The sequence below is a fragment of the Lissotriton vulgaris genome, unplaced genomic scaffold (genome assembly GCF_964263255.1).
Source record: "Lissotriton vulgaris unplaced genomic scaffold, aLisVul1.2 SCAFFOLD_1935, whole genome shotgun sequence".
Taxonomy (NCBI): Eukaryota; Metazoa; Chordata; class Amphibia; order Caudata; family Salamandridae; genus Lissotriton; species Lissotriton vulgaris.
In genome coordinates this window covers 115,343-403,700 of record NW_028250369.1, presented here as the reverse complement: position 1 = coordinate 403,700, position 288,358 = coordinate 115,343, and the positions used below count along the sequence as shown (strand labels likewise).

The 288,358-nt window shown below is 46.4% G+C and overlaps 1 protein-coding gene across 1 annotated transcript; it reads left to right on the top strand.

Annotated features, from left to right (window-relative positions):
* The first annotated feature begins 75,456 nt into the window (after positions 1-75,456).
* On the top strand, positions 75,457-285,637 carry LOC147663278 (5-azacytidine-induced protein 2-like). Its single transcript, XM_086950565.1, has 9 exons — positions 75,457-75,630; positions 105,775-105,886; positions 118,935-119,158; positions 162,622-162,747; positions 164,147-164,246; positions 206,692-206,840; positions 234,303-234,364; positions 255,062-255,180; positions 284,927-285,637. Exons 3-9 carry the CDS (start codon positions 118,940-118,942, stop codon positions 285,286-285,288), a joined length of 1,137 nt encoding a protein of 378 aa, XP_086806691.1. The 5' UTR covers positions 75,457-75,630; positions 105,775-105,886; positions 118,935-118,939; the 3' UTR covers positions 285,289-285,637.
* The last annotated feature ends 2,721 nt before the right edge of the window (positions 285,638-288,358 follow it).

The following is a 288,358-nucleotide window of genomic DNA, read 5'->3' as shown; positions in this document are numbered from 1 at the left end:
GGCAAAAACTTGCAAAGATACACCGAAACCCATTCCATGGTCTGAATATTGTCAGAGAAGTTTTCACGAATTGCGTGATGCATTGTGTTCAGCTCCTGTGTTGGGTACCCCCGACTACAGTAAGCCTTTTACATTATATGTCCACGAGAAGAAAGGTTGTGCATTATCAGTCCTGACAAAGTCTTTTGGGGGCAAACAGCGTCCATGCGCGTACTTTTCAGCGACTTTAGACCCCGTAGCTAAGGCATTGCCAAGTTGTGTGAGAGCCACTGCGGCAGCAGCTGTCTGTATTCGACAGTCTGCTGGGTTAGTAATGAATAATACACTGATAGTTATGGTCCCACATGCAGTAGACATTTTGTTAAACAGAACGAAGACACAGCACTTAACTAGTGCTCGACTGTCAAGTTATGAGCTGACACTATTAGCGAGTCATGTCCACATAAAGAGGTGTGACACACTCAACCCAGCCACGTTACTGCCCATTCCAGTAGAGACAGATGAGGTCGAACAACATGACTACTGCTTTAGGACAGAAGAAGAGACAAAAGGGAGAGTGGATCTACAGGACACTCCTCTTCCTGAATGTAATGATACTTTATGGGTTGATGGTTCGTGTTTCAAGCTGCCGAATGGTGATACGACTGCAGCATATGCTGTGACGACTTTGCATACGATTGTTGAAGCTGCACGTATCCCAAACAATTCTGCGCAAGTAGCAGAGTTGATTGCACTTACAAGAGCATGTGTGTTGGCAAAAGGAAAACGAGTGAATGTGGACACAGACAGCCAATACGCCTTTGACGTGGCACACAGTTTTGGACGATTGTGGCGTGAACGTGGGTTCCTGACATCGTATGGTGCAAAGATCCAACATGGTCAGTTAGTGAATGAGCTTCTCGAGTCACTGACCTTGCCACTACAAGTTGCGATTGTGAAATGCAGTGCACATAAAAAGATTCATGATGTTGGTCGTGGGAATGCATTTGCAGATGAAGTTGCAAAAGAAACTGCAAGGAATGTGATGAGTCGAATGTATGTTACAGGCCCTGCGAGATGGATTGGTGATGTGGGCATGTGTGAAGACACGATTGAGAGTGTAAAGTCTATCCAATCCGAAGCCACAGAGAAAAAGGTGAATTAATGGAGAGAAAGTAAGGGTAGATTGGATGCAAAGGGTTGTTGGGTCGAATTGTCAGAGCATCAGAGATGGTTGTTACCTGATGCGTATGTGTTTGCAGTGGTGACAATGGCTCGTGGAATGGCTCACATCAGTGTGAAAGGGATCTGTAAGTTGTTGGCTCCAGTATGGCAGAATAGTGGAATACCTAAATGTGCAGAGAATGTGGCCAAGAACTGTATGGTGTGTCTGAAGTACAATCCTGGTAGGGGAACCCCAACTCCAGCTGGCCATTTTGCGCCTCCAACGTATCCGTTCGAGGTTTTGCAGCTAGATTTCATCCACATGGAGAGGTGCAACAATCTGAAATACGTACTCGTTGTTGTTTGTGCCTTTTCCAGGTGGGTGGAGGCGTATCCCCTTAAGGACAATACTGCCTTGTCCACAGCCAAAGCCCTTGTCAAAGAATTCTTCCTTAGGTTTGGAATGCCTAGAATGGTCTGGAGTGATAATGGGAGTGAATTTGTGGGACGAGTGATGAAGAGAGTGTGTGAAGGGCTAGGCATACAACAGAAGTTCCACGCTGCAAATCACCCCCAATCAGCTTGATTAGTAGTGTGCTATAATGGCACTCTAAAATTGAAACTGGCCAAGATCCAACCAAGCACAGGTCTTAAATGGCCTGACGCCCTGCCTTTGGCACTCCTATCGACAAGAATGACTGTACATTCTAGACTGGGACTTAGTCCTCATGAAATCGTGTTCGGCCGCCCGGCCAACATATGGGGAGTGCCAAGGCCCACAAGGTTCAGTGAGATAGAGCATCCTGTACTGCTTGACTATTTGCACGAATTGACGACTAAATTGCGTGTTTTACACCAACAGGTCCACAACAGTCTGCCTCAGGCCTCTGAAGCTCCAGGACACCCTATCGATCCTGGAACTTATGTCCTTGTGAAGACCTTCCAGCGAACGAGGAATGATCACCCCCTGTGGACCGGCCCTCATTTAGTTCTTTTCTCGACCAGATCCGCCGTCCGAGTTGAAGGAAAAAAACATTGGGTGCATGGGAACCACTGTAAAAGGGTCCCACTGCCCCTTCCATATGACCGGTGGGTCCAGGAGGGAATTGCTGATTCTGAGACCGAGACTGTGCCTCGCTTCTTACCCTTCAGTGATGCACGTTTGAAAGGAACTACTTCAGAAAAGGAGAACGATAACATTCTGCAAGGATCTGTCCCACCGTCAATGCAGTTGGACACTACTGAGCCTGAACTCCTGTTTCTGGACCACACAGCTCCTGGTCAAAACCGCTATAACTTGAGGCCAAGACCTATGACTAAGGGCAAATAAAAAAAAATTATTTTTGATTGTGCAGCTCTCTCATCTAGGATACTTGCTCATTTTTGATTTTCGAACCGCCATCCGGTTCTGCTGCTAGGGTCGCGGTTGCCACAGTCTTTGGAGTGCAGCTGGAGACGATTAGGTCGACAGTTCTGGTTGGTCTAAGGGAGTTACCCTGGACTCAACAGAAGCACTCCTTAGCAGAATCAATCTCCCACCACGGGCAGCAACTTAGAGGATGGAGTTTCCCAAGATGGAGAGACCTGCCAAATCAGCTAACTTTGAAACAAGAATATGCACTGTGATGGTGAGAAAACAATTTTTAATAATATGCATCCTTATGTTGTGCAGTATAATGATGTTTTTGGTGGGCTATGCTTTATTCACCTTTCGAGTTTCATTTGTACACAACACTCAGCCCACACCTCCTCCTACTGTTTCCCCGCACTCTTTTTACCCTCTACCTGAACACGAGTCTGCCAGAAGGTTAGAATTTGTAAATAACTCATTCGTTCAGCTCCTACACCAGCACCAGTCTGTAATGAACACAACGTATTGTTGGGTATGTGGACTTATGCCACACATGACAGATAAGGGTATCCCATACTTCGTCCTGCCATTCAGCTATTATGGTTCTCTGTGGGCATTTCAAACTATGTTCCTATTTGCCATAGAACCATATCCCCCGCGTCCCACAGGAAGAAATTCAAGCAACAAGGCGCTAGTGGCAGGAATCAGAAATATGAGCAGGGATATTGATACATATAGAACGATTACCAAAGACGTGTTTAAGGTGTACAGTAGATGGAATATAACTTAGTATGGAATTTCCTTGAGTGAGAGCCTGCGAGCAAAGAAATCCTCCCCAATCTGGATAGTACCCCAACAAGGTCACCTATGTCTGCAGGGAAATGGCAAAAACCCCAGAGCTCAGTTAGGGAAGAGTGTCTGTACTGAAACTTATGTTTTCTCGTCTCAGACCTCCCCTTCACTCCTAGCAGCTAAGGGTACCTACTTCGTCTGCACGATAGAGTATATACATGGTTGCCCCCTGACTTTTCGGGCACATGTTTTATCTCGTTCCTGTTGCCACCCACCTACACGGCCGAGGCAGATTACCATCGGACAAGGACAGTTAGGGGTGTTGTGAGTAAAGACGACACTGCGGAACAGGAGTTTGGAGATTTCGCAAAAGGTTTTCTGCCGTTTTGGGGGCCTATGGTGAACAGCAGGATTGACGAGGGTAGTTGAATCCGCCGTGATTGAAACGGCTGGTGCCCTTAGTAACTTGACTGCGGAACTCCAGTCGGACCGCCTAATGACTCTTCAGAACAGGGTTGCCCTAGATGTCATACTTGCAGACCGTGGTGGGGTGTGTAGAGTGATCCAATCCAGTTGCTGCATTTTCATCCCCGATAATGCTCCGACAGTATACCAGGCCATCTCCAAACTGCACGAGATCTCTGAGTCCATTCATGTGGACAAAGGAGAATGGTCCTTGCTGGGGTGGTTCTGGGAACTGATATCTGCCTGGGGATGGAAAATTCTGATATTCATTGGGATGGTCTTAGCCGTTCTGTTCATGTTCTGCCTGTGTGTACAGTGCGCTCCTGCAATATGTGGCCTCTGTGCTACATCATGTGTAAGGAAGCCCGTGTCAAGGGACGAACTAAGTAACAGGATGATGCTACAGCAGCATCTCCATAACTTCATGAATACAGATTTGGACTCAGATTAGCATGAGTTATTGCCTATATAAGGGCAAAAGGAGGGGCTGTGGTACTGAAAATTATGGACCCTGCTATAATGTGGTACCGAAGCCCAACACTCGTGTCAGAAAATATCATCGTATCCTGACGAATTTGGTATCAACAGACCGGTAATGATCAGGACATTATACCTATGCATTTGCGTCACGATCGAGTGACGCAATCACCTTAAAATCGTACTTTCTGTCTTGAACCCTTGGGTTCCATTTAGTGAGCGGCATCCATCTTGTGTTTGCCCTTACATAGTCAATTGACTAAGGCCGAATTCGATCTGAAAGGACACGTCCACCTTTTCTGACTCCTTTGTGACCTGGGCGAGCTGACTCCACTGCCTCCAGCCTAACCTGTTCGGGAAGTCCCCATCCCAATGGCCGAGCGAGATTAGCATTAAGGCACAACATGTCATAAACCATTTACCGCATACAAACCACGCTTTATCATACACACACCTGTCCCTGTTTCTTCTTTATGGCTAGTTTTACAAGGAGGAGGTGTTCGATTTTATTGGGGTTTCATCGATATCTGATGGAAGTTTCTGGGCCTGGCTGGGTAATCTATCACGAACTGGACATACGAAAATGTGGGCTTGCCATCATGACTTTGCTTTTTCTTTGTTGTGAAAATATGTGTATGGTTGTACCGTAAAACAAAGAATTTTTGCCATACCAAGGTCCTCGCATATGCGGATGACCTAGCCATAACCACCACTGGTCCCGACAGTGCCATGAGGGGAATAGTCAGTATCACTACTGACTTTGGGAGGCTATCTGGATACCGCTTAAATGTGGCGAAGACGCAGGTACTATGTACTAGAAATATAGTTAAACAGGATGACAGATATGTGGATTCAGTAGTGTACTTAGGTATAACAATTAATGCTCAGCCAAGGGATATTATTAAAGACAACTTTGTACCGCTATTAAAAATGATGAAACAGGATCTAAAAAGAATAGACACACTCCACCTGTCAATCATAGGCAGGGCCAACGTTATTAAAATGACGATGTTTCCGAAGATTTTATATAAATTTAGGTCTATCCCCTTTAAAATAGACGATACACTGATTAAGGAAATGGAAGCTATTTTCATGAACTTCGTCTGGCAATATGGCAAGGTGAGGAGATCAAGCAAATTCATGTCTCTTCCCCAGGAAAGGGGTGGGCTGGGAATACCAAACCTTAGGTTCTATAATTGGTCTTGTCTTCTCACAGAAATGGCTATACTCTTTTTTCCTGAGGACCCCATGTACAGTCAGGGAGATATCCCTTCTATTTTCCAGCTGGCCCTTGGGAATGAAGTATATGGGCTACTGCTGAGGAAATTCGACAAACGATACTTTAAGGCATCAGGTTATAAAATATTGGAAGACATCTGGGGGCTATGGTCATCTGTACAGAAAAATCAGGGTATTCCAAGGTACAATCAACATACTTTACTCTGGAATTCAGGACTATTCCCGCATTTAAGTAGCGATGGCCCTTGGAGACACTGGGAAAGTCAGGGAATCACTACACTGAGTCAAGTAATGGTAAAGGATGTATGTAGGCCCCTCGAACTTTTGAGGTCACGGTATTTACTACAAGGGTGTCAAGAGTTCAAGTATATACAGCTGGTAAATACAATAAAATCAAAAAGACCCTGTATAGATGTGTCCAAAGGATGCGCATTACTGGATTACATGAAGGGGGGTGGCCGTAGAATCAGGGAAATATACAGGCTATTCTTGGAAGTGCTCCCTGACGACATGGTTAAGACAGAGACAGCTTGGGCCTCAAAATTGGGGGATCCAGATATTGATTTGGATAGAGCCATTTTAATGGATAAAAGGTTCCTGCGATCCTCAAACCTAAGAGCGCAGCACTTTAAGACCCTTTTTAACCTATACTACACACCGGCGAAATTATTCGATTGGGGTAAGAGGGCTGATAACAACTGCCCTAGGTGTGGGAATGGGCCAGCTGACGTCATGCACATATTTTGTAGCTGTGAAAAACTAGGGCCCATCAAAAAGGAGATTGAAGCGTTTTTAGAGGGGCTGCTAGATGTCAGAATAGACCTATCCCCGACACTTTTAATAATAGGTTATGACACTAAACTGGATCTAAGTACAGAGAGGGAGGCGCTCGTTTTTATATCAGCTGCTGTTTTTAGAATATTAATTGCTGCTGCCTGGAAGGATGTCGAGGCCCCAACCTTCCAAATGTGGATTTGTAGGATGCTAGGGATCCACAACATCGAGTCAGAACTGTATGCATTAAAGGGAGTTAAATCTAGAGAAATGGGACTACGGATTTGGGCACCAGTGGCTACATGGAGGATGTTGAGGTGTGGGGCCCCACAATGTTCTAGAGGCTCTAGGACTCCGGTATGATCACCACCCTCTTAATCTCTGTTCTGTTTTTACATAATGTCTTTTGCTACATCAATCGCTCTTGTCTATATATCATGTATATTTATTTCTATATTTATATATATTGTCATGTCTAGTTTATATTGTATTTCTATGAACTTTCAATAAAAAAATAAAAATAAAAAAATAAAAAGAATTTTTGCCTGAAGCTGATATTTTGTATAAAAGGAGAAGGCTGGTTCTGTAAAAACGAACAGTATCCTGAGAATATACACACCATGCTGTTGTACTTCTAGGATGCTTGTTACTTGGTTGCAGCCAATAAAACTCGATCCTTGACATCACCTAGAAGACTCTGTGTTTCTGTGGTCCAAAACAGGAAGATCTCAAGAGGTCTCTGGGTGTTCCCCCTGGCACCGCCGGGTCCCTAAAAACCCGGTACCTCAGCACAAAGGGAAGATCGGAGTGGAGTGCGCGCCCCCCCTGGGATGGTGCCGCGCCCCCCCCCAGGGGGGCGCGCTAACAGTTTGAAGAACCCTGCCCTAAGTGTTCTGCCCAGAATCACGGGATGTTGCCTCGACACCAAGACTGGTTCCCTAGTTCCAAAGTCTATATCCTCCCCAATTACATAGGATCATCAATTCCCAGTTCTTGTGCATCCCGAGCTATGTAACATGAACTTTCCAGATATCGAAGCAGGCACACAAATGGAGATACTGAAACTCTGTGTCTACATTTTTGCAATGGGGGATAGCATACATACCAACAGCAGTAAATCTAATGAGCATGTATGACACAGCTTTGGGTTAAGTATCTGTTGTTCAAAATTGTGCAAAGTCTACATCTATAGCTTTGACTACGTGCTGCGCCGGCTCAGGCTTTCGTCCTTATGAGATTTTTTAAATCAGTGCTATAATATAGGTTAGTAATGGCAGCTGCCATATTCAGTATGGAGAGCTGCAAGATCTGTGGGTGTCAGAAAGAACTACATAAGAACAAAATTAAATCATCGATTAACTGACACCTTTTATTTCATACTTTAAATTTACCTTTGTCTGTTTGACTCATTAAACCTCATGTGCACTGAAATCCCAAAACATGTTGGGACAGAAATACGGATATTCAGCCTAATGAAATCACTATTACAAATGTACAGCTTGGTGGCCATGTGTGTTTATCAGGTGAAGGGCATTTGTCTGGTTACACATGTGCCAGTGGCGTAGCGAAAGTTGCGGTGACCCCCTGCACGGTACATGGAGGTGCCCACTCCGGATTTAATCTGGAGCTCTCAGGCCCTACTATTGTGCTGAGGGGACCCCGCACCGCCGGAGATGCAGGGGCCTGTGTTACGCCCCTGACATGTGCACACATGTGAAGGCCGTGTGTGAACCTGCCAATTACTACACAATGGTAGCCTGGTACAGATGGGACTCTGCAGAATTAGCTATTGACCTAGGGTAGGCCATATTATTTTAATGGACACTCATAGGTAACAAAGTCAGTATGGTTTACTGTTTTTTCCACAGCAACACTTTATTAGGATTGGTGTTGCCCTGAGCTGGCCTTATAATGTGAACCTCCGTCTATTGTTTGAGTATGTTGTTCTGTAGTGTTTACTGTAAAAACAAACTGTGTTATTAGCTGAATGGGGTGAGAGACCCACTTAAGTAATAAGCACAATCCTTGTAAGGTGCACCACAAAAGTCACTCAATAAACCTGTGCTTAACCCTCGGATACCTTGACACAAAAACAGTCAGGCTTATCTATGAGGTAATGTGTATGTATTTATGTTGTACTCAAGCAGTAATAAAGTGAAAAACACAAAATAACAATAACTCCTACACCAATTGTTTAAAAACTTGGAAGATATTAGCTCCATTAGGTTGTATCAAAAAGGATAACCATTGCTGAGCTCCATAACCGTTAAGAGATGCGGCCACATAGTGAATACTAGGACCATGATGAAGTAACATAGTGAAAAACATAATTATGTCAAACTCACAGAGCGTATACTAATTATCTGCCATTGTAAGTGGGTAGGTTGAACCAAAATTAGTTCTTCACAAGAAAAGCCTGTGCGACAACAGCTATTTTTTATATCCGGAAGTAACTCCTCTGAGACTTTCATACTACCCTACCCATCCCGGAGGAAAGTAGAATGGAAAAACTAAAAGCGCAGTGTGTGTGATCAGTCATGTGAACATGTGCAATCCTCCTCCATAGGAAAGTGGAAAAATAAAACTTTAAACTTGACAAATGTAAACAGACCGACATGCATAGATGGGTAACGCTTCATATATATGAGTTTTAAATAAAAGGCAATAAATAGCCTAAAGGTTATAGAAGGGAAATACTCTGATCCTAAGCTGACCATGCTGATTGGTATAAAAGGGGGTGGTGATGGACGGAACATCTGAACCAATCAAACACTCACACCCAGTCAACAGATCTGGGTTTAATCCATCACCGTTCTTTAGCCCACTCTGCCACCCCAGTTCAGACATGGCCATATGCAAATCAGTCTTGACCCTGTGCCTCATGGGAACAGTCCAGCCCGAACTGCCAACCCATGCCTTCCCTGGACCGGAAACAAGCTTCTTAGGACCGGTTTCTGGCAGGCTTCCTTGAATCCAGTGGCAAAGTGAGCAAGGGACTCATGTCTGAGCATACCCTGCCAACTTATGGCGAACAAAGCGGTACATGCTGATTGGGGCTTAGCATAAACCAAGATCAAAGAGGGAAAAAGTTGCTTATCAAGTCAGAGACCCAATGTACGAGGGACTTAAGAGATTAAAATTCAACAGACCACCAGCAAGCTGATAGAGCATTAACGTTACATGTACAAGTTGATTGGAAATCAATGTTTTAGATGAAGGACATTGTTGTGAAACAAGCGTTCGGGACATTGTGACCGGTCTCAAAAAGTTAACTAATCAGCAGTAAGGTAATCGCCCACTGTGGGATTCTGAGAGTTTCGAAAAAAGCGTTGATCGCGCCCCATATTTGTAAAGCCAGCTACCAATCAGTGAAAAGGTCAGTAATTTAGTCCCCTATCCAGAGGTGTGGCCACATCTTTGAATTGGGATAGCCAGATGGTTTAGGCCCACTGCCTCTGTTTCTGAATATGCACTGTCCCTGTCAGACAGATATTAGTTCAACTTTTCACTTGAAAAAGCTCTGTGCACTAGCACAGAAAAAGTATTGGACCAGAATCAGGATCACCTGGATGCCTCCGCTGAAGTACGAAGGAATATTCCATGGTACTGAGGAAAAGACCTGTTGCTGTTACATGAAATGAGAAAGAGGTAGACTGACTGGCGTGCTGCCAACGTGCCTCCGTTCTAGACCTCGCTGACCCACATGCCGCAATGATGAACTTTGAGATGCAAAGTATTGCCAAAATCAGAGACCTGTGCCCAACCCGAGCATGACCTAAGTTTACTAAGGAGAGCGACTATCTCCCCTACTCCCACATTCACTTGTGGATGTGGGGAGTAGAGGAGAGACTGTGACCAGCACAGCAGGGGCGGCGCTAGGCTCATGGCGGCCCTGGGCAGGGAGCGTAGGTAGGGGTCCCCGGAAGAGGGGTCCAGGCGGGGCAGAGCGCAGAGACCAGGGAAGGGGGGGGGGGGTGGGGTCAGGGTGTTTGGAAGTGGAAGAGAGCCGGAGGCCGCCAAATCCCTGCTGGGGGCCGACACGCAAATATGTATCCATCCTCAGAGGATTATTATATTAAGGATATATATTGGCTTGGTGGTCCTGTGCAGGTGCAGAGCTTGCACATGCCTAAGGCCGCCCCTGAGCACAGCATGCCGACAAGGTGGGAGTGTGGAGAGTGCCAAGATTACAACGGTGCAGCCAACAGCAGAAGGTGTGTGCTATGTTCATCTCTAGTGTGCTGCACCAAGAAAGCAACCATCCGTGGTTTCACTTGTCTTTGATGGCAGCCTCCAAATCTTCACCCTGAGTACTGGGCTGGCAGAGTTGCACTAGCTTGATACTCCAGTTGCAAAAAGCCCGTTCACAGACCCCTTGACTAAACCCTTTCAGATTGGTGCTGCCTTCACTACAAATGGACCAAGATCTTCAGTGCTGCACTGTTGTAGCCATCCGTAGTACCTATAAGGTATCACTACATCCCGAACGGATCAAGGGTGCTGGAGCCAAATGGCCTCCTAACTGATGAACCAATTGAATGAACTATGGGCTGAGTAATACTATTCCTACGAATGGTCATTCCCTCCGGCTTAAAGACGTGAAGAAATATGGCTGCACCACCACACATACCCATCAGAGGTATTTTAGTAACAACAAAGTAAGCTAGCAAGTGCTGTGGAAAGGTCGTTCAGCTCTTGAATCCTAAATTCTGAAATGGTGTGCCCAACAACTTGTGTGGGTTCCAAAAGTTATGTATGTTTAAAAATACTCTCAAAACAGTTTTGTTTTTTAACTTGTTCTGCTATCTGTATTTTTGCTAATTGTTTAAACATTGAGAGTACTTTTTATAGCCATAATGCTCTACAAAGTAAATGACTTCTCTTATAAAATAACAATAATGATAACACGAGGCGGTTCTGAATGCTCCCTTGTTCAGTGAGCTGTAAATACTGGGTGCTACTCATACCATATTTATTAAGCATTTAATTGACATAGCGTAACCTGAACCATATCAGTTATTGCACATTTTAAATGAGCTGTCTGAATCTAATGATGTATCCCACAACAAAACTTTGGGAGAAAGTTAAAGCCTAAATTGAAGTACTTGACAATTCAGTATGTTTGAGCGGTATCCGAATCGAGGACTGCAGAGGCGGAGAGAGAGGCATCTGAGAGCCTCCGGAGGCACCCTCTGATGACAAGGACATGTCGGGCTGTGGTCCAGCGGCGCCTCGGATTGTGCTGGAGAATGGGCATGTGATTACTTGAGCTGGGAGCCGGTTGAAAGGGGGTGAACCCCCATTGCTAGGCACTTCAGAAGGGTGAACGGCCCCCTGCAGCAGGTGAAGGAGGCAGTGTACGTAGCTTACAAGAGCTCACCTCTATGTGGTGCCCTCCCCTGGGTGGACAGTGATTGTTCTGGAGCTGCCGAACGGAAGGGAGACCGACGCAGCTATAGCCCGGAGGGGTCAGGATTAAGTGCGAAGGAGCAGGAGGAGGGCTGCCATGAGGCCCGAATGGGGTTGGGAGGGCGGCACACTGGTGATTCCACATCCCTTGGAATTGTGGGCAACTGGCAGCGACGCATTTCTTTTGTGAGTACATAGCTTTGGGGGCCCAGACAGATCTGAGTCCCAGGCTCAGATTGGGACAAGTGGAGGCAGGGCGGCAGCACGGGGACGGAGCTGCGAGGCTGGCCCCCTTATTGGGAAATACCAGTTGATGTTTGGTGAGCTTTCAAACCTAAAAAATAACTGGTCTCCCCCACCTGGCGTAAGGAAATCATAAGGCCATGGGTAAGGATAACGTTGGCTGGAATGTGCAGGCAAATAAAATAGACAACTAGGCCAGGCCACTACAGATGGAGGGGGTGACTGGGGGTGCAGACACACAGGCCACAACAGGGAACAGGAGGTCCCTACCCTTGCCGAGCTACTGGCTGAGATCAAGGAATCCAGGGATCTCACTGCAGCTAAGATTGACACTGTTGCACTGGAGATCGGATTACTTCGCACAGATGTCCGGAAGATTTTGGACAGGGTCGCTGCCACAGAGGGAGAAATGCAAACCGTACAATCAGAACTAGCCTGAAAAAGACGAATATGGAGCTTAGATCCAAGGCCACACGGCTAGAGAAAAAGGTCAAAGATGCGGAGGGGCGTTCAAGAAGGAATAATCTTAGCATAATTGGCATCCCAGAAAAGGCGGAGGGACAATCGATGGAACTGTTTCTAGAGGATTGGATCCTGAATAAGTTGCGTCCCAAAATAATATACAATTCTTTCACAATAGAGCGGGCGCATAGTGCTCTGGTGCCTCCACCTAAACCAGGAGCACTATCACGCGCGATAATAGCCCAGCTGTTTAATTTCAGGGACTGAGATGTAATATTCCAACACGCCAGAGTGCACAGTGCCCCAAAGATCAATGGATAAGCGTCCTGATATTCCCCGATTACACACGTAAGGTACAGGAACAGCGGAAGGACTTTTGGGCCACTGAGAAAAGGTTACGAGACAACAACATGAGATACAACCTCTTGTTCCCTGTGAAACTCAGAATCTAGCATAGTGGGAAGGCATATTTTTTCACAACTGCTGCAGAAGCCAATGATTGGCTAGACACGCTAGGGATCACATCACAGAGGAGTGCCCTGGAGAGAGCAGAAACTAGATTGGGTGGGCTGAGTCAGGAGGCACTCAGCGGAATCATTGTTAAATCACAATGCTCACCATTCCGGCAGGATCCTGGTCTTCCCGGACGGCACCCTGGTGGACTCTGACTGTATACCAGACCCAGATGAGCCTCTACAGCCGCAGCGAGAGAACACGGGCAGAGGAGGGAGATCTACTGGCAGCGAGTGAGCAGATACCAGCACGCAGGTTTGGGGTCAGGCCGAATGACTGCGCATGTATGGCAACGCTACATCAGGATTGCTACCATACTGTTTTGAAACCATTATAAGTATGTATACTATGTTCACAAATTGGGGAGAGTAGGTAAGGCTGTGACAGCTGCTTTGAAGACATGCATTTTTTTCGCAATGTGGCTAAGATGATAGCACAATTGGTGGGATGCTCCACGTGGGCCATGGTCCGTCGGGTGGACTGAGTGCCTTGGCCTTGCCTGCTTGCTGGAACCCAGGCCCTCTGCTAATAATGAAATGACACACATGCTGTTGCCTCTTCAGCGGGTATGGAGCGGTGCTTCATGTACAAGGGCAAAGTTGGGGTGCACTCTCCAGTTTGGACACACTGCCCGAGGCAGGGGGGGATATATTGGGGTTTGTTACAGTTTGAAGGGGGAAATCGTGGCTCAGATTGACTATCGGATTGAGGACCCAGAATGTACGAGATCCAGGGAGAAGTCGATTAATGGCCTCTGACTGGAAATGCGTTACCTGGAATGTCCAGGGATTGGGCAAATATGTCAAGAGGCAGAGAATACACTCATGCCTATGTAGATACCATGTATCAATAGCCTTCCTGCTAGAAACACACACATGGGGTTGATGTTTGCCTGACATCCGTTGCAGATGGCAGGGGCAAATCTATGCATCCACTTTTTCTAGTTTGCCAGGGGGGTGTTGATCTGGGTGGCACCGAGGGTTCCATTTGTGGCGAGGGAGGTCAAGATGGATCCAGGAGGTCGGTATGTATTTGTGATGTGATGCCAGAGATATTTGCATGGTGAACGTGTATGCCCGACAAATGACGGTCCCTCCTTCTATAGTGGAATCCTGGGGGACAATCATGGAGCACAAATGGCCTGCGGTAATTCTAGTGGGAGACCTGATTTGTGTGCTTGATGGAGCCAGGGATTGCTACCCCCCTACAATAGCCACTAAGCCGGCAATGACAGCAGCATTGTTGGATTGGATTAAAGTTTTAGGACTACATGATGTCTGGAGGGTGCACTATCCACAGGATAGGGAGTACTCATGCTATGTACCGGCAGTTAATACATATAGTCGGATAGACTACTATCTGGTATCAGATGTGGCGCTACAGTGGGTGACGAAAACGAGTGATTTTAAAAGCTCAGAGAGCAGCTAACAAGTCAGCATGGAGCAAGGAGTGAAAGCGCTGTATGTAATGCGCTGGTGGTCAAGACGATCTGCCTAATTTGTCTGCTTTTAAGCCCTAGCTCCCAAGAGCAAGGAGCTGGCATAATCCAGGCGGGAGAGGATAGTTGATTGAACTATCAACTGGCGTGTCGGGGAGTCGAAGAATTTAAAAATGGGTCTGAGACCCCGTAAGAGACCGAAACATGTCCCGGCCACTTTTTTAGTGTGGGTACAAAAGCTAAGGGAGGAAGCTATCCACATCCCTAGATTTTTTACCTCCATCTTGAGATCTGGGATCTTGCCCAAAGTGTTCAGCCACTAATGTTCACCCCAGAGATTGGCATTCTTGCCGACTAGTAGAACTTCAGTCTTGCTCGCGATTAGCTGTAGGTAGTTCGCAGACAGCCTGTCTGCCACGGCCGTCAGACCCTTCCTAAACCTGATCGCGAATTCGCAAAATTCACCCATGCTTAATTCAGAGTAGTATCATCCGCCAGGGCAACCACCAGCTGCGTATCGTCCGCATATGAGACCATTGAGAGTTCCCATTGCCTGGCGACCGCAGCCAGTGGTTGAACATACAGATTGAACAGCGCAGGGCTGAGTGCCGAACCCTGAGGTACCCCCTGTTCAATCGGACGTTCCTGGGATAGAAAAGGAGAAGTGGAGACACAAAAGGATCTTCAGTTGAGAAAAGATCTGAACCACTCCAAGGCCAGGCCTGAAACACCCGCTTCTTCCAAGCGATGAAGCATAACACCATGCACAACCGTGTCAAAGGCGGCACTTAAATCCAACAGGATTAGTGCGGCCGTTTGACCAGAGTCAAGAATGGTCCGCAGGTGCTTGGTCATGGCTAGGAGCGCTGTCTCCGTGCTCTGGCCGGAGCGGAAGCCATGTTGCGTGGCATCCAGAAAGCTGTTGGAGCACGAGAATTTTGTAAGAGCAATATTAACGTGTGCCTCTGCTACCTTTGCCACCCAGGGAAGAAGGGAGATAGGCCTGAAATTCTCAGGTTTGGTGGGATCCAGAGTAGATTTTTAATAATGGGGGATACCCACGCCTGTTTCCACTGGGCCGGAACCACGGCCGACGAGAAAGAGGAATTTATGATCTGATGGAGGGGGGTCAGAAAAAAGGAGGACGCTCCCTAAATTGGACGGGCTTTAAAGGGTCGGCTGGGGAGCCAGACCTAATTTTTCCACACAGTCTGTTGAGTTCTTCATAGGAGATCTCAGGGATGCCCACGAGCTAGGCGATAGGCCCTGGACTAGGGGATTGGTATGGGTGGAAAAGACCTATAGATCACGCGTACCTTCTCCACAAAAAGGAAGCCAGTTCTTCACAGTGCAATTTAGAGCTGGATACAGGAACCGAGGATCTCCTAGCACTAAGATCTTTTAAAATCTTAAAAATTCATTTGGCAGGGTTCGAGCTAAGCCTAATCTCACTAGCATAATATGCCGCACGTGTCCTGCAAATGGCTCTGTGGTAGATTTTAAGTTCCGCCAAATACTGAGTTTTTATATCAGGATCGTAGTTCTTCCTCCAGGCACGTTCAATTTTTTTACATGATTTTCTCAGTGTGGTTAAAGCATCACTATACCATGGATTGGACTCTTGAGATCGCCCCTTGAACCAGCTAGCTGGAATAAGAGAGTCGAGATCCCGCGTAATCCAGGCACAAAACATCTCATAGCCTGACTCTGCATTATTAAAAGGTTCGAGAGGGTTTGCCCTGAGTAAATCATGGAACTCTTCTAATCGTAGTTTCCACCATGGTTGCTTATAGACCGATCGCTGAGTAACTCTGCCCAAAGGTTCTGATAGAGGGAGGGTCATTTCAACCAACATATGATCCGACCAAGCTACCTGGACCGGGGCTGCCACCTCAGCTGATTCGATGTTGGAGAAGATGGGATCTAATAAGTGTCCTCCGCTATGTGTGGGGTTTAGGCCTAGTTGGTACAGTTGAAAAGCTGCTAAGTCTGCAAGCAGGCTGCTAATAGCCTTGTCTTGAGTAAGATCAACGTGGAGGTTCAAATCTCCGAAGATGCTGAAATTAGCAGTCCCTATGGTGAGTGTCTCTACTGCCTGTAGAAAATCATTTTTAAAGCTGCTCTCTAAACCAGGTGGCCAATACACCAAAACCCCAGAGAGGGTCATGTGAGGGTTAACCGAGATGCTGAAGCGAGCGCCCTCGCAGCCCTCCATATCAACTTTTGAGAAGAGGCAGGAATAACGGGATTTAGAAATCACTGCAATCCCACCTCCCCTCGTCTCCCTATTTATCGTATACATGGAGTAGCCTGGAGGTAGGGCCAGATTAGACACAGCCGCTATGTCCTCCTTCAGCAACTTCTCTGTAAGGAAGAAAATATCCGGGCTTTTATCTGTAATAAGATCATACATTTCAGCGTAGTGCTTAGCTAAAGATCTTACATTCAGCTGTATGATTTTTAGCCGTTGTTGGGGGGAGGGGGCAGGAGAGGGTAAGAGTGCCACAGGTTTAGAGAGGGAAAACATACCACAAACACAGTTAGTGAGACCATGTGGAGGGATTATGTTACATCGATTTTCTAGTGGGTTCATATCTAGTAAAGTTTCCCTTGAGTAAGAGTTGCAACCCGGCTAAACTCGGCCAGGGTTTCTGGCAAGAGGCGACGTACTGGCACGGACGGGCGCAGACGGGCTTGCCTTTTTTTGCACCAAAAAGCGCCCACTGCGCGCGTCCGCTGCGCGCGTCCGCTGCGCGCTTGGGAGGTCATCCCTAATTATACTCAGGAACCAACTGACCTGCACCACGAGCTGAGGCGGAAGTCATACTCACTTCCGGTGTGTGCTGCAGGTCCGTCTTCCCTCCACAACAATATGACACAAGTCAGCGGTGGACCGGGGAAGCGGCGAAAAAGGTGAGGAAGTTAAATAGATTAAAAAATAAGCACCAATGTTGAGGAAACAGAAATTTTAGGTAGTCAGTGTGTCCCCCCCTCGCACCCTATTCATGCCCCATGTATGTCCCTGTTATCGTGTAATTCCTTTCCCGTGCCTGTCATAATAATACCCCTGCATTGCCGTCTAATGTTAACATGTCAGTTATTAGGCCTTCCATGTTTGTAATGTTAATTCCGCACTAAGGCCTACATTTCCAATGCATTTACATGGTGCACTTTTAAATATCGCGAAGCACGCGTTTTTGTGGCACAGCCGAGCCAGGCCCTGAATTCAGGCTCCGAGCCTCTTCTGTCTCTGAAAGCTGCAGTTTAGGTATGCATCCCTGACCTCTACCTTACTCCCTTCCCAGCAGAGAGGTGCCCGGCCTGGCCTGCCTGCCAAGACGGTATTTTGCCTACAGTTATCTGCTCAGCCTCCGCAAAAACACATTCCAGTCTAGTGAAATAGGTAAACGTCTTCCGCCTGCAGAGCATAGGGCCTAGCCTTCCTGTCTCCATCCAAGTGATTTACTGAACCCGTTGCCATAGTAGGCCCATGGCCCCCGCGCAATGCACAGGGAAATATATGCACACACTAGCATTTAGTGATGAACGGCCTCTGCTCAAGAGACCTTTACTTCAGACAATACATCCTCCAAACACGAGATATCAGATATGCCAAAGGTGCAGGTCGTTCTGACATCCCAGACTCCAGACTCCTCTACTAGTGCTAAAGTCAACCCCCCAGCTCTCCCCAGTCACACGTCAATCTCACGTCATGATCAGTTACGCGGACATGTAGGGTAAAGGTTTCTGCTGACCCTGCAGACTTTCTCTATGCATCCACCCACCTATGACACTTCTATGACTCATCAAGTGCACACCCCTGTGTATGCCTCCTTACACGCCTTCTTTTACGCCCATATGTTCTATCTCTCTCTCTTCTCACTTGTTACGCCTACTGTATTCATTGCAATTGTATGGTTTTACTATATATAATGTGTGATGTTAATAAAACGTTAGATATCCCTTCCTGAACCTTAGTGGTGATGGAACCCGATTCTCATTGACTCGAGTCATCTTAATTAAAGCCCTTATGACTCAGATACCACGGACTCTGCCTCTCATTTTAGGAGCTATTCTTATTGTTATTAATGTATTGAAAAATAGTCCCGGTAATTTTATTTACCACATAATCTGGCGCCCGAACAGGGAAGAGTCCCCTTCCCCACGCGCCGGCGATGTAACGCAGCCCCCTGACCCCTTCTACAGCCGTGACGGACCCCCTTCTGTGCACATTCGCGGGTTTTCCTGCTAACTCCCTCAGGCCCACGGAGGAGACGGAGACTGCGGCCAGGCATCCACACGAGGCGGTGAGGATTGCGGACTGTCCCGACCAGGGCCCAAGCCGAGATAGCAAGGTCCGAGGTATCCGGAGGCCCACCTGTTCCGAGGCGCATGCGTAGCAGCAAGAAGCCGTAGCAGTCCAGTCCAGTATCGAGTTTCCGAGGCCTTCAGTTCTGCTTCCCGGTGAGTACCGTTGTTGGGAAAGCATATAGACGGGTTCATTTATTTGAGCCCGGTCAAGACGGGTCTGGGTACACAGATCCGGCAAAGACGTGTCCATTAGGTGGATGCGGTATGACGTGTCTCTTCAGGAGACCGGTATGACTGTACTATTCTAGCAGTGCATCCAGTATTCTAGTGTTGCATTTCGAGATTTTCAGTATTGTATTATTCTATGTACCAGGTAGTATCTGTTCGCAATGTTTTAATGTCGTGGTATGAATGATTGTTTGCAGTCTATTATTGTGCTTAATGTGTTTTCGTTCAAGTCAGTTCAAACATGCCGCTGTTTTTGAAATTACGTCAGATAGGAATCAGGAAAGGGATACTCGCAGAGGCAGTTCCCGTCCCGCCTAGGGACACTCCCGGACATTTTATGTATCACAAACATGGCTTAGACGCCATACTGTACTTAGACTTATGGGTAGACTACACGAAAGATCTGGAAGAGAAATATAGATGGCCTGTCTCAGGGACATGGGATGCTGATTGCATCATGAGAGTAGAGGAAGCACTGTGGAAAAAGAAAGCCAGACAATCCCAGAAAGATGCCATTGAATTGTGGCGTAAAGAAGCGCATAGAATAACAGAGAAAGAAATTAAGAAAGCAGAGAGAAGTAGAGAAGCATCAGAAAAAGCCCAAGAAAAAATACTACTAGAAGAAGGTAAACGAGTTAGAACAGAACAATTAAACAGGCAAAGAAATGCCCTTATGAAAGGCATGTATCCCCTTCTACTACCATCAGTCACGACGAGGTTCCAGGGGCACCCCTCTCAGGCTCACGAAATATTTCCCTGGGATTTTCAGGAAAGCCTATTGTTAACGAAGTGTCTAAGACAGTTTCCCTAGAAGTTGGTCCATTGTCCCGCACTACAGATTTATTGCTTACGAAATCATGTCCAGAAAACTTGCTTGGTATAAAAACATTGAAAGAACTAGGAGCAGTGATTTGTTGTTCTCCGGAAGGAGTGAGATTGTTTTTACGTGATTTTAAAGGACATTATGTGCTGAGAGATTTTGATCCCAGACTTCAGAATGTACCACAGCATTTATGGGCGCAAGGTCCGACTGATGTAGGTTACATGCACATTACACCATACCGTGTCACACTCAAACAAGGTGTTGTACTGCCATGAATCCGAAACACAAGTTACCATCCGAGGCTGTAGTGGCCTTACTGAAAATTGTTGACGAACTCATTGCACAAGGAGTGGTTGTAGAAACTGACTCCAATGTATGTAATTCTCCTATCATTCCGATTCTTAAACGGACTGACCCAAATGCACCACCGGTCTACAGACTAGTGATTGACCTCCGAGAATTGAACAAATGCATAATACCCCAGTATCCAGTGGTCCCAGACATTTCTTCCCTATTGACTGCAATTGATTCAGAAGCAGCGTTCTTTACTGTCACAGATCTCAAGAACGCCTTCTTTAGTGTCCCAATCCATCCAGATAGCCAGTACCTTTTTGGATTCTGTTTAAATGGCCGAAGATTCAAATTTGCAAGGGCTCCTCAAGGGTTCACAGAAAGCCCTAGTATTTACATTCAAGCACTGAAACGACAACTAGACAGTATTCACATGCCTACTGACACTGCCCTGCTCCAATACGTTGATGATCTATTGATCACAGCACGGACAGAACGAGACTGCGAACGTGCATCACTGACTGTCTTATATTTTCTGGCAGACAAGGGGCATAAAGTGTCCCCTTCAAAGCTACAATTCTGTGCCCAGCAAGTGGTATACCTTGGTCACTTGCTGTCCAAGAGGGGTAGACAGTTGACACCTGACCGAATTCAGTTAATCGCACATCTTCCACAGCCCAAGACACAAAAGGAAGTACGGGCCTTCATTGGCCTCACTTCTTACTGCAGACAATGGATTCCTCAGTATGCATATCTAGCCAAACCACTTATACAATTGACAACACAGGAGGCAGCGACTTCGACTGTCCTCCCTTGGACTCAGGAACTTACACTTGCTTTTGATGAACTGAAGAAAGCTCTATGTCAAGCACCTGTTTTAGCGACACCATGTTACAGCAAACCTTTTACACTTTTTGTCACTGAACGCGATGGCACAGCATTATCTGTTCTCACACAAGATCAAGCAGGAAAACACAAGCCTTGTGCTTATTTTTCTAGTACATTGGATCCAGTGGCACAGGCTCTGCCTGCGTGCCTAAAATCAGTTGCAGTAACACCTCTAGCCATCAGACAAAGCGACTCCATAGTGTTAGGACATCCCTTGACAGTACAGGTTCCACACTCAGTGGAAGTCCTCTTAAACAGGAGACAGACACAACATTTGACCATAGCAAGACTGACAGGATATGAACTGACGCTGTTCCAGCCTCACATAGAGATCAGACGTTGCAACATTCTAAACCCAGCTACACTTTTACCCTCAATCACAGCAGACCCTACACCACATGACTGTGTGGAAGTCATTAACACAGTGACGAAGCCAAGACAAGACTTGACAGACATTGCATTGTCCGACCCAGACCTGACACTTTATGTGGATGGTTCATGTATGAGAACAAGCACAGGAGAGTTAGTGGCCGCGTATGCAGTGACCACTGATACTGAAGTCATAGCAACACAGCGAATTGACACCTTGTCTGCCCAAGCAGCAGAGCTCATTGCTCTGACCCAAGCCTGTATACGAGCCAAGAACCTGAAAGTAAACATATACACAGATTCACAGTACGCATTCCGAGTCGTTCACGACTTCGGTGTCCTCTGGCAAGAGAGAGGTTTTCTGACCTCCCATGGAGCCAAAATACAGCATGGTCCCCTCATTCAAGCTCTGTTAGATGCAATACACTTGCCTACAGCCATAGCCATCATGAAGTGCAAAGCACATACTAAAGTTACTGACACTATTTCTCAGGGTAACGACCTGGCAGATCGAACAGCCAAACTTACAGCACAGACTCATACAGACATTCCATCCGACACGACAAAGACTGAAGTACCATCACTGACGAACTGCATGACAGTCAGGGATCCCTCACAAGATGTACTCGACATACAGACACATGCCACTCCAGACGAAATCAAGAAATGGACTGAACAAGGAGGGGTCCAGACAGATCAGGGATGGATGACGAAAGGAAAAGCTACATGGTTTCTCCCCGACTCCATGGTTCAAGCTATCATAAATACAGCACATAGTCCAGCACACTTAGGAGAAAAAGCCATGTTAGACAGTATACAGAACATCTGGTTCAACAAGCATTTACGTGCAGCAGCGAAACAGAAAGTGCGTACCTGCATGATCTGTTGTCAGTTCAATCCAGGCAAAGGCATTCCCGTGGAACAAGGTGGATTTCATCCTCCTGACCACCCTTTTGAAGTCCTCCAGATGGATTATATCCAGATGGACAGATGTCGAGGATTCAAGTATGTCCTCGTAGTTGTATGTGCCCTATCCAGATGGACGGAGGGGACCCAGTCCCAGATTACACCGCTGTGACCACTGCCAAGCAGTTGGTCCGTGAATTCTTCCCGCGATACGGCTTGCCCCGTGTCGTGTACTCAGATAATGGACAGCCATTCTCTTCTGAATTGATGAAACAAGTATCTCTTCTGTTAGGGTACCAGTGGAAGTTCCATTGCGTACGACATCCAGAGGCAGCTGGTCTCGTAGAGAGACACAATCAGACTCTGAAAACACGGTTAGCGAAGATCTGTGCCGAAAAAGGCGTAGATTGGATGGTAGCCTTGCCAGTTGCCCTCTTTTACATGCATATGATAGCTCATTCCAGAACCGGACTATCTCCATACGAGGTAGTTTTCGGTAGACCGCCAAATATGTGGGGTACGCCTATGCCGCGAAAAATCACTGACATTGACAGTAATATGCTGACAGATTACCTGGCTTCCTTGATGTCTGCACTACTCTCTTGTCGTTCACAGGTTGCCGCCGCTTTCCCAGACAACACCCAGGCTAAAGACCACGTCATCGTCCCTGGAGACCTAGTCCTGGTGAGAAATTTTGACCGGTCAAGCCCCCTGGAGCCGCGTTGGAAGTCACCGAAGCTTGTGCTACTGACCACGAGGACAGCTATTAAAGTGGAAGGACGTAAGGGCTGGATCCACGCCCACCATGTTAAAAGATTCCATGGACTTGGCGCGGTAAAGGAATCTGAGGACTGTTCCGCGAGGGTTTCTGAGAACTGTTCCGACACTGACATTAAACCCCCTTTGCTAGAAAAAACTCTGCAACAGGAGTACAGGTCTAAATTACGGTCTAGTAAGTCAGACAGCGTTTAATTGTTTAAGTCCCCCTCGGGTGAAGCGGTTAGACAGGTTCCTGACATGTATAAGACTGTAGACCCAAATAGTGAGAGAGATAGACAGAGACAAATGAAAGAGAGATACTGCAAAAATCTACGCAGCAGATGCATAGTTACTTTGATCATTATGTTTTTCTTAAGTGTTTCGATTATATGTATAAGCTTGCTGCTACATGTTTTCTTTCCTCCACTTGGTTCACATGTACATTCTTCTTTCAATGACACTGTAGAGCACTCATTCAGTGACCTGCCACCTCACGAACTATCCTATCGACTAGCACTGCGCAACAACACTTTTATCCGTATGTTACACCATTCTCACCAGACCAGCAATGTCATGAATTGCTGGGTATGTGGCCGACTCCCACCTTACCAGAAAATGAAGGGAGCTCTGCCCCTCTTTCCTTATCCGTTTTCGCACAATGGTTCGTGCGGAGCATGGTTTGCTTTAATGTCATCACTAGACAGTAAGTCCACAGTTTCCCAGGGCGATTGGATATGGGGAGACCTGAATACAGTTATGAATAAAGCATGTTTCCCAGACAAAGACGGTCTTCCCCAAAGGAAAGGGACCGATCTAGAAAATGAAGTGTACGAATTAGGAAATTTTTCCCTTAACCTCATGATTCTGAATGTCCAGTCCGAGGCCAATACAGATTTACCGTTTATAACCGTCTTACCAGTGAAAGGTGAATTATGTGTTAGGAAAAATGGTTCAGTACATCTAGGACACAGTGATTGTAATACTGTGGTCGAATGCAGTGATAAAGGAAAGTCTACTTTCAAAGCTTCCCGCCATTCCTATTTCATTTGTGGTCAGACAGCTTATGTATGTCTGCCCTTAGATTGGGGTGGAACATGTTATATTGCATTCTTACTGCCACCAGTTTTTCTAGCCCCATCCGATTATCATCGAGATTCCCGACTCGTACATGTAAGACACAAGAGGGAGATCGAGTCCCCGATTGTCGATCAGACTGAGACAACATTGGAGCAATATACAGATTTCAATAAAGGATTCTTTTTCTTCATAGGTCCCATTCAAAATAGTAAATTAATACGTAGATTAACCAGAACTTTGGAAGCAGTAGTGAACGAAACTACTTCTGCCCTAGGTAACTTAACCGAGCAGCAGTCTGCTATGAGACTTGTTGTTCTTCAGAACCGCCTTGTTCTTGACGTCATCCTGGCCGATAGGGGCGGAGCTTGTAGAGTGATCGGCTCCAGTTGTTGTGTGTTTATTCCTAATAACGCACCGTCAGTGTATTCAGCAATAACAAGGCTCCATAAAATAGCTCACCAGATACACCAGAATCCTGGCACCTGGACTTGGTCCGGTTGGCTCTGGAGTGTGATATCAGCCTGGGGATGGAAAGTATTGTCATTTCTAGGAATAATACTGCTCATACTATTCAGTTGCTGTCTCTGTCTGCAATGTGGCCCAGCGATTTGCGGCTTGTGTGCTACTGCTTGCAATCCCCGTCCACGTTCACGTTCCTGTGCTCGAATGAAGAAAGACGAGCAAGTGATGTTATATGAACAAATAGATGGTCTCATGAAAATAGATATATCCTAAAGGGCGCAGTAGGGGCCAAGGAGGGAATGAGGAAACAGAAATGTTAGGTAGTCAGTGTGTCCCCCCCTCGCACCCTATTCATGTACCTATGCCCCATGTATGTCCCTGTTATCGTGTAATTCCTTTCCCGTGCCTGTCATAATAATACCCCTGCATTTCCGTCTAATGTTAACATGTCAGTTATTAGGCCTTCCATGTATGTAATGTTAATTCCGCACTAAGGCCTACGTTTCCAATGCATTTACATGGTGCACTTTTAAATATCGCGAAGCACACGTTTTTGTGGCACAGCCGAGCCAGGCCCTGAATTCAGGCTCCGAGCCTCTTCTGTCTCTGAAAGCTGCAGTTTAGGTATGCATCCCTGACCTCTACCTTACTCCCTTCCCAGCCGAGAGGTGCCCGGCCTGGCCTGCCTGCCAAGACGGTATTTTGCCTACAGTTATCTGCTCAGCCTCCGCAAAAACACATTCCAGTCTAGTGAAATAGGTAAACATCTTCCGCCTGCAGAGCATAGGGCCTAGCCTTCCTGTCTCCATCCAAGTGATTTACTGAACCCGTTGCCATAGTAGGCCCATGGCCCCCGCGCAATGCACGAGGAAATATATGCACACACTAGCATTTAGTGATGAACGGCCTCTGCTCGAGAGACCTTTACTTCAGACAATACATCCTCCAAACACGAGATATCAGATATGCCAAAGGTGCAGGTCGTTCTGACATCCCAGACTCCAGACTCCTCTACTAGTGCTAAAGTCAACCCCCCAGCTCTCCCCAGTCACACGTCAATCTCACGTCATGATCAGTAACGCGCACATGTAGGGTAAAGGTTTCTGCTGATGCTGCAGACTTTCTCTATGCATCCACCCACCTATGACACTTCTATGACTCATCAAGTGCACACCCCTGTGTACGCCTCCTTACACGCCTTCTTTTACGCCCATATGTTCTTATCTCTCTCTCTTCTCACTTGTTACGCCTACTGTATTCATTGCAATTGTATGGTTTTACTATATATAATGTGTGATGTTAATAAAACATTAGATATCCCTTCCTGAACCTTAGTGGTGATGGAACCCGATTCTCATTGACTCGAGTCATCTTAATTAAAGCCCTTATGACTCAGATACCACGGACTCTGCCTCTCATTTTATGAGCTATTCTTATTGTTATTAATGTATTGAAAAATAGTCCCGGTAATTTTATTTACCACAATGTTCCCAAGTCAGCTATTGAAGCCCCTCACGCATAGCGCAGCAACAAGCGTCTCCTTGCTTAGTGAGTCAAGCAGGGAGTCGGTAGTTTGGACCTTATATGCCAGATGGAAATAGGCTGGACTTCTAACCTGCACCACGATCTGAGGCGGAAGTCGTACTTTCTTCCCATGTGTGCTGCAGGTCCGTCTTCAACAACAGTCTGACACAAGTCAGCGGTGGAACGGGGAAGCGGCGTAAAAGGTGAGGAAGTTAAAATAGATTAAAAAATAAGCACCAATGTTCCCAAGTCCGCTATTGAAGCCCCTCGTGCAAAGTGCAGCAACATAGGGAGACTCCGCAGGGATGCCCATTGTCGCCGCTCCTGTTCGCGATAGCTATGGAACCGCTTGCTAGCCGCCTGAGGGATGTATTACATGAGTGGGGCATACAGGTCGGGGACACCAGACACATGGTATCATTATATGCGGATGATGCATTATTCTATCTTAGAATCCCCAGTCATTCAGGCCAAATCAAGCTGGAAGCTCTGATGGACTTTGGAAAGCATGCCGGATTACGCGTTAACCATTCCAAGTCTTAATTGTTCCCATTGGTGACTCTGGCGGGAAGACCAGATGCGGATATGCCAGATCTGGCCTTACTCTGGGAGATGAAGTGTATATGATACCTGGACATAAGGGTCAAACATGATCCTAAGGAGTATGAGAAGGCTAACATAGGGAGGGGTCATAGGCGGTCTGAAACATAACGTAAAATTCTGGAATACTCTTAAATTGTCATTTATTGTAAAAATTGCCCTGGTCAAAATGGTATTGCTCCCCAGGAGTTTATATATTTTCCAAGGTACTCCATATGATACACCTAGGCGAATCTTCTTAGAACTGGAGAAATTGCTGGTGGAAATACTCTGGCATACCGGGAAGAAGCGAGTGAGTTTGGGGACCTTGAAGCGTGAATGGCGGATGGGCGGACTAGAGGTACCCTGCATGGAATAATATTACCTGCCGGCAGAGTTCGAGCATGCGGTGCATTAGATGGATGGAAGGGATAGTTGGGAGTGCAGATTGCTGCGAAGCACATGTGGTGGACATCTGCTATAGTGATGATGAAGGGGGCGGGCCCCAGAATGGTTGACCTAAGTGGTCCGTATAGTTTGCAGGGCTTGAGATAGAACAGTGGGAACAGTGGTAAATGAGCCCCATTTGGGCACTACGTCCGTTCTGCAATATAGAGAGGTCTATGTCTCTGCAAAGGTGGCGGAGAGGCGGCTGTGCGATGCTAGGAGATTTCTACCCTAATAATAGATTTATAACACTAACTGGCGCATCGGAGACTTTCCAATTGGGCCCTGGACAGTTTTTGCAATATGCCAAGATTGCGACTGCCACTCGAGAGATCTAGCCGTCGTTCCCTGACGCGCCATCCCCGTCCCAAACGCTAGAAGTTATCCTAATGATGGCTGAGCCATAAGGCTGATTTCTCATATATATAGGACCCTAAGGGAGCACACCCCCCTCCAAAATAAAACTGGTGGTACAAGAGCAGTGGGAGGCACACACAGAAAACCCCATCACGGAAAAAGATTGGGAGAAGATACATGAGGGGGTCAAAGGCACATCCACAAATGCGAGGTTTAACCTCCTCCAATACAATGTGGTGCCTCGATTGTTGATAAATTATGTATACATTCACATGGATAAAATAATGGGATGTCTTGTGCGAAATGTATATAAATGTTACTACTTATTTGAAATGCCAATAAAAACATATACAAAAAAAAAATTACTAAATTGCAATTTGGGATTCATACATCTCAAAATGCATGTTTCCTGCCACAAACAGTCCCATTCTGCGAATAGAGCCGTTTGCAACAGGAAAATTGCTTCGTACATGTGGTTGTAACCAATAGTTAGAGTATGCTTTGGGTTAACCCACTACTTATCAGAGGTTGGATCTCTTGTCGAGTTCATGAGCTTGCTCCATATTCAATGGTTTTCTTTCCTTTCATTGTCTTTGTTTCTTCCCCGGACCATAGTTTTTTAACCATTTTTGTTAAACAACTTGTATACTTTCGAGGCTGACATCTAAGAACTACTTTATTCTTTTTTCCAGTACTTAGTATAAGGTGTACTGCTCTCTCTCCCGTGTGCTGCTTCTTCCCTCACATCCTGACCCTCCCACACTCTCCCTGTAGCTCCTCCCACTCCAGCTGGGTGTAGCTGTATTTCCTACCTCTGATGTCATTAACTGACTCTAAAAGAGCTCACTCTACTATCATTTGTCGACTTTCAAAATGTGGTTCTGCCTCAGTGAGATTGACTGCACTGTGCCCTGTCTCCCTTTCAGCACAGTCCTCAGCTTAAAGCTACTGAAGAAACTGAGCTAGCCAATCTAACATGGTGGTTAGGCAAAACAGTGCCTAGCTTTCACATTGCATTTTGTACAGGTCTTCACAGCAGGCTAAACAGGCTCCCAATCAGAAGTTCATGCTCACAAAATCTGCGAGGTTCGATAAAGAGGGGAAGAAGGCAGGGGAAGATAGATTGTCCACATAAATATTTCAGTTAGGGTTTTTATAGAGAGCATGGCTACTCAGAATTGGACTTCCCTGCGCTAGAAGCGCCCTTACCTGAAATATGGGGCTCTGAAAGGACTAAAACAACCATGTTTTCAACTTTTTCCTATATGAAACCTCATCAGGAGTGGAGCACATCTGAGTTTCAGTGTCTGGAGGCCAAATAAAAGAAGGAATGACCTCCTTGCATCGTTTTATGTATTCTGGAAATGGAGGCTAGCTTGCCATTTGAAGATACTAATTATCTCAAAGGAATATATGGCTTGACCAAATACCGAAGATATCATGGTCCAGTGTCTTGCTGCAAAACAGAGCTTTAAATGTAATTTACTTACCAATCGGAAGCCAATGAAGATGGGGCAGGTGGGCAGAAACCGATTGGCTCTTGGGAATGTAAAGTAGTAGCTGGTGCGGTGCCTGCCGATTTCTGCATACAAATGTAGGGGGGTACCATAGGTACCCCCCATGTGCACCCCCACCCCCCTTCACCCAGGGGGCCCGCAACGGGCCCCTGCAGTGAAGTTCCACATGCTTTTCCACGGTGGAAAACCCGCCGTGGAAAAGCATTGTTTTAAACCCATCCTAATATGGCTGGCGGTGTCTGAGAGACACCGCCACCATATTAGAGCTTTTCCACCACGGTTGTAAGCTAACCGCGGCAGAAAAGAAACGGACTGAAACCAGGACCCACCAGCCATCCTAATGTGGCAGTGGGTCTTGGGTGGGTCCGCAGCGGATTTTCCACATCCTCCGGGCCGGCGGTGGATTCCGCCGGCCCAGAGGATGCGGAAAATCCGCTATCCTAATGAGCCCCTTTATGTGGTGTGTGAAAAGGCTGAATGCATTCTATTACATGTGTTCCCTGATATTTCGACGTTCTCTTCACCCCCTTGCTAAATATTTGTGTCCCTGATTTTTTTCTCACAGATTGTATTTGTTTGGAATTCTTTCCTTTCATCTGTTGTTTTACTTTGCATCGTTTGCTAGTATTGTCATTTTTCCTCAATCAGTTCGAATCAACTGCAACTGTGGCTCTTTTGATTCTTGACCTGTATCTTTTTTTTTTCTCCTTACTGATGCCAGCGAGAGATTGGCTCCTTACTTCTTCGGCAGCGCAGTCTACATCTTTTTACCTTTGTGGGATTTTCTTCATAGCTGTGACACTCTAAAGAAGACATCTACCACATGTTTATATTCAATATTCTGAGCAGGGCTGCGCCCTGGGTACTGGTAGAAGTCAACCTTTCATTGGCAGTCTCAAAAGGCACTTGACAGACCTTCAAATCCAGCCGTTGTCAGCCAGCCACCGCAGCCTTAATGCGAGGTTGCACCCAACACTGAAGGCTTACCGGATGAAGATCTTACCAAAGCAATTCATGGCAGCAGTTGCCTTGCCATGATTTCCTGACAAAATGGAGTGTCTGTTGATACCCGTGGCATGTGTCCTAAGAAGGAATATGCTACTTACCAGTATGCATCTGTTCTTGGCATAGAGGGCTGCAGAGTGGTACATTATGAATAGATCGCCATCTGGTGTTGGGCTCGGATGATTGCACTTTGTTTTTCTCTTGGAGAGTCTTTTGTATCTTGGTGACTCCTCCCTTAGTTGGTAGTGCGCATGGGCATCGGCTCCATCCTTAGATTGTTTTGCCATAGTAGGGTTAGATGGAGTAGTATAGTAGAATACAGATAAGAGTGCCCATGTAAGTGTATCTAAATAAGATAATGTTGGAACAGACACAGGTTTCCGGGGAGGCTGGGAGGGCATGTACCACTCTGCAGCCCTCTATGCCAAGAACAGATGCATACTGGTAAGTAGCATATTCCGTTCGAGGCATATGGGCTGCAGATGGTACATTATGAATAGACTATACAGCAGTTCTCTCCCTAGCGGTGGTCGCCCGTGTCTGTTGCAACTGTCTGAAACAATGTTTTTAATACTGCTTGTCCCACTCTAGCTTGTTGTGTTGAGTGCACATCTACACAATAGTGCTTTGTGAAGGTGTGCGGTGTAACCCAGGTAGCTGCTTTGCATATGTCATCTAGTGGAATGTTTCCCAGAAATGCCATAGATGCTCCTAGTTTACGTGTAGAGTGAGCTCTAGGAGGAACAGTTAATGTTCTCTTTGCCTTTAAGTAGCATATTTGAATGCATTTTACAATCCATCTGGCAATGCCCGCTTTGGAGATGGGATTGCCTTTATGTGTGGGAGAAAACGCAACAAATAGCTGTTTTGTCTTTCTGAAAGTTTGTGTTCTTTCTATATAGTACAATATGGCCCTTCTAACATCCAGTGTATGTAGGGCTCTTTCCGCTACTGTTTGTGGTTTTGGAAAGAAAACCGGTAATTCCACTGACTGATTGATGTGGAATGCTGAAATAACCTTCGGTAAGAATTTTGGGTTTGTTCTAAGAACCACTTTATTTTGGTGTAGCTGCATAAATGGTTCTTGAATCGTAAAAGCCTGCAGTTCACTTACTCTTCTAAGTGACGTGATAGCTATGAGGAAGGCTACCTTCCATGTGAGGAATTGTATTTCACACCTATGCATAGGTTCAAAGGGTGGCCCCATTAGTCTGGTAAGTACTATGTTGAGATTCCAGACTGGGGAAGGTGGTCTTCTTGGTGGAATGACTCTCTTGAGTCCTTCCATGAAAGCTTTAATTGCTGGTACTTTAAACAGTGACAAGTGTTGCCTGTTTTGTAGGTACGCCGCTATGGCTGCTAGATGAACCCTGATAGAGGTATATGCTAGGTTACATTGCTGTAAGTGTAATAAATAGCAAATGATTTGTTTAGTGGATGCGTCCAGAGGGTTGATGTGCTTACTGTTACAGTGTATAGCAAACCTCTTCCATTTTGCTGCGTAGCATGCTCTGGTGGTAGGACGTCTTGCTTGTTTAATGATTTCCATGCATTCTGGTGGTAAATCTAAATACCCAAACTCTATGACCTCAGGAGCCAGATCGCTAGGTTCAGTTGTTTGGGATCTGGGTGCATTATTTCTCCATGGTTCTGTGTAAGATGCATGGGTAATAACCTTAGCTTTTGATGTGGTACTTGTGAGAGTTGTAGCAGCGTGGTGAACCACGGCTGTCTTGCCCACGTGGGTGCCACTAGTATCATTGTCATTGAGTGTTGCTGCAGTTTTCTTACCAGTAATGGAATTAGTGGTAGAGGAGGGAACGCGTAAGCAAATTTGTTGGACCAATTTATCCACAGTGCATTGCCCTGGGACCTTTGGTGTGGGTACCTGGATGCGAATTGCTTGCATTTTGCGTTCTGGTGATTTGCAAACAGATCTATTTCTGGTTGCCCCCATTTTTGGAAGAATGGCTGTAGTATTTGGTCGTGCAGCTCCCACTCGTGAACTTGTTCTGACTGTCTGCTTAGGATGTCTGCTATTTGATTTTGAATTCCTGGTAGGTGTTCCGCTAACAGGTAGATCTTTTGAGGAATGGCCCATCTCCATATGTCCTGTGCTAGTTTGGACAGTTGGAGAGAGTGTGTCCCCCCCTGTTTTTGAATATAATACATTGCAGTCATGTTGTCTGTTCTGATCAGGACTGCCTTGTTTGTTACTTGCATTTGGAAAGCTTTTAGAGCTAGAAATATTGCCAAGAGTTCTAGGTAGTTGATGTGCAGTTTCTTTTGCTGCGCACTCCACTTTCCCTGTACTGTGTATTTGTCCATATGCGCTCCCCATCCGGAGAGCGATGCGTCCGCTGTTATTATTACTTGTGGAATTGGCTCTAGGAACGACCGTCCCTTGGAAATGTTTTCTGTGTTCCACCACTTCAGAGAGCGATACGTCCGGTCGTCTACCAACACCAGATCTGTAATCTGACCTTGAGCCTGATTCCACTGTGTCGCTAGACACTCTTGTAGTGGACGCATTTGTAGTCTGGCATGTGGTATTAGCAGTATGCAAGAGGACATCATGCCTAATAGTTGCATAAACACTCGTGCTGGTAGTGAGTGTTGTGGTTGAAATCTTTGTATTAACCCGACCATTGTCTGTACTCTGATTGGGTTGGGGTATGCTATTGCCTTTTCTGTGTCTACTGTAGCCCCCAGGTATTGCTGGATCTGGTTTGGTTGCAGGTGTGATTTCTTGTAGTTCACCGTAAACCCTAGGTGGTGCAGCAATTGAATTGTCTTCTGTGTGTTGTGAAGACATTCTTCCTTTGATTTGGCCTTTATTAGCCAATCGTCCAAGTATGGGAAGACATGTATCTGTTGTCTTCTTAGGTGTGCTGCCACCACTGCTAGGCATTTTGTGAAAACTCTCGGTGCTGTTGTGACACCGAACGGAAGGACTTTGAACTGGTAGTGTTGTCCTTCTAGTACAAACCTTAGATATTTTCTGTGGGCTTTGTGAATTGGGATATGAAAGTAAGCGTCTTTTAGATCCAGTGTAGAAAGAAAGTCCCCTTTCTTCAGTAAAGGGAGTACTTGTTGGAGCGTGACCATGTGGAAATGTTCCGAATTTATGTAAGCATTGAGAGGTCTGAGGTCTAATATTGGTCGTAGGGACCCGTCCTTCTTGGGGATCAGGAAGTATAGAGAGTATACCCCTGTTCCTTGTTGATCCTTTGGGACCTTCTCTATTGCATGCTTTTGTAGAAGTGCTAACACTTCTTCCCTTAACAATGTTAAATGGTCCTGACTCATTGGACGCTGCTTGGGAGGGATGTTTGGTGGGGTGGCTGTGAGTTCTAGGCAATAACCATGTTGGATAATTTGTCTCACCCACTTGTCTGACGTGATGTTTTCCCAGACAGGTAGGAACTGTGATAGACGTCCCCCGACCGGTGTTGTGTGGTCTGGGGGGAGTTGTATGAAGTCACTGTTTTGGTGTTGAGGCGTTGCGGTTGTTATTATTTCCGCGGCCTCTACCCTTATTGTTGTTACCTCTGTAATTACCTCTTGAATTACCTCTGGGTGATGTTGGTGTGAAAGATGTGGATTGCTGATTTGTTCCTGTGTTTTTTGAGCCCCCTCTATAGGTGGATCTACGAAAGGAACCTCTGTGTGTTGGCTGTTGCAATGCTCCCATTGACTTAGCCGTTTCCGTATCTTTCTTCATCTTTTCTAATGTCTCGTCTGTACTTGAACCAAACAATGTCTTTTGATCAAATGGTTTGTTCAGTAGGGCTGTTTGAACTTCTTGTTTGAATCCTGAGATTCTAAGCCACGCGTGCCTTCTTAGCATGACACTAGTGTTAATAGACCTTGCTGCAGTGTCTGCTGCGTCTAATGCACACTTAATAGAAGTATTTGTTATTATCTTTCCTTCCTGTATTAATTGTTCTGCCTTCTTCTGATGTTCCTTAGGAAGATGTGTGAGAAGTTTCTCTAACTCATCGTAATGTGCCCTGTCATAACGTGCGAGTAGTGCCTGTGTATTGGCTATACGCCAACTATTCGCTGCCTGTGATGCTACCCTTTTGCCTGATGCATCTATTAACTTCGACTCTTTATCTGGTGGAGGAGCCTCTCCTGTAGATAATGAGTTTGCTCTTTTACGAGCGTTTGAGACCACCAGCGAATCTAGAGGTACATGCCCTCTAATAAATATTGGGTCCTTTGGAGCCGCTTTGTATTTCTTATCGATTCTTGGGTTTAACACCCTGGCTCTCACTGGGTTTTCGAATATTTCCTCTGTGTGAGTGAGAAGACCCTTTAGCATAGGAAGAGTACCTGATGATCTCTGTGCACTAGGTAGAGTCTCTAACAAGAAATCCTCTATCTGAGGTTCTGTGTGCATATCTAGTTTGTGATATTTTGCTGCCCTATTAATGAGCTGCACAAAACCTGTGTTATCATCAGGTGGTGAAGGCTTTGAGGGATATAGCTCTGGGTCGTTGTCCTCATCTGACCCTACATCGTAATTCTCCCATGGATCTTCCTCATCTGGGATAGATTCGTCATCCCCTTGAGGTTCTCCCTCCCCTGTATCACTGTCTACCTCTGACTGAGGTGTAGCTGGTCTTGGTGTGGAGGGTGTAGGAATATGTGGCCTATTGCGAGGAATAGGAGAAGAGGGTGTGTCTCTAGGACGAGGAGAAGCAGGAGGAGTTATGTTCGGCCCCATTGTTCTCTTTTTTGAAGGAAGAGGTTTATCTTCTGACTGTTCACTCTTTCTCTTCTTCGTGACCACTTTCCCTGTTTGCGGGTCAATAAACAAGATCTTTTGTTTGGGATCTGTTTGTTGCTCTTGAATCGGTACCGAAGGTCCTGGTTCCGAGAGCTGTTTTTGTTTGTGATCTTCAGATCTTGCTGTTTTCGAAACCGAATGTCTGCTCGATTCCGACTTTTTGGGTATCGAGTGTCTTTTGGGCGATAAATCATATTTCTTTTTCGACATGGAGTGTTTCGATACCGAGCTCTCCTTTGTATGTAGTCTCGGTGTCGAAGACGATGTCGCCCTTTTCTCGGATCCGACGTGGTGGGATTCCGAGTGTTTCGGTTTCAGTTTCGGTTTCGTTGCCGGGCCCGAGGGCGGGGCGTCGGAAACTTTTTTCAGCGGTTTGACCGGGCCCGAGGGCGGGGTCGTTACCGCACGGGGTCGGTTTTTCGGTAAGGGGACGTCGTCACTCACGGTTTGTTGCTCGAAGAGTTCTTCAACCTCCGACTGGTCCCCTTCCGACCCCGACTGGTCCTCTTCTTCCTCGATTTGTTCGTCTCCGAACAGCTCCGGGATTGCCTCCGCCTGCATTCTGGAAGCCTCGTGTCTTCGAGCTCGACGATTTCTGATCGTTAGCTTGGAGGAGAATGCTGCGCAGGCTTCGCAGTCCCTGGATTCGTGTTCAGGCGATAAACAGAGGTTGCACACCTCGTGTAGGTCCTTGTGTGGGAACTTAGCACCACACGATGGACATTTTTTGAATGGAGTCCTTTCCATGGACTCCGGGCTTGACTGCGTCGAGAAAGGTCTTCTGTTCGACGTAGATCCAAGTTTTTCTCTTCTATTTTAAATTTGTAACGCGTCGGAATGGAAAGGAACGCGTTCGATAACAATACCGTCGAATTGGAACGGGAATACGCGCCGAAAAATCACTTTTTCCTGAAGTTGATCTGGAGCGTCTCGATCTTCATCCGAACCCGATGGCGGAAAAAAACAATCTAAGGATGGAGCCGATGCCCATGCGCACTACCAACTAAGGGAGGAGTCACCAAGATACAAAAGACTCTCCAAGAGAAAAACAAAGTGCAATCATCCGAGCCCAACACCAGATGGCGATCTATTCATAATGTACCATCTGCAGCCCATATGCCTCGAACCTTATTTTTCTCTGGATTCTACGCTGGCTTTGTAGGAGAGTAGGGTCTGCAATCCTATGATCACCCAGATTTTTTGCTTTTGTTTCACTGGTTTATGACTTTCTCTGGCTGTGGGCCTGCCAATCAGACCCACAGCCTAGCTGTTCTCTCGCTAAATTGATATGTGTACCTTAGGTGCATTACCCAATTGGAACTGGGCCACCTTGTCAGACCCTGTAACTCAGGGCATCGGTGTACCCAGGGCCCACCAGGGACTGAAGCATGTACTATGCCACCCCTGGATGGCCATCTAAATCTGACACAACTGGCTGCACGACAGCTGGGGCAACGTGGCGTACTCGCCCTTTGCTTTAGATATAGTATACCTATATCTAACCCTCAAATGGACACCCGAATTCCTATCAGCCAGTCCTATGGCAGGCCTTGACAATCCTGAAGGCAGAGTGCGTGGAATCGTGTGAATTGGGCTCTGGCACGAGCCGAGCCCGGTTGCAGCTTGCGGAACCAAGTCCCAATGGCTGTTCCATGATAACGCGTACCATATTGCTAACTTTGGTATCGCGTTATCAAGACATGTCGAGTAAGGTGTCATACGAATCGGGATACTGACCCCTCACCAATGCTGGCGACGGGGTTAGCATTCCACCCTTCTAGAGGGACACGACATGTACGTAACTGTGAACCCCGGTTAAAGTTAACTGAAGCCTCAGGTCCACAAAATGGATGCTGCCACCACAGACACGAGTCTGACCTCCTGCTGCTGGGAGTCCTTCCAGCGAGGAGAGCTTGGACAAAGGGTTTCCTGTCCGGGGCGATGCTCGCACCATCCCAGACAGGGTTTTGTGTATCCTGGGTAGGCAGGGCTTTACAGGAAGGTGACTGCGGAGTGGCACCCCAGTCCTCACTACGCATCTGCCGGCTAGAACCAGTTCCAGGGGCACCCCAGCCCCTGACCTGGGGAAAGTCCGGCATGGGAGAGGGTGTAACCACCCCCCTTCCTGGTCCCACCCCTAGGGCAGGACCTAGTCGCGTACCCACCCCTTTCTTTAGGATAAAGGTAGGAGCGGGGACCCTTCCAAATTAGATCATCTTTGAATCCTGAAACTACTTTCTACGAAAGGAAATCAAGACTTCTTCTCAAGATTTCTCCCTTGTGACTAAGGAGTAGTCACCCTGCATCCGCAGGCACCATCTAAGAACTCTGCGGGTTGCTGCACGTCCTTCCTCAAGGATCCGACTGCCCAGCTCGACGAGAACCGGCTTCCCTGGCACCTCTGACCTCTACCCACATCGTCAGCTCAGCTGAGATCCGTGGGTGCGCCAAGACCTCAAGGGACCGGCCATCATCAGAACCTGCACGATTTCTAAACCAGCACGACCACCGAGGGATCCTCTGGTGAGTGCTCTGGGGTCCGAGAAGCCCCGACCCTGAGCAGCTCCAGCACCGAAGTGCAGTCTCCCAGCATCTCCACGATCTGCGTGGGGCCCTTCTGCTTTTTGCTGCTCATCACGTTGTCTGGCTACTAGCCCGCTGGCTTGTGGCCTTCTCGACGACGCCCGACAATAACGCTGCTGGTCTGGTTGCTCCAGACTTGCCTTTGCTCCCTTCTGAGAGAGGAGCACCCCGGACCCTCCTGGTCCCCTCAAGACGCCATTTTAGGTCCACCACGTGGCCCTGAATTTGCCAAGGCTTGTTGCCCCAATCCTGGGCCCAGCGACGCCGACAGCATCAACCTTCGTGGGACAGCTCGCACCTCCATCCTGGTCGCCGACAACGCCTCCTGGTCCGTGAGACTGCAGAGCCTAGCGTCGCCCACCCACCTAGTCGAGGTGACGATCATTCGGTACCCTCTGACTACTGGCTAGTAGTTACGAACTTGGTCCCCTCTGCTTTCAGGTGTCATCCATCTCTGATCCAGGCTTGGATCTCTACGAACTATCTCCACTGGTCGCCGGCCAGCAACTCCTTCCTTCCGGCTCCTGGTTCGTCAGCGAGGACTCCCGACGTCTGTACAAGACTTATGCAGCCGCAGCCCCTGGGCTAGGTAACTTTGGCATTTCGGTACCCGCATAGCCTCCTTGTCTAAGGGTCCAGAGTCACTGTCGCTTCTGACTTACCTTATCGGGTTCGCCCGAGAACACTAAACTTTCCGTGCCCTTCGGGCACTTGTCTAGATTGTGCACTTGAAGTATTTTCCTAAGAGTTTTGTTGTGTGCTTAGTACCCTGGCCTCATAAAGAGTACAGGGCTGTTGTGACTTTAAATAAATACACTGTTTATTTTCATAACACTTGTGTGGTGTCCTTTCACTTGGTGTTCAAGGGGTATGTGATGGTATAACAGCTGGCTTAACACGCCCTCTAGAGTTTAGCCCGAAGACTGCTCGTATCCACGCTACTAGGATAGCTGGTCTAAGGTTGACTTACAACCAATCACCATAAGGGTCGTTTGGACTGATGCATAGTGATCACTAGAATAGTGAGCACTGCATATCGGGCCAACTTCTCACAGGCTTCATCAGAAAACTTCAACTCCATGAGGGATAGGTCAGACTCATCAGACTTGGAGCAAGTGGAGCAGGAGTTACTCAAGCCCTCCCAGCTTGAAGTGTCTCAAGTGCAGGCTTTGACTTCCTATTGTCCTTGCTGCATAGTGCATACTTCCTCTTTGGAGCTCTTTTCGCAAAGCCGAAGGCAAAGCATGCCACGTGACCCCCTGCACCTCAGCTTCAGGTGCATATTCCTTCAATGCAGCTCCCTCCTTACCTGGCGTAGCTCCTGTTAACACAAATGCATTTCCAGGCAACTCTCCTATCTAGTCTTGCTAGTTCTGCTTATGTACCCTCATTGCATTTTAGGTTTGTACATTCATGAATCTGAGTGCACATTTTTGTATTCATATATGGTTGGCACATTGTAGTATTAAATATATCTAAAGTTGCTTAATTATCGTTTGATAGCGCATCAATTATTTATATATATGTATTAAAGTGATTTATTATATGTGATATTTATTGAAGTGCAAGGGAGTTTATATGCTAATTTTTGCAGTTTACATTTTACATCATAAGATCTGCTCTTTTCAAAATAATCAGAAAAAGGTATTTAAGCCTGATATTGACACACATTGGTCGGAGGGGAATATTCAGCTTCCTGGGAGATTGATTCGTGGGAGCTGAGCTGCAAACATCCCTAGCGAAGGCCACCGGAGGTGCGCCTTATCAGCCTGGAACACCATAACTGAGACAGAGAGCGACCTTTATTGAGTAAAGAATCTACCTAAACGGCAATCCAGTTATTCAGCTAAGCTGTGCTGGGAAAAAACCTCAGAAGGCCACTTTTGGCGATAAGAAAACTAGAGGCTGGAAGGCTGGGTTGATTACCAAAAACTGACTCAATCTTTCAATGCACTCAGTTATTGAAATGCCATCACAATGTTGCAATTCTTTGTAATATGTTGCTTATCAATTTATTTCACTGTCACTATTGTGTTTATTGTTATGGTTACATCTACATACATTATCTGCACTACATCAGGACAGTGTGGATTTCTTATGTCTCCATCCATGGTGGAAGGAGTTTCGGAACTCTAAAACAAATAATCCTGTAGTCTCACAGGACTGATCATTGCCTGGATTGCAAATGGTTTGTGGGTTACAGTTCACCAGATTCCCTGGCTCATGTGTGAAAGTAGGCTCCGCCAGTGCTTTGCCATAGTGTCTATGATTTCGTAAAACTGGGCCATCGTTTGCGAAAGCGCAAAAACATAGCATTTGGAAAAGTCTGAATTTCTACCTCCTCTGACCCTTCTGGAACCACCGCTAGTCTTAATCCAGCTGTTTGCCCCAGAAATGTTAGTGCGTGACTCCAAAAGGGCTCCGAAAGATTGGACACCAAGCTGAACACTGGTCATGGAGACTATGAAGATCGGTGTCTAATTAGGCACTACCATGCAGTCAAGGCCAGAGCTGTGAGGGCATTGTCCCGGCAGAGCACCGCAGTTCTTCCATTAGAGAACGTGAATATCAAAAGGAGGATTTATGGTGCCATTTATTTTATGGGTGCCAAGACAATTTGCAAACATACAGAAAGGAATGGCTCTTTTGGAGAATAATGTAAAACATTTACAACCACAGAGAACAGGACCTTAAACAATCTTGATAGGGACTGAATACCACAATTATTGGAAATCACTATAAGCTATTTAGCATGCACCTTTTACCCTGAAGATCTATGGACTGCATGCTCCATCAGCATTTGCTTTGACATTCACGCTACTTACTCATAGGACAGAAATATATGATGTGTGCCCATACTAATATAATAAAGAGAGAGCCAAAACCTTTGAGGCGGGTAATCTCAGGAACCACAGCACAAATCACAACACCCAATACAGCGTTGGAAAGGGCAGTTGCAGCAGAAGGACATAGGCTATGCAGATGCCCAACATATACATTTAAAAGGTAAAAGAACCATGCCAGCAAAGTAGTACCTTGTGGGCGTGTCTGCGTTGTGCTGTGAGCGTGTGCTGGGGGCGTGACAAACGCTGGGGGCGTGTGGTACGTTCCGCCCTCCATGCCATGTCTCATATCGTGTGCTAATCCCACCCTGCTCCCTTTAAATACCCTTGCACCCCATAATCATAACCCACCCTTACTCCTTAAAATACCCCAACACCCTTCAACATTAACCCATCTTAACCCTATAAATATACCCTGTACCCCAAAACCCAAACCTATCCCTAATCCCTAAAAATACCCCTGTACCCCAAAACCCAAACCTAGCCCTGAACCCTATAAACACCCCTGTACCTCAAAACCCAAACCTAGCCCTGAACCCTAATAATACCCCTGTACCCCAAAACCCAAACCTAGCCCTGAACCCTAAAAATACCACTGTACCCCAAAACCCAAACCTACCCCTGAACCCTAAAATACCCCAGTACCCCAAAACACAAACCTAGCCCTGAACCCTTAAAATACCCCTGTACCCCAAAACCCAAACCTAGCCCTGAACCCTAAAAATACCCCTGTACCCCAAACCTACCCCTGAACCCTAAAATACCCTGTACCCCAAAACCCAAACCTAGTCCTGAACCCTAAAAATACCCCTGTACCCCAAACCCCAAACCTAGCCCGGAACCCTTAAAATACCCCTGTACCCCAAAGCCCAAACCTACCCCTGAACCCTAAAAATCCCCCTATACCCCAAAACCCAAACCTAGCCCTGAACCCTAAAAATACCCCTGTACCCCCAAACCCATACCTATCCCTAAACCCTAAAACTACCCCTGTACCCCATAACCCAAAACTATATCTGAACTCTTAAAAAACCCAAATACCCCAAAACATATACTTCAGTACCCCAAAACATATACCTCTATACCCATACTTACCTTATCCAAACATTAAAAAAACATGCTTTTACCATTCATGCATTTACAACTAATTTTGTTGTAAATGTATGCGTGGTAAAAGCATATAAAATGTAATGCCATGCATTATAATGGCATTGCGGAGTCATGGTACTTTCGTAATGAAAGTATGCGGAGTGATGGTATGCGGAAAGAAAGTTGCGGAATAATGGGTGTTTACCCTCCCCCGGTAAGTACATTGGTGGCACAGCGGCCCACATCTCCAGCAACATAGTCATATTTTTTTACCACCCATTTGAAAAATGCACAGGTCTCTCTCTCTCATTGATGGCCAGCACCGACATACACTTTTAGACACACCTCCCGCCACAAGTTCTAGAATTGCGAACTTTAGAGCTGGGGAGCTACGTTCGAATCTCGGCATCAGCTCAACATCCTGTGATTCCAGGCAAATCGCTTCGTCTCCCCGTGCCTAGCACAAATGAATGTGTTCTTCTGTAATGTAAATTGTGCTCATGCCATGTTGTCGAGTTTGCGCTATATAATATTGCAAGGAAAAATAAAGTAGGGAAACTCGAGTTCACACACTACTGAACGCGCACTCTTAAGTGCATCAGCAGTGCACTGTGAATCGGAGCGTTTCACAGGCCTGTCACAGAAAAGAAATGCTATCAAAATGAAATCCTACGAAACAATATACTACTGGCCGGCAGCAATTCATACCCGGACAACGTCGGGACGGGCTGCTAGTCATCAATAAAGGAATAGAATGCCAACTCAATATTACACTCTTCTTTGTAATACTTTCATAAATACACTTTCATCATATTTGTACAACCAGAGAGGTCCATTATTCACGTGAAAATTGGGTTGTTGATTGAGTGGTGGTTAACCCTGCTCAAGTAGCAACCATGGTTTCTGTCGGGGTGAACCCCTAAAGTCCCTAAATTAACCTGTGCTTAACCCTCTGGTAGATTGGCACAAAAGCAGGCAGGCTTAATTTAGAGCCAATGTGTAAAGTACTTATGCTGCACAAAAACTGTAATACAGTGAAAATACAACAATTACCACACACATTTAGAAAAGTAGAGTACATTTTAATAAATAATTTGACACCAAAACAACAAAACTCTAATCAGTGGAACAAGAGCTCTGATTTTTTTAAGTTTAAGTTAAAAATGAGCACTTAAAAGATCAAAGCTCCAATCGTAGGCATCAAGTCGCACGCAACTGAGTCAAAGACAAAAAAAATGTGCGATTGCAAAGAAATGTAGTTCAGATACCAGAAGTGAATTGGTCCTGGTCAGCGCTTACCTTTGACTTAGTAGAAATTACAACAAAAATAGTCTGAGAACGTAAAGCTCCAGCGGGGCAAAGCTGCAGGTGGTGCTACTGTAACAAAATGTCTTCATGAAGTGGGTGGTTGGATGTATGTCATTTTTTATGTATTCCTTGGCGGTAATAATCTTTTGTATATGTCAAACAATAGAAATGACAAAAGTACACTGTAAAGGTTTGTGCGATGATCACTATTATTAAATAGAGTACTCATAATAACTGTGCGTAAATTATTGGTTGGTATCGGCATTTGGTTGTAAACTTTATAAAAGTGGTATTTTCAAAATTGTAACTTAAAATCTGACTTTACCATGAAAGAGGATTTTAAATTACAATTTCTCAGATACAAAACATTGATTTCTTGTTGTCTCCTAATCAAGTGTTTGTATTTATTAAATTTAATAGGGCAACTCAATGTTATCCTCTGTGAGAGGCAGGCCTCACAGTAGTAGGAAACTAATTTAGAAGTTTTTCACTACCAGGACATGTAAAACTAAGAAGTACATGTCCAACCTTTTAATTGCAATACACCCTGCCATATTGGCCGCCTAGAGCCTTCCTTAGGGGTGTTTTATACATAATACAAGGGGAGTTTAAGACCTGACAAGGTTATTTTGCAAAGTTGAATCAGCTGTTTAATACTGTATTAAGTCTGCTATGTCAGACCCGGGACATATGTTAAGGGGCTATTTAAATGTGTGGCACAATAAGTGCTGCAAGCCCACAAGTAGCATTTAATGTACAGGCCCTGGGTATATGGTATACCACTTTACTATGGACTGGTAAGTAAATTAAGTGTGCCAATTAGGTGTAAGCCAATTCTACCATGTTTTAGAGAGTGAGCACGAGTCCTAAAGCCAGCAAAACCGAATTCAGAAAAATTGGAGAGTGAAGGCAAAACATTTGGGGGACACCACCCTTAAGATAAGAGGTCTAATATGTGTCCCCCTGGGTGAAAGTGGGGCGAACTATCCAACCTCCTGGGAGTTATCATCACTATCACTAAGGCGGAAGAACCTGGACATAACATCAGCACCGGAGTGATCTGACCCAGGATGGTGTTCCACCATGAAGTTCATTCCTTGTAGGGAGATGGACCACCTCAACAGTTTTGGATTCCTACTGCTCATCTGCATGAGCCATCTGAAGGGGCCTGTGGTCTGTCTGAATATGGAAATGAGTACCAAGGTAAGGTTAAAAGCACTCAGGAACTTTGGTATCGTCTCAGCTTCTTCAGTGCTCAGACCACAGCAAAGGCTTCCTTTTCAATAGCACTCCACCTCTTTTCACTGGGAAGTAGCCTCGTATTGATGAAGGCTACAGGTTGGGTAGGCCCTCCTCATTCATTTGTGATAACACTGCCCTATGCCATGCTCTCAGGCATCCGTTTACACAATTAATTCATGGGAAATGTCTGGGGACTTGAGTACAGGGACTATACACAAGACCTGCTTGAGGGTGTCCAAGGCTTTCAGATAGTCCACTGTCCAGATCACTTTCTTTTTTGGGCTACTTCTTGGAAGTCAGCTGAGTTAAGGGGCCAACAATGATGCCATATAACAAACCTCCTGTAGTATCCAGTGTGGTCCACAAAGGCCCTCACTTCTGTTTGGGGTTTGGGGGGCTCCACGGCCAGAATAGTTTCTAATTTGGCCTGGAGGGGCTACACACTACTCCTGCCCATAAGTTGTCCCAAGGACATCACAAAACCCTGTCCAATCTGGCACTTACTGGCCTTGATAGTCGGCCCTGCCTGTTGCAGGGGCTGGAGCACCTCATGTAGTTGAAACAAGTGGTCATCACAGTTGCTGCTGTAGACAGCTATGCCACCTAAGTAAGCAGCACTGAGGCCTCCATTTCTGCTAAGAACTGGTTCACCAACCCCTGGAAGTTGGCAGGGGTATTCATCAATCCAAAGCGCATCACCCTAAACTGAAAGTGGCCCACTGGGGTAGAGGATGGTGCCCTTTCTTGAGTCCCCTCAATTAGGGCTATCTGCCAGTACCCTAAAGTAAGGTCAAAAGTACTCAGGAATTTAGCAGCCCCCAACATATCAATGAACTCATTTGCTCTGCGAATGGGGTGTTCATCAGCCTTGGAGACTGAGTTACGTCCCCTGTATTCCACACAAAATCAGATTTTGACTACCACAGTGCTCACTCAGTAACAACTTCAACATATTGGCAACTTCCTCCTTAATACTGGTCATCACTTTGTCTGGTGGTCTATTTTATTTATGACAGGCAGCTGTCCACAGTAACTATATCATGGGTACACAAAGTGTGTAAGCCCAGGAGTGATGGAAAAAGTGAGGACTTAAAAACTGCTCTGCAAGGCTACACATTCATGAGATACTTTCACCTAAACAGAAATACAGAACTGGTGGTAGATTCCATACCCAGTGGCATATGTGCAGTTTTGATGCAGGAACACACTGTGGACACCAATCAGCAATGTCAGCAGAGCTTTTTTCAAAACATAGATAAGATATTCAAAAATAGAGTGAGAAGTGCTTGCAATAAAGTGAAGATGCACTTGTCTCTCTTGTACGTATATGGACTCAGGTTTTGTTGTTGTCACTGACCACAAGCTGCTTATTCACACTTTTTAAGTGACATCACCACACTTCCTATGCTGCATGAAGAAGTGGGCACTCTAGCTACAGACACAACCAATTCACAGCCCGATACAGACCAGGAATAAATAACCAGGCTGATTATCTCCCAAACCTGAACCCAGTATTACCCTATGCCCGGAGATGGAGAGGAACATGTCAGGTGTGACACAAGCAGTGTGCTCTAAAGCTTTCTCTGAAAAACATTAATAATAGGACCAGCAAACACTAATGCATTCAGCAAGTCATTGCAGCGACTAGGAACAACTGCTGGGAATTAGCCCAAGTAGGGTTGGGAAACCGAGACGAGGTAAGCCACAATACTACGATGGCACTGTGGCAGATGAGAAATGATCCAAATTTCAACACAGATTAAATACTCTTATGATGATATAAAACAGTACTACTTCAGAGTCTCAAATGAGACATAATACAGCTAGTTCACCAGAGGCATGAAGAGATTGCCATGGCAAAGGTCAGGTTTTGAGAATAAGTGTGGTTCTCAAGCATGGATGACCGGGTGGAGGGTACCATAAACGAGTAGCAATTGCATCAGGGTAAAAGAAATGGGGACCCAGCACCCCATCACAACAGACATTTATGTTCTCTCTTTGTTACAATAAGACCTACATAAATATTGTGTGACCTTAAAATGTTTTTACTGGTGCCTTCATAACACAAGATTAGAAACAGAAGGGTTGAGCAATGGATGCTGCTTCTCTTGTCTGTCGTGTTTGAGGCTCGAATATTGCCCCCTCAGGACAGACGCTTTTCTCCTGCCATCTCATATCAAATAATGTGAAATAGTCCCTGATGCATACTGCAAATTATGCAAGTGTGTTCACTATACTCTTTGTTTTTTTCATAACATGGTCATCAGGAGTAGAAACAGATACGTCTTTGTAGAACAGGCTTACCTTTGGCAATACAATGTAAGATTCCCTCCTTCAGAAAACAGGTGCAGGTACAGCTAGAGCAGCAGCGGCACAAGCTCTCCCATCACAGGACATATACAAATCCTGCAACAACAGTACAAGCTTTGCTTCTTCACAGAGCAGGTAAAGCATGGCAGTAGAGAAGGAGGCGTTCTTCTCTCACAGAGTGCAATCTGCCATTCCCTGCAGAAGAGATTCCTCAGGGTAGACTTGTGCAGGTTTCACCTGTGAGAAGTTGGCCTGGTATATGGTGTTCACTATTCTAGTGAGCACCTTGCACCAGTCCACACGACCCTTTTGGTGATTGGTTGTAAGTCAACCTTATAGACAAGCTACCCTAATGGTAGCATGGACAAAGCAGTCTTAGGCCAAACTTAAGAGGGCATGTGAAGCCAGCTGTTTTACCATATGCAATCCCTTTTAATACCAAATGAAAGGACACCACACAAGTTATATATTACAAAATATATGTATTTATTTCTAGAATAATCCCCTGAACTCTTTATGAGCACAGGAGCACAAGCGTTAAACAAAGAACACAGTATAACATACAATAAGCTGCACAATTATGGATAGGCCGGGTGGCCACTGAAACCATATATTAAGAAAGTGGTATAAGTACCACGTCACGAACAATGAACAGGCCTAGGGCCTTGGGAATCGCTGGGCCTACACTGGACTAATGAAGGTTAGGTCGGGAGAGGCCCACAGGATACGGGTGCAGAGTCTATAGGCAACAGCGTTTACCATACAAGTCAATGGTGTGTAAAAATCAGAAAGTTATAGGTTTTGGAGACTTCCAACTGGACTAGAACTTAACCACTTAAAAGTAGGACACTAGAGGTGTAATCCACTATAGGAGCACCGGAGTTAGATCGTTACCTCACAGGAAGCGGGTGCATAGGTGCCAAAGTGTGTCGGGTTTCGTCGTGAAGTTCTATGGAGCCTGGAGATGAAGATGCTGCAGGCAGCCAGGAGAGAAGAGTCCGGTTGGATCCAAGGGTGGATCGAAGATGTAGAGTACCTGAAAGCAGAGGGGACAGAGTTCAGGTCACTAGCCAGTGACCAGCGAGGAACCAGGAAGGAACCAGGCGATGTCGGGTTGCAATCAGGTGATGTTGAGGTGTTTGTCTTCGCTGCCACGTGGACCAGGAAGGATCGAGGACGACCAGCTGGTGAACACGAGCTGTCCCACGAAGGCTCTTGCTGTCAGCTGTGTCGGTACTCGATTCAGAGTCACCAAGCCTTGGCAAAGGCAACCCACGCAGGATTCGAAGAAGCCTTCTTGATCGGACCGGGAAGGTCAGATCGATGGCTCCTTTTCAGGGGAGCTGGGGCCAGTCTGGAGCAACCAGACCAGCAGTGTAGTTTCGATGTTTCGTTGTCACAGAGGCCTCTAGCCAACGGGCAAGCAAACAGACAACGTGCCGAGCAGGAAAAGTGCAAAAGGGCCCCACGCAGCACTCAGAGAGTGTGGAGAGGTGATCTTTGGAGCACAGGCTGCTCGGGGCTGGGGCTTCTCAAACCCCAAAGCACAGCGTCGAGGGACCTCAGGAGCTGCACAGGAAGCACTTCGTCGACTTTTCAAGATGGCCGGTCCCACATCTCTTGTTGCCTCCACGGGTCTAAGCTTTGCTAGGACTGTGGATCGGGCTGTTGGAAGTCTGGGAGTCCAGGTCTTGTCAGTCTCTGTCATTCGAGCTCCGGCGGGAGCAAAGGCAAAGAAAGTTTCTTCGCGCTGATGGTGCCTGCTTGCACAGGGTGGCCACTCCTTGACCACAAGGCAGATTCTTCAGTCTTCTACGTCGAGTAGGATGTCGAAGGGTCCAGAGTTTCGTTTCACAGTTTCAGTCAGGATGATCTAAATTGCATTGGCACAGCTCCTACCTTTATTCCAAATCAAGGGGCTGGATCACCTGCTAGGTCCCTCCAATGGGTGGGACCCAGGAAGGGGGTAGTTACACCCCTTTCCCTTTGTCCAGTCTCGCGCCAGAGCTGGGGCTTGAGTGCCCCAGCACCGGTTTGAACTGGGCTATGCATGGGACGCCTGTGCGCCCCAGGCAGTGTCTAGTTTCATTCAACCCTCCCTGCTACAATCCACTATCTCCTGTCTGGGGTGGTGTAACACCTCCCTGTGACAGGATACCATTTGTCCAGGCCTCCCCTGCTGGAGTTTCGGTCAGCAGGAGGAGGCCAGACTTGTGTCTGTGGCAGCAGCATCCATTTTGTGATGCTGGGGCTCTGGTTATAATTAACCACGTTCAAGCAAAGTAACATGTCTTCTCTCTCTAGAAGGGTGGAATACTACCCCCGTCGCCAGAACTGGCGAGGGGGTAGTATTTCAAAGAGTATGACACCTTACACATGTTTTGATAAAGCCAAACCAAAGTTAGCAAGTAACCGCGAGGATTATAATGCACTTAAGAGTATATGGTATGGCAATATCCCAAAACAGCTAAGGGAGTTGGTCCCGAAAGCTGCAGACAGGCTCAGCTCATGCTAGAGCACCATCTCACATAAAACCAAGCACTCTGCCTCCAGGATTGATAAGGCCTGCCATAGGAGTGACTTATAGGTGTATATGTGTACAGATGTAGGTGTAGATATAGGTATACTATATCTAAGCAAGGGGTGATTACATGACCTTGCCCCAGCTGAGTGATCAGCCAGTTATGTAAGTTTGGATAGCCAGTCAGGGGTGGCAAAAGATATGCTGCAGCCCCTGGTAGGCCTTGGATGCACCTATGCCCTGGATACCTAAAGTACACTGTACAGGGGCTGATAAGGTGACCCAATGTCCAATTGGTTATGTACCTAAAGTACATGGATGTGAATTTAGAGAGAGAACAGCAGGCTGTGGGTCTGATTAGCAGGCCCACAGCCACATTAAGTCGAAAAACCAGTGAAGCAAAAAGCAAAAAATGGGGTGATCATAGGAAAGCAGACCCTACTCTCCTACATAACACCCCCCCCCCCCCCCCCCCCAACGCAGGGACATTAAACTTAACCTTGACCAGATAAGTCTTCATGTTCTAAGTGGAAATACCTGGAGAGACCATCTGCATTACCATGGTCAGTCCCTGGTCTGTGTTCCACTGTAAAGTCCATTCCCTGTAGGGAAATGGACCACCTGAGCAGTTTGGGATTTTCACCCTTCATCTGATTTAGCCACAAGAGGGGCTTATGGGCTGTCTGAATTCGGAAGTGAGTGCCAAACAAGTATGGTCTCAACTTCTTCAGGGCCCAAACCACAGCAAAGGCCTCCCTCTCAATTGCTGACCAACTTTTCTCTCTAGGGGTCAGCCTTCTGGTAATGAAAGCAATGGGCTGGTCTTGACCATCTACATCAAGTTGTGAAAGCACAGCTCCCACCCCCAACTCAGCAGCATCTGTTTAGACAATGAACTCTTTGCTGGAGTCAGGACTCTTTAGGATAGGTGCAGAGCACATGGCCTTCTTCAGGTCATCAAATGCCTTTTGACAGCTAACTGTCCACTGAACCTTCTTTGGCATCTTCTTGGATGTCAGATCATTTAATGGTGTCACAATGGACCCATAGTTCTTTACACATTTCCTGTAATACCCAGTCAGGCCCAAGAAAGCTCTGACCTGTGTCTGGGTGGTTGGAGGAGCCCAGTCCTGTATGGTCTGGATCTTACTCTCCAGTGGTTGAACCTGACCCCGCCCTACCAGGTGGCCCAGGTACACAACCTTGCTCTGCCCTATCTGGCACTTGGTAGCCTTGATAGTCAGGCCTGCCTTTTGCAGGGCCTCCAGAACTTTCTTCAGGTGGATCAGGTGATCCTCCCAGGTGGAGCTGAAGACAGCAATATCATCTAGATATGCTGCACAAAAGTCATCCAACCCAGCAAGGACTTGATTCACCAAACTTTGGAAAGTGGCAGGTGCATTCTTCAAACCAAAGGGCATTGCCACAAACTGATAATATCCACTGGGGGTTGAGAATGCTGTTTTGGCCTTTGACTCTTCAGCTAACCTGATTTGCCAATAGCCAGCTGTCAGATCAAATGTGCTCAGAAATTTGGCAGAAGACAACTTATCTATGAGCTCATCTGCCCTTGGAATAGGATGAGCATCTGTCCTAGTGACAGCATTGAGACCTCTATAGTCCACACAGAACCTAATTTCTCTCTTTCCATCTTTGGTATGAGGTTTTGGCACAAGGACTACTGGGCTGGTCCAGGGGCTCTCTGATGGCTCAATTACTCCAAGTTCAAGCATTTTCTGCACCTCAGCCTTTATACAATCCCTGACATGGTCAGGTTGCCTGTAGATTTTATTCTTCACAGGCAGACTGTCACCAGTGTCCACCTCATGTGTGCACCAGTTAGTTTGACTGGGTGTTAGAAATGGGATCCCTGGCTGGCCAGGGCTTTCGCCAAAATCAGTCAGAGACCACCACTCCTAAGTCAGGGCAAGGGAGTTACACGCCAAGATAACCCCTGCTCACCCTCTAGGTAACGTGGTGCGAGCAGCAAGGCTAAACTTGGAGGCGATGTGAGTTAAGTATTTGCGCACGGACCCCAGCAACAACACCCAAGGCCCACCACAAAGGAAACTCCACACAAGGTTATATATAAAAATAGCCTTTGTATTATACCAAAACACATTAGATAAAAAACACACACTTTACACTGTGCCAACAGGCACGGGCAGAATTTACAGGGGATATGTACAAGATAGGGCCACATGGACCACTGTCAGGAATCAGCACTTTAGAACTTAGCACTTGGTAGAATTAGCACTTAGAACATATAATAATAAAATCACTGTAGCACACAACCAGTAACCACTGGTAACCAGGACCTCACTAGTCACTAGTACCACCTGTACTAGGAGAAAAACCACCTAAGTATCACAATACCTGTAGGGGTATAAGCACATAACACATGAAGCATAACATACATTCATAGGTGTAAGAACAAGGCACATGTCGCATTAAAAACACATTCAGAGGTGCAGCAAAAGAACAATTGCACCAAACTCGCATAAGTCACCACCTGTGACTGTCCATAGGCCAGCAGGCCTCGCAAGGGCTGAAATGCCCTTAGTCCCAATGTCAGGCAGGCTGCGCAGGTAGCCAAGAGCACACGCCTAAATGTAGCAGTTGCCCACAAAGTGCTGGGCAACTGGTGCAAACAATGGGGCCACACGTTGGGAGCCTAGTGGGGCTCTAGAACACTGATTGCCACCTAGAGCCTCTCCCACCACGCTGGGCTCCTAAAGCAAATGAATGCCGCCACAAGCCTTCTCTCAGGCTCAAGAACAAGGGTGAGGAGAAGTACTGCATGGGAGCCTCGGGGCTCTGACCAACACTCGTGTCCCCTAAGAGCCTCTTCTGGGCTCTTCAGCAATGGTGGGCTGAGCCTCGTGGGCTCAAAGAACAATAACTGCCCCCTCGAGCCTCTCGGGACTCGTAATACACAAGATGCGGGCGGGGAGCCTCGTGGCTCTACAAAGAAATGCCCCCGAGCCTCTCGGGCCCCGTAACAACTGGGGCGTCGTGGGAGTCCCCTACGGAGACTCGGAAACAGAAATGCCCGGAACCTCTCGGGCTCGTGACTACAAAGAACTGCCCCCAAGAGCCTATCCATGCTCTCCACACAAAATGCGGCCGTGGTCCTGGAGGGGAGAGGGCGGGCACCGACAGCGTGTCCCGACGCCCTCCTCCCTTTACTCGCTCTCCCGGCCCCCACTCACCGGCTCTCCTTGGGTTTCCCGGCTCCTGCGCTGTGCTCCGGGGCTCTCCCTTGCTCTCGGGAGCCCCGGGGGAGGGACGCTGGCTTCGGGGTGAGACTTCCGGTCAGGCCGTGCTCGGATTGGCCGGCCGGCCAACCACTTCCGGGTCGTCGTGGGCAGCGCGGCGGCCCGTTTCAGGCACTCGTAGGCTGGGGATCAATTTACCGATGGGTTGGCTCCCTCGAGGTAAATCGAAAAATGGCGGAAAGGTCGCTGGCAGGGTGCGCACCTGCCAGGGGACAAAATACTCGAAAATAAGCGAGGTGGACACTCGCCAGGACAACCACGAGCAGGGTGGGCACCTGCACAGAAATTGACGCGCTCCCAAGCACTACAAGCCAAATAAAGCACTCTTAAGCGCTAGAAACGAAACAAAGCACTCCCAGGCGCCAGGGGCAAGGCAAATCGCTCCCAAGCGCTAGGGGGCAAGAACAGAGCTCCAGCAAAGTTCTGGGTAGGCAGGGGGGGGCAAGGCTGGGCCCAGAGCCAGCTCACTGGGCCTCCAAGCAGGGAGGCAGTCCAAGTGGCGGTCCGCCTGCCCAGCAACAGCAGCAGCCCCTTCAGGATCCTGGAAGAGAACATTTTGTTAGGGGACACAACCCCTTCTTATACTTCAAATTCCTTTGTCTGTAGGTGCAGGGTGGGGGAGAAACCAGTCGCAGCTGGTTTTAGAGCACCCTCGATGGGCTCAACCACCCCTTTCATTCACTGGCAGGGCTAGGGTCATTAGACGCACCACAGGGGGCGAAGCCAGCATTGTGTGGGGAAAACCCAGCCTCATTCAGGACACAGGTGCACTCCTCCCCAGCCATCAGCATGCTAATCTCCACACTCACCCCTGGGCAGACCCATCATGACTCATGGAGCCTGGCATCCCAGCCAGCTCCAGCCAATCACACGCCAGCACCTTCACAGCACACACACAGCCATGTCTAGAAGTGGCACTTGCCCACTAGACACATACACGCCGCACATACCATTGCGCAGCATTCACTCTCACGAGTTCGCACATACCAAACTCGAGCATGCTCGCCTCACGCATCAGGAACTACCAGGGACACAGACATTCCCCATGCATTCCTATGGGAGGGCAGGCCAACCTCACTCCACGCACTCAGAGTGCGCACGCACTTTCCACTGGGACACAGTGAAAGTGCGCAGAACCCACAAAATCACCATCACCACGTCACCATTAAAAGCCAAAAGTTTAGGGGTGAACCTGCCAGAAGGGCCAAGTCTAACACTGGGTGTTAGTGAAAACATGTGTCTGAAAGACTGTAGAACTTGTCTGCAGTCTTGTTGCTGCTGGCCAGTGAGGCTGCCATCCAAGGACACACCATCAACTGAACCATCATCAGGGTTATGGGATAACAAGTCTGGGAGAGGGTCACTCTCTTCCTCTTGCTCCCCATCTGTAGCCTTGAGCATGCCCATGTCTGCCCTGTCAACAAATGCTTTCAATCTGTTTACATGGAGCACCCTGTGGGGGTGCCAAGGTCCACCAAGTAGGTGACCTCTCCCTTTTTCTCAATGATGGTGTGGGGTCCAGACTTTTTGTCTTGGAGAGCTGCTGGGGCCACTGGCTCCAACACCCACACCTTCTGTCCTGGCTGGTACTCAGTCAGCACAGCCTTTTGGTCATGCCAAGCTTTTTGGAGTTCTTGGCATAGTCCACTATATCAAGTTTAGGCTTTTTGAGAGGTAACTCCCATCCTTCCTTCACAAGACACATGGGACCCCTTACAGGATGCCCAAACAAAAGCTCAAAAGGACTGCAGCCAACCATCTTTTGTGGGACCTCTCTGTAAGCAAAGAGAAGGCAGGGTAAAAGGATGTCCCATCTTCGCCTAAGCTTTTCAGGTAACCCTTTTAGGGTCTAGTTGAATCTTTCAACAAGCCCATTGCACTGTGGATGGTAGCGTGTAGTGAATTTGTAGTTAACACCACACTCCTTCCACATTGCCTTTAGATATTCAGACATGAAGTTGGTACCTCTGTCTGAAAGAACCTCCTTTGGAAAGCCCACTCTGGAGAAAACTCCAAGTAGGGCCCTTGCCACAACAGGACTGTTGTGGTCCTCAGGGGAATTGCCTCTGGATACCTGGTGGCATGATCCACTACCACCAGTATAAATCTGTGCCCAGATGCTGTTTGGGGGTCCATTGGTCCAACAATGTCTATCCCTACTCTTTCAAAGGGTACCCCCACCACAGGTAGTGGTATGAGGGGAGGCCTTTGTGGTGACACCTGATTTGCCACTGGCTTGGCAGGTGACACAGGAGCGACAAAACTCCTTGGTATCTTCTGACATGTGAGGCCAGTGAACATGAGGGACAAGCCTGTCCCAAGTTTTGTTATGGCTAAGTGTCCTGCTAAAGGAATATCATGTGCCAAGGTTAGAAGGAAGCCCCTAAATTGCAGAGGTATGACCAACCTCCTGGCAGCACCAGGCTTGGGGTCTCTAGCCTCTGAATAAAGGAGCCCATCATCCCAATACACTCTATGGGTACCTTGAGCATTCCCAGCAGCCTCAGCAGCAGCCTGCTGTCTGAGGGGTTCAAGAGAAGGGCAAGTTAATTGAGCCTGCCCCAGATCTGCCCTTGAGGGTACCCCTGTCCCCAGAAACTCAACCTTATTAGGTTCAAGCTCTTCAGGGACAGTCTCCTCTTGGATCACTGAATCAGCCTCCTGTGAGGTCTGATCCTCAACCTGGGGCAAGTGGGAAGGCACTGCCTTAACCCTCTTGCTCTTTCTCTTGGGTTGTTCTTGGCCTATTGTTCCAAGATCCAGCACAGGTTCAGGTAAGCACTTTTTGGCCTGTGACCTGGTCACAGCAAGGACATGTGCTGAAATACCTAGCATCTCTGCACGAGTCCTGTACTCCACTTCTGACCACAGTGAATACTCTAGATCATTGCACAAAAGACAGTCAACTGGGAGGTCTGCACTAACCACAACTCTCTTGAGGCCATGTACCCCTCCCCAGGAGAAGTTAACAACTGCCACACTATGGGGAGTAGTGACATTGCTAGCAATGGTCACCAGGTAATTATCACCCAGTATAAATTGTCCAGGGTCCACAAAATTAGGTGTCACCATTGTGACACTGGCACATGTGTCCCTGTAGGCCTGAGCCACTTTACCATTAATCAAAGACGTCTGCCTGTACTTGCCCAGAGTATTGGGACTCATAGCAAGGGACATGTCCATGTCCCCCTCACAGATCAAGACTGCCTGAGTAGGAACTCTGACTAGGCCAGGCTCCACCTTAGTACCCATGGTTAAACCCACTATAGCTTTAGTTTGGGGACCACGACTGCTGACTGTACTAGGGGGTGCAGTTGCCTTAGGGGCTGCAGTGGCAGGGGCTCCACCTTTATTAATGCACTCACTAAACCAGTGAGAAACTGACTTACAGTAATTACACCAAAGTTTCTTTGGACCATCATTCTTCTTCTTCTTTCCATTTTTGGAATATTACTATTTTGGGGGCCTGAAGAAGACTTCTTGTCTTTTTGTTTCTGATCTCCACCCTTCTGGTCTGCTTTCTTCTGATCACCACCTTGGTTCTGGTGTTTCTGCTTAACCCTGGTTCTGACCCATTTGTCTGCTGTCTTTCCCAATTCTTGAGGAGAGGTCAGATCTGAGTCAATCAGGTGCTGATGCAAAAACTGGTTCTGAGACTTATTAAGGATCTGTTCTCTCATTATTAGATTGTACAATCCTGTATAGTCTGTAACTTTACTTTCCAGCAACCAACCTTCCAGAGCCTTAGTAGCACAATCAACAAAGTCAGATCAGTCTTGAATCTGAGTCTTTTGGGTATCTCTGAGCAACAATCTGTATTGCTCAGTGGTTAGGCCAAACCCTTCAATCAGAGCACACTTCAGGACTTTTTAGTAGTAGTTTTTAGCATCCTCTGTGTTAACAGTGAGGAGCTTATTCCTCCCTTTTTCTGAAAAAAAGGAGAGCCACAAGATTGCTGCCCACTGATCCTGAGGAACCTGCTGTACCATGCAGGCTCTCTCAAGAGCAGTTATCCATTTGTGGATGTCATCCCCATCTCTTTAGGGGGGCACAATCTTACTCAGGTTTCTATGATCATAGGGCCTGTCTTTATCCTTGGGGATAATGCTGCCACCAGTGGAATCTAATCCACTTAATATTTGCTCCCTTGCTAAAGCAAGTTTAGCTTGGGCCAGGGCTACCTCTTCCTTTTCAATCTGGAGTTGGACAGCACTCATCCTAGCCTCATGTTCTTTTCTCTGGGGAGAAGTCATTCCCCTTTGAGATCCCCTAGAGGCATTAGACTGGTTAGATTCCCTGGAAGGAGAACTAGCCCTTCTATTGCCAGGGTTAAGTCTATTATTGGGCCTGGAAAGGTGGACACCTTCTCCATTCCCATGTAGGCTTAAGTTGGCTTGATTCAATATTCTAACTTGAACCTGGTCATCCTCCCCCTGATCCTCTGACTCATTTCCATCCTCATCCTCATCCTTGTCTACCTCTTCAGGGTCAACTTCTGGGGCATCAGTATTATCAGGTGGGTTTCCCTCTCCTATCTTTCTTGAAGGACCTGAAGCAGATTCCTTCTCAAGATCAGCTTTCTCTAGGATTGCTATGAGGATAGGGATGGTGGGGTTGTGACCCATTTTCAGCCCCCTTGAAGTGCATATGGCACTCAAGTCCTTGTGGCTGAGTTTTTTATAACTGGATGGTGCTTTGTGAGAGTCACCCACAGGTAGAGAAATGGAGGGTTCACCTGTGCCAGGCATGACTAGTGAGGTGCAAGTGGAGCACTTACCTACACTTTTTGTTTTCCTACTGGAACCTCTCTAGAGGTTGTAGTCAGGGTGTGCTAAGCCCTTTGGTCTACAATCACTAAGTTTAGTAGAACTTAAGTATGCTAAGCTTTGTTTATATGTACCTAGGTACTTGATGTGATCTTTCATATGATATTGTCAAAGATTTCAACTGGTAAAACAACAGCAAGCTCAAATCCCAACTGCTGCACACCAATGTGAGAAGTTGGCCTGGTATATGGTGTTCACTATTCCAGTGAGCACCTTGCACCAGTCCACAAGACCCTTATGGTGATTGGTTGTAAGTCAACCTTATAGACCAACTATCCTAATGGTAGCATGGACAAAGCAGTCTTAGGCTAAACTCAAGAGGGCATGTGAAGTCAGCTGTTTTACCATATGCAATCCCTTTTAATACCAAATGAAAGGACACCACACAAGTTATATATTACAAAATATATGTATTTATTTCTAGAATAATCCCCTTAACTCTTTATGAGCACAAGCGTTAAACAAAGAACACAGTATAACATACAATAAGCTGCACAATTATGGATAGGCCGGGTGGCCACTCAAACCATATATTAAGAAAGTGGTATAAGTACCACGTCACGAACAATGAACAGGCCTAGGGCCTTGGGAATCACTGGACTAATGAAGGTTAGGTCGGGAGAGGCCCACAGGATACGGGTGCAGAGTCTATAGGCAACCGCGTTTACCATACAAGTCAATGGTGCGTAAAAATCAGAAAGTTATAGGTTTTGGAGACTTCCGACTGGACTAGAACTTAGCCACTTAAAACTAGGACACTAGAGGTGTAATCCACTATAGGAGCACCGGAGTTAGATCGTTACCTCACAGGAAGCGGGTGCATAGGTGCCAAAGTGTGTCGGGTTTCGTCGTGAAGTTCTATGGAGCCTGGAGATGAAGATGCTGCAGGCAGCCAGGAGAGAAGAGTCCGGTTGGATCCAAGGGTGGATCGAAGATGTAGAGTACCTGAAAGCAGAGGGGACAGAGTTCAGGTCACTAGCCAGTGACCAGCGAGGAACCAAGAAGGAATCAGGCGATGTCGGGTTGCAATCAGGTGATGTCGAGGTGTTTGTCTCCGCTGCCATGTGGACCATGAAGGAACGAGGACGACCAGCTGGTGAACACGAGCTGTCCCACAAAGGCTCTTACTGTCGTCGGTGTTGGTACTCGATTCGAAGTCATCAAGCCTTGGCAAAGGCAACCCACGCAGGATTCGAAGATGTCTTCTTGATCGGACCGGGAAGGTCAGATCGATGGTTCCTTTCCAGGGGAGCTGGGGCCAGTCTGGAGAAACCAGACCAGCAGTGTAGTTTCGATGTTTTATCGTCACAGAGGCCACTAGCTAACGGGCAAGCAACCGGACAACGCGTCGAGCAGGAAAAGTGCAAAAGAGCCCCACGCAGCACTCGGAGAGTGTGGAGAGGTGATCTTTGGAGCACAGGCTGATCGGGGCTGGGGCTTCTCAAACCCCAAAGCACAGCGTCGAGGGAACCTCTGGAGGAAGCACTTCGTCGACTTTTCAAGATGGCCGGTCCCACGTCTCTCGTCGACTCCACGGGTCTAAGCTTTGCTAGGACTGTGGATCGGGCTGTTGGAAGTCTGGGAGTCCAGGTCTTGTCGGTCTCTGTCGTTTGAGCTCCGGCGGAAGCAACGGCAAAGAAAGTCTTGTCGCGCTGATGGTGCCTGCTTGCACAGGGTGGCCACTCCTTGACCACAAGGGAGATTCTTCAGTCTTCTATGTCGAGTAGGATGTCGAAGGGTCCAGAGTTTTGTTTCAAAGTTTCAGTCAGGATGATCTAAATTGCATTGGCACAGCTCCTACCTTTATTCCAAATCAAGGGGCTGGATCACCTGCTAGGTCCCACCTATGGGTGGGACCCAGGAAGGGGGTGGATACACCCCTTTCCCTTTGTCCAGTTTGGCGCCAGAGCTGGGGCTGGAGGGCCCCAGCACCGGTTTGAACTGAGCTATGCATGGGACGCCTTGTGCGCCCCAGGCAGTGTCTAGTTTCATTCAACCCTCCCTGCTACAATCCACTATCTCCTTTCTGGGGTGGTGTAACACCTCCCTGTGACAGGATACCATTTGTCCAGGCCTCCCCTGCCGGAGTTTCGGTCAGCAGCAGGAGGCCAAACTTGTGTCTGTGGCAGCAGCATCCATTTTGTGATGCTGGGGCTCTGGTTAGATTTAACTGCGTTCAAGCAAAGTAACATGTCTTCTCCCTCTAGAAGGGTGGAATGCTACCCCCGTCGCCAGAGGGGGTAGTATTCCAAAGCGTATGACACCTTACACAACATGTTTTGATAAAGCCAAACCAAAGATAGCAAGTAACTGCGAGGATTATAATGCACTTAAGAGTATATGGTATGGCAATATCCCAAAACAGCTAAGGGATTTGGTCCCGAAAGCTGCACACAGGCTCAGCTCATGCTAGAGCACCATCTCACATAAAACCAAGCACTCTGCCTCCAGGATTGATAAGGCCTGCCATAGGAGTGACTTATAGGTGTATATGTGTCCAGATATAGGTTTAGATATAGGTATACTATATCTAAGCAAGGGGTGATTACACGGCCTTGCCCCAGATGAGTGATCAGCCAGTTGTGTCAGTTTGGATAGCCAGCCAGGGGTGGCAAAAGATATGCTGCAGCCCCTGGTAGGCCTTGGATGTACCTTTGCCCTGGGTACCTATAGTACACTGTACAGGGGCTGATAGAGTGACCCAATGTCCAATTGGTTATGTACCTAAAGTACATGGATGTATATTTAGAGATAGAACAGCAGGCTGTGGGTCTGATTAGCAGGCTCACAGCCACATTAAGTCAAAAACCAGTAAAGCAAAAAGCAGAAAAATGGGGTGACCATAGGAAAACAGACCCTACTCTCCTACATCACCCATTACAGCTCATGCATAATTAATGCACAAAAGAATAGGATGTAGGTTTCAGACAGAACTTTGGAGCAGGTGCTTAGCTCACAGTGAGGAATGCATAGGTGGATACGTGAGTGAATATGCAAGCTCAGAAAACATTCTCGAGTAGGTGATATTCCACGTAAGCATCCTGAAAGTGCTGTTGCTGTCACTTGGAGACATGCTGTAAAACCTGTGTCATATTCTGCAGTCTTGCTGCTGTCACTTCCTTTAGATGCAACTGCTGCCATTCACAAGCACGTGTCAATTATTTTTAAACCTCAAAGGCTGAGTCCTTGCTACAGAAACCTTTGCTACTCGTGGTGTCAAAAAGGGGATGGAGGGGCAACACGTGCCCAGTATGGCCTTTTAAAGGCAAAATGGCAGAACCCAAAAACTATGCATCTATGTGGCTCAATTTCTCCTTCCACCATTGCCCCCGCTCTCACAAAGATATTCCTCTCTCACTCTCTTCCCAGACTCTACTGCAATCCATTCTCTCTTGTCCTACTTTTTCCCTCTTTTTTATTCTCTTCCCCTCCCTCTCTCTTATGTGCATTTCTTTGGCTTACATTTTTATCTCGGCTACTTTTCACTTGTTTTACCTTTGCTTGTCTCTTCACCGTTTTCTCTTACCCTCAATGCCCTCACACACTTACTTTACACTTGCCTCTGTCTCACATGCTTTTATCCCAATTCAATCTACTATACATCAGTCACACTCTTCTCATTCATCGCCCTCTCTCGACATGTGTATCTCTCATATATCTGCTCTCTTTCTTTCTTGTCTCTACTACTTCTATCTCTGTCTACACCACCTAGGGCCAGCACAAGTAATTTTTACATCTCTAATTCAAGGTAGTTTTTTCTGTGCATCCCATTCTAGTAATGATGCCACATTTCCTGCTTGGCTACAAATATGACACGCTCTGGTGGTAGCATCCTATGCATCCTCATAGTAGTCTCTTCCCCAAAAATTCCCCTTGCTGTCAAGTCTCATGCTGTGCAATCTTTTCACAGATATTGCCTTGAACTCTTTGTTTAAGAATTCATTCTACTTTTTCTTAAAATGCATGGGCCGCACACTTTTCTTCTCAACCCTCCACCTCCAATTCTCTATCTCTCATTTAGCCCCCTCTCACAATTTTCACTTTTATTTCACACAAATTCTGTCCATTTTCGATACAATGCTCTCTGTCATTCTCAAAAGGTCAACTATTCCTGACAGTCATCTGACTATTGTATCTCATACACTCCTTTCTCTCATAACTTCTAGTCTAATCTTCTTTTAGCACAGTTCTCTCGAAAGCCTTCTTTTCTATCCGACACACTCCTCCTACCATCTTATTTTCACTCACACATGCTCACACCATCCCTTCTTAATGAAATGCTCCTCTGACAAACACAGCACACATTCCATTCCCTGTTTCAAATCCTTTCCCCTGTAAACCAGACTGACTTGTCCTTCTCACACACACACAACCTCCCTTATACTGCCTTCTCTTGATCAGATAATTCTTTGTCTCAGCTCCCTTTTCACACATGCACTTTCACTTCTCTGGTCTCTCTCTTCTGCAGATGCAGACACTCAAGAATGGCTGTGTTTAAACGTTCCCTATCACCAGTTTGAGTTCAGAATTACAATTTTGCAAAATTACACTGGTGAAAACAAAGTTGTGTTCCACAAATTGGAAATATCGACTCAGAGGCAAGGCTGACGATGTCTGAAGTGAAACTCCTACGCAGGATTGTAGACTTAAATCAATGTAGTGATTATTTTGAGATGAAACCTGAATATTTACTTGGGAAATTGGAGAAAAAGTAAAGTTTGGGGCTAGTTAAAATATACTGGAGTTTGTGTTGATTCTTTGATTTTCCATATATTGAGAGGTAGCTGTTCCCTAGCAGGTCATTGTTATTTAGAGCAGCCAATCCTATGTTCTAGACTTATAAACAGGTGCCAACCTCTTCAAAAGTGGATTGAGTGCGTGCACACTATGACCCCTGCCTCGATATTGCACCTGTTCAATATGTTGATGGCCACCAGTCTACCCTACACTACGTGAATCTATTTGCAATGTGTATGCTAGTATGTGTCAATGGCGCCAGTTGTGTGGGTATGTTGGGCTTTGTTGCTTGGGTGAGGACGCAACTTTCATGCAGTATTTTGTACATTTTTCTTGTGCGGTTTTGTTTGTGGGCCTCCTGCTTGTTATCTGTGTAATTATTGTGAGCCGGTGTGAAACACTCTTGGGCTCATTGTTTTTGACTGAACCTCATGTGGCCCCATCGGGAACGGTATGCCTAATCGGTCAGTCTGCCACCAGAGGGATAAGGGCTGAACTGTTAGGATCCCATCTCCTCCACAGATCCACAAAGAACATATCTGTTAAGTGGAAGCTCTCGAGAGAAGCAATCTCCCACATATTTGCACTGCCCCTCGCATCTACTTTGAGCCTAAAATTGTGTCCAAGTTTCCATCCACTCCGACACTCAAAATACATTTCGAGATGACCACTAAACACCCTCCCCATCCCCCACCCTCTCAATACACCAAATACCAGCTGCTCTAGCTTAAAGGCACCATGGTTGAGCAGTGAGGAATCCTCCTAAGACATAATGTATAAGACCTACCCTGTACCCAAGTTACACTGTCTCAGACGGACGGGAGTCATCAACCAGCCTTTCTACATGCCAAGTATACACCATGTCAGTGATGGATCTTCTGAGATACCCCATAGCAGTCCCCTAAGAGGTGGATCGAAAGGAGGTCGTTCCCATCACTCCATACAGATGTTCAGAAGAGACCCCTCCAAGCCCAGTTAGATAAGCCTGACTGCTGACATCCCGTATTCAGCCCTATGTTGCTGCCTCTCCGATGACCTAGTCACAAAATGTTTCAGCTCACCCTGCAGCTGCGACAAGGATACAACAGAAATGCCATCACACACTATTTAATTAGGGCTGATGCGAAGCTAAAAGTGCCTTCAAGGGGGTTACATGAAGGCCCAGCCTCTGAAAGTTGATCATCACATAGCCAGAGAACTCAGCAGTCAATGGTAACATTTGCATTCTGTGCCAGCGCAGGCCTTATTCACTCACATATTGATTGCACTGGGACATCTGCCCAACTATGCACCGAAATCCAACCTAGCACACTGATGCAGGGTGACCACAGAGATAAGGACATATCTACACCCCCATCCTCGTAAACACCCACGCTTAACATCTGTTCCCCCCACACACCAAGAACCGTTCCATGCTCCTTAGCACCAGAACAGCATGCACACAACCCCCCCCCACGCCTGCTAGGGTCGTGGGGCTACATAAGACGCTGCATAGTATAGGTACCCTCCCCCTCCTCTTCACCAGCACCTCAGGAATACAGCGCTGGCTCCACTCACCCTATGGTGCTCAATCCTGGGATTGACTACCCGCTGACCACGCCCAGGTCATCCTCCTTAGGGACATACGCCTGACTTTCCCTCCCCTGCTTTGCATCTCCTCCTCAAACCTGCAGCTCCCCTTAAGGCCACACCTAGGAGTCAAATGGCACATCACTGATAACGCATGGCTCAACACACTTGAGGTTTACCACCCCCCCATCATGGTCCCTCCTGATGAGAACAAGACAATATTTTGCTCCTCGTCAATTTTCAGACCAACACCGCATGTGGTTGTTCCCCTTTAATTGTGATGTAGTTCCTATAAAACTATACAGGATCTGCGCATTTGGACAGCATACACTGTAGGCCTGGTGTCAGACTCATTCTAAACACCCCCACCGGGTATGTTGGCCTTTTGTCTCAGCTAGCTCACAGTGCACCATAATCCCCTCTTACAAAGGAGAGAATAGTTTTTTGCAACCATCGAACATGACAACCTTGATCCCTCAGGACTGTGCAAACAATATACTACCTGTCGGTCAGTCACTCATGCTTACTTAGTCTGTCTTAGAGATACCCAGAATAAACAGGCTGGGCGTTTTCAATAAGTATTTATTGAACAGTTGTTATTCTGGTGCAAAATAGATGAGCTGCATCAAACGTTAGACAGTAAAAGATATAAATGATTAGCAACACTATAAAGGTAAACGGATGGTAAAACTCTACCATCTTGCAGTAATCATGAATACTTACAAGTATATAAAATACATGATAATAAAAAGATGCAAATTCCTACGATGCCTCCCTAACTAGATGTACCTAAGTGTACCTAGCATGGGTGTAGGTGTTAAGCCAAGATAGATAGAGTAGACTGAAACTTCCCAGCCGACACACTGACCATTGACGCTGAGGTTCCTGTATGCAGACACTCCAGCTCGCAGAGTGTCCAACTCGAGACCAGGATGGGGTCCCACAGTCTCTCACTTAGGTAATGGGGTTGACTTTATCCTAGTGGATGTCTGATGTTTGTGGATGTCTGATGCTTGGGGAGGCCTGACGCTTGTGGATGCCTGACGCTTGTGGATGCCTGACGTCTGTGGATGCCTGACGCTTGTGCATGCCAGATCCTTTTTGGATGCCTGATGCTTGTGGATGTCTGATGGGTGATGCTTGTGGATGTCTGATGCTTAAGGATGTCTGATGCCTGTGGATGTCTGATGCCTGTGGATGCCTGATGCTTGTGGATGCCTGATGCTTGTGGATGTCTGAAGTTTGTGGATGTCTGATGTTTGTGGATGTCTGATGCTTGTGGATGCCTGACGCTTGTGTATGTCTGACACTTTTGGATTTTTGACGTTTGTGGATGCCTGAAGTTTGTGAATGCCTGACGCGTGTGAATGTCTGACGCTTGTGGATGCCTGACGCTTTTGGATGCCTGACGCTAATGGTGTGGGTGTGTGTGTGCCTATAAAGCGTGCACTGACGGCTGTTTGTGTCTGCCTGGTAGAAGCGCGCACTGACGGCTAGTAATGTGTGTGTATGGTGGAAGCGTGCACTGATGACCGGTGATGATTGCAGGTGGTGTGTGTGCCTAGTGGAAGCGTGCACTGACAACTGGTGGGGTGTATGCCTGGTGAAAGTGTGCAGTGACGGATGGTGGTGTGTGCCTGGTGGAAGTGTGCACTGACAACTGGTGGTGTGTGTGCCTGGTGGAAGCGTGCAATTATAGCTGGAGGTGTGTTTGCCTAGTGAAAGCGTGCACTGACGGCTGGAGTGTGCCTGTTAAAACGTGCACTGACAGTTGGTGGTGTGTGTGTGCCTAGTGAAAGTGTGCACTAACGGTTGGTGGTGTGTGCCTGGTGAAAGTGTGCACTGACGGCTGGTGGTGTGTATGCCTGGTGGAAGCGTGCACCTGACGGCTGGTTGTGTGTGTGCTTTGTGGAAGCATGCAATTATAGTTGGTGGTGTGTATGTTTGAGTCAGTGCAGTATTAAAGGAAATAGCTGCGTGAAACCGTGATTAAGGAGATGCTGCATTAGTAACAAGCTCTTGGCATTGCCGGAAGGGGGGGGGGGGGCGGGCGGGAGCGCATTGCTTTGAAGTCTGATGCGGGGGTGAGGGGAGCAGCTTGGGAGCACATTCCATTGAAGTCTGGTGCGAGGCTGATGGGTTTGACTTGCACGCGCGCGTCTCACACGACTGCATCACATGAACTGGACGTAATCCGCAGTTGGTAGAGATTTTGTTTTGCCTACTATATACTCGCCTATTTATCCCTGCAGGATGTAATAGGCGAGACCTAAAAAAGGAGATATTTATTTAACTGCAGTGCTAACAGAAACATGTTTTTGCCAATTCTGTACTCCTATAACCATGGATATGGTTCTGCGGCGCTCCAGTTAAGGTGGCTATATAATTACCAAACAAATTTGGGACAAGCTAGATCTACTGGATTTCCTAATGCTAGTTTTAAAGCACCTACTCATTAAATAAAAACATCTTCCATTTATATTTTTAAACTTTAGATGTTTGTAGAAGGTGAAAGCTGCAATAGAATAGAGAGAGAAATACATTGATAGAGTGGTTCTATACATTAATGGCCGCAGGTTTGTTCTTTTTTTAAATGGAAAAGTTAGAAGATAATGCCTAAGATAAGACCAGCCCTGAACCATCTGTGGCATCTAGAGCAAACTGGTAGTGTGGATTGTATTGTACTGCAACATTATTAAAGTGCTTGCTTCCCCATAGTCCGGAACTGAAGAACTTGCCTATTTGGCCAGCATGCAATGCCGTGCAGGGTATATGGTTTGAAGGGTGTTGTTGTATTTTTATCCTTTGTGGGAAGTGATCCATGTTGTGTGTGTTGACCACTGGGGTACATTATCAGGTTATAGGATGTAGTGCAGAGCTGTATTGTGGGTGAAGAAGTGTGAGAAATAGATTGCAATATATGATTTTCAGTATGCTGTCAGATTTGTGCAGCTCTGCAGGTCCCTGTATTTTATTTCTTATGATCAAACTTCGCTTAGCTGGTAACTGCACTGGATTGCCCAATATGAAATATTTTTTTGAAAAGTTTATAGTCCTGAGCAGGCATGGTTGGAGAAAGAAATTGTGGGGAAATCTGCTGGGCGGACTTTGTTACTGCCATCACTTATCTGATTGCCATTGTGAGATGTAAAGAGGCAGTCATAGTATGTAGCTACTTGGGACAGGCAGTAGTAGAGCAGATAAAAGTACTCCATTTGTCCAGCATTATGTGTAGGATATCTCCAGTTATCCCAGGACTGTTTACTTGGTGATGACATGTTTGTGGACTGGTTCAGTACAGGGTGAAAGACAAGACCAATCACAGACACGCCTTATGTGATTAGAATAAGATTAGGCAGTGTAATTAATGGACGTATTATGTAGCCTGTGTGAACTAAAAATTGGCTGCTAACCGTTGAGTGTTATCGTAGTAGTAGCAGTAGGGGACAGAAGGGGCATCCATGAATTGACATTATTTAACACCCAGGTCAGCCATAAATTAGCCCTTCCTACCTTATCTGCAGGGTGCAAGTCGAGGATACACGTGGGTAAACTGTGTCTTTCCACTCTTTTCAGAGTGGACGGCATCTCCCCTGCCAAGAAGTTGGGCCCCACAGAAATATTCTAAACTCGTCCCGATGTCATTTTTAGATACCGGGAAACATTCCGAAACGCCTGCAAGTTGTTTGATTTCATTCCAAGCAGCAAAGTGTAAGGGAGGGTGGTTTTGTTATTTTAAATTCCAACAGAGCCCAAAACTAAGTCTGAGGTCATGGGGCCATCAGGCCTCCTTTTGATTGTGCATACAGGTTGGGAGCTATCTGGAACCTCACACGTAGATGGAGGGGAAACAAAGTATCACAGCTAATTAACAGGTACTTAAAAGAGGCATGCTTTTGACTATGTTCAGTTCTTGTATATAGGACTATGCATGTACTGTAATAATGTCAGATCTATCCCAGTATTTACACAAATAATTTAAATACCACGATTTTTTTCCCCAAAGATATGTTTATTAACATTTTATCATGTAGTACAGAGTTAACTGGAATATTATACATCCAGATATATTTAGGCGGCTGAGCAGGCTACAGGACCAAAAAGAAGCAACATGTAATGATAGATGTATACCCCATCATATCCCAGGAATCCTAGAGGAATGAGTACAGTTTCTCCAATAGCAAGGACAGGGGGTAAGATAGTAGTGCCTAGAACATACTCTTGCTTTTGCGACAATAGTAACCTAATCCCTCTAAATGAGAAGGTGACCTTTAATGGGAACAAGTCGTAACCAGACTCTTAGAGAACATGGAAATAAATGTGTGTGGGTGTACTTGTACTTGAACTTGAAAACCATAAACTCTCCCCCCTAGCCCCCTTCCCCCCCAACCCCAACCCAACCCTGGTGGCGGCTACCCAAATGCAGCTCAGTTGCAATCCTAGGAGTTCCAAATAGGTTAAAATTGAAACAGGTGCATGGCTTTGACTGATGCAGGGCTGACGGCTGATGGTAGTCCCTTTGTAAGGAAAGCTACTAGAGGGCCCCATCTATATTTGAAATTCTTATAGTCGTCCCTGCATATATCCGCCATCTTTTCAAGGCTCAATAGTTTCCAGAGTCTGGAACGCCATAACGAGATGGCGAGAGCTTCCTTTTTCTTACATGCGGCTGCTCTGGCTATTTTCGCAGCACCAATGCAGGTCCACATATGGCCTTTTCAGCTTTAGTTTGGTGTTTGAGGGAGGGGTCGCGAAGGCCAAGGAGGGTATTTGCCATGGAGGTCGGAATAGGATACCCCAGCATATCTTTAATGTGTGCGAGGATTTACTCCCAAAAGGGTCGTATCACTGGACAGTCCCACCAAATATGTTGAAAATCGTCCAACAGGCTGCAACCTCTCCAACACAGGGCAGACAAGTCAGGAAATATCTTTTTGATCTTGGTAGGGTAGGGGTACCAGTCCATCATTATTTTCAGGTCAGCCTCCCTTAGTTCTATGGAATGGTTGAATTTTGGGATATCTGACCAGAGCCCCGCCCACTCACTATCTTGAATGTCCCGCTGTAATGTACCCTCCCACATGTACATGTAACGAGGCTTCGGGGTGTGCATAGAGGTGAGGAGATAGTTGTACAAAAAGGAGATCACACCTTTCATAGAGTCCACAGTTTGCACATATTTCTCAAATTTTGTGAGGGGGCGAGTGGCTGTTTCATGAATGTGGGGTGTAAACGCCCAGTGTTTCAATTGAAGATAGTGATAATGTTCGGTATGCTCCAGTCCATAATCCCTCTTGCAGCTATCAAAGGTGAGAATGTCACTGTCCTGTCCATATAGAACCAATGCTTCCCAGACTCCCTCTTGGACTACTCGTTCACCACTCTTAACTGCGCTGCGTTGCAGTAGAGACCAAAGTCTGGGAGACCCACCCCATCCTCCCCCGTGGTCTTCTTAAAATGGAGAAGGAAAACCCAGCACGACCACCCTGCCAAACGAACTGCAGCACCATAGATTTTACTTTAGGGAGAATTTTTTTTTCCAATTCCACTGGAAGAGCTTGGAAGAGATGTAATAGTTTAGAAAGTACTGTCAGTTTGACTGCATGGATGCGGCCTAGCCAGGAAATAAAAAGCGGTTTCCATCGTGTGAGATCTGCCTGGAGCTTCAAAAGGGAAGGAGGAAAGTTAGCTCTATAAAGCTCCTCTACTCGGGGTGTCAATTGAATTCCCAGTTATTGTAGAGGCCGGGAAGTCCATTGAAGCTGGGTGATCGACCGGAGGCTCTCAACCTCAGCAGTAGGGACTATGAGGTTAAGTATGTAGGATTTACCCAAATTCACCTTGAAACCTGCTACTGCTTTAAATCGTGTGAGTTCTGTTTGTAGTGCAGGTAGAGAGGAGGCTAGATCAGTGAGGGACAGGAGTACGTCGTCTGCGAAGTGATATTTTATGCACTTCTTCACTAAAAGGTACGCCCTTAATCTCAGGTGTGGCATGGATAGCCACAGTGAGCGGTTCTATACTGAGAGCAAACAGAAGGGGTGACAGAGGGCACCCCTTGAGAGTGCCCCTTGTCAGGGAGAAGGGAGCTGACAAAATCGCATTTTCCTGCACTCTTGAGTGTGGATGGACATAGTTAGCCCGTATCATTTTAATTAATTTGTTTGCAAACCCAAAAGACGCAAGTGTAGTAAAGAGAAACACCCAGTCCACCCTGTCGAATGCCTTCTCGGCATCTAGTCCCACCAATACCGCCGGGATGTGTTTCTTGTTAGATTTTTCAATTAGGTGGACAATACGTCTGGTGTTGCCATGAGTCTGGCGGCCTTTGATAAAGCCAGACTAGTCCGGGATTGTTTTATTTTTTATATCGTTACTATTCCCATTCTAGGTTATCAGAGTACTTTACATCACACATACACATTATACATTGACAATAAATAATATGTGTGTAAATCAATGTACAGGAGGGGTTGCATAAGACATTGAGGGTTACTTGGTGTAGGAGTCACACGTCCTTCATAGCTCAATGTGTTATATTAGAATTGCCATTTATGAACTGAGAGTAACAAAAGGATCTCTGATTTAAAAGCAGTAACCCACTTAGGGCATCTACATAAAATAACAATCTACCATCTGCGTGTCACATCATGTGCTTTGCAAGCAACATATTAACCCTCTGTGCTACTTTGATTCAAAACTCGGACTAGACAAAGCACAGATCTCTTCAGCAAGTGAATTAACCTCTTGAACTATCTTACCATTATTATTATTCCCTAAGATTTATTGGGCACACACAGATATATGCAGAAGAATTTGCAACCAATCAAACAGAACAGATTTAGTGCCACGTTTCTCCTTGTTGCCAATTTTTTTGGGGTAGAGTTTTAAAAAAAGTCAATATAAGCTGAGGCTCAGATTCTTTTTTGCTTTGTTGGCACACCTCTGATGCAAAATCTCATCTGTTAAATATTGTAATGCGCTGAAATGTACTAATGATAGATCTGCTAAACATGTGTGTGAAGTCTTACGATCTGATGTCACTTCTTGAGATGTCACTTCTGGTGAGGTCATGGTTTGTGATGCCAAGTGCGATGTCACGCGGTATGATGTAATGCACCATGATGTCACTTGCATACTGCCTAACGCGGTTAGTTCTCCAACTTCTTTTCTTAGGACTTGTTCCCTGCTTACCCGGATAAAGAAAGTAGTGTGCTATATGTGGTTGTAATCTACAGCGTGGTACTTGAAGGTGTGATTATTATTTTGCGCTCTATAACAAAGTTGTGTGATATTATGAATGAGAACATATGTAGGGGGGTCAATCAGAAACTTTGACAATTTGACTGATAAAAATACCACCTTACACAGATGAATACTACCAGTAGTAAATGTAAAACGTCATCTGGGATCTGGAGCATTGTGCTGCCCAGCTTAAAGTGGTATAACACCTCACCCAGCACTGTACCAGTCCACAGCAAAGAAACCACACATCACCAACCGGACAGGCATTGAATAACTGAAGAGATCTGCCACATGCCGCTGGCCTACTATTTTAATTTACTGCAATTAGCCACATACTATGACTGATTCTTGACATCTCACAATGACACGTAATAACAGAAGAAGAGAGTAAGGGATTATCCACGAAGGTGGAAGGAGATACTCCTGGGCCCCTGGACCTAAGACTATATAAACAACAAGAGGAGCATCACCGTTGGACCAAATCCATGGTCTCACATGGGAAGAAGGGAGATGGAGAAGTAACAAAAGAAAGGGTTTAACTTTTGTTAGAAGACCCCTCACTCACCAACCTGGTTGGTGACATGCTTCATCATAGGGGTCCCACCTGGATAGCCGAATGCCATCCGGGTGTGCTGCGACACCTGATTACAGTGGAGGGGTTTTTATTGTGAATGGAGTGCAAAAGAAGTGATGTTAAAAAATGTCCTAGTATAGCTTCCTGGAAAAATGTATTCTGAAGTTACTGGACAATGTTAAAAGCAGTAATGAGATACTAATGTTGGCTTAAATGACCAAATGTATCTATGTGATTGTGAAGTAAGGTCTACATGTTTCAACCTGTGTTGGGAGCTACCAGGTTTTCGTCAGGACCAAGTGCGTTGCAACCTGGGCGGTATACACACACTAACGTGTACCCAACCCTTGGTTCCAGAAACCAAACTGTATACTTGCAGTAGGTGTCCTCATAGCCTAATTAGGCGAGAAAGAAAGGAGAAACCTGTGGAAAAAAAGGAAACATCACAAACAAACAGATTACGTGCCTGTAAAGTAGTGTAGTTTCTCAGTAATCAACATGCTCTATGCGAATCCCTTTCATGCTCAAGACATTATCCCAAAAAGTGCATACTATATGGTGGCAAAAAATGCTGGCACGGGCCTGCATTGTGTTGCAAGTATGCAAGGATTGTCAACGGGATTTCCAGAAAAATGGCTCAATATGCCTGTGTTCAGATAGCTCACACTCTCACTAAACAATATAAGTGGATAAGTGGGTGTGAAATAATGGTTTAGTCACTCTGACATACTTTATGAAAAAGTGACTATCGACGTTCGCACACTATTGTGTAAGCGTTTCCTAATGCATGCATAATTAGATCAATAAAGCATTGTGAATCATGGCGGTGGGAGGAAGGTACTAGGACTAAGGTGAATTCTTACTCGGGATGAGAGTTTCAAGTGCTTCACGGGGGAAAGAGGATGGCCTGTTCTGCATAAAACGTATTCTGTAGCGGTGGAAGAAAAAGAAGGTTGATTAAAAAGAGCAGTAACGGGCCTGCGTTGTGGATCAGAATCGCTCGTACACGTGCCGCAGTTAAGTGCCGCTCCTGGGTGTATCTAGAACACCTGGAAAGGAAATCGGACTATTAAAAACGTACAGTTTAGCAGAAGTAAAAGGCCATTGCCCACCTTTAATACTGCATCTAACCTAATGACTAGGTCTATCAACAAACACTGGTCTATCCTGAACACAGGCAATCTCCACTGGGAAAAACCTTTATTCTCTTTCAAAAAATCCCACAGTCTTAAGGACTCCCTAGTGAACACACGTCCCAAGGACACTAATCAAAACAAGGTCCAGTCAATCACAAAAGCTTGGGGCCTCCCTGATGTGACTGGCCACTTCCGCTGCGGAGACTGCAGTGTATGCCATCTAACCAGAAACACAAAAATCCTGTAGTTGGAGCCTGGGAAAATTTGGAACCAATTGGCACATACAAACTGTAACAGCACCAATGTTGTCTATCTCATCAAATGTCCTTGAAACAAATCATATGTTGGTATGACAAGTAGGAAGATAAAACTGAGGATTTGCGAACATCGCAGTACCATCCGATGCAAAAAAAGTGCCACGAAACTGACAGATCATTTTCTTGAAATGAATCACACCACTAATGATATGGAGTGGATTGGTATTGAACAGGTTCAGAGAGGGAATACCATACAACAACAGATCTTTGAGAAAGAGCAACGCTGGATTTATAGACTTTCTACACACACAACTGGATTGAATGACAATATTCCCTGGGGCTCAGTCCTCCAGAGATGAAGCAAAGCACATATTCTCTTTTTTTGCGCTCCACAGTACCCTATGGGCATTAATACCACCCGGGATTGTGAACATCATGAAGCATAAACGCCCCGAGTATGCATCCCCATTTAATCGCCCAGCGCACACACTTCCATTTGAGAGGGATAAGTACCACTCATATCTACCTCTTCTAATGCGTTAGTGACTTTAGACATACGACCATTGTATGAATGGTTCTACTGCGGCACTGTTGTAGTAGCCATCTAAAGTCATTGCCCTTTTCACACTGTGAGCAATATTGCACTAATATCCCCACGTGGAGCAACATCATTGCCCCAATGCCACCCAGATGTATTTAAACATACCACACCCTGCAATAGTGGGGTAACGTGATTGCACTGACGTATATAGAGAGTCCACTGCACACTACCCCGTAGGAATTATTTAATGTTATTTCCTATGCATTACTAACCCCTTGTGCAGCAACTGCATAATACATGCCCCGTCGTGTTATGTGCTTTATATTTAAACTCGCCATAATGTAGGTCTTTTTTACGATCAGCATTGTCCGATCCCACCCCTCTTGGCTTTTTGGAACCGCGAGGCCACCTTACTCGTGGCCCCGCCGGCTGCCATAGTAACCAAACCTCACGCCAGTCACGTGAGGCGAAGCCCCGCCCACAACCCGGAACTTGCTGCCTCATAACACTACCGCTGGCAGTCTCCTGTGGCTGCGGGGAGTTCAGGACGGCGTATAGGCACAACGGCCTTTTACTTCTGCTAAACTGTACGTTTTTAATAGTCTGATTTCCTTTCCAGGTGCTCTAGATGCACTCACGAGCGGCACCTAACCACGGCGCGTGTACGAGCGATTCTGCTCCACGACGCGGGCCCGTACTGCTTTTTTTAATCAACCTTCTTTTTCTTCCACCGCTACAGAATAAGTTTTATGCAGAACAGGCCATCTTCTTTCCCCCGTGAAGCACTTGAAACTCTCATCCAGAGTAAGAATGCACCTTAGTCCTAGTACCTTCCTCCCGCCGCCATGATTCACGATGCTTTATTGATCTAATTATGCATGCATTAAGAAACGCTTACACAATAGTGTGCGAACGTCGATAGTCACTTTTTCATAAAGTATATCAGAGTGACTAAACCATTATTTCACACCCACTTATCCACGTATATTGATCAGTGTGATGCCGTGAGAGTGTGAGCTATCTGAACACAAGCATATTGAGCCTTTTTTTCTGGAAATACCGTTGATAATCCTTGCATACTTGCAACACAATGCAGGCCTGTGCCAGCATTTTTTGCCACCATATAGTATGCACTTTTTGGGATAATGTCTTGAGCATTAAAGGGATTCGCATGGAGCATATTGATTACTGAGAAACTACACTATGTTACAGGCACGTAATCTGTTTGTTTGTGATGTTTCCTTTTTTCCCCACAGGTTTCTCCTTTCTTCCTCGCCTAATTAGGCTGTGAGGACACCTACTGCAAGTATACAGTTTGGTTTCTGGAACCGAGGGTTGGGTACACGTTAGTGTGTGTATACCGCCCAGGTTCCAACGCACTTGGTCCTGACGAAAACCTGGTAGATCCCAACACAGGTTGAAACATGTAGACCTTACTTCACAATCACATAGATACAGTTGGTCATTTAAGCCAACATTAGTATCTCATTACTGGTTTTAACATTGTCCAGTAACTTCAGAATACATTTTTCCAGGAAGCTATACTAGGACATTTTTTAACATCACTTCTTTTGCACTCCATTCACAATAAAACCCGCTCCACTGTAATCAGGTGTCGCAGCACACCCGGATGGCATTCGGCTATCAGGGTGGGACCCCGATGATGAAGCATGTCACCAACCAGGATGGTGAGTGAGAAGTCTTCTAACAGAAGATAAACCCTTTCTTTTGTTACTTCTCCATCTCCCTTCTTCCTATTTGAGACCATGGATTTGGTTCAATGGTGATGCTCCTCTAGTTGTTTATATAATCTCACAGTGACATTCAGATATGGGATCATAATTATAAAGTCCATTCCAGTAGATCTCTCCACCATGTTTGCTCAGCACCATTAACTTCAAACAAAATATCCCAGAGCGGACAACGCAGTGCACTACCCAGCGAAGTGAACTATGAAAATACCAAACACCAGAAAGGGACTTGCAGAGCCACTCATAGCTGCCAGCTTACTGAAACCCATAACCTGCGTGACTATCTCTTAGATTTCTTCATCCATCACAATGCTAAACGCTATGTTCATTAACACGATAACCACAACTCGGTGATCATCAAGCCTAACATGGAAACACTTACCACATATGATCAGAACAAAGACTACATCCTTCAACCAACACACCCTACACGGTGTAGCCTGTTAAGCATGTAAGGAAGTGCTTCAGTGCCCCACACAGGGGTAGGAAGCGCTGTATATTACAATGCTTCATTTTACCCCACTTCTCCATGAAATGCAAAATACTACACCAAATTCTATGATAATTCCGCTTCTAAACTCTGTCTGTTAAACTCCCAAAATGACCATTCAGTGGAGAGGAATCGGTAAAGGTAATTCCTCCAAGACAATTTCCTCACGGTTTTATACGCAGTTGTAAATACCCTGCTTGCATCCTTGGCCATCTTTCTCCCCAGTTAGAATAACTACCTGCCCAGACATTCCCTCGACAGTTTGTCTTAACTACAACAGCACCTAAAAACAAACCCAGCCAACCAACAACCTGCCCCGCAGGCGGAAACTTTGTATTAGGGGTGAAAACAGCATGCAGCTATACGATTGGTCAATAGAAATATTTTCATAATAATTTTCACATGGTTGGCTTAAAGACGACACGACAGCTATTCATTTGCTAGGAATCCCCACACATTGCGACCTTGACTAGGATTGGTGTATAAAAACTATTGGAGATGATCATTGGCCCGAAGCACTGCACGTGCCCATGATAGTGTGTGTTTTGAGCCTGAATAACAACGCAAGCGGAAGTAGTTGGACTCTTTACTGAGAGCCTTGTTTATGAGGGAAGTCTGTTGCCAAAGCCGAATCGGTGCCCACCTGAAGGAGCCGGAAGGGTCCGGCGTGCATGGGCTCAGTGACAGTAAGTAGAAACGTCACCCAAGTGCGCTCAGTCTGCCTGGACTCTTGTCACGGCAGAGTTTGTGGCGCGATTCTCCGCCGAGATCCACCCGGGCTGTACGTCTGATGTAGCTGTCATCTCAAGCCACCTACTTTTCGGTGTTGGTGACTTCCGCGTTTCTGCGCCCGGTCTCGGAGTGTCTTCTGCCCCGTCTCCCGCTGCTGCTCTGAGGGCCTGGATCTCCCTCCACGGACCCCTGCCTGGTGGACCCCCTTCTCCGGGCTCACCGTCTTAGGAAGTGATCCAGGTTTGGAAGTAGGTCCCTAAGGGGGGCGGGACTATAAATGTAGAAACTTCAATGGGTTGAGCTACTGCTCCGACCCCCCCTCCCCACCTCTTACTCGACCACCTTCACAACATCCCGACCATTATCTCTCCCTTCAAGCAGACTCCCTCCCCACCACAGGCAGCATGTGGCCCTGCTACAATGCCACCAACGCAGTGGAACTTCATTGTTTGTTATGAACACCTATTCCTTCCTTCTTACAACCCCTACTCCCTTCGAATATACATTATTTATACCTGCTCTAGTTTTATCATCTGTGCTAGCCGGGTAGGACGAGCTAAATACCATTGGTACCTGCTCACATGGGGCTCATTCACACCCTACGTATATGAGCTCAACTATGACAGGAGCTTGCATGTATTTTTCAGCTAATTGTTTCCTTTTTGTTTAATTTCGTCTTTGCTTAACATTTATGACCCCCAAGAGCATTCCGAAAATTAAAATACGAATTTGTGTTTGTATTCAATAAGTAACACTTATTACCCCTGACAAGGCGCTGTTGAGGTTTGTGGACAGGTAGCACCGAACTGTATTGGAGCCAAGTGCTAGCATTTAGTCATATAGAAGAATTACAGTTTCTTATGCTGTTTTTATTCCTCGTGTCATATTGCAATATGCATCTCATGCAAATTTGTTGTGTAATTCTTTATAAATGGATGTTAAAGCTGTTGTTTGGTTTGAATTTTGTGGGATGCTTTACCCCATTACGCACTTGAACACTGTTTTGTATTGCAATTTGCTTGTGGGTTTTTAACGTGCTGAAGTACTTTACAGATGAGTAGCACCCTATCCATGGGTTGCTTTCCCCTAGATATTTTCATGCAAACTGAGTTACAGTTTCTCATACTGTTCATCTCCTAGTTTGTAAGTAGTTTGTCATGCAGTCTGTTATATAAAGCTGTCATGGTATGTGAAAAACGAGGACCCCCTGAATAGAAGATGGTACTATTCCTAGGACAGGGAAAACAAAATGTATGTAACAAATCCTAGGCAATCACAATATTGGCAAAAGGAACAAGTCAAAGTAGGAGGACATGAAGGAAAATACTATATAATAAAACCATATACTATTTAATGAACAATTATATTAAAATATACAGATAAAATTCATATTCAACATATTATATGCACAACAAAATACAAAAAAAGAAATAGAACCGTAATATGAAACAGAATTACAAAAAATACAATCCATTAAAAAGACACACAATTAATATTAAAAGTGGCAATTAATGTAGTCGACGCGCATTTCGGCGTTTAACAAAACGCCTTCTTCAGGAGCCACATAAATTTCTGAAACACATAATAAAAACAAAGGAAAAAATAAATTAATCTGGTGTGTATATACAATCTAAAACATAGCTTGAACCATTTATATAAATTACATTCATATCTCATTTTACATACTGAAAAAATGTCCTCTGTGATTGTGAACCTTGTCCCTAATAACACGATTGAATAATTCAAAAATTGAAAGTATAAATAACCATCAAGATAAAACAGAGCAAAGCATTCACATCCAAATAAAGTTTCTATGAAACTGACACAACGAAAATAACTATGCAGCAAAGCATGACAAATATCAATACAGAAGGTCATAACAGAAAGATGTATTCAAACATTGCAGAAAAATATATGTGGATATGACCTGATGTAATTCTAATTCGCTAAATATGATATGGGCATATACAGTTCATACTGCTCATATAGGCTGACTTACTTAAAAAGGAGAAAGGAACATATCCTGGGTCTCTTAGATGTATATAGAAGAACTAAGGACTGTGCGGCATAGTTCTGGGAAATTCAATGTACTCCTATATTCAATCGAACAGTCACCTAATTACAGGATGAAAATATCAATTAAAATTTATGAAGCTCGATAGTAGCTAAATCCAGGTTTTTACATAAGCCATGCTAGCTCACCTTAATAATGAGGACTTCAGTTATAAATAAAAGAGCGGAATTTCTCTAGGCAGTCGGTCAGAGAATAGGGAATGGTACGTATCCCAGAACGGTATGTATCAAAACGTTGCAGCTATTTTATCTACAAAGAGGGAAATTTAGTATCGGAAATTACCTCCAAGTATGCAATAGTAATGAATGGGAAACTCAATTGCCTGTTAGGAAAGTGATAGTAACTCACCAAAAGAATTGTAAAAATAACATCCAATTAGAATGGAGGAGTTATTTATTTGCTCCGAAATAGATGTTCAGAGATATATTAACTTGTTGATGCAAGGTGGGAAAGTGCTGTGTTGCTCATTCAAACTGCAGGTAAAGACAGCAAGGGCTTGAAAGCAGATGTGCTTCTGTTAGAATTAACACTTTCTTCGAAAAATGTGTTTAGTCCTTGAGACTGAAAAAGAACTCTGCTCGCTTAATTATTCTTGTCACTTTATCTGGCGTTTGTATATTGTATATAGCTACTAGTGTGTCATTGTGACACTTCCCATCTGAAGTTATGAAAGGTGAATTTATATATTGTATTGCATGGGTGTGTGGTGTGACATGTGGGAAGTGCTTGGTGAGGTGTGACATGTGGAAAGTGCTTGGTGAGGTGCATGCTGTCCCTGCACTTATATGCATTTTTGAGGCCTACATCATGGTGCAGATAAACGTCCTTATCTTTCTCTTGTTTTTAATATTATAATATTTTTTAACCCCTTCGCTGCTAGGCTTTTTCCCCTCCTGTGCTAAGCCTTTTTTTGGCGATTTGGGGTAGTGCGCGCTTAGGCCCCTGTAACGTTTTGACCACATAAGGTATCCACGCCAAATTTGCATCCTTTTCTTCCAACACCATGTTGATTCTAAAGGTGCCCAGGGTTTGTGGATTCCCTTGCAGGGGTCCCAGAAATTAGGCAAAATACAGTAAAAGTTTTGTTTTTTTCAGAAAATTGGGAAAAACGGGCTGCAAATGAAAGCCTCTGGGTTTTTCCCTGCAAATGTTATCAAAAAAGGGTTTGTGGGGCTGAAATCTCCATTTTCTCAGCTTTTAGGAATGACAGTCTTTTGTCAGAGAACCAACATTTTTCACACAGTTTTGGCATTTTTCTGGGACATAGCCTATTTTTGCTATTTTTAGAGCTTTCAACCTCCTTCCAGTTAATGGTAGAAATGAGTTTGAAAGCAATAATGGATCCAGGAAAGCTATACATTTTCGAAAGTAGACAAAATTCTGAATTCAGAAAGGGGTCATTTGTCTAAATCCATGAAGGTTTCTTTATAGAAACTAACAGTTAAATATTAGAATAATTGAAAATTAGTTGAAAAAAACAGCCTTTTGTCTCAACGTTTTCACCTATAACTTCTTGTAATTTTGACAGCTCTTTGAAAGCAATATACGGTTACATCCGTTTGACCTTCCTGGTTGTGGGGATATATAGGACTTGTAGTTTCACCGAGAACCCGACTAACCCAGAGCCAAAAACTGAGCAGCAACTTGCAATGGTATTTTATTATTTACTGGGTATAGAGCACTTATTCTTGGAAAATGTATACATGGAAAAATCGGTATGAAAGACACCTATGTATTTCTGAATTGGGTACAAATTATAGAGTTTAGAAACAGTATATATTTGCACATTTTCAAAATTGGGAAAACTCATACTTGCATGAGAATTGTTGGTCATTTTTCACAAAGATTTTTTTTTGACACAATGTCTTTCATTGGGAAGGGATACATGCATGAAAACTCAATAGGGAATAACAGTTGATTTACAAATCTGAATTACCCTAACTCTCCCAATAAAAACAGTATCTCACTTGTGTGGGTCGGCCTTGTACCTGCGACAGGAAACGGCGCAAAATGCAACGTGGTCACACCTCAATTTTGCAGTTAAAAATTCACCCTTTTATGGCAAAGTGCCTCGCTGTAGTTTTTGCACCCAAGCTCTGCGGGCACCTAGGGAAACCTAGCAAACCTATACATTTTTGAAAACTAGACACGCAGGTGAATTCAGGATGGGTGACTCGACTACCTCCCACCAGGCTCTGTTACCCAGAATCACTTGCAAACCTAAAACATTGGGGAAAAAACGAATTTTCCTCACATTTCTGTGGTGGAAAGTTCTGCAGTCTGCGTGGATCAACAGATTTCCACCCACCCAGCGTTCCCCAAAGTCTTATGAGAAAAATGGTACCTCAATTGCCTGGGTCTGCCTAGTGCCTGCAGCAGGAAACGGCGCAAAACGCAACGTGGTCGCACCTCAATTTCGTAGTCAATACTGGCCCTTTTTTGGCAAAGTGCCTACCTGTAGTTTTTGAACCCTAGCTCTGCCGGCACCTAGGGAAACCTAGAAAACCTATACATTTTTTAAAAGTAGACAGCCAGGGGAATTCAGGATGGGGTGACTCGACTGCCTCCCACCAGGTTTTGTTACCCAGAATCCCTTGCAAACCTAAAAAAATTGGGGAACAATACGCATTTTCCTCACATTTCTGTGGTGGAAAGTTCTGGAATTTGCGTGGATCAACAAATTTCAACCCACCCAGCATTCCCCCCCAGGTCTCCCGAGAAAAATGGTACCTCACTTGCCTGGGTCTGCCTAGTGCCTGCGACAGGAAACAGCGCAAAACGCAACGTGGTCGCACCTTTTTTGGCAAAGTGCCTACTTTCGTTTTTAAAACCTAGCTCTGCCGGCACCTAGGGAAACCTAGCAAACCTATACATTTTTGAAAACTAGACACCCAGGGGAATTCAGGATGGGGTGACTCAACTGCCTCCCACCAGGTTCTGTTACCCAGAAGCCCTTGCAAAGCTAAAACATTGACAAAAAAACGCATTTTCCTCACATTTCTGTGGTGGAAAGTTCTGGAATCTGCGTGGATCAACAAATTTCCAACCATCCCGCGTTCCCCCAGGTCTCCCGAAAGAAATGGTACCTCACTTGCGTGGGTAGGCATAGTGGCTGCAACAGGAAAAGGCCCAAATCGTACGATGGAGACTTAAAAATAACCTATAGCAAAACTACCTTATTTTTTTTGGGTGGGGGGGACCTGAGTTTTTGGCCCGGGGCTCGGCGGCCATCTTTGGAAACAACCAAACCCAAACAGTTCTGAAAACTAGACACCCGGGGGAGTCCAGGGAGGTATGGCATGGGTGGGTCCCCCAACGTTTCCCTACCCAGAATTCCCTGCAAACCCTAAAATTAGGTAAAAAAAACACTTTTCCATACATTTTTGAAGAGGGATCTCCATGCCAGCTCAAATGTCCTACCCCCCGCCAGCGTTCCCCCAGATCTCTCAATAAAAATGGTACCTCACTTGCGTGGGTGGCTCAAGGACCCGCAACAGGCAAGGGCCCAAAACATAATGAGCTGACATCAAAATAACCTATCACAAACCAACCTGGTTTTGCAAGGGGGTTCCCACGAGTTTTTGGCCCCAGGCTTGGCAGCCATCTTGGAAAACTCCAAAACCCAAACATTTCTGAAAACTAGAAACCCGGGGGAATTCACAAGATAGACATCACCATATACTCCCATGGCTTAACAATAATATCTACATTTAGTAGGTTATTCTTAACTGGAATGTACACCTTAACAGAGACACTCAAAAGTCAAACATTCCAGCACAGCTATCTATTCCTCAAACACACACATACTGGTTGGATTTGGCACGAGGGCGAGTGATGGTTCAGTGCATAAAATGTATTTACCAAGAGATTTCACACAAATGAAATGCTCTGTCAATAAATAAATGCATAAAAACCGAACCAGTGACTCGCAACTCGTGAGCTGTAAAGCCACGACAAGGCACCAACCGTTTTACAGACCATTCACGCACCTTTCATACCTGATACACAGAAGACCATTCACGCCATCCAGGAGCAAATACAACACATTGCAATATTCACAAAAAGGGACAAGATACACCCTGCTTCACAAAGAGAAAAAAGACAAATATTACAGCACAGCCATCTAATCCTCAAGCACACACACACACACACACACACACACACACACACACACACTCTCTCACACTCACACTCACACATACTGGTTGGATTTGGCACGAGGGTGAGTGATGATTCAGTATATACAATTGTATTATCAAGTCGTTTCACAAAAATTTAATGAACTGTTAATACTTGAAAGAATGAGAAACTGAACCATTGACTCGCAGCTTGTGAGCTGTAAAGCCATGTCAAGGCCCCAACCTCTTCACAGGCCATTCATACACCTTTCATACGTGTGACACATACAAAACATTCACACCGCCAGCCGCGGGCCCATCACATTACAACACTCGCACCAGCAGACAGCGCCATTCAAGGGCCCATCACTTTCACACACCCACATTCCAGACACAGCAACTACACAAAGTGATGGACTGCGTGGAGTTGCACTCAGCTAGCAGTGTGGGTAGTGACCAACAGAAAGAAACTACTCGCACACCGCCAGCCAAGCGCCAGTCCACCCACACCACCATCCAAACACCAGGCCATGCACATCGTCAGCCTAGCGCCAATCCACGCACACCGCCAGCCAAGCGCCAGTCAGCGCACACCGCCAGCCAAGCACCAGTCAGCGCACACCGCCAGCCAAGCACCAGTCAGCGCACACCGCCAGCCAAGCACCAGTCAACGCACACCGCCAGCCAAGCACCAGTCAACACACACCGCCAGCCAAGCACCAGTGAACTCACACCGCCAGCCAAGGGCCAGTCAATGCATACTTGTTACAATGTTAAATGAATGTTTTAAAATAAGTAAATCCAATAATAGTAGGTATTCTTAAGTTGGTTTATTAGACATAGTTGGTAGTAAGGAAGGCCCCACCGGGAGCAGCATTCAGCTGCTCATCCCCACTCACTCAAACTGACCACACATTCAAACGATGCATACACGAACATTCTAATGACATCACACACACAGGCTGAGCAGCAGAGAAGGAGAAGACCAGAATATAACACATCTCCCTCTTTTAAAACAAAGAAAAGAAAGCAAGAGGAAATAAATACAATATGCCCTGACGATGACAAGGTCAGGATTTCAAATAAGCAGTCAACACAAATAAATGAATGACTACAAATAAAAATTATGAAATAGCAATATAGCATAATATAGGAATTCTTGCACAAAACATGAAAAGAGGCATAATATCACCTCGCATAAAACCAATGCCAAATACCTCACATAACAATAAAATCTGACAAATTAGACCTCACATAACCACCATCCCCCATCACAAACCAAAACCCTAAATATCACAAATCATGCCAGTTGGCCAGACTGTCACAAAAAGCAATAGACAGGGAACCAAACTAGATAAAATGGCGTCCCGATAGAATAACTAAAATAGGACGCAGCAGTCCCAACACGCTACCCGAAACACACTTAAAATAAAACACACAGCACAAGGCGCATAACTCCTAGTGCATGGGGTACATGACACCCCAAGTTAATGTACTCAAATTACAACATTCCGCACGAGGTACATGACTCCCCAGCGGCTCTCTGTATAACTGAACACCTCTAACTGAATAGAGCACTTACGTGGTTCAACAATATAAATCATGTATGAAACTGAGCATGAACAAAACTGAGGACTATACAGCCCCATATAATTTAACCTGAAACGGATGGAGCACCTCAATCAATGAGCACCTATGTGGCTCCGCAAAAGATACACACTAAAAATCCAACTTGAAAAACTAATCTTCAGAAAATTCACACTAGGATTGAACACCTCAAAACATTTTGAGCACTAAAAGTGGTTCAATGCAATAGAAGAAAAATGTAGCCCCTGCACAACTCCTCACTGTAAAAATGTGAACTCCTCTATTAGAATAGAGCTCTAAGAAAAAGTGGTTCATCAAAAACATACAGCAAAATAAATCTCAACACCTACCAATAGTAGTTCCAAAACATATAGCAGAATAACACGCTCCTACTAAGAATCACTAGAAATAATTTAAATTGAGCATCCCAACTCAAATAACGCACTCCAATGGCTCAACCAAGTAAAGCCAATACTACAAAGAATGAACTCCTCAAATAAATTGAGCACAAATGTGGTTCATTACCATAAAATAAAAATCTAGCACTTCCACGACTTTGCATAGTAAAACATGACCACTAAAAATCATCACTTAAAGAAATCAAATGAGCACCTAAAAAAAGGTTTCAGTACATAAGTAGCAAAAATTCAGTAAACGTAAATTAATCATTTAAAATGACAGTAAAGGAGCACATTAACAAAGATCTCAGCATATAAACAGTTCATGTAGTAACAGTAAATCAAATCAGACTCTCTGAACATAACATGTAAACAAGCGTAAACATATCATCACAAGTACACATGTGATTAGCAAATAATTCAAAACAAGAAACTAAAACAATAAAAGTAGTCACCGTTGTCACGTTAAACAGCTCCACTTCTCCAGCAAGGCAGGTAAATGACCTTCACAGAATTCAATCCAGAGTGTCTAAATAGCATGGATAATATTTTCATGTAGTCTTGCTATGATGAAAAATAGACACTAGATGGCGGAAATGGAACAGAATTGAAAAATGCAGTACGTAATGTTGGAAGTTTCCGATGAAAACCGCTCCGGTGAGCGATCTGTGGTATCTCGGTCAAAATGTAAAAAAAAACAGTACCTTTCACATGATGAACGCTTGGAAAATCAGCTCGATGAAACTGAGGAGACAGGAGCACAATGAAGGAAAGACTGTCAGTCATGCGTAATCTCGACACTCCATGACGCTGACGTGGCAGTCAACAATGCTTAACCCTTCATGACGCTGACGTGACCTGAGGAGCGGCGCAGTGTGTTCATAGATGACGACGCACTCCTGAGAATCACCGATATCGTGGTGACATTCATTTGCGTCATCAGTCAACACACAGCTGGCAAAGAAGCAGGTCCTCAGCTGAACCAAACGACAGTTGGAGAAGACGGTGAGCAAAATCCATTATCTTACATACAGCAACAGAGTGCAAGGTCAAACTTTTCACTAAACCAGTGATCAGCACTCCGGGGCTCGATGTTGGCGCCCGATTACAGCAATACAATTTTCAATCTCTCCAACATGTTTAAAGTTGCCGCCTCACACAAACTGCTGAAAGGTTTCCAGGCATACCAGCCACACAATGTTTCACACTGAGGCTCAGTCTAACTCTGAAATACCGACGGCCTCGATAATAAATCAGCAAGTTTAAAACAAATAGGGCACACAAAGTCCAACGCTTGAAACCTACCTTTTAAAAAGGATGTCTTCAGTAGGCTGTCAGATGTAACATGACACCGGTGGGGCATCAAAAGCATTGTTAGTCTTCTTAAAGTTTTTGTTACAGTTAATTTGCAATCATCTTTGTAGTTCCATGTTTCAAGTTCCAAAAGTAGTTCCTGCACACGTAGTTCTTTCTCCATCGTCGCCATTGTTACAATGTTAAATGAATGTTTTAAAATAAGTAAATCCAATAATAGTAGGTATTCTTAAGTTGGTTTATTAGACATAGTTGGTAGTAAGGAAGGCCCCACAGGGAGCAGCATCCAGCTGCTCAGCCCCACTCACTCAAACTGACCACACATTCAAACCATGCATACACGAACATTCTAATGACATCACACACACAGGCTGAGCAGCAGAGAAGGAGAAGACCAGAATATAACATAACTGCCAGCCAGTCGCCAATCCACGCACACCGCCAGCCAAGCGCCAGTCCACGCACACCGCCAGCCAAGCGCCAGTCCACGCACACCGCCAGCCAAGCACTAGTCCACGCACACCGCCAGCCAAGCGCCAGTCCACGCACACCGCCAGCCAAGCGCCGGTCCACACACACCGCCAGCCAAGCGCCGGTCCACACACACCGCCAGCCAAGCGCCGGTCCAAACACACCGCCAGCCAAGCATCAGTCCAGACACACCACCAGCCAAGTGCCAGTCCATGCACGCCGCCAGCCAAACACCTGTCCACGCACGCCGCCAAATAAATTTTTTTTTTTTAAACAAAGAAAAAGATTACAAACCATTTGGAACTAGATACAAAAATACAACTACAAACAGCTGTAAGTAAAAAAAAAAAATACTAATGCCACAGGTGAAACTGAAAAACCAATAAAAAACATTACAGACCAGGCAGTAGATCATTAGACTCACGGTAGCTCCTAAAATTTCTTTTGAGTGTGATACATTCTGAAACATCTGGGCACACACAGCCCAGGATGAGAAGGGCAATCGGCACAGTGCGTACGAGTATCCTTCCGCACATCTCTTCGATAGCAGACTTTACATCTCTTACAGGGATTGTTTTTTTGGGGCGTGGGAGGAATAAAATCAGGAAAGTGGCGATCTCGCAATCTAGCCACTTCCTCCACCACTCCGACTCTAGGAACATGTGCCTGTTCCACAACAACAAGGCTGCCTATCACAGACTCCTGAAACTGAACAAAAGTCAACTTTGATGCAGGAGAACACTCCTTGAACACAACAAAAGCATTAAAAGTTGCTATATTAAACAGATGGATGGCCAACTTCTTATACCAAATGTAAGACTTACGAATAGCAGTGTAAGGTTCCAACCTCTGATCTACTCTGTCAACACCACCCATGTGCTTATTGTAGTCTACAATGTACACAGGTTTCCGCACTTCAGCAACCTCACCCCAAACAGGCACAGATGTAGTACTTTCATCATGGATGGTAGTCAGCATGTACACATCCCTCCTGTCGACAAATTTTACAGCTAGCAGTTCATCACTACACAAGGCACTGCACTGTCCCCTCTGAAGATTTTTGCAAACAAGCTCTTTCGGATAATCTTTATGGTTAGAGCGGATTGTGCCACAGGCAAAAGTGTCCACTTTGAACAACTCCTTAAACAATGGCAAAGCAGTGTAGAAGTTATCAAGGTACAAATGGTGGCCTCTGTTAAACAGTCCTCTAGCAAGATCCCAGACAATTTTCTCTGCAACTCCAAAAGTGGACGGACAACCAGGGGGGGTCAATAGTGGAATCCTTACCAGTGTACACACGTAAATTATAGGCATGTCCTGTACTACTCTCAGACAACATATATACAGCTTAATTCCATAACGTGCCCTCTTGCTAGGAATGTACTGCTTAAAAAGTAAACGGCCCCTGAACAAGACCAAAGACTCATTAATAGATATTTCTTTGCCTGGAGTATAGATCTCTGAAAATCGATCTACAAAATGATCAATAACAGGCCTAATCTTAAAAAGGTGGTCAGTCAGGGTGATTTTGTGGCAACGCCAAAGCATTATCAACGAAATGCAGCATCCGAAGCAAAAGTTAATACCGATCACGACTCATAACTGCAGTAAATATAGACGTTGCCTTCAAGGGACTGGAAGACCAATATGAAGCCAGGGAAGGCTTCCTTATCAAGCCCATCAAAAAAGTCAAACCTAAAAACCTCTTCCTCTCATCCAGATTTGTGGGAGTCCAACGGGTAGCTCTAGAGTGGGGCCCGAATTTGGCGCTGTTGTCCCTCAAAAACTGTTCCGCATACAAATTAGTCTGCTCAACAATATCAGCCAAAAAGACATCATCCATGAACAACTTAAAAAACTGTATAGGCAAGAAACTTTCACAATCCACTCTACACCCTGCATAACCAGTAAAGTCAGACAACACCGGCTGCACCATGTTTGGATCAACCCAGAATCCAGCACTTCCAATGGGAAGGCAGCCCCAGGCTGCAATCCAGATGTCTCTTGCACCATTGGCACATCAATCTCCTCCTCTAAAACAGGCACTTCGTCCGCACTGAGAGTGGATTAATCATCCAATGATTCCATTTGGAGAGAACTCACTGCCTGAATCTTCCCCTCCCTCCTCTCCAGCAGACGCACTGTCAGTGTCATGATCCAGCTCAGAGGAAGAATCAAGAAGCAAACCAATCACCTGCTGAGCAGTCATTCTACGGCTAGCCATAATGCTAACTAAGAAAGGTAACTTGTCAAACACTTGAACAACAAATCCTTTGGAAAAAAAAGAAATAAACACAATGTTGCTTTATCTCAAAGACCTATATACTCCAACACTACACCACTCACTTGACAGAAGCAGCTAGACTCAGCACCACCTACTCTGCACAGACACAGAAAGGATCAACAATATCCCACTAAAAAAGAAAGAGAAAAATTACACATAAGACAACGCAAAACACATCGCAAAGAATTTCATGCTCAGAACACAAACGGGAATACAGCCATTATGACAGCACTTACAAAAAAAGACATTTATGCATAACCATAATACTCATTTGGAGTAAACCATACAAAAATGTTTTTCTTACCAAATAAATGCAAATACGCAAAACTGCAGAACACGCACTGCCGAAACCGCAAACAGGAATCACAAGCTGTACACTACAATAAAAAGGAGAAGAAAAAACATTACAATCACATATTCATATAATGCACCAGTCAACACACAATACACCAGCTAAGCTAAGGGGTAGGTGGGCCTAAGAGTATAAATAAAATATTCATGCCTGTAAAAGGGGAGCAACCCTTGCGGCCACCCCCCCACACATGGCGTCATTGGTGGTCCAGTGGGCCAATACATTACCAAACATTCAGGGGGGGGGGGGCAGACAACGGCAAAATAAATTGCACCCATTGGGGAGCGACCCTTGCCCAAGGGGCCGCTCCCCACACACATCCCTTGTGGTCTAGTGGGCCAAATATGGTGCGAGAGGGCCACCAACGGAAAGTGACAATTGCCACAGGGGCCACTCCCCACACATGGCTACATTGGTGGTCCAGTGGGCCAGTAAATTACTAAGTATTTAACCTGCCCCCCCATCCCCCCTGGGGGGCGGACAACGTAAAATGAATTGCGCCCCATGAAGAGAGAGACTCTTGCCCAAGGGGCCGCTCCCCACACACATCCCTGGTGGTCTAGTCGGCCAAATATGGTGCGTAATAGCCCCCAATGGAGAGTGTACCTTGCCCAAGGCGTCACTCTCCTTACACACATCCCTGGTGGCCTAGTGGGCCCTACAAAAACATAAAAAACGGCTTGATCTGCCCGCCCATGGGGGCAGACAGCCAAAAACATGCCCCCGAAGGGGAGTGACCCTTGCCCAAGGGGCCGCTCCCCACACACATCCATGGTGGTCTAGTGGGCCAAATGGAGAGTGACCCTTGGCCAAGGTGTCACTCTCCTTATACACATCCCTGGTGGCCTAGTGGGCCCTACAAAAAAATTCATAAATGGCTTGATCTGCCCGCCCATGGGGGCAGACAGCCAAAAACATGCCCCCGAAGGGGAGTGACCCTTGCCCAAGGGGCCGCTCCCCACACACATCCATGGTGGTCTAGTGGGCCAAATGGAGAGTGACCCTTGGCCAAGGTGTCACTCTCCTTATACACATCCCTGGTGGCCTAGTGGGCCCTACAAAAAAATTCATAAATGGCTTGATCTGCCCGCCCATGAGGGCAGATCGCCAAAAACATGCCCCCGAAGGGGAGTGACCGTTGCCCAAGGGGCCACTCCCCATATTATAAAATATCACTGTCCAGGGAGCCAGAAAATAAATAATAATTAGCCTGCCCGGGGTGGGGAGGGGGGAGGGGGAGGGGTGGACACCATACAAATAATTTGCCACCTCGGGGAGTGACCCTTGCCCAAGGGGCCGCTCCCCCAAACAGAAAACACCCACCAAAAAAAATCCCTGGGACTATTGTGCATTCCTGCTGCACGAACGTGCAGCAGGAATGCAGTAAAGAGGCACCGGGGGAAAGGAATCCCTTTTCTGTCCCCCAATGCCTCTTTCACAGTAATCGCCCGTCCTGGTGATTGTACTAACCTGTTTTCCCTACGACGCGCTGCTTCCAAATGGCGGCCGCCGATGGGGAAAGAGAAAGTAAACAGAGATTGAAGTCAGCGCGGCTAGCGCGCTGACGTCATCAATGACGTGACAGGGGGGCGGTGGGGGAGGCAGGGGAAGGTCTTCCCCGGCCTCCCGTAGTTGAAATCCGGCAATCGGGCACCCGCGGGGGGAGCACCAGCCCTCCCCCCGTGGGTGGGTGCCATGACGGCCGGGAGCCGTCATCAGCACACGAGCACTGTGTGCCATGACGGCTCCTGGCCGTCATCAACATCGAAGGGGTTAAAGCAGCTGTATTTGGGTCTAGCGATAGACCGTGTTGGCTGTTTAACAGAGTTAATACAGTCCATACATCAAGGGTGGCAGAAGGTCACTGGTGTTTAATTATATCTTTTTGCACATAGGCTAGGTCACAGTTCTCAGCTATTGGTTGATTCTAACTATCATTCATGTTGTATGGCATATTGTCTTGGAAGCAAGGTGTTTCCAAGAGACCACCACCTGCTGCGACAAAAGTGCACCTACTGACCCCTCCATCAAATGACCTGCGACGTACTGTGACCTTTCCCTTCTTTGCTGTTACAGGGACTTGACATTTCAGTGTGTTATTTGTACATGGGCAATTTCTCAGTGTGATTGTCCTCCAAGGTGTGAAGGAAGAGGTGTGGCGCAGCGGCCAGGGCGACAGACTCCGGAACCCGGGGGCTCACTGTTCGATCCCCGGTCCCGGCGGCAGATTAACCCAGCACCATGTGACTCTGGGCAATACCTTGCTTAATCTTCCCGATAGCCCCCAGCGCCTTGACACCTTCGGGTAATTGTTTGGCTCCTTAAATGTAAATGTCCAGAATTTGTAAAGCACAAAGAGTAAAGCCCCTGACTGGGACTCAGGCTTGCTTTCTCGAACGACCCATCTTGCACCCTTCTGCAGTGGAGTAAGACCTACCCTTTGCTGTGTTTCTTGTGCCAATCTATCACCCCCATACCTGCCGGGCACCCTGGTCTAGCCTTTGTGAGAAAGTCTGATATTCTGGTGGCACCCAGTGGTCACTTTAGCCCTGCGACGTGGCTATAGCATTTACTCCAGAACTACAGGTGCTTGAGGAGAGCCAAGCTACAACCTTAGCGGGGGGGCACTGCTGCCCACCGCTAGACTGGCAGGCTATCTTTCTCCAAACCTCATCAGTGCGACTGAGGTGGACCAGGCCAGGACTGGCTGCCAGGGCATTCAGCATAGAGAAGACAGTAGCCATGTAGTAGTCAAATAACCAACGGAGACGGGCCACTAGAGAGTGACTAGTTAAACGGAGTAGTGATTAACACCACAGGAATTGTTAAAAATAACCCTCACACACCAACTTGGTTGGTGTCATGCTTCATCATTGGGTTTCCAGTTGGGTAGTTGAAAAGTGAGTGGTAAAAATTAAACCACGTGTGTAACGCTAGGGCGCTTGGGGGAGATCAGTATGGAAGTGATAACAACAAACGAGTGTTTTTATGTTACATGTCGTCTTGTCTTGGTATTTCTCTCCACAGGAATTTTACTATGACGGACCGGTACTCATGGTTAGTTCATCCCTGCATGATAAGCACGCCTTAGCGGGTGTGTAAAAATGTGTTACACACGTGGTTTAATTTTTACCACTCACTTTTTCACTTTCGCACATTAATTATTATATAAAGAGGTCCTGAAGAAAGCTCCACTAATTTTTGAAGAGCTGAAACATGTTGACCAAAGGATAATCCAGACACCTACTTGCAGTTCTGACATATTATCCATCTGACCTTGTTTTAAACATACACTACGCCACTGGGAATAAAGTATTGAATAGTGAGTTTTCCATAGGTATTATTAACGTCCCCACACTCCCAACATCATCACGCAAAAACAAAAAACCTGCTCCACTATAATCTGGTTTTGTTGCACAGTTGGGTAGCATTTGGCTACCCAACTAGGAACCCAATGATGAAGCATGGCACCAACCAGGTTGGTGTGTGAGGGTCCTTTTAAACAATTCCTGTGGTGTTAGACAATACTCAGGTTAGCTAGTCACTTTCTAGTGGCCCGTCTCTGTTGGTTATTTGAGTATTACATTGGGACAAGGACGGCCCACATACTGTCCTGACTCTCCTTTGTTTTTTGGAGCCATGTAGTAGTCACCATATTGCTGGCTGGACACCAAGAAGTATTTTGTAAGTAATCTTCTTGAAACTGAAAGGAGTAGTTGTTTTTTATTCTTGCCAGCATGTTTTCTGTATGTAATAGCACTCTTATTGGGCAGGAATGGAAAATCAACAGCTTTATATTTAGGCCTTTAGCCCTCTCCAGAGTCCTAAATGTTGTTCCAAATACCTACACTTTTTCATAAGAATTTCCCATTTTAGGTATAACTTTTTTAACACTAGTTTCGCAAAAGCTTTGGAGCGCTTCCCCTTTCAGTTTTTAAATAATGTCTACACTCAAATCTCTTGCTATACTAAATCCAATAAGAAGCGGTATTTCACACGTTTAACTGAAAGACAAGGCTATTTTTTGTGCTCTCTAATGGCATCGTTATGTCGAGCAGGATGAAAATCATTATGGTTATATTAAGAAACTTCTTCTGTTGTCCACATTCTGCCTATAGAGGTTTGTAAATATGTAATACATGGGTTTACAGTATTATCCTTCTTGGTACTGTCATATGGTTACTACGTTTCTATATATTGTGTTAAGTTAGCATGTGCTTATTAAATGTTTAAACGCCATATTTTCTTTCTGCTTCGGTTTGCACACGACACCTAATTGTTATTGTAGCTTTCAACCTAGACGAAAGATGTGATTTATTTGAGAATAATATGTTATTGCCCTGGTATCAGTTGTGCTTGGTACACTTGGTACAACTGTCTGCACACCGAGAACTGCACACTCTAAGAATAACCTAACACAAGGTTGCTGAAGGCCTGATCCTCGCACCACGTTAGTCATAACACAAATAATGTTGCTGCCAACATTGGGCTCTACATGGGTTTAAGATAGAGTTACAGGGAATGAAACAACACTCTTGATGCTTCGCATGCTGAGAGCTGGTAGCGGTTGATGTGATCTCCTCCTACTGAGAATTAGAGGTATGGGGCCGCCCTGCTAAGAACCCAGATGAGACCTTCTTAGATATAATATAATATGCTAATTAGGGTGCGCGAAATATAGGTGATACAGAATTCTATAGATCTTTGCATCATAACATGCTATCACCTTTTGCTTATTATGGATTAGTGACTATGCTGCTAACTCTGATTTTTATAATATGTATGTTGATATTATATAAGATACTGCGTTTGAGAATGTTGCATTGAAAAATAAACATTTCAAACTTGCACGTGTGTTCTCTGCCTCCCAGTTTCGGTTTGTAATGATTATATAACGAAAGAGTGTTCATGTGTTCCACGATACCTGAGGTATTCTAAGTTCATGTTCTGGATTGTCTAAGTCATTGGGAAGTATTTACTACCGATGAGACACTGTAGCTAGCTTGGTAAGGGGATTTCTGAAACAAAGGTGAGTTCTGGGTCACCCTGACTCACCCAGGTTCTAGATCTCTGTGCACAGTTCTGTGGGAGAACGGAAACCCTGCTACATGGCGCCCATACGTTGGTTGGCCTTATATCATGACACTCGAGTAGTATAACATTCAAACCCTAACGCCTTCATTCCTGTTTCCGGAAAACGGCAGTGTCGGAAAAACCTACCTATTTTTGAATTAGGTCTTTTTCAAGCTTGAATCTATCTGTAAAAGGTTTCTTTGAATTACTACCCAGTTGTGCTACAAAGTAATCTTTGTGTTTTCACTTTCCTGTGCTGACATGGCACAAGCCGTGGACATCCCGCAGCATAGTCTCATTTCGGTGCGTGACCATTTGCGGATGTATGATGTTCCTGTGGAAGGCTTGGCTGTCGTTCTAGTGGTGAGTGCGGAACATGCTTACCCGTACGAACTGTTTTATTCGTGGGTGACATTTTCGCCGGTGGACGCTAATTCTGGTGTGTTCCACTCCTACACTGCTTCGGCTGTACCGGTTGCGTATGCTCCGTACAGAGCACTGGAGGTTCCTATTGACGCTTGGCAGCATGGAGTTTGGTTTGGTGGCGCCCTACCACACGCTTTAACCGCTCCGAGGTTGGGTCCTTTGTTCATTCCGGGCACACCTTGGCCCGCTTTGGCTGGATTCACTCCTCACCCTCAACGCCCCACTTGTAATGTGGCTGATCTGCGGCGGCTTCATGAAGTCGCGGTGGAAGTGATTAGGGCGCTTGTTCATTACACTAGCCGTAATGTTCAGGACGCGGCCCCTAGAGGCGCACAGCTTCGTGCAGAACATGCTGGTCTGAAAATCAATCCGGTCATGGTAAACTCCGTGATGGGTAAAAAGCCCCAGGAAAAGGATGATTTTCCGTTCTGGCTTGCTGAGAAATTCGGCCAGCTGGAAGCTGTGTTTCCCAATACGAGTCCGGGTAATAAACACCGGATTCTTACACTAAGTTTGCCGAAAGATTTGGCTCCTGAACTTGTTGACTGTGAGACCTGGGGCAAGACATTTGCAGCGGTCTATTCGAGGTGCTATGGCTCCCCGTCTGTGACCAATCTGGGTGGGGTCCTTAAACGTGTTCAAGACGAACACAGACCAGAGTCGGCTGTTGAATTGGGTATGCGCCTGTGTGGCTCCTTTGATGCGGTTTGCGATCTGATCCTTGCGAATGTCAAGGGGGATGCAGTGAACTTTCAGGTTGCTAACGCATTGGCGTTGGTTCCCGAGGCCGAACGACCCCGACGGTTGGCAAGGATAATTGTAGCTGCTTACAAAATGGTTGGCCGCAATGCAATGGGGGTTAAAGCTTTTCCTGATAAGGAGAAGAAACAGCCCCAGGGTCAGACTTCGGAAACTAGTGGTCAACAAAAGTCCAAGAAACAGAATTGGCCTAAAAAGCAGAATCAGGGTAAGCAACAACAACAACAAACACAGGTTTCTGCTCCTGCGTCTCCGTTGCCTGCGCAGTCTGATCGTGTTTATGATTTGCGCGACCGCGCGATGATTAAATCGCCTGAAAGGTTTCAGGCTTCTGACCAACGCTCTCCTCGTTCCTTTCAGGACTCAGCGGCTCCGTCAACCGGTGGTGGAGGGGGCGGCAGGGGCCGGGGTGGCCAGCAAGGACGTGGTCAACCCCGCCCACGTACCGGTGGAGATCAGCAGGAAGGCTCTACGCCCACGAGACCACAGTTTGCTACGAAGAAAGTCGCCGCCCTGACAGCGCATCGTTATGCCCCAGATAGTGAGAACGCGGCTTCGGAATCTGACGTGGGCTCTGACCTTGCTGGACAGCGCAGCAGAGATTACCATAGTGAGAGAGGCCCTCCGTCCACTGTTGAAGGTGACAGCGACTGATACTCATGTTGTGATTGAGACTGCTGATACGCATGTTGCTCCCCCTGAACGTCTTTTTGAAATTGTCCTGTTAATTGAAGGTGACATGCAGCGAACTATAAAAGGGGTATTTTGGGAAAATCTCTCGTCTACTTATTACATTTTGCTTTCGGAGGCTGACTGGCCCCCACCTTTTGTTCTCGCAGCTCCGCGAGGGGAGGAGGTAATCCTGCCCAGTTTCGCGCACACTGTGCCGAGAGTGGAAGCGCTGCATTTTTGCAGAAGAGTGGACTCTGGCGCTTGCGCCGGCTGTGTACCGCAATCAGTGTGGCTGGGATAAATTGTCACCGAGCCACGAGATTACTTTACGGTCTCAGCCACAGCCTCAACCTCAATATCCCATACGGCGTGAAGCCAAAGCTTCAGTCGCGGCTATCCTTGAACAATTGGAATATCAAGGTGTAATTGAAACGTGTGTGTCACCGATGAATAACCCCCTTTTTACTGTAAACAAGCCGGACGGCTCATTTCGTTTGGTTTTGGATTATAGGCATTTGAATTCGCATTGCCGTAACTGCGCAGTACAGAATACTCATGGCTCTGCGTTAGTGAATAGTCTTGAGCGTAAACGGTTCAAAACCACGCTTGACATTTCCAATGGTTTTTATGCCCATAGATTAGACGGTCTAAGTTCCCAATGGACCAGTTTTACATGCGGCGGTGTGCAAAAAATGTTTCGGCGACTCCCAATGGGCTACAAGAACAGTCCTGGAGTATTCTCCGCCCGCATTGTCTCTCTTCTGGAGAGCTTTGACCCAGCTGCCTGTTCGTATGTGGATGACATTTATCTCACGGACGACGATCTTTGGGAGCATCTGTGTCGAGTAAATAGCATAATTTGTAACTTTGCTGACATAGATTACAGGTTTAACTTTGCAAAGTCGCACATTGCAGAGTACACAGTGTTGTTTCTAGGTTACGAGCTTAACAACGAAGGGAAGGGTTTAGCACCCCACTTCCTGGAGAAATGCGCACAGTTGCGCTCTCCGACAACACTGAAAAAATTACAATCTCTACTGGGCTTTCTGAATTTCGGAAGGACTTACATTCCGGAATATGCCCAGCGTATCAAGCCTTTGTATGCTTTGATACACCATCTTTTTCCAAATCATGCTGGCTGCCTGAGCATTCGGCCATTCTGCAGTCTTTGCAGGCTGATTTGCTCGCTTCTGAATACTTACAGACTCGTGATAACCAGACCAACCTGGTGATAAGGATTATCCCTGGGGCGGTGGGTTTCACGTACCTGACTTTTAATGAAGGAGATACAGTACCTATTGCTTACAAGTCACACTTGTACACTTCGGCTGAACTGCGATTTTCCACTGTAGAAAAAGTTTTAACGGCTGTGCAGATGGCAATTCTTAAGGAACGTGCCCTGTCACAAGGAAAACGCATGTTGGTTGTTACCACGTGTCCTGCCTTAGAGGCGGTTACGAAAGCCAGTGTACCTAATTCCAAAGCCTTGCACCCTCGGTGGATTCAATGGGCTGCATCCTTGACGTCCCAGGATGTCACGTTTATTTTTGACGCCACTTTACGGTCGCAGGAGTATTTACAGTATGAATTTGTTCATCCTGCTCCATTAGCAATGCGGCCCTTGGAGGATTTCCATTGCATCATTTACACTGATGGTTCGGCGCAGGTTGCGCATGGCTCTAAACATGCCTACGTTTCCGCTTGCGCCATTGTGGTCGGTGCCATGGTGAACGAAGAGTTCAAGTCCAGTGTCGTGCAGACGCTTGGGGACTGCACCGCACAATTAGCAGAGCTTCGTGCTCTGATGCTTGCATTCGAGTACGCGGATCCTAGTGTGACGACTTTGATCGTAAGTGACTCTTACTACTGTGTCCAGTCTTACAATGAAAACTTGTTCTTTTGGATTCAGAATGAATTTCGTGATTCCAAAGGTAGCACAATAAAACATAAAATGATCTGGGTCCGAGTGGCGGAACTTAAAGAGAAGTTGCCACTCGTGTTTGTGATTCATACTCTCGGTCATCAGCGCGTGGGGGTCCACGCTGTTGGCAATTCGCTTGCTGATGAAGCAGCGAAGTCAGCAGTATCAAAATACTTGGTTGCAGCAGTCACGAGGTCCAAAAGCAAAATAGATGATGACATCTTGGCAGCAGTTGCTGCAACGGAGAAGGGAAGTAAATATCCTGCGGGATTCCCTTCTAAATACACATACCACTTAAGTCCCGATAAGGCTCCTTATGTGAAAATCCCTGAAGTTGGCGAACGACTAGTTCCCAACTCGGATCGCAGGGCTGCTTTGATTGCAGCGGCTCATGAAGGTGTGGCGTCTGCGCATGCGGGCGTCTCGGCCACTGTAACTCAGCTACAACAGAGGTTCTGGTGGCGGGGACTGTACAAACAGACGCGCGAATATGTTCTTCAATTTGACATTTGCCAGCAGATTAAGCCTTCAACTGCTGCGCGTCCGCCTCAGACACAGTTGTACATCTCGAATAAACCACTTGGATGCGTTTATTTGGATCACTGCGGGACATTTTCTTCTGATACTGCGTATAAGTACATCTTAGTAGCAGTTAATTCATGCACACGCTTTGTGTGGGTATGGCCACATCGGAGCGCTGATTCACGTACTGTCATTAAGGATTTGCGAGTCTTTGTGGGAATTTTTGCCTGTGGTACTTTCCATTCGGATCAGGGTCCGGCTTTCGCCTCTAAGTCGTATAAGGATACTATGGTTTCGATGGGGGTCCAAGTCAAGTTTTCGAGCCCCTACAGACCTGAGGGTAATAGTGTAGTTGAACGAATGAACCGCGACTTAAAGCAATCTTTGACAGCTCGAGTTATAGGCACTGGCAGAAACTGGTTAGCCCACCTCATGGGCGTGCAGCGTGCGCTTAATAATCTCCCTAGAAGGTTTCTGGGTGGGCGGACCCCATACGAAATGCTCTTTGGTATCAAGATGTATGTACCTGACCTCGATGGGCTAGACACCAAGGCCTTTGACGTAGATTAACATTGCAATGTTTTACAGAATCTACAAAAGACCAGAGACAGTCTTGCAAAGGAACATTTGCCCTCCACATCGGATGATGCGCTGCAGATCCCGGTAGTTGGCTGGCTACCCCAAGTTGGAGAACTGGTTCGAGAGAAGATCGAGAACAAGAAAGAGTTTGGTCCCTCATATCGAGCACCTTTTCGAGTTCTTGGAGTGAAGGGCACAAGAACAGTCATTTTACCACCACTTCCAGGTCGTAAGGAAAACAGATTTATTTCTATTGACAATGTCAAGACACACAGGGTGGCCGATTCTTCATAGCATGACACCGGCTGTATCCTGTCCTTCCATGGTGAGGCACTCTGTACTAGCAATAACATCTGGCACAGAACAGGAGGTGTCCCTCGAGATGCCTGCCATATCCAGTCCTTTATTAAATACTATTCCTGTTACTGACATTGATGAGCTGAACTACACTTATCCTGCTGATTTATCGATGCCTGATTTACAGACCCGTTTGGCCGACCAGTCCAGATTCTCTTTTGACTCTGTTTCGGAACCTTCAAAGAAACCCTCAAACATGGAAAGATATGCCACGTTGTTTAAAAAACGTTTTTTAATTCCCCCTTGGACATACATTTGGTTGATCCTATTTTCATTTTATCTTTTTATGTCAATTGGTTTTGTGTTTTATTTTTTCCGCCTGATTGATGGTCACTACGTTAAAGAAAGAACAGGAATTCGGTACCTTAATGGAACATTGGCCCCTCTTTCCTCTTCACATTCAGCGCACAGACTGAAACGAAACTTAAATACAGTTAACATTACTGCTTGGCCTGTCCTTGATGGGATTGTGTGGGATGCGGTTAGGTTTCAGATACATGGGCCCACTGAAGTGATTAATGTTCCAAATGTGCTTAGAGTAAACATGGGAGATGTAATTAAACAGAATATGCGTTCTGATGATTGGGATATTCAGGCCGTAGAAGCATTATTCTCTGATTTGAAGTATTATGCTGCCTTCGATGCTGAGGATCTGTATACAGATTCTATCAATTATGGTGATTTGTTTTGTTTTCAACACTATGGTAATCATTTTTTACATAAGACAAATTCCAGGAGGGTTGCTGTAAATTATACACAATGGGAACATTGCCCTGCTCCATTCGGTGGCAGCTCCAATACGTTTCTGAAAAAATACACCTATTTTACAGACTTTAATCAATCTAATCCCGAGTCATTCTATTTTAAAATGACACAAAAGCCCATGTCCAAAGTTAAACTTACCGATACAAAATTACTGTATTCGAAGTCCTTTCTAGACAAGTTGGCTGTAGATGGCTACGAGTTTTGGAAAGGAACAATTGACCTTAAATCGGTTTGGGGTACCAAAGATTGGCAGGTACAAGGCACTGAGGCTTTGCACCGTGCATGTCTCATCCCGAATCACATGTTGTTTTTAAATTCAACCATTTTCCAAACAACATGCTTTGATTTGGCTACTTCTAAAAAATTAAATACACCGACCATCCCAGATTTAGAGGAATATTCAGGTTGGGGTAATTTTACTGATTTGTCCATTCATGAGTTGCAAACTCTTTTACACAATTCGTCCTTTAACATTTCCAGTTTGGATTCCAAGGGTTGGCTGATGTGGCATAGGAGTGCTGATTCTTGCCAACGCCGTTTTCTGGGTTTGGCTGAGGGGTTTACAGAAGTCAGACTCGATCCCCGTTTTGAAGAAGACTATACTGTCACAACTTATTCTGTGGGGAAGCTGTGTCAGAATTGGTTACAACATTCCACATTAGCTGCAGGTAAACTACATCTCTCTCTATTAGATGATAATGTGGATTTGAACGATTTTATAAAAGGCCCAGCTAAAGGTAGATCTAAACGATGGCTGTATGCGATTTACAATGAAATTTGGAAAGTTTCCCAAGTTGAGGCTGCTAAACGCCTGAGAGCTATTGATCAAGCAAATTTAGAAAAGGTGCTTGCAGTTGTTGATAACAGTATTAACACGCTTTCTTCCCGAATTTACACGTTGAACAATATTGTGTCTTCTGTTGTTGACATTGTACATGATGAAGTGTCCGTGTTGTATCATGGTCAAAATCAATTGCGTTCTGTGATGCAGTTTGCTTGGACACTACAGACTCTTAAGTCTGGTCGAGTGCCTTGGAATTTTATGAATGTCTCATCACTATTTGCCCCATTTAATTTGACTGAAAAACAGCGCATGCTATCAATGAGATGCGACATTTTCTATGTTACACATTGAAAAATTAGAATCCTTGCCCTTTTCTGTGGCTGAGGTGACCGCTGCTACATGGCTTATCCATGGTGTTATTACCTTACCTTTTGCTTTGTATAAATTTACAAATTGTATGAAATATATAGCCATTGGGCGATAGGAACCATTAGCCAGTGCTTTCCTCCATGAGACATGGTCTTTACCATACACTTACAGATGCCTAAAAGAGGGAAATGAAGTGAATCTGAATGGTGAAGAATGTACACAGTCGCCTGACCGCTCATTAATATGCAGACACATCCAGTTGCATGGTTCTTGTAATCAGGACAAACCTAATTTGGCCTGTGTTTTGAAAGGGACACCAGTTCCTGCAATAGTTCCCACGTCCACTTTGTTGTCCAACGGTAGTTATTTACTTTTGAATAACGAATTTTGTTGTGGGTTAGAGGCCGGTATCGCATATGTGGTTACCGTTTCAGAAAGGGTGGTTTGCTGCAAGAATGTGTTATATCCACCCACGCATGGGAATTCAGATGTTTTAATTTGGCCAAGAATACCAACCTTGAGAGCTGAGTTCAATGGTTTAGGCCGTATAAGAGCCCTATTGTCTCAAAAGCAGGTGGCCCTGAGCTCTGCCCGCAAAACTTATGTCCTTCACATAGCAAACACACGCACAGAAGTACAGGCACTTTTAAGTACTGATTTGCCGTTTCATTTCTGCGAGCTGGTTCATCAAATCTTCAATGCCTCCTCCACAACGAGCCTGGCTCATTTTTTTAAAAATGGTTAGCAGTGGTCTCGTGACTACATTTGAAAAAGTATTTGGTATTATCCCTGCGTTCTTTCATTCTATATTCGCTAGCCTGTTTGGCGGATTTCCTGTTTTGCTGGCTTTGGCTGCAGGCGTTCTGGTGATATTTTACTTTATAAAACATGGATGCCCATCCTGCGCAAGGAAACGCTCAGCCCCTACTGATGCAGTTTTGCAACCGGATGCTTGAATACTATGGCTCCTTGCCGCTTGCGACTTTAAGCACAGCTTTTGGATTATCCTTCAGATTTTCCTATTTCACATGTGTCCAGCCCGTGTTTCATTGCCTGAGCTGTGATTTCGACTGGGCCATTGATTTGTGTCTCTGTTTACCGACTTCTCCTGACGTCAACTTTGATCGGCTGGTGAACCCCGTAGTGGCTCACGAGCTGGTCTGTTTTGGCGAAAGGGTTATGGCTGTGGCAGCGATGCATGGACTAATGGGTCAGTGGGACATATTCGCAGCGGCGCATGACTTTCTGGCACAGAGCGTTCTCGAGAACCCACTGAGTTGTCCTCTGATGTTGCTAGAGGAATCGGTGTTGGAGGAGCACGTATGTTCTTTCCCATTGCTTAATTGGATGGCTGAACTGTTTTCGGATGATGACAGTGATTTCATGTTGGAGGCTGTAGCTACCTATTTTGCATATTCACTCAACCATGAGTGACTTTGAAGACTTCCATTATTATGGCACGTGACTTTTTAGTAATTCTGAATGGTGCCTTTTTCAATACGAACATTCGATTTTTTTCTTATGTTCTGGGCCTATTAACTGAGAGTAGCCTTAAGTTCGACTTTTTATATTTTGTGTGGCCACTATAGGCATTCATACATAAATTTTGTTTTTAAATTTTACATACATTTGCATACATTTAGCTTGGCTCAATATCATTGAACTCTGCTTTCATGTCTTGCCTCTCATAGAGTATTGGCTTATATTTTTTCTTTTTAACCGTCCTCGGATCATTGGGGGGGTGTCATATGGTTACTACGTTTCTATATATTGTGTTAAGTTAGCATGTGCTTATTAAATGTTTAAACGCCATATTTTCTTTCTGCTTCGGTTTGCACACGACACCTAATTGTTATTGTAGCTTTCAACCTAGACGAAAGATGTGATTTATTTGAGAATAATATGTCATTGCCCTGGTATCAGTTGTGCTTGGTACACTTGGTACAACTGTCTGCACACCGAGAACTGCACACTCTAAGAATAACCTAACACAAGGTTGCTGAAGGCCTGATCCTCGCACCACGTTAGTCATAACACAAATAATGTTGCTGCCAACATTGGGCTCTACGTGGGTTTAAGATAGTTACAGGGAATGAAACAACACACTTGATGCTTCGCATGCTGAGAGCTGGTAGCGGTTGATGTGATCTCCTCCTACTGAGAATTAGAGGTATGGGGCCGCCCTGCTAAGAACCCAGATGAGACCTTCTTAGATATAATATAATATGCTAATTAGGGTGCGCGAAATATAGGTGATACAGAATTCTATAGATCTTTGCATCATAACATGCTATCACCTTTTGCTTATTATGGATTAGTGACTATGCTGCTAACTCTGATTTTTATATTATGTATGTTGATATTATATAAGATACTGCGTTTGAGAATGTTGCATTGAAAAATAAACATTTCAAACTTGCACGTGTGTTCTCTGCCTCCCAGTTTCGGTTTGTAATGATTATATAACGAAAGAGTGTTCATGTGTTCCACGATACCTGAGGTATTCTAAGTTCATGTTCTGGATTGTCTAAGTCATTGGGAAGTATTTACTACCGATGAGACACTGTAGCTAGTTTGGTAAGGGGATTTCTGAAACAAAGGTGAGTTCTGGGTCACCCTGACTCACCCAGGTTCTAGATCTCTGTGCACAGTTCTGTGGGAGAACGGAAACCCTGCTACAGTACTTCCTACATATATTTACAATATAAAAATACTGCTGAGTTGTGGTGATGAAGTCATGAAGTCACGGACACTTTCATAATAAGCCATACAACAGTTTTATTAAAGAGAATCTCTAAAGTACAAGAGACTCCCTCCGCTGCTAACCTTCTCCACATCTGTACGGGCATTTCACGCTTCCTAAGACCCTGGAACACTAATGTCACCATAGAGCATCAATAACAGAAACATTACACCACATATCTACCCATTTTAATTTCCAACAAAACATAGTGAACTCTACACCTACATCACACCTCACCCCCAAAAAAGCACATAATGTACACAACTTAAAGGAATCCAGAATTTTTTCTGGCAATCACCTGACCATGAACACCTACAAAACTTAAAATAATCCAACAATTGCTCCTTCTTAGAGACTCACTACCTTCAAAAGAACTTTAACCCCATCCACAACTTTCTTAGTGCGACTACATTCGTTATACTTGCACACCCTTGCAACTCGCGACAAATTCCACCATTGTCCATTGGATACCTGCACTGAATTGCCACACACTTTTCTCACTTAAATAGGATCCCTAAACTTAGACAACCATTTCTTTAACAACAAAGGATCTCTAATGCAAACCCAATCTTCAGCTTACACTTTTACAGCATTTCTGTGTTTCCCTTTCCTAGATGCTACATCCTCCACTCTTGCCCTTGATGCTTCATCACTGTCTAGCTTAGCTTTTTCAGTCTCCTTACATACACTATCATCTGCCACCCGATCCTTCACTTTGAGGGAAAAAAGGTTTTTCCAAATTTCCGAGCACTCAATAGTCGTGGTATCAACTGTTCTTTTATTGCAGTATCCAAATCTAATCCTCACACTCGGACATTCAACTTGCCCCATTGCCAACATGCGGCCTGACCCGATTTCAGCATTTTTATTGCTCTCCAAAGACTTTGGGGGACGCCTTTCTGATCTCCATATTTAAAAGCCAATAAAGCAGCCACCATGTGCCACCCTCAAGTCCTGTAAAAGCTTACAAAAATGTCTGGTTCAGTGGAAAAAAATATTACTTTTTATGTTGAATGCATGTGTGAGATGTGACACAGTGTGATAATTTGATTGTGCTTTTTAGCTTTAAAATAGTCACTCATACATTGTAATGGAAACATTTCCTAGGACATATAATGATATACCAAACAGTCAATAGTATGAGGTGGCAGATGTTTACTCCTCTGATGCTCGCTGTGTGTATGTGCATAATTTGTTTAAAGAATAGTGACCGCAACTCCAGCAGACATCTGCACTATCAAGCCAGACCTAAAGCAACCCATAATCCTTGGGTAGGGCAGTTGATGGGCTCTCTCCAGGATAGTTTCTCTGTTGTGATATTGCCCAATAGCTATTTCCCATTAGAACATATGAATTGGCAGCAAATTGTTCCCTTCTGTAACCGAAATGAGCATTCCCTATAATATGATGAAGCGTATTGTATGTAATACAAGACACACCACGGGAGGCGCAGGAAGACTTTTCCCACTTAATGAAAACTAGTTTGTGCTTATTTAAAAAAATCTATTTCCAATTGGAGAGTGTGCCTAGCAAGTATCGGCCTCTTCCTTTAATGGGGAATTTATATTAATCTGGGCAATCTGGTCCAGGTACTACAGCTGTTTCCACCCTCGCCTCTTTTCAGCCTGTCTTTGAATTTCCCCTTACTGTCACTTACACATGGGAAGTAGGAAGGCTGTCTGCTTTGGAGAGTGACGGGCATGCCCTCAAACAACAACCCCTGCCCCTTTTCACCTTTGAACTTTGAAAATAAAAGGACTGATCAAACAACTGTAACTGTCGTGTCACTAAAGAAGGTAAACCGCTCTAATTTAACAGAAATAATTACCGTGCCCATTCACCACACCTCCCAAACCTGCTTCCATTTGAGTAAAAATGTCCATGTTGAACCATCATTTTTATGACACCTGGAGAACTTTGATCATGTAGCTGCTTTGCTCCTCATGAAGTTGACAAATGCATGTTTTTATAACGAGGTATTTTTACTGGTGTATAAACCCAAAATAAGGTAGTTAACCCAGAGAATCACATTTACAGCATGACGGAGGAGAGAACCCTGGATGATACAGAGACAAAGTGCCTTTCAAATTTACTGCTAATATTTTGGTCAAACCAATAAGGACTGTACATAATATTGGCAATTCAGAAGAAACTATTCTAATTAGTTTCAGAATGAGTAAAATCCCTTAAAATCCTAACCCTAAACGTATACAAAAGCATAATCCCAAAACAAGATCCCTAGCCCGTAATGCCCACTATATTTCTTGTCAGATTCTACTTACATCGCTTACAACGAAACCTGTATCTTTCCAGTGTGTAATGAGATTTTATTCATTTTACTTCAAAAATGTCATTTTTTTTTATTCTAGTTTTCTAAATGTTTCCTTAGTTGCTGGCTATGGGTAGTCACGACTTTTCTGAAGCCAAGGGTCGTCATAGTTAAAGTAGATTTGTTGCTGACATTGTCAGAATTGTCTACATACTTTAACATCTACATTATTTGTTTTTTTTGTCTGGCTTTGGCTTGCAGGTTCAGGCCAGTTGCTGAAATTTCCATCACTATGAAGGAGCTGTTAAAGACTGTGCAGTGAGTCACTGCAAATTGGAAATACCGGCAGATCATCTCTGGGAACCTTGTGCAGGTCAGCTCCCATACGTTTTACTTGAACTGCCAGACCTTTCCCTTGGCTTCCTAATTTTTGTTTTGTACTTTTGTAGTAAGGGAGGAGAGAAAGGGGACAATCATGTGTTCAACTTTAGAAGGCATATTAGTTGAGGCTACAGTCTTTGCTGATTTATATGGTGGTTTTGAGGTAGTTGCTGACAAAATATTCCGTAATTTCCCCCTTGAGGCAGTGAGAAACCCCCTTGAATGAATACATTGTTTGTTATGGTTCGCTCTTAAAAAAATTAAACTACATTTACTTTCCAATATGTGTATCCACCTAGTCAGACATTATCCTGTGTACTTTTATGTGGCTGTCTTGCAAAACATTTCTTGTGGAAATGCTACTGTGCTCAAATAAAGACAAATGTATGTGGATTATTGAATCATAGGGCCTGATTTGGAGTTTGCGGACAGGGTACTCCATTGCAGCAGTGAGGGAGTATCCTGTCCGACAAACTCTTTGTCTGCCCGCCAAATTTTTAGTTGGGTGGACTGGTTGGTTTATACCAGCGGATTAAAACTTACATCGCTTACATCTTCTTCTGAGGAAATATGGGCTGTCAGAGGTAAGCAATGTGGCCCGTCTGCCCAATGTATAGTGGGCCATCAGATTTTTTTAATTTTTTTCACTGTCCCCCTAAGATATATCTTGGTGGCGAGTGACAGTAAAAAGACAACTAGCATTGACAGAGTCCATAAATCTCACCTAAGTGAAAGCTATTGGCTTTGAGAATGTATATTAGCCATGTTGTTCAGCAGTGTTGCTGTTAAGCACCATTGCTGAAAGTTAGAAAAAAAAAACGCTATGGAGCAGCTAGCACCGGCTGTGTCATAGTGCTTTTATCCCCTTTATAGAGGGTGTGTGGGAATATGGACAGAGAGAGGGACGGTGGGGGGAAGAAAAAAATGGCAATGGGAGAGAGCAAGCAGATACGGACAACTGGAGGGTGGTCCAGTTATGAAACCGACTGAAAGGGAAGAAATATAGGAGGAAGTCAGGTGTAAAAGACATACTCTGTAGAGCGCTTCAACAAAAAGAGGGGGGAACACTGATGATGAAAGGAGAGAGAGACATGTGGGAACAGGCATAAAAAGCAATAGTTTTAAAAAGTCATAACACCAGGTAAGTGCTGAAGAATCTTTATTCTGTCTTCCACCACCAACAGGTTCCAGTCAGCTGAAGTCAGCTGTGGGATGTTGGTTCACAAACAGTAAGAACGTCCAAGGGCAGGACAAAGGCAGGGGTGAGGGAAAGGGCTAAACCAAGTGAGTTCCAACACACCTCCCAGGGCAGGAGAGAACGAAGAAGAAAAGAAGAATGAGAGAGAAGGACAGGTGAGGTAGAAGAAAAATTGAACAAGGAAAGAAGAACATTACAGAAAAGTGCTAGAACGACATCGAGCTATTTTATAGACTAACACATGGTCAGGAGAAATTAACCAACCACAAAGTCTTTGTGCCAAACTGGACAACTACTGTTCCTGGATGACCTGCGAGGAGAAATGGAGCATTTTGGCATAAGACCGTCTTCCTCCTGAACAGTTTGGGGAGTCTTGCATTTTACCACCATGTCCATTCCCCAAGTTTGTCCATTTTCCAACTGGACTACATTTCTTCCTAATCTTGTTATCTTGAGAGGTTCCGAAAAACGGGAATAGCTCTTTCTTCTTGCTTTGGGAAGGTTGATGCGTACCTATTCACCTGGATTGAGCAAATGTGTTTTGACATCTTTAGTGTTGTCATATCTTGTTTTGTTGTGTTTCAATTCTTCTGGCAATTTCTGATCTGTCTTCAGCACATGGCTGTCTTTACATAACCATTCAGCAGTGAGGTTGTTTTTTGGCTTCCTACCATTTAAAGAGATAAACTGAGACACCTCTGTGACACTATGTGGTGCGGTTCTGTACACCCATATCATTTCTTGCAAGGCTGATTTTGCTGATACATTAGTGAATTCTGCTCTTGCAAGACCTTCTTTTTTTCTTTTTGTTTAAGACATTTTTATTGATGTTTTTTACAGAGAAAACCATACATATGTCATAGCTAATGGTAGACATCATAAAAGAACATGGAGCCGAAAACATATGCAATAATAGAGAAAGAAGTATAGAAAAGGAGAAAGAGAGGAGGGAAGAAACACAGGAGGAAAAGAAAAAGAAGAGCAAAGGAAAGAAAGGGAAGAGTGAGAAGCAATACGGGTATACATGTGGGAATAAATTTAAAACCGTCAACTAGGGGAGTTGGAAGAAAGATACGTAGTAAAGGGGAGCCAAAGGAGATCAGATTTCATTTTTAGGGGAATAGAAGAGAAGGGAGCAATAGCTATCCTATGTTCATCACAAATGAAATTCCACCAAGTATGTACAGAAAGTTTAGAGTTATCCTTCCAACACGATAAAATAACTTTAAATGCAAGAGCAATAAACAGGTCCAACAATCTAGCAGAAGAAGATACAATATCAATATCCGTTGATAATGAACCTAGAAAAACATTCAATAGTGATAATGCGGTGGAACAGTGAAACATTGGCATGCAAATATTCCAAACATCATTCCAAAAAGACAAAACAGAAGAGCACTCATATAACTGATGTTTTAGAGTACCTAGTTCTTTGGAGCATGACCAATCATAGCGGGGAGGCAGTTGGGGAAAACTTGTGAATACTAAGGGAGAGATCTAGGGAAGTATAAACAGGAGCGTGGTCAGAAATGACTATGGAACCAATCACAGAATTCTGAATAGAGGGAAGTAGAGATTTACTGACCAAAATGTAATCAATTCTTGAGCAGGTATGGTGTACATTAGAAAAAAAAGTATATTCAAGCTAGTCATGATTGCCCATTTTCCATGAATCAAATGAAGGACGAGAGGCAATGGTATATCGAAAACTCTTATGAGATTTATCAGGCTGAAACGTACTGGAGGATAATCTATCTGAAAAAGGGGCTAACCATTGGTTAAAATCACCCGCAATAACAAAGTCTGGACAATCAATGGACGATATCATAACTTTAATATCTTTGCAAAATTTGAGATCTGGACGAACTGGGCCATAAATGTTTAGTAAAACCAATGTTTTATTTTTGATAACAACCTGAGCCAATGCACAACGTCCTTCATCATCATTCTGGGATGAAATAATTTGAACATTTAACGCTTTATGAAATAAAATAGCAACCCCCTCTTTTTTACTAACAGCAGGAGAAAATACTACTTGCCCCACCCATTGCTGCTTCAACTTAAGAGATTCAACATCAGAACAATGCGTTTCCTAGAGAAAAACAACCTGTGAATTAAGTTTAGACAAGTGAGACAATACCTTTTGACGCTTGACAGGGTGACCGAGACCTCGAACATTCCACGATACAAAGTTACACATGGCGATAGGAGGGAAGGATGGGCGACAAATGGAGTAGACACACTTCAAGGAGGTAACTAAAAAAAGGGAAACAACAAATAATCATTGACCAAGATGAGAACTCCCAACACAACCACACCACTGAAGTACAATGCATCTGAAGTCAAAAAGGATAACCACACACAGAACAGATAAAGAAGGAAAGACCGTTCAATAATACAGACACATGGGACACAGATGACCAGGCAGAAAAGCCAGATAAAGAGAGAACAGGAGATAGGAAAGAAGAAGGGGATATAGCTGAAGAGGAAAAAGAAAAGAGTAAGCAGATCAAGGCATAGAGGCCTGATCGGAGAAGAGAACAGCAACCAAGACAACAGGGGTGTAGGTACACCAAAGAGGGGACACATCCCCACGGGCTGCCAATGAAAGGACATATACGTAAAGAAAAACATAAAAAGATGAAAAAGCGAAATCACAGAAAAGGAGGCAGAAACTAGGAGAAAAATTCAATAGAGACCAAAGTGGAGACAAGAAATGCTACAATGAAGACCATAGGAAGGGATACACTAATTAGCAGTGTCCATGTTGGAGGAAGAGACACTCTGTAGAAACGCGTGCAGCTTTTGTGGATCATCAAAGGAGCTGGTACGGCCATTGTGCGTTATTTTGCAGAAGCACGGATGCAGAATTCCATATTGAATGTTCAACTGTCTCATCAGAGAACGAAGATTCAAAAATTCCTTACGTCGGGCATTCGTGGCAGACGAAAGATCCTGTGAGATAAAGATGTTGTGACCTAACCATTGGAGACGCCGTTTATGCCTAGCTGCCTTCAAGACAGACATTATCTCTGTAAACTCAAGGAAAAGCATAATAATACCCCGAGGTTTGGAAGAGTTGGAATTCAAACAACCTAAACGGTGAGCTCTCTGTATGTTTAGGGGATGAGAGGGAGGCTGGAGATCCAAAGTTCCTGTAGGAATTTACGGATGAAAGACACCATGTCTGGACCCTCAACGTTCTCCGGAATACCATGAACGCGTAGATTGTTCCTACGATTACGATTTTCAAGGTCCTCAGTGTGCAGTTTCAATTTGTGGATCTCTTGTTCCAACAAAGGAATTTTAACAGAGACATCCTGGATATTGCTCACTCACTGCATCAAATTCAACACATTGCCCTCCATAACAACCCAGCGCTCCTCAATCTGCTTAAGCTTCTCGTTTGTGGCATACATGAACTGTTGGAGACCACAAAGCTCTCTAATAAAAGAGAGAGGGACCCCCAGCACCAAAGGGATAGGGTACCAAAATGACTAAATGTCAGACACAAGATTCCCCTTGGGTTGTTCAAATGAGAAGGCAACAATTCTTACAGGCTACCATACAAACATCAAACATGCATCAAGATTCAAAAATTGGAGCAATGTGAGATAGAACAAAACAATTCTGTCAAGATTAATAAAATTAATGTGCACAATTTATTCAAATATATACAAAACACCAAATTAAAAACAAGCAGATGTTAAAAGAAACATTTTAAAATAAATTTTGGGAACACAGACACTAAATGGAACAGATCAAGTACAACATATAAACCTAAACAGTTCCTAATGTACAAAAAAGAGGGGGTCCAAAAATAAAGGTAAAGATTCCACCACAGTTGGAATAGTCCTTTGTAGATATATATATATATTGCACTCCTCCCTATTACTCTCAACGCGTTTCGACTGACAATAAAGATATAGCCGCCTTCATCAGGAATATTTTATATCTGTAATCCCAAAATAAGTATCAGGAAAATCGTCCTTGTGGGTAGAATGAAAATCGGCTACAGATATGTAGTCCGCACAAGTAGAAATACAATAAATTCTCAGACTTTCAATGAGACGTATATTTTAGTAAAAACAGCAGCCATATGAGGTCAGCCTTGAATCAAGCAATGAAAGGATGTCTTAGTCCCCTTTGCTCAAAGAACGATGTCACCAAAGTAGTCAGTATTTAATACTTGACAGTGTAAGAAGGCCTATAGATAAAGCCTTTAATGGAGATATTTCGGCACGCGGTAAATATCGAAGCCGCCTTTCATGTAGTTTAGAGAAACGTGCTTCTTTTGAAGGATATCTACTATCGGTTCCCAGTATTAATGTAGGTTCTTAGTTACAGTGCCACCGCCTCTTGTGGTTCGAGGCTTCAAACGTCCCGCGTGCCACTCCGAAAGTTGTTCAAAGTAAAAACTTTGAACAACTTTCGGAGTGGCATTAATACTGGGAACCGATAGTAGATATCCTTCATTGCTTGATTCAAGGCTGACCTCATATGGCTGCTGTTTTTACTAAAAGATATACGGTCTCATTGAAAGTCTGAGAATTTATTGTATTTCTACTTGTGCGGACTACATATTTGTAGCTGATTTTCATTCTACCCACAAGGACGATTTTCCTGATACTTATTTTGAGATTACAGATATAAAATATTCCTGATGAAGGCGGCTATATCTTTATTGTCCGTCGAAACGCGTTGAGAGTAATAGGGAGGAGTGCAATATATATATCTACAAAGGACTATTCCAACTGTGGTGGAATCTTTACCTTTATTTTTGCACCCCCTCTTTTTTGTACATTAGGAACTGTTTAGGTTTATATGTTGTACTTGATCTGTTCCATTTAGTGTCTGTGTTCCCAAAATTTATTTTAAAATGTTTCTTTTAACATCTGCTTGTTTTTAATTTGGTGTTTTTTATATATTTGAATAAATTGTGCACATTAATTTTATTAATCTTGACAGAATTGTTTTGTTGTTCTATCTCACATTGCTCCAATTTTTGAATCTTGATGCATGTTTGATGTTTGTATGGTAGCCTGTAAGAATTGTTGCCTTCTCATTTGAACAACCCAAGGGGAATCATGTGTCTGACATTTGACCACAAAGCTCTTCCAAAATGGAGTCTTAGAAGAAGACTGAATGGGGGAGGGTGGGTCATTCTTGGGTCTCTTCGGTTTGGTGCCAGTCTGAGACAGTTTTGGAGTAGGTGAGACATTCGCCATTTTGCTATCAAGGTAATGTGCCAAGAAAAAAGTACAGTAATGGTAGATACTCAGTGATGTATACTGCACGAACACCACCGGAACCTATACTGCTTGAGTAGTCTTCACATCCGCGGAGAGACTAATGCAGCAATAGGAGCACAAGACCCCAGCATAAGAAGAAGTGATAAATGATGTGACTGCACGCAAAAAAAAACACTTGAGTGAATGTGAGAGCACAAGTTCGAGGTATTTGGATTATTCGTCACAACATCTGTCGAAGAGGGATTAAAGAACCTTCAAGATAGTCTCCTTCATAGGTCAAAACAATTTAAATTCACAACTTTGTAGTAAAATCCACATTTATCTTCATTGTAAAAGCATTGACAGGCTTAGAGCAAACAGTCTCGTCCGGTAAAGCATATCTAAAATGGCGGCCGTGGTACTTCACATAGAATCAAAGAAAGCTGCTTAAAACTTAATATCATCTTGAAACTAGCAGACATCAGCATTGGTTATGGCTCAAGAGGAAATCTCATCATCGCTAGCTGTTTATGAAGCAGTAGAAGCGGTACAGCGCAAGGCAGGCTGAATGAGAGACGCGGGAAACGGCGGCTCAAAATGGCGGCCACCTGCGTCTCCAGAGATAAAGAAATTACCGCTATTTATATAAGGCGATGTACGGCATGGAATCTGCCACCGATAGTCTCAACATGATCCTCACACCTTCCGACAACGTTGTAAAGTAGACAGCCGCTCAGAAATGCTGCGAGAGAGGTTTTCAAGGCATCCGCGGGTCCGGTCCACCACGGAGCTCACGGGGATTCCGTCCTCGCTCTCCAGCGCTGAAGCCACGCCCCCCTTGAAGACATTCTTTATTAACTCTTTTCATGTGTTCTACTAACCCATTAACCCTGGGGCAATACAATGTGGTTTTCTGGTGAGAAATGGGTAAGTCTGAGAGGAAATCCTTCATGAGATCGGATGTAAATTGGACCTCATTGTCTGTTACTATGGTATCTGGTATGCCTTCTTAATAAAAAGTATCTTTTAGAAATTGAATGAGAGACTTGGTGTCAATTTGGATAACACATTTCGTAATCACCCACCGAGTGTGGTAGTCTATGAGAACCAAAGTGAATCGTTCATTCAGTTGTTTGAGGTTTAATGGGCCAGTAATGTCTAAAGCAAGTTTTAACCATGGTCGAGTAGCGACTTGAACAGGGGACAAAGGGGGTTTTCCTAACAGTCAAAAACTGTAATGAGTGTGCTAAAAGTGATAAAAACGATTACAAACTCTTCTAACATGGCATCCATCCCTCGTCACCAATACTCCTAACATACTTTGCCTTTTGTTAGACTACGATCCAAGTGTCCCATGTGTGCTAAATTCACAATTTTCCTTCTGACTCTCATGGGAGGTACTACCTTTTCTACGCGATAAATAGCATCATCAATTATACACAATTCAAGTCTCACTTCCCAATATTTCTTTATAGCTTCAGGTAAGACACTCTTGTTGTCAGACCATCCACCCTTAATGTATTCTTTTAAAGGAGCACCTGTTTTGTCAAGCACATTGCAGTCCTCCCAAATCCTCTCGTCAAAGGCTGCTACTACTAAAATCATGTCTCCTTCTTCCTACTCTTCTGTGTCTGCACTTGCATTAAGAGGAGCACCTGACAGGAAATCAGTTACCATGTTGTGTTTGCCAGGCACATATTCTACTTTGAAATTGTAGCCTTCTAACCCCAAAATCCCTTTGGCCATCCTCGGTGTGGTTTTGATAGAACCTTTGGTTGTGAAGACATAGGTGAGGGGTTTGTGGTCGGTCTTGATGATGAAAGGTATACCCTACAACATTTCTTTTAAATGTCTGATGGCCCAGAACCACACCAGAGCCTCTTTTTCTATTACGGAGTAGTGTTGTTCACCTCCTTTTAATGTCCTTAAAGCAACAACTTGCTCTTTGTCCCCTACCCACTGGGTGAGGCTGGCTCCCAACCCTTTATTGCTGGCATCCGTGGACAAATAAGTAGTTTTCGTAGGATCAAATCTGCCTAAAAAAGGCTTATTGGTGATGCATGACTTGGTTGCCATTAATGCAGTTTGGCAGTCTTCGTTCCATATAAAGTTTTTTTTTTATCACATTGAAGCAAAAAACACATGGAGGAATGGGATCAACATTATATCCTCCTGGTTTAATGTAAGCCGCTTGAAGTGCACTTAGTCTGTTGGGGAACATTACATCAAAGCTTTTCTCTCCTGTAGGGTGAACATGAGTCCGCATAGACTTTGACCTGTTTGTTGTCTAGAGTGATACAACACTCCGAAAATTTGACGCTATCATCTTTTGTTTTCTAGTTGGAACACGAGTTTGGTCTCTACAGGTGTAGTTTGTTCAATCATGGATACCGTTTTTTCACAAATATCACGGCACACTCTGCACAAATTTCCTTTCCATCCACGTTTGTGACATGTTGTATTCTTGGCAGGACAGGATGGGTTATTTGCCAGATGTGCTGGATTTCCACACCTGTAACATTTAGTTTTTAAAATTTACAACCCCTTGGTTCTTTTGTTTATGATCCTTATCAGGCTTGATATTCTCCTTACTTACTGTTTAGAGCTGGCATTGACTTAATTGCATGAATCTGTGTTTACTCACTCTCTTTTATGCATTCTGCAGTATGCTCAATTCCCAATGCAATTTCAATGGCTTGTTTAAGATCAGGGTTCCCTGCCAATAGTTTCTCTCCTATTTTATGGTTGTTAGTTCATCTTACTAATTGCTCCCCGATGAGGGAGTCTGTTGAACCCTCAAATCACAAGCGTTGGACAAACCCTTTAGCACGGTAATGTAGGATCTTACCTTTTCATTTTTGCTTTGCACTCTAGAGAACATGTTTTAATCATTCTAACACTACATTTATGGCCTTACCAAAAAGTTTTTCCCAGTTGCTAGATACACATTGAAATCTCCATTCCCTTCATCCACCTCTTGTTAGGAATCTTTTAAATTATTAACAGTTTTACGGTCTTCAATTCCATGACACAAATTGTGTAGCAGGATGTGTTGTTTTCTGAAAATGACCCCCTCCCCCCCCAAATGGCTTTAAAATGCTACTCGAACAGCTCCTTCCATTCTTTCCAAGGAATGTTTGGTTCCCTGACTTCATTTAAGAAAGGAGGTGGTAAGGACATATTTAGAGCAACCATGGTGCACAAAGGGAATCACAGGACAGGTATATCCAGGAACAGGTAAAGGAGCTTGTCAGCGAATGAATGAGGTCACTTACAAGCTTGCTGTGCATTTCAGTGAAAACATGAGGACCTATGGCAGACAATTTTACATGAGAGATGTGCAATATAGATGCCGTGTGTAGCTCTATGAGCGCTGTGTTCTGAGATGACAAAACAATAAGTGACAAGCAAATGCCCCCACAGCAGAATACTGTGAAGCTAGAGGGGTGCTCTGCCGTCAGCGAAGAAAAAACAGTGACTTGCGAGCCTGCTGTGCCTGCCAGCGAAAAGAATAAGGTGACAGAAGAGCAACTGAAGCAGTGAAGATTGTGAAAAGCTGTGCCAGGTCAACAAAGAAATGAGGAGATTGTCGAGCAGCAGTGCCTGCCAGCGAAGGAAGGCGGAGGATATCCAAGCTTAATGCGTCAGTATGAAGAAGGCAGAGCCATGGGCCATCTCTGTTGTGTACTCTCCCACCCCCCAGAAAGTGAGCGAAAGACGCCGAAGATCCAGCCAAGCCAATTCTGAGGAAACCGGGCGGAGCTCAGTTCATCACTGCCATGCACCCGCCCCACACTCTGTGAGGCAGTCCAATGCTGGCAGGGTGGCGTTGAGGTGAGCACCAATGGCTGGACTTGACGAGAAGATGAAGCTCATCACGTTTCCGACACGAGGAATACTTCTTGGAACTTCGCAAAAGGAACTACGCCCCACTATTCTCAGAACAGGAACACTTGTCACATTAGTCTCTGAGTAACAACCAAGGTTACGAACTGTGCAGCCCTGTGGAACAATCCAGGCTCTAGGACAAACACCGCAGAGGAATGGAGGAATTGAAGACCAACAGACTTGGCTGAGGCGCAAAGGATAGTGACCCTCTGAGGTTGTGGATGCGATAACTTGATGAAGCGAGAATTCCCTTATGTCAATTGACAGTACCTTAAAGCAGAAGAGATGATAAGAGGATCCTTTTGAAGTTACAGCTGTCCTGGAATACTGCTGTAGCTTTGTTGGGTACAGCTGGGGATGGTGGTGTGGCTGCCCCCTCGCAGCAAGTCGTCGCTAGTGTTAAAAAGACCTAACACTAGGCAAGTGCTGAAGAATCTTTATTCTGTCTTCCACCACCAACCTGGTCCAGTCAGCTGAAGGCAGCTTTGGAATGTTGGTTCACAAACAGTAAGAACGTTCCAAGTGCAGGACAAAGGCAGGGGTGAGGGAAAGGGCTAAACCAAGTGAGCTACAACAGATGCAATGCGTCCTGCAGTGTCCACTTCATAGCACTTTTGTTCTTAAGCGGGTGGGGTGTCAGCATGGACCAGGAAAGGGTAAGTGTTCTGGAACAAGCAAGCACAGACAATGGGAGGGAAGGTGGAAGGGAGCATACACGTGGGAAAGACATACTGGAGGGAGCCACTTGCAGAAAACTGTAGAGTGCTTCAACAAAAAGAAAAAAGTAGCTCCCAAAAGCGCGGGCAGTGGAAGGACACAGGTACTTGGGCCTTGCCTCAGGTGAGAGCCAAAGCGAGGAAGTGGCAGCTGTTCGCACGGACAAACGGAAAAACAAGCAAATCAGAGTGACCTGAAGGCAACCAATAGTAAGCAATGGCCGACTGGATGAGGAGCAACCGTCTGAAGCTGAACTCTGACAAGACGGAGGTACTCATCCTCTGACCCACCCCCTCAACCTGGGACGACTCCTGGTGGCCGACCACACTGGGAACAGCACCAACACCCACTGACCATGCACGCAACCTAGGATTCATCCTCTACTCCTCCCTCTCCATGGCTAAGCAGGTCAACGCCGTCTCCTCCTCCTGCTACAACACCCTCAGCATGCTCCGCAGGATCTACAAGTGGATCCCGACTGAAACAAGAAGGACGGTGACAGAGGCCCTCGTCAGCAGCAGACTGGACTACGGCAACGCACTCTACGCAGGAATTCCAGTCAAACAACTGCAACAACTACAACTCATCCAAAACGCCTCCACCGACTAATCGTCAACGTCCCCCGCCGCAGCCACATCACCCCCCACCTGAAAGACCTACACTGGCTCCCCGTCGACAAGAGGATCACCTTCAAGCTCCTCACCCACGCACACAAAGCACTCCACAACGCCGGACCAGCCTACCTTAACAGCAGACTCGGCTTCTACACTCCCACGCGCCAGCTCCGCTCCGCCAGCCTCGCCCTCGTCGCTGTCCCCCGCATTCAACAAACGACCTCCGGCGGCAGATCCTTCTCCTACCTCGCCCCTTCCTCGCCGCCAAGACCTGGAACACCCTCCCTACTCGCATACGGTAGACGCAAGACCTACTCGCCTTCAGAAGACTCCTCAAGACCTGGCTCTTCGAGCACAAGCACACCCCCTCCCCTCAGAACCTTGAGACCCTCACGGGTAAGTAGCGCGCTCTACAAGTAGTCTGATTGATTGATCGATTGATTGGCTTCCAAGCCTCCTGTATATAAACAAAATGCCTTGCAAGTGACAGCGCATGGGCTGTCTCAGGCCAAACCTTAAAAAAATTACCCTCACACCACGAGAGAGAACTCCTATGGTGTTGGGGACATTAGTTTTTACTTTTCCAAAAAATGAACTCCTTCCTTGAGAGTATGTTTTTTGTATTTTTCTTATTTTTTTTTTTTAAGTTTGTTGTAAGCTCCCCTCACTAACGAGGGATTCAAGCCAAACTTTTAAATGGCTTTGTGTAAACTGCTATGACAATGGTTCATACAAACCCATAGGGTTCACAGCAGGGTCGGCAGTGAACACTAAATTTGGTTGGCAGAGTAAAGGTAGTGTAGCGGACGTAAAGTTCACTATCAGCCTGACTACCTTTACTCTGTCCCAAACTCAAAATCTGGCCCATAGTCCACATATGACAAACTGTACTATGAACATTTTACTCACTGCTACTTCTAAAACCTTACAGTGGTACAAGCTTAATGAGGCAATACTGAACTAAGGGCTTCAGAATTGAGAGGGCATTGAAAAGCATGGAAGAATGGTATGTAAAACAATTTACTTTTTGTCTATTCTTGTGACCTGTTAGTTCCATACAAATATGTACTATAAAACATACATTCAAAGGTTTCTTATTCCATGACTTAAGGATCCAGCTACCGTACTATTACTCTGCGAATCCTATTTGAAATTTACCATATAATCTCAGTTGGTGGGAAACTATTCCATTTGAACTTTTATGTTGTCATTGTCACAAACGGTGATTATATGGAAAGCTATTCTGAAATTCAGATACAATGAAAGATGGGTGTATTTAAATGCTTTCCGATTTTTTTATATGACCTTAAAGCTACTTTTTCTATTTCCTGCATGAAAATTTGTCAAGTAAGAATATTCTCTTTACATAACCTCTCTTTCTTTCTAAAACAGCTGCCATGGACTTAGATGATGACTTCTTTATTTTGGACCGTGAGAAAGCGGAGAACACTAGGAAGCGGAATAAGGACGTCCCACTTTCTTCATTTTCAGGAGATGAGTCAGTTGCATCACACTTTGCACTTGTCACGGCATATGAAGATATCAAGAAACGGCTCAAGGAGTCTGAAAAGGAGAATTCTTTTCTTAAGAAAAGAGTAAGGCTGTTAGAAGACCAGGTAACCTACATTGTATGAGGCACCTACAATCTTCACTTGTTAAGAAGAGAATTCTACTGTCCGAGAATTTGTATGTGTGCAGAGCATTACTGAGTGTAGTTTGGGTGTAGCACCTGATGCCAGAGAGGTTGATTTGCATTCTGGGTGAGTGCTTTCAAGTAACCTCATTGCAAAATGTAAATTGACTAGAAAAATATTTAGAATCCAGTAGCTACTCGTTCTTTTAATTCTGTCATATTGGAATAAGTCAGTTTGCCATTTTGCGTGGTAAAAAACGAAATATTTTAGTAGGTTCCATGCTTGTGGCTCATAAACTTGCTTCATAACGGTTTTCTTAACATAAGAGGCACAGTGCCTTTGAATTTTATTTCTGCATCTGCTCGGCAAGCTGGTTGAAAAATGTCAGGTGTGTGCTGCGATTTGCATCTGCGGGCAAATGCAAAAAGTCCAGTCTTAATTCTGAGGTGTCCTGAGGAACTAGTTTAAATCTTTGACAATCCACAGTTCTATCCATATCTGCTCTCACTCTTACGACGAGTCGGGGAAGACTTCAAAGATTAAGTAGAGGAACGAGGAACCTTATTTTATATTTCTCTCACCCATTGAACTAATTCGTACTACTGACTGCCATGATTTTACACACCTGAGATCCTGGCCATGGATCATTTTGAGTTGTGTAGGATGCCTCATGAAGGACTGATTCTAGTTGTCATCTTCTCTGTGTCGGTTAAGGTCTTCAGGGCCTTACAATGTACGTGTGCTTTCTTGACCAAATCTTCTTTGTTCAGGGCCTTATATTTTTAAGGAATGTAATGTAGGGGTTGTAAATTCACAGTGAGACTCACCACAGGTTTATCTTGGACAATACCTTCACCACCACCACCACCACCACCAATACTGCCACCATCGCCAATACAACCACCACTGCCACCAATAAAACAAACACCAATACCACTGCCAATGCAAAACTACCACCACAACCCCCAGTACCACCACCACCAACACCACCACTAATACCAATACCACCACCACCACCACCAATACCACCACCTCGGTGCCTCTCATTCACTAGTAATAGCAAGGGCACTGTACGGGACAGGAGCTGCAGCTGATATCATCCCTCCCTCCATGCCTGCCATAAAGCATAGCCCGCCCTGCACCAGGAAGTGAAGCCTGGGCCCTACTACAGCTGGAGTGTTTTTTATGAGGCCACTGATAGCAATGACATTACACAATGCCACACTGCACACTCCAATCACTTAGAGGGCGGGAAATAGCCCCCCCGCTCTTCCTCCTGAGCCGCGACTGTGTAATCAGAGCGAAAGGTTTTGGAGCGCTTTGTTACTGTTTATAGCTCGAATAATATGCAACTCCCACTTCACACTTTGTGTCTGTGTAATTTACAACACTTACACACATCTTCTTCACTGCACTATTTATCACTACTTTGAAGACTTCACAGGATGGTCTCTTCCTCTGATATTTACAATCTAACAATCGGTCGAGAAGGCCCTTTATTGCAATGCATTAGGTTTTGCATTAGCAAGAGTTTAACCTATTAGTATTGTAAATGACAATGTCTTTTATTTATGTTTTAAAACCCAAAACATAAATAAAAGGCATTGTCATTTACAAAGCCAATAGCTCAAACTTGCGTGAATGCAAGACCGATTGCATTGCAAATGCTTGTTGTTCATGTGATGACCCGTTAATTAGGTAGAGCAACAAGATCAGTGGAACTATTTTTCTAGAGTAGGGCAGTTGGACACTTCTGATTCACTCTGTACCACCATCGCAACATGTTCTACATGTACTATGTACGCTTGTTCCTATCTTCACCCACAACATGAACACTTGAGCACTTTGAACTTTTTTATTTTTTTACTTAAAAAGAGTATTTATTGAATTGGTGGAAACTGTATATCTTCATGAAATAACACATTCATTGTTTTTGTTGCAATTGCCAAGAAAAATGAATTGCCTATTTATAACATATTGTTTGTAAATAGTACCACCGTGAACCCTTGCTTTTTTAGAGCATTTGGACGGAAGGCATGGAATTTCAACCCAGACTCCGTTCTGGATTGCAAGAGTTTATGGCCGCACCCAAAGGTAGCCCTCTGGGAAGGAGAGAAGAGGCAGGAAGGATAGTATTTGACGTTTCTTAGTTGTGGCAGCAGCAGGGTGGAGCACCCATCTACAGGTGGGGGCTAATGACACCCGGGCGCCTAGAATCCTATCCGGCCATTTTACCTTGCTAAGGAGAGAAGTTGTAGACGAAGAAGCAGCAAAGTGAGGCTTCCTTGATGGCTCTTTTGTGATTGAACGGGATGATCCTGGTTTTATTGCTGTAAAGTTTGAAAGCTGTTGTGATGCAGTCACAAATAAAGAAAATGCACATTTGCAAAGATTTTTTAACTATCGAAAATGAACCGTAGCAGTTTAAAATGTTTTTGCGGGATCCAGCTCATGCAGACATTCTATTGCTTATGAATTCAGAGACCATAGCAATAAAGGAGAATCTTGTGCAAACATGAATTGTACACCCTGCAGATGTCATGTAAAGGTACGTTTGCAACAAATGTGGCGGGTTTTATCTGTTCTGGAGTTCGTATTGAGTGTTTTATTTGGTGATGTCCTGTATGCGTATGCCCAGGTCTGATTTACTTTATAATCTTGCTTAAGACAAAGCTCTGAAGTCACTCCGCATAGTATAGTTTCAAATGTGTTCTGTTAAAAATCCTATAGCAGGCTCACAGCAACAATTCAAACCAATAGAATGCAAGATGCTGTTTCCAGCATTATTTTTCCTTGCGTGAAATGCGTACTTTTGTCCAAAGTATTTTTTGCCAAAATGGAGCGCTGAATGCCAGCGTTGCATTTTGCATAACTTCTCCTATTGGAGTAATTTGGCAAAGCCCTACTTTTAAATTCACTTTTTATAACAAAAACTTTTGTCCTGACTCTTTCTGTGGAAGTGCTGTTTAACAATGCTAGCTCGGACAGTTCTGTAAAAGGACCTAACGCCAAACTTCCATATTGTTGTGGCATACGATGTATCTTTATTATGGAATTCTCTTTCTAGAATAGCTGGATATATCTTCTACTTACAAAAAGCCATATGCTTTGGTTTAGCAGTGGTTGTGACCTTTTGCAAAAGGGATGATATTGCCTGTCTATCTACCATCTTTAATTGCTGATTTTATTTCGGATTGCTGCCTCTTAGGTAATTGTGTTGGTCTGGATCATGCTGTTATTTAATGTGGTTTTTATTTTATGATTACAGGTAGCACATGTGTACCAAGTAGTATTAGTGTGCTTTAATTCTTAGCCAACATAGAAACTAAGTGCAAAACATTCTAGAGAAATATATTGGTTGTATTGTGAGTGAACAGGAACTGTTGTTGAAAGCATGAGACTGAGTATTAGATGAGCGGAAATTTGTCACAAGCAGAAGAGAGGGGTGGGTTTATAGTTTAAATGCATGCTAACGTGTTTTAATCTACTTCTGAATTACAGGAGGGTGGGCTATGTTCTCGTATCAAATGACAGCTTCTGAATGGCGGAATATCTACACGGCAAGTGTACCCCGACAGGTCTTATAGTGACCAATGCGCCAAGGCTCTTTCTCACAGACAAGGCCTTTGTCAAGGATTGGTCTCTAATAGCCTGGCGCTGTACCAGAGACTGGCTCATTTTAATTATCACCACAGCCAAAAGAATTGCGGATGCCATTCTGGTCGAGATTCAGGTCCTTGAAGGACAAATTCAGACCACATTAACAGCGAAGAAATTTGAAAAACAACAAGAGGACTCTAACAAGGCCAATAAGGAGTATAAGGAACCAATTTTTTGGGCCAAAATGGAAAAGTTCAAGAAGGATTTGGCTAAATTTTCCCATGAAAAAATATATCCATACATCAGTGATAACTACACTCCCACTGATTCTCACAAACAGAAGAACACTCAGGGTTCCTCCTACGCCACTTCCTCGGATACCGACTCCTCTAGCTCTGACAATGAGGAAATAAACCTACCAAGGGGCAGAGGACGGAATAATCGGTCTAATAGGAGGTACAATGGACGGGGCAATATGTATCAGACAGGACCGTGGTGGCCACCCGCCCCATGGGGTTACCCTCAATTTCCCCCACCCATGTCTCATTATCCCATGCAGCCTCAGTACTTTGAGAACCAGGCTTTTTTAGGACAGGGCCGAGGTTGGAACCGAGGCAAGCGGAGAGGCCAGGGACAAGGCCACGTACAATGGGCAGTCGATCAAGATCCCCCGACGACCCACAACAAACGAGGCCAGTAGATACGACCACCAAGCCCAGTGAGGACCTGGTTGTAAATTTGAGTAGCCGGGTCATTACCCCCAGCGAACAGGAAGTGCTCAACAAGGGCCTTGGATTTGTTCCAACAAATTGTGTTGAACCTTTTTTGTTAAGGAGTGAAATTGAGCGCTTCTTCAGGACCATAAGGTTACACTACTTCTTCAAGGAGAAAGAACCTATCCTACCAATTGATGTTGTAAATACAGGGCTGAAAGTCAAATCTACCTTTTTGCCTCTACTTCAACAAGTACCACCTAAGGTTGGCACTTTTGAGGCAGCAGTGCTGCAAGATCTTAAATCCATCAATCTCTCCAAAGAAGGGAATTTTCAGAATCTCTCGAGACAAGACAGAACTGCCTTACAGACTCTCTCCAAGGATGCCACTATAGTGATCAAACCGGCGGACAAGGGGGGAGCCATTGTCGTGCAAGATACTACCACATACCGTACTGAGTGTTTGAGACAATTAGCCAACACACAGTTTTACACCCCACTTACCATCAATCCCACTGCCAGACTCACGAGTGAGATCAAGTATTTAGTGGAAGAAGCCAGTACGGAGGGTTGGATCACTCCACAAGAGGCCAACTTTCTAGTCACTAAATGTCCGACGGTTCCATACTTTTACACTCTTCCCAAGGTCCACAAACCGGCCAGACCACCTCCTGGCCGCCCCATTATTTCGGGCATTGGATCCTTGTTGGAACCGCTATCAACTTTCGTTGATGTCTTTCTGAGTCCAATTGTCAAAACTATGCCGACATACCTGCAGGATACAAAAGATATTTTACGCAAACTACCTGATGTTGCTTTCGACACCAACACAGACATCCTAGCCAGTTTTGATGTCGAATCATTGTATACCTGTATACCGCAATTGGAGACACTAGAGACGGTCAAAACCCTCCTAGAAGATTTTCCAAGGGACAGTGCTACTCCCGTCCAATTTATTATGGAATTGGCAAGGATTGCCATGACTGAAAACTTTTTCGCCTTCGAGGAATCACTGTATTTACAGATCTCGGGGACGTCTATGGGCAGCAAATTCGCACCGAGTCTTGCGAATCTTTATGTCCATAGTTTCGAGACTCAGCATGTACTGAATGACACCAACCCACATTTTCATCAATTGAAATTGTGGAAACGGTACATAGACGATATCATAGTAGTCTGGAAAGGAGACATACAATCATTACAGTCTTTTCAGGAATGGCTGAATGCACAGAACCCTTACCTTAGGTTCACCTTAGAGTTCAGCAGAACTGAACTCCCTTTTCTGGATTTAACACTTTTCCCACAAGAAGGACATCTGGCTAGCTCGTTATACCGCAAACCTATGGCACGTAACTCCTTGCTTAGGTTTGATAGCCATCATCCCCGCTCCCTGAGGGAGAACCTTCCTTTTGGTCAGTTCCTCAGGGTCCGGAGGAACTGTTCCGATATGGCTGATTTCCGCTCAAAAGCCGGTGATCTCTCCAATAAATTGAGAGCGCGACAATACCCAAAATCATTGGTACGCAGAAGTCTCAAGCGTGCCGCTAATAACCATCGTGAGGCTCTATTAGAACCTCCTGTGGTTAAATCACCCACCAATCGCATGGTATGTGTCACCACATTCAACACCTCCTCATCCACCATCCAAAAAATCATCAAACATAGATGGCGGATTCTCAACAGCTCAGGAGAACATATCCCTGTACCTATGTTTTCTTTCAAGAGAGGAGCAAACCTAAGAGATGCTCTTGTACACACAAGACCCCGGGACATCCCAGCTGAATCCACTTCCAATTTGTGGAATCTCCCTCCAGTACGGGGACATCATCCCTGCGGAAATTGCTCAGTTTGCGCCCAAACTAAGAAGACCCTCGAGGTTGACATTGGCACCGACCGTCCCTGGGTACTCAGGCACCACACGAACTGCAACAGTGAGAAAGTCATTTACCAAATCACTTGTCCGTGTGGCCTCAAGTATATAGGCATGACGACAAGGAAAATCAAGGTGCGCATCCAAGAGCACAAAAGCACAATTAGACGCAGTAAACAAGCTACCCGCCTTACAACACATTTTGTTGAGCTAAAACATCATCCGGATGAACTCAGGTGGTTAATTATAGAACAACCCCACATACCCAGCCACATAACTGACATTCCTTTGTTCCTCCTGAGGAAAGAGCAAAAGTGGGTTTTTAAACTTCGCACTGACAGCGAAGGCCTGAATGATGATATTCCTTGGCTACAGCTTTAAGCACTTTGGCGTAGATCATGGAGTTCCACAATTTTTTGTGCACTCATTGCATGTAGATACTCCGCCCATGAACAAAGGGTGATGTCCTCGTTTTGGACACACCAGCATCACTCTGACAGCTACTCTTGACCCACTAGTATTATCACTTACATACTAGACTCTCTAGAGGCAAGCATTCCAAATATGAGCATGAGTCAGTGGTCCCCTGCCTACCTTCAGCCTGCGTGTGGTTAGATCTAACTATGCGAGGTTTGTTATGAATGAAAAAAAATTTTTTCTGTCCCTGTATTTACGGGACGTTCTTCGACACACACAGATGTTTGCAACCACTTCTGCTACATCGTTTTGATGCAGTTGTCAATGCGCGTCCCCACACCACATCACAGGCGATGTTTACTGTTTGACACATTATCATTGGCTGATTTACTCAACCAATGTCTTTCATTGGAGTACCGTCCCCTTGAATGTCCGCTACACGGCGTGGTTTGTTTTGGTTAGTTTTACAGCATACTCCGCGTGGAACGCGTCATCCGCGCGTTTCCTCTCTAACTTGTTGACATCGCTTCCGATTGGCCCACGCCAGCCAGCCAACAGAAAGCATTTGACAGAGAGCTCTCTCCCAGGTCCGCTACTTCACTCGAACAGCGTGGAACGCGCCATCTGCGCGTCTCCTCTCTATTTTGCTGACATTGCTTCCTATTGGCCCACGCCAGCCAGCCAATAGTGAGCATTTGACGGAGAGGTTTCTCCCAGGTCCGCTACTTCACTCGAGCCAGCTGATACGCGTCAGCTGTGCGCTTTTCTGCCTACATCGCTGAGACTGCTCACGATTGGCTCAAACATCTCTACCAATAGCAGGGTTGTAGATGGGAGGCTTCTCCTAGGTCCGCAGCTTCTCCTGAAATACACTCACATTACGTGAGTTTGTTACCTCCCCCTCGGCTCAGCACACAGACCCGAGGTAACGACGGAGAGGTAAGGGTTTCTGGTGCTCGGCCTTTGCAGACTCCATGGGTTTTAGCTAGCCTAGCGCTTTTCCTGGCATATATCTAGCGCGAACATGCCGATTTTTGCTATGGTTTTTTCTTAATAACCCTTTTGGCTAACAAACAAACCCTTCTGTTTGGATAAGGTTTTCAATCTCTCTCTGAGTTGTTTGTTACAGGTCTCTCTTATAGATCTGGTTCTATTTATCCGCCTCACTGGTTTTGCTTTTTGGAACTAGTTTTTTTCAAGTATAGTCAACTTCTTTTTCATGCACTTTTTTACAGTGCGTGGCCTCCTTCCTACCTGAGCAGTCGCCAGGCGAGGTGAGGTTTTCTCTCCCTGCATTTAGGGTGAGTGCTGAATATACAAGTCTTTTTGATAGCTTAATCATGATATGTGTATTACATTATGTATATATCTTAACATGATGTTTTTTGTTTTTTGTTTCCCACACTAAAAACACAGGAGAAGATACACCTTTTTCCTTTGAATCCACTGGACACTGGTTGATTATTCACGATAAGTATGTGTTGCGGTAGCTCATTTTGGTCCTGAAGAAAGCCGTTAAAGGCTGAAACATGTCGACCTAGTAACACTCTAGATAGCTAACCATTTTTTCCATGCTATCAGCATACTGCTTTTAATCATGCCAATTTGATGGTCAAACCCAATAAAGTTACCTTATGTCATCAAATTAGGCATTTTTAAATATCAGGAGCACTTTTCCTTTATTTTCTGCACTGCAACTTTCTTTCTTTCTGGCCTGTCTGCTCACATCCTGTCTTCTGTGGGTTGGATGTTTCGATCTCAAGGGTCCATGATCAGGCAACCTTAGACTTCGGCTGAGGATGAGCCTATAGGACACCTTGTTTCCCACTACCCAGATGACGATACTCCGCTTTTGAGTGGGCTGATGGGTACTTTTTCCTAATCTCAGAGATTTTGTATCTTCTCCTCTTTTATCTTCTTTCTGAGATGACATAATATTGTCTCCATGTAAGATCAACAGTGTGGTCTGCTTGCAAATCTCTTTTTGGACACCACTTGGGTCCTTATTCCAACACAGACTGCAGGTACCTCCTTTGTTGTTTCGCTATATAAGTTGGGGGACTAGGTACATACTGGGTCTATAAATTAATTCCCCTCGGACCCTCCAAACACTCAGTATATTATTGAGCTTCTGAATGCTCCATTTTTCTGTTGAGAGAATATATAATTATATAGTTTAGCATTTTTGTATATTGTATCCACCTCTGTGTAAGCCATTATTTTTCTTTTTTTAGATCTTGCTGGTGTTAGCGCGAAGCGCTGCGTCCAGCGAAAGACCTTATGTTGTTCACTTGCCGGGAATGTTGGACAGGGGAAGGGTACGCGCTTTCCCTCGGCGATTTCATCTCTAGGACGCGCTTCTGCTGGCGGGCTTTCATCACGTGTGCAGAATCTCCTGGGCGCTGCTGGTGTTCTGAGCGCGCCTAATGACTTCCCTGTCTCGCGCACACACACACAGACACATGCGCACACAGTCCATCTCCAGCTCCTCCAAATTTCTAGCAGCACGATGCGGGGCTTCCTCCTTAGGCATAGGAGCCCCGCACTGTTATCTTCTTCCACTTTAGTGCCGGGGCTCCCTCTTCATCACGGGAGCCCCGGAAGGGGACAGGCGCTGCATACACCATTCGCACGCTCGAGCCACAGCGCACGCAAAATGTAACATTTACCCCGCATGCGCTGCCAGCCCTCGCCCTCCTAGGTCTCCTCCTCGCACAAATGTGCAGTTCTCAGCTCAGAGATGCTAGGGGTGGTGGTGTGACCCTCTAAACAGACTTGCTACGACACCGGGTAAGAGGTGAGTGGTGCGGTTCTTAAGAACGGCTCTCAGGGCGTCACTGTGCTGATAGATCGGTGGCCGAGGATCGAGCTACGGAGCTTCCATGATAGCTGAGCCTTTTTCACTCCCATCCCCTGGGGCGCGTCCTTTGATTGTACCTATATGCTTGTTCTAGAATGAGGTCGCAGCATGCGAATGAGGTCGCAGCATCCGGTTCCTGGAGTGATCTCACAGCCTGTTCTTTCTCTGAACACTATGTTCAACATAACTTTAGGCTGATGGTGCTCCTCAGGAGGTATAACAAACCTCCGAAACTTCAAAGAGAATTCAAATTCAACAAGATAAAAAGGTTTGTCGGTTTTATTCCATATTCATATGATCCAATAGTCATATATTTGTATTTTCATATAGACTGTAAAAGTATCATATCCATCATGAGCTTCATTCAGAAGTGTAGAAAAACCCTATGCATTTCGGGACGAAAGTCCCTTCATCAGGGGACTCAGCTGAATCTACAAGGAAATAAACACTGTTTTAGGAAGAGGACCGGAACCTCTATTAAATTATAAAGTAACTAAAAAATTAAGGGGGGCCAACTACAAAGGAAACGTGAGTGTCAGGCTAAACTAGGTGGTTTAGTCAGAATATTGAGCCAATATGTTATTTCGAATCAATATAAAACGGGTGCCTTAAGTAGTGAGATGGTGACGAGAAAAAAACGGACTGTAAACGGTATTTCCTTTGGTGCGAGTTCGTGCACAAAAGTTAGTTATATCGAAAAAACCTAAGAGACCCACGGTAAATCCCGAAATGGTGTGCATTATTATGCGTGACAGCCAATAATCCCAGAGGCTGTAAAAAAGTTATGTGCTTACCGAAATAGTCAAGATATCGCGTTCCGAGGGTAAAGGTGGAAAGCGTAACGCGCAAGTGGGAGTCAATAAACAGAGAAAGGTCACGTGAGCGGACAAACAGTACCGCGGTCTGCATAGAAAGCAGACTGCGGAGAAAGGCAATAGGCTTGCGAGTGAGTTTACGTGTGAAAATAGAATGAATTAAATAAACGTGCAGACCATGCTTGACGACTAAAAATCAATGTGGGAAGTGAAATTAGAACGTAAAATGTAATTGTTTTACATCATGAGACCAGAAAATCCTCGTACGGTGTCGGCCATTTTAGGTAGGGAAAGTCATTCAGACAAAAAATGCGAATTACAGCTACTACATGATATGCCATTCTCAAAAAGATAAGAGTAGTCAAATGTGGAGAACAATCAGAAGAAAAATGATAGGATATAGTCCAGTATAAGAGAAGATTGAGTGGGCTGGTAAATGAAGAAGGGGCATAAGAAAAATGAAAAATGTAAAAGATAATGGGTACAAGATGTGGATGGTGAGGAAGTAAGACTGAATACACAGGATAAAGTGTTGAGACACATGTTTAAAGGTGACAACTGTATTTAATACGATCATTCAATCCTTTCGGTTGGCACGCATCCAGAAATTTGATCCAAAACCGTTCGCGTTGTAATAGTTTCTTTCTATTGTCCACGCCGGATCTTGTAGGTACAACCTCCAGTACAAGGAACCTCAGCTGACTGATGTTGTGTTGAAATTCAATAAAGTGAGCTGCTAAAGGAGATTTCAGTTTTTTGTTTCTTATAGTACTTTTATGCTCGGTCAATCTGACTTTAAGTTTTCTTTCGGTTTTCCCTACATATGGTAAACCGCACGGACATTTCAGTAGGTAAACCAGATTCGTGGAATCACATGTGGCATTAGTTCTTAATTTGATTTGCTTCCCAGATGATGGATGATTGGTAGAGGTGCCTTTGATAACCTTATTGCAATGACTGCAATTATAACAAGGTTTGGTGCCAGAGAAAACAGTGTCCGGTGGTTTAGGTTTGAGTTCTAACATGTTTTTCAGGTTGTTCGCTCTTTGATAAGCGAATAGTGGAACGCTGTTAAACAAGCCTTGAAAATCTAGTTCAAATTGTATCATCTTCCAGGTCTTTAAGATGATGCCTTTAATAGCTGAGCTTCTGGAAGAATATCTGGAAACAAATACTGGTCTTTCTGTTTTGCAGATAATAGTATGAGAGTTTAAAAGATCCGCTCTATTTTTGAGTATCATGCGGTCACCAGCGGCCTGCAAAATCATTTCAGGATACTTACTCTCTCTATATTTTTGCAATGTGTTCTTTTCAGTATGTCGATATTCTTCTACCTCTGAACAGATTCTTTTGGCTCTCAGCAATTGTGAAAACGGTAAGTGTTTTTTCAGTGCTGGCGGGTGACAGCTGGTATATATGGACAGAATGTAGAACAATGTCATACATTCACCCCAGTACAAGGATCTGTGCCTAAATCCATCGTTTTTTTGCACTCCACAGTACCCTGGGTTAGACACTGGCTATATGCAAATCAGCTCTGACCCTGTGCCTCATGGGAACAGTCCAGTCCGAACTACCAAGCCATGTCTTTCCAAGACCAGAATCAAGCATCCAAGGACCGGTTTCTGGCTATCAGCCTTCATCAGCCTGGATAGCTTGACTCCAGTGGTGTGGAGAGCCTGGGACTCACGTCTGAGTATACCCAGCACACTCGGGGTGAAAATTGCAAAAAACACAGTTGATGGGCAGAATGTAGAACAATGTCATACATTCACCCCAGTACAAGGATCTGGGCCTAAATCCATCGTTTTTTTGGCACTCCACACTACTCTAGGTCAGACAATGGCTATATGCAAATCAGCCTTGACCATGTGCCTCATGGGAACAGTCCAGTCCGAACTACCAAGCCATGTCTTTCCCAGACCAGAATCAAGCATCCAAGGACCGGTTTCTGGCTATCAGCCTTCATCAGCCTGGATAGCTTGACTCCAGTGGTGTGGAGAGCCTGGGACTCACGTCTGAGTATACTGGAGTCAAGCTATCCAGGCTGAAGAAGGCTGATAGCCAGAAACCGGTCCTTGGATGCTTGATTCCGGTCTAGGAAAGACATGGCTTGGTAGTTCGGGCTGGACTGTTCCCATGAGGCACAGGGTCAAGGCTGATTTGCATATAGCCATTGTCTGACCTAGGGTGGTGTGGAGTGCAAAGAAACGATGGATTTAGGCCCAGATCTCTGTACTGGGGTGAATGTAAGACATTGTTCTGCATTCTGTCCATCAACTGTTTTTTTTGCAATTTTCACCCCGAATGGGCTTGGTATGCTCAGACGTGAGTCCCAGGCTCTTCACATCACTGGAGTCAAGCTATCCAGGCTGAAGAAGGCTGATAGCCAGAAACCGGTCCTTGGATGCTTGATTCCGGTCTAGGAAAGACATGGCTTGGTAGTTCGGGCTGGACTATTCCCATGAGGCACAGGGTCAAGGCTGATTTGCATATAGCCATTGTCTGACCTAGGGTGGTGTGGAGTGCAAAAAAACGATGGATTTAGGCCCAGATCTCTGTACTGGGGTGAATGGAAGACATTGTTCTGCATTCTGTCCATCAACTGTGTTTTTTGCAATTTGCATTAAATTCAGGCAGGGAGATCAAAGTGTGCTGGATGCCTACAATGTCCTACTAATTCAATCAGTCAATCAAATGTCCATTATTAAAGTGCACAGCTGCTTCAACAGAAGCGTCCTGGTGCTCTAGCAGACAGTAAAAGACGTGCTGAAGTAACTGGGGACTAAACTGAGTCAATTTGCCAGGTTTTGAGTTTCCCTTTAAAGGCAGACCGAGATTCAACCTGCTGTAGACTTCAAGAATTTTGGGATCCGTAAGAGGCAACTAATGTTGGATCTAAGTGCCCTCTTTTGAATGTATGGAGATGGTCTATTCAACAGAACTAATCCCACTAATTATCACCATTATGCCAGGGGCAGCGTCATTTAATGGGTGGACACCTTCACGTTATGGACAGCCCACCATACGCCAGGTTGAAACTCAATTATGCCATGGTAGCACTATAAAAGTCAGATATAGTCCCAGACTAGCTGATGCCTCACTCAATATCCTAAGGGTCACTTATGGGTGATAATACCAAGTGGGAGGTGACACTGACACACTTGCATACATATAGACACACTCGCACCTGCAGGCACTCCCACAAACATGCATGTAGACACATGCACACAGACCTTAATCTGCACACACACCGTAGACCACCTTCTCTCCCAACTCACCGATTTCATTAATGCTTTTTTAGGTCTCGCGACTGGCATCTTTGTGTCTTTAGACCTGCTGTTTCCAGTGCATACAACATACTTGGAGTTGGCTTTGGGTTAGCCCCTTGCTCATGCTCTGAAGGCTTTGTTTTATTTCGGTTGTCTTCTCTTGACTCAGTGGGTTCCTCCCTATTTTTAGGTCAAGCGTCAGCGTGCATACAAGACCTCTTCAATTCACTGTGAGAGTGTAATCCCCACCTACTACTTACCATAGGTTGATTTTTGGTGCCCGTCTGCTTTGCTTTATGCTCCCCATACATCACTTCCGGTTTTCGGTCGGGATCACCGGTCAGCTACAGTTTACTTACTCTGTAAGAGTTTGAGTCCTTTTTAGGTCTCGGCTAAAAGACGCGCGTAAGCGCGTCTCCGCCGAGATCTTATGTCACTGAGCGTGCTTCCCAGGAGACAGTCCTGGCCACGCGCATCCTTCCAGGCGATTTGTAACTGGAACGCGCGCTGTGGCCAGGCGCTGTCTCCTGGGAAGCGCAAGCACCACACACGCATGCGCATACACACACACAAGCGCGCATACACACAAGCGTCCATGCACGCACGCACATACATACATACAGAGACACCACCCCTGACTCATACACACACGCGCGCACACACACAAGTGCACCGAGGCTCCCCCTCCGTCACCGTCGCACACATACATACACACACGCACACACGAGCATACACACACACAAGTGCGCCAATCGCGCTCCAGAACTTACCTTACCTCAGCACGCGGCGCCCAACCTCCTGCTGGCGCGGCCCCGGGGCTCTACACCGCTCACAGGAGCCCCGGGCCGCGAGACGCTACGACTCCGCCTGCCTCCTCTTCCGGTGTGAACGTGGCCCCGCCCCCGTCACAGGCAACCGTGCCTGACTTCCGGGGCGGCCGCGAAATGAGTAGGCTTGTTTTTTTTTTAGCAGTCGCATAATATGTTTCACATTCTGTTCACATACTTTTTACAGAAAATGTTAACAACATTGCTATTTAACTAATGCATGTTACATTGCCAGTATTTACAAGGCAGCTTGCCTAATTTATTTTTTGATACAGCTGTCTATTAATTGTAATGCACCAAATTGTAATAATAATTGTTTTTTCTACCTTATTTTATTTTGTGACACACCTATTGACATTGTACAATGTACATTAAAGCCTTTTGATTGTGTTTTACTGAAATGCAAGTTTAATAACTGAAACACTTTGCTCTGATCCGTGGGTGTTAGCTGTGTGGGAATGCTTGCTTCGACCACAATGCTGCCTGTTTCAAGCACACAGGGAGGTGGCTGCTTCTTTACCTCTTCAAATGCTCCCCTTTATTACCAGTATTTATGAACCGCTACACGCACGCCGGAGTCGATGCAGCAGCACTCCTGTTCTCCTGGTCACATACGCTCGCTAAAGCCCTGCAAGGAAGGGACTGAGGGCTTCATGGCTGCTAGCAGCACGCACTGCTATCTACCAGCAAATGTCGTGTGTGGAGTCACAAGTGACAACTTTCACAACCTATCTTCAAGACTTTTGGCCCTTAAAGACTCGCTCAAGCCCTTCTATAGCTAAAATCGAACCGCCTTTACCCTCACGGCTACATGTTGTAATAGCGAACACTATAAAATACATTAAATTTTTTTAGGAGCATAGTCAAGGACAATTGTGGCACTATTTGTCGGCTGTTTGACATTACCTCGTGTATGGAACCAGGCACGCTCTTACTTTTGTGAAGAAAGTGTCAGTGAGCAGACAGAGGGCCATAAACAAAAGGAAACAAAGAAATAAACAAGCATTGACAAAACGGGAACAGTTTTTCGTGCAAGCGAAAACTTTTGCTATTATTGGGGTCTTACAGTGTTGCACAGAAGCGTAGAGTAGTGAGTGGAGAGTAGTGAGTAGTGAGTGCAGAGTAGTGAGTGCAGAGTAGTGAGTGCAGAGTAGTGAGTGCAGAGTAGTGAGTGCAGAGTAGTGAGTGCAGAGTAGTGAGTGCAGAGTAGTGAGTGCAGAGTAGTGAGTGCAGAGCAGTGAGTGCAGAGCAGTGAGTGCAGAGCAGTGAGTGCAGAGCAGTGAGTGCAGAGCAGTGAGTGCAGAGCAGTGAGTGCAGAGCAGTGAGTGCAGAGTAGTGAGTGCAGAGTAGTGAGTAGTGAGTGCAGAGTAGTGAGTAGTGAGTGCAGAGTAGTGAGTAGTGAGTGCAGAGTAGTGAGTAGTGAGTGCAGAGTAGTGAGTAGTGAGTGCAGAGTAGTGAGCAGTGAGTGCAGAGCAGTGAGTGCAGAGTAGTGAGTGCAGAGTAGTGAGTGCAGAGTAGTGAGTGCAGAGTAGTGAGTGCAGAGTAGTGAGTGCAGAGTAGTGAGTGCAGAGTAGTGAGTGCAGAGTAGTGAGTAGTGAGTGCAGAGTAGTGAGTAGTGAGTGCAGAGTAGTGAGTGCAGAGTAGTGAGTGCAGAGTAGTGAGTGCAGAGTAGTGAGTGCAGAGTAGTGAGTGCAGAGTAGTGAGTGCAGAGTAGTGAGTGCAGAGTAGTGAGTGCAGAGTAGTGAGTGCAGAGTAGTGAGTGCAGAGCAGTGAGTGCAGAGCAGTGAGTGCAGAGCAGTGAGTGCAGAGCAGTGAGTGCAGAGCAGTGAGTGCAGAGCAGTGAGTGCAGAGCAGTGAGTAGTGAGTGCAGAGTAGTGAGTGCAGAGTAGTGAGTGCAGAGTAGTGAGTGCAGAGTAGTGAGTGCAGAGTAGTGAGTGCAGAGTAGTGAGTGCAGAGTAGTGAGTGCAGAGTAGTGAGTAGTGAGTAGTGAGTGCAGAGTAGTGAGTAGTGAGTAGTGAGTGCAGAGTAGTGAGTAGTGAGTAGTGAGTGCAGAGTAGTGAGTAGTGAGTGCAGAGTAGTGAGTAGTGAGTGCAGAGTAGTGAGTAGTGAGTGCAGAGTAGTGAGCAGTGAGTGCAGAGCAGTGAGTGCAGAGTAGTGAGTGCAGAGTAGTGAGTGCAGAGTAGTGAGTGCAGAGTAGTGAGTAGTGAGTAGTGAGTGCAGAGTAGTGAGTAGTGAGTAGTGAGTGCAGAGTAGTGAGTGCAGAGTAGTGAGTGCAGAGTAGTGAGTGCAGAGTAGTGAGTGCAGAGTAGTGAGTGCAGAGTAGTGAGTGCAGAGTAGTGAGTGCAGAGTAGTGAGTGCAGAGTAGTGAGTGCAGAGTAGTGAGTGCAGAGTAGTGAGTGCAGAGTAGTGAGTAGTGAGTGCAGAGTAGTGAGTGCAGAGTAGTGAGTGCAGAGTAGTGAGTGCAGAGTAGTGAGTGCAGAGTAGTGAGTGCAGAGTAGTGAGTGCAGAGTAGTGAGTGCAGAGTAGTGAGTGCAGAGTAGTGAGTGCAGAGCAGTGAGTAGTGAGTGCAGAGTAGTGAGTGCAGAGTAGTGAGTGCAGAGTAGTGAGTGCAGAGTAGTGAGTGCAGAGTAGTGAGTGCAGAGTAGTGAGTGCAGAGTAGTGAGTAGTGAGTAGTGAGTGCAGAGTAGTGAGTAGTGAGTAGTGAGTAGTGAGTGCAGAGTAGTGAGTAGTGAGTGCAGAGTAGTGAGTAGTGAGTGCAGAGTAGTGAGTAGTGAGTGCAGAGTAGTGAGCAGTGAGTGCAGAGCAGTGAGTGCAGAGTAGTGAGTGCAGAGTAGTGAGTGCAGAGTAGTGAGTGCAGAGTAGTGAGTAGTGAGTAGTGAGTGCAGAGTAGTGAGTAGTGAGTGCAGAGTAGTGAGTAGTGAGTGCAGAGTAGTGAGTAGTGAGTGCAGAGTAGTGAGCAGTGAGTGCAGAGCAGTGAGTGCAGAGCAGTGAGTGCAGAGTAGTGAGTGCAGAGTAGTGAGTGCAGAGTAGTGAGTGCAGAGTAGTGAGTGCAGAGTAGTGAGTAGTGAGTGCAGAGTAGTGAGTGCAGAGTAGTGAGTGCAGAGTAGTGAGTGCAGAGTAGTGAGTGCAGAGTAGTGAGTGCAGAGTAGTGAGTGCAGAGTAGTGAGTGCAGAGTAGTGAGTGCAGAGTAGTGAGTAGTGAGTGCAGAGTAGTGAGTAGTGAGTGCAGAGTAGTGAGCGCAGAGTAGTGAGTAGTGAGCGCAGAGTAGTGAGTAGTGAGCGCAGAGTAGTGAGCGCAGAGTAGTGAGTAGTGAGTGCAGAGTAGTGAGCGCAGAGTAGTGAGTAGTGAGTGCAGAGTAGTGAGCGCAGAGTAGTGAGTAGTGAGTGCAGAGTAGTGAGTAGTGAGTGCAGAGTAGTGAGTGCAGAGTAGTGAGTGCAGAGTAGTGAGTGCAGAGTAGTGAGTGCAGAGTAGTGAGTGCAGAGTAGTGAGTGCAGAGTAGTGAGTGCAGAGTAGTGAGTGCAGAGTAGTGAGTGCAGAGTAGTGAGCGCAGAGTAGTGAGCGCAGAGTAGTGAGCGCAGAGTAGTGAGCGCAGAGTAGTGAGCGCAGAGTAGTGAGCGCAGAGTAGTGAGCGCAGAGTAGTGAGCGCAGAGTAGTGAGCGCAGAGTAGTGAGCGCAGAGTAGTGAGCGTGCAGAGCAGTGAGCGTGCAGAGCAGTGAGCGTGCAGAGCAGTGAGCGTGCAGAGCAGTGAGCGTGCAGAGCAGTGAGCGTGCAGAGCAGTGAGCGTGCAGAGCAGTGAGCGTGCAGAGTAGTGAGCGTGCAGAGTAGTGAGCGTGCAGAGTAGTGAGCGTGCAGAGTAGTGAGCGTGCAGAGTATTGTGTGCAGTTGAGTGCAGAGTGCTGTGTATTGGCAATGTTAATGACAATGCCGATTATTTGTGATTTAAAGAAAAAAAAAATGTCATGAGCAATGCCAATAGCTCTACCTTTAATGATGCCGAGACCATTGCATTGCAAATGCTTGTTGGGACTACTATATTCATGTCCAGTCCGGCTTGTGTTGCAATGTGAGTTCCTCACAATGGCGGCCTCATAACTTTCTATTCTATTCATATCTATAGCTTTTCTACCCATATAGACACTGCACTTCATGTTTCAGCACAGGTCTGCTTTCATGTCCGTTTAGTGGTGCCCGATTTCATGTCAGTTTAGTGCCTTTTCTTTTTTTACAACATAGTTTAAGTTTTATATACTCTGTGCCTGCTTTGACTCTTAATTGCGCTGCACCCGCTTTCATATTTAAATTCTCTGTGCCACGCCCACTTTCACTTTTACACACTAAACGCGACAGGTGCCTCCAATTTTATATACTAAAAGCGTCGGAGGCCTTCAGGTTTAACTCTCGTTCCATTCTAAGAATACCGTGAGCTTAGCTGCCTCATAGACACGCCGCTTGCCTGAAATCCAAGTTACCCTTTTAATGCCGGAAGGGGAAGCGAGAACTCTGGGGTCTTTTCTTAACATTTTAAGTGTTTCTGACTCTGCTCAGAGTTTGCAAAGCAATGGTTTAGAACACCTGGACGACATATGTGGCAGCAGTGTATGTTTGCTCTGGAATGGCAAACATATATGATGACAAAGCACCAGTATTACAGAGCATGGACCCTCCACCATCGATCCACTGCGATTCAAGTACTTCTTAGATTGACTTAGACAACTGCTGGTCGGTCAAATGCTGAGTACCCATAAAAAGACTGGTCAGCAAAGTGCCTTGTGTAATGCAATGTATGATCAAGTAAATACCCCAATACCTTCGGGTCAAATTTGCTCTATATAAATGTGGAAAAAACAAAAAAAGCACCTCTCTGAATACCCTTCTTCAATATGAAAGGACTTCCGATAACTGCTAATTTCTGTTTCCTGACCTAAAAATAATAATTCAGTAGCACTATGTAATTTAGAATCAGCAGGTCCCATAAAGTATGTGTGCCTTTTATTCCTGCTGTACTTTAAATTACAGCTGTTAAATAGCGTGACTGTGTTTCATGGAGCCTGGGTACACCCTTCGCTTTTAAAATCCAATAATGAGAATTTGCCTAGCCTTAGTGCTGGTAAGTTCCAATTCTATTAAGGACTCGGAGGCGAGGATTATGCCATTCTTTCAGCGCTTTATTTTCCATAGCAGCAAGAAAAAATATATAACAAACTACTTTTCCCATGAACATTCGGGAAAAAAACAAAATCGAACATGAGTCCTATCACAGTGTCCATGCACCGGCAGTTCCCATCATGCTCCGCTGTCCTTTCCTCCTCCTCCTCCTCCTCCTCCTCCTCCTTCTTCACGCGAAGCCCTCACACAGGTCCGATCACGCATCCTGTTTGGAATTCTCAGTCCCTGCAAAAGAACATATCATCAGGACTAGCTCGTTCCAACAGAACGTCATCAATCAAAAGAAGAGAAGTACAACGCAGAGCAATAGCAGTACATCGAGTAGAGTATCATAAACGCTTTACTTACATTGCATACGGGGAGGGTCCACTTCCAGGAAGTCACTGGGGGGGATAATCCTCGCCTCCGAGTCCTTAATAGAATTGGAACTTACCAGCACTAAGGCTAGGCAAATTCTCATTCTATGGCAGGACCGGAGGCTTCGGATTATGCCAGTTCAAAGCTTATCGACAACCAGCCGAGCTACTTCTATAACTGGCTTGAAATAGAACCTCTTGAATGTGGAGTCCGAGGACCAATCGGCCGCTCTCCTCAAATCCTCCAGACGAGCCCCGAGGGCAAAAGCTTTAGAGGCCATAGCTCCTCCCGCCGAGTGAGCTCCAAACTGCTTGGTATCAATCCCCGCCTCCTGCATGACCCAATGCACCCAACGGTCGATTGTCGGCGAAGTAACTGCCTTGTATGGTTTCCGTAGGGCAATAAGAAGTTGCCTCTCACCCGGAGGGCGAGTATCATCAGTCATATCTTCATAAGCACGGAGGCACTGCACAACACACAGTTTGGGGGAGTCCTGAAAGGCCGGGTAGGAAATCACCCTAGTAAGGGTCTTAGTCCGCCTACTGACGGTAAAAGAAACTCCATCCGGAGAGAAAACTCTGGCCGTGATATCTAGCGCTCGCACATCCGAGACCTGTCTGCAAGATACCAGGCACAACAACATAGCTAACTTAGCAGTCAACTCTTTACGAGACAAGAACCTGTTCGGTTGCCAAGAAAGGAACACATTTAACACTCTGTTCACATCTCATAGAACGGAATATCGAGGTTCTGGAGGCAATGAAAAGCGGATACCTCTTAGGAGTCTACAAACCAAAGGGTGCTCACCAACTGGGGAACCCTGCACCAAATCATGCCCTGCTGAAATCGCAGACCGGAAGCTATTTATCGACCGATAAGCCAGTCCCTGTTGAGCCAGTTCGGCCAAGAAATTTAGGACATGGACTACAGCTGCCCCCACGGGATCAAAATTCCGTCGCACACACCAACGACTCCATCTATGCCATGCAGACCTGTATCGCTTGGTCGTGCTGTCCGCCCAGGCTTTGGAAAGCAAGTCCTCTGCCTTTCCCGAAAGGCCCGGGAGCGTCCAACGATGCCTGAGAGCCTCCATGCCATCAGGTGCAGAGGTCCCTCTTGGACCAACCTGTGGGGAGCTCCTTCTGGATTGAGGTGAATGTGAGGAGACTGGGGGAGTAGGATTGGAGAATCCCAGCAAAGTTCCAGTAGAACTGGAGACCTCCAGCACGGAGTAATCCTCACCACCTGCGCCAACTGACGGCGCAGCAGCGCCGACACGCGCGTTATCATCGAGAATGGGGGAAACTCATACCCCCGTTCGACCGAACAGTCCTGGAGGAACACATCGGTCGCCTCCGCCAGAGGGTCGGGGCGCCAACTGAAATACCTCGGGAGTTGATGATCCAGACGGGATGCAAAAAGGTCCACCGAGAATGGACGCCACCGGTCCGAGAGCCGGGAGAACAGAAGAGGATCCAGCTTCCAAACGCTGGCGTCCATGATGTTCCTGGAGTGCCAATCGACCACCTCGTTCTGACGTCCCGGTAAATACTCCGCCGTGACCGATACCTGATGTTCCAGGCAAAAGTGCCAAAAGTCTCTGGCGAGGTCCGCCAGCAATTTGGATCTGGTTCCACCCAGATGGTTGATATAACGGACCGCCGACACGTTGTCTATTCTGAGAAGGACGCAAGATTGCACTCTGTCTTTGGTCCAGCATTGCACCGCGAAGAGGCCCGCCAGTAACTCCAAGCAGTTGATATGCAAAGATTGCTCGAAAGCGGACCAGGCGCCACCCGTGGAGAAATCCCCGCACCTGACTCCCCAGCCTGAATGACTGGCGTCCGACTCTATCACAATGTCGGGAGCCGAGCCGAAAATCGCACGGCCATTCCAGGCCTCCATGTGCGTGAGCCACCATCTCATCTCGTCTCTCACATCGTCTGATAAAGGAACCAGCTGAGAGTACGTTAGCCCCTTCCGGAGGTGGTACGCCTTCAAGCGTTGCATGGCCCGATAATGGAGGGGACCTGGAAAGATAGCCTGAATCGAAGACGAAAATAGGCCTACCAACCGCGCCAGGTGACGCAAAGATATCAATGGCTTCGTCAGAGTTTGGCGTAATTCGTGCCTGATCTTCAACCTCTTCCTGACGGGCAGGCTCAAGGTGGACGACACCGAGTCTATATTGAAACCGAGAAAAGTTGCACACTGGACGAGAACCAGAAGGGACTTCTTCTCGTTGATTACAAAACCCAAACCTTGAAGAAGGTTGATCGCGGACTGCAACTGAGACTCCAGGCGTCTGGGGCACTGGTCCATGAACAGCATGTCGTCTAAATACACGATCATTCTGACACCTCGAGCTCGTAAGGCCTCCACAGCTGGACGCAACACCTTTGTGAAGCACCATGGCGCCGAGGATAGCCCGAAAGGTAGTGTGGTGAACTCGTAAACTTGATCGCCCATTCTGAACTGGAAGAAACAACGGTGTGGAGGGAAGATCGGGACTGCCAAGTAAGCGTCCTTTAAGTCGAGCCTGACCATCCAATCGGACGGGCGTAAAACATCTTGCAAGAGGTGAATCCCCTCCATCTTGAAATGGCGGTATATCAGCAACTCGTTGAATTCTTTTAGATTGATCACCGGGCGCCTGCCGTCGTCGACCTTGTCGACTAAGAAGAGATTGCTGAGGAAACCTGAGGGGTGTTCGCAAGCGCAACAAATTGCCCCTTTTTGGAGGAGGGCAGCGATTTCCTCGCTCACCAAAGCTGCATCGCGCTGGGAAAAGGTAATGGGGAGAGGACGCTGAAGCTGACACGGACGGCCATGGAACTCCAACTGGAAGCCCTGTACCGTCTGCAGCACCCATGCATCGCTGGTAAGGGAGGCCCACGCTGGGAAGAACTGCGCTAGTCGCCCCCTACTCGCAAGCTCGCGGAAGGTAGCACACTCACCTCATCCACCGCCCTGATGCTGGCCTCTTTGACCACCACGTCCTCCAAACTTTTGTCCTCTGGTGGGGTAGAAATTGTTGAATCGGGCCTTGTCCTGAAACTGGCCGCGTCCAGAGCCTTGTCCTCTGTCGGAGGCGGCGCCTCAACCGAACGAGCGGCCCCTGCCTCGTCCGGCCTTATCAAAAACACGAGGGGCGAAGACCTTTTTGATGTTGGACTGAGCCCGGTCCAGGGAAGTAAAGGTCGCCACAAACTTCCTGAGCTCCTTAATAAAGGGGTCTCCGAACAAACCACCCTGGGCCACAGCGCCAGCTTTGGACGAGGCGAGGTCACCCAGCTTGAGGTCCACCTTGATCAGGAGTGAACGCCTCCTCTCCGTAGAGAGGGCGCAGTTGGCGTTGCCCAGAAAAATGATGGCGCACTGGGCCCAGTTCGACAGCACTTCCGGGGAAATCATGTCGCCCGACACCTTGGCCTCCTCTGCCATGTCCAAGATTTTCGTCATGGGGCCGACCGCATCCAGGAGCTTGTCCTGGCACGTATGCCAGGACCTGTCTATCCCTTTCCGGGGATCCTTTACAAATTTCTGCAGGAAGGTAGCCATTTTCGGATCTATATCAGGAGTCCTGGCCACCTTACCCTCAAGAGAGGGCCGAGGACACTCCGCCCGAAGGCGGCTACGGGCATCCTTATCCACCGGTCTCCTAAGGCTATTCGCAACACACTGGCCCACCTTGTCGCATGGGACCCATTCGGAGGATCTAGGGTGGACGATATCGTCCGGGCCCAACATGTCGGACGGATCCGCGGCGGTGGAAGGTTGAGACGGCAGCCACGACTGGGAGGAACATGCCTCCTCCACCGAGTCTGGAGAGTCGTCGTCCTGCTGTGGATCCGGGGACATAGTACGAGGCATAGGAGGAACTTCCGAGGGGAGAGTTTGAGGTGATTGGGAGCCCACCAAGGCCATAAAGGCGCTCTTCACCCTCGCAAAAGCTGTAGGGTCAACCCCCTCAGTACAAGGTTTTTTAGGGGGAGGGGGAGGAGGGAACGAGTCCGGGGCAGAGGCCGGAGCAGGCGCAGGAATAAGGGCAGCGAGTTTGGCGAACACCTCATCCAGGCGCGCCGAGAGCCGCTGCTCAAGGGGTACCATTGCCTGTTCTACCGCTCGATAGATTGAGTCATCGACCGCTTGATAAGTCATCGTCCAGGGGGACGTAATTCAGAGGATCTTCCTCCGCATACTGGTCCGACTCCCTCTGCATGGTAAGGTAAAATTAGGCTCAAAGGCAGAGAGGTCCGCAATGAGACCAAAATCGACCCACCAAAGGGCACTCTATGGTCTGGGAAGGTCCCAGCGGTATGGGTGGCCAGAGGCACACAATTTAACGGGACTAGCCCTTGGAAACGCTACAGCCCTCAGAATTCAGGGGCGCCACCCGGCAAAGCGTTCCCACGCCGAACAACGGCACAATTACGACCCCGAAGGGTGTTCAAAGTTACAATACAACCCAAGAGGGCGTCAAAGAAGCAAGGGGAAACCTAATTGCGACCCCGAAGGGTGTCAGAACCGGGTGGCCGGGTACGGGCTACACGCTGGTGACAAAACCGTGTCTGAACTCTCCAGAAAGCACCTGACCGCGGTCCCGCAGCAGCCAAGACACCGACCCCCTAGAGGCGAACTAACCGCACCGCACACTACTGGGAACCAAAATCGCGTGAGGAGCGCCGAAGCGTCCCGCAACTGAAAAAAAAAAGGGAATCTGTGAGGGAAGAACAGAGCAAGCGCACGACCCAAGGCCAAAAACGCTCAACACAGAACCCTCAAACCCAGGAGAGAAGAAAAAAACGACTTAACTTGCTGCGAGCAGCGAAGAAAGAGGAGGAGGAAAGGACAGCGGAGCATGATGGGAACTGCCGGTACATAGACACTGTGATAGGACTCATGTTCGATTTTGTTTTTTTCCCGAATGTTCATGGGGAAAAGTAGTTTGTTATATATTTTTTCTTGCTGCTATGGAAAATAAAGCGATGAAAGAATGGCATAATCCGAAGCCTCCGGTCCTGCCATAGAATTAATTGTTCTAGGATGTATATACATTAATAGGAAAATCGTAAATATTCCAATTTCTGGTCTCTAATGCAACTTGTTAAATAATTAGCGGCAAAGCAATATTACTTAGCAGATTAGTAGATGAATTTCAGTTCTGCTGTAAGTGTGCGCATGACGATTACCTGACATCTCTCACAATTACCACATTAGCCTTTCGGCTTCCGTTTTCATGGCGGTCAATAAACTCACACATTAGCTGAATTTCTTTGCTGTTCTTAGGTGTGCGTTTATCCCAGCATAAGCGTACTCACTTGCACATTTGAAGGTATGTAAGTGGAAATGCCTACTGCAGTACACAGGAACGCACCAATAGAGGATTCCAAAGAGTCGTGACTAGGCAAAGTTGAATTCAAATTATAAAATGTGCCATATTTATGAAATTTGACTTTAATTAGGGGGAAGGGCTATTCAAGGCAAATCTTTTGCGTGAACAAGAAAGGAGTCCAGGACAGAATGCAAAATCCTAAGCTTTATAATCGACGCTTGCAGAAGAAGAATTCACTTTAGTTGTTGCCTGTTTTGTGTGGATTTTCTCATTTCTTTTGTGCTTTATCCGTACAAGTTATTTTCCTCAGAGTATCTTTAATAGAAGCATGAATTTGCTTGTTTGAATATCTATTTTTATCTCAATTGTTTTTCTCATTCCCACGTTATCCCTTGCCATCACATGTTTTATGTTTTCAGTGTTTGACCATGTGACGGCAAAGCTAATTTTATGTTTTTATATCATATATTCTAGTTACTAAAAACATAACTGTGACAAAATCTCATAACAGATTAACACAAATTAGAGATCTCCTATTCCACGTCCATACGTGACCTAAAATGTACTGCCTGAAAAATAGCATTCAAAACCAGGGGAACGATCAAGCAAGAGGTGCATGGCGGACTTATTGAAATCATATTCAGGAAAGTAAACGTTCCTAAAGCCTGGAAAAAACAAAATGTTGTCCTTTAGCAAACAACACACATATTAAGTTCATGCCCAGTACTGGTGAAACAGAACCTCTGCATTCTTGCATCAATGATTGCAGCACAAAGTCACTCCCTCAAAGTGCTTTCATTAATAAATCCGACAAAGAGGCGCCCTTCACACAGCTCAATCATAAGTCTTGTCGGCAAGAAACAAATTCATCATAGCATGCGTTTTACTTTAGTTGTTTGGTGAATAACTCTACCTTGAGGAGAGGATCTTATGCTACCCCTTATACTGATATGGGCTTTCTGTACTTTATGTTTTAAGTATTAAAATACAAAAAGTTTAGGAACATATATGACAAGTGGGCTCATACTGACACCATGTAGTACTGAATATGGATTAACAATTCAACATATAGTCAAAAAATTCTTTATTATCGTTTATATTATATTTTGTAATTTTGTATGCTATGATCTATTGATTAATTGTATATATAAACTGTAATGTATTGTGACACACAAAAAGCACAATGTGCACAAGAAGAGTATAATTGCTGGATCTAAACCAATGAATGTTAGTAGGTTAGATTCATGACGATATAATATAAACAATAATAAAGAATTTTTTTACTATATGTTATAGCATTCAGTTTTATATAATGCAATGAATTGTTAATCCATGTTTAGTACTACATGGTGTCAGTATGAGTCCACTTGTCATATATGTTCCTAAAATTTTTGTCTTTTCAAACAGTATAGTGATCCCGATTTAGGAACTTTAGTCTGGGATACCTCCTATTTATACACATATTAAGTATTAAAATAAACTGCCATTTTCTTTCATAACAGGCATCTATGCATGGTCAGAGGATTCAGTTTAATTAGTAAGGAAGATTTGAAGACGGATCACATTTTCTCAAGTCACCTAGATGGATTTGGGAAATCAGCCCAAAGAAAGTTATGCTTCTGACTAATACCTGCCATCTGCACGATGAAATAGTAATACATCAATGAAGCGGGTATACTCTGCACATCTCACACGTGACTGCAGATCATGAAACACAGTGATGTACCTTTAGATGCAGTCATAATGTGTGGTTCTTCGTAGGCTTACTTAATCACGCAGTTTATGTTTTAGAAAGTTTTCAAACAGTAAATTTTATATTTTTCATTACTCATTTACTACTTGTATAGTTCTTGTTGCGAAAACTTAAGACGTTCCTGGGACACCCAGTTTTGGACAATAGGCTAAATATGTGATGTAGGCACAGGGAGATTAACAAATGTATTCACTGTTACATGAACTACATAGTATGCTGACTCTGAATTAACGCCCATGTCTCTCTTGTTTACATTCAGCAACCCAGCCACAAAGCCCCATTTCATCACAGCTTAGACTCTCACTCACTCTGAACTCCACCAGGTCCTGAATAAGGTTCATAGGCCAGTCTCCGGCCTGCATTGTGTTCTCCAAAGACCATTGGAAGTCACAAGAGACTCTGGCTCAGAGAACTGCTAAAAGTGTTATTTTAGCCGTGTTCAAATTCTTACAGTCCATTAAGGGAGCTAGCTACCTGGTCAGTGATCACACAATAGATCTTAAACTCAAGCTGACATTATCAAGCAAAGCAATGCGTATTGTTGGTGATGGTCAGTGATGCGAGACTGGCTAAAGGGAACTGTTTTTTCTTCGCACTGGATGGATCCTTAAAGTTAGCAACAGTGCAACCTCAACGAACTAATAGACCTTGACTGTTTTGCTTGTAGTCCCCGTTTTCTTTTGGGGGCTTTGAAAAGGGGCATTTTAACAGTTAAATATCATATCTGGAAGTTTGGAGTCAGATAAATCTGGATATTACGTGTGCAGGTTGAGTTTCTGTCTGCCAAAGACACGTGACGCATCTCTACTCATTTCAGGCATTTTGCAGCATTGAACACAAATCACATCAGTGCTGTTTGTCAGATTTATGATCTTGGCCCTGATCGAGAGATTTGCTCTAGTGTGAGTTGATCCTTTGCTTTACGGTTTTTGACCCTATTGTCTCATGGCTTGGAGCTAGTGCAAACCTATTCACCCCTTTTCAAATATCAAGGTGGAAATTTTCTTGGTTGTAACCGATTAATAGTCCATTTTCAGACGTCAACAGCGTTAAGGCTCAAGAGCTCCTGGTTAGCTTGGTACCCAACGATAACTATGTGTAATTGTATTCTGGTACAAAAAGCATTTGCAATTTTGTTAGTGTAAATATAGTTTTTTTTAATCTCCCCTCTCCACAGACTGCCCCTGTTATGTATGGAGTTACTCTTTTATTTATGTATGTTATTTCCTGTGCAAATTATTCGCCACACCACATAATTAACCTTCACTACATACCACTCCAAAATACCATTCACCATATTTACCCTCCATAACACACAAACCCACACCACATAATTCGAGCACACTCAATACCACATAAATATTATCCATACAATTGCACAGCACACCATACCAGAAAATTCCACTCCACAAATCCAATCCACACCACACAATTCCACAACTAATCCAATATAACCTACAAAATTCCACTACACACCACATACAAACACTCCATAACACATATATGAGACTGTTTTCTATTTTAAGTACTCCATTGTTGTGTATTCTTGCCTTGACTTTTCCTGTTTCTCCTGTCCCACCGCCTTGTGCTCATTCCTCACTTCTCAGCTCCTTGCCATGCTCCTGTCCGACTCCGTCATTTAATTTTTTTGTTTGATCTGTTTACTGAATGTGTACATATTCAATACATATTATTACCATACTTATTCTACTCGGAAAGCCTTAACAGCAATCAAATTGTTCAAGGCAGTATTCAGGCTTATGGACATGCTGTGACTGTTCTGTCCGAGATTGTGAATAGACTGAATCGTGTCTTATCCTTCAAGCATATCATATCAATCGTATTTCAGTTCTATTACAAAATATAATCATTTTGCATACAAATTTGTCACATGTATATTTCTAGTGACTCCTATCAGCCATACCACAGGGTCCAAGTCGGTGATTAAACGGTCATATATGTTAACCTTGAAACTTTAAATAACAAACATACGGAAAAGGGAAGCGAGGACTGGGCAGACTGAAATAGGTAATGGTAGATCTTTTGTTTTATACTGCTGCCAATTCCATAAAAACGTATGTATCATCTTTAATAGCATACTGCTGTGAATTGGGCCAATATGCGTAGTATGTTTTGGTTGTTCCAGGTCTTTTTGAGTCGGAGTATCCCACAATCTACATGTATCTTAAATTAATTGGCATTGGAGGTGTCTGGGGGATCGTCCAGTGTTATTGCCACCTGAAATTCCATTAGGATTGTTTTCCAGGCTATCGAAATGGGATATTTGTGTAAACCAAGTGTTTCTTCTCTTGGCAAGGAAATAGTGTCAGCCTTAGCCCAGTTCACCATAGTATCAACCCAGGCTTTAAGCAGTGGGGGATCTTCGGCTTTCCATCTTCTCGTGACAAGTCTTTTGGCTACTGCTAGACCCATATCTATAAATCTAGAGGAGGCCTTATGTTTTTTCTCTCTTGGGAATGTCCCTGCAATGCAAGCCTCCCATGTAGATGGTAAAGCCATGTCTGTACTTGTGATCAGCGTATGTCTCGTAAAATTTGTGGAGGAGGCAATCGGGACCCGGGACTCCACCGGACTGCAGTGTTCTCATCGTGCCTCTCATTTCTTCCAGCGTAAGCAGTATATCCAATACCTTACATTGTCCAGGAGTCAGAGTGGTGAAAGCAAGACTGTTAAGAAAGGAAGGTATAGCAGTCTCAAGGATTTCTAAAGCCAATCTATATAACTTAGTAAAGAGCATAGTCCGCTCACTGTGAATTTCATGCTGTGTATACTTAAGCGCACCATTCGGTGAAAGAAATGCAGTAATAGGTCCCCTGGCTTGATCCTGTTTTATCAGCCAGGCTAGCAAGGGTCCTGATCTATCTGCTTTAGCGTGTGTTGTCACTGAATCCGCCGCTAAGTTCAAGCGTTTTGTATGCGCTTCTAGAAGCAAGAAAGGATCTGCAATGCCTACTAAAGCCTGGGATTCTAATGCCAATAGATCCTTTTCCATTACAAGTATCTCTGATTCTATTTGCTTCTTCAATCCACTACCCAGGCCCAGACATCTCCCTCATAGTGTAACCTTCATGGCAGCCCATTCCAGCATGGTGGACGAGGCAGTCCCAGTGTTATGTGTAAAATACTCACTGATGACCTCTCCTACGGAATACCTACAGAACGGGTCATCCAGCACAGTCAATTGTAACTGCCATGTAGGGATTACAAGAGTCCTACATTCCCATGCCAGTACAACATAGTGTGGGTTGTGATCGGAGTGCGTACGACCCAGATAATCAGAGTCCGTTACATAAGGGATTAAGGAAAGTGAGCCTAGAAATCTATCCAGTCGCACATGCAGACTGAGGTATCGAGGAGAAGGATTTAATCCTTTCTGAGGGGTTACCATGCCGCCATACATCTACCAACCCCCACCCATGTGCTCATTCTTTCAATATTGCAGCATTGGTTGTGGCGATCATGAGGGAGGAAAGGATCTATCCAATCCAATATCCATAACGCTATTGAAATCCCCTCCAATCAGCCACGGGAGGTCGCACCACTTTGTTAATATTTGAGTTATCGATCTGAGGAGTTGGACTTGGTCCGTATTTGGGGCAAACACATTACCCAACAGAACTTGACGTCCATCAAGCCTTCAAATAATTTGTACATATCTGCCATCTTTATCAGCAATTACCTCATCTGTCGTAAAAGGTGTTCGTGGGCGGATCCAAATTAGGGCCCCACGTGCAAACAAGGAGTAATCAGTGGCCTACACTTTACCCCTCCATTTCTTTTGTAGCCTGGCTGATTCAGCCTTGTTTAAGTGTGTCTCTTGTAATATGGCTACATGAACGCTGTGTCTCTTAAGGTAAGAATAGACCGAATATCTTTGTGAGGGTTTGTGGAGATCCCGTATATTCTGGGTAAGTATAGTGTGGTCTGTCATAACACTACTTTATACAGAAATAAAGTGCATTCCATCCCATGCATGCATCTAAGTGTGGAAAATGGCAGGTCGCAGTAATCTTGCCCAGTCCCTCTAAAAAAGCTACTACAATTCAACGAAAGGTGAATGAGCCAACTTGTCTATGGAGAAATATTAATGGATCAGTCCCCAGAAACAGGAGGTACTGCCCAAAACTTGACGGTGTGAGAAACTACCAGCAAGTCTAACTGGTTCCCTTTATAAAGGATAGTATGAGGGAGTGCAAGAGGACGTGTAGGGCAAGCCACTATGATATCCCCAACTGTCTCAACTCGTAGCATCTAATACTGTGAGTAGTTGGAGTGACCTGCAATAAACCGTGGTAAGTCTAATTGTTTACTGAATTTTACACACCCCTTAGTGGAACAAATAGTGTAAGAGTACTACCACCCATGTTATGGGGTTACAGTTCTACAGGCAGTCCATGTTATCAGCACCCTGTTCCCAGTCTTTATACAATACCATCAGAAGTTTGTGGTGTGACGTTTGGCATGCGCATCAATATAGTCTCTGATAGTCCAGCTGCTGATGAGCCTTTGTCTTCCGAGGAGTAAATTGACAGTCCCTCCTTACTGACAGATTCGGCGACTTGTGCAATTCGCTCTGCTACTCCTACTGCTGCCTGGCGCTCCTTTCTGAATTGGTCAGGATCCGGTGCCGCCGACCGTGAGCTTGTTTTCTAGGCCGTCAACTGTGATTCCTCATTCCATCTGTCGTTCCATTACTGGCACCTGGTATGCCCATGGGCCAGGGCCCCGAGAACTGACCTGTGGTTTCAAGCCAGGCCCATTTTTCTTGAGGTGTATTGAAGAACCTTGTTTTCCCTTCCGAAACCACTCTGAGCCTCGCTGGGTAGAATAATGAGTTATGTGATGCCTAGTTGTCTAAGCTTCTGTTTGACATGCAGAAAAGCCCCCTTTACAGCTCAACCCTAATTGTATAGTATGGGAAGAAGAGAACCTGTGCGTTAAATTTGATCTCAGGCATCTTCCTTGTTTCCCTCAATATCATATCTCTGTCTTTGAAGTGTAACAATTTAAATATCAGTGGGCGTGCCCCAGCGCCAGTTTCCTGCCAGGGACGCGGTGTGTCCATTCTATGGTGAAAAAGGAAGAGAAGGAGGGCAGTACATCTCTAAACCATTGTTTTAAGAAGGCCACCGTATCTTGGATCTCCACCCTTTCCGGCAGCCCAAATAGGCGGACATTAATCCTCCTAGAGCGTTCCTCAGCATCTTCCAAGCGACCTTCGAGTTGCCGTATTCTGGCCTTGTGTGCGTTTTGCTGTTTCACCCAAAATTCAGTGGCAGGCTTCAGTTCAGTAACATCTTGTTCCACTGCATCAACTCTGTCCTTCAATTTTCGGTGATCCGTGCCTAGCAGCATGAGGTCAAGCGCTTCTTTATCTATTTTTGATTCTCTGGATCGCTCTATTGCGTGTAATATGGCGTCTAACCGATCCGTCAGGGTTCCTGTTGTGTTAGCGGTTGTGCTTGGTCCGTGCCCATGGTTCTGGCTACTAGGGAAGAGGTTCTCGATCCGGCTCCTCTAGTGCGACCTATCTCCCCAGACTGGGATGTCCAGGCACTACAGCGCTTCCAAAACTCCTGATAGGATAGAGCACTAACTGTGTTTTAAGTTTTTTTTTTTGAAAATCTTTTTATTAGCAAAGTGTCAGAGCAACAATAGAGTATAGACATGCTTATACAACATTAATGTTTAACTTCATTGCACGCGTATGCGGTTGCTCACATCAAGTATACAGGCATGATATATTCGATTTTTCATTTTGTCGATGAATCATTACAACTAACAAACCCACTCCTTTCCCAACCCCACCCCCCACCCTGTGAGTTCCCACCCTTCACTCTCTACCCAGGCATATGATCTAAATATCGTTATGCAGGTCACATTTTAGTCATTTACACACAGTTAAGGTCAATACACAGTCTGTTTAGGCAGTGGAATGTGATAGACGGGATCGATCAACCCGTGCAGTCCCATAGTGCACCGTAGGTACTATTCGTGGTAGTGCATATGATGGGCGCAACCGCATCCCAAGTGGCTATTCACTAACATCCTCATCATCACTGCCATTGCCAGCCTCAAACACCCCTAATGTGTCAAACCATTCCAGTGAGATAGGTGTCTTGCGGAGGCCCCTACTCTCTTCCCTTTGTAGTGCCTCGCCCTCAGCCTTACCCCAACGTACAACTTCCGCCCTCCACATGTCAGGGTTGGGCGGTTTCGATGACTTCCATCGTATCGTGATGGCACGCTTAGCCAACAACAGGGCCAGATCCGAGAAGCGCGCCGCCACGGTCCTGGTGCGGGTCGATGGACCTAGCCCTAGGAGCATGTGTTCAAGTGTGGGCGATCGGGTCAATGTGCCTGCCTTCTCAAGTGAGCCATGTACAGTGGTCCAGAAATACCCCAGCTTGGGGCAGTTCCACAACATGTGTACCAGAGACGCGTCGTCTGCATCACACCGGGGACAGTTGCTCTTGGATGCAGGGAACATCATATGTAAGCGGTGTGGTGTTAGGTAAGCTCTATGTAGCACCATCAGTTGGATGAACTTGTATTTAGGATTTCTAGCCACCTTTCTGGGGAATTGCAATATGCGCTCCCATTCCTTATCCCTCAATGGTCTCCCAATATCCGCCTCCCAAGACGCTCTTAGTGGTGCCAGTGTAAGCGCCCTCCCCGATTTAATGCTAACAGTGAGCCACTTAGTTAGATGGCCGCCCGTCCCCATGAGGTAAAGCATAGCGACTAGAGGATTTGCAATGGGTTCCTGTCCGTCAGGTGACCAGGTGTGCGAGATATAATGTCGGAGACCGGCATGCAGGAGAAAGGAGCCGCCGGGTATGCCCTGCATGGTTTTGAAGTCTGCGAAGGACAACAAGTGCCCCCCCTCAAACAGGTCACCCACATGTGTCACACCCGCGTCTTGCCAGGGCTCCAGCAGAGTGGTTGTAAGTGTGCCCGGGCCCAGTGGTATGCCCAGGAGTGGTATTGTGGGGGCGTAAGGTGTCCCTGCGGACGTGTATTTCAAAGCCCTTCGCCAGAGTGTGATCGCCAGTTTGAGTAGGGGCGCAGTGTTTCTAGGCAGATCCGAGCCAGGTAGGAGCAGGAGGTGTATTTTCCCCTTAGCAAGGTCCTCCCGGGTCAGATTAATCTCGTGTAGATTGCGGCCCGCCACCCAGTAAGCTAACCATTGTAGCTGACATGCATAATGATAAGCCCTAAAGTCCGGCAAGCCCATGCCTCCGGAGTTGGAGGGAAGTTGCAACTTAGTCAACCCTATACGCCTGCGGCCATGGCCCCACACAAGTTCTGTGAGTAGTGAGTCGAGGGTCTTGAATGTTACCGCTGGGATCTGAAACGGCAGATTGGTGAAGTAATAGATAAGACGGGGCAACATCACCATTTTGGAAATTGCCACTCTACCGGGTATGGAGAGCGGCAATGTAAGCCAAAATTGAACTTGAGACTTCAATGCTCTAATGGCCCTCCCCAGGTTGCCATCTATCATCATGTTCGCCTCTCTATATATCTGTATTCCCAGGTAACGGAAGGTGGTGTCCGCCATCTGGAATTCATGTGGGGCAAAAGACAGGGGGGTCGAATCACCCGCATCCACAAAGGCAAATCCGTAGGACTTAGACTCGCTGATGGTGAGGCCAGATATTTCTCGAAACTCCTCAAAAACCTGGGAAATTGGGCCCAGCTCACCCCTCAAATCTCGGAGATATAAGATGATATCATCCGCGTATGCAGAAACAATGTGGTCCGTCCCATTCCGCCGTACACCGTAATTGGGGGCTAGCAGCCGAAGTCTGCAGAGCAATGGCTCGAGGGCAAGAACGAAGAGGAGGGGGGAAAGCGGGCAGCCCTGCCTGGTGCCTCTGGCAATGGCCATGGGGCCCGAGATTTGGTTGGAAGTGCGTACCCTCGCCGTGGGGATTGTGTATAATAATCTGACCCAAGCGAGGAATTCCGGTGGGATCCCATATTTTAATAATGTGGCAAACATATAGTCCCATCTCAGGGAATCAAAAGCCTGTCTTAAGTCCAGGGAGATGCATCCTTCGGAGCCCACGGCCGCATCGTTCCCAAGCATGAGCTGGGCCAATCGCCGAAGGTTCATGGCCGTATTACGGCCTGTGACAAAGCCGCATTGATCCTGATGGACCAAGTGTGGCACATATTGTACAAGCCTTGACGCCAGTATCTTGCTCAAAATTTTTGAGTCAGTATTAAGAAGGGACAGGGGTCTGTAATCGGCCAGCTGTAGACCTTCTTTGGCCGGTTTCAAGAGGGATGTAATCAGAGCCTGCATGGTTGATTGTGGTAGAGAGGCTGTGCGTAGAGCTTCCAGATAAACAATGTGTAGTCGCGGTGCCAGGAGGTCCGCGTAAGTGGCGTAGAAGTCGGTTGGCAGGCCATCCGTTCCAGGGGCCTTACCCTTAGGGAGGGTTTTGATTGCCTGCCTGATTTCTGCCACTGTGATGGCACGCTTCAGGTCTTTTTTCTGATCTGCAGTAAGCTGCGGGAGAACCAGTTCCGCCATGAAGGACACTAATGCGGGTTCGGACAGGGGTAGTGGGGGGCCATATAGCGCGGTATAGTAGTCTTTGAATGCTGTATTAATCCCCACTTGGGTGGTAACCAGCTGGCCAGAGTGGTCCAATACTCGCAGAATGGGTTGGCTGATCGGGGAGTCCCGCAGGATGCGGGCAAGTAGGGGGCCGGCTCGGTCGGCCTGTGTGTGCTGCCTGTTCGTGTACTCCCTATAGTCAATAACTCGCAGCTCTTCTAGCAGCTCTGCATGTCTAATACGTGCCTCCTGCAGTGGTGAAAAGGGAACATTGGTACCCGCTGCCTCGTTCTCTAATGAAGCAAGTGAGCCCTCCACCTCCTTAAGCTGGCTAAGTACCTCCCGTTTCCTCCCCACCCTAGTAGTCATAGCAGCCCCCCTCAGGCATACTTTGAAAGTGTCCCACTCTACCTGTCGGGAGCTAGCCGTGCCCGCATTCGTGGAGAAGTAGGTATCAATAGTGTCGGAGAGGGAGGACCGGAAGACCGAGTCCTCAAGGAGTTCAGGGTTTAGTCTCCAGGTCGGTATGGGGGCTAGCCTCCTACCCCACTGCCATGTGACCTCCACTGGGCTATGGTCCGAGAACGTTTTCCCCATGTGTTGTGTTTGGACAATCAATGCAGTAAGGGACCTTGAGCAGAACACATGATCGATTCTGGTGTGAAGCTGGTGGGGAGGGGAGAAAAAGGTGTATTCCCTGTCCGTGGGGTGAATGCTACGCCACACATCTGCCAAGTCCCATCCCTCAGCCCAACTCGCAAGCGCAGCAGCTTGTTTCCTGCTCTCAGTAGCCATTAATGGGGGGTGCGACCTATCCAGTAAGACATCGAGTACAGCATTAAAATCTCCCCCTATCACCCAGCGAAGGTCAGCCCAGTCTGCAAGCACCCCGTTGATATTGGACAGAAATCCCAACTGGTTCGTATTAGGCGAGTACATGCATCCCACAACAATTTCCTCCCCATCCAACAGACCCCTCACAAACACATAGCGACCCTCCTTATCCACCCGTTGTTCCAACAACTGGAAAGGAAGAGACCCACGCATCCAAATTGCGGCCCCCCTTGAGAATGCGGAATATGAGGTGGCATAGAGCTGTCCTCTCCACTTCTTTCGCAGTTTCACCGCTTCAGCAGCGTTCAAATGTGTTTCCTGTAAACAGGCAATTTGTGTCCCTCTCCGGTTGAGTTGTGCAAGGATTCTATGACGTTTATGCACTGATCCCAAGCCACGAACATTCCAGGTGCACAAGTGGTAATTATTAAGAGGTACCATTCCCATCTGTGTAGTGTGTCAATGTGCAACAACTGGGTGACCCCACATATTCTGCTATGCTGAAATAGAAGAGTGACTCGCAAACAACAAACCCCCCAACAAAAGGGTCCCTGAGCCAACGTACCCAGGAGCCAAACCATGGTGTCCAACGTGGGCACAACACAGTCAAGTACGTGTGCATACCGGGGGGTGGTGGACCTCCGACGGTTGGCACTGAACTGTCTGCGTAGGCGTAAAAGCCCACAATATGGTGGATCCCTGCACACTCAACCCACCCTATATGAGGGAAGGGATTGGCATACGTTACCACTTGAAGGGAAGTAATCGTGTCGTGGCTCAGAACTCCGCCGCCATCTGTGCAGTGATCTTCGGAAAGAGTTGTAGGCTGTCAAGTGAACCAGACACTTCAGTATGAGTGTCAGTGGTAACGGTGAGTCTGCCTCCGGATGCTCCCGCGTCGTGGGCAGCCAGGGCCGCCTCAGTGAGATGCTGATGCGTGGAAGATGACGTGGGGTCTGTCGCCTGTTGTCCAAGGGTATGCGCCGCTCCTGTTGCTCCATGAGATGAGTGTCGTCCAGGGCTGTGAGCGTCGTTTCGTCGTTCTGGTGAGCCCCTCCGGACGTTGCCGTGATGGTCTGTGAACTGGTCCTGTGATGTCGGCGGAGTCAGGGCGACCTCCATCCATTCAGACGCTTCCTCAGGCGAGTCAAAGAAGTGGGACTTGTTGTTATGCAGGATTTTTAGCCGAGCAGGGAACAGAAGGGCATATTTCATGTTCCTGTCCCGCAGCCTGCGTTTCACCCCCATGAAGGTGGACCTGGCTCGTTGTACAGTGGGGGTGAAATCAGGGTAGACCGAGATGGTCTTGTCTTCAAAGCGTATCGGCGCTTCCTCCCTCGCCGCCCGAAGGATAGTGTCACGATCTTTGAAATGGAGGAGACGAGCGATCAGTGGGCGCGGAGGCGCCCCAGCTAGTGGGGGCCGTGATGGCATCCTATGCGCCCTCTCTACACTGTAGAGAGCAGTGAGATCCCTCTGGCCCACCAGCTTCCTTAGCCAATCCTCCACAAACTGTGTGGGGTCTCTCCCCTCGCTTCTCTCCGGAATACCCAGGATGCGGACGTTGTTGCGGCGGGCCCGTCCTTCCGCCTCGTCCACTCTTCCCCACAGCTGCTTCAGTTGCTTCTCCACGTTTTCAAGTTTCGTGGAGTGTTCCGTTTGTTGCGGGATAATGTCGTCCAGTGCTATTTTTTGCTCCGCCACACGATCCGCCAATTTGTTGTGGTCCGCCTTAAGTAAGGATAGGCCAGTCGCCATATTGTCTATGCGCGATTCTAGCGCCTCGCGAGTCGCGCGTATTTCAGTCAGTATCAGGTCTAGCTTGGCGTCTTGAGAGCCCTTACCGGTCGGCGGGATGATGTCCATATTGGAGGAGGCTAGTGGGTCCTCCGACCCCGTGGACTGCACCTCCATTCGGGCGCCCTGGTCCTGAGGTTTGCCCCTCGGCCTGCCCATAGATCTTGTTAGCAGGGTGTCGCTGTAGTAGAGGCAGCCGCTCACCGTGGTCCCTCTGTGTATATGGCAGCGGTTCCGGCTCGACCACTATGTGCTGTGGATAGGCAGATGCAGCGTAGATCCCAGGGCTGGCGAGGCAGTGTAGCAGACCTAGACAAGGCGTCAATGCAGGGTGGGTCGGTGCGCCACTGGTGTCCTGATGAGGTCCGCCGCGGTGGTGGGGGAGGCAACGGTGACAGGAACCAGATTGCTACAAAGCAAGGGTATCGTGGTTGCCGAGAGCGCAGTCCGGTCCGGCCTATAGCGCTGTAAGAAGGCGTCAAAGCGCGAGGCACACCACCCCTGCACAGGCCCACACGCCCGTGGGCTGTTGGGTTCCAATGTCTGTCGCCCCGTGGAACGTGGCCGGCTCTAATCCTCTCACTGGCGGAGCCGTGGGCAATGGGGGCAAGACTGCCAAGGTCCGAGGGTCTCCACTCCCAAGCGGCGACAAGATGGCGCCAGTATTCACCACAAATCCAGCCAGAACCGCTGATGTCCTATGTGGGACAATGCTAGCCTGCGGCGCCGGCTGCGCCGCTTCCTCCGCCCGGTCTTAGTGCTTGAACCCGGTGGTGGTAACGCCGGAGCCCCGCTGAGTACCTGGGCGGCTGGGGGACAGCGCGGAAGCGCTCCTGCGCCTCGGAGGGGCCGCGCAGCAGCGTAGGTAGTCCGAGTTGCAGCAGCTGCGGGGGGGAGGGGGGGGCAATGGAGCCTCAGCAGGGGGTACCGCACCCTGCGGCACCGGCCAGTGAAGCGGTAGCAGTCCGATCCCGGGTCCCGATCGGACCACGAAGGAGGACGGGGGCAGGCCGGTCAGGCCAGTCACTCGAGGCCGGGGCTTCACCTCGATCTGAAGGCCGCAACAGGGTCCGTCGGCAGAGCTTCCCACAGGAGCGGGCTCGGCGGGGTAACGAGGCACCGTTACACGCCGCCTCTCCCCGGAGACAACCTGGGCAGGAATCAGGTGGGTTGCAGGCAGGGGATCAAAGGATAATCAGCTAGTGTTCAGGGCACAGGACGGAGCTGGCAAACTACACGTCCACCATCGACAGCTCCAGGCCACGCCCCCAACTGTGTTTTAAGTTCTGTGGTTTACCGTGTCCTGTCTCCCAATCTGGGCAACAATGAGTCTCAAGGCACCCCAGCTGCCCCAAAGCTCCTGGTAGGATAGAGCAATAATGTTGTCAGAGTCTTATGATGTACCATGTCACGTAACCCAGCAGGGGCAACAGTGTGAGTCTGTCGCAGGTCTTTCACTATAGTAACCAAGGATTATTCTCTGGGTCTGATGTGTATGCCTTCGTGAACATCAATCCAGCTTCCTCTGTCCTGAGCCCAGTACTCCTTCTTTCGCATTGGTGAGTCAAGGGGCCACCTTTTCCCAGCACAATGTGGAGCTACGGGTCAAATCTTTCCATGGATCATCTGTGTTTCACCATGTACCTCCTAATCAGGGATGTCCACAAGTGTAGACCCTCTCATGTATTCCCATTTATAACTGCCTTCGCTCACATCAGACTCCTAAGATCAATATTGGGAACTGTCCAGGTCTAGATTCTTCTCCTTGCTGTGCCCATTGCAGTACAAACCCACAGAGGTTGTCCCATTCGATCACTGTCACAGCGTGGTGTCACCTCAGTCATCAGAGAGCTTCCTGCCTGCTCCGCTGTAGTCACATTTACAAACCTGGGCCCCAATGTTGCCCACGACCCCCCCTTCCACTAGAGGGCACGAGCACATGCCACTTCCTTAGTTCAGGTATCCCGGTCAGCCTCTGGGATCATCACTTGTCTTGCAGGTAGCCTCTGTCTCATCCCTCTGTCACGCAGTCAAATACTCACATGTCCGACCCAGATTGTTCCCTGTACCTTTCAGAGCTGGGTGCTTCTTGTCTGTCGATAGAGCTTGTGTCTCCGGTTTATTCACCTAGGTCTCAGGGCGTTTTTCTCAGCAGCTGACATGCACTTTTCTGATGCTCACCATACAACGCTGTGGTATCTTTTCATGCGACTCGAGGTAACTCTTCCGCTGGCCTCTTCTTATGCTGCGACCCACCCCCAGGGGGCCATAGCGTCGTTCGTCCCCCCCCCCCACACTACGGATTTCTCAGATGCTAAGCTCTTCCCCGCTTGTCCCTCAACGCTGCTCAAGCCGACCTCTCCGCACCTTCTGCCTCCGGGATCGACTCAGTCCAGAACGCTCTTGGAGCCGCGGTTGTCTCCTCAATTCTCTGCGCCATCCGATTTACTTCAAACTAGGTGGCGCTGTGTACGTTCGTCGGCTTCCCAGGAGAGGTGAAGCGGCATGTGTCCTCATCTGTCGCTGCTCCGTCCTGTCACAACAGTCTCATGTGCATACCGGCAATGGCATGGATCCTCCTCAGGCCCACTTTTCTAGTCAGGGCCCCGCTTTTGTCTGCTACTGCTCTGCAGTCACCGTTGCAGCAATGTTGTGACCTCTAAATGCATCGGGGGAGCACTCCTCTCACCCTGCCACGGTGTTCTGTTAAGGATGGCTTCATTTAACTAATAAAAATGTCGGATTATGGGGTTTAGTGGCGGGGCATATTTAAAATGTGTCCGCCATGTTGCCCTTGCTGGCCACGTCCCCTCTGACTCCTTCATTTCAATGCATTTTAATTATTTTTACAATGGCCCAGCAGCTCACATCCTTATCCACACTTTATAGCATTTCGAATTTCTTTTTCGCTTTTTAATTTACCATTCTAAAATGGCTGTCTTCTTTTTGAAATGGTAAACTAAAAATTAACACCTACATCAGAACATATGTGCATCACTACACTTGGGTGCGCATCGGTGAACATCCTGGAATGAGTTTTGTTCAAGATTGCCTGCCATGCATGTGCATACATCACGCATACAGATGTTTCCAATTGGCAACATCTAGAACTAGGCTATACTGTGACCTATTGGATTTGCCAATGCTTGTTTAAAAAACTTGCGTCTTTAGGACACATAACATGCACTGCAACTATTTGGCGTGGAACTTCATACATACTCAGTGACTGACAGTGCCGTAACATTGCAACATAGCCAATAATGTTAGGCAGTCCATTAGAGTGAATTGCTGAGTGAAGGCTTAACTCTGCAGTGCCTTGTAGATGAGATTTACCAAAAATCTTGCGATGGGGTAGACTGGGCAGTTGGTGCCCGATTGGGACTCAAAAGCTGCCCTTGCAAATGTAGTTATACCATCTGCTTGCAGCACATAGCTAGTGAGTACTACAAGAAAGTCTGACTACCTCGAAGGGTTTGGAGACTTCTCGGCTAGAAAACTAATTTTTGAAAATGTTGGGCAAATAGCAGTTTTTCCAGCACCTCAGAGTATATTGACAAATGCCACAAAAACAATAAAAATGTAATAATAGCGAAGTACAAAAAAGAGACCCTGCGAAAAACAGTAGTGCTTTCCCACCCATTCCCTCCTGCCATTAATTGTGATAATTCATTAACTACGGTCCCATATGGTCATAGCATAAATGCGCCAATCAATCAAATATGAAAATGTTATCGCCATCACATCCTAACGTAACCATTTTTTTTAATGATTTCTCATCGATTTCAAACAGTGTTGATACAACTGTACAGTGTCTGGTGTGTTAACCACTAGCGACCGGTACACCCACAGCATTTTGTGACTAACTTTACTATTTGCAATTCCGTCAACTAGTGATGTTGAGGTGTGCAACATTCTTTTCATATTGTTCTACACAGAGATATGTCTTCTTCCATAACACTATGTGTGGGCAGGGTCGCCCCAATACTTTTAAGCGAAAACATAAAATGATAATAACATTAAGTTACTATTGTTTTATGCTTCGTTTCCTGCTTTTGCGGCGAGTGGGTGGGAGGCACTGCTCTGCTGTCCGAGACCATTTGGTAGGCCCTCTCGGGTCGCCCAAACCATTCATGCGCACTTCCCCCCTCCATGCAGACTGCATTACAGCCTACATCGACAACATGCCCACCCCTCCAGCCCATGGCTGAGTGCTGTGTCATGGTGCTCAGACCAAAGCACGGCACTCGGCCCAATCGGAACGCTGCATTGCACGCTGTGATTGGCTTAGGGGAGGGAGCCTGGCTGCCTGCTGCCTGCTTCCTGTTCCTGTCAGTGTCGGAGGCAGGAGAGCAGGAGCAGAGAAGATGCGGGACCCGGCCTCAAAGTGAGGTATTTTTTTAAAATAACGACCCCCCCCCTTCCCGCACCCGCTACCATGCCGGCTGCCCCTTTGTATGGGACTGTGTCACCCAACCATCTATGCAGAAATTGAGCTTCTTCAACTGTGTTCTGTAAAGATTTGTCCACAATTGTTGACCACTGTTTTGAAGTAGTTTTTGATTCTAGATTAGCTGCATAAGTACCACAAACTATCATGATCTCTGGGCACTTGGTTTGTGCACAATACCGTGTACAACTAGCCTTTTGGGTGAGTGACTTCTTGTGCAGTCACCATTCAGATTACTAATTCTCCATATTTCTATCTCCTCACAATTGCTTGTAAGCAGGGAACCTAGCCTGATGTTTATAGTCCATGACCTGCCTGAGCATAGAACCATGTTGTCTATTCCCTGCTTATGGAATTGATATTTTGTCAAGATTTAGCTATTCTATGCGGGTCTTTCTCCATGAATCCTTCAAAAGTGTTTGAAATGTCAAGTTAGCATTAGTTTACAATTAATGTAGAAATGATGCATATGTTAAAAGTGAAAGCTTGTCGCACTCCTTCCGAGGGGATGTCTAGTTTGATTGACATACTTTTAAGTTTTCCTAGCCCCATTGTCAAAATTTTGCACACAGTGTCCATCAAAAACATAGCTGATGTATATGTGTGTTTTATGTATTTCTTCAGCTATACACGGAGTTTTATTGTTAAGGACTTCAACCTGTTGCCACGCCAACTGAGGCCTAGTTCGCAGTGCCTACCCTCTGAGATGAAGACAGAACTATTAAAAAAAATTAAGAATGTTGTGTGATCGGTTTTAATGAGAATTATTTTTTATTTATTTTTTTACAGCTCGTGGGAAAGTCTTTGGCGGAGGAAAGTAATTCCATTGGGAGAGAACAAGTTAACAAAGCCTACCATGCCTATCGGGAAATCTGCATCGAGCGAGATAACCTGAAAAATCAACTTGATAAAGTGGTATGTAGCGAACCGCCCACTGGAGTAAGCAGAAATTGAGTACTTGGGAAGCTCCCTGCTTTCATCCATACTGGTGATCTTTTGAGTCCAGCATAAATTACAGTCGTCTGCTGCTTCTGGGAAATCTGGATCGGGCTTTTTATCTGGAACAGCTCATTTTCATGGAATACGAGCCCTGAAGAAAGTATATTTACCAGCTTGGATACCTAAAATTGAAATACTTCAACTGTTTAGAATACTTATTTAGTGATGACATTACTTCTAAGAATGAAAATGTGTTATTGTTGAAAAGTAGCATTTAAAAAAGCTTCTACTGAAGCAACTAGATGCATTTTCCATACCCCTGTGCATAGGAAGCTGTATTGGAATAGGAGTCCCAATGCATGATGAAGCACAGAAGGGTCCAGGGAAAGTAAGACGGAGCATTGCAGCCAATGTAGAAAGCACTTGAAACAGAGTGCCCGATCGCACTAAGCATGTGTCTGTTCTTAGTGCCTCGGGACTCTGTGTTTTTCTTCACTTGTGGCTGTGGCAGTAGGCACCTGTGAAAATATTTGTTCTGAGGGAATGTAAGGATGACCCCCTTTCATACGATTGCACTTGTTCTGTAAGCCATTATTTTATGCAAACTCAACAAGAGAAAGACTTCCAGGTTTTCTGTATAGCATCCCTTAAACATTGCAGAGCTTGTTCTATGATCTGTTTTTTCTCTCTCTCTCTCTTTCAATCTCCCCCTTCCCCTCCCCCCGCCTTCCCCACACCTTCCCCCCCACCCTCCGCCAAGAAAAGGCACATGCCAAAGCATGGCGTGCGCCCTTCAGGAATCAGGAAACCTTCCAGGGTAAGGGCAATCAACCCAGCAAGTAATTGCAAACTCTAAAGCATCAGCTGGTTGTCGGTGGCATAGAGGGAATCTGAACAGTCGGCAGTGAGGACTGAAGAGCTGATCAGCCACTTTAGTAGAACCCAAACCCAGCACTGGCCTTGAAACATAAGCCGAATACTGTCAGCCTTTCAGGTGCTCTTTATTAGTTGGCGGCTTTGCAATGCTAAATTCGAGGGTGCAATGAAAGGGCGAGGTTGATCCTTCAGAGCACTCTTTGAAAAGTTGACCAAAATTTCCTGACCCAACTTTGATCAGATGTTGCCTTGTATCACACTAGCCATTTCTTTGAGGTCAGGTGACCGATATGACTGATAGTTTCGAGGACTGCAGCCCCATCTACCAATTCTGAATGTGGGGACGGAGCAAGCAGTGCATTGATATAACCGCTCTTAATAATAAAACAAGGGTTTTCGTTAAGGGATAGTGTAAATATTAAATGAGGCCCTCCCATAATTGTTTATTTATTTTTGCTTTACAGTCTGATCATATTGGTCCTTATATTTTCTGCCACAGGTGAAGGAAAATCTGGATTCACTGAGAGCCCTCAACGAACAGTTGCAGAGTAAAGAAGTGGAGCTCCTGCAGTTGAAAACAGAACTGGAAACGCATCAAGGTGTGCTCTTTAATTTACATCAAGTGTCATGTGATCGTGTTAGATAGTAAATTTAATGCAGACAAAGCCAAGCTCCACATCGATATTGAGACATTTTATGTAAATAGATTATACGGAAGTATGAAAATATATGCGCAAAATACTAACATTTATGTGCAAAGGAAATCCAAGGCAGTCCTTGTAAAATTAGATCCAAGGATATTAGTGTTTTGCAAAATACTAAAACAATCGCAAAATTGACGTTTTTTGTTAAAAACACAACAACAAAAAACCTGTGCTTTTAAAGCCTTGCCTATGATGATGCCTCTGATGCCTGTTGCAACACACATCGTTAACTTCCAGTGGGCTTAGAACCCACTTAACACTTACCATTGGTTGGGTTGGCCTTGTTGTCTCTCTCATTTGCTTAATTCTTATTCATCTATGGGCTTTCCTTCCTCTTATTGTGTGTGTCCCTCCTCTAGTGTATGAACTCACTACTAGTGTCCTTCCAATACCTTTTCAGTTGCTACTTTCTTCTTTTTGGTTTAGCACTCTACAAGCGTGCATCCATTTTCCAGCTGTCTCCCTCCTATACTTCGTGTGCCTCCTTTCTTGTCTGCGTGTTGCTCCCCTTGCTACCTCAGTTTCCATTCTTCCTTCCTGCCCACCCACATTCCATTACCGGTCCTGTTGTACAGTATGGCTAAACATGGTCAAAGCCAGTAGGTTTCATAGGAAACATCTGTTGGCTCTGCAACGTGGATTACAAAAGCAAACACAACATTTTCAAAGTGCACTCTCGCCCATTCTTTCAATGTTTCCAGTTTTGTAGTTCTTCAAACTACAGAAATGTGTGTAGCAGGCAGGAGATATGTTTACTTTATATCCTGCCTACTGGGTGTGACAATAAGAAAAAAATTCTAGGGACGGTTCCCATCTGTTCTATATAATTATTTGGAGCAGAGAACCTTAGTTCCCTTCCCCCTTCTGCACAATACCTCGTTTGACAGTATCCCAAAGGGTGCTGAAGGCTGTTTTCCATCCTCGAGTGAGCAGGATTCTGATGCTTGGAGGAGCATGCCACTTCTGTATGTTTTATGTTCTTTTAAGGATAAAAGTCCTCACCAACCCAGTGGTGGCATGCTTCATCAACATGCCCCTCTTCACACTGATTTGACAAGGCACCGGTGTGGACTTCTACTGTAGTGAGTCAAGGGAGCTTTTAGGGATGTTATAATGTGGGAAAGTTATCCTTTTTGCCCTGATATCCACATTTTTTGACTGATACTGGTGGTAAATGACTCTGATTGTGCCATGTGCTCTGCTAACCAGGCCCAGTGCTCTGATTAAAAGGTACATGGTAATTAGGTGTAAATAAAATTGGTACTGACAACCTACCTGTAAGTCCCTAGTGTATGGTAGGTGTTGGGAACTTGATTCCAACCCGGAATCAGAATGTGGGGATTGTGAGAGAGTTATGTAATATGCATTGTTCAAGGTGGGAAGGAGTTGGTGTGAGCTTGTTCACTGCCAGTCCATGTACATTGATGCTCCTCAATAAAGAGTACATACAAGCCTTCCCATGTATTTGGCATCTTTAATTTGACGACACGCCGACTGGAAGGGTCCACCTGATTTTATTTGGCATCTCATCGGTGTTCCTCGGAGTGAGTAGCTTTGTTAAGGAACTTGGAAGCATTTGTGGGTGCGCAGGACAGAGGCGACACGCAGGACGAAGGTTGCTATTTGCGGTTTGCAAACTTTGAGGTGTGCTACCAGGGTCCAGTGACTGCGTTTCTGGAAAGAGTAACTACCACGTCATCGCGAACTGCCTAACTTATCCTCCCTTCGTGCCTAGCGTTCCTGTGCCACATTCTAATTGGTTTCTGTCCTGTCTCTGGTTCCTGATTGGCTCTTTCTTGCTTTACGTGTGCGCATGCTCACATACAGAACATCACATTCTTATTGGTTCATGCTCCAGTCTCTGCTTCCTGATTGGTTCTTGCCTGCTCCACGTCTCCGCATGCTCACATCTAGAGATCGGCTGGCTATGTTCTTGCCTGAACCAGGTAACCATAACAAAGCCTGCATTGTTATTGCCATTCAGGTTTATGGAGGGCAGCAGGTGTCCTTACGAGTATCTTTGTTGCCGCTTGTTGCCATTTCAGTGATACTCGCACCATAATTCAGGTATTGTCGTGTTGTCAGATCGGTTATACGCACAGTGTATTCCCTCCACTAACTTCTACATTGCATTTACACAAGTGCGCTCTACAAGTTTGCAATACTGACACATGTGCATTTCAGATATTGCTGTGTTTTGATAATAGTAACTGCAGTAACACATTGATTTTATTTGCTGTATTTACTGTGTGGCATTGGAGTTTATTCTGTTCTGTGACATGCACACCATTGGAAATGTTATTTAAAGTGCATGGGATATCCATTTTAGACCTCCTTCCTCCACATTTGCATATGTGATAGCTCATCTTATTGGTATTCCTTGTTACTATTGGTCTCCAGTATATACTTATGTATAGGGTGTGATATATATATATTTTTTACTAGTCATATAGCATCCAAAATCATAATGCAGTAAAATACTGTGCCACCAATCACATTTGTACCCAGTCCTGACTGGTATAGACTGGGAACAATGGAAGGACGGTTTTGAGGCCATAGATGGTGATGATATCACATACAAGCAAAAGTATGCTTTGTTAAGACATTGTTTGGGTGCAGAAGGAAGAAAGACTTTAAAACATTTACTGAAACAAACCGTTTTGGGCGAAGGAGATGTGGAGGTTGAATTTGCTTCTGCAATGAAAATGCTTGATGTCAGATTCAAACCTCACAAAAGCGTTTTGTTAGAAGGCACAAGTGTTATATAAGGCATCACTTATAAGGTGAACCAGTGGAATTCTATGTCGGTGCATTAAGAATGCTAGCTGCAACATGTAAATATAGAGAGTTTGAGGATGAACTAATTCATGATCAGGTGGTTGAGCACACAAATAAAAAATGCAGGAGGTTTTGCTTACGACACCGAATTTAACATTGAGTAGAGCTGTTGAGTTGGCTGCTGGTACTAAAAATACTGTATTGTATATGGAACAAATGTGTCTAGCTCCTGACACCAAGTCTGTTGTTGCGAAAATATCTGGTAAAGGAGAAAAGACATTTTTTAAGGATCAAAAAACGTGCAAAAAGAAACCACCATTAACATGTTATAGGTGTGGCAGTCTTTCTCGTTTGAGCAATTCTCGTAATGGCCCTGCAGTGAATAACATTTGTGTTTATTGCAACTGTAGTTGTGGTGAATGAAAGTTATGACAATTATAATTCTTCAGATTCAAGTGGGGAGAGTTGTGCTAAGCATTGAGAAAGGCACAAGAACCAACGCAGATTGTTCTGCCGGTAATGTTTTCATGTTGAACATATCAGGTATTAAAAGACCGTATTGTCAAGGTGGTATGGGTAAAGTTATCATGAGTATGACGGTGGATTCTGGGTCACCTTTCACATTGATTGGTATAGATGACTGGTACACATTTTTAAAAAAGATTCTGTTTTGAGGAAATCGAACATATAACCCATACTGTATGGGGGAAAACCTATAGAGGTACTCTGAGAATTTGAGACCATTTTTTAAAAGGAAAAACATTTGCTTCTACTGTATATGTAGCCAAGTATGGCTCTTCGTTGTTTGGTTGGAAGGAACAAAGACATTTGGAAATAATTCTGGATCCTAATAAAATAGATCGTCTTTTTTTTAAAGAATGTATGAGTGTTAGGGCGATGCAAGTATCTGAGTGGGAGATGACATTTCCCAAAGTTTTTTACTGAAAAGGTTGGCATGTTGAGAGGATTCAAGCACAAATACAACTTAAACAAGGTGTGGAGCATGTGGTGCATAAGGCAAGGAAGGTTCCATTGATGATAAGAGATGAGTTACGAAGGGAATTGCACAAGCTGCAGGAACAAGATATAATCAAGCCCATAGAAGAGTCTGAATGATTGTCACCGGTGGTTCTGGTGCTTAAGCCGAAAGGGTTGTTACGCTTGTGTGTTGATTTGAGAGATTTAAATAAAAGGATTTGGGTGGACAGGCACCCTCCCACCCGATATTACACAGATGCTCTCATTGATAAAAGGGGCAAAGTGCTTTACTACTTTATATATGGCACCCGCATATCATCAAATAGTGTTGGATTACAAGTCACAGCATTTAACCTCGTTTGTCACTCCAGAGGTTGCATTCTGTTTCAAGAGGATGTCATTTGATCTATTTTTGGCTGTTTTCCACGGCCTTATGGAATCCCTGTTCAGGGAAGTAGGAGTCTTCCGTTTCCAAGATGATTTATTGGTGTATGTTAGCGGTGAGTCTAGTCATGACAAAAGGCTGACAGGAGTTTTGTCTGTGTGAAAGGATAAATGAATGATGTTGAGGGCTGATAAATGTAAATTTACTGTGGAGAGTGTAAATTATCTCGGGCACAAAGTATTGGCATGTGGCATAGAACAAAAAAAAGATTTGGTGAAGGCCATTGCAGAGGCTTCTGTGCCAGAAGAGAAGGATCAGTTACTTTCCTTTATGGGATTGCTGGAATAGTATTCTCAATGTATTTCTAAATGTGCCGAAAGTGCACACAATTTAAGGTTGTTGCTAAAAAAAGAGAAATGTTTGTGTGGAGTGATGCATACGGCAAGAAGTTTGAAGAAATGAAGTTGTATGTCTCCAGTGCCATTCCTCTTAAGCTGTTTGTCACCAAGGATACCAGCATTGTTATCACTGATGCTAGCCTGTATGGGTTAGGTGCTGTTACTACAGAAAAGGAATGGAAGAGCAGAATTAGTGGTGTTTGCCAGCCGCGGGCTGAGAGGTGAAGAAGCTTTGTATTCTGTGGTGGAACGTGAATCATTGGAGTGTTGGTTGGAGGTTGATCTTTTCCATCATTATTTGTGGGGCTCGGAGTTTTTGCTGCGTGTTGACCACAAGCCATTAATTGACATGTTTACCACTCAAGGGGCAGCAAGTTGTCCCTAGGATAGCAAAATGGCAGTGCAGACTCCATGTTTACCCCTACAAGATGGAGTATATACCAGGTGTGAAAAACATTGACAGGTTGTTTATCTAGGTTGCTGCTAAAAGAGACAGATAAGAGTGAATATTATGATGTTGAGTAAGTAGAGGTGGTTTTCAAAAATTATCTAACATAACCTTGACTGCAATTTCTGAGCAGGAGTTGGTGTGAAGCTCTTGAGATTGACGCTGTTTTAAAAAATGTGACGTGTGAGGAAAGTTGGCCTAAAAACAAATTGTCAGATGCCTTGTTGGATGCTTATAGACCTGTGGGCCATGAGCTTTGTCTTCAACTGTATTCTTTGTAGATCAGAAGTATTGGTACTGAGAGTTTGAAAATGATAGTAATTGAGTTGGCACATGAGGGCCATATAGGTATGCGTGCCATGAGAAGATGTGTAAGAGATACTTGTTGGTGGCCGGGCATGGACAGGGAGGTGGACCGATATGTACGGTTGTGTATTCAGTATGTTGCTAAAACAAAAAACTCTAGTGACTGTGCAAAGTTCAATCAATGCTGTAACTGTTCATGAGAAAGCTTAGTCCAAATTCGCTCTGGACATAGGGGATCTGTGAGGGTGATTAATGGTATGGAAAAGTAGGAAATTGTTCTGATAGATTATTATTCATGATAGACGAAAGTGGAGTTTGTAAATAGTATTACTTCATCATCTGTCAGAAGTGTGATGGAAGACATTTTCTTGAGAGAAGAGATTCCCTGATGAGGTAGTGTTTGACAATGTCTGAAGTTCATAGCTCAAGAATTTGAGGATTTTATGACAGAGTTTGGGATTAAACACTTTAACACATCATATTATCACCCTAGAAGAAATGCCCTTGTGGAGAGGTATAACCGCGTGTTAAAAGACAATTTGCAGTTGTCAATGGACTTTCTTGGATGCAGGGGGTAAAGAATCTTTTCCCCTCTGTCCGTACCACAGCTAACGCTGATACCAAGGTTTCAGCTTTTCTTCTATTGAAAGGAAGAGTGCCAGGATCAAAAATGAACAGAGTATGGATGGGTAAAACTATTCCATTGGAGGATACTTTAAGGGCAGTTGGAGCGAGAAGACAATTGGCGAAAACAAATATATCACATGAAGGTCGCGGGAACCGACTTTGAAAGAGGGTGGCATGGTGAGGATCAAAAGACCAATTGGTGGTAAAAGAAAGGTTCGATTTTCCAGGCCTGTGAGATTGCAGAAAGTCTGAAAAAATGTTGTTGTTTTGTAGGATAGTAAATGCTGGAATGAAGATAGGGTGTCCATTGTGCGTGGTGGTGAGCGAGTGTCAGAACAAGTACGTGGAAAATAATGTAAGGAAGTGGGCAAACAGATAGTCTGAGACAAATCGCTCAGAACCAAAAGTGTACCTTACAAATTAAACGATTTTGTGATGTAATCATTTATTATATTTCTGTTATGCCCATTATTTTGTTTTATTTTTGTTTTAGGTTTTCTTTTATTACATTTAATATTTGATTTCACTCCTGCATCTTATATTGTTCCTTCAGGATTAGTGTGTATTAGTTGCAGTTAGTTTTTATCATTTTGATATGTTAGTTTCTTATCATTATTTTATGAGGGGAATATGTGTTGGGATCTTGTTTACAACTGGGAATCCAAGTGTGGGGATTGTGGGAAAGCGATGGAAATTGCATCATTTAAGGAGGGCAGGAGTTGTTGTGGGCTTCTTCCCTGCCAGTTCATGTACTTTGATGCTTCTCAGTAATGAGTATGTACAAGCCTTACCATCTTTAAAGTAGAGAATGTATGTTTAGAGGCCCAGCAGATTTAATGCACTCAAGTTTGCACTGCTGTATTGCCTGCTGTCATTTTAAAAGTGGCCCCTGCTTTGCAAGCTGCTTTTAAATTGAAATTATATGCAAATGTGGCTTTAGATTTAAAGATACCTCCAAATAATTAAACAACCTTATTGTTACATATAAGTCACCCCTAAGGTCTACCTTAGGTGGCCCCCCGGGTAGGGTGCCATGTAAAAATAATCAGGAACATTTTAAAATGTCTTTTTATGCCCCGGTGAGGAAAAAACTACCAATTTTGTTTGTCCCTATTGTAGCATTTGTGTTCCATAGGCTAACTTGGGAATACTGCAATACAGTATAACTATTGACAGGAGTGAGCTAAAATAATATTTCAAGGACTTAAAAGGTTGGTAGTGATAAATCCAACAGCTTACTATTGTTGAATTTATCATAACATGTCAGTCTTCCTCAGCGTTGGTGTCCTACTGGGCACAAGAAGCCATGGCTACTGCAAGGGGTCCAGTACCCGGGTATTGGTCTTGTGAGGCTCTGGTTGGTCCTAGTGTCCTCTCAATCAGTGGTAGGACAGATCTGACCTTCAGGAGCATAGGGTCCTCTACGTTTGTCTGGCTTGGGAACAATAGCTCGATAGATCTCACCACTTTGGTGCCTGGGGCTGCAGAGGAGTAGCTTCTCTACTCCAGTGGAGTTTCTTCAGGCAATTAGCGAAGCCGTGTCAGACTTTTGGGTTTCGTGGAGACTGCACAGCGGTGGCAGGACAAGTCTTCTTCTTCTACGATTGTTGGGGGCCCCAGCCAGGCTGGCCGAGTTGGCGCCAAGTCAGTCATTGCTCCTAAGTTGACATGGCATGACATGACTCTTCTTTGTCCACTCTTCATCCGTGGAAGTCCTGGTACCAGTGGGCACCCGAAATGCTTCATTTAGGTGTGTTAAGGTGATTGAAGTGTAGTAGCCAAAGGGCTACTTACCCCTGGGGGTCACTACACCCCCTAGATGACAATATCCTTTGAGGAGTGGGCATCACACTGTCCCAGAATTCCTAATTCCACCACACACAAGATGGTGGAATCTCTAAAGTCATATTAACTTTCAGCTGACCACCCTAGAGGTTTGTCCACCCTGGCAATGCAACACGTCTCTTTCATAGCTAATTTTGCTACCTTGTCTAGGTGCCAAATGGGCCCTGGTCAAGGATGGGTAGGCATCCTCTCCTGTGAGGGGAAGCCAAATTTGCATACCAAAGGAGGTAGGCAGGTTGAAGCCCCCTGCCTTGGCATGCTAATTTGCAGTTCATCCTGTGGGAGGGAATGTAAACACCCTCTACCCATGCAGGCTTTGTTCTGACCTCCCGAGAGCAAAGGCCCCCACCCCCGGGGGTCAGAAACGCATTGGTGGTGCTAGGCTGGCTAAGATAAGTCCGTCAGCACACTGGCCATTGGTAAGTTTTCAGAGGGCACCTCTAAGGTGCCCTCTGGGTGCATGCATTAATAAATCCATCAGTGTGGGTTTATTAATACACGATGTTTGATTCCAAACTCCATATGTTTCAGTGAAGCCATTATGTAGCTCGGAAACTTGTTTTGACCAGTGCCCCGTACATTCCTTAAGATGGCTTCCCCACTCATTTGTAATATCCAGCAGTGGAGCTAGACATTACAGGGGCCTATCTGCTCATGCAGATATGTCCTCACTTAAAACATAATGCACACTGCCTTAGAGCTCAAAGCCCCCTGTAAGGGTGACTTGCATATATTCGATGCAGTGACTTTGTTATGGCACACAAGAGTGTCATGTCATGTTTTAACACATGGTTTGCACCATATCAAGCAGCCTGAAATTGCATGTGGGTTTCTTAGGGTGGCATAAGATATGCTGCAGCCCTTAGGGACCTGCTTTAGTACCCATTCCCTATGTACCTGGGGTACCATTTACTAGGGTCTTACAGGGGTGCCAAAGTCCTTTGCCAATTGTAGCTCAATAACGGAAGGAGCACTGGAACGAAGGTCTGGTTAGTAGCCCTCCGTGCACTGTTGAAAATCAGCAACTAGTAGCTAAAAAGGGAACAAAATGTGTGTGTGTGGGGGGGGGGGGGGGGGGGGGGGGGTAACTACAGCAAAATCCCAGTTCTCTACACAGCCCCCATTTCATAATGACAACAACGCTTCCTTGGAAGGTTGGGAGGAGGGAGGCTCACCTTCAAGATCTGGAGATTCATAAAAAAATGGTTCTCGAGAAACAAAAATGCACATCAGTCTTCTAGAGTTGAAGGCTGATTTCCTGGTCCTCCTGTCCTTCTTTCCCCGGATTCGCAATTCATCTGTCTTCGTGAGGACGGGCAATACCACAACCGTGTTCTATCTCGCCAAGCAAGGAGAAATGAAATCGAAGATAATGCCTCTCAACCCCAGCGAATAGGGGAATGGTTACTTACCCATAACATTCCATTCCAAGTGGAGCACATCCCTGGGGCGGACTTCGAATGGGCATGTTCTCTGAGCAGAATGGCGAAACAGTGTCACAAATGGCAAATAAGCCATCTGAAGTTACTTTAGATTTTCAAACAGTGAGGAACCCCGAATCTGGATCTGTTTGCAACTCATCAAAATAAGAAATGCAAAATGTATACATTCTGGTTCCCTCTGAAAAAGTCTTGGGGAAATGCATTTCTAATAGCCTGGACAGGAATGTTCGCTTACGCTTTTCTCCTTTCACTCTCATTTTCAAAGGTATTTGAAAAATGAAGCAAGAACTGTGCCGCCTCATTCTGATATCTCCAGTGTGGCCCAGTCAATATTGGTACTTCTTCTCCTATCAGAATGCCCACACATTCAGTTCAAACCTTTGGAGAACCTCCGTTCCATGAACAAAGGTCAGATTGTCCATCCACAAATACAGTTGTTCAATGTATCAACTTGTCTCCTCATGACAATAAGTTCGGATTGCTAAATTTTCCACCAGATAGTAGGTCCATTCTAGCAGTCCTGTGCGAATGCCACAAGTAAATCCTTCAAGGAGAAATGGGAACAGTTTTTCATTAACCATCTACATCCCTTTAAATCTTCTACAGAACAATTATTACCTTACCTACATGATGACCGACCCATTCTTGCATTTCAAGGATGAAAGGGGGTATTGAAAACGAATCTAAAATTAATTCCGAAAGTTCCATCTTTGTTCCATTGAATGAACCAATTGTACTGACATTTTTATAAAAACCCTTCGTCCAGCACTGAAAGCACCCTCCATTCTCCGATTGTGAGGCAATGTTTAAAGTTTTATATAGACAGAAAAATAGACTTTTGGGAAATCCGACCAGCTTCTAATATAATTTGCTCCACCTAAAAAAGGTTACGCTTTGTCATGGAGCAGTATAGCTCATTTGGGTTTCTGCAGCCATCACTTTCTGCCACAACACAGCAGGAAGGACATTGTGAGCATAGGTTATGGTGCCTTCTACAAGAAAAGTGGCCGTGTCCACAGCCCTGTCTGCCGAAGTTTTGTTACCGGACATTTGTAGAGCGGCAACGTGGACTAATGCCCATACCTTCACCAAACATTGTTTGGATTCTTCGTGTAAAGCTGATGCCGCAGTTGGGCTAACATTATTACGCCACCTCTTTCAGTAAGGTACAGAAATCTTATTTCCTACTTACCTGATTATTCAATGTCTTAAATGTGTTCTGTTCAAAATAATACAAGTTTGTCTTTTTCTCTTGATAGTTGCTTTCTTACAGCATGGTTATTTCTTTATAGAAGAGTGGTTTTGCCATACCACTTGCCTCTTTTTTTTAGGTCGAGCTGGTGTAAGCAGCGCGAAGCGCTGCGTCCAGCGAAGCCCTTATTGTTATCCACTTGCTGGGAAAGTGGGACAGGGGATGGGCACGCGCAGGGCCGTCTGCGTTTTCAGCATGTGTGCGCGCAGGTACAGGCCCGTGCCGTGCAAATCTCCTGTCCCAGTTCCAGAGCAAGTCAGCCTCTCGCAATTGCGCACACACACACACGCACGCTCACTCACGCACACTCGCACACACACACACACACACACGTGCACCCCCCCCCCCCAACTAAGCCCCGCTCACCGGGCTACAGGCTCCGTCAGGTTCAGGATTCCGCTGCTCCTCCTTATGTGTGCAGCCACCACGGGGCTCTCCCTCAGGCATGGGAGCCCCGCGTCATCACTGCTGCTCTCTGCCAGGCACTCCGTGGGTGCGGGCTTCACGCAGAAGGCGGAAGTCCCGCCCCACGACCGGCTTCACGCTGCTGAACTTCCGGTTTTCGGGCCGGCGGCCTACTCATTTTCAATAGTTTGGTCCATGGACTGATTCCTGCACACACCTAGTAAAGTACGCACTATATAAACAAGCATTTTTTTTTAAATGTGAGTGATGTGTGCCTCTGTAGCGGACATTTTGCAGAGAAATGTTATGTTTGTGATTCGTGCAACATCAATAAAAAGGTTTATATGAGATCAAAAGAGGACCTCACATGCGAGAAGTGGGAGGCGTCAGGGAGATTATTTGCATCAATGTCAGCGAGCTGCAGCTGCGTCACAGCATCGAGAACACACGTTACTATCCCCGAATAATAGATGGAACAACGCTAGAGTCTGGACAAGTCCGCTCTTTCACTGTCCGTGATCTGGGCAATGACGACATGACAGAGCTGAAACTGCAGCATACATTCAAAGCTGCTCCGAACAGGGCCCCCAGCATACGTTTGTCCCCAGGCCCTCAAAATCCTTAGAATGTCCTTGACTATAGAGATCCTTCCATGGTGAGATCTGCCCGTGCAGCCAGCGCCTATAGAAATCTCTATATAGATATGCCTGTGCCCCAGTCCATGCAAGCAGAGCGTACCAAGATATGTCTATATCAGTCTATGCTAGCAGAGCGTACCAAGATCTATTTATATTTCAAATATGTCCCAAAATGATCCGTAACGGCTGCGCAAAAGAGCTGTGCAGCCATCATGCCCTTTTCAAGTTTTGCTAAGGAAAACTTAAGCACAGTTTTTGAAAATGTGTTGTGGGCTCATCTTGGGGACGGGAGGGGTGGCGTCTCTGGCCCAGATCAGCTATTACTATGCACCTGGGAGAGAAAGACAAAGCTTGTTGATGTAGCCGGCGGCACCAGAGTTAGGCGAGAGCATCTCTTTCATTTCATTTCATTTTTCAATCTTTATTTCGATCAATTTTAGATCATGAAAGATGTACAAACAAATATTCAGTCAAAATACAAATGATATCCACCAAACATCATTAAAAGACATTATAAAAAACGTATTAAAATCATTTGCTATGTATTACAGTTATAAATCATTTATACAGTTCATTCATACCGAGTCTGACTCCTATTTCAAAAGACTGGTGCGGATGTGCCATATCGCAGTTAAAAATGTTGCTACCGCAAACACAGTCGGAGGTGAGAGATCTGTCTTTAAAATTCTGTAAGCAGGGAAGTATCGGCTGAAGCCCAAGTTTTTAAGAAGGGGAGCAAGCCAGTATTTCCTGGATCTTTGGTAAGCCTTACAGAAAAATATAATATGCAGTTCATCTTCCAGGTGGTGTGAGCATGACTGGCACTGATCTCTAGATGGGGACTGGGCCCAGTGATTGGTAAATGCCCTTATGGGAAGTGTGCCATAACGCCATTGCATTGGACGGGAGTAATGCCATCTAGCACACATTCAAGTTGGTACGAGTCTTTAGATTTGATAAACATATCTGTCAGAGACCCCTCCCGTGTATTCCCCTTTGTAGCTATTAGAATCAGCTCGTGAAAGTCCGTCACAAGGAGTTTACGTGGGATTCTGCTGCATGCATTACATAGATCTAGCCATAGTTCTGGTCTACCTAATATCTCACATGTTTGTTTGATGTACCTTAACCATGGGATTTGTCTTGATTTGAGTACACAAAGAATCTCTTGGAGCTTGTTCCTGTAGTTCATAAGTTCAGGCGTACTCCAGATACGGCGCCAGAAGGTAATTGGTCTTAGTCCCAGTTCCTCCGAAATAGGTCTGAGTCCTACATCAAGTCTCATCGGGAGAAGCGGGGTGCTTGCAGGTAATGCCGCCAATTGCCTATAAATTTGTTTTCAGTAGTCTACAGATTTTGAGCGGAAGTATGACCCCACAATTCCCCTCCGTGTAGAACTGCCCCTCTAGCCTGCATTTTATAAATTTCGAGGGCGGCACCAAAAGGTTTATAGGTCGACCTACTTGCCATCCTAGAAATACCACCCGTTAACTGGACCAATTTCATGTTAGCCTTGGTCCGGTGCGTGTCCCACGTCATATCCTGATTGATGGTTACGCCCAGGTATTCAAAAATAAAAACCCTCTCTAGTCTTAATAGACTTATAGTAGGGTTGGGGCGTGTTGAGGGAGGGGGATTGAGAATCATAAATTTGGTTTTTGAAGCATTGATCTCAAGCCCCTGCTCCACACAGATTGCTGAAAACCCATTCAGGACCCTTTGTATTCCCATGGGGGACTTGGACAGCAGCAGGGTGTCATCCGCAAACATAATAGCGGGCACCCTGCTGCCGTTCAACTTGGGAGCGTCAATGTCACCTATCCTGGTCAGGTGGGCAATTACCCCGTTGACAAAGAGGCAGAACGGGGTCTGTGCAAGCACACAACCCTGTCTCACCCCCCTGTCAACGGGGAACCTGTCAGAGAGTGCCCCGTTTCTTCCGCACCGGACACGTGCGAAATGTCCCTGGTGTAGTCTTATCAAAATGGTCAGGATATCAGTCTATCTCTGGGTACTAAATCGAAGCTGGCTCGCAAGTCCACGAATACCGTGTACAAGCTACCGCCCTCGATTACCGCAGTCTTCCAAAACAGGAGGTTCAGGCAGAAGATCCGGTCTGTAGTGGAGACCCCTCTTCTGAATCCCGCCTGATAAGGACTAAGAATAGTGAATTCCTCCATCCAATTTTGGAGGCGGTCTAATATCAGCCTGCCAAATAGCTTCTGGGGTACGTCTATGAGGCTAATAGGCCTGTAGTTGGCTGGGAGCAGAGGTGATCCCTTCTTAAATATGGGAACAATCTCTGCGCCCAGTCAAGTACAGGGAACCTCCATACCCCTTAAAACAGCATTAAATATCAGGACCAAGTAGGGAGTCCATACGTCAGGCTCTTGCTTGAATAAATCACCAGGCAGGCCATCCAATCCTGGTGCTTTGCCTGGTGCCAGCCCTGCGATGGCTGCTCGCACTTCCGTCTCTGTAAAGAGATCCCTCTCCACTGTTACGTTAATATTAGAAGGAGTGTCATTGGTAGCATCATCGGGAACCTTATAAAGGGGCTGGAAATGGTCCTGCCAGGTCTTAGCTGAAATATTAGGTTCAATTGCTGAGGCTAGCTCCTTGGACCCCGTGTTAACAATGCGCCAAAATTTACGGGAGTCCCTGATGGCTAATGATGTAGTAAGATTTTCCCATTTTTCGTATTCCCATTCACTTTTGGTAATCAGGCACTTATAAGCCCTTCTTCTTGCCTGGGTTACAGGCCTATCTGCACCATCCTTAATTGATGTCAGAAGATCTGATTTGGCCTCCGGCAAGCCTGATTATACTAGCTGGGGCGGTCGTGACTCCGCCTCTTTCCTGTGGTGAAAAGGGCTTCAGCCACGGATTCAATGAGATTCTCGTGTGCCATCCATAATTCCTTGTGTATGTCCTGGGAGGTAGGGAGCTCCATTATTATACAGACCTTTTCAAGAGTCGGTATAAGCCGAGAGTAAAGTTCGCAGACCTTATCAGAGTTGGAGGCTAGCTTCTCCCACCTCACTCGCCGTCTGTTGTGTCAGCGCCAGCCCTGGGGCAACGTCATCTAGCGCAGCCCCTCTGTCTTCTAGGTCAGGAATGGCGTATTCCAATTCTAGCGCATTGTGGTCACTGTCTTCCCTGATTATTACCTGAAAGTCAGTAATGTGCGACCACAGGGAGAGTCGAACCAGGATATAGTCCAGTCTGGACTCCCTGCCCTCTCTATGGTATGTACATTTGGGTGGAATATCTGAGCCTATACGTCCATTACAAGCCCGCATACCCCACTTCAGAGTTAGGGCAATGATTTGAAGAGCTAGAGGAGTCCAGGCTCTGGGGGAGGAGCTACCGAAGGAGGTACCAGCCACACCGCGTCCTCCTCCTGGGATAGTACATCCAATAAACCTGGAAGGGGCTCAAAGTGGCAGTTGAGGTCACCTCCCACCAAACGGTGTACCCTGGGGGATATCACTGAGGAAAACCGAGAGTTGATCAATGGTATCTAATGTTTACTGGTCTGGAGTAGACATTTACAATCCGCCTACTCGAGTTCGGCCACTCCAACAAAACCCCAAGGATGTCATTGGAAGCTGAAGGGAGAGGTGTAGCCTTGCAGCCCAGGTCAACAGCCACCCAGGTTGCAAGGCCTCCCGAGGGACGCCCCTTACCTCCCCCACTTCGCCGGAATCGAAAATGCCGCGAAGCCTGTGTGAAGGAAGCCTCTCTTGCCCAGGTTTCCTGGAACAGGCATATATCTTTGCCCTCGATAAACGAACTCCAGTCAGGACAGTTCAATTTATTCCCCAGGCCAGCCACGTTCCAGGACAATATCTTGAGTGAGGATGATCTAGAATTCGAGACAGGAGCAGTAAGTGTCACCATATCCATTATACTAGACTGTGATAGAACATTAGAAGGTCGTTCCCGTATTTCAACTCTGGGTTCCTCAAGATTGGTTCAGGGACCCATGATATTTAAATGAGTCACTTTGTTATTATTATTATCCTCGTTCTTCAAGATGCTATCAAAGCTTGCGATATGGGGACTAGTGTTTCCTTCTTTGCGTACCCTATGAGAGTTACCCGTCTCCCACCTCCTACCCAGATTATGTCAGTCCACCATGTCCAGACAACTATATCTATTAAATGTTGGAAAGAAGTTTGGCTGGTGTGGTCTGGGGTTGTGAAAGTCGCCCCTAGCTCTATCAACTCAGCCTCTCCCCCTCCTGGAAATTGTATGCCAGCCCTCCTCCTCGTATGAATTATACGATGGTGGGTGAAAAAAAGATAGGGGTAGCGCCTGGATGGATGTCTCCTGTTCGGAGTGCGGCCAGCTACAGATATGGGAAACAGTCCTAGAATCTCTAAAATTAATTATAACGCAATCTCTGTTATTGATTTCTCTGTGTGGTCCAACCATGGGACTCTCCTAACCATAAGAACCCCGCTAGTAATTCCATGAGGTAAAGGTCTGTTCATAGAAAGCCAATTGGTGACCTTATTTTTCAGAGCGAAGACTGATTCTTTGGAATAGGGCTTCAGCTCTGGTACACCAGCCAAAATGACTGTGTACGGGCTTGCTTCTGGCGGCAGATTCATTGGCCTAGGTTTTTAGGTCTCGCGCCTGCGATGCATATGGCGAAGCCATATGCCATCGCGCAGGCGCGATACTAATGCTGCCGGGTCTGCTTCCCAGGAGACAGGAGATGTCACGCGCACGCTCTGGAAAGCGATCGGCGCCGGCCGCGCGCGCGCGTTTCCCAATCTCCTGTCTCTCTGGGAAGCACACTAGCAAGCCCAGCAAGCTCCGCCAAGGCACCACGAGTGAACGCAGTAAGAGTTGTGCAGCCCGCATTACTATGCGCCCCCTCTTCAGCGCCACTCTAAGGTAATTAAATAGGATGTCTTTGGTGAGATATCGTTGCTCAAAAGGTGATATTTACATTCCATCAGGCGAGTCTGTTTGCCCGCAAAGCACAGAGTGATTGCCATGGCAGAGCTGTTGTACAAGCCAAACCCAGCTGGCCTCCTTGGAGAACAAATTCCACTCTTATATTATAGCCTGCACATCTTTTAAGGTGCCCGTAGTTAGTCACACAGATGGTGTCTTTGGTTGATGGAACTGCTGGATGATCTGTGGTCGCTTGACCCTTGGCTTCCGTCTCTTTGGCTTGCTCTTTGCTTTGTTGAATTGCACCACAAAAAACGCCAAGACCATCATGGCCCCAAAGAAAGCAAAGACTGGAATTGTCTGCCCCATATCTTGATTGTAGCGACCAGGCATTATACCTCCTGGAATGTCCCAAGCACCACTTACTCCAGGCGAAAGAGGTCGGACTTGGGGACGACTCTGCCGAGCATTGGGCAACACCACCTTATCCAGGTCAATTGACAAAAGCTTTTGATGTTTCCAAAGGTTACTGGGAGCAGTCTTCGTCCATCACACACCCCCTTCCCACCCCACTCCACCACCCACCATCTCCGATCGTTACAAAGTAACAGGTTTCTCGGTTTATAAAACGCTGTTTCCGAAAGGCTGCTCACTACGGCTCACTAGTGCACAAGCCGATGGGAAAAGGTGATGTGTAACATGATATGATTCTTACCACTTCCCTGTCAGACACATGCACACATATCATACGCATGCCTGCAAACATACGCTCATACATTTGTTCACACATGCATCAGTGCGAGCATGCACAGACGTGTAAACACATGTATGCACACGTATGCACACGCATGAGAGGCTGTTGAAAAACCTTGGCAACTAAGTGATAAGTGTGAGGGTGACAACACTCGGCTTTGGAAGGAGGCCCGGAGGAGGCCATGTGTGGGGGGGTCGGGGGGGGGGGGGGGGGCGACACAATGCACCGGGGATTTGACAAGTGGGAACTTTAATAAAGCTTCTTCTTTTCAAACTCCCAGTTCGTGTCATCAAACCCACACACTCTAATCATATCTGCCCAGTTTGCTCTGACCTCTGGAGACCCTGAAGGTTTCTGGAACGTGGCAGCCTGTTTCTCTGTTATTCCACACCCAAGTTTAGCAGCCCCCACTCTAAATCTACGAGACCCCAAATAAATCCTCCGCGAATTTTCCAATATAGAGTTGGCGAGTGATTGGAAGAGATCGATGGCAGCGGCGCAGGCGTGGGGGGGGGGGGTGGGGGGGGTGTCTGGCTTTAAATAAATTGAATCCTTGGAAGAACAAGGTCAAGGGGTCCTGGGAACGGCGCGGCGGGTGCACAGACCGAGGCCGGATGTCCGGATGTCATCAAATATAGGGGCGGATGAAAGACAAATAGACCCTCCGGAGAGCGCGGAAGAATACAGCACACGGCGGGGTACAGGACATTCGGGGGGGGGGCAGGAAAGGCTGACACCCCCCACTCCCCCCCCACCCCCCATGGGATGCGTACATTATTAACCGATCATTAATAGGTGCAATACAACGGAGACTCGTCGCGCGCCGCCCCATCTTTTTTAACCATACTCTATCACCAACGTAATAATTTTATTGTAATGATGGAAGGTATTTCTAAATTCACTTCACTCTCTCTTTCACAATTACTGATCTCTACTGCGAATGCCTCAGCTGCTCTATCCCCCGTCCCATTGGTTATAACATTATTAACCCTACAGTGACACCCTGCCCCACCTGCCACCAGCGCCCTGAAGCTGAAGCCACTGTGGTTATCAACTACTGACCCCTCTCCAGAGGAGACAAGTGGTTCATAGTGTTTCCTGACACTACTTTTCGGAATGTTATTCCGGACGTAGGCGCTATACGGTTGGCACTACACTCATAAGGATGTCTGTTATCCACCTCTGCCCCAACCACAGCCATCTTCGACCCCCTCTTGAAGCAGACCCGCCAAACTTCCCAGGTCTATGCCTGATGTGCGGCTCAGTCCGAGCTTCCTTTCAATTCTGGGACTTGAAGATTTGTTTATTCCAGAAAAAACTTGAATGACAGGGAACCCTGCAGCGAAACCAGCACCTAATCTACTTATACCCAATAGGTAATATATCTGGTGAAAGTCGTCCACCATTGGTGTGAGCACACTGTTAATACACCCACTGTCGCGATGCCTACCCAATACAGGATAATAACAGCTTAAAAACCAAACACGTAGGTGCACCGGTCAACAATACAGAAAACGGACACTTAACAAAAAAATAAGTTGATATCCAAAGTATCTTTTATTCAATTTTTTGATAAAAACATTGAGGAAACAGCCGACGAGTTTCGTCCAGAGAATGGACTTCTGTCTCTTTTACTTTGCTTTTTTTTCTTCTCTTTAGGTCTCGCGCCTGCGATGCATATGGCGAAGCCATATGGCATCGCGCAGGCGCGATTCTATTGTTGCCGGGTCTGCTTTCCAGGAGACAGGAGATGTCACGCGCACGCTCTGGAAAGCGATCGGCGCCGGCCGCGCGCGCGCGTTTCCAAATCTCCTGTCTCTCTGGGAAGCACACAAGCAAGCCCAGCAAGCCCCGCCAAGGCACCACGAGTGAACGCAGTAAGAGTTGTGCAGCCCGCATTACTATGCGCCCCCTCTTCAGCGCCACTCTAAACAAGTTTTTGCAGGTTGTGTCCTGTGAAAGCTCCTGCAGCAGGCAGGCAGGCTGCGGGAAACCTGAGCTCGGGCAGTAACAGCAGAGCAATGCTGGCTGCAGGCAGCCACGACTCTCCCCTCCTCTCGGTTGCTTACACGGACCAACTTAACCGGGGAGTTAGGTGTCCAGACTCTGCACGTGGCACGGTCGGGGTGATCTGCGAGAGTCCTGGCCCCTGGAGGATCCCTGCCCCTTCCCTGCTTCAGAGCCTTCAGTCTGCCAGGCTGGCACGAGTAAGTATACATTTTCGTTAGCACAGTCTCTGCTTGATGGATGTCTTCATTTTATAGGCACCCGCTCTTGTCATCCTCCGTGCTTTCACCCCAAGAGCAGTGTGCGGCTAGCTCGGCTCGAAGTGCTGAGCACTCACTGCCTGGTCTCGTCAGCTCCATTGGTTTTACCCCAAGATCAGCGGCAAGCTCCACCCTGCTCTCACAGCTGTGAAAATTAAAAGTCTTGTGTTTTTTTTGCAGAGCGAAGTTATTTTTCAACAACCAGCTGTTCCTAATGGCCCCTTGGGTCAAACGTTTGTATTTCTCGTTTGGCCCATCTTAGCTCACTGCTCAACCCGGTAAAAACCAATAGGGAAAACAAACAATCTTTTCTGTGGCAAACCCTCCCTTTAGATCATGGAAAAATAGTCTGCTGTAAATATTGCACGGTTAATGGCTGTAGGTGTCTGGGAGGTTAAATATGTGTTGGGTTTAAAACCAGTGGCTTTCAGTGTTTACGGACAGGTGGCTTTGTTACTGCCACCAGCACGTGCCTATTTCAATGAGGGCGACAGGCTCTGTTATTGTTAATAGTCTGGGAAGTAAACTTTCAGCGGACATCCCACTCGACACGCACATTATTGTCAATGTATGGCGGGACTTTAAGTAATTAAAAGCACCACCACATCCACCACCACCACCACATCCACCACCACCACCACATCCACCACCACATACACCACCACATACACCACCACCACGTCCACCACCACCACGTCCACCACCACCACGTCCACCACCACCACATCCACCACCCCCACATCCACCACCACATCCACCACCACATCCACCACCACATCCACATCCACTACATCCACCACCACATCCAACACCATCACCACATCCACCACCACCATATCCACCATATCCACCATATCCACCACATCTACCACATCTACCACATCTACCACATCTACCACATCTACCACATCCACCACATCCACCACATCCACTACCACATCCACCACATCCACTACCACATCCACCACATCCACTACCACATCCACCACATCCACCACCACCACCACATCTACCACCATCACCACATCCACCACCATCACCACATCCACCACCATCACCACATCCACCACCACCACCACATCCACCACCACCACATCCACCACTACCACATCCACCACCACCACATCCACCACCACCACATTCACCACCACCACATTCACCACCACCACATTCACCACCACCACATTCACCACCACCACATTCACCACCACCACATCCACCACATCCACCACATCCACATCCACCACATCCACATCCACCACATCCACATCCACCACATCCACATCCACCACATCCACATCCATCACCGCCACATCCACCGCCACATCATCCACCACCACACCCACCACATCCACCACCACCACATCCACCACCACCACATCCACCACCACCACATCCACCACCACCACATCCACATCCACCACCACCACATCCACCACATCAACCACCACACCCACCACCACCACATCCACCACCACCACATCATCCACCACCAACACATCCAACACCCCCACATCCACCAGATCCACTTCCACCACATCTATGTGTGTGTGTGTGTGTGCTCTTTGTGTGGCTCTGTGTGTGTGTGTGTGTGTGTGTGTGTGTGGTTGCACATGCAATAGGTCTCACATTTGCGAGAGATTAAGCTATTAGCATTATAAATGACAATGCCATTTATTTATCTGTTTTCAAAACAAACACATACATAAAAAAATAGTCATTTACAATGCCAATAGCTCTAACTTTTGCAAAGGCGAGACCGTTGCATTGTAAATGCTTGTTTAATGATGGCATGTACATCTTGCATGACAGCAACTTCCTTTTGTGGGCGGCTAGATCCTAAGTTACGATCAATCACCTGAGGAGTGACAGAGGTTGTGTTTGTAAAGTAGAATCAGTCACCAAAGAAGTAGCTATATGTCCTGCGGGAGGGTGTGTTTGCAATGACTTAGAAGCTAGTCCAGCGTCCTTATGTGGGGGCTTGGGTATGGCCTTCTTACTCCTAAGCTCAGTCCCACCTTTCGCTGTGTTATTATTTATCTTAAAAGTGTCAGCAAGCTGAACCTTAGTTTTTTCTATTGTCGCTAGCCTGGCTTCAATCTTTGATAAGCGTGTGTCTAAGGGACTTAATAGTGTCTTAAAAAGTGCTTCGATCCTGGGTAAGGTGAGATCATAGGCATCTATGTTTACAGGGGGAGGTGAGATTGCCAAACTTGGTGTCTGCGATGGCAGTGAGACAGTGGGAGGAGGTATGGTTTTATCTGATAAAGTGGGTCCCTTTTTGCCTGGTCCTTGTCTGCTACCCTCCACTATACCATTATGCTTGGGGATTTTCGCTTTTCGCCCTCCAGTGTTTTGTGCCCCTCTTTTCCTTTTTGTTATGGCACCTTCCCTTTCCCCCTGCGTGAGGCAGCCTGCACTATCAGTGATATCATCCAAATTAGCCATAGTGTCAATGGGAGAGGGGAGAGTCTGTTGCGCTTGGATCTGGGGTAGGGGTAAAAGGCTAAGCTTGTCAAGAACACTTATATCATTATCAATGTTGTACAGGGTAGAATTAGTTAAGTTAGATAAAGCTAACATCCCACCAACCGCATTTTCCCCATTCTCAGAAATGATACAATGCAGTCTATTTTCCGGAGTCTTTGCATGCGCTATGGGCCCTATAGAAGATCTTCGGACCCATTCTATTTCTTGGGTATATCAGCCTTTCCAGTATTGTTATCTTGTCGATCAAGAGAGACCCAGCTTTGGAAAAATAGTTATCCAAAGTACCTTTTGTTGCTCCAGCAGTCAGTGTGCTCTTGCTCCTGGTTTCTCTGTCGTCATGGTTCGTTTTTTGAAGCACGGTGGTGAAATTCAGAGTTCGTAACAGGAGCAAGGGGGGTGTCCCGGTCTCGGCCGTTCTCGAACGGCCTCAAACGGCCCGCCCTTTGCCCGGGCTTAGCCCCGGGCTGAGTCCCGCGTGCGTCCCGCGAGTGCGTTGTGGGGCTTGGTTATATGGGGTGGCTGGGGGCGGGAAGAGGCACCAGGTGCGCAGTGTTGGTAGGGCGCAATGCACCCTGGGTCTCGCAGTCCCGGCCCTTACAGCGGGTGTACAATATCCCCCACTCAGCAATTCCTCCCGGTGCAAGCTGAAGGTCCGCAAAAGTCCGTTCCGAGGGCAGGCAAAGAAACCCAAAGTGCTCAGTTCAAATTCAGCGGCTGCGATTTCACATAGCTTTCTGACGCTTCTGGCTCCCCCCCACTTCCCTCCAGACAACATATTCACCTTGACTGTCACTGACGTCGTTGACCAGACCTATATATATTGAGTTCATTACTAAGGAGCCGAGAGGCCTCATGCACGTAACGCTCGCTGGCTCGAAGTAAAAAGGAGTCCGCAGCTAAAGGGAGCCCTACAGTTCTGGGCACAGCTGCCATCCTGGGACCGCAATAATGAAGAACTCAGTAAAAAGTAATCCTGTCCCAAAGACCAGCACTGTGCATTTATTTGTTTTGATGAATATTCTTCTCCCTTTGCCCAAATAACTCTATCCAATGACATTCTTTTCGCAATTGAAGTATATTCTTGGTCTTAATGAGTGGCACTGGCTTAAACTGGTAAATTTTGGCCACGTCTGCCACCAGCAAGAACGTTAACACATTTTGGTTCTGAATTGGGAGAAAGAAAATTGGTGACAGCTATTTTCAAAATAGCTGTCAGATTAAACTGCGGTCTTTGGGTTACAAGAAAGGCTTGTTACAAGAATAAGTTATGAAAAAAATAAACTTGCAGGAAAAAAAGCTATTGAGAGCCGTCTTTAACTCCCTATAAAGTGTCACAGATTAGGTAGTCAAATGCTCTCATAAATGCCCTGAAAATCTGAAACTGCCACAAATAAGCAAACAAAAACATGCCAGCGATGGACCTCGTGTTTCTCTAGTTTGTTTTCGTGCACGTATGTTACTGTCATATAGTGAATACTTTGAACGGAATCGTCCTTCAGCTGTTTATAACGGCCTCGAATGAGAGCTCTGGAGTGGACGCTGAAGCAGTACAACTTTCTCACTGCCTGTGAGTGGGTCAGAAAGGTGTTAAGAAAATATGCTTATCTAATCCTCGGGCTCTCTGCAGAGAGCACAGGGCCACGTATTCCAGTTCAAATTGTGTTTGTGCAAATGTCTGTGAAGGAGGAATACAGCTGCCAAAATACTCTCGCAATCGTGCGCACACACCCTCACTCACCCTCACACACCCTCACCCTCACACACCCTTCACCACCCCTCACCCCCACACCCTTGCACCCCCTCAGCCACCCTCACACACCCTCACCAGCATAGCATAACGAAACATAGAATAGCATAACAAAACACAGCATAGAATAGCAAAACAAAACATAGCATAACAAAACACAACAAAGCATAGCATAACAAAACACAACAAAACATAGCATAGCACAGCATAACAAAACACAACAAAGCATAGCATAACAAAACACAACAAAACATAGCATAGCACAGCATAACAAAACATAACAAACCATAGCATAACTTAACAAAGCATAGCAAAACAAAGCATGCCATAGTATAACAAAACATAGCATAACAAAACACAACAAAACATAGCAGAACAAAACATAGCATAACATAACAAAACATAGCATAACAAAACACAACAAAACATAGCATAACACAACATAGCATAGCATAACATAGCATAGCATAACATAGCATAGCATAACAAAGCATAGCATAACAAAGCATAGCATAACAAAACATAACACAACATAGCATAGCAAAGCACAACAAAACATAGCATAGCATAACAAAACAACAAAGCATAGCATAACAAAACAGCATAGGATAGCAAAACATAGCATAACAAAACACAACACGTAGCATAACAAAACATAGCAAAACACAACTAAACAAAACATAGCATAGCTTACCAAAACAAAACCTAGCATAGCAAAACAAAACATATAAAAGCATAGCAAAACAAAACATATAAAAGCATAGCATAGCATACCAAACTCAACAAAACCTAACATAACATAACGTACAATAGCATAGCAAAACATAGCATAACAAAACATAGCATAGCATAACAAAACACAGCATAGGATAACAAATCAAAGCATAGGATATCAAAACATAACAAAACATAGGATAGCAAAACTTAGCATAGCATACAGCATCACTCAGCACCACCACAGCAGCACTCAGGGGCACCACAACATTACTATGCGCCACTATATTATCACTGAACGCCACAGCATCACTCATTCGCCATCACATCACTCGGCTCCCCACAGCATCAATCTGTGCAACCATTCAAACACAACTAGTTCAAATATGTTCTCTCAATGTTTTAAGCTTTATTACAAATGTAATAAAAATATGTTAATATTTCACTGCTGATCTTGGATTTTTATCACAATAAAATACACTGAACATAATCTTCACAAGTTATTTACAAAACTTTAAGCTATTGACATTATAAATTACAATAACTTTTATTCAAGTATTATTTATTTAAAAAAATTAGAAGGCGTTGTTATTTGTAATAGCAATACATGCAAGTCACGTAAATACAACACATTGCATTACAAATGATATAGGTGTCACATTTGCAAAAGTTATAACTATTGGCATTGTAAATGACAAAGCTATTAATTTCGCTATTTTCAAAAACAAAACCTAAATTAAAAATTTGTCATTTACAATACCAATAGCTCAAACTTTCCTAATGTGAGACCTATTGCATTGCAAATGCTTGTTCCTTGATACTGCTTAATAGTCTGAATCAAGCATGTGAATCTATGAAAGATATAAAAATCTTCTAGAAAAAACAAATTACTTACCTGTACACTGTGGTTCTCCAGTATTGATATATTTCATAGATTCACATGCAACCCTCCTACCTCCACATTGGGGCCGACCACTCAGGATGTCTCGGACATTCTTTCCCTTCAACACTCTTGCTTGTGATCTGAGGTATAATGGCCCTGCAGGGAAATAGTGCTTCACGGGCTGGGCTCGGATTGGTTGAAGGTTGGTCCTAACAAAACAATGTGAATTGGTTGCCAATGTCACTTGATTTCTCTATGGCTTTCAATGCTTATATATAGCACTGCTTGTTATTATTACTTTGGAACTCCCACCATGACCACGGGAAAGATTCAAGTATGTAAATTTATGAAATATGGCAATACTGGATAACCACTGTGTACAGGTAAGTAACTTGTTTTATATGGTTTTCATCTGCTATCTAGTACTTTTGCCTACTTTAATTTTCCCCTATTGTGAATGCACCATCATACATGCATATACAATTTGAAAATTATAACGGGGAAGATGAGCTACTCATCAGGCACAAGGCAACTTGAAACTTCTGCTCCTCTGTAGTAACTGGAAAGGAGATGTAGGCTAGGAGGGCTGAGCTGCCACTGTGGCCTATTTCATTCGCCTTTTCTAGGGTCAGGCTCCATTGTATCTCCGTAGAACCAGCTAGGGGAAATGCTGTCTCTGCTGTCACTCAGTAGCTGTTAGCTTATTTGTGGTAGTGGTAAAGAGAGGATAGAACAGTAGAACAAGACAGAACAAGCATTTACAATGCAATGGTTTCGCCTTTGGAAAAGTTAGTTATTGGCATTGTATATGCCAAAATTTGTATTTATGTTTTTGTTTCGAAAACAGATAAGTAAATGGCATTGTCATTTACATTGCCATTACCTTTTTTTTGCAGTCACTTGGCACTCTCTAGCACTCCCTAGTACTCTTTATGCACTCTGCATTTCTTATGCACTCTGCATTTCATATGCACTCCCTGTGCACTCTGCACTCCCTATGCAGCACTCTGTATGCACTCTGTACTCTATATGCACCCTGCACGCTCCACTTCCTATGCACTCTGCACTTTTTATGCAGCACTCTGTATGCACTGTGCACTTTGTATGCACTCCACACTTCCTATGCACTCTGCACTCCCTATGCACTCTGCACTTATCATGCACTCCCTATGCAGCACTTTGCATAGAGAGTGCAGAGTGCATAGAGAGTGCAGAGTGCATAGAGAGTGCAGAGTGCCTAAAGAGTGCAGAGTGCACTCCCTATGCACTCTGCACTGTCTATGCACTCTGCACTCCCTATGCACTCTGCACTCCCTATGCACTCTGCACTCCCTACGCACTCTGCACTCCTTACGCACTCTGCACTCCCTATGCACTCTGCACTCCCTACGCACTCTGCACTCCCTATGCACTCTGTATGCATTCTGCATTACCTATGCACTGTGCACTGTCTATGCACTGTGCACTCTGCACTTCTTATGCACTCTGCACTCCCTATGCACTCTCTGCATTCCTTATGCACTCTGCACTTCCTATGCACTTTGCACTCTCTATACACTCTGCACTCCCTATGTACTCTCTCTGCACTTTGCACTGTCTATGCACTCCCTATGCACTCTGCATTACCTATGCACTCTCTATGCACTTTGCACTCCTTATGCACTCTGCACTCTCTATACATTCTGCACTTTTTATGCACTCTCTCTCTGCACTCCTTATGCACTCTGCACTCCTTATTCACTCCCTATGCACTCTGCATTCCCTATGCACTCTGCACTTTGTATACATTCCCTATGCACTTTGTATGCACTCTTTATGCACTCTCTCTGGACTCTGCATTCCCTATGTACTCTGCACTGCCTATGCACTTTGCACCCTCTATGCACTCTGCACGCACTCTGCACGCACTCTGCACGCACTCTGCACTCTATGCACTCTGCACTCCCCCTGCTCTATGCACTCCCTACTCTGCACTCCCTTTGTTAAAGTTTGAGCTTTTGATAAATGGTGTTTTGTATCTTCATTGAATTATGTGTAAAACGTTGATGTGTTTTACTTTACACAGAAATCTGGAGTGCATTTATAATGCAATTATTTGCAGAGAGAGGGAAGGGATGAAAGAGGCCAGGAGTAAGAAAGCTCAAAAGGAAGCGAGTGCAGGATAGAGAGGGAGGGCAGGAGGGAAGGAATAGACGCAGGAGAGAGGGAGGGCATAAAGGAGTGTGAGGGCATGAGGGAAGGTAGGAAAGTGTGAGAAAGGCAGAAAGGAGAGGGCGGCAGGTAAGAGAGGGAGGGCGGAAAGGAGAAGGAGGGCTAGAGGAGGAGAGAGAGGGAGATGGAGGACAGGAAGGTGAAAGAAAGAGGTGGAAAAGGGAGGGCAGTCGAGACTAAGAAGGCAGAAGAGAGAGATAACAGAAGAGTGGCATTGTAAATGGCAATGTCTTTTCGCCATGTGTTATGGAGTGTATGCATGTGGTGTGTAGTAGAATTATGTGGGTATGATTGGAATTGTAGCAATGGTGGCATGCTGCGCTTTAGATGAAAATGTTTAAAAGTAAAGTGTGCCATACTGCGATGCTCCAATAGTTAATTGTGGATGCATTAACAATTGATGTGTGTACTGATCGCTGGTGGTGTGTGTGCCTGTAGAAATTGTGCACTGATGGCTGGTGGTGTGTGCGCCTGGTGGAAGCGTGCACTGCCGGCTGGAGGTGTGTGTGCCTGGTGGAAGCGTGCACTGACAACTGGTGGTGTGTGTGCCTGGTGAAAGCGTGCACAAACGTCTGGTGGTGTGTGTGCCTGGTGAAAGCGTGCAATGACGGCTGGTATTGTATGTGCTTAGTGAAAGCGTGCACTGACAGCTGGTGGTGTGTGTGTGGGTGTGTGTTGGTGTTCCTGGCGAAAGCGTGCAGTGACGACTGGTGTTGTGTGTGCCTGTTGAAAGTGTGCACTGACGGCTGGGTGTGTGTGTGTGTGTGTGTGTGTGTGGTTGTGTGCCTGGTGAGTGTGTGTGGGGTGTTTGTGTGGTGTGTGTGTGGTCTTATGTATGTGGTGTTGTGTGATCCTCTGTGAGATACCGGGGTCTGTCGTCTGGAATGGAAGCTTTGGTCAGATGGGGGGAGCATGGAAATGTTGTGCTCCTGTGAAAGAGCTGGTAGGTGATTGGGGTCCCCCTTAGGAGCCAAAGACTCTGAAAGCAGTGCCCCTGTCTTTAACACCACCACTCCAGTGTGCCTCAAGTAACATGTGCCAGGTCTTCTACAACGCAGGGGCAGAGAGGAGAGGCAGGACAACGCAGGGGCAGAGAGGAGAGGCAGGACACAACGCAGGGGCAAAGAGGAGAGGCAGGTGACAACGCAGGGGCAGAGAGGAGCGGCAGGACACAACGCAGGGGCAGAGAGGAGCGGCAGGACATGGGGCAGAGAGGAGCGGCAGGTGACAAGGCAGGGGCAGAGAGGAGCGGCAGGACACAACGCAGGGGCAGAGAGGAGAGGCAGGACACAACGCAGAGAGGAGAGGCAGGACACAACGCACGGGAAGAGAGGAGAGGAGAGGCAGGACACAACGCAATTGCAGAGAAGAGAGGAGAGGCAGGAAAACGCAGGGGCAGAGAGGAGAGGCAGGACACACTGCAGAGAGGAGAGGAGAGGCAGGATACAACGCAGGAGAGGAGAGGCAGGGGCGGAGAGGAGAGGCAGGAAACAACGCAGGGGCAGAGAGGAGAGGCAGGACACAACGCAGGGACAGAGAGGAGAGGCAGGACACAACGCAGGGGCAGAGAGGAGAGGCAGGCGACAATGCAAGGGCAGAGAGGAGAGGCAGGTGACAACACTGGGGCAGAGAGGAGAGGCAGGTGACTACGCAGGGGCAGAGAGGAGAGGCAGGACACAACGCAGGGGCAGAGAGGAGAGGCAGGTGACAACGCAAGGGCAGAGAGGAGAGGCAGGTGACAACGCTGAGGCAGAGAGGAGAGGCAGAGGACAACGCAGGGCCAAAGAGGAGTTTGGAACATAGCTCGCTGTCCACATAAGGAGGGATGCTGGGTTCATAGCCAGGAGCACAGCTTGCTGCCTTCAAGGAGAGATGGAGAGCTGGTGCATGGCAGCTAATGTGGACTCCCGCTGCAGGGTATGGAGAGACCTAAAGTGAGACTGTCAATATATTAAACAGCATCCCCCCCTCCACCTCCCCCACAGGAAGCAAAACAATCTTGAAGCACCGCGATGTACAGACCCCAAAGCCAGGGCAGACGGAGCGAGTCTTCAGCCCCCCGAGCCAGGAGTCCACAACCCTCATAGGAGACAGCCACAGACCTCAGAGCAAGGGTGCACCACCCACCGCGTGGGGCACACCAGAGTCCACAGACCTCAGAGCAAGGGTGCACCACCCACCGCGTGGGGCACACCAGAGTCCATAGGGTAGAGTGATCCACTGTCCTCATAGCACGGGCTGGTTACCCTATGAAAGCAGGAGTCCACAGACCGGAGGGGACGGGCCCACAGTCCTCAAAGCGTGCCGATGCACTGTCCTTAAAACGGGACCCTACAGACCTTAAAGTAGGGGATTCGCAGACCCTATAGCTGAGAGTCCACAGTCCTCACCGCAGGTGGTCCGATGACAACACAACAACTGGTCCACCTCCCTCAGAGCAGCATGTCCACGGACCTCAGTGCAGGAAAATCCATAGTCCCGATAGAAGGGGGGCCTGCTGTCCTCTGTAGAGAGGAACCCACAGTCTTCGGAGCCAGGAAAACCCCGTTCTCAAAGCATGAGTTAAATGTCACGGAGCACAGAGTCCTCGGAGGTCCGCTGAAACCACAAACCAGGGAGCAGACGATGTAATGACCACAGGTCAGGGGAATCCACAGTCATCACAACAGGAGGAGAGGAGGGGTGACCAGGGTCTTCTGTGCACGGAGACGCACATAACTCAGACGGGGGGTCCTCTGTACAGTAAGATGACACCCCTCATGCATGGACTGGGCCACACTTCTGGGAGATCCGCAGCCCTTAGGGAAGGACGGTCCAGCGCGCCTCCCCTGACTCGCACACAGCGCCTGGTCAGGGAGAGGAGGAGGTCAAGGCGCTAGCCTGAGCTTGCGTGAGGCACAAGGTTGTGCAGCCGGGGCCTGCCGAGGAAGAGGAGGGTCCAGGTGCTTTGAGTGAAAGAAGCGCAGCAGAGGTGCTGCTGAGACCCCCGGCCTTGGTGCCCGCAGGACACAGCGTGGCTGGGGAGGACGGAGGCGGGGGCCACAGGAGGTGGCGTTAAGAGAGGGGTGGGGGTCCTCGTGCAGTCCGGTGGCTGAAGCGGGGCGCAGGACAAAGCGCGGCTGGGGAGAATGGAGGCGGGGGCCGCAGGAGGTGGCATGAAGAGAGGGGTGAGGGTCTTTGTGTAGTCCGGGGGCTGAAGGGGCCAGCCTCGGGAGCGGAGAAGAAGGCGGCCGGCCAGGATGCTGCAGACACGGAGGCAGGCTCAGCCTATCCGATGCGAGCCTGGGGTAGCGGAAGTGCAATTACATTCCACTTGACCTTCACTTACACATACATATTTATACATATACAAACACACACTCTGCCTACTCATTTACACTCTTACATAAACACACTTAAAACTGCCAGCACGCACACAACCTACATATATCTAAAAGCATTTTTCCCCTTACCTCAGCTGCGAGGGAAAAGCATTCGCCAGCTATGTATACCCCATTTTTTATGAAGGCGGGTGCACAGCGGCTCTTTCATAAAGGGCGAGGCGGCGTCCGGGGCTCCCGAAGCTTCACGGAGTCTGGTCTCTGGGTCCGGTGTGGACGTCAGGAGGGAGCGCAGGCTACGGAGAGTACCAGGGGCGCCCAGGGGACAAAGAGCGGTGCGAGCCTCGCTGGAAGCGCGGCTCGTACCGCAGCTGTACTCACACGCTGCAGGGCTCATGGGGGGCTGCAGCTGGGCAAGGGCGATGCGAGCCTCGCTGGCAGGGCGGCTCGGGTCGCGGCTTACAGGGCAGGCCGAGCAACTCCATTGTCTGCTGTGAGCCGGGTGACTGTGCCTGCAGCAGCCCGGGTTAGGAGAGCCAGTGTGAGGAGAGGGTGGCGGGGTGGAGGGAGCAGGGCAGGCCGAGCAACTTCATTGTCTGCCGTGAGCCGGGTGACTAATCTTCCGTCGTGGGACCCAAAAACAAGAATCGATGCTAGCGTTTTGTAATTTAAACGCTCTTAAATGAGCAAAGAAACAATGCCAGCGTTTAAATGATATGCCAACACGAGGAATAGGCCCCCAGCGCAGCAATCGCGCCTCACCGAGTGTTTCCGTGACTCCTTCCACGCAGATCGGCCCAGCCTCGCACTCCTGAGGACTTTAGGCGCCCCGCGCCTAACAGAGCACACTCGCTCCTTGCCCCGGCCGGTCCCGGTTGCTCTCCCGCCCGCTCTCGACAATCCTACGAGCGGCGGGGGAGTTATGCAGGCACTCGGCAGTTGGGACGGCAGGCCGGGGGCACAGGGGCACTCACGGTCTCCTCGGCGGGGATGGGTCTCCTCCGGGAGGCTCTTCGTCGTGCTTCAGGTGCAGCTCCTCCGCCGATGGCCCAATCAGGTCGCTGCTTTGCAGGCGAGCCCTCACAACCACCCGGGAGTCAGCCAACGGCAGTGCGGCTCCCGGGGCAACCCACGATGACGAACCTTGAGCGGCCAATCCCTGCACAGCTTCAGTAGTGACGCGACGGCGCACGGGCCAATCCCGTCGCGGCGTCAGTGAGGGGGCTCGACTCCTGTGGCCAATGGGAGCGCGGCGGCTTCGATCTCAGCTACCGCAGCTCCCGGTCACGAACACAGCTTGCAGAGGGTGTTTCTGGCCCCAGGCCGCGACGGTGATTTAGCGGCCAGAGATTTTCGGGCCGCAGATCGCGGTCAGCCTGCTTCCTCGCCAGCAGATCGACACGGGGGATTATAAGGCACAGGGAAACACCACGGGTCTCCCCTCACCCCTGAATCTGTGCCGATGAGCACAGCGATCGGTCCTCACAGCGGCAGATTGGAAACACACGCTGGGGCAGGCCACCACACGATTTCCTCAGTAGTTCTTGGCAAAGCTTGGGAACCTTTAACCCTGGGTTCCAAACAGGAGGCCAGCTCTTCTCGGGGGCGTTCCCGGCTTTTGGCTGACGTATCATGACGTAGCCAAAAGCCAAAGATTCTCGGGAACGCCCCCGTGTCTGGTCCGGCATTGACGGACGCCTCTCTGTTCCAATGGCTAGCCTCCATTTATGGAGCTAGCCAATGAAGCAGAGAGGCGTGTTCAAGTCACCCATACTAGAAACTACAGATTTCTCTGGAGGAGGAGCCTAACGGCTCCGCCCCCCAGCGAAACCTAAAAAGGAGGGAGAGAAAATAAAGTAGAAAGGCAAGAATAAGATGAGACCAAGACCTGGAAACAAAAACGTTGACTAAGAGGAGGATATTCTAAAGGGTAGAGCACAGTGGTGTCTGCCTTTCTTCAGTTGTTATCAAAGTGGCACTTGGTTTATCCCCAGACAAGCATCAATGCGTTGGTTACTGTGTCAATTAATAGATTAGATAACCCTTAGGACTGTATGGCAGTGGTAAAATGTCTGACCCGTTTTTCAGATGTACACAGGAAAGTGAAAAATGGACAGGCAGGTCCAAAGTAACACATGTAGAAAACATCAAAAAGTCAAGAACGGGGATGAATCTCGAACAACGGAAACTGGGTAAATCCAAGCCAAGGGAAATGCAAAGAATGAGATAAAAGAAAGAAAAATGATGAGAAGAGAGCAACTCCTTTCATTAACTTCTCAGAAATTATCTGTGTTAATAAACCCTAATGTGCTGTCTGTTTCATGCACAGATCACATTGAAACGTAAGGGCTCTTAGTTAAGTCCTGATGTAATAACACCCCCAGTTGCAAGGATCACATGCACACAACTGAAATAGGTAATATTTACATAAATGAAACCATAGCAGACCAACAGATGAACAGGGTTGGATGAAATTCCCTAGCATTAAGTATATTCTAAATATAATTGTAGCAAAAATCAAAAGGTCTTGGCTAAAACCAATTTAATAAATGTACATAAAATGCATAGATTGCGAAATCTGAGGTGTTTACATCTACCCATATTACTATAATGTACAGCTGAAGGATGTAGAACAAAACATTCGCTAGTGCCTCGGAGTCACAAACTCCATTTGAATATTAGGTAATGCCAACCTCAAAAGACATTTGCCCCTTGCATGTTTAATGTATATGAGACCATATCCACCTTATTTCGAAACACAAGTACTTAAAAGTAAAATGGGTGCACACACACTTTTAGAGCTGCCTACTCCTTGGGAGATGGAACAGTAAGCAGGTTGGGCTTGAATGAGCCCAAGAATGAAACCATTCATTGGTCCACGTGCTTGGAAAATTAGATGAAGTCGGTTACTATGATTCAGTATACCTTACTCCTGGACCTTCAGGAGAACATTATGCCTATGTCGTGGGCAAAACAGAGTTACTATAGAAAGTGTTTTCTGAAGTGGTCCCATGTAGCTGGATTTTGATGAGACTTTTAGAGCTCAACTTACCCAAGATAAACTCTTGTTTTTAAAAACATGTTCTATATCTGTCGCCAAGAAAGGTTACAGATTTGGTGCATTCAGTCACGACTACTGGCTCCACTGTGAATCCCAGAATAGATGGCACGAATGAACAGTCTATAAGCATGGCTAAAACATATCTTTAACATTGCAATTGGGACAAAATGCTGTGGCCCTTCTGACAGGAGGCTTTGGTGGGAAGGAATCAAAATACCAAAGCTGGGACAGGCTCCCACGAACTAAATTCAAGTGCATGTGCCTCATTTTCAAACCACACAAAGGCCTACTGTGGAGTATTTACAAACTACCTCCGAAAAGCTCAAAACGTTCAATTTTGTATTGGATGAGAGACCTTTAGGACCAAACTCAGGGTGTACATTTATCCATCATATATAGCCATAGGTGAGCAGCCTGTTACACTTTGCTTGCCCTTCGGTACCCCTCGAAACTCCTTTTTCGCAGGATTGCTTGCTGAGGGAACATAAAAAAGCAGGGATGTAAGAGTTGTTTGTAGATTCTCATCTGATCCTCTCCATGCAGCTTCAGCAACTAATAAGAAGCTGATAAGAGGCAAATGCTGGAAAAGGGTCAACCCAATTAAATCCCTATAGGCTGCAGGATGGCTTAGTGAGTTAATCGTGCTCGCTGCTAGAACATGAAATATCTGTGGGTCACGATTTCAAACTCTGACTGAGCCTACTCAGACTTCCATTCCTTCCTAAGTTACTAACCTTAGGGCCATTAAAACTGGTAAAGAGTATTGCCTTTTATTTAATGCGCTTTGGATCAGCAAGTGCAGTATTAGGCAGGCTTGCCCGGCACCTGCATTTGAAATGGACATACAAGTTGCACCCAATGTCTACCAGCAGGTCGTTAACGAGTTATCCTAACAGCTGGTTTGGGTACTACTCACTGTTTCAGACTCAAAATAAACCATCACAGGTGCAACAATTCTGGCTGGTTTGTTTCACTTCCATTACAAGGACAGCGTTCACCAAAGGCCTTTGGTTCCAAAGTACGCACAGGGGTGTGTACAAACTGCGACAACAGCATGACTTGCATTCCGATGGCATTGTCAGGTCCCTACAGCCTTTTGTGAGGGTGCAATCAGCTGTTTAAATGTGGCTGCACCGTTGAAGGTGGGCACAGCGGAGTGGCGAGGTACACGGTTTCGGCGAGTAGTGAAAATAAGTGCACAATATGCAAATGTAACACCTTGTTCTTCACCCTGCTTGTGAATCAACGTTTCTGATAGAGACTACTAGCCGCAGATTTCTTACCGTAGAAGTATCCCCAGGCGTGAGACTGGATCTGGAAACTTTTTGCCACAGCATCCTTGCGAGCCAGGGGGACGGCATCACGCGACTACGCCCAGGCGTCCACGTACGTGACGTCAGCGAGGTCACATAAGTCCCTCCCCGGCGCGTCTATGCCTTTTTTTTCCTTTTCCGCGTGCAACGAGGATCCGGTCTTGCTCGGGCCTGTCTTAGGCCCTTTTTTTCTTCCTCATTGTGACTCTTTTTTGTGGAACAGTGTGCGAATGCCTTCGGGCTTCAAGACTTGCACGTTGTGTGGGCGTCTTATGTTGGTGACCGACCCTCACCTAATTTGTATGTGGTGTTTGGGGGAAGATCACAGCACTACTGATTGTGAGGCGTGCCAACAGTGGAAGCGGGAGCGCCAGATGAAACTACTCTCAGCTCGTCCCTCAAGGTCGGCTTCCTCCCCTAAATCTTCCGCGGCAGATGGCTTCAGACGCGGCCGTTGCCGTCGGCCGCGTCCCTCTCCGATGTCGCAAGAGCGTCACTCCCCTGTGGGTAAGTGTCGCAGTTTGTCCCTGGGGGGCGGTGTTTGGCCTGCCGGGGGCGGAACTCTCCGTGGGTGATGCGGCCCGCCTGTCGTCCTCCTATCCACCGTTTCCCAGTGAGAGGGCGTCGAGAGTCCAGATGGAGAAATATGCAGCGGCTTTGCAGGCCTCGCTGGGGTCTCCTCCTGCTCCTTCCCTTCCTGGGGTGTCAGCGGATCCCTTGCCTTGCGTGGGGCCCTCCACGGCGCTGCCGGTGACTCCTGCCCCGGCGCCGACTGGTTCGGATCCAGGCCTGGAGGATGTGGTGCTGTTGGGGTGCCGCTCCTCTGGGGTCTCTCCTTCGGTCCACAGTACCTCTGCCTCGCCGCAAACTCCCGGGGAGTCCTTGTGGTGTCGCAGGAGTTCGCCGGGGCACAGGTCCCCCGGAGCACTGGGGCTCGGGTCGCATCCCCGAGCCCTGCTCGGCCCTCTGGGCAGATGGAGGCCTTGTCCACTGCTGAGCTGGTGCCGCCACGGCGCCACAGAGGTCAGTGGGTCGTCCTTGTCCTGCTTTGGGTCAGGGTGGGGCGGGGACCCCTCGTCCCCCTACAGGCCCCTCCCCTCGGTCGGCTGCCTCGTCGGAGGGCGAGTCGGAGGTTGATTTGCCCCTGGCGCTGCCGCATGGGTCGCCAGACCACCTCCGTTACATCCTGGGCCGAGGCTGGCAGAGGGCTTCGTGTCACCCCCACCGGGCCCTCTCGTTCCTCCATGCAGGCGGCTGCCTTGGCGGAGGTAGAGTCTGCATCGTTCCGGTGCCGCCCCTCGGCCACTTCGGCTCCATCTCCACTCCGGTCCCTGGCACGGTGTGATTTGGAGGAGCCCTATACGGCGTCTCTCACGGCGCCGGATTGTGTTGATGTCTTGCCTCAGGCGGCGGATTCTACGCCTCCACACAGAGGTCACGCAGCGGATTCGTCTTCGGACGCCCCCTCTTCTACGGAGGTTGGGTGCCTATTGGTGTCATCCTCCCCGGAGACGGGCCACCGTGTGGTGTCTTTTTCGCCGTCGTCGTCGAAGGGCAGCTCCTTGCCTTTTCCGAGGCCGAGGTGTTCGCCGGAGGAGTGGCAGGTTCCCCATTCTTCGGCACCTTCTGACTTCAGGTCTGGCCTTTGCCCGCCCCGATTGGCTTCTGGGACGGCCACCTTAGTTTGCAGCCGTCACCCACAGAGGAGCTGCTTTCTCCACCGCGGGACTCTACGGAGGCGGATACAGCCTGCACTCAAGCAGTGTCCACGGCTGTGGGTATCCTGCGCATGGGTGACCTGGTTGCTCATTTTCCGGCGGACCATCTCTTGGAGGTTCTCCACCAGGTCTCTGGTGGGAGGGAGCTGTTGCTTCCCTTTGAAAGTTCGCTCCTTTCCTCCCACATGGGGCATGGAGGCGACCTGCCTCAGGGGACCCGGTGCCCCAAAACCTTATGCACCGGCACCTCCCAGCGCCGCGTGACCCGGCGTGTCTTTCCCTCCACCCCTCTGCCTCAAGTCCACTTTTACGGACTGCTTTTCCTTCCTTGCTGCCACTGTTGACTCTGCCATCCCGGGAGGCCCGCTGGCTGGACTCTTGGAGGCGCAACATGTTCACCTCGACCCGCGCTGACCTGCGAGCCCTGAACTCCTTATGCGTGTTGCCCAGGGCCTACTCTTGTTTGAGGGACTCGGCTGAGTCCTTGGGATCCGCTGCTACCCAGGAGTCTGTTCACGTGGACTTGCAGCATCATGCGTTGGATTGCCGGGAGCTAGCGGCGTTTATTCTCCGCTCCGCTCTGGACATCTCGGAGGTGCAGGGCCGGGCCATGACTTCCTCAGTCGCCCTCTGTCGCCATGCTTGGTTTTGGGACGGGGTGTTCCCTGAAAATGTGTGGGAGCGACTGATTGATCTTCCGTTCGATGGTAACCTGTTATTCCATGCCCCGGCTGACTCCGCCATCCAACGGTTCCTGGCAGGGCTCCGTCCTCCTTCTCCTCTGCCGCCTTATCCTCCTCCTTCTCCTCCCCCCCGATCCTCAGTAGCTGATGAGTTGGGCTGGTTCTGGATCTTCTTTTGGGCCGGTTGCCCTTGCGGTGGAGTGTTTTTTATAGCCATTCGAGTTCCCCTTGCTGGGACTATGGCGTTGTTAGCTGCTGGAGGGGCCTTTTGTTGCCTGTGTGTGTGTTTTTGCTGGAATTGTCTGCACAGACTTGGCCCTGAGATTAGGCCTTCTGTTTTCTCTTGGGCTGCTTGCAAGCCTTCTGCGAGGGGGGAGGTTCCCCTTGGCTTTTTTGTTTTTCCTCTGCGGCGGAACTTTCTTCCCAAGAGGGTTCCCAGTTCTTGAGACTTAACTTACCCTATGTGGGGTAGTGGTAGCTGTTATATAGCTTACGTTCTGCTATGGTGTTCTGGTCGCCTTTGGGCCTCTGTTCTCCATGGCGTTTATGTATGTTGCAGATGCTTTTTTGGGTCATGTGCAGACCACTCGTGGTGTGTCTGGGCAATTCCTTGCCTTAATGCTGATTTTCTGGAGCCTGGGCTGGTTCTGTTTCTGCTTTGTCAGGTGTGGCCTGCCCGGTCTTCCGGGGCTTCTTACTGCTGGCACCGCTCTGTCTGGTTTGTTGCCTTATGTCTATGGTGGGCTTGCCTTCTTTTCCCTCGTTTCCTTGGGTCCTCTAGGCTTTTCTTCTTCCTTGCTTGGCATTGGGTGGAAGCTCTGTTGCCTTGTAGGAGCGTGGGGTGCTTTGGCCTCCCTGGCCTGGCCCTTGGTTCCTCTGTTTAGAGTGAACGGGCTTCTTCTTCTTCTTTCTTTTCACCACACCTCTCTTTGGGTCGGTGGTGTTCTGCTTGTGGGATTCCCCCCTTGCCTGGGAGGACGGGGCTATTTGCCCTGTCCCTTGCGGGACACTCTGCTATTTCCAGGCTGGTGGGGGTCCTTCGCAGACCCTCCTTCCCCGTAGGTATGGCTAGGGTATCTAGTCTACGTTAAGGAATCTGCGGCTAGTAATCTCTATCAGATTTTCGAGTTACCTTTGGTAACGATGTATCTGGTAGAGACGATTCTAGCTGCAGAATCCTTCACGGCCCTCCCTTCCTCCCCGCTCTGCGAGCTTTGGCTTGATCTTCTGCACTTGCCTCCCGGGGGGTGTCTATTTCCTTTGTGGATGCATTCTTTACCCCTTTAGCAGGTTGATTGCCTTGTTCCTTTCCTTCTCTTTGACACTTGGAGGATGAGCCTTAGGGTATTCCTATGCCCCCCCTGCCCTGGTTGCTCCGGGATTAGGGCTTGCCTTCCCCTCGTTCCTCTTTTTTGAAGGCCCTGGCCCTCTGCTACCCCTTGGGTTGGGGTTACCTGGCTGTGCCTTGCCCCTTTTTCCTTGGGGGATTGTTGTACCCTGGGTTAGGGTTGCCTTGGGGGGGGGGGGGGGGGGGGGGGGGGGGTTGTCGTTCCCTGTTTGTCTTGGGACTGGTTCCCCTTCGCTGTTTTTTGTTGGGTTACCATCCTTCTACAGGTTGTTATGACATTTAGCCTGCGTTCCCTGTTCAGGAGGGGGGACTGTTTTCAGGGTGGCGGTTCAGGGCTTTGTTTTTTCTTTATTCTTGTTCTTTCCCTGCCTTTGGGTACGGCAGTGTCCGGCACTGCCCCTGGTGATGTTGTTACTCACCATCCCTTTTTTCAATGTTCTGCTATTCGCACACAGTTCCCATGTCCCACAGTTTGTCTGGTGGCTCCGCGCTGTAGCACGGAAAAGTTCTCCGAAGAAAACTGACGTAGGCGCGCCGGGTGGGACTTATGTGACCTCGCTGACGTCACGTACGCGGACGACTCCTGGGTGGAGTCGCGTGATGCAGTCCCCCCCGGCGCGCAAGGATGCTGTTGCAAAAAGTTTCCGGATCCAGTCTCCCGCCTGGAGATAATTCTACATTCAGGAATCTGCGGCTATAATCGTCTCTACCAGATACATCGTTACCGAAGGTAAGTAACTCATAATTCTGTCCTAAAAGAAGCTCCTGCACCCAGGAAGATCACAGAAAACACAGTGCGAGAGTTCAAACACACACCAAGGTCATATGAGCACGAGCTGTAATTTCAACGTGGATGATTCACTTTAACCAAAAATAGGCATCAACACACAACATTTTTAGAGAAGGACACAGTACCCATTGGAGGAAATAAATAGAAGTTCCCACCTTAAACATGGGCTCCATTAATTGGAAACGGAATACAGAAAACAAACCGCGAAGCGGAAAGCTGCATTCCATCTGGTATGAAATAAACTAAAACATTTACCGAAAGAACTATCCACGAACAAAGTAACGCACCATAAATCGCGGATCCCTCCGAACAACAGCCCGGGCTGCAATCACCGGTGGAATGTTCAGAAATCGGAGTGTCACGAAAGCAACAGTATGTCAAGGAATCCCACTAATGGCGTCGTAGTATTTGAATATTTCAAAAGGTGGTCATGAAGCTTCAGCTACACAGACTTCTAACAGCGTATGCTACATTAGGAATAAAGACTATCTTCAATCTCTGTGCTGTAACACATGTCTTCTCTCTCAGGAACATACTCCTACGGTGCTAGGACTGAGTGCTCATCAAAGTCCTAAAAATCTATTTAAAAAGGTATTCCCAGGAACAGTTGCTTTAATTGGGCCCGTGGATGATTAGTAGTAATTGGTCCCTGCTCTTGAGAGGACTAAACACACAAAGAGGTATGACCTATGCATGCCATGGACGAATGGAGATAAAGAATTGAAGAGTGACAACGGTGCCAGCAAATAGAAAGCCTATGGGTGGGCTCTAAGCCCAGAAGTAGATACGGCATATCTCTTCTCGAGACAGCACATGCGTGACATCTAGAGCCGAGACCTAAAAATTATTGAGTTGTGGCCCGAGCAATCGTAAGTGGCTGAGAATAATAAAAACATTCCATCCATCATCTCGTTTTTTGATGCCCGTAGTGGAAGTACAGGCAGGGAGAGAAGGTGAAGGGCAAATGGTGCAAGTAAATGCATGAAGATACAAAGTACAATACGAAAACAGTAGAAACTATGTATTTTGGCATAGTGCCAACCTGTATTCAGCCACATCAAAGCACTTGAAGGCACTAATGTTGCAGCATAGAAAAGTTGAAGTGAAATTCCGAACCTACCAACGAACAGCAGTAGCAGGCCGAGCCTCATACATCTGAGGGGTTGGGGTGTAGATGGGCGATGATTCGGTCCTACTGATTTGTACTAAGGCTAATACTCTGGTTCAGTCCTGCCCAGGAGCAGATCTGTTAATTGTACAACAAGTGCAGTGGCACAGTGACCTATGGTATTCTGTACCTAGTGAGCCCCAATTTTGATTTTCTTTAACCGTTCAACTGAAGAACATGGCCCTTTTGCTTGCTTGCATTATAGCACATGGCTTCCTTGCCACGCCTTGTCTCAGAACTTTCCCAAATTTGTTGACAGCGCAGAGATATCGGGTTTATCATCGCATCCAGCAGTTGCTCAATCTAATGATTTAGCTAAATGTAAATGTATGTAAATGTATAGGCATTTATATAGCGCACTACTTACCCGGAGGGTCCCAAGGCGCTTCGACCGCTGCGAAACCCTTCCTGGCTTCCCTGAGAGATGGTCCCTTAATGGGTATCTCCAGGGTGAGACCAGGCATCCCCGGCGGTCTGGTGGGGCCGTTAGTGAAGATGAGGCAAGCTAATGCCCAGAGTTGCCGAGTGTGATCGCTGATCAGAGTGGGCACCGAGGCGAGAGAATTATCGAGTCCGCTGACCCTGGTCCAGAAACCTGCCGCGCCGGGATTCGAACCCTGGTCCCGGGTCGTCCTCTGCTCTCGGGTCTGCCGCCTCTAACCAGTGAGCCACACGTCTTAGAATGTGGCTAAACTTACCTTCTGAGTGTGTGATGAGTCTCGAGCACATCAGCTCACAACACTGTCTTGCTATGCAGCCAAGTGAAAATGCTTTTGTTACCACTGCGAGAGCCTCCAATTCAATTAGTACTAACTCATCACACATAATGTGTGACCTTTTATTCCCTAAAGTCACCTGGTCTTCCCTCCCTTTCTTATTATTTCAGCACACTGGTTCGCAGTGGCTGACCGTTTACAAAATATTCCATTTGCTTCTCTGCCTGTCTATTTATCTGGTTATATTTTTCTCATTGTATTACTGTTTATCCAAATTGGGGGGCGAAAGGTGGTCCTGTGGGAGTCAGTGAAAAAAATGAAGTTGCCATTAGTACCTCTATGCATCTATTTAAATAATTAATGTACATTGACACTAAAGTCGCCTTATGCAGTAAAACAACACACTCTAGTGAAAACATAATTAATGTGCACATCTAAATGTTTTAAGCTTGATTAAGAAACATGACAGTTTTTGTCTCTCCCTGCAGTTGGCACACACAACTGTTGTTCTTGAGGTTACAATTAACAGCAGAGAGAGACTCTGGAAAGAAGATTTATGTTCTTTACAGTTTAAAAAAATAAATGCAGTCAAGGAAGCTTTGTTTCTGTCCTTATATGTGTAAATGAGTTAAACCAGTGCGCTCTAGTTGTCATGTCTTGTAAGATGGCTGCTGCAGAATGAATCTGTTGTACTGAGGAACACCTAGAAGTGAATGCTATATAAGTCTCTGTTTGTTTATGTAGTTATGTCGAATTTGAACTCCACCCCGACTGACTGGGAAGTCACCGAGCTGAACAGTAAGTTGAAGGTACGTGGCCTGGAGCAAGAGATGGAGCTACTGCGGGACGAGTGTCTGCGCCTCAGATCGCAAGCGTGGAGCGACAAGCAGCAGGTAACTGAAGTGCAGGTGTGAGTGGCCATGCCCCTCAGACTGCAAGCTTTCCAACTCTGGTCAACTTTCATGGGGCCTGGTGTCCTTGCTGACTGTTTTTTTTTTCTCTTGAAAATGTGGAATTTCATTTGTGTATATTGTTGGTCTTCAATCTATTTTACTGTGACCGATAACAGAGTCAGGCATATTATCAGGGGTGGCAGAGCATGCATATAATGAATAACCACTATACTGTTCATAAGTATCGAGCCACATTGGCTGTATACATCTTTTAGAAATGGCAGATCTGCTGTAGGAAGGCCTCTGTTAAAAATAGGCTTATTCTAGTGAATTCCAGTGCTCCTTTTCCACCAAACGTTCTGCTTTGCACAGAGTTAACTTGCCTATTTGAATACCTGGAGCAAAAGACAAGTGAAGAGCAGGCTTCATAAAGAAGTGGCTTCCCCTGTTATCGCCTCTTAGCTGCATCGTTTCCATGCATTCTTCAATGGCCTGCACTGTACAGCACCACAATGTAGCCGTACTTTGAGCTCTCTGGGGCCTGCCTGTCCCTTAAAAACCTTGGAACAAACATATAGTATGTTAAATAAGTCCTTGCAAATAAACAAATGAACATAAATTCATTCTTGTCGTTTATATTCTAAAGAGGGTTCTTTATTTTCCTTCTTTCCTCAAAGCTTCTACCCAGTACGCGTTTCGTCAGGCTTCCTTGCATAGATTCCTCAGGGATAAACTCAAAGCTGCCGCAGAGCATGATATAGTCAATTAATCCGTCCCATCTGTTTCCAATCAAATCTTAGGGTATACATGTGGTAAATGGTAGTTTGATTACTCGATAGATCTCAAGATTTCTGGCTCACTCTAAAGCCAATTTCGCACTGATCTATGATAGATGTCTCCTACATGGGAATCTTACTGTGTTAAAAAAACTAATCATAAGCTCTGAAACTGGAATTAGTCAGCCTAGAACTTTTAATTGACTAGATCACCATATACAGCCTCTTTGTTTATTCCTGTGGAAGTCTAAACAATGAAGCATGACTATACATGTTAGCTAGAAAGTTAAACACCCCTCTTTGGAATATACTTGACAAGAATGAACTGATGTTCTTGTGTGTGCTTGCAATGACTTATTGTAACAATTTGGGTTAATCCTGAGTTTGTGGTGCATTGGTATGCTGCTCCTCTCACTTATTCAAGCACCTTTAGAACTTCCAAAATCTAACTGAAGTACTCTTTCAGAGTTAATGTGTGCTGACACAAACTCTGGTCACCTGATATTGTGTGAGCCCCTCTTAGTTACCCTCCAACGTGTCCTTTGGCTGCTGCCCCATATTGAGTAGTTGCAGGATTTGAACACACGGGTAAGTAGAGTGATAGATACACTTGTATTTTATAATCACTGCTGTATTTAACTCGGACCTCTTTGTATTTTTAAGGAATGTGTAAGGTGAGGCTTTCGAAGCCCACTGAGTTGAGGTTTATTCAGCTAACTTGTGTCCATTGTTTGTACAAAGGGGCAGAGGAGCTCAAGGTGCTATTAAATCTCTCACCATTCAGTCAGCTAGATCTTTTTGCCTGCTGGTTTGTGATACTTCTTTAACGTTAGGTGCTAAAAATATGAGTTGGAAATATCACTGCTAGGAGATTGCAGGTTGCCTAGTATGGGAATAGTATTTCATTATATTTTAATTAAAGCACCAGTCAAGATTTCTGTGCAGTGGGCTTAGTCATTACAGACCTTGTGTTTTGAGTTTAATCCTCTTTACTTTCTTTTCTTGCACTGTGATAGGAGGTTCACTAACAACCTGTTTCGTGCTTTTGTACAGTGTGCACAGAGCTGGTGAAGCTGTTAAATTGAGTAATGAGTGACTGCTTTCTGACAGTGAGTATTGGTGCTTCGGCTTGATTTAAGCACTGTCTGCATTTGGGAGCGTGCAGTGGCCTTCGAGTGACATTCCTGTGTCTGTAATATTACTTATAAACACAATCGCAGATACGTTTCATTCTGCTTCGGGCTCGTCAGTTTGATGTAGCGGATATGCTTTTTGATTAATAAAGCTCATTTTGTTCCCAATACTATACTACAATAGCATTGCGAGTGCAAAAAAGCTAAAATACATTCACTGTAGTGCGTAGCAGAAAGGACGCCTACCTTCCCATAGTTGGCATCAAGTATTCTCCATACAACACTTTATTAAGGTTCCATACCTCAGAATGTGGACATAATTAAACTTTCTTAGTGTTGATAAGAATAGAAGTCATAGTTACAACATATGGACATTAGAAATATTTTTCCTATAGATGGACCTTGTGTATCATGTATTTCCTGAGTTGGAATCTTCTGATGTTCAGGTACTGTTGCCTAGATTTTGGATGGGCAGGATGCTTATTTTCATATCCCAGTCCTGCCGGCCCACAGACATAGCCATTCAGTTCACGGTGGGCCATGAGCACCTTCAGTTCACCGTGCTCCCCTTTGGCCTTACCTGTGCCCCTCAGTTGTTCACAAAGATGATGGCGTTGGTCACAGCTCATCTGCGCATATCAAGGGTTCCAGTCTTCTCCTATCTGGACGACTGGCTTTTGAAGGCGGGTTCACCCCAGGCTGTCATCTCCCACCTCCAAAACCTCTACTCTACTCCTCTCAATCCAGATTCTGCAGCAACCCCACCATCGAGAGAGCCCTCATCAAAGCTACAGACGACATCCGAGTCCTACTCTGCAAATGAGAGTCTGCGGCTCTGATCCTCCAGGACCTCTCTACGGCCTTCGATATGGCCTCCCACCACACACTTATCGAAGGATGCACAACATAGGCATCCAAGGAGCCCCTCTCAGATGAATAGTCGTCTGAGAAGGTGGCTGTGGCAATGGAGGTGCTGAACAACGTGGTCATTACATGGCTGATTCTGGCTTCGCCTTGGTTGACAATGTGGTGAGGACATGGGTTGGTTGGGGCCCCTGAGTGGACCAAGTTCATGATGGAGGCGGTTTCCTGTGTGGTGAGCTGGCTCCATTTGGCTAGTCTGACGTCTGTTGTGGTGGCAGGGTAATTGTGTTGCTTGAAGAAGTTGGTGTCCTTGAGCTAGGGTTTGAAGTTTCTGCAGAAGTTGCCGGAAAAGAGGTTTTTGCGGTTTTTGCAAAGTTCCTGTGTGGGGGTAATTTTGTTGCAGCTAAAGAGTTGGAGAATTCTTTGACAATGTTGAAGGGTTCTTTCCTGTAATTGGAGCTTAATTCGATATTTGAGGCTTAGGCCTTTTTCTTTGATTTTCTCAACTGTTGTGGTAGAATTTGAGGGCTGTCTTGAAGGTGGTCTTGTACGTTGTGTCCTTGCTGATGTGCCAGATCCTTTCCAGTTGTTTATAGTGTCGATTCTGAGGTCTTCTGTTTACAAGCTAGCCTGCTTGGTGGACCTTCTCAGGGTGTTGTTGCCAATTTCAGCAACGCTGTCGGCACAGATGGTGATCCAATTGTTGAAGTTTCTGGCGTTCTGATCTACATTGCTGGAGGAAATAGAGTGGGTGGTGTTGAGGGCGTTTATCATTGTGTCTTTGGAGACTTTGCTCCAGCTGCGGTGGAGGAGGCCTTTGGCAAGGAGTGGTTGGTGCAGGTGAGTTCCGTGGTGTGGCTGTACCTAATGCGGTCGCTGGAGGTGAAGATGGGGATCTAGTGCTGCTTGTGGTGACTATGGAGTTGTTGACGAGTTGGAGTCTGATTTTGTTCATGCATTCGAAGAGGTTGGTAGTGTTGATGTCATTGTGGTAATTGAGATGGAAGTGTAGGTCACTGAGGAAAATGTAGTTGTTGGAGTCTATGGTGAGAGGGTGATGAAGTTGCAGAAGGCTGGTCGTGGTCCTGGAAGACAGTAGGCGAGAGTGCCCATGATGGAGGTTTTGCTGTATGCTTGGAGTCGGAAGTTGAGGTGTTCCATGGCTGGGGTGATGTCTTCAATTGTGGAGGTGCATTGGATGGATTACTTGTGTATGAAGGCGATTACTCCACCAGGCCTGTTGATGCGGTTGCAGTGGGAGATCATTTATACTTCAGGTATTGCAGTGGTGATGTCCGGCGCAGAAGTGAGGTTGAGCTAGGTCTCGTGAGGAAGCAAACGTCTGGTGTGAGGGTGGAGATGTCTCAAATCTTGGTGGTGTGTTTGCGTAGAGCACTTGTGTTGAGAAGGGCACATGCAAGTTAGTGTTTTTGTTCAGGTGTTGACTGGTGTGTTGGGAGCTTGGCTGGTCCGTGGGCTGGTGTGTATGATGTGACAGGTGAAGACATAGCAGGCGCACCTGAAAGGTCCTACCTTGGAGCATGTGTCAGCATGGTGGCAGTGTTTATTACAGGCTCGAGGATGTAGAGATCGGTAATAGTGTATCTTCGGGGAGTTAAAGGGCCAGCGGTTGTAGCACGGACGGGCGCAGATTGGCTTGACTTTGGCATGCCCACTGCAGCCTGCATTAAGTAGGTCCTGAGGTGGGTGAGACTTCTGTTGTGAAGAAAGAGTGGGAATACCCAGCGGAAAACCCAGGCAGCGGTGGTGCCAATGGATCAGGCTGGAACCAGCAGGTACTAGAGCCCACAGGCAAGTGGCAGGCTAGGTTTTCAGTCGCCTACTGATGTGGTTGCGCTGTTGCCTGCGTTAAGTAGGTCCTGGGGTGGGTGGGGCTTCTGTTGGTGGGAAGAATGCTGAGCGGGAAAACCCAGGCAGCAGCAGTATCACAGAATCAGGCTGGAACAAGCACAAACTGGAAGACACAGGCAAGTGACAGGCTAGGTGTCCAGGTGCCTTTCCCTAGTAGTTCCCCACTGCAAGGGCACCTCAGGTTACATCTCAAAATCTCACAGTATTCCCCGAGTGGCTGATGCCCCCAGTATCAGTAACTGTGACTGGATGGTCAGGAAATATCAGCCAAAAGTGTGTCTCTGGTATTCGGGTCCTTCTTGTTAAGATTGTATCCCTTTCTAGCATAGGATGTCTTTCTCTGGTCCATAAAACAAAATGGTCCTAGACACAATTTATCAAACGCATATAAATGAATTATTCATTTTTTACTCTTTGTAGGACTTAATCCTGAAAAGGATGGAGACAAAACAACAAGCCAAATGCGTTTGCAGTATTATCCTAGATACCCAAAAGAGATTATACGACACTGAGCTTGTGAAATAAATTGTGAATTTGTATTGCTACACGCAATCATATATACATATTTACAAAAACCCAAGAGAGTTTGGGGGAATTCTGCCAGGCGCAAATATGATTGTGAAATAAATTGCGAATTTGTATTGCTACACGCAAACTCAGTGTCGTATAATCTGTTTTGGGTATCTAGGATAATACTGCAAACGCATTTGGCTTGTTGTTTTGTCTCCTTCCTTTTCAGGATTAAGTCCTACAAAGAGTAAAAAATGAATAATTCATTTATATGTGTTTGATAAATTGTGTCTATGACCATTTTGTTTTATACCATACGATACCCAGGTCCTTTGACTTTGTCTGGGTCATACCCCATTTTTCTTAATTTCTCGGGTCCATGGCACCGAAGAAACAACGATTTCTAACTTGGCCATTTTTTTTCAGTTTTTATATGGCATGAACTCGACCCGAAGGTATTGGAGCACTTTATAAGAGTACCAGTTACATTACACAAGGACACATTATTTTTTTGGTAAGCACAGGGAGATTAAGTGATTTGCCCAGAATCACAGGATGTTGCTCCGATACCAAGACTTGAACCTGGGTCTCCAGCTCCAAAGGTCCCAACATGTATTGCTTCCAGCTTCCATTCCCCTGCCTGCACTCTTCAAGGGGTCACAACCACACAGAGCAGGTACTGGATGGACCAGTATCCCATAGAGAAGTCCAATAGTGCAACCGTGGTCCCCAGGTCTGCGGCTATGGTTCCTACTGGATCCCTCTACACACTTGAGGGTTGAGGAAGATGGGAATCTACAGATGAAGAGATGGTCGGATTCCCAGTGACAGATGCTTTTATCTAGACCACCTGTTCATTTGGAGGCCTCGAAAGACAAGTTGTTCCCTCCTGTGCCCGGCGACAGGAGGTATGGTTCCTCCGCTAGGGCGACGGAGCGTCGACCCACTGCTCTGTGAGAAGTTGACAAAAGATCAAATAAAATGATAATGACGAACTTTATCCTTTTCTTTTTCCATCTGTGTCTCACCGGGTGCGGGCTGGGCTGCATGGCATAGGAACAGTAGTGGCTCTCTTAAGTTTGCATGAATGTTTGGCCGGCTGTCTTGCGCAGACACAAACAAACATGCGCACTTTGCGCAGCCTGGGTGGAGAACATGCCTAGGCCCCCAGCTCCTCTCTGAGCGCCGAGCCACGGTGCTCAGACCAATCACAACGCTGCTGTAAGGCAACGTTGTGATTGACTGTGAAAGACTGGGAGCTTGGGTGCTTCCTGGTTCCTGCTTCCTTCCTGCTCCTGAAGTGAAAGAAAACCGAGAGTCTTCCTCGTCCCTTGAGCCATGTCCCGAGGGGTCACGCTCCCGGTGCGGACCCTTCCTCGTGGCAGCCAGACTCTCCTATCAGTCGGAGATCCCTCTAGCATAACGCCAGCAGTAACATTAATTTGCATGGCCTTTGGAGTAGGTTACCTCTGTGGTAAACTTTAAATGTCGGGAACCGCAAAAATGTGGAGCGCTTTCACCACTAGATGGAGCCAGAGTTTAACTTTTCAGACCAAGTATCCACTGGTTCTATCACGGCGGAAGTTCACATCGGTTTAGCAGCAGCTTTATTTTGAGAATCGATTATTGCAGACAACTGCTCTCCTGTTTGTTCATTCGTCAGTTTAGCAGAGCACTGCAGGTAGCACGCTTGAAATCACTATTCATTGAATCCATTTACAGCGTGTCTTGTGTGCCGATGTCCAATGGTTTCTTTTGTCGTTATGTCCAAGTGTTTGCAGTAAATCCCACTTCCCGTAATCCAGGAGACGTCACTAAATGCGGATGCTCTTCCTCTCCCATTTTGTCACTTATGCATGCCTCCTTGCGTTTAAAGGAAGGCACATGTTCCACTCCCAGCTCCAGACCTCTCCATTCACGGGAAGGGTTCCTGTCCAGCAGCGCACGGTGCATCCAGCGCAGGGTCTTTGGGGCTCCCAGGGGAGCCACACCAGGCCCGGTTCTAGCAGGTGGATCCGGCCCACCCATGCAGGACCTTTGCCCTACCAGTCCTAGCAGAAGAGGCCACAGAGAAAGCATCTGTGAAGTGCTTTCTTCGTGCAGACGGCCAAACGTGATTTGTATTCATGTTTTTTACTTTAATTATCGGCCAGGGTCATCAAGGAAACTGTGGAATACATTTTAAAGTGCATTGTTTTAATATCAGTCTTTAATTGTGTACTAATGTGGAGAAAAATACGAGCTTTTGTTGGGTTTCCCTATTTTTGTACTGGCTGAGGCATTGAAACTGGTCATGCCGAAAACAGACCGGTAAAAACCCTAGCTCGTGTCTGAGGCAAGCTGCGGTGGGCGGTGTGTGTGGGAGGACAGGGGCAGGGGTTTGATGCCAATGATGCAGCTGGTGCACTGGCTCCAGGGCCATGAACAGCCTTCTGCACCTCAAGGATGGCAGTTTCCGTGTGGGGGTTCTGACAGTGTTAAGTAGATTAGTCTGTGTAGCATGCGCGAAGTAATATACTGTAGAATGGAGTATGCGTTATCCTGGTCAAATAGTGTCAGTCCATGCCTCATTGGCTCAGCAGCCATAATGTGGAATTACAATGTCTGCTAGTCTGTCTGTCCTCTGCCAAATGCTGTGGTAAAGCAAATGACCATTTTATCTTAAGTAGTAAATTGTGTTGAGCCGGATTTATTCTCAACAGTGTGGCAAGGTTACAAATGTGCGCATTTCATATTCTGATCGCTTGTCAAAGTTCATTGCATATTCCCAGGTTGTAGTCGGGACCACTGGAATGATGCCATTTTGCGGCTCTGGTGATTTCCGTATACTTATGGATTTACCGCATTTGCCTCATAATCCATAAACTGAAGCATAATCTTCAGATTAAAAAAAAAATCTAACTCAAATGTTGCTAAAAATACTGCAGCACGTGTTGCCGCAGAGTTGAAGGCACCTTCACATAGGCGGACTAGTCACTTTCTGTTGTTTATTGGATGATACACTTGTACCACTGAAGTGCAACCTATGCCCAGATAGTATTACTTCGTCATTTTTTTCACAAATCACTATCACAAAAAGTGCCTCATTACACCGCACAATTTGGTTTTCCTTGGTATTTTTAACGCCATCTACCTCGAAAATATATATATTTCTATTTACAGTCAATGTATTTATAGATGTGAAGTCAGGAAGCGTTAATCTGTACTTGTCTCTACGGTTGTGTGGTCGTCCCTGCAGGATGCTATGTAAACCTTGATTCTCTGTTCGAAGGCCCTTGAAGTGCTCGGTTTCAGTTGTTTATGCTCAGTGCTTTCCTGGTGTTGAAGTCTCCACCAGTGAATCTCGGGCTGCTCCTCTGTGCCGTGGGCGAGGCTAGTCTGCACTGCTCCAGGAGCCCAGGTCTGTGTTCTCATGCAGGCACAGCGAGCCGCATTATCACTCCCGCGCAGCAGGGCTTTAAGTGTCATGAAAAAACTGAGGGGGGCTCTCAAAGGGGCGTGGCCAATGAAATTAAGGGTGGCTTAAACCACGTAAGCAAAAGCACAGATTTTTAGTTTGCGTATATTTGGGACTTTTATAGCTGGTAAAAATGGGTTTCCTTCATGCTAAACTTCGATAAAAACTTTACTGATTTTGAACAAACTTAATTGAGAAGGACTGCCCCACTTTACATGTCGTACTTTGAAAAGTTTGTGCTTCTCAAGTTAGTTAAATAGCAGCAACGCAACCAAAGTTAGCCTCCTCCTGGCCTAACAGTAGCACACTCGCACATCTTTCTATTTTACTATTATTGGGTTTACAATGCCAGCAGAGAAGCATCGTCCTCCTCACCAAAGTTTTCCAAATTTGACCTTTTTGAAGAATCAGGGACACCCAAATTGCAGTACAAAACCTAATATCCCCCGCTCTTCAGACATGATTTCCACTAGACTTGTTCATCCCACATCCTCATTTCTGGTTGATCAGTCGCCTCCCGTCACCTACTGATGCCGACACATAGTATAATTCTATGTCACGTGGTGCTCTTCTGCCTTATGCTAATGTACAGCAGCATTTTTTTCCTACCCTTGCTGAATTTGTTTTTTTTAAATTATGGCTCTCTGAAGATTATTCTAAGAATGCATCCTACAGTAAGTGCCTTTTTGTGTATTACCAGTTGTTTACCTACATTGTGTATTCCGAATATTGAGATAATAAGGTCGAATACCCTCTCCCCCTCATATCCTTAAATACTTGTGTAAATCAAATGTATTTGTTCTCTATTTGCCCTCCTAGAAAAATGGCCATACTCTTTTTTTCCTTTTGCAATCAAGGGTTCTAAGATGAGTCCTTCCATCTGATGGGGACTTCTATCCGCAGCTATCTTACATTAGAATATTTTCCAAGCATCAGAGTGGATCTGGAAATTTTTGCGCAATCCCCTTGCGTGCAGGTAGGTGGTCACAGTCTAATCCGTATGGCGTTGTTGGCATAGTTCGTGCTGGAAGTGATCTGTGCGAAGCCTATATAGGCACCACCTCAGAGCTCTGACCTTATTTCCTTCTTTTCTGCGCCATCAGTGCCGATCCGATCGAGCTCCCCTCAGTCACTTTTTGACTGACTTTTTTCACCACTTTTGTCGTCGACTAGTGTGACTTTTTTCAGTTTTTTGGGAGCTATCCCCAAATGAAACCACCGATTCAAACTTGTGGAGCCTGTCATTGACTGATGTCAGTGACAGACTCCCACTTTGTGGGTCTGTTGGGCCTGAAGAGGGACCACAACTCCACATTGTGTACGGAGTGCAAGACTATGAACCCCAAGGCCATCGGTGAGCGAGCCATGATGCTCTCGGCACTCATCATGCAACTCTGTGCGCTCCAGGTTCTGTTTGCTTGGGAGGTTTCTGAACCGCTCTTGGAGTCGCTTGCGTTGGTCCTCGTAAAACCCCAGGACTTCTTCAGGTAAGTCCCATAAGAAGTCAAAACTTTTTTTGGCTTCTCAGCGTCACTCGCATTCTTCGGACGATGTGAGGAAACAATACCACAAAACCCAACCTCACTCTCGGGTGGTTCCTTGGCAGCCTGTGTTGGAAACTGGGTTCTCTCTTAACTCCCCAAATTTCCTGGTGCTGGGGTGACTCCCACCCATCTCCGAAGGTTTTCAGGCTATTCTCATTTTTGGGTGGTGGAACCCCTCTGAAACACTTTCTGGTCCCATGGGTTTGGGAGGGTCCTCACTTGGGACTCGGCCGGCAGGTCCAGGCCGCACTCTGCTCCAGTTGATCCCTTAGGATCTGTTGGTGGATCCGTATCTGCACCGTGACCTCTGGGGACCATTCCAGAGGCACCGTTCCTAGCACTGCCAACGCCCATCGACAGAACCAAACCCATCATGATTCCAGACGCCGATAAGGAACCAGACCTGTGGTGCACAACGTCTCTTCCAGCACCGACCAGGCCCACACAGCCTGAATTGTAGATGAAGCCCTATTTCACTGAAGAACACAAATGAAGGGAATCTGTGTATCCCGATACTCGCTCATTAGCAGAGTCCATGGCTGATCACAACTGGTATGAGAACTCTGCGGACGCCATTGGTCAAGCTACCTCACCAGACACTGGCCTCTTGTCTTTCCTCCCACAGTGGCTTCCGAGGACAGGGCCTCTTTTACGATGTATGTCCAGAGTGCAGCTAGATCTACAGCTGTCCACTGTTCAAGTCAAGATCAATGTCTTGACGGAGGTGCTTCAACCAGGGGTATCCCCATCAGTAACCTTACTGCCATTCAATAAAGCCCTACCAGACGTTCTGCTCAGGACCTGCTTTAAGCCCTGCACAGGCACTCCTGTGCAGAGGACCATTGCTTGCTGCCATTGTCCCGCTCCCGGAAACCTAGCCTTCCGTTCTCACCACCCTACCGCTGAGAGCCTTGTTATCCAGGCCTCAACTTCCTGAATAAATCCTGGTATGTTCACCTGCATCCGGACCTGCCTCGCACCAGCACCCGCCAAGCCGAACACCAGCAGCAACCACCTCAAGTGCATCCTGCTCAACACCCGCTCTGTCCACAGACACACCATCGAACTCTGGAACCTCCTCGACACCACAGCTCCTGACGTTGCCTTCCTCACGGAAACCTGGATGAACGACTCCTCAGCGCCCGACATCGCCATCGCCATCCCAGAGGGATACAAGATCACCCGGAGAGATCGCGACATCCAGACTGGAGGAGGCATCGCCATCATCCACAGGGACACCATCCACATCACGACCAACACCGACGACACCCTGACTACCGCCGAACACCTACACTTCCAGATCCGCACCGACCCGAAGACCACCCTCTGAGGCACCCTGATCTACCGACTCCCGGGACCACGTACACAATTCAGCGAGGACATCGCCGACTTCGTCAGCCCGCATGCCCTCCCCTCCGCTGACTACATCCTCCTGGGGGACATCAACTTCCACCTGGAGAACAACAACGACCGCAACACCATCACCCTGCTCGACAACCTCGCCAACCTCGGACTCAAGCAGCTGGTGTCCACCCCCACCCACCTTGCCGGACACACACTCGATGCCGTCTTCTCATCCAGCAAAGACATCACCTTCAGCCACGCCACTGGACTCCACTGGACGGACCACAGCTGCGTCCACTTCACCTTCAGAAGAACGACGATCCACCACCACCAGCAACAGGTTGCTCGAAGAAGCTGGAACAAGATCACAGCCGACCAGCTCGCCGCTTCCCTGAGCCAGCACCCTCCCGCCAGCTCAGCGAACCACAGCCAGGCCGCCGACACCCTCACGAAGTGGATCAGCAACTGCGCGGACGAACTCGCCCCACTGAGGACCCCGCCCAGCAGACCCGGCAGCAAGAAGGCCCCATGGTTCACCGACTAACTCAAGAGCTCCAAGAAGAACTGCCAAGCCCTCGAGAAAGCCTGGAGAAGGGAACCAACACCGGACAACATGACCACCCTCAAGCTTGCCACCCGGAAGCACCACCAACTGATCCGCGCCACCAAGAAAACTGCATTCAAGGACCGGCTGGACAACAACGCACACAACTGCAAGGAACTCTTCAACATCGTGAAGGAGCTCTCCAACCCCAACGCCGGAAACGACATCAACCCATCGCAAGACCTCTGCAACTCCCTCGCCTTCTACTTCCACAACATGATCGCGGACATACACAACAGCTTCAGCACTCAACCGACGCACGCCACGACCGAACCACCGCCCCCCACCACCACCCTCCGCGCCTGGACTCCGATCAGCACCGAAGACACCGTCCGCATGATGAACTCCATCCACTCCGGATCTCCGACCGACCCCTGCCCTCACCACATCTTCAACAAGGCCGACGCTGTCATCGCACCCCACCTGCGGGACATCATCAACACCTCCTTCGACACCGCCACCTTCCCGGAGAGCTGGAAGCACGCCGAACTCAGCGCTCTACTAAAGAAACCAACAGCGGACCCCACCGAACTCAAGAATTACCGCCCCATCTCGCTCCTCCCGTTTCCAGCCAAAGTCATCGAGAAGACCGTCAACAAACAGCTGGCCGCCTTCCTCGAGATGAATGGATCCCTCGACCCCTCACAGTCTGGCTTCCGAGCCAACCACCGCACCGAGGCCGCCCTCATCGCTGCCACCGATGACATCCGAGCCCTGATGGACAACGGAGAAACAGCGGCCCTCATCCTCCTAGACCTCTCCGCGGCATTCAACACTGTCTGCCACCACACCCTAGTGCAGCGCCTCAGCAACGTCGGAATCCAGGAGAAGGCACTGGAATGGATCATCTCCTTCCTCGACGGAAGAACACAGAGAGTCCGTCAACCACCGTACAAGTCAGAGGCCACCGAAGTCATCTGCGGCGTCCCTCAAGGATCCTCGCTGAGCCCCACCCTCTTCAACGTCTACATGAGCCCCCTCGCGGCCATCGCACGCCAACACAACCTCAACATCATCTCCTATGCTGACGACACCCAGCTGATCCTCTCCCTGACCAACGACCCCGCCGCCGCCAGAGCCAACCTTCACGAAGGGATGAAAGACGTAGCCGAGTGGATGACAACCAGCCGCCTGAAACTGAACTCAGACAAGACGGAAGTCCTCATCCTGGGCTCCTCGCCCTCCGCCTGGGACGACTCCTGGTGGCCCCCCGCCCTGGGCACCGCACCCAAACCGACAGACCACGCACACAACCTGGGCTTCATCCTGGACTCCTCCCTCTCCATGACCAGACAAGTCAACGCCGTCTCCTCATCGTGCTTCAACATCCTGCGCATGCTACGGAAGATCTTCCGGTGGATCCCCACCGAGACCAGGAAGACGGTCACCCAGGCCCTCGTCACCAGCCGACTGGACTACGGCAACGCCCTCTACGCCGGAACCACCGCCAAGCTCCAGAAGAGACTCCAGCGGATCCAGAACACCTCAGCCAGACTCATCCTCGACATCCCACGACACAGCCACATCTCCGGACATCTGAGAGACCTGCATTGGCTCCCTGTCAACAAAAGAATCACCTTCCGTCTCCTCACCCACGCACACAAAGCCCTACATGATCAAGGCCCGAGCTACCTCAACAACCGCATCAACTTCTACGCTCCCAAACGCCATCTCCGATCAGCCAGTCACGCCCTCGCCGCCGTCCCCCGCATCCGAAGAACGACAACAGGAGGAAGGTCCTTCTCCTACCTGGCCGCCAAGACCTGGAACTCCCTCCCTCCCGACCTGCGCCTGACCCAAGACCACCTCTCCTTCAGGAAGAAGCTCAAGACCTGGCTGTTCGAGCAGTAGCAGCACCCCCCCCACCCCCCCCCAAGCGCCTTGAGACCCTCCGGGTAAGTAGTGCGCTCTATAAATGTCTTTGATTGATTGACTACCACACCATCAGATTGGGAATCCAAGAGGCTGGATACAGTTGCTAAGAGGATTTTCTCTTCCGCCAGCCTGGCACTGCAGTCTGTGAACACTGTATACTTATTGGGCAATTATTCTTATACTGTATGAGATTCGGTTGCACAAGTGCTGCCCATGGTCCTGGATGAGGTTCGGGCTGTACTCTCCCAAGCTATTGCTGATGGGTGAAATGCAGCAAAGTTTGCAATTAGATACGGGATTGATATTTGTTTATAGTATTTTTAGAGCGCACACTCTTCTCCAAAGGGATATCATGGCGCTAGATCCTTAGCAACATAGCATCCGGTAGCACAACATGTTCAAGATGGATAGCCAGGTCATCAATTTCTTCCAGAACCTGAGAAAGTTTGAGGTAAGATGGAGATCTAAAGGCAGCAGATGCCAGTGAGTGGCGGCTAGATGATGGAGAGCGGCCACCCATTCTGACTTTTCTGATATGCTTAGAGCTAGCCAGGGCTGAGTTTGCCGAGCGCTGTGCTCATGTAGGCTTGTAAAAACGCACGCAGCCTCGCAAAATAGCAAGCCCAGAATCATATGATGCCCTATGAGCATGGAACAGTAACTTAAATTTAGCTCTCTTACGTACAGATAGCCGGTGAAGTGAATTCATATAGAAGGTAGCTGAACTGAGTCTGGCTGCTGCATTTTGAATGAACTACAAACGGGTAAACAACGTCCACCATTCCCAGATATAAAGCATTGCCATACTCCAGCCTGCTCATAATCCAAGCCTGAACAACTTTTATTCGCCATTCCACCAGTATCCAGCGGAAGAGGTTTCACAATAGTCTGAGCAGGCCAAAGCTTTTGCTTCAATTCGACTTCACCTGATCCTGCATGGAGAGGGAGTTTACTATTAAGAATCCAAAGCTCTTAGCAGTTTCGGGCTTATCCTCCGGAACAGCAAGTTGAGAATATTTGTCTATGATTCCGATATTTTGGCCTCTATCCTTGGTTTCAGTGAAACGGACTACGATCGAGGCTGCTGGTTCTCATTGCCTCCTGCATCCTATTGGTAAACATGCCCATTGGCATATGCTGGATCTGCTGTGGGACTTGGACTCAGTGGGCACAGCATCACGTCTCCGACCTGGTTCACATACCTGAGGGAACTGCAAACAGACTGCAGTGGTGGCTCATGGACGGCAATCGGGTCAATGGTAGACCTCCCCTCTTATCCCAGCCAGAGCTCAGAGTTGTGAGAAATCTGTCACTGCTGAGTTAGGACAGCCACCTGGGAGAGGTGGATATCAGAGGCCTCCACCTCTGAGTCTCAGCTCCACGTCAATCTGTTGGAACTGAGTGCAATCCAACTGGCATTGAAAACCTTTTTTCCTTTTATCAAAGTAAGGCTTTTTCAGGTGTTCATGGACAAAAACACCGCCATGTGGTATTTCAACAAGCAAGTACGATGGGGTCGAGGACCCTATGCCAAGAAACTCTGCACGTCTGGACATTTTTCTGGTGGTTCAACATCTTGCAGGCTCTATGAACACCAGAGCAGACTAACTCTGCTGTCGATGCCCAGCGTTTTCACGAATCATGTCTTCCTGTGGAGCTAGTGCAGGGTCTCTTCTGAGATTGTGGGGATCCTTGATTATATCTATTCACCAACACTGAGAATGCGAATGTCGGCACTGCTGCACTCTGGAATTTCAAAGGCGATTCTTGCTCAGAGACGCGTTTTGTTTCTAGTGGAGTTCAGGTCTCCTATATGGCTTTCCAACTATACCACTATTGTTCATAGTTCTCAAGAAGATCCCACGTCATCTTAGTGGCTCCGGACTGGGCACAGAGAGTATGGTATTCCAAACTCCAGAGCATGAGTATCCGTCCTCCAGTGAGACTGCCCATTCAGCAGGACCTTCGGTCGCAGCAACAGGGCAGGGTACTACACCCGAACCTGTCTATTCTCCACTTTCATGCGTGGAGCTTGAGTAGCGACAGTTAAGGGTGTTTAATCTCCCTCCTCCAGTGTGTGACTTCATTCTGGCAGCCAGGAGTTTTTCCAGTAAAACTATTTTCGCGCGCCTATGGGACAAGTTTGTGGCTTGATATACATCTAAATTGGTTAATCGTCTGTCTGCACACTTGTGCAAAGTTTTTCTTTTCATTCTATCCCTGGCCCTGCAGGCCTATGCTTTGGGCAAAGTGAAAGGACATCTGTTAATGTTATGGGTGTCTTATATAGCGCTCGGCTACTCCAAGGAGTGTCCCGGCGCTTTCGAACCCACAGCAGACTAACAGAATGCAGAGGGAGGAACGTAAAGAAAACAGCAGGTCACTGTCCATAGAGCCATGTCTTCAGGCCTTTTCTAAAGGCCAACAGGTTCGAGGTACCGCGAAGCGACAAAGGGAGGGCATTCTAAAGCTTGGGAGCCAGGTATTTAAAAGAGCGCCCCCCCACCCTTGCTTTCTTAATAGAAGGAACCATGGCCAGACCAAGAGATTCCGATCTTAGGGATCTGACAGGCTTGTAAAAAGCAAGGCGTTTCTGAATATATTCAGCTCCCACAGCATGGAGAGCCTTATGCGCCAGCGTGAGTGTTTTAAAAACAATCCGCTTGCGAATAAGGAGCCAGTGTAGGGAGTGTAAAAGGTCCGAGGCTCTCGCGCGGCGCGGCAGACCGAAGACTGCCCGAGCTGCCGAATTCTGGACCACCTGAAGTTTCTGTAAGAGATAGTCGGGAAGACCCAAATACAAAACATTTGAGTAGTCCAGCCGATAACAGATGAGAGCCTGGACAGTGGTTTTCCTATGCGCAAGCGGGAGCAGGGGAAGAAACTTGCGCAGCATTTTAAGGAGACCAAAGCAGGTGCCCGTCAGACCAAGGATCTGGGACTTAAGAGACAGGCAGTTATCAATTTTGACCCCCAGATTCTTCGCAACCTGCGAGGAGGACGTGGGCGGGAACATGTTCACAGGCCACCAGTCCTGCCACTTAGGGTCTGCCTGACACCCGAAGAAAAGCACCTCAGATTTTCCAGGGTTACATTTGAGGCTGTTTCGCTGAAACCATATCGAACCATTCGGACATCTGTCTGCCATTTCAGTCTTTCTGCAGTTGCCGGACCAACCTTCCCTGTTTAAGTCACCTATTGTAAGTCACCGATCATTAAACGTTTGCAGCATATGTTTCCTCCTACACCCTTCATTTCATTATGCCCCATAGGGACTTATTAGTAGTTCTCCCCTTCTTCATGTGTTCCCCTTTTTAGCCGATGCTCAACTGCTCTCTATGGCTTCTAACTCTCAAAACTGTCTTCCTTGTGGCAATAACATCTGCCAGGAGGGGTTGCGAATTGCAGGCGCTTTCAGTTAAACCTTCCCAAACAAGCTGGTTCTTAAAACTTGAGCATCCTTCTTGCCAAAGGTGGTCACGCCTTTTCACGTCGTGCAGAACATCACCCTGCCTACCCTTTTTTTTTCATGCTCTTCATCCTTCCAAAGAAGAGGAGAGACTCCACCGTCTGGATCCAAAACGAGCGTTATTGTTCTGCATTGATCATACAAAAGTATTCCAGGGGGACGATTAACTCTTTGTTGGATTTGCAGAGGCAAAGAAAGGAAGGCATTTCAGAAAAAGATTATACAAAATTGGCCAAAAGGCCTCCAGGGTAGAGAGGCGCTTCCTCAACCGGGAAGAAGGAAAGGATATGTCCTCCCAAAAACTATATTTACTAACAACCAGGCACCAAAACCCACCAAAAGAAGGTAGAATTAGTGAGGTGGCCCAGTTCCCAATAAAAGGATAGTGGACCTATTACTACCCCTGTTGAGAGCAATTCCTTTCTATTAAATTCCCCTCACACACTCTAATAGTATCATGCGTCATCATAGGGGCACCCTGGCTCCTATAGGCCAAGGTGGGCTCAACCATGTTCCAGGGAGCTCTTGTGAGAAAAGAACAGGGGGGTTAGAGATTAAAAAACACCATTCACTGCAGGTATCCCTTTAATGTGGATAGATATTGGTTATTAAAAATAGTAAGTGGGTATCACCAGGATTTTATGGGCCTATGACCCCTTCGCTCTCGAGCTGAGTGGTCGCTCCCCTGCTTCCCTGGTGACCTGTGGTATCGTTGCTCCGCATTTACTTGATTTACTGCCTCCTAATTGTTGCCTGCAGTCTGCCCTGCTTGCCGCTTTACTGTTTTAGCATATTTAGCGCTATTGCAACTGTAGCTGGTATTGCGCGTTTCTCCACAAGCGCTCCGCTCTGCTGACCCCTCCGCCTCCATTTTGTTTGTTGTGGTCGCCCTCTGGAGCCCACCCCGCCTCCCAGCTGAGCCGCCCTCCCACTAACTACAAACAGCGCTCGGTTACCTGAACGCGCTGTGACTCGCTTCGCTCTCGAGCTGAGTGATCGCTCCCCTGCTTCCCTGGTGACCTGTGGTATCGTTGCTCCGCATTTACTTGATTTACTGCCTCCTAATTGTTGCCTGCAGTCTGCCCTGCTTGCCGCTTTACTGTTTTAGCATATTTAAAGCGCTATTGCAACTGTAGCTGGTATTGCGCGTTTCTCCACAAGCGCTCCGCTCTGCTGACCCCTCCGCCTCCATTTTGTTTGTTGTGGTCGCCCTCTGGAGCCCGCCCCGCCTCCCAGCTGAGCCGCCCTCCCACTAACTACAAACAGCGCTCCGTTACCTGAACGCGCTGTGACTCGCTTCGCTCTCGAGCTGAGTGGTCGCTCCCCTGCTTCCCTGGTGACCTGTGGTATCGTTGCTCCGCATTTACTTGATTTACTGCCTCCTAATTGTTGCCTGCAGTCTGCCCTGCTTGCCGCTTTATTGTTTTAGCATATTTAAAGCGCTATTGCAACTGTAGCTGGTATTGCGCGTTTCTCCACAAGCGCTCCGCTCTGCTGACCCCTCCGCCTCCATTTTGTTTGTTGTGGTCGCCCTCTGGAGCCCGCCCCGCCTCCCAGCTGAGCCGCCCTCCCACTAACTACAAACAGCGCTCCGTTACCTGAACGCGCTGTGACTTGCTTCGCTCTCGAGCTGAGTGGTCGCTCCCCTGCTTCCCTGGTGACCTGTGGTATCGTTGCTCCGCATTTACTTGATTTACTGCCTCCTAATTGTTGCCTGCAGTCTGCCCTGCTTGCCGCTTTACTGTTTTAGCATATTTAAAGCGCTATTGCAACTGTAGCTGGTATTGCGCGTTTCTCCACAAGCGCTCCGCTCTGCTGACCCCTCCGCCTCCATTTTGTTTGTTGTGGTCGCCCTCTGGAGCCCACCCCGCCTCCCAGCTGAGCCGCCCTCCCACTAACTACAAACAGCGCTCCGTTACCTGAACGCGCTGTGACTCGCTTCGCTCTCGAGCTGAGTGATCGCTCCCCTGCTTCCCTGGTGACCTGTGGTATCGTTGCTCCGCATTTACTTGATTTACTGCCTCCTAATTGTTGCCTGCAGTCTGCCCTGTTTGCCGCTTTACTGTTTTAGCATATTTAAAGCGCTATTGCAACTGTAGCTGGTATTGCGCGTTTCTCCACAAGCGCTCCGCTCTGCTGACCCCTCCGCCTCCATTTTGTTTGTTGTGGTCGCCCTCTGGAGCCCGCCCCGCCTCCCAGCTGAGCCGCCCTCCCACTAACTACAAACAGCGCTCCGTTACCTGAACGCGCTGTGACTCGCTTCGCTCTCGAGCTGATTGGTCGCTCCCCTGCTTCCCTGGTGACCTGTGGTATCGTTGCTCCCCATTTACTTGATTTACTGCCTCCTAATTGTTGCCTGCAGTCTGCCCTGCTTGCCGCTTTACTGTTTTAGCATATTTAAAGCGCTATTGCAACTGTAGCTGGTATTGCGCGTTTCTCCACAAGCGCTCCGCTCTGCTGACCCCTCCGCCTCCATTTTGTTTGTTGTGGTCGCCCTCTGGAGCCCGCCCCGCCTCCCAGCTGAGCCGCCCTCCCACTAACTACAAACAGTGCTCCGTTACCTGAACGCACTGTGACTCGCTTCGCTCTCGAGCTGAGTGGTCGCTCCCCTGCTTCCCTGGTGACCTGTGGTATCGTTGCTTCCCTGGTGACCTGTGGTATCGTTGCTCCGCATTTACTTGATTTACTGCCTCCTAATTGTTGCCTGCAGTCTGCCCTGCTTGCCGCTTTACTGTTTTAGCATATTTAAAGCGCTATTGCAACTGTAGCTGGTATTGCGCGTTTCTCCACAAGCGCTCCGCTCTGCTGACCCCTCCGCCTCCATTTTGTTTGTTGTGGTCGCCCTCTGGAGCCCGCCCCGCCTCCCAGCTGAGCCGCCCTCCCACTAACTACAAACAGCGCTCCGTTACCTGAACGCGCTGTGACTCGCTTCGCTCTCGAGCTGAGTGGTCGCTCCCCTGCTTCCCTGGTGACCTGTGGTATCGTTGCTCCGCATTTACTTGATTTACTGCCTCCTAATTGTTGCCTGCAGTCTGCCCTGCTTGCCGCTTTACTGTTTTAGCATATTTAAAGCGCTATTGCAACTGTAGCTGGTATTGCGCGTTTCTCCACAAGCGCTCCGCTCTGCTGACCCCTCCGCCTCCATTTTGTTTGTTGTGGTCGCCCTCTGGAGCCCACCCCGCCTCCCAGCTGAGCCGCCCTCCCACTAACTACAAACAGCGCTCCGTTACCTGAACGCGCTGTGACTCGCTTCGCTCTCGAGCTGAGTGATCGCTCCCCTGCTTCCCTGGTGACCTGTGGTATCGTTGCTCCGCATTTACTTGATTTACTGCCCCCTAATTGTTGCCTGCAGTCTGCCCTGCTTGCCGCTTTACTGTTTTAGCATATTTAAAGCGCTATTGCAACTGTAGCTGGTATTGCGCGTTTCTCCACAAGCGCTCCGCTCTGCTGACCCCTCCGCCTCCATTTTGTTTGTTGTGGTCGCCCTCTGGAGCCCGCCCCGCCTCCCAGCTGAGCCGCCCTCCCACTAACTACAAACAGCGCTCCGTTACCTGAACGCGCTGTGACTCGCTTCGCTCTCGAGCTGATTGGTCGCTCCCCTGCTTTCCTGGTGACCTGTGGTATCGTTGCTCCCCATTTACTTGATTTACTGCCTCCTAATTGTTGCCTGCAGTCTGCCCTGCTTGCCGCTTTACTGTTTTAGCATATTTAAAGCGCTATTGCAACTGTAGCTGGTATTGCGCGTTTCTCCACAAGCGCTCCGCTCTGCTGACCCCTCCGCCTCCATTTTGTTTGTTGTGGTCGCCCTCTGGAGCCCGCCTCGCCTCCCAGCTGAGCCGCCCTCCCACTAACTACAAACAGCGCTCCGTTACCTGAACGCACTGTGACTCGCTTCGCTCTCGAGCTGAGTGGTCGCTCCCCTGCTTCCTTGGTGACCTGTGGTATCGTTGCTTCCCTGGTGACCTGTGGTATCGTTGCTCCGCATTTACTTGATTTACTGCCTCCTAATTGTTGCCTGCAGTCTGCCCTGCTTGCCGCTTTACTGTTTTAGCATATTTAAAGCGCTATTGCAACTGTAGCTGGTATTGCGCGTTTCTCCACAAGCGCTCCGCTCTGCTGACCCCTCCGCCTCCATTTTGTTTGTTGTGGTCGCCCTCTGGAGCCCGCCCCGCCTCCCAGCTGAGCCGCCCTCCCACTAACTACAAACAGCGCTCCGTTACCTGAACGCGCTGTGACTCGCTTCGCTCTCGAGCTGAGTGGTCGCTCCCCTTCTTCCCTGGTGACCTGTGGTATCGTTGCTCAGCATTTTCTTGATTTACTGCCTCCTAATTGTTGCCTGCAGTCTGCCCTGCTTGCCGCTTTACTGTTTTAGCATATTTAAAGCGCTATTGCAACTGTAGCTGGTATTGCGCGTTTCTCCACAAGCGCTCCGCTCTGCTGACCCCTCCGCCTCCATTTTGTTTGTTGTGGTCGCCCTCTGGAGCCCGCCCCGCCGCCCAGCTGAGCCGCCCTCCCACTAACTACAAACAGCGCTCCGTTACCTGAACGCGCTGTGACTCGCTTTGCTCTCGAGCTGAGTGGTCGCTCCCCTGCTTCCCTGGTGACCTGTGGTATCGTTGCTCCGCATTTACTTGATTTACTGCCTCCTAATTGTTGCCTGCAGTCTGCCCTGCTTGCCGCTTTACTGTTTTAGCATATTTAAAGCGCTATTGCAACTGTAGCTGGTATTGCGCGTTTCTCCACAAGCGCTCCGCTCTGCTGACCCCTCCGCCTCCATTTTGTTTGTTGTGGTCGCCCTCTGGAGCCCGCCCCGCCTCCCAGCTGAGCCGCCCTCCCACTAACTACAAACAGCGCTCCGTTACCTGAACGCGCTGTGACTCGCTTCGCTCTCGAGCTGAGTGGTCGCTCCCCTGCTTCCCTGGTGACCTGTGGTATCGTTGCTTCCCTGGTGACCTGTGGTATCGTTGCTCCGCATTTACTTGATTTACTGCCTCCTAATTGTTGCCTGCAGTCTGCCCTGCTTGCCGCTTTACTGTTTTAGCATATTTAAAGCGCTATTGCAACTGTAGCTGGTATTGCGCGTTTCTCCACAAGCGCTCCGCTCTGCTGACCCCTCCGCCTCCATTTTGTTTGTTGTGGTAGCCCTCTGGAGCCCGCCCCGCCTCCCAGCTGAGCCGCCCTCCCACTAACTACAAACAGCGCTCCGTTACCTGAACGCGCTGTGACTCGCTTCGCTCTCGAGCTGAGTGGTCGCTCCCCTGCTTCCCTGGTGACCTGTGGTATCGTTGCTCCGCATTTACTTGATTTACTGCCTCCTAATTGTTGCCTGCAGTCTGCCCTGCTTGCCGCTTTACTGTTTTAGCATATTTAAAGCGCTATTGCAACTGTAGCTGGTATTGCGCGTTTCTCCACAAGCGCTCCGCTCTGCTGACCCCTCCGCCTCCATTTTGTTTGTTGTGGTCGCCCTCTGGAGCCCGCCCCGCCTCCCAGCTGAGCCGCCCTCGCCCCTCCCCCTCCACTATCCATATATGACAGTAGCTCCCGCGCGCAGCGTTCACGCGCAGCGATCGCGCCCAATTCGCGCCGAAGGTGCGCCAAAGGTAAGCCCGTCTACGCCCGTCCGCGCCTGGACCGCGCCCAGCGCCATACCCCCTGTCCCTCGCATTGCCCAACCATCCCGCATTACCTACGATGCCCCCACCCTCCTAGCCCTTAACCCCGGCCGCTCCCCCAACTGCGTCCAAGCCGCTCCTGGACACACCCATGGACCTTTCTCATGCTACTCCTGCAAATTCAGCGGCACCCACATCTATTCCACTAAGATCACCCCACAGACTTCTGATCCAAACAACCTACAATGCATCCTGCTCAACACCCGTTCGGTTCACAGGCACGCTATCGACCTCTGGAATCTACTAGACACCATCTCTCCGGACGTCGCCTTCCTAACAGAAACATGGATGAACGCCTCTTCCGCCCCAGACATCACCATTGCCATCCCAGAAGACTATAAGATCATACGCAAGGACCGTACCGGCCACACAGGAGGAGGGATCGCTATCGTCCACAAAAAATCCATCCACATCTCAACCAGCTCCAACGCCAATCTCGCCAACTCTGAACACCTTCACTTCCAGATCCACACCGACCCCAAAACCACACTCAGAGGCACCCTCCTTTACAGACCTCCAGGACCCCGCGCACAATTTAGTGAAGACATCACGGATTTTATCACCCCACACGCCCTCCCATCCAAAGATTACATCCTTCTGGGAGACCTCAATTTTCACCTTGAAAAGAACAACGACCATAACTCCACCACCCTTTTGGACAACCTCGCCAACCTCGGACTTATACAACTGGTCACTTCCCCCACCCACATCGCAGGTCACACACTCGACCCTATCTTCACCTCCTGCAACCATGTCTCCTTCAGCCACACTTCGGCTCTCCTCTGGACTGACCACAGCTGCGTCCACTTTACCTACAACAAGCCCAAACACAACAACCACCCCCAACCAACTCTACAAAGAAACTGGAACAAAATCACCATCGACCAGATCTCCTCATCGCTTCTTCAAAACGCCCCAGCCCACTCCTCAAACCCAGACCAAGCCGCCACCAACCTCACCCTATGGTTATCCAACAGCGCCGACATCCTAGCACCACTGAAAAAACGACAAATCAAACTTGGCAGCAAGAAAGCCTCCTGGTTCAACGATGATCTTAAGAAATCCAAGAAACTCTGCCGCTCCCTGGAGAAGGCCTGGAAAAAAGACCCAAACACCATCACCAAGGAAGCCTTCAAAAACGCCACTCGCACACACCACCAACTGATCCGAAAAGCAAAGAAAACCGCCTTCAAGGACCGACTAGATAGCAACGCCCACAACAGCAAGGAACTTTTCAACATCGTCAAGGAATTCACCAATCCCTCGGCCAACTCCGACATCACCCCCTCTCAAACCCTCTGCGACTCCCTAGCTTCATTCTTCCACAACAAAATTGCAGACATCCACAACAGCTTCGACAACAAACCGGGAGACCAATCCACCCAACCATCCGCTGGACCTTCACCACCCTCGAACATCCTTAATGACTGGAACCCAATCTCCACTGAGGACACTATCCGCCTGATGAACTCCATTCACTCAGGATCCCCCACAGACCCATGCCCTCACCACATCTTCAACAAAGCAGACTCCATCATAGCACCGCACCTCAGAGACATCATCAACTGCTCCCTCAACTCCGCCACCTTCCCGGAAAGCTGGAAACACGCAGAACTCAGCGCCCTTCTGAAAAAACCCACAGCGGACCCCACCGAACTCAAAAACTACCGTCCCATCTCGCTCCTCCCATTCCCGGCCAAAGTCATCGAGAAAGCTGTCAACAACCAGCTCGCCGCCTTCCTCGAAGCCAACAACTCCCTCGACTCCTCACAGTCCGGCTTCCGAGCCAAACACAGCACTGAAACCGCACTCATCGCAACAACAGACGACATTCGGACCCTACTGGACAATGGAGACACAGTCGCCCTCATCCTCCTCGACCTCTCCGCAGCCTTCGACACAGTCTGTCATAACACCCTTCTACAGCGCCTCAGAAACATCGGAATCCAAGGAAAAGCACTAGAATGGATCACCTCGTTCCTCACCGGAAGAACCCAGAGAGTCCGCCTTCCACCATTCAAGTCAGAGGCTACTGAAGTCATCTGCGGCGTTCCACAAGGATCCTCACTCAGCCCCACCCTTTTCAACGTATACATGAGCCCCCTCGCTACCATCGCACGCCAACACAACCTCAACATCATCTCCTACGCGGATGATACTCAACTGATCCTATCACTCACCAATGACCCTCACACCGCCAAAACTAACCTACACGAAGGAATGAAAGAAGTCGCCGAATGGATGAAACATAGCCGTCTGAAACTGAACTCTGACAAAACAGAAGTCCTTATCTTAGGTACCTCCCCCTCTGCATGGGACGATTCTTGGTGGCCAGAAGCCCTTGGAAAAGCACCCATCCCGACAGACCACGCACGGAACCTGGGCGTCATCCTGGACTCCTCACTTTCGATGCACAAACAAGTCAACGCCGTCTCTTCATCCTGCTTCAACATCCTTCGCATGCTCAAAAAAACATTTTGTTGGATCCCCACCGAAACTAGGAAAACGGTCACCCACGCCCTGGTCACGAGCCGACTGGACTACGGAATCACCCTATACGCCGGCACTACCGCTAAACTCCAGAAAAAACTCCAACGAATCCAAAACGCCTCAGCCAGGCTCATATTAGACATCCCGCGTAAAGAACATATCTCTGGTCACCTGAAGAACCTCCACTGGCTACCCGCCAATAAGAGGATCACCTTCCGGCTCCTAACCCATGCACACAAAGCACTCTACGAAATCGGACCAGAATGCCTCAACACTCGACTGTCCTTCTACTCTCCTTCCCGCCAGCTACGATCATCCAACCAAGCCCTTGCCACTGTACCCTGCATCAATAAAGCCACCATGGGAGGTAGATCCTTCTCCTACCTGGCTGCTAAAACCTGGAACTCCCTTCCCACTCACCTTCGCCTCACTCAGAATCACCTAGCATTCAGAAAGAAACTTAAAACGTGGATATTTGACAAGTAATTCCCCTCCCCTCCTCAAGCGCCTTGAGACCCTCTGGGTATGTAGAGCGCTATACAAATTCTTAGACTTGACTTGACTGACTTGTATGCCAACATGCTTCAGCCCATGTATAGGCCTAAGGGTCCACGGTTTTCTTCAGCGGACAGATGAGAATGGTGTCCCTTTCTGCAATGCTAACAAACAAATGATAAAGATTCAAAAAATTATTATTAGAATATCATACAGACGCCGAGTGGATATACTTATCCTAAGTCAGACGTTCTCTGGTAGGGATGTCCAACCAATTCTAGGTTGACTGCACGCCTCACACAAGTGTGGAAAAGAGGGGAGGTCTTGTAGGCACACAATCATCAAAGATCCCTGCCCCCCTCTGTCACCTACTCGGTCCGCAACTCGCATCGCTTCTCCTCTGCTTGGCTCTGTGCTTCTGGTGCAGAAAAACAGTCTAGAACTGAGCTCAGCGCACTTGGATGGTGCCTATCTAAGCACTGCACATGCCACTTCATTTGCGGAGGATGTCCCGCGGGACCGACGAATGCCGCATAACGACTCGCAAGGGATTGCACAAAATATCCGATCCAGTCTGACTCCTGGGAAATATTCTAGATAGTCTCTACCAGATAAGGCATGGCCGAAGGTAAGTAACTTGTTCTTCCACACAACACCTTTTTAGTTTTCGGTTTCTCTCGGTCCGAGCAGGATAGCTAGGCTCTCCCCCCTTTCACGTATGCATGTGTGACTTGCATTGTCGATGCTTTAGTATTATGTTTAGTTGGCCATTCTTTTACTTTAAACCATTTATTTTTTTTACCTTTTGCTGCATTCAGTTTCGGGAGGACACAACTTCTCTGCTGGCTTTGTAAACCCAATGATAGAAAAATATAGAAATCTTCCAGTGTTTTTTGCCGGGACATTATGAGGCTAACGTTGGTTCCTTTGGTGATATTTAATTAACTTGAGACACAAACGTGAAGTCCATGCTCAACCAGCAGGTGCTGTAACCACTTGAACATGTGAAATTAATTAAAAATACAAACTGCTGTAGTTTAAGGAGATAGTCAGGCCACCTCCTCTCATATTAACTGTGCTGTTAGGTAAGAGTTTTCTGTGATAGGAAATATGAGACCAGCTTTCAATCAATTAGCATTTGTAGAGCGAGGCACTGTCGCCCCTGGGGGTAGCTGGGTGTCTGAGGTCTCCGTTAGGTGAACTGTCGTAGGAGGAGCAAATTTCCTCTCAACTGCTGGTCTAAAATAATTCACTCTGCCTATATTAATGGGTCTTTGTAAAGTAATTCTACAAACTGGGTGATTGGCACTTTGCTATTTCAATATATTAGTTACTGGATTTATTTTTTTCTTTGTAGGACCAAATTCCAGACGACTGTCACCATGGCCACGACCAGTCAATGGATGGGACCACGCAAAGGTACAGACATGTGTTATTAGCAATGGCCCTGGTATGCGGTGCATGGCATGGTGGGTAGTGGGTGGAGGGAGGGGAAGGTCAGAAGAATGGTTTCCATATGAATGTTTAACGTTACTTTCCTTAATTACACTACATACTGAACCTCCGTCTCTTTTGGTTATTTATATATTTAAGAATGTATTTAAGATTTATATAGTCCAAGTCATTGGGTGAGCACGAAGGGAGAGAACTAGCTCGGGAAATTTATAGAGAGAGCATGGGTTGAAGGGCGTGTCACATTGGGCGATTGATGACCTTCTAGTTGAGGTGTCTGTTGAGGAGGAGATCCTTTAGCTGTCTCTTAAAGCTCAAGAAGGATGGGTTTGTCCTGATGTGTGTTGGTATGGAGTTCCAGATTTTGGGGAAATTGGTTGAGAACACGCGTGTCCGAGTTTTTTGTTTATGGACTTAGGGTGGAATGAAGAGTAGGGTGTATGAGCTTCTTGGGTTTCTCGTCTGACCTGCTGTTTTGAGTTTTGAGGCAAGGTAAGCAGGTTTCCCTGTGTGTAAGGCTTTGTGAGTGAGACAAGCAGTTCTGAAGCTGCATCGGGCTTCCATCGGGAACCTTTTCGGTTCTTTCAGAGCAAGGGAGACGTGGTCCTATTTTATTTATCCTGTGACCATTGTGGCTGTTGTATTGAGAGTGGTTCTGAGTAGAGCAAGGTGGGAGTCAGCAGCTCCTGTTATGGTGGCGTTCCTGTAGTCTAATCTAGACCGCACTAGAGCCTGCGTGGCGGACTTGAGATAATTGGGTGGTAGGTAGGGTTAGATTTTGTTTAGCAGTTTTTGGTTGTAACAGGCACTCTTCGCACTGTTCTTTATGTGATTTTTCATGGACCGTTTGGGGTCCAGACTGATTCCTTGAGATTTGACGGAGTTAGCTAGGGTTAGATTGCAGTTAAGAGTGTCTATGTAGTTTATCCAATTTTGCACTTGGGGTTACACATATGATTTTGATATGAGGAGAATTTCGGTCTTGTCTTGGTGGAGTTTTGGGTGGTTACGAGATAACCAGTGTCGGACTTCTTTGAGGGTGGAGTTTAGCCTTGTATGTTTTCTAGTGAGGAGATTTCCATGTACAACTGGGCGTCCTCTGCGTATAGTTGGAAGGGGATGTTTGCTTCATTGAGGGTGACAGTGAAAGGTTCCATGTAGGTATTAAACTGAGTGGGCGAGAGGACTGAGCCTAGCGGGACAGCCTGGATTATTGCCGTTGAAGCAGAGGTCTAGTTGCTTATTTTTATTAGTTGAGAGCGATTTTGTAGGAAGAAGAGCTTGGTGAATTTATCACACCTTTCTTTGGATATCTGAGGGTTTTTTGGTGCTGGGTTGGCGGTTTGATGTTTGATGATGTTGAAGAATTCTCTGTTTTTTTCTTTTGTCCAGGGCGTTGCAGAAGAAGGATTCTTTTTCATTCATGGATGTGTTTTTTTATATTTCCTGCGTTCTCTACTGAACCAGTCCAGGTGGTTTGTGGAAGGATCCTTTCGCCAGAGTCTTTCCACTGTTCTGAGCTGTTTTCTTTTCATGTTCAGCTCTTTGTTGAACCAAGATCTCAATGGTGTGTTTCTCATCATTTTTAGTTTTTAAGGGGCTACTTGGTCCAGTTTGAAGGTCATTGTTGAGTTGTAGTTATTGGTGAGTTTAGTTGTGGAGAGGTTCTTCGATGGGGGTGGGGGAGCTAGTTGAGCTAACATTCTTTAAGGACCGCTAATGGAACCTGACATATATTTCTTGTCCATTGGAAGGTTTTTTGGAGTGCGGGTTGGGTTTGGAAGACACTTTGTTGAAGGGGAAGAAAACTACGTGGTTGTCCGGGGAGGATGTTGTTAATTTTTTGTGCACTATGATAGCATCTAAGGTTGAGCCTTCGTTTTACTTTAGCCGTTGCAGTGCTGGTAGAGGTTTTTGCTGAGCAAGAGGTCATTTAAGGATGGATCTTGGAGGGGGGGTTGTCCTATTAGCTGCCAGGTTGTAATGTTTGGCTAGTTACTCCGCCTCACTCAGACATTGTGGTGCTTAATCTTTTAGGCCTTTGAGCTTTGTTGTTGAGAGGCATAGTGGACCAGCTGCGTGGTTGTGCCCTCGCTAGCCTTGGAGTTTGGTGGTTGCTGCATTTAGTGGGGTGGTGGTGATGGGCAGCGGAATCAGGACGTGAGTTTAGTTTCATTGAGATATTAGTAAGATCCTGTAGTCACCTACCTACTCTGTATCCAAGCGGAAGGCATCAGTTTCGCAGTCACGCACCAGCCAAGCAGCGCATCAGCCTCCCAGCCCACCTCTCGCCGCACCCGCTCCGCGGGTGCCGCTTCACTGGTGGGTGCTGGTAGAGGCAGCATCTTGAAGGACTGAGGCAAGGACACCGGCAGCAAGGCAGCAAGGCGGTAAGGGGCGCGAGGGACCAGCGGGGCTGCGAGCGTGCGGGGACTTCATTACCCAGAAGTCCCTGCAAGACCAAGGAAGAGCTTCCGGTCCGCTCTCCCTGCTGGCCCGCCCCCCGCCCATCAAAGTCCGCTATAAGCGTCCCTCTACCTCTACTCTGTGGGACACCTACCTACTCTGTATCCAAGCGGAAGGCATCAGTTTCGCAGTCACGCACCAGCCAAGCAGCGCATCAGCCTCCCAGCCCACCTCTCGCCGCACCCGCTCCGCGGGTGCCGCTTCACTGGTGGGTGCTGGTAGAGGCAGCATCTTGAAGGACTGAGGCAAGGACACCGGCAGCAAGGCAGCAAGGCGGTAAGGGGCGCGAGGGACCAGCGGGGCTGCGAGCGTGCGGGGACTTCATTTCCCAGAAGTCCCTGCAAGACCAAGGAAGAGCTTCCGGTCCGCTCTCCCTGCTGGCCCGCCCCCCGCCCATCAAAGTCCGCTATAAGCGTCCCTCTACCTCTACTCTGTGGGACACCTACCTACTCTGTATCCAAGCGGAAGGCATCAGTTTCGCAGTCACGCACCAGCCAAGCAGCGCATCAGCCTCCCAGCCCACCTCTCGCCGCACCCGCTCCGCGGGTGCCGCTTCACTGGTGGGTGCTGGTAGAGGCAGCATCTTGAAGGACTGAGGCAAGGACACCGGCAGCAAGGCAGCAAGGCGGTAAGGGGCGCGAGGGACCAGCGGGGCTGCGAGCGTGCGGGGACTTCATTTCCCAGAAGTCCCTGCAAGACCAAGGAAGAGCTTCCGGTCCGCTCTCCCTGCTGGCCCGCCCCCCGCCCTTTACGCCTCCTACTTAACAACATCTCTCTCCCGCAGCGCGGGACGCAGCTCGGGCGAAGACTGGACGGCCCCGGCCCTGTCACCCTGCACTCCACGTCGACCCCCTAGTCCCCCACGAATTCTAACGCACATCACTGGGACTCATGATGCGTCCCAAAACAAGAAGCGCGTCCAAGAAAGCGACACTGGTGACGCAAGTGACCGGCCCTATAGACCTTTTCATATCCAGGGTCAATGACACCATTGACAAGAGCATCATCCTACTGGAGAAAAGAGTCTCTTTGGACCTCATGCAGGCAAAACGATCTTCGCTCGGTTCACTTGCCACCGCAAACTCCCCCGTTCACCAGGTGGCTAATAACTGCTCCCTACCATTGCCATTAACCATCGTTCCTACAATGACTGTTCCAAATTCCGTAGATTTATCCGTAACCCAATCGGACTCTGATCAATCATACGTCGATCTCGACGCAACCCCAGATTTAGAAGCCTGTCAATCACCGGCTGAGAAACTAGACCAGAGTGCCATCAGTAATCCTTTACCACCTGATCCGGTAACGACCCTAGAACCAACAAAAATAAGGGAAAATACCTCCACCCTCCCCAAGGCAATGCCAATCATCAAGGAAAATCCAAAAACAAAAATAAAGAACCATAATTTGATCACACCTACCCCAAATTCCTCGGCAGGTATCCCCTGTTGGGTGGAAAACATGGTTATGGACCTAAAATCCGACCTTGAAGCCAAAATCACAGCGCAGATCAAACCTCTCATATCAAAGTTGGACAGACTCACGTCACTAATCAACACCAAATGCAATTGTAAATCAAGCAGGAATGGTCCCGCCCCAACGCAGGGAGCAAAGGAAATACTCCAAAAAAAACCATCCAGCACCAAACAAATAACAGGCATAACAGACAAGTCTAACATCTCACTAACCAGAAAAGCGGCAGTAACACATTCTTTAGCTAAAAAAGGGAGCAATCTGGATGTCTCCCAAAACACTCTGGAGGCGGTAGATCTTTCCTCCGCTATACAAACAGGTCCAGCAGGTCAAACAAAAACAAATAACAGACAAACAAAAGGAAACTCCACCATTCCAGCAGAGACCCCCTCCCAAGAAAAACCATCAGATCTGAAGACTAAGCAACCTCGGCCTAAAATAATTAACTTACCCCCGGAAGCTTCTCCCTTCGTGGTGGTGTTAACAGCAGTTCCCCCACTGAAGGAGGGCGCAAGAGAAACTTTCGCAGAGCTGAGGAACAAATGTGCCCAGTGGCTCCAACTCCATAGACCACTACCCGCCCATATTAGGGGTGACATCTTCTCCGCACGTAGAGGAGATTGGGTTGGTAGAAGCACGAAGGCAATAGCGGGGGACGTCATCAGCATCAAATTCAGGGAGATAGGGGCATCAAACTACATTTGCAATTCGCCCAATAGAGGACCTGCCACTAAAATAAATCCCCTTCCCTTGTCTTACTTCTTACCCCCATCCTCAAGGCAAAATTTCCCCTTTCATGTACGCCCACCAAACACCGGCCCTATAAACTCCTCTGAATACAACATGTATCATCACCATCAGTACCCAGATAGGCCACGTTTTTCGCAAAATTTACAACAACCAGCTTTCCAGTGGCAACCACCCGCCTTATTTCCCCAACCCACACACCTTGCTACCCAACCTCCTGTTAACCCACCTCAACATCCACATCATACCACCCAACAATGGTGGCAACCTCAGCAATCCATGCATTACAACACCCATTTATGGCAACAGCCGCGGCAAGGATGGTTCCCCCCATTCAACCCACTAGGCCCAAACCATCAAGGCAGAGATAGGGACGAATGGAGTGGGCAGGATCATCGGACAAAGTACAATGACCCCACACGTTGGGATAGCTGGAATGGCCTCCAATTAGCAAACAGATATAGTCCCCTGGAGTGCGTTGATTGACTACCACAACCTCAGGAATACTCCCAAACTCATACAGACCGTTTGGAACCCAGGGAACCCCCATCAGTCCCTCCAGTCCTAGAGATTCCACCAGCTCCCGAGATCCTCAATGAATTAAAAAGTACAAAAAGCTCAAGGGACAGCTTAATAATCCTGAGCCTGATCTCGTGGAACATCGCTGGATTAAGGACAAAAATAGAGGATGGGACAATCCTGTACCACACGCTTAACCATCAAGTATTATGCATACAGGAGACATGGTCACTACAAGAACATCACCTGCAGGGGTACAAAACGTACTCGTCTCTCGCGCAGTCGGGACATACAGGTAGACCAAAGGGAGGTCTGTGTATTTACATAGCTAACACTATCCAAAACGTTAAAATAAAGGTTATAGAACTGGCACCAAATTTACAGATCCTTGGTCATTACCTCCAGAAAAGAGAGTCAATGATTCTTATCAATTTTTACAACAATCTGGATGAATTGGGCTTTGAGAGAGTCTTGGCCCACCTCCACGAAAAACTAACTACTCTTAGAATGCAACAAGGAGAAGGAGGCCCGGCAACAATACTATGGGCAGGCGACTTCAATCTTCACGCCTGTACCCAAGTAAAAAGAAAATGCCCTGGCATGGTGACAGAAGACGGCCTCTTACTTACCCATTTCACGCACAACAAAATGGGAAGGCAAATGAATGATCTCCTATCCGACCTGGATCTCCAGATAGTAAACACCTTGGACTATGGGGAAAACTCACTTGCACCTACCTATATTGGAAGAGGTTACCAAACTACGGTAGACTTTATAATTATATCAGCATCCTTACAATTAAGAGTAAAGAACTTTGAAGTAATACCGAATTCTCAAAGTGACCATGCAATACTAACTCTGGAAGTTTCACTAAATTACCAAAAATGTTCTCCAGTAATAATAGCCAATGCATTGACTCAGGAAAATATCAACATGGATAAAGTAAATGGGTATACCATAAAATGGGAGAGGATAAATCCAGAGGAACTCACCAAAGAGCTAATAAGATCAGTCTATCCCCAAATTAAAATCTGTTTGGATATAGCTACTAATGACACGGAGCTTCTAACTAACTTCGCCCAAATTATGGAAAAAATTAAGGTGTTACTCACAAGAAAACAAAAACTCGGCTCATCCCGGCCTAATGGCTGGTTTAATCAAGAGTGCACTAAGGCTCATACAAAACTAAAGTTAGCCTTAAATAAAAATGAAAGGGATCCCAGTACAATAGCCACTCTCAGAAGTGAATATCATAAAATAAGGAAAAAGAGGAAAGAGGAACTGAAGCAAGCGCTGTGGCACGAACTCCACACCAGTGCCCAGGAAAAAAACTCTAAAGCCTTCTGGAGAATTATAAGAACTCCTTTTTTGGCAGACGAGACTTGCCCAAAAATCGAAGCCGCCATAGACGCCGCAACTTGGGTATCACACTTCACCAGTATCTTCCAAAAACCAATCCCTGACCAAGAGCTGGAAGAAGAGGAAAAAACATTCCTACCATACCCTATAGATATAAATTTTGAAATTCCTGAGATTCTTGTGGCATTGAACTCTACCAAAAAAGGAAAAGCTCCAGGGCCGGATGGTGTCCCGGCAGACCTTTTTAAACATCAAACAGAACTTTGGGCACCAATTCTAACAAGAGTCTGCACCGCTACGGCAAAAATAGGAATTCTGGAGTCTTGGACTAGGTCCATCATGGTGCCGATTTTTAAAAAAGGTAATCGTATGGACCCCGCCTGCTATCGCCCAATTTCCCTGTTGGACTCATTGGGAAAAATAGCAGGAAGAGTGATTTTAGAAAGACTTCAGGACTGGGCGGAAGAAAGAGGAATTCTATCCGACCTTCAATTCGGATTCAGAAAAGGATTAGGTACCGTGGAACAAGCCCTAAATTTATCAATAATCTTCGGAAAATATGTGCATGCAAAGAAAGCAAAACTTTATATGACCTATGTTGATCTGTCCGCGGCTTTCGACTGCGTCTCCCACACAAAATTGTGGTCCCTTTTAGCACAGATGGGGGTAGACCCACCACTCCTGAACTTTTTAAGGGAACTCTATTCCAACCCATCCGCAAGAGTTCGCTACGGGATAAAGGGAGAACTGACGGCGTCCTTCACAGTAGAGCGTGGGGTCAGACAAGGATGTGTCCTGGCACCCTTCCTTTTCTCCCTCTATACCAACAACTTGGAGGTCGAGCTACTAAAGGGTGCCCGTGACCTCCCATTGGCCAAACATCGCCCGATCCCCGCTCTGCTGTATGCGGATGACGCCGTCCTCCTCGCACAAACTCCCCGTGAACTCCAAAGGTCCCTTAATAGATATTCCCAGTTTATGAGAACTCTTGACCTCCATATAAATGTGAAAAAGACTTTCGTAATGAAGGCTGGGGTCGGGAAAAAACAGCAAAACTCTATCTACCTCGACAGTCAAAAAATTGACTCAACAAACGAATACTGTTATTTGGGGGTCATGATAGACAATAAACTCTCCTGGAAACCAGCAGTAGAAGCCAGAAAACATTGTTTTAAAAGAGCATTAGCCGCAGTGGTGTCGTTTTCTCAAAAATTAGGAAAACGTCCGCCCAGGGAACTGATAACCATATATAAAGCCAAGTGCCAATCTACAGCTTTATATGGAGCAGGACTATGGGGACACACGGATGTCACCTCTCTGCAAATCGCAGAAAATACGTTTTTCAGATTCATCCTATCTGCCCCCAAAACTTCCTCTGTTTACGCCTGCCACTTAGAATTAGGGGCACCATATATCGAAGATCTTGCCAAAATCCAACCACTTCTTCTCTGGCGACGTATTTGGGCGTCAGATAAAAACGACCTCACAAAAACAATATTGGCGGATGCAATGTCTCTGGACTACGTTTTAAAAATTAAATGGCTGGCCTATATTCGGACCTTTCTTGGCGACCTTGGAATAGAAAAATATTATCTTAATCCCGAAAAAATTGGAGAACTCTCAAACGATAACTTAAAAAAGCGAGCGTTGGATCATTTGACTAACTTGAGACTTCAGGCAGAAGCTGGGAAACAGTCGGCGCAGCATGCCATGCTGGTTCAATCTACCCTTTCAATGCAGCCCTATTTAAACCTTGACATTGGTACCTTTGAACGATTTCTCCTGATAAGATTCAGACTGAACATATTTCATAAACTGGTAGTCTTCCCAACACCAAACGTTTGGGACCTAAATCCACCTCCATGTCCATGTGATGGGATATCAGGTCAATCCACTCTTCATACAGTTCTGTTCTGTAAATTTTATCAGGAACACCGCAAACTCTGGCTACTGACCCTTTTAAAATCTTGGGGTCTCAGACAATGTAGAGCAGCCATGTTGAGCTTGCAGCTTTTGGACACCGAAGCCACATGTTACCATGTCCTTAATTTTCTGAAATGTATATACAGACATAGGAAAAACCTTTAAATTATAATAGTACTGTATATATTACCGAAATTCTTTTTTGCTGTTTTTAAGTAATTGGTAAACAGATCTCATTGAAGATTTTTTAATTGTACTGCTTTTATGGATTGTAATAATCCGAATAAAGTTTATATTTGATTTTGATATTTGATTTGTAGTCCTCTTCTAGGTGGGTTTCCATGTGCGTTTGATGCTCAATTAGCCAGGCCATGGGTATTTGATTTAGTGAAAGGGGTGTGCGGGAGTTGTGCTTTCTTTTGTGTGGGGTAGGGCTGTTCATAGTCCTAGAGTGAATGCCGGTGGGAGTGGGTTATGCAATGTCGTGGGGGGGTGGGATATGGATGGTATCTGAAAGAGACTGTTAGTTAAAGATTCCTTACCTTAGAATTACCTCCAGGCCTCAGACTGGATCCAGAGAATTTTTCTCTTGACAGTACCCATGCGTGTCCGTAGGTGGCGTCCGTCGGCTTCGCGTCCGTTGTCGCCGCTGCCGGGAGAATGTTGTGATGTCTACTTAGACACCGCCCCTGCGCGCCTACGTCAGTTGTTTCTTTTTCAGCGCCAGCCTTGTGCAGATCCGAAGGGAGCTACCCCTTTAGTCATTTTTTTACTACGTTTTTCCCGACTTATGTTGAGTTCTTTTTTTAGTCTATCGACTCCTGGTGTACCTGGGATGTCCCATCGTCAGACCAGGTTCAAACCGTGTGAGGCCTGTACCCACCTGATGTTGGTTACGTACCCCCCACCTTGCATCCCTTTTGGTGCCTGGAGCGTGACCACGACCCTAAATTGTGCTCCGACTACCGGACCATGAATCCAAAGTCTTTGTGGGAGCGATCCTGTAAGTTGTTGAAGGCTCGGTGTTCTGTCCGTGTTGCTCAAGGTCCCGGTCGAGAGGAAGGTCTCAGGACTGGTCGCAGAGCCACCACCATCATTTGTCATCCACGTCTTTGAGATCTTCGGGTAAGTCGAAGCACAAGAAGAAGGTGAAGAAGCAGCGTCTCTCTTCGCCTTCTCCCCGTCAGTCGGCCGACGCAACGTGGGACCCGGAGCAGTCATCGCTCTCCAGCTCCATCTTCGTAGGCTGCTTCAGGGACGGCTCAGAGCTTTCCTCCTTTTCCCAGTGCCAGAGCGTCCCCTGCCCAGTTATGAGCTTTCTACGACGCGCTTCATGGCATCTTTGGACAGCCCAACTCTGTGGTGCGCCATCGGGCCCCGCGGACTTGGCGGGGGCCCTGGAACTTCGATGCCGGTGGCCCTGGCGCTGGAAGGCCAACGAGGATCCAGATCGACGCTGGTCGACCTCACAGTACCATTCCCGGCGCCGATCCGGCGACTACTCGCCCGGTGCCAGTCATGTGCCAGACTGGCAGCGACCCCAGCCTCACCCCCACATTAAACATGGCGCCGGACCCATGCCGGAACCGGCGCCAGAAGGCACGTTTGTGCCTCTGTTCATCCCTGGTCTTCCTTTCAGGCCTAATTGGCAAACATATGAGGGTGAGGAGGACTGGGAGGGGTCTGTGAACCCTTTAGCTGACCAACTTTAGGAGCCAAATTGGCGAGAGGACCTGGATAACGCCAGTGGTATGGATACCTCTCCTGACCTTTGCATGCTTTCTCCCCCTAAAGTTCCTACTGGGGAGGGAGCGTTGTATGCCGTGGTATTGCCTAGGGCGGCTGAGGCCTTGTGCCTGGAGCTTCCTACAGTGGCAGTCAGGACTTATCTCCTGACAGAGGTGGTTTAACTGGTGGCGGCCTCTTCTGAGCCCCTTCTGCCTTTCAATGAAGCCCTCACAGACGTCCTTCTGGGCACTTGCTCCAAGCCTAGCACAGGGGCTATTGTGGACAGGATGATTACCCGACGCAACAGCCCAGCCCCACGCCACCCACTTTTCCTCTCCCAACGACCAACCCCTGAGAGCTTGGTGGTCCAAGCCTCGTCCTCTAAGGGTGCATTCCCTACTGCTCCCCCAGACCGATAATCCTAGATGCTGTACCATCTTGGGAATAAAATGTTTTCTTCCCCCAGATTAGCGATGCGGACGGTGAACACGCATGCCTCTTGGGTCGTTATACCCATACACTGTGGGATACGGTTGCACAAGTGCTGCCACACTGCCTGGAGGAGGCCCGGGCCGTTCTCACCAGCGTAGTTGCAGAGGTTAGAGACGCAGCCAAATTCACCATCACATGTGGGCTGGATACCGCCGACTCACTGGGCAGAACGGTTTCCACGTCAGTAGCCCTGAGGTGCTATGCCTGGTTGAGGATGTTTGGTTTTTCTGGGGATGTCCAATCCACCTTACTGGACATGCTCTTTGATGGCCGTCATCTTTTCGGTGACAAGGCAGACTCCGCGCTCAAGCGTTTCAAGGATTCTAGGGCTATGGCCAGATCCTTGGGCCTCGCAGCGATCACTTATCCCACATACTCTGCTTTCCACCCCTTTTGTGGCTACGGAAAGGGTGCCCCACCACATTTGACCTAGTCTAGCCACCGGTTCACGCAAGCTGCCCAACCTGTGTGTGGCCGCGGAACCCAGCGACGAGGGTCTGGAGGCCAGCGGGCAGACCAGTCCACCCATAACCTCCTGCAGCAGCCTACAAAACCTCCTAGTCTGACCTATCAGGGCCACCAGAGGTCAGTGGGCGGCAGGATTCACCATCACCTTCCCCACTAGCAAAACATCACGTCGGACAGGTGGGTTTTGCAGATAGTTCGAAGGGGCTACTCCCTCCCCTTCGAGACTTCACCTCTCTCTATGCCACCATCCTTCCATCGCATGTTGGAGAATAACTTGGCCTTTCTCCGTCATGAAGTTGCAGCTCTCTTCACCAAGGGAGCTATTGAAAGTGTCTCTGTGCCAGATGTAGGTGTGGTTGCTACTCCCACTACTTTCTGGTACTCTAAGAAGGACAAAGGCCTGCTTCTAATTTCTAATTTAATTTCTAATTTAAAATATTTCTAGAGCCCAGTGTACACCTTGCGGTTTCTTGGCGCTAGGGGGATCGGCAACTGAGGAAAAGAGACCAGTAAAAGATAAAGGGGGTATTGAGAGAGTTTAAGTGGGGAAGGCCTGGCTGAAGAGGAACGTTTTCAGATCTCTACGAAAGGGGAGATACTGGGTGGCAGAGCGGAGGTGATCAGGGAGTGAGTTCCAGAAAGTTGGAGCCAGGGTGGTATCTTCGAACTCAGGGCCCTCAACCTCTTCCTCCAGAAGGAGAAGTTCAAGATGCTCACATTGGCTTAGGTCCTGTCTGCCTTCGACCCCAGGGACGGGATGGTACTGTTGGACTTGCAAGACTCATATTTTCATGTCCCTGTCCTGCCAGCCCACAGACGTTACCTACGGTTCACAGTAGCCCACAAGCATTTTCAGTTTACTGTGCTTCACTTTGGCTATACCAGCACCCCTCGGGTGTTCACGAAAGTGATGGTGGTGGTTGCAGCTTATCTGCGCAGATCAGGGGTTCCAGTCTTCCCCTATCTCGACGACTGGCTGTTGAAGGCGAGCTCGTCCTAGGCTGTTGTCTACCACCTCCAGACTACGGCAGACCTCCTGCACTTGCTGGGGTTCACTATCAATGTGCCAAAGTCACACCTGATTCCCTCTCAGAAGCTCCTTTTCATCGGAGCAGTTCTGGATACAGCGCAGTTTCAGGCTTATCCTCCCGAGCAGCGAGTCCTGGATATTCAGGCTATGATACCAATGTTTCAGCCTCTATCCCGTATTTCGGTGAGATTGACCCTGAGGCTGCTAGGCCTCATGGCCTCCTGCATCCTGCTGGTGGATCATGCCAGGTGGCATATTTGGGCTCTGCAGTGGGACCTGAATTTCTAGTGGACACAGCATCAGGGGACTCTTTCTGACGTCGTCCAGATCTCAGAGAGAGGACTGCATGTCTATTGCTGTGGTGTCTCACAAATCAAGATTCGATCAGCGGCAGATCGAGCGGACAGTGGTGACGGATGCATCCCTCCTGGGATGGGGTGCCACCTGGGAGAGGCGGAGATCAGAGGTCTCTTCACATCAACCCTTTGGAGCTCCAGGAGATTCGTCTTGCACTGAAGGCATTCCATCCTGCTATCAAAGGTAGAGTAGTGCATGTGTTCACAGACAATATTACCGCTATTTGGTACTGCAACAAACAGGGCGGAGTGGGGTGTGGACCCTATATCAAGAGGCTCTTTGCCTTTGGACATGGCTTGAACATCGGGCATATCCCTGGTGGTTCAACACCTGTGAGGTTCTCTGAATGCCAGGGCGGACTAACTCAGCCGTCGGTAATTGATGGATCACGCATGGCGTCTTCACTCAAAGGTGGTGCAACGTCTCTTTCAGCAGTGGGGCGAGCCTTGGTTAGATCTGTTCGCCACTGAAGCGAATTTTGAATGGGGCACTTGCTCATTGGCGCTTTTCGTCGCGAGTGGAACTGCGGCCTCCTGTACACCTTTCCGCCTGTACCACTTCTGCCCAGAGTGCTGAAGAAGATCAAGCACGACCGGGCCCAAGTTATCATTGTGGCTTTGGTTCAGACGCGAAGAGTCTGGTACCCTGAGTTCTGAGCATGGCCATCGATCCTCTGATCAGACTGCCTCTTCGGGAGGATCTTCTGTCACATCAGCAGGGGACGGTCCTCCACCCGAATCTATCCAGCCTCCATCTCCTTTCGTGGAGATTGAGTTTCGACAGTTGACAGCTTTTGACCTTCTTCCCGAAGTCTGTAATGTCATCTTGGCAGCCAGACATCCCGCCAGTAAAACGATATACGCCTGTAGATGGAACAAGTTTGTGGCAAAGTGCACAACAAAGGCTGTGAACCCCTTTTCTGCCCCTCTTTCAGAAGTACTCTTGTTCATTCTGTCTTTAGCCCAGCAAGGCTCTGCGCTGGGCACTCTTAAAGGCTATCTTTCGGCCATATCTGCCTTTCTTCGTCTTCCTGATCAGCCTTCTCTTTTCAAGTCCCCTATCGTAAATAGATTTCTAAATAGCATTACTCCCCTTTTTCCTCCTTCTCCGTTCATAATGCCCCAGTGGGGCTTGAACCTGGTCTTAACGTATCTTATATGCGCTCCCTTCGAGCCTCTTCACAACTGTCCTCTCAGGCTTCTCACTCTGAAGACAGATTTCCTTGTTGCCATCACCTCTGCTCGCAGGGGTGAGATCACTAGGTCTAGAGCGGCGAGTCTTTCGGCAAGAACTTTGTTTGGGTTTCACTAGATTGAGCTGGAAGTGAAAATATGCCCGACTCTGCGAGCCTATGAAGCTTGTTGAATGTTTGAAGCACCAAATTGATCCTGACGATTAGTAGGAATTCTGAAGACTGGTAAAACCGTGAGTTCAATGAGGAGAGTAAAATGTATTGTTTCTTCTCTTTTGTAATCCTAACGGTGTGGGCAGGCCTTAGCGTGCTTGGACCCCCGTAGGACTCTTTTTTTCTTTCTTTTTCTTGATCCTGAAGAAAGCTGAGCTGAAACAGCATCACCAGCAGAAACATGTCGACCATCCACACTAAGTTGATGGTATTATAATTCAAAATCCCAGCAACTTCACTGTTTTTATTGTGAACAACTGGCCCTTAATAAAGTGTGTTGAGGCACAGTTGTGATCTTTTAACATACACTTCCCTTCACTGATCACTCTTTCACACACACCCGCTCCGCTGCACTCGCAGGCGTTGAAGCACACAGGTGGGGATAGTCGGCCCTACCAGTGACTGAACCCCATGATGAAGCATGTCACCACTAGGGTGAGTGAGGGTTCTTTTAGAAAATAATAGATTTTCCTTCACTGCAAACCCCCCCTTTTAGTTTTTTGACCACTTGAACTAGAGTAATTTAATTAATTCACTGTGTTGTAGATTTCCACTTGTGACAAACTGTCGTATAGCTAATTCACTTATGTAGGCGCTCTTTTGTTGATATAAGTTATAGAATTTGGGGTAGGAGAGTAGCCATTATTCCCTTCCTCTCTTGTTGTATATACATGTCATTTTGGCTGCCAGACATCCCGCCAGTAAAACGATATACGCCTGTAGATGGAACAAGTTTGTGGCATAGTGCACAACAAAGGCTGTGAACCCCTTTTCTGCCCCTCTTTCAGAAGTACTCTTGTTCATTCTGTCTTTAGCCCAGCAAGGCTCTGCGCTGGGCACTCTTAAAGGCTATCTTTCGGCCATATCTGCCTTTCTTCGTCTTCCTGATCAGCCTTTACTTTTCAAGTCCCCTATCGTAAATAGATTTCTAAATAGCATTACTCCCCTTTTTCCTCCTTCTCCGTTCATAATGCCCCAGTGGGGCTTGAACCTATCTTAACGTATCTTGTATGCGCTCCCTTCGAGCCTCTTCACAACTGTCCTCTCAGGCTTCTCACTCTGAAGACAGCTTTCCTTGTTGCCATCACCTCTGCTCGCAGAATGACTGAGCTTCAAGCTCTATCATCCAAACCTCCTTTTCTGCCTGTTCATCCGGACAAAGTGGTCCTTCGTACGAGTCCCTATTTTCTTCCCAAAGTGGTTACCTCTTTCCATATAGAACAGACCATCACTTTGCCCACCTTCTTCCCTCCTCCACACCCTTCCAAGGAGGAGGAGAGATTCCACTGTTTGGACCCAAAATGTGCGCGGTCTTTCTATCTTTACGGCACAAAGGATTTCCGGGTGGACGATCAACTCTTTGTTGGCTATGTGGGCGTGCAGAAAGGTTGGGCTGTGAAAAAACGTACCATCTCTCTGTGGGTTCTCCTATGCATTAAAATCTGCTATTCCCTAGCAAAAAAAGAAGCTCCAGTGGGACTGCGTGCCCACTCCAAAAAGGCTGCTGCAGCTGCGACTGCCCTGGGACATGGAGTCTCACTCGTTGACATCTGTCGGGTGGCCTGTGCGTCACTGCACACGTTTACTAAACACTAGTGCCTAGACAGCCAAGTCCGGAGAGGCAGCTATTTTGGACGTTCTGTTCTCCAGGATTTTCTAGTGTGAACTTAGTTTGCAGACGCACCTGTGGGGTTGGCATTGCTGGGGTATCTATTCTAAGGTAAAGAATCTATAACTAACAGTCTCCTTCAGATGAACAAGTTACTTACTTTCGGTAACAATGTATCTGTAAGAGACATATGTTAGCTATAGATTCCTTACTGACCACTCATCCTCCCCGTCCTGCGAACTAACTTCTAGGGATAGGGACTCCCTTCCAGGGCCCTAGGTATGTGCACCAGTGGTCAGTGTCTTGCATGGCTCTGCGCTTCTGGCGTGGAAAGTCGTGTCAGAACTGACGTCAGCACGCAAAGGCGGCGTCTAAGTATACATCGATATATCATCCCAGCAACCACGAAGCCGACGACGGATGCGGAGTCTACAAACGCCACCTACCGACGTGCAGGGGTACTGCTAAGCGAAACATTCTCCGGATCCAGTCTGACGCCTGGAGGGAATTCTACGGTAAAGAATCTATAACTAACCTATGTCTCTGACAGATACATCGTTACCAGTGGTAAGTAACTTGTCCTACTAGTTTCTTTGTTGTTAATTTGGGGCTGGTGGGAGTGTAGCGTAAGCCTCTCAGAAATTATTTAGTCAGCACCTTGGGGCAGGTGGGTGGTGGGAGTTGGGAGCATGCGCACTTTGGTTGCCGCCCTGTGATGTTCGAGAGGCCTGCGGGGGTTGGAGGGGCGGGACAGGGAGTGCAGCTTGTGTTTGGGCTGGGGATTATATGAGTTGTTGGGGAGGTGGGTATGGTTATTGGTGTAGTGGTGTAAGTCAGGTGGCTCCCAGGTGAACTGAGTTTGGTGTCGGCTGGGGTGGGGGAAGGTGGGTTATGAGTGAGGGGTTAGAGTTAGGAGTGTAGTTCTTGAGTGCTTATGGATCTACCCTTGATGATTAATGACGGAGTAATTTGGATAGAAAAAAATAAAGTATAAAGAACAGCAGTTTAGCATGATTGTATTTTTAAAGAAAACTGTGAAATTTCTGGAATGGTCAGATTAATCCTATAACCCTGACTCCTGTTAAGAGCTTGATCAATCAGGAATACATCTTATTGATTACAAGGAATTTCATAAGTGAAACAAACTCAGAAGTAGTATATATTTGTGAAAAAGTTCCTTTCCTGGGATTAATAAATTTAATTTTAATATTAGCAAAGATTTAATAGAATTGTAGCTTCTGTGTCACCCATCGCTTTAATGACTTTTTCTTGCCCCATCCGTCTACTGAAAGTTAGCTCATCAGGATTGACTCCCCCACTTTAAATTTAGAAATGGGGCCAAACATTTTAAGTTAATGGATCGGTATTCGAAATGTGACCTTTTTTTTTAATACTTTGGGACACGCAAATTTAAATACAAAACCTTATAACTTCGCTCTTCAGACTTGATTTCCACTAGACCTGCTCATCTTACATCCTTATTCCTGCTTGATCAGTCTCCTCACATCACCCAGTGATGTTGCACACAATCTAGTTCTATTTCAGGTAGTGCCCCTCCGCCTACAGCGGCATCTTTTTCTGACCCTTGCTAAATAATTAAATTATTATTATTTTTTTTAAATTATTGCTTTCTGAAAGTTATACCAAGAATGCATCCTAAAATCCGTGTTTTCTTCTGGGGTTTTTTTATACATCTTTTTGCCTACATTGTGTATTCCTTAGATTCACATACATAGTAAGGTTGAATATCCACCCCCGCCTCCTACCCTTAAACACTTGTGTAAATTAGAACCATTCTTGGTATACTGGACATTTTGTTTTCCTCTGTCCAAGCAAGATGTCTAGAATTGCGCCCTTTTCACGAATAATACCTGGTTTGTCTTGAGTTTTTGATGTGTTAGTGGTTTATTTAGGTGGGACTTCTTTTATTTTAAATCTTTTTTTCCTTACCTTTAGGCGGATGTATCTTTGATACGAGTGAAAATTTTATTTTGTTTTTGTTACCATTGTGGCAGTGTTTGACCAGCATATTCGACTGCATGTAAATCGTTGTGAGGGGGCATTTTGTCAGGACGTCATGTTTTCTGTCCTCAATTCGTTTTTTTATTTGGTGTATTTGTTCCTTTGCTTACTTCAAACAAAAACTAAGAAAGCAAGTTCCAGCCTGCGTTAGGTTGCCAACTCCGAGGCCAGGAGCAAATGGAAGTGAAGTGGAAACTATCTGCCTATTAGGCTTTCTGGAATTAAGTATTAAAGTCTCCAGATACCATACTATTCCATTTAAGAGAAATTACAGTTTTGATTGAAAACCTGAAGGAAGCAAAAAAAGGGGGTGGCGCGATCCTCTTTCAAAGAAGTAGAATCTAAAGTGTGAGGGTTGGTATAATCTGCTCGAGGTACTCAGACATTCAGCCTTAGGAAGTCGATAATATGAATGCCTCTGTGCGGATTGTAGCCTGCGACTTGGAGTGCACACGGATCTCTGCAATGGATGCATTCATTCTCACTCTTGGGACCCGTGATTTCACACTGTTGTAGATTTAGGCAATGTGTTGCTGTGGTTTGATCTCAGAAAATACCTTTATTCCACTTTTCCAGCTTGCGTGTATTTGTTGATCACTTAGGATTTGTTTGCTGTGTTCCTTTGTGTTTAAGGCGCTTTGAAACTAGATGGAGTTTTGACATTTACGGAAGCTGCCTATGCCATAGCTACCATTTAATTTCAGTTCTCAAAGTGGTCTGTGCTTTATGTCTCAGTGGCTGCCAAAGTTTGGCAAAGCTCGGTTTCCACCATTGGGCGGAGTTCGTTAGACATTTTGAAGTTCCAATAACCTCAGATATTTTAGCGCTGTGTGATCTGTCACCTGGGATTCACGGTAAATATGTTTGACAGACAATCAGAGGCGCAACTAGAGCCTAATTTTGGGGGGTGGGGGGGGTTAAGAAAAAATTTCGGGGGCGGGGGGCGGGGGGGGGGACATGGTGAGTTCAATGGGTGTTGCGCGCTCACAGTCTGCACCAATATCACAGTTTGGTTTTCGAGAAAAGTAATTTTTGCTCCTGTCTTAATGATTTTTCTGGCTGTAATGTTCATGATTTCCAGAAGGTGGCAGCGTCCGTTTAGAAATGTTTCTGCAGCTAAGATTGCGCTTTCGCTGCAATGTGTGCTGCACTAGGGTTGACATTCTAGTTACAAAGACCGTTATTATGGGTTTAAAAACAGTCGGATTCATATTCGTGTGCTTCTTACAGCGGTGGGTTGTGGAACATGGCGAATCGTCGGATATAATTTTTTCTGGAATGGAAAATGATAAATTATGTACGATTGTCATAAAAATCAAATTTCCCTAAAATGTATGAATCTAAACGGTGAATAATGCAGGTGTCATGGTTAAATTGCTGTCCCTGGGACGATGCAGTGGGGCTATCCAGTCTTACTTGGCTTGTAGTAATGTGGGGCTCGCCTGACCGCCTATAGTGTGACGCTTTTTTAACCTATTTTCTGTCCTGGGAGCTAGTAATGTTTGTCCAAAGAAGTTCCTTTTACAGTGCAACGGACCAGCCTGCTGCATTGACCATCACTGCTGATGCTGCTCACGCCCATCACTCCATAGGGGGGGGGGGGGGGGGGGGAGCTTCTCTTCGCCTTTCACTTTATACCCGGTACCACTTTGTCGCCAAGAATTTTCCCCTGGTTTTGGGCGGCAGTGCGGATGGGGACTAACTTTGAACCGGATTAGATTCTATTCATGGTGCTAGATGAGAGCGCCCTCGGTCCTCGCCCCTCCCGCTCATGTGGCTAATCTGTGGTTTAAGAAGATGCGAGCTGTCCTGTTCTCTCTCCCTGTGCCCGTCCCCTGATGACGCGAAGCGGCTGGAAGCCGCGCGCGCCCCGTGCTCCTGTCACTCTTTCACTTGGGTCCACCGTCCACCCCTAACCGGCTCTAACCGTCATTCATCAATGGTTGGACCCCTTCGCTGAATGTGAAGAGGGCGGCAGAAAAGAATGCGTTTTTCAAGTGTTCAATTTACAAGTGTGTGTAATGTGACCCTGGCAAAACCCAGCGGGTGAATGCGTACCGGGGCTGCCCACAGGCCATTCTGGGAGGGTGGATTTTATGAAAGAGTTAATGTTGCTGTCTTCCAGTGGATCTTGCTGCCTTACCGTTTCAGTTTAAAAGAATAAATTAACTTGCTTGTGAGCCAGTAGAATCACAAATGCTAGGGACGCACTGTGTAAAGTGCTAGGAGACGTAAAGGCCCGGAGGGCTGCAGGTCTATAGCATTAAAGCAGCTTCGTAGACTCGTGTTACCGGTTGGACGCCCCGATCTCATGCAGACTCCCAGGGAGTTGGTCATGTTGATACCACTGCAGTCGAAGTGTCTGTCCATCGTTATTCCATTGGTAAATCTTGCTACTTGGAGCTGACCAATGGGATCACTAGGCCTGGAGGCGTGGCTTACTGCACCTAACGTTTGAATGGAAAGGGCTAAAAACATGGCTATTTCAGAACTAGACGCTTTGCTGGGCTTACCACGTTTCTAGCGCCAAGACACCCCCGCGTATTCGCACGCTCAATAATTCTCACTAACATTACATAACAATGGCACCACGCACAATGCCATAAACAACCAATTTGACATTTATTTTGGATGACATTAGTCCTTAGCTAGGTATCTTGTCATTATTTTGCAATTCTCTCTTCTGGAATGTTTGCAGTGTCAGGGGAAATGTGCTCTTTGATTCTTTACAATCCACCTTGCTTCATTGTAACTGATAATTTCGAGTTATTTCCGGGTGTATTAAAAATGTGACTTTTCAAGCCAATATATAGCAAGTGTCCACAAAAGGAGGTCCAGTTAAACTTTGCACGCTCATTTGCACCACAAAAATATACAAAGTTTACATGTGCAAAATGCATCCTTTCCATATAGAAACAAGGTGCACAGTAATTAGCCAGTGATTTTTTTTTTAAACATTAATTCCAGCCAGGCTTCTAATGCAGTAGTTCGTTAAAGGAAGATGTAGATCGAAGGAAAAGCAACTCTAACTCTGCATTTATTTTATGTATCCGTTTCGTCTTTCAGCGACATGAGGCAAGCTCTCTGGGAGCTGAAGAAGGAAATGTCGAATTTGCATCTGGTGACAGAAGTGCAAGCCGAGGTGCTAAGAAAAGTGAAGGCAAGAGACGCAGCAGCCAAGAAAGGCAAGTGCCCCGTGCAACCACTGCTCCCAGGGTACAGCGACAGAGCACCTTGCTAGCGACCCTCATCAACATCCCCCCAAGTCAGAGGCGGGGGCATCCGAGTCCATTAGGGCCACAGACGCCATTTTCCGCTCTGGCTTCTGTCTCGTACTGGTCAGTTTCACACTTGAAGGTGTTGCTGATGTGTTTTTGTGCAGTACTGTCTTCTGTTCCCTTGTGGCTTCTCTTCAGCCGAGTGTTGCTTCTGTGTACAAGGCAGAGGTGTGAACAGTTTATTTCTATCTGACCTTTTACCATAAACTGCACTTGCTTTCAGGCTAAGGCGGGTATTTCTCTTTCTCCCTTGCACCAATGAATGTTCTATTTCATTAAAATATGCGGAAGGCACATTCTCTACACCCCCTAAAGTTTTAACACCCCTTCTGTATACATGAAAAAGAAGACTGTAAATTGTAAAAAAAATAATTTTAAAAGCTCTAAAATATCTGAGCTTTAAACAAACAAAACCGATTTCACTTAAGAGTCCGCAGACAGCGGAATCATTCACTGTAGAGTGTAGATTTGTGAATCTCTTGATTAATGACGTGGTTTTCTGTTTTGTATACCGCTTTAGTAGATGTATAGCCAGTTGTCCACTATTGATGTCAGTTTATGAAGAACACGCTGAGCCAAGCAGGCCTCTGCCATAGCTTTACTAGGTTGCAAGAAGGCATGCTCACACTTTTCATGGGCATCTGTGAGGAAACGGGCATTTTGCTACTTTGACTAATAGGCACGATGGAATGACTGAAATACCATGAGCCCTGCTAATCAGTTGAGCGTGTGTGTACTTACATACATACATACACGAGCGTGTGTGTACTTACTTACATACATACACGCATACATGCGCTGACCCTTGAAAAGGTACATGTTTAATGCAGATTTTCCACAGTTTTAATGTAAAGAAAATCATGATTGTATTAAAAAAGGCACGGAGGCTAATATTATGCATATCCCTTTTATTCCTGCCCAAACACAGCAGCAACAACACTATAGAACTTAGAATATTATCAAAACATTCCAGAACTTAGAACATGTATAATACACCAAGTAAAGCAGCCATCTTCCTCTTTTGTGACTGCGAATGTGAAAAAACAATAAATAACAAGTCCATAAATAAATTCCACCGACTCCAAACTTCCTTAAGCTCATCTCCGACTCCTCCTCTTCAAACAGGAACATCCTCTCCATCCACTTCTTCAGCTTCATCCTTCAAAATAAACCAAACAAAATTAATTACAGGGCGGGCACAGCGGAGGGATAATATTAGCCTCCGTGCCTTTTTTAATAAAATCATGATTTTCTTTACATTAAAACTGTGGAAAATCTGCATTTTATGTCAAAGGCCCGGAGGCCAACATTATGCATGTTCAAAGTTCTTCCAAAACCTTACTCAAAACATTTTCCACAGGCTTAAAGTAAAACTTACGAAAAGTCTAATCATTTGACCAATCTGCTGCCTTTAAAATTCCACCCAAAATGAATCCTTGCACAAAGGCTTTACTAGCCATAGCCCCTCTTACCGAATGGGATCCGAAAACACTAATATCCACCCCTGCCTTGACCATCACATTTCTCACCCATCTCGCCAAAGTAGGAGTAGACACAGCCTTATACGGATTAACATATGAAATCAATAACTGCTTACAATCTGCACCCCGCAAAGCAGAAGTCCTTTTTTGATATTCCTTCAGGCATTTAACCACACACAAAACACTCTCACCCTCTAAAAAAGGATAAAAAATTGTTCTTGACATAGTTTTCGTCCTTCTTTTAACCTCAAAACACACTCCCTCTGGTTGATAAAACCTAGAATTTACATCCAAAGCCCTAATATCTGACACCCTCCTAAACGAAACCAGACATAACAGCATCGTCATCTTCCATGTCAAGTATTTCAAATCCAACACTGAATTCGACCCCCAACTTTCAAGCTCTCTCAACACCAAAGTAACGTCCCAAAGTGAATCATACTTAGCCTTCGGCGGAATAACCACCCTAACACTTTTAACCAACCTCCTGACCAGAACATGCTGTCCAACCGGAACTCCATCCACCAAACCATGCCCTGCTGAAATAGCAGACCTACTTAGATTAACTGAATTATACGCCAAACCACTACAAAAAAGACCTGACAAATAATTTGCTACCTCTACCACAGGTGCTGAAATGGGATCCAAACCCCTCTCAACACACCAACCATTCCACTTTCTCCACGCTGACTCATACACCCTAGATGTCCCTTTAGACCATGACTTTGAGACAAGCTCCTCAGCCTCCTTTGATAAACCCTGCATTTGCCAAATTCTCCTGAAATCAACCAAGCCATCAACTTCAGCTTTCCTGTGACCACCAGGTCGTGAAAGTTCCCCTGAACATCCATCAATATCTCCCTGCAATCTGGCAGAATCACCGGGTTCTCCACCAATAAATCCATCGCATCCGGGAACCATACCTGAGTTTTCCAGAAAGGAGTTATCAGAACCAACTCTAACTCCTCCCTTCTGACCTTGTTCAGAACCCTCTGAATCATAGAAAAAGGGGGAAACGCATAACTCCTTCCCCCCCTTCCAACTCTGCAGAAAAGCATCCACTCCCTTTGCCTCTGGATCCGGCCTCCAACTGTAAAACTCCTTCAACTGAGTGTTCAACCTGTCTGCAAACAGATCTACACTCAAAGGCCCCCACATTCTCTCCAGACTCAAAAACACCTCTCTCTTCAACCTCCAACAGCTCGCATCCCTCAGGTATCTTGAATACCAATCCGCTTCTACGTTGCTCAACCCTGGTATGTACTGTGCCTGAACTACAATCTCCCTCTCCAGACAAAACTTCCAAAATTCCTTTGCAAGCTCCGCTAATCCTTTTGACCGAGGTCCACCCATCTTGTTTACATATTGAACCGCCGACAAATTGTCCATCTTCAGAAGAACACAACATTTGACTCTGTTCTTCACAAAACTCTTTATTGCGAAGGAGCCCGCCAGCAACTCCAAACAATTTATGTGCATTAATCCTTCCTCCTTCGACCATTGCCCCCCTGTTGAGGTCTCTCCACATCTCGCTCCCCATCCGTATAAACTCGCATCCGACTCTATCTCCACTTCTGGCATTGACCCAAATATTGCTCGTCCGTTCCAAGCTTCCAGACTCATCAACCACCACTCCAATTCCTCCTGAGATTCCCGATCTATCACAACCTTCTGAGAATACCTCACATCTTTCCTCAAATACTTTGCCTTCAACCTCTGTAACGCACGATAATGCAGGGGAGCAGGGAATATCGCCTGAATTGAAGAAGAAAGTAGACCCAACCGACGCGCTAACTGCCTCAAAGTAATCCAGTCCGCCGACTTCACTCTCCTCACTTCTTTCCTGATCTTTCTCACCTTCTCCATTGGCAACCTCAACACACAATCCAACGTCCGTATCTGAAAACCTAAAAAGGTCATCACCTGTTTCGGATCCACACACGACTTCTCTTTGTTCACTACAAACCCCAAATCCTCTATTACTCTCACTGCAAACTCCGTATGATCCTTTGCCAACTTCCTCTCTTCTGCCATTATTAAAATATCGTCTAAATAGACTATCAGACGAACTCCTCTGGGTCTCAACAAAGCCGCAATCGGCCTCATCACTTTGGTGAAGCACCACGGAGCTGACGTCAAACCGAAAGGGAGACTCTTGAACCTCCAGCGCCTTCCCAACCACCTGAACTGAAGGAAATCCCTTTGTTCCTGGCACATCGGAATTGTTAAATAAGCATCCTTTAAATCCAGTCTCGTTAACCAATCCCCCTTTCTCAACAGATCCCTCAGCATATGAATCCCCTCCATTTTGAAATGGTTGTAAACAACCCAATCGTTCAATTCCTTCAAATTGATTACCGGTCTCATCTTCTTGTCCTTCTTCTCTACAAGAAATACATTGCTTATAAAGCAACCCGGTACCTCCTCTGCAAGTTCTATTGCACCCTTTCTCTCCATCTCTAATACTTCTTTTGTTACCAACCTTTCCATCTCCTCTGAAAACCTTAATACCTTTGGAACCCTCAGTTGAACCGGGGTACTGATAAAGTCTATCCTGTATCCAACCACAGTTTCCAAAACCCATGGATCCTGTGTTATTTCCTGCCATCTGGAAACAAACTGGGCTAGTCTGCCGCCCAATTTTACTTCCATAAATAAAGGGTCTTGTAAGAAACTTACCTGATACTCCTCTCGGCCTCCTATCCGACCTTGCACCTCTTCCTCTCCCCCTCTGTCTTTGCGGGAAGAAACTTCCTTGATCGGACCTTGTAAATCCATATCCTCCTCCACTTCCATAACCAAATCCATATCCGTAACTTGTTCCATAGGGCCTGTTACCTCTACCATAAAATCCTCTGGTAACTCCAAAACCTCGGCCGGGGAACCGACCCCTTGTCCTCCCGGCCGAACCAAAAACACGTCTCGTATCTTTCTGAGCCTTCTGTAAAGAATTAAATGTACCCACATACTTTGCCATATCTTTTACAAAGTCGTCACCGAACAGCAGCCCATCGCTCTGTTCACCCAACTCCTTGCCAGACAAATCTGCAAGTTTTGGATCGATCTTGAATAAGATACTCTTTCTCCTCTCCTGACAGAGAGCCGCATTGGCATTCCCCAGCAAACAAATTGCACGTTGCACCCACTGACGCATTTCACTTACGTCAACACCAGTATTGTTGCTATGTGCTTTTTCGCACAAATCAAAAATCTTTGACAAAGGACCCAGAATATCCAGCATTCGATCCTGGCACCCTTTCAAGCCTTTGTCCAAACCCCTTCTTGGGTCTCTCCCCCCTTTGTTATTAATAAATGTCAGCATCTTTTGGTCCAATTCCGGAGTGAATGCCACTTTACTATTTAGGGTTGGCCTCAGGCACTCAGACCTCAGTCGAGTTCTTATCTCTTTGGGCATCTCCTTTCTGATCCAATAACGAATGTATTTTGCAACATGCTCTACAGGGGACCACTGTGGTGACAATGGATGTTGAATAAGTAATGGATCAAACATTTGATCCCCTTGAGGGTCAACAAAATCCTCGTACTCCAATTTAATCTGGTCATCCAACTTCCTCCTTTTAACCTTTACCTCTTCCACATCCGAATCCTCCAAACTTGAGCTACATGTAAGCTCCACATCCCCACTAGTAGAACTACTATCGCACGCCACAGAGCTATGTCCTTTCCTTTGTGCCTTTATAGCACTCACTTTGGCCTTTATAGCCTTCTCCTTTTGCTCTCTATTTTCCTTCTCCTTAGATGTCTTTCCTTTAATCACATTTTTCCTTTTCTCCTTCCTTTTAGATGCCCCACAAGAAGTACCTGCCACTACCTGCACTTCCTCAGAGGTATAAAAACCATCCTCTTCTCCAGACCTTTGGCTTTTCTCTCCCTCTTTATTTCTCTTCCCAATAGTGCTTTCTATCCTTTTCTCTAAGGAAGCACTAAACTCGCCAAACATCTTTTCCATGTATCCTTTCATTCTTTCCTCGAAACCTAACCCCTCATTCTCCATCTTTAATTATACTTTCCTCAAGTATTCCTATCCAATACTGAAAATTTCCCAAATCTAACTCTTTCAATACACTAAATACACCTCTACCTCAAAGCGACACACTCCACTTGAACTGATGAACTTCGTCTGACTGAAACTGACAACGATCAGTCAGACGATATAAAACGTCCCAAAATATGGCCGATCACGTTCCCATTTAGAAATCCGACGTTTCCCAAAGCTTCAAAATGTCCACCGCACGTTACGCACGTACGGCGGCCCCTTCAGCACACACTTCCTATGCTTCAGCGCGTGTGTGAATTCGCGTCCGAACTCTCCTCAGCTGCTGTTCTACACTTCCTCCGCCTACACAGCTTGAAGCGCTCGCGTCTCCTGCCACGCGACGCGTCAAATATATGCCATGCGCTCGTGGACCCACGCGCTTTCCAACCGACAACCTTACGAACCAACAGACGGTAACCTAATGTTCGAGGCATGTGGGCTGCTAAATTCATATCTTTGCATTAGATCGCCACCTAGTGTTGGGTCCGGATGATCGCACATTGTTGTCCTGGAAGAGTCTTCGAAGTATCCTGAGATGGGTGGCTCCTCCCCTGGACTACAGTGCGCATGGGCATCGGCTCCATCCCCAGATTGTTTTTTTCCGCCATTGGGTTCGGATGCGGTCTCGACGTCTCTCCGTCGGAACCGAATAAACATTTTTTTTTCACGGCCTAAAGGCTGGGTTCTTAACGTCGGTATTGTTTGCGTACGGTCTCGAGTTTCTTCCGTCTCCCGGAGCCGGAATCACCGGAGTTTCTTACAACTCTTCGGACATCGAGGCCTTCTCATCGCGACTCGACACTAAGTTCCCAACATGGAGCGGAGTCCGTTTAAACTCTGCCCGCTCTGTGGGTCCAAATACCCACATATAGACGTACACCCGGTATGTAATAAGTGCCTTTCGCCAGACCATGACGAAGGAAGTTGCCGGGCCTGTGCGAAGTTCAGGTCGAAGAAGACTCTCACGATTCGGCGCGCGGTGCGCCTTGTGGCCAAGCAAACGGCCCCGGATCCAGATAACATCTTCGATGAACAAGAAGAAGAGGACCAGAGCCATCATCTTCAAATCTCCCCGCCTGAGACGGAGGTCGAGGCCGATCCGGAATATGACGACGACGGAGTCGTGGGTCAGGGCCTTGAATACGTCGACGAGGTAGGGGACGACGCCATGGTTTATGGGGCCGAGGAAGATAGCTCAGAGGACGAGCTATGCCCCGAAGTTGAAGAACATCACGAGGGGGTCGCGGGATCGCCTGTCGGCCTTACCCAAGACCCTGTAGCGCAAGCCACGGCCCCGCCTGTCGGCCCGGCCACGGACAAACTTGCTGCGCCTAGGGTTTCGAAACCGAAACTGAAAGCAACGGTCTCGACTACACCTAAAATGGCCGACCCGAAACCGAAACCGAAAGTGAAGGACTCGAACGTCCCTAAGATGGCGGTCGCTACGGCGAAAACAAGTAAGACGACGGCCTCATCGACTCCGTCGACCTCCGGTCCACAGAAGTCGAAGAAACACGGCGATTCCACAGGGTCGAAATCAGCGCCAGAGGAGAGATCCTCTAAGAAAAGTGGCACGCACAAGACAAGCTCGCCGGCGCCGGCGAAGCCTGCTAAAGCAACCGTCACAGCACCGGCTCCAGCGGGGACATCTGCGCTTCGCTCCAAGGACTCGGGGTCGGCGCCGTCCATCCCTCATAAAGACCTCCGGAACGTCGCATCCGAGGGCAAGGTCACCACGTCGGTGCCAAAGTCATCGGTCACCGACGCATCTCTCGTGGCCGCTTCGCTACAAAGAATTAAGGACAAGGTTCTTTCCTCGTCGACGCCAACGCCATCGACGCAGAAGGCGGCAGATGTCCCGGACAAGCCGGCAAGCAAGCTCCTCTTCCTTCTGCCTCCTAAGGTGGTGCCAAAGGCTTTTTCCTCTAAATCGACGCCAAAGAAGTCGGATTCTTCTACGGTGGGAACGTCTTCAGGTCAAGGGATCGACCCCGAAGAGGATTCGGAGTGTTTTATAGATGCGGACACGGGGAAGTTGACGCTTTACAAAAGAAAGATCACTTCGCAGCCGGTGGAATCCTACGTCATTCCTCTGAAGAAGAAGAAGTTTCCACAGGACGCCCCTGTCCTCATGGAACCTATTCTACCTCCTCAGGGAAGGAGCCCAACACCGTCTCCAGACCACTCTGACAGTGGGGACTATGGGGAAGATGAACAATACACGTTCCCAGTAAATGAACCTGATTCACAGCCAGATTCTTACTATGGCATTGGGGACCAGGGCAACCAAGACGTGGGGCAAGAGCCACAGTCCTTCGGTACACGTGCATCCCCTACGGAGGATTCTGCAGGTTTTCACGCACTAATGGAGAGGGCAGCTGCCAATCATGATGTGGACATGCATGCTGACCCAGTTGAGGAAGACTTTCTATTCGACACTTTTGCAGTGTCGGAAAGAAATGTAAAGACACTGCCTATGCTCAAAGGGGTCCTCAAGCACGCTGCGGACATCTTTAAAGAGCCTACCAGGGCGAGGGTGGTCAACCAACGTATTGAAAAAAAGTACAGACCAGCGCCTGCAGACCCTGCATACATTCGTGGACAGTTGCCGCTTGACTCCTTGGTGGTAGCAAACGCACGCAAGAGGGCCAACTCCCAAACAACGGGTGAAGCTCCTCCCCCGGATAAGGAGTCCAAGGTGCTAGAGGCAGGAGGCAAAAGAGTGGCTGCACAGGCTGCCACCTTCTGGCGTATTGCTAATACACAGGCACTACTGGCACGTTATGATCGTTCACATTACGACACACTAGAGCAGATTGTAGAACACCTGCCTCAGCAGTTTCAAGAGGGCACCAAAATGCTTATACAAGAGGGACAACTGATCTCCAACGCGGCCATTAAGTGCGCACTTGATGTCGCGGACACAGCTGCTAGGGCAGTTAACACCAGTGTCATGCTCAGAAGACAGGCTTGGCTCCGCATATCGGGGTTCAAACCTGACATTCAAACAACCATACTTAATCAACCAGTCAATCCGGATAGACTGTTTGGTCCAGATGTTGACACCACCCTGGAAAAGATTAAAAAGGACACTGAAACTGCTAAATCGATGGGGGCCCTACAATCTCAGCAGTTTCGGGGCAATACTTTTCGTCGCTCAGGTGCCCGTGGAGTCACCAGAGGACAGATGGGTCAACAGTCGCAGTTCCCTAGAGGTGGAGCACAGTCCTCGTACCCCAAACAAAACAAGAGGGGCTACAGGGGAAACAGCAACAAAGGACGTGGCAAAGGAGGCAACAACTCACGCTCCTCTGCCCCAAGCAACCAGTGACTCTCTGTCACTGCCCCCCGACCATTTAACACCTGTCGGGGGGAGAATACAGCAGTTCCTGCCCGTCTGGACCAACATCACCACAGACAGGTGGGTGCGACAGCTTATCCAGTACGGTTATTGTCTAGAGTTAAAGTCCACTCCACCCAACATTCCACCAAGGCAAAGACCTATGTCCGCAGAGCACTTGCACTTATTGCAGCAAGAAGTGTTGGTAATGCTGCAAAAAGGGGCAATCGAGCTCGTGCCGGTGGGGGAAGAAGGCACAGGGGTTTATTCCCTGTACTTCCTCATTCCAAAGAAGGATGGATCTCTGCGGCCAATTCTGGATCTCCGTCCCCTCAATCTGTACATACTGTCAGAGCATTTCCACATGCTTACACTGCAACAGATTCTTCCTATGTTAAACAAAGGAGACTTCTTAGCAACCTTAGATCTCAAGGATGCTTATTTCCACATTCCGTTACATCCGTCCCACAGGAAGTACCTCAGGTTCACTATCCAGGGCACGCATTATCAGTTCAAAGTCCTACCCTTCGGAGTCACAACTGCCCCGAGGGTCTTTACCAAGTGTCTGGCGACTGTAGCAGCGCACCTCAGGAGGCAGAACATCCATGTCTACCCCTACCTCGACGACTGGCTCGTTCAAGCCAGATCGGAACAGCAGTGCGCCGCGGACATGTCGACTACCATTCACCTCCTTCACGACCTGGGTTTCTCGTTGAATTACCCGAAGTCACACCTTCAGCCGGCTCACGTCCGGCTGTTTCTGGGAGCGACAATCAATACCCTGACGGCCTCGGCACAACCGAACCAGGTCAGGATAGACGGCATACAGACTTTAATCCAGAAGTTCAGACCGGGACACTCACTTCCAGCAAGAGTGTTCATGCAGTTGATAGGCATGATGGCCTCCTGCATCTTCATAGTCCCTCACGCACGGTTGCATATGCGCCCGCTCCAGGAGTGCTTAGCAAATCAGTGGACACAGGCTCAGGGACAATTAACAGACCTAGTGTTGGTTACCAGTCGGGCATACAACTCTCTGCATTGGTGGACTCCACACAACCTTTGCAAGGGCCGACTGTTCCAGGAGCCAGTGCCACAGGTTATCCTGACAACGGACGCATCTCTCCAGGGATGGGGAGCACACCTGCTAACTTACACAGTGCAGGGACTATGGACGACGCAGCAACAGAAGATGCACATCAACTATCTGGAACTGATGGCGATCTTCATGGCGCTCAAGTCCTTCATTGTACATCTGTGCAACAAGGTGGTGTTAGTCCGGACGGACAACATGACCGCGATGTACTACATCCAAAAACAGGGGGGCACCCACTCACCACAGCTGTCTCACCTGGCTCAGAGCATGTGGAAGTGGGCCATTCAGAGGAACATCTTCCTCATGGCAGAACACCTCCCGGGGAAGGACAATCAGATGGCGGATCTGCTCAGCAGATACAGTCATCAAATGCACGAGTGGGAGATACATCCATCGGTACTCCAGCCGTACTTCCAAAGGTGGGGGCGTCCAGACATAGACCTGTTCGCCACAAGGGAGAACGCAAAATGCCAAAGCTTCGCCGCCAGGTTCCCACACCCCCAATCGCAGGGCAATGCGATATGGATGAACTGGTCAGGCAAATTTGCTTACGCTTTTCCCCCGACACCCCTGATACCACTGGTGGCGAGGAAACTACGGCAACACTCCATGACACTCATCCTAGTTGCTCCAACGTGGGCGCGCCAGGCATGGTACACCACGTTCCTCGAGCTCTCAGTGGTCCCGCATCAAAGACTGCGCCTCACGCCCAGACTTCTGACGCAGAACCATGGAGAAATTCAGCATCCAGATCCGCAACAGCTCAACCTAGCGATCTGGCTCCTGAAGTCTTAGAGTTTGGATACCTGAACCTACCTCCTGAATGCATGAACATCATCAAGGAGGCAAGGAAGCCGTCAACCAGAGCATGCTATGCCGCAAAATGGAAGCGTTTTGTCATTTACTGTGCAAACAATGACATAAACCCGCTAGATGCATCTATCCCTAACATCATTTGCTATCTGTTACACCTTTACAAGTCCAAACTAGCGTACACTTCTATTCGGATACATCTATCCGCCATCGCAGCTTACCTTCAAAATAGGCAGCATCTCTCAGTCTTCAGGGTGCCAGCCATTAAAGCGTTTCTTGAAGGACTGAAACGAGTCATTCCCCCAAGAACACCGCCAGCTCCCGTGTGGAACCTCAATGTGGTCCTCACCAGGCTGATGGGACCACCGTTTGAGCCAATGCACTCGTGCGAACTGCAATTCCTAACGTGGAAAGTTGCTTTCCTAATTGCCATTACGTCACTAAGACGCGTAAGTGAGTTGCAAGCACTCACGATACAGGAGCCTTTCATCCAGATTCATCCAAATAGGGTGGTACTACGTACTAACCCCAAATTCCTTCCAAAGGTGGTGTCACATTTTCATCTCAACCAAACTATCGATTTGCCTGCATTCTTCCAAAACCCACAAACAGTGGCGGAAAGGATGCTCCATACCTTGGACGTACGGAGGGCATTGATGTACTACATAGACAGGACACAACACTTTAGGAAGACAAAACAACTCTTTGTTGCCTTCTCACCACAACACAAAGGCAACCCAATTTCCAAAGCAGGAATAGCCAGATGGATTGTTAAGTGCATCCAAATCTGTTATCATAAAGCCAAGCGCACTTTAACAATACCCCCAAAGGCACACTCCACACGCAAGTTGGGGGCATCCATGGCTTTCCTGGGAAACATTCCTCTAGAGGATATTTGCAGAGCAGCCACGTGGGTTACACCACATACCTTTACAAAACACTACTGTGTTGATGTACATTCCAAACAGCAAGCGGCTGTAGGGCAGGCTGTTCTCAAGACACTTTTTCAGGTTTCTGCAGCTGGCACGGGCAACCGCCGCTGATGGAGGGACTGCTATGTATTCTATGCAAAGATATGAATTTAGCAGCCCACATGCCTCGAACTGAATATGCTACTTACCAGTATGCATCTGTTCTTGGCATGTAGGGCTGCTAACATTCATATCGCCCACCCTCCTCCCCGGTGCCTGTCGCAGCTGCAGATATACTATTGTATTCAATCATTAGCATGGACATCCTTTACACTTGCCACTCCATCCTCTGCCACAATGGCTAAAAACAATCTGGGGATGGAGCCGATGCCCATGCGCACTGTAGTCCAGGGGAGGAGCCACCCATCTCAGGATACTTCGAAGACTCTTCCAGGACAACAATGTGCGATCATCCGGACCCAACACTAGGTGGCGATCTAATGCAAAGATATGAATGTTAGCAGCCCTACATGCCAAGAACAGATGCATACTGGTAAGTAGCATATTCAACTCCTATGTATCGTAAAATAAAACACGCCTTAAATTGTTAAATAAACCACGGCATTAATCCAAACATGTTTAAGATTAACATCCGTTTTTCCTTCCTCTAACAAACATCACTTCACATAAAAAAAAAATGTATAAAACCATTTTCCCTTAGATCCTTACTCTAATCCTTATTCCAATAACCCTTAATTATCTCTGGCTTTAAATATTAATCAATTTCTTTTAAATCGAATTTATAAAGTGTACTTATAAAGAGTACTTATCTCATGTTCGAGCAGCAACAAAAGAGGAAGATGGCTGCTTTACTTGGTGTATTATACATGTTCTAAGTTCGGGAATGTTTTGATAATATTCTAAGTTCTATAGTGTTGTTGCTGCTGTGTTTGGGCAGGAATAAAAGGGATATGCATAATGTTGGCCTCCGGGCCTTTGACATAAAATTGGCTTATCTCCAATTGGCATAACCTATTTTACTTGTAATTCCCTATTAAATGGTCTTAGGGCCTGTAAGTTAAAGTCTCTCGTGGACTGCAGCACTAGTTCGGCCGCTACGACTATGACAAGGCAAAAGTATCCCTCCCAGCCTGCCGCTGCTGCCTTGCTGCGCAGTTTTTAAACTGCTAACTCGACTTAGCCTTTTTAAGCAATGGCAAAGCCCAGGCCTTCCTTTTTTATATTTGTAAGGTAAGACACATTACGTGAAAGGTTAGACCTGCGGGCTCATGTTTTTAGGGTTCTAACAGTAAAAACCAACATTGAGGTTTTTACTGCTGAAGGCTAGCAGCACCATGGTGAGTGCAGAGTTACAGGCTGACATCTCAGTGCTGATTACTTCTGAGTGGTACTAGTAAGGTTGGTACTTCAACATATCACAATAAGCAGTGCATTAAATCCGATTTAATAGTTAAAAATAATTTAATGTCACAAGAGCCCAACATTACATTTTAGTAAGTTGCCAGGTTGTGGCCCAAGGTTTTCCAGTGCCTGTTAACAGTTGCACACAAAGGTCTATCCTCAAGATGGTCTCCTGGGGAGAAGTGGTGGCGTAACCAAACTTGAGGGGGGGCCCCTGCAAAGTACAAGGTGGGCCCCCCTCCCATTCTCCGTGCCAGTCAACAACAGCTCTCAGGCCAGCGACCTGCCATACTGCAGGGGCTCACCCCAGCCATAAAAAAAGGATACTGCTGCTGCACCCTCCACCAAACTTACATAACACTGCCTCCAGCCGACCCCCTAAACACATCTTCCCACTTGATGACCCACATTCAAGCAAAGCCCGCTCAGTTAACCACCTCCAAACGCAGACCACTGCCTTCGTGCCTGCTACTAATGCATTCATTACACTCTACTCTCACCCTTACTAAACCCGCAGTCATGCTTTTCCTCCCGCCTTTAAAATCACCCCTCGGATATCACTGCGAACCTGTGGCTGCCGCCCACTGCTCCCCTGTTCCCCACCGACAGCAAGACTGATGGCTGGTCCCCATCTAACCACTGCCTACCAGTAAAGACAGAGCCTTTCAGCTGCTGCCCTCCCCAATGTCACTGTAGTAGTTTAAAACATGTTAAGCAATCTCTTCAATTGACCACCCCAAATCAGTTCTTCGTGCCAGCCTCTACGGCCTCAAAGCCGATTTTTGTTTCCTCACTCCAACATTAATTTACACTATGTACCCCACTAAACCATACCTCCTGTCAAAGGCAAACCTGATCCCATATGTAGCACCAGTCAGTAAGTACCCCAAGGACAAACGCCAGAGAGAATGTGCAAAATCATGTAATTAAACCTACAGTGATAATGTAGCATTTCTCCACCCACTGTCTGCCCAGCGAAGTCTGCAACAGCACAGTTGCCATCAATACCAGCAACGTCTTCAGCGCATTTCCACTTCCTTTCATTGGCAGCTTCTGATACATACACCTATGCCTTCTGGGCGGCATCTACCACAGAATTCTTTGTCTCCCTAAGACTAACGAATGCTTTCGGTGAAAGCTTTTCTTCCCTCTTCCTTACTAATAGCTAATAGAGGATAAAGAAAAAAAGATATAGTATTAACTTATGTAAATAGCGTATCAAGCACTTGCTGCCCGCAGTCCTCACCAGATCCACACGTATCAATATTCTGCTATTGCACCATCCTTTCTTCCCTATTATGATCTGGAGATGTTTTTCATCCCTTCGGTGAATTGGGAAAAACAATACCTTGCACGAAAACAAGTTCCTTTAAAACTTTTGCTACTTACACAGGCTGGCAAAGCTCTTACCTGTTTAATTAACTGTCGTTGTCAAGCAAAAGGTAACTCATCTAGGATTGGAATTACTGCTTAGAAGTGTGGATGATGACACTGAGACGTAGGATGATTTTTTTGCATGTCTGCCAGACACTCATTCTTCCCTGCATGCGCACAATAAGCAACAATACCATTTAGCTTCACAAATTGTTCAGAAATGAACCGGAAGGTAAAGAAACAGCACGTTATTTTTACAAAGAAAAATAGACAATCGTCAACTTTATATCCCATGACCTAAAAGCCTTAGCGTGCACAGCTTGCCCAAATCTACACCACCTAATTCTACCACACACAGCACATTTGGACATCTCATAATTCCATGCCACACAATTCAACTATAAATAATTTAACCCTACAACATTCCATACCACATAATTACAATCCTAAAAATTAAAAAACAAATATTTCCACTTCACTCCATACCACATAATTCCACATCACATAAGAACATTCCACACAACTTAATACCACTCAAAACCACATAATTACATCACACAACACAATTAAACTACACATAATTCCACTTCAACCTATATAATTAACCTACACATAAGTATGCCCTACTCCATATTGCATAAATACACTCCACATAAATCCAGTCTATGCCACGTAGCAACATTCCACATAACTACACTTCACACCATGCCTCATAATACCACTCAACATAATTTTCACTCAACAGCACACACTTCCACGTCACACAATTCCACTTAACTACACTTCACACCATGCCCCATAATACCACTACCATTACACAGTAGGGTAGACCCAATGGTACTGGGACCTGGGTAATCAATGTTGCATAAGTAGGGGTCCCAGACAACGTATTTTTCAAAAAACAAACAAATTATTTGAAAGCCATGTACAAATGACTAATAGCGCAACTTGAATGAGTGATGTTGTTTATTCACATCCTCATATATATACTTTTCATGTATAGATGCTTTGTACAGATCGGTGTTGTGCCCAGGGTGAGGCAAAAAGAGGAAGGGGGAAGTAAGGTGATAGATGATTCGTGAGGAATAAAGTAGTGGATAGTAGTTCAAATGGGCATTTTTTTTTTAGCCCCATACAATTCTAACAGTTGTAGAATCCTATCCCATACAAAAACCACAGTAGCAATGATCTGTTGATTGTGGGTAGAAGTTGTAAAGCATGGAAAGTCAACGTTTCGACCCCTTGTCAGTGTAGGTTGAGTTGCACCTTACTTTGGGGTCTTCATCAGGACTAGGACGTGATGTGGGGGTTGGGGCACCTATAGTTAAAACATAAATGAATAAGTTAGGAAAATGACACCTTAATTAAGAAAAACAGAATAAATAAATCTAATATCTACCAAAAAAGCCACCTTCAGTGAGTGGCAGCCTTCGCGGATAAGGGTTGGGCCCGTGAGCTCCTTGTTATACAGAGAGCGTGGTCCTATGAATAGGTGAATACATAAAGAAGTGGGTTATAATTAGTGCATACCCACAGGAAAACATGCTAAATTAATTGCAAATATGCGAGATATTATTAATAACCAAAACCCAGCCAGGTTAAAAACCTAGAGTACAGAGGATATATAAAAGGAAAAGGGTGGAAACCCATAATCACTATGTTATTCTGCACAAGGACATTACATTGTGTGCATGCCTATTAATTACGAATGATGTGTCCATCCGGGTTACACAGCGTGTCAGTAAGTTAAAGCAAAGTCGTTCAGCAGTAAATGTAGGGCGGGGGAACCTCAACGAGTCAGGCGTAACAATAACTGTCGGGGAGACTGCTCCTTAAAACCAGATTTGGGCATTTGTTCAATTTAGTTAAAAACTTGGCCAAAGCCGTGTATCTGTACCGGTACACAATGGGTCCAGCCGGATATCAAAGCATATCTTCTCGATATCATCACACAATGAAAAATAAACGCAACCCGGTCGGAGCACGGGGCCCAAGGGCAGTGAGGCTGAAAGTTTCAGGCATAATCGTACCAAACACACAAACGGTGTAATCAAATAGAATTACCTCATAAGTCAGAAAAATTCGGGAGATCCAAATGCTAGGGAGATCTCGAAGTGAAACCGTGAGTGAATCTGCACAATGGGGAAACAAAAACGGGCAATGGCTACTGTAAAATAAGGGCCGAGCTAGACATCCTAAACTAATGGGGGCCTGGAATTGAGGCTTGCCGCGGTGAATAAAGTCCGTCTCTCTCTCACGTCAGTCGTGAGGAGTGCGGGCAGGGTGGTGGCAGCTCCTATATAAATGGTCCAGCGCGTGCAACTGCAGCAGCTAAATGCTGACTGAGCACCGTTCTAGGCGAAATGAAAGGCAGACTAGCTTAGCGGTGAGCCGGTCCGTTGAAAGAAAAGAAAAGAGAATATGGTCTATAGCGTACAGTAGTGTGCAGGAGAATTCTATTGGGTCCATAGTCTGACAAACAATGCAGGCAACCCATTAGGAATTGAAAATGTGATATTAATGACACATCTATATGGGGCAAAGGAAATGCATCAAATCGGTTACATTGATGGTGTGCATGTACTACATAAGGCATTTATCTTGAATGTCGAGAATGCTGGCATACATTTACAAAACATTGTAATGGTAGAATTGAGGATGTTCATCTGTGGTGGACCTGCAGATCGGTATAGAAAATCAAAAAATGTACATGGGTGCTAAAATACAAGGTTACAGAAAAGTTCATTGTTATAGGCATGCTAGTTGGACGTAGCTCGCATCCTGTTCATTCAAGCCATCTTGGACAGTGTCGAACCTGGTCATCCATTTACTTTCTCTCAGGGTCAGGATTGTGCTAATGTTACCACCCCTGGGGCCTAATTCTACCTTCTCCAGTACCACCCACTTCAAAAGATCGTGTGTGTGACCCGCTGATTTGCAGTGTTCAACCAGTGGTGCACCCTGGACATCGCATCTTACTCTACTATGGTGTTGGAGAATGCATGCTTTTATCTTTTGTTGGGTTTGACCTATGTAGGTCAGACCACACAGGCATATGATGCAATAGATCACACAACTAGTGTTACAGTTAGTGAAGTAAACAACGTCTATTTTATGTTGTCTGTATGTGAACTGCTTGATTTGTATGCTGGTATCATACGCCTTACACTGGCCGCAGCGATGATGGCCCACAGTCACTTGCAAATTCCACATTGATTGCAATGTCGGTGATTTCGGGGTGTCCAAAAAAGAGCAGACCACATAATCTCTTATACTTTTCGCCTTCTTGAAGGAGTGCATCGGGGGATCAATCTGGCCTATGTCATCAGCAATCAAAGCCCAATGTTTGTTGATGATTTTGCGAATCTCATTGCTCTGCGTGAAATATGTGGTTACACATATCCTTTCTAGGCTTACATCATTCTTCGGATTCCAACAAGAGGGGGGAGAGAGAGAGAGTCAGTGGATTCAGTCTCCCTAAATATATGCATAAACAAAGTAGAATCCACTCAAAGTGATCGTGATCCCTAAGGTGATGGGGAACACACAGTGTTGTTTAAATGTCCCTCACACACCAACAGGCCCCTTGGTGTCATGCTTCATCATCGGGGCCTTCGCACCCCTCTACGGGATGCGGCGTGCTACGACTCGCGGATACGCAGGAGCACTTGGAAGTGAACTATGTGTGGGGGTGTGTGTATATGTGACAATGATGTGAGTGAGGTGAGGTGAAAAAAGTGAAAGGTTAAAAAATACCTGGCACGTGGGAGAAAAAATTAATTTAATTTAATCCCCGGCTGGTATTGTTAAAAAGTGCAGGGCGTGGTTTAATAGATACGAGTTAAGGTATCAAAAACCACTATTACAGGTGTCAACATGTTTCGGAGGTCACAGCCTCCTTCTTCAGGACAAGGGTTACACTTACCCTCCCCTTACTCACATGCACAATGTAAAAGTGTATAAAAAACAATTACCACAATGTGTAATATCCCTAACCATGTTTTAGTGTTAGTGAATGCAGTTGCGCCCAGTTGGCGATAGAACTTAGAGTTCTCAACTATAAGACCTCATGAGCCTAAGCGTATATTGGGGATCCTTCCTTTCTGCTCAGAAAAGACGGTTACTGCAACAGCTAATCGCCTGCCTTCCCTCAACGCGGCTCCGATGAAGTGATCCCCAATATACGCTTAGGCTCATGAGGTCTTATAGTTGAGAACTCTAAGTTCTATCGCCAACTGGGCGCAACTGCATTCACTAACACTAAAACATTGTTAGGGATATTACACATTGTGGTAATTGTTTTTTATACACTTTTACATTGTGCATGTGAGTAAGGGGAGGGTAAGTGCATAACCCTTGTCCTGAAGAAGGAGGCTGTGACCTCCGAAACATGTTGACACCTGTAATAGTGGTTTTTGATACCTTAACTCGTATCTATTAAACCACGCCCTGCACTTCTTATAACAATACCAGCCGGGGATTTAATTAAATTAATTTTTTCTCCCACGTGCCAGGTATTTTTTAACCTTTCACTTTTTTCACCTCACCTCACTCACATCATTGTCACATATACACACACCCCCACACATAGTTCACTTCCAAGTGCTCCTGCGTATCCGCGAGTCGTAGCACGCCGCATCCCGTAGAGGGGTGCGAAGGCCCCGATGATGAAGCATGACACCAAGGGGCCTGTTGGTGTGTGAGGGGCATTTAAACAACACTGTGTGTTCCCCATAACCTTAGGGATCACGATCACTTTGAGTGGATTCTACTTTGTTTATGCTTACATCATTCTTCTCCTTGGTAGTAAGAAGTGCATCACGGGGGCTGTACCATGCTCGCTTTTGGGCATGTTTGATGAGTCGTCTTGGATAGCCTCTGGCCAGCAGTCTTGATTTAAAATCTTCAGATTCTTTGAAGTAATAACCTCTTCTGGTACAGTTGCGACGTATACGCAGGAATTGGCCAACTGGTAGGTTGTCCCTTAGAGCGCGGGGATGGGGACTGTTGTATTGTAGTAGAGAGTTACGTTCGGCTGGTTTACGGTACAGTGTGGTACAGAGTCTGTTATCCTCATAACAACCTTGTTGTTGTCTGACTGAAGTGTGAACTGAATATCATTACTCTGCTGTTTTAACCAACAGTGGAATGTATCCAAAGTAACCTTAGTGCCTGTCCACAACATAAGCACATCGTCGATGTAACGTCTCCACCATGAGATGTGTTCTCTGTCGGGGTTATTAAGGCTTAAGACATGCTTTTCTTCGAAGTCATTCATATAGATATTTGCCAGGTCCAGCGCAAAGGCTTGCCCCATTGCGACACCCTTGGTCTGGAGATAGAAGCAATCTTGAAAGATGAAGAAGTTATTAGTCATGGCGATGGTCAGAAGTGCAATGATGAATTCCGTGGGTACAGCCATTGGTGCGGTCGGTTGTCCAATGTCTTGCGTATGACGTTGAGGGCCTCCAGTCTGCGGGATGCTAGTATACAACGAGACTATGGCGCATGTAACTAGTAGCTGTTCTTGGGGGTCAAAATGCAGTCCATCCACCAAAGTAATTGTCTGGACTGTGTCTCTTAGGTATGTCTCTGTTCCTTCTGCGATTGGTTTGAGAAAAACGTCTATGTACTTGCAGAGTGGTTCCAAAATGGAACCACATCCAGATACGTTAACTTTCCATGCTTTACAACTTCTACCCACAATCAACAGATCATTGCTACTGTGGTTTTTGTATGGCATAGGATTCTACAACTGTTAGAATTGTATGGGGCTAGAAAAATATGCCCATGTGATGTCAACTGAAAAATGTTGTTTTTGTGACCACATTTGACTTTTGAAACTACTATCCACTACTTTATTCCTCACGAATCACCTTCCTTCTCCCTTCCTCTTTTCGCCTCACCCTGGGCACAACACCGATCTGTACAAAGTATCTATACATGAAAAGTATATATGAGGATGTGAATAAACAACATCACTCATTCAAGTTGCGCTATTAGTCATTTGTACATGGCTTTCAAATAATTTATGTTTGTTTTTTTGAAAAATACGTTGTCTGGGACCCATACTCATAATACCACTAAACATAATTTTAACTCAACAGCACTCAACAGCGCATACTTCCACATCACACAATTCAACTCTACACATTTCCATTCCACACCAACTAAATCAAAAACAAACTACATCATTCAAACCAACAACGCAATTACACAACACACCACATACATCCAATCTACACCACAAAATTCCACATCATGCTTCAATATTTATCAGCACACCACACAAGTAAACTCCACTACATACCACCCCACAACACAAAATACAGTTCAAGATAATCTCACTCCAAGACACACAATACCACTCCACATAATCCCAGTACACTCAATACCACATCATTTCTATCCACATAATTACACTGCACACCATCCCACATTGTTTCACTACACAGATCTCTCAAATGGGTGTGGTCAATGAAATTAAGGGCGTGGCCTAAAACACGTACGCTAGAAATCTATGTTTAGCATAGTGTGCCATCCGACTTGTATTTTGCTGTTTCTGTCATTGCATCCAGATATGATACAAATAACCTCATACCTACAAAAAGTCAGGACTATTAGCTTTGTCAGTGGTTGTTAGTTGCATAAGATAAATCAGCAGCAACTATGGCTTGTATATAATATTGAAAAAGCTTCGACTTAAAGCCTTGTTGACATCACGACAATGTTGCTGCTCTTGAGCTTCAAAAAGAGAAGGGAAATCCAGAGAGAAAATAAATGACTCTCTTTAAAGGATTTTCCTTCCCCTACATCACTCACATGACATGAACCTCATGCAGTAACTTTTCCACTTGTAAGAAGTGAGCAATGTGAGCACATACACATCAAAGGGCCTGCTGTCACTTCAGTCCAGAAAAAAACAGACTGCCTGTGCCAGGGCACCAAACTTAGCCAGATATTGAGGCCCCTGTTAAAAAAACTCAGCTCCGGTGCGACCCGGCCCACTTAAAGTCCTGTATGGGCACAAAGCAAGTGTATTTAGCACTAAATAGTAAGGCGCGTTATGCAGGGTGGCACAGTGAATCAATGGTTTAATAATCTGTTTTGTGTTTATGTTGTGTGGGCTGTATTTTTCATTTACTTCTCACTCATGAAGTGGCCTAGGGTGAAACGAATGATATACACAAGACTGGGATGGGTATTAGTTACCCCTGAAGAAGGGCATTTATTGCTTGAAATGAATTCGGTTTGACCAAATACGCTGTGCTTTGAAGAATGGTGAATCTCCATGTTTGTAGAAGAAAAGCCTGGATAGACAGCGGTGGAACTATTGAAAATTGGATGAAATATGAACTATGGAAGTAAAATAGAATGAAATAAAAAAATGGATTAATCTTTAAAAGGACTGTTGTTATTTACTTGAGAATTCAAATAGTGTCAGTGCACCATGGGTTGGGACCTGACGAGGTGCCAAGATTTTGCAGAGCCATAATGGGAGCCATAATGGGAGCATCCTCCATGCTGGCCCTTTCAAGCTGGCCCATCTGGTAGTGCCAGAGTCACAGAAAGGTCAGTCCAACAGTGCTGGATGCATCAACCTCTTCCGATCCAGGAGTGAGTTGAAATGGTCATTCTGTCTTGTCCCACCCATGAAAGACCAGTGAAAGGAAGTGACCCCCCAACCCTCCTGTCCCATTATAATAACCCTCACAGAGGAGACCGAGTAGTGAATGCCATCAATCTCTCTATCAACCATGTCTTAGTAAAGCTGCTCCTAGAGGTCCCTAGTGAGCGCGGCACCAGCACTGCATGTCTAGGTGCAGTACCACAAACTGCTCCTAGAGCTCCCTAGTGAGCAAGGCACCAGCAATGAATGTCTAGGTGCAGTTCCACAAGCTGCACCTAAAGGTCCCTAGTGAGCAAGGCATCAGCACTGCAGGTCTACAAAGTTGGAGATATTGGCATTGTAAATGACAATGTTTTTTACCTAGCCATGTTGCAGGGTGCTGTACTATATGTGGCCAAAAGGGGACCTCTTTTGGTCACATATGGTACTTCACCCTGCAGAAGATATGGTAAATCCACCCTACTCATTATGCATTGCATGCAAGACAGTACTAAGAGTACATTCAAATAGCTATGTCCACATATACAATTAGTAGCTTTGAAATGTGACAAAAGAATTATTACATCAATTTCGGATTAGGTTGTACTCTCTGTGGAGCTGATGAAGGGAAATTTATAGATGTTCTCATATAAATGTGAGATTTTCTACTGAGTAAAGTAACCACTGCCAGCCTAACTTAGGCCCAAGTATGTGTCCTGCCTGAAGCCATTTAAGCTTTATGCCCATATCCTGAATACAACATGTCTCGAAGAGACTGCGCAAGCGCTGCCTAAGCGAGACCTAAAAAGTATTGTCAACCCCCCCGAGAAGAATGAATAAACCCACCCTCTGTTGTCTGTTTGCTTACCCCAGCCCCTCCTCCCCACCGTCCGCTACCTGTGTGCATGTCTGTTTGCTTCTCAAGCACTGCATATATGTGCTTCTCCTGCCCACCTATATAGGGAGTTGGTAGAAATGTGTGACCTGGTGTAAGGACAGTTGGCAGGACTTTAAGTGGGATGAAAAACGAGCATTGGAAATGCAATAGGTCTCGCATTATTAAAGTTTGAGCAGTTGGCATTGAAAATGGCAATGTTGTTAGTGCTAGTCAGGGATTTGCAATTATACTGAAATACAATCACATGTAATGCGTAGGTGTATTAAAAAGTTAAATGATAGATAATGTTGTTGAAGAAGTAGTGTCTGTTAGGAAATCTTTGTGGTGTAGTGGGAATGAGGACTCTTGGGAGGCGGTTCATTAGAAGTGAACTGATAACGTTGAATGTGAAGCAAATACGTTTTTTATGCCATGCCTCAAATTCCCTCTAGTGGGTTTTTTACACTTCTTAAAAGTGAATTTGGCGTTGATAAGCAGCAGGCCTCTCATCCTTCCACCCTACACGTTGCAGCAAAATGGTTGCTAATTCAGAGCCTGCCCCTTTCATCTTCCTTTCCCAAGACAGGAAGCCTTTCCAGAGGCAGAGCCTGGCATGCCTGCTCCGTCCCCTGCTAATGACGGGGAGGAGGCAATGAAAACATCCGAAGGAACTTTGCTCCAGCAAGGACAGCTGTCAGGAACAGACCACTGCAACATCAACGGGGGTCGGAAGAGGAGTGACATTGACGGGGGAGGGTCCAAGTCAGAAATAATGACCATTGCTTGCACTGGGGAGTCTGGGAAAATCCCGTCACTGACTTGCAGCCCCTGGGTTTCTTCTTACGGAGCAGGCTTCGTGAGGACATTAAAAAAGAATGAACAAAATTTAGTGTGTTATACAACATTCAGGAGGGCTCAATTACAGTGATATCTTGACCAACAGGTTGTGGACAGTTCGCTGATAGAAATTAAGGAAAAAATAAACTAGTTTAACTAGATCTGGGAGCTCTTCCCTCCCTTCTTCATTTTCCGGATAATAAACCCATATGACTGTTAATGTACCCAAATGCACGAACTAGCTGGCTGATACCAAAATATTTCTTTTACACTCGCCATTACACAACTTTGGGCATTATCCCTGCATTCTGGAAAACAAAATAGAAGGGCTCATAAGGGCGTAAAGTCAGCAAACCCTAACATGTTTTTTTGTTATACGCCGTGGCCGGCCCTCGCCCATCCCTCCAGCTGGTCCCTTCTTCACCATGACAGCTGTTAGGAGCATCCCACGCTGAGTTTCGCACGGGACACAGGAAGAAGAAAGAGGCTCCCTTGAACCTGGAACTGCTACCCGTGTAAATAGCAAAGACGGCCACTTGAGCACTGTAAACTCTAATCTGGTGGAAGTGTGGTCATTTCTGGAATAATTGTAATTCAGACACGGTAAAAGGCTTAGAAAAACAAGATTACTTAACAGAGGCTTACAAAGAAACAAAAATGAATGCAAAGATGCACAAAATTATGCGACCCTTCAATTACAGATAGCATGCAAGGTAGCAAAGGCCATGTATTGAGATGTTGTGTACATATATTATTTCTGGAGAGTGACCGGCTTTTTGGTGCTGGAAACCAGGGTTCGATCCTCTGGGTGGCGTCCACATCCTGTGATGGGCAAATCACATAATATCTCAGTGCCTGAATGTGCTCTTGTGTAAAGTAACCGGAGCTCATGTAAAACGCACCAATACCTCCAGGTAGAGTTTGCGCTATACAAATCTGCATTAAAAAAACACTGTGCCAGCCTGCCTCAAGCGCTCCTCCTGAGCAGCCCTACATGCCGATCACATAATCTCCCCGTGCCTGATTGTGCCCTTGTGTAACATAACCGGAGTTCATGTAAAGCGCACCAATACCTCCAGGTAGAGTTTGCGCTATACAAATCTGCATTTAAAAAAATTGTGCCAGCCTGCCTCAAGCACTCCTCCCGAGCAGCCCTGCCTGCCGATCACATAATCTCCCTGTGACTGAATGTGCCCTTGTGTAACATAACTGGAGCTCATGTAAAGCACTCTAATACCTTCAGGTAGAGTTCGCGCTATAGAAATCTGCATTATAAAAAAAACACAGTGCCAGCCTGCCTCAAGCGCTTCCCACGAGCAACCCTACCTGCCGATCACATAATCTCCACGTACCTGAATGTGCCCTTGTGTAACATAACCGGAGCTCATGTACAGAGCTCCAATACCTCCAGGTAGAGTTCGCGCTATAGAAATCTGTATTAGAAAAACTAAAACACAGTGCCAGCCTACCTCAATCGCTCCTCTCGAGCAGCCCTGCCTGCCGATCACATAATCTCCCCGTGCCTGAATGTGCCCTTGTGTAACGTAACCGGAGCTCATGTAAAGACCTCCAACATCTCAAAGTAGAGTTTGCGCTATTGAAATCTGCATAAAAACAACATTGTGCCAGCCTGCCTCAATCGCTCCTCCCGAGCAGCCCTGCCTGCCGATCACATTATCTCCCTGTGACTGAATGTGCCCTTGTGTAACGTAACTGGAGCTCATGTAAAGCGCTCCAATACCTTCAGGTAGACTTCGGGCCACAGTGCCAGCCTGCCTCAAGCGCTCCTACCGAGCAGCCCTGCCTGCCGATCACAAACTCCCCGTGCCTGAATGTGCTCTTGTGTAATGTAACAGGAGCTCATGTAAAGCGCTCTAATACCTACAGGTAGAGTTCGCACTATAGAAATCTGAATAAATAATTATGTAAATGAGCGATTGGCGTTGCAGATGCTAATTTGTTTTTTTCCATTTCAAAGTATGCCAGCAGTACACAAAGAAATTTCTTTCACGAAGGAAAGGGTGCAGGACCAGAGACACCTAGGGACAGCTGGTGTTACTGCACCCTTTTCTGGCATTCTTTGAAATGAAATACAAATTTGCATTTGGAATGTCAATAGCTGGCCTTTTTACTAATACGAGTGGTATTGCACTGCAAATGCTGTGAGCAGCCTCCTGTGTGGCTTCAGCAGTGAATATATCATTGCGGCAGGAAGCAAAAAAGAAGCACGACGAGCGCAGGCCACTGCAAGCCATGTGTTTCTATTATCGCGCCCGTGTGTGCGCGCTAATAGAAATCACGTGACGGCCTATTGGTGTCTATTACGCGCACCAAGCGCGTAATAGACACCAATAGGCTGTGGGAGGAGCAATGCTCAGGCCAAAAGCCAATAGTGTGAAGTCTTTTATTATCGAAAGAATGCCAAGGCCAATGAGGTAACACTAAACAAAAAAGCACACGCACAAGCGTTTTACAGTCCAAAGTGACTGCTGAAACCCCCTTTTTCGATTACAAAATGCCTCGCGCTACCCGATGCACTGCTACGCAGTGCAACGCTAGGCGCGAGACCTAAAACGGGGGAGGGAGGGTCCTCTTACAGGGCCATGGCTGTTGTAATTAAGGGCATGGCTTAAAAACAAGTAAGTAAAAAATCTGTTATTAGCATAACGTGCCACCCGACTGGTATTTTGTTGTTTCTGTCATTACATCCAGATATGATACAGTACCATTATACGTACAACAAGCCAGTACTATTTGCTTTGTCAATGGTTGTTAGTTGCATATAATAAATAAGCAACCACGATGGCTTTATTGTATAGAATATTAAAAATTCTTCAGTTTATGAAATTATGAGATTGTGAAATAACTAAAACTAGTCTCTTTGAAGTTACATCAAAGACTTTGAGCAGTGGTACTGGTGGAGAACCAAGATTTTTTTCCCACCCTGAGGGTGAGGGGAAAAATGAAGAGCCCGATAGGGACCCACCACAGCACCTGCTTTTAAGAACTGCTGGTGCTTAGCACGGGCAGGGCCCGGCCCACTTAAAGCCCTGGCTGTTGGCTTGATCCCTACACGACAAATGATCATACCTTGTGGTGTTTGATGAATCACTGACAAAATATCGAAGGTCACAATATCGACCTACAAAAATATTGAAGTCAAGAATATCGACAGCATATTTACATTATGGTAAGTACAAAAATAGAGCAAAAAAAATCGGTCAAAAATATTGTTATTGAAAATATTGTTTTTATGTAAGTTAAAAAAAGAATGTAAAATAAAGTAAATAATACATATAATTAAAATAAACAAAGTTAAAAATATTTTAAAAATGCTTAAAAATTATAAGTAATATATAAAATTTAAATATACATATAATATATAACATACTTATTAATCTGTTTTAATATGTATTTTAATAACCCATACATTGTTTATTTTTTTAAATACATCTATACACATAAACCACTGATCTAAATAAAAATTAAATACATATATGTAACAAATTAAAATTATTTTTAATCTTTTAAAATTAAATATTCAGTGCATTAGCTAAAAAATTACAAAAAACATTAGATAGCGGAGGAAATAAAATTACTATTCCAACTCCAGTGACTGCAACAGTAGGGAAAGTGTTGGATACCGTAGGGGTAAAAATTACTATTCCCACTCCAATGAGTGCAACAGTAGGGAAAATGTTGGATAGCGTAGGGGTAAACATTACTATTCCCACTCCAGCGAGTGTAAAAGTGTGGAAATGTATGATAAACATATTTATCAATTAAATATTTTTTGTAATATAAATAACATATTAATAATTATTTAACAAAAACATTAATAAATACCTGTTAAATTAATATTTACTTAAATAACATTAAATTACTTCCCACCCTATTCCCCTATAACACACAACGTGCTTCCCATAAAAAACACAATTTATCAATTAATAAAAATTCATTACCAATTAATAATTAACAATAAATAACAATTAATACACTATTTATAATTCATATAATTTAAAATTAACTAAATAAAAAATAATTAACAATAACTTAATAATCAATAACAATAAATAAAAATTAATCAATTATATTTAAATTACTTCCCACCCTATTCCCCTATAAACCCACAACCTGCGACACATTAAAATGTAACAATTTAATGATCAATTAATCAATTAATAAAAAGTAATTACCAATTAATAATCAATTTACAATAAATTCATTAATAATAAATACACATTTATAATAAATTAATTATAATTAATATAACTATAAATTAGCCAATTAATAAAAATGTATTAACAATTAATTATCAATAACAATAAATAAAAAATAATAATCTTATTTAAATTACTTCCCACCCTATTCCCCTATGAACCCACAACCCGCTCTGATACTAAAACGCAAAATTTACTTTAAAAAAAAGACTATTTTCTAAACATTTAATATATTTATTTAAAAATAATGAAAAAATATGTAAAAAAATGTTAAACATACTTATAAAATACATTTAAAGAAAATTGATTTTATTTACGATATTTTTGTTAATGGTATTATTTACTTCGATATTACTTAATTCGATATTAAAAAAATCGAAATTACTTATCTTTAAAGTAGATATTCTGGTCAACGATATTCTTGTCTTCGATATTCTGTCCCTACGATATTAAAAACTCGATATTAGTGTAGGCCGATATTAAATATTCGATATTTTGAGCGCAGCGTGTTTGATTTATCTTTGGCTGACCAGATTTTTTGATGGTCATAGTTAAAGATTATGTCTGCCCTCTTGGCCTTTTTAGGTTTGCCTGGCCAACCTTCTTTATTCAAGTCACCTGACTGTGATACACGTTTCCCCTCCCAAGGCCCTTCATAATGCTTCCATGGGACCTTAACAGCACATGCACACTTGCAGTAGACATCTGCTCATCTTAAGATACAGAAATATTAAACTTGACAAAACCTTTTGGAAAAACCTTTGGGAGCTTCCTGCTTTCATGTTGATAGTTGTGCATTAATTGACAACTGTTCTGTACAAGTCTATTTTACATCACTACTTCAAGTTTTAAGATCGGTTATTGAATTGTTTAGTTTAAAAAAATGTATAGTAAGAAAAATAAGTTAGAAAGGAAGTGGTATATTAAAATATTACATTTTGAACCTTGGAAGGTGATAGATACTCTTGATATAAAACCTCTTTTATGAGTAAGCAACTCTTCCCTTGTAGTTTACATGAAACACTGGTACACTGTTAGAGTATCGGATTTAGCATGGTGCAGGCAAGTTCTTTATGAAAGTCGTGTGACTAAGATTTTCAGCCACCACTTATTAATTACAGGATTTTCTAGTTCAAATGATGCCATTTTCTTTAATTAGCGCATCGTACTTCATTAAATCCAGATAGTTTGATTGACATTTGAAGCATGGCCTATACCTGCAGTTTTGATGCTCTACTGTGGAAGTGTCCATTTCCTCTCTAGGTACGTTCTTTTAAGTTGTCTTGTCACCGTGTCTTAAAGAGATCAACTACCTCAATTGAAGTAAAAGCATTGCTCGCTGTGCTGATCTTTGGGTATCATCACATGCCTTACCGTACACAAACCTCAAATCAAATGAATAAGGCAGCTGTTGTTGCACAGCATTGTCCCATCCTTACCCAAACCTAGTTGTTGCACTAATGAACCACGGTTGTTCATCTCTAATTTCACAAACCGGTTTAAAGATGATTGCCCCAAGATATATCACAAAACGGAATCGTAAGCCATGTTACTTCAATTGTTTGTTCTGCAAGTCATAAGAAGAAACGTTTCATGGTGTTCTATTTTTTTTCCAGCCACAACGAGCGCACCAGTGCAGTGCATGGAAGATCTAGAGACGGGCCATACAAGGTTGCGACTGACCTCGTCTGGTGCAGAGTATAAAAAACATGACTACTTCATCCCTCCAGAAAATGGAAATGCCTGCTGGGCTTCTGGAGATCCTATAACCCCTTACCCAAGGGTTCCTGGTACACGGACAGAGGAGAGACCCATCCCTGTTGGTGGGCCAGCCTACCAGGAAAATGACTTCTCTGCGAAGGGCTCATTCGATGAAAACTCCTGGGTCTTCTCAGGCTCTCCAAAGCCAAGTGACTCAACATTTTGGGAAACAAAAAGCCATGTTTCTCCACCCTCTCCTTACTTTTTGAGAAAATGAATCGTACCTGTTTGTTCAAAAGTTAAAGAACATTTGCTCATGAGTTTGGGGCTCATGTTGGCTGTCTTTTCTCCAGAGCATGAGTGGCGGATTGTAGTAGGATCGACTGACTACATAAGGCAGTGGATGTGTGGAAATGGGACTTAAATATCCTCAAACAAAAATGCTTATGTATAGAGCAAAATGCACAGTACCTTTCATGTATGAAGAACTTCTAAGGCTGCAATTGGCCTATCCCAAAGATGTGATTAATATATTTAAGGATTGTTGAGGCTTGAGTTCACCGGGTTCAGGGTGTAATGTATATAAAACAAGAGAAGCATATAAACTATCCAGATACAAGGTTGGCAAGTATGAAGTTTGACTTGTTTGATCCGCAGGTTGGTGAAGCAGATCTTCATGATATTAACAAAGGATATGCCAGTCGATGCAGAGTGGATCTAAATGGAACTGATATACGAAGTCCGTGGTTACTCTACATATCTGGCATAGATCTGGGCCTAAGGCGTACTCCCCAGTTCTAACAGTATATTAACACTGCACCCCTTCTTCAAGCAGTAGCTTGCATTGGTAAGTTCACTGCAAGTAGTTGTCCTCATTGGATGGGCATGAAGGTGGTTTTTGATGTGGTGGTGTTGTGGAGGAAGTCTAACCAAGGCCAGCACAAGTGTTAAAAATGGAGATTAGTGTTGTGAAGATGGCCACGCTTTTAAGTATTGGCAGACCTTTTATTGCAGCTCAATTAGTGCGTCTCTCGATAACCTTTTCTTGGTTGTTAATGAAGCAGTGTGCAGGTGCCTCCAAGCACTACAAACAGCTGCAGGCACCGCCATGTCTTCTCACTATGTTTCCAGGTGCATTTGGCCCCATGCACTCTGGCACCTGTTGATTTGCAAAGCCAGAATTGACTGTTAAGTTTACCTGATCTCCCACAGGTTTTAGGTTGGCATCTATGTGAAGAATGAGGCTGGCAAAATGAATTCCTCCTTTGGTACATCAGTCTAATACTAAAAAACAATGGGTTCTGTCCTTCCAGTTAGGGCTTCTGTGATGCCTAGCTGATAAAAGGAGGGTCATGCGATGAAAGGTGCAGTAAAGCCATTGCTCAGTCTTCGCAAAAAAACTACTATTGGTTCTCATGGCACTGGTGAGTTCTTCATTGAAACACTATGAAAAACACTGGTCGGTGCCTGAATGAATCGTAACCTGGGCTTCTTACAGCATCTTGTTGCACTGATTTTGTTTTTAGTACTGTAGCTTTATAAACCATGCACTCTGTGGGCCATCGCCAGTTCTCCATTACAGCCTGTCCCTCGTTGCAATAGCAAAGTGATAACAACTATTTAGTACTAAATCTACTGCGTCTAAGTTGTAACCAATCGCCACTGAAACAAGTACATTCCTTGGACTTATCTTTATTTTAAAATGAAAGGCTTTATTCCCTGTGGCATTCAAGTAATAGCTCACCATTTGTTTTCTCTCCCTATGCCCAGTTTTTCAGACTTCCTCGGCTGCTGACGTATTTTCATCCAGTCCATTACATCTTAACAGGGTGTTTGTTATTAACCCCTTCGCTGCTCATGCAGTACACTGGTCGAGTGCTCATGACGAGCTGAGCTCGTCATGAACCGTGGGATTTAAAAATTTCCAGCACAGGACATGAATCAGCTCAGCAGTCATGTGGTTAAGATACTCTGTTCCTCCAGTGCTATCCTACCTCCTAACTATGTCTGACCCACATGGCCCTGGTAAGAGCAATTCATTAGCAACGCCTTCTCTCTTCTGCCCCCATGCACAGCACGACCATCAACCCAGGAGGCAGGCACCTGCTCCCATGCACAGCACGACCATCAACCCATGAGGTAGGCAACTGCCTCGTAAATCACTCTGGAATGTCTCCTTTTGTTGCCTCCAGCAGGTTATTCTCCGGTTCCTTTAGACTGCAATGACAGCCAAAGCCACATGCACAGAACTGATGCACCATGAATGTTGTTGGGGGCATATTTACAAGCTCTTTGCGCAGCAGCACTTTTTGTGATGCAATAACGGCAAACCAAATCCTATTTATGAGGCGAAGCAAAACCACTTTGCGTGGTTCTGCATGGCCTCATAGATATGGAGTAAGGCAAGGCAGAGCAAATCGATGCTTTGCCTTACTCTGCGCCAGGGAGGCCTTCCGTGGGCGTGCCCACGCAACACCCATGGATTTTCACACATCCCCACATTTACAAGCCCATGTAGACCTGGGGATGCTCTAAAACCTTCCGCCTCTCCAGGGGAGGTGCAACAGGAAGAAATAACTTTATTCTAGTTTTTTTCCCTATTTCTATGTGTGCTGCATTCTACAGCACCACAGAAAGAGGAACACGTCTCCCAGGATTGTTCTTGAGAAGGAAGGTGCCCCTTCATGCACAAAAACAATAGGCCCCCTTGCACCATGGTGCAAGGGTGCCTGCGTTGGTGCTAGTCTGTCGAAACAGTGCTAGCATGGGGGAGGGACTGGAATGCACCATGTGACAATAATTCTGCACATTCCTGCCCTTTCTCTTTGATGCAGGGCAGCACAGCAAGGTGATTTGCTACACCAAACCCTCATAAATATGCCCATTAGTTTCTCATTTTCAGACTTGTTTCATGTCTGTGCCCCCCATTTACTCAACTGTTTTGTGGGAGCTTTTGAAGTGTTTTATTTGTTGCCCTTCTGTTAGCTGTTTATCCGCTATGGCAGGAGTTACTGCCTTACCAAATGTGCAGGACACATACGTGTTTTTTGTCTGTCGTCTAATTGAGGCGAGCCCTCTGGTTTCATGTGACAAGGCATTACTCTGTATGCTTCGGCTTGAAGTGGCTGTTCGTATTTGCACTGAATCTGCATCCTCCTCACAGCTGGTTCTACCACTTGATGCCTCACCTTCATGATGACGCCCACCACAATGTCCCCTACCATACGGGTCAGATACTTCAGTAATGGGAGGTCATGTGTAGTTCTACTGACTACACTGTCCTTCTGGCTTAAAAGGCAGACCATATCACACGTGAGAATTTTGTTTTTGTGGGAGTCCTTTAAGCT

What these genes read in the sequence shown, in the direction of transcription:
- LOC147663278 (XM_086950565.1), top strand. Translation starts at nt 118,940, where the DNA reads ATGGACTTAGATGATGACTTCTTTATTTTGGACCGTGAGAAAGCGGAG. An exon ending in CGTGGAGCGACAAGCAGCAG is followed by an intron (nt 206,841 to 234,302) that starts GTAACTGAAGTG and finishes TTTTCTTTGTAG; the next exon opens with GACCAAATTCCAGACGACTG. An exon ending in ATGGATGGGACCACGCAAAG is followed by an intron (nt 234,365 to 255,061) that starts GTACAGACATGT and finishes TTCGTCTTTCAG; the next exon opens with CGACATGAGGCAAGCTCTCT.